The sequence below is a fragment of the Astatotilapia calliptera genome, chromosome 8 (assembly GCF_900246225.1).
Source record: "Astatotilapia calliptera chromosome 8, fAstCal1.2, whole genome shotgun sequence".
NCBI classification, from domain to species: Eukaryota; Metazoa; Chordata; class Actinopteri; order Cichliformes; family Cichlidae; genus Astatotilapia; species Astatotilapia calliptera.
This window is the reverse complement of record NC_039309.1, coordinates 17,631,786-17,858,064: the sequence shown is the minus strand read 5'-3', so window position 1 is coordinate 17,858,064 and position 226,279 is coordinate 17,631,786. Positions and strand designations below refer to the sequence as shown.

Sequence of the window (226,279 nt, the reverse complement as noted above, 5' to 3'; positions counted from 1 at the left end):
CTAGTCTGAGTGTCAAAATTCGTGTGTGCCAGGCAGGATGTGGACACAAATGCACGACTTGAGACAGAACATCAGCTCAAAGGACAGCTTTAACGCTCAACTTTCAGAAAGACAAAAATACAAGGAGTGGCTGATCAGAAGCAAAAAATAAATAAAAAAAATAGAAATCTCAAGGAACCGTGAAATAAGGAAACACACAACCATCCAGGGAGGGCATGACAAAGGACAAACGGGAGACTGACACAATAAAAACACATCAGGTAATGGGAAACACAAGTGCATCTAATGAGGAAAAGAAGACAGGGAAGGTAAAACAAAATACCAAATGCACTGGACAAAGGTTGCCAAAATGAAACAGGAAATAACTAAAATCGGGTAACATCACCGACAGAGGCTTGACAACACACAGGGAACAGCGGGGCCCGTGGTAAACTGAAGTAACAGTAACTGAAACAAAAGCACGAAGCAGGAAAAACACAACGACTAAGAAACAACTTGATGATAACGAAACAGAGAGCATCCTTCTGAATTCACATGACTGCTTCAGTAAGGGTGAACTTTTTTTTCACCTGACTTCGTATTAGATCATGGACTCATAGCTGTGGTGGTTTTCATTCACATGTAAACCACTTCACTGTTGCAGCTGGAGATTATTTGAATAACTGAATTGAACTGGTCAAATTGCCCCCAATTTTCTATGTTATGGACTCGGGTGGTGCTGCCGATCTCAGCAGCTGGGCAAGAAGGTGAACGGCGGATGGCATAAGCTGGGTCGTGACTGGACTGAAATGTCGACTCAGGTAGAGGATGAGGATGATATGGGTATAGAGGACTGAACGGAGTTAGGAAAGGACGAGGACGAGGTAGTAAGTGGGGAGAGGATGAAAATTTGGTTGGAATGCCAAATTAGAAACGGGCGATAGCAGAAGTTCAGATGAAGGGAGTGCTGTAGTTTGGAAGAAGATAGTAAGAGAGGAATTCAAAATAATACTGAAGTTTAGGAAGGAGGATGAGAACATGCAGTTAAGTCCAAGTGCAGTATCGAGGGAACTGAAAAAGAAGATGTCCAAGGGGATGTCCAACAAGCAAGAATCCTAAGAGACAGGAACTTGTTAATAGCAGGTAAGAGGGAGGAGGGAAAAAATAATAATGCTATTAATCACTGCCATGACTTCATACTGGAATGTCTTTAGAGAGGAGCTGTCAAGTTGTTTGGCTCATTGTTCAAGGGCTGATGTGAGTACACTTTGCAAATGATAATTTGTCTTTCCCAGACACAACTCATATGACTAGGTGCTGGGGTGTTGATGAGAAACTCGCTGTCCAGTTTTCAAAGTTCTGCTTGATGTCTTTCTTTAAATTCTTCAGTAAATCATTGCTCGTGCTGACATAGTTTGTGCCTCGATTGCATCTTATCTGGAGAACTGTACCTCTGATGGCTATGAATGCACGTAAGGAGTTGATGAAGGAATCTGGAGAGCAATCGTCAAGCATCTCAAGATGCGCTGCTCTGGAGCACATGCAGGTGATTAGCAAGCCATAACGCTTTAAGGCAGTGTTGGAAAATAATGGTTGCCACACGAAATATTGCTATTTTGGGGGACAGTTTGGACATTTTCACCTAGGTGTGTACTCACTTTTGTTGCCAGCGGTCTAGATGTTGAGTATGTTGTATGTTGAGTTATTTTGAGGCGACAGCAAATTTACACTGTTATTAGAGCTGTACACTGACTACTTTACATGACATCAATGTGTCATATCTTAAATTTTTTCGATCGTGGCTCAAGAGTTGGGAGTTCATCTTGTAATCGGAAGGTTGCTGGTTTGAGCCCTGGCTTGGACAGTCTCGGTTGTTGTGTCCTACTTCACCTGTTGCCTACTGGTGGTGGTCAGAGGGTCCGGTGACGCCAGTGTCTGGCAGCCTCGCCTCTGTCAGTGCGCCCCAGGGCACCTGTTGCTACAATGTAGCTTGCCATCACCAGTGTGTGGATGTGTGTGTGTGTGAATGGGTGGATGACTGAATGTAGTGTAAAGCGCTTTGGGGTCCTTAGGGACCAAGTAAAGTACTATACAAATACAGGCCATTTACCATTTAACATATTTTCCCATGAAAAGATCACCCCACAATGGAAACAATTAAACCTTGTTGGCAGAAGGAGGTGAAGGAGTCAAAGAGTTTTGGATGGACAGCAACCCGGAAAACAATAGAAATCCAAATAGATCAAATTAATATTAGGCTGCTAAAGGAGATCAAGTTTAACTGTCAGTATTAGCAAAGCTGAAATGAAGAGTACGATAAAAGAGATAATGTGGGAAATAGGGCAAAAAGCTGTGGGAGGAGGAGAGGACAGGGAGATGGTTTTATTCCATTCAAAGGAAAACAAGAAACATGAGAAGCACAGGGAGGACCAGGAGAGAGGAGACAATAATATCTTGATTCAGATTTGGCCACACTGGATTAAACAGTACACTGTTCATTATAGGGCAACGTCAAACAGGGAAATGTAATCGCAGTGGAATAAATTAAACCAAAATCAAAATTATCAGGAAGAAAGAGCACAACTGATTCAAAATCTGGTGGGGATTAAGCTAGATATAAAGGATTTATTGCAAAGGAATTCTAGATATGAACGTTTTATGGCTTTGTTTCAGTTTCTAAAAGAAACTCATTTGTATGAATGGATATATATATCCTGTAGTATTTATTTATTTTATTTATTTTCCGATTATTTGATATGAGCGAATTCCGGCCCACACTCCAAGCCAGTTGGTGGCGGTAATGCACCACATCGTTGTTTGCCAACTGCCAAAAAACGACAAAGAAGAAGAAGAACCAGCTGCAGCAGCAGAAGAAGAAGAAAAAGAAAGAGAAGCGTTTTACCTACGTAAATCGAAGATGGCTAAACATCATCCAGATTTGATCTTCTGTCGAAAACAAGCTGGTGTTGGTAAGTTTGGACTCATTTTACGTTTCAGTATTCGGCACAGTGGATTTTGCTGCAGTCTGGAAGTCCCTTGTTGTTGTTTTGTAGGTCATAGCGTTAGCATCCATGCTAACATGGCGTGGATTTCATTGAAAATGTGTTAGCCTGGAAGTGTCTGCAGGTCTGTGGGCTCTGGTGGCTAGAAGGGTATCGTAACTAGAAGAAAGTGGGGTTTGTTTTTTGTGTGAATTCCTGTCACATTGACTGACTTTGTTTCGTTTCTATCCCGCAGCAATCGGGAGACTCTGCGAGAAATGTAAGTGTTTTATCTGTGAGGAATATCTGGAACAACTAACGGCATGTATTTTAAACTAGTGTTAAAGTCTGTTTATGTCATATTTTTGTTTAATTTATTTAACTTCAAGTTTAATCACCTAATTGTATTTTTATAACCACGTTCATAACAATCAGTATTTAATCTGTGTGGGTTTTTTTTTATTTATTACACCAGTAATATTTACTTTTTTAATGTATGTTAATTATTTTTTTTGATATAAAAGAAAAGACAAAACAGACACAAAAACAATCCCCCCCCCCCCCCCCCCAAAACAAAAAAACCAATAAAACAAAACAGACAACACAACAACAAGGGCAAAAACACACATATAATGCAAAAGATTACACTGCAACAACAAAAATACTACTTCAACACTGACAATAAACAGAAATAAAACGCTATGGTGGTAGACTGAATTATTTGCGATTGATCAAAGAGAGCTTTGTTTTAATACATGATCTAAAAATGGCTGCCACACAACAAAGAAATTACTAAGATTGTCCGCTAATGTGTTCCTAATCCTCTCCATGTGCAGTAGAGCAGTCAGTTCTATTAGCCACATTTTGAATTGAGGTACAATATCCGACTTCCAGAGAGTCAAGATAATTTTCTTAGCAATTACTATTCCGAACAAAACTGTAGTTTGTGCAGCAGAGCTGAGGTGTAAAAGGGAAGAGGAAGATCCAAACAATGCCGTTATTGAGTCCGGATCTAATGTGCAATTGTAGATATCAGAAAAACATTTAAAAATGTCCAACCAATAGTTATGCAGTTTGGGGCAAGTCCAAAATAAATGAGTGAGAGCCTTCTCCAAGTTTACAACGATCACATATCGGACTGATAGAAGGAAAAATCCTATGCAGTTTAGTTTTTGAGTAATGAAGTCTGAGAATTACTTTGAATTGAATTAACTGATGCCTTGCATTTATAGAGCAAGAATGAATCTTACTCAGACTCCTCTCCCACACCTCATCTCCAATTTGCAAACCAAGCTCCTCCTCCCATGCCATCTTCAAAAAGTCATATTTAAAATTTAAATACTCTGAAAAAGCTTTCACAAAACCAGAAACCAACTTTTTAGAATCCGGGGAGCTCAGAAGGAGTGTAAAAATTGACCCCTCTCCCGGAAGAGATGGAAAATTAAGAAACTATGTTCGTCAGAGTATTCTTATCTGTAAATAATGAAAAAAATGTGACGCAGGGCGAGAGAACTTGTTCTGCAACTGAGTAAATGATGCAAATTGCCTGTCAATATATAAGTCTTTGAGAGTAATAATACCTTTCTGTGTCCAGACCTCAAAAGAGGCGACTAAACATGAGGGTGGAAATGCATGATTACAATATATTGGTGTATGGATCGAAGTGTCTGGTAGAGCACAACCTTTTTTGATCTGACTAAAGATTTTAACGCAGTTCGAAACTATAAAATGATTGACCTTGGTTCGCTGATTAGAGGACGAAGAAAGAAGAGCAGGGAGGGAACTATTCTCAACCCCACCACTCTCTATGACCACCCAGGGGGTGTATCGGCAGACATGACCTTTTTGCTTTTGAAAATAAGTCAGAGTATAGATGTTAATCTCTAGTTTTAATCATTGATTTTATTGCTGTTGTTTTATTTGTAAACTCTACAGTCAACATAGTCACTATATCTGTAAATTCCTATTGTCTCAGCTATTTAGTCCAAAAAACCCCAAAATGCACAAACAAGTCTAAACTCAAATTCCTCCGGTGTAAGTTTAAACCTTTCTTCTTCCTCTCTTCTCTGTCCAGGTGATGGAAAGTGTGTCATCTGTGATTCCTACGTCAGACCCTGCACACTGGTGCGTATTTGCGATGAGTGTAACTACGGCTCCTATCAGGGGCGCTGCGTCATATGTGGGGGGCCTGGTGTGTCCGACGCCTACTACTGCAAAGAATGCACCATCCAGGAGAAAGATGTGAGTTTCCCGCTCCTCTCTTCACTTTGACACCGGATACTGAAGCAGCAAAATATCCAAGAGACTTGTTCTTTAAGATAAAAAATGTCTTTCTCTTCTCTCTCCAGCGAGATGGATGTCCTAAGATTGTAAACCTGGGCAGCTCCAAAACAGATCTGTTCTATGAACGAAAGAAGTACGGCTTCAAGAAGAGGTGAACGCGACCACGACGACCCAGTGCAACGTTTAGTCTTTCAGATTTTCTTTAAAACTCACAAAAAAACTTTTGTTTGATTTGTCAATAAAACTCAATTTTGTACTTTTTTTCTATGACTGCTTTGTTAGCGTTCAAGGTTTTTAAATAATCAGTGAACACGTCACAAAGATGGGCAATTAAAGAGCTGGAAAGACCTGAGCTGTTACCATTAATGGTATAAATACTCCCACTTTCTGTGGACCGCTGAACACAGGGGGCAAGAGCCAAAATGAAATAACATTTTCATTGTAAAAAAATATCGTTTTTCTTTTTTGTTTTTTTAAACGTAAATCTGTTTTTAGTAATCATTTAAAAAGGTACAGATGGGTGGCGAATAAAAGAAACCCCCTTTGACCCTTGACCCCTTTCAGTGAGGGGCTTCAGTCTCTCTTATATTGTGGTTTGGGTCCATGTACAGCTGAGGAGTATTAGTTACCTTACACGAAAGCAATGATTGCGATGATTTCCTGTTTCTTATACTCTGATTATGCGTGCATACATGAAACTCCACTAAACACATCTGGTTAAAAAAAAAAAAAACTTTATAGGAAACGCCACAAAATTTAAATGGTAAATAAATGGTAAATGGCCTGTATTTATATAGCGCTTTTCTAGTCCCTAAGGACCCCAAAGCGCTTTACATATCCAGTCATCCACCCATTCACACACACATTCACACACTGGTGATGGCAAGCTACAATGTAGCCACAGCCACCCTGGGGCGCACTGACAGAGGCGAGGCTGCCGGACACTGGCGCCACCGAGCCCTCTGACCACCACCAGTAGGCAACGGGTGAAGTGTCTTGCCCAAGGACACAACGACCGAGACTGTCCGAGCCGGGGCTCGAACCAGCAACCTTCCAATTACAAGGCGAACTCCCAACTCTTGAGCCACGATCGCCCCATAAAGAGTCGCTGAAACTAATACAAGATGTCAAGCCTGTTAAAAACCAAATAAGAACATATATCTATTTTTTAACAATGGTGATCAGCTCTTCGGTAGAATTAAATTTTATTCATACAGCGCCAAATCACAACAACAGTTGCCCTATAGTGTAAGGTAAACTCTGTACAATAGCCCCAGCCATCAGATGACCCCATATGAGCTAGCACTTAGCAACAGTGGGAAGAAAAAACTCCCTTTTAACAGAAAACCTCCAGTTTCAGCTGTGGGTGAGGGAAGGAAAAAAGACAAAGGAATCAATCTGACATATTGCAGTAATATGTGAGATACTGAACATGTTTACTGACATTTCCTGTAGTTTCTCTCAGCAGCACCACCTGGGTTGCTTTAGGACGGGGTGGGAAATCCAGGCCTCGAGGGCCGGTGTCCTGCAGGTTTTAGATGTGTCCTTGATCCAACACAGCTGATTTTAATGGCTAAACTACCTCCTCAGCATGTCCTCGAAGTTCTCCAGAGGCCTGGTAATGAACTAATCATTGGATTTAAATGTGTTAACCCAGGGTAATATCTAAAACCTGCAGGACACCAACCCTTGAGGCCTGGAGTTCCCGACCCCTGTTTTAGAACATCCACCTCCTCAAACTACTCTGAGATAAGCAGATTAGTTAGAGGCTCAGTGCGTCACAATTTCAACAATAGCTTTAAATCTGTCAAGAATCAGAATAGTCATTTTCATTCACTCAAATCCATTGATGACCAAAAAAGTCCAGTGAACTAATGTGCCCCCTGTTCCTGAGGTATGGCCTTAAATAACATCAAGAAAACTTGATTTTAATTATTTGATCTTAAGAAAATTGTGTGAACCCTTATAATTTATACAAAGTTGTGGTTTATGAGGTCCAGATGATTCTCGGGTTCAAGTAAACGTTTGTACCAAAGTTGAAAGTTGTCCTTCCAGGTTTTCCTCAGATCCTGCAGTCATGACAATAAGATGGCATAAAAAGAAACAAGAGACTCAAGGAGTTCGGTCTACAAGGCTTTAATCTTACATAATGTAAATACAAGACAAAAGCTTGCCACACTCAAAGATGTTTCTTTACAAAGATGTAACCAGAAAGGTTTAAAAGAAACCAAAAACAAAAAAAAACCCCACACAACAAAGTTAGCTAAATGACCTGTTCCTGAGAAGCTGCAACAACCATTGCAACAAAAAAAAAAGAAAAAAAAAAAAGCTTGGAGTGAAACAATTTTCTGTTAAAGAGGTCTGGAATATTTACACAAAAATCCTACTTGTAGTTGTACTTCACAAAAATGCACACGCCCACTCATTAAGAGGAAGCTGTTTTTTAAAAAATGGAAAAAAAAAAAATTGTAAAGAACACAATGTTCACTTTTATTTAGGTTACAAAGTGAGAACAGTTATAGATGTGGAAGCCCTGCAGCGAAAGAGAAATAAACCGCTTTCCCTTTTTTGTCAAAAGTGGACAGCAAAGTAACCGGCGGGTAAGTCACAGCTGTAGTTTGGATGCAAAGTTAACTGTACACTGGCAGACTGCTCGCTGCATTGAAATGGCTTTAGACGTAGAAAACACTCAAAGGGTTTAAAGAGGCGTCCCACAACAGTCTGTGTTACCGAGACTGAAGAGACACTGTGCGTTTCGACAGAAAACCTGTAATACGGAAGCAGGTGTAAATGGTAAATAAAGATTCTTCAAAAAACTCAAATAGCACTGTATGTATGGTCTATGATGCTAAATACATTTTAATGTATTACATTAGCCTGAGTTATTTACAGTGCATGCATCAGTAGACTCTACACAGACACTTCTGAAGTGTTGCTGACAGAAAATGGACGAGTCCACATCGACAACCCGCAGAGAGGCAACAACTCTGTGAGGGACACAGCACGAGGGCGACAAGCACAGAAACAGGGAGGACTAAGCGTTTATGTACAGCTCTGAGCCGCCGCTAGTAGAAAGCTCATACATGAAGAAAAGTGAACATGGCTGCTTTTTTTTTGTTTGTTTTTTCCTGCCAAGTCACAGAAATCCCCTGAAGAAGCTTTTAGGTTATTGGAAATGTCACAGTCAAAAAAAGAAGTCTTTGTGGGTAAAGAAAAGCCCAACTCTTTGCACAATCTCTTATATTATGATATAAAACTACTATGAAAACTGCTGGAAGCAACCTGCAAACCCCAATAGGGAAGCCATGTAGCCTAAACCATTACATGTGCCACCTAAAAAACAAAACCAAACCTACTGTATGTAGAAATCAAAGCCCGAACATCACAAACAATCTCATCTCAGCATCAGTCGTACAAAACATGATAAAAAAATGACACCTCAGAAGCGAGGTGCACCAAAGAAGCACTTGAATATCCTCACACACCCCTCTCACTTGCACAGATGCTAAATATAATAATAATGATTTTAAAAAATTTGATATCTTAACATGCTATAACATCTCGCTGGCAGCATCGGCCCTCACACATGCTCGTCTGTTCTTCATCCTCTTCTTCCATGTAACAACCAAAGGATTTATTTATTCATTAGGAAAAATAAATGAATAAATCAACTGTTGTCTATTCGTCATCTGGCACCGCTCTTAAAAGAGAAGAGAACAAGGATGAATGACAATGGAAGGAAGGGGGGAGAAGAGAGGCCAGTATTAAGCAATGTTTCCATCAGCAACTGGCAGCTCTGAAGGCTGGTGTGTGGGACTACCAAGAAGTTATTGTAAAGTAGAATATCCAACATGAAGGCTGAGTGAGGCTTTAGGCTCCTCTCCCTTTACCTTCTTAGGTACCACATGGAAGGAAAGCCTCTGCTGTTTTACTCATTCTCACGTTATTGTGACTCAAATGAAAGCAGGTTTGTTCACCAAATACACTCACAATTATTCAAATCAAGCCCCCTGACGGACTTTCATCACAGTGTAGGCTATACAGGGGTCTCATTCTCCCCTCTTCCTCCCCCTCTCTTACAGCTAAGGCCATCCCTCTCTTCAGCGGTACGGTAGGTTTGTATCCGGTCACATGGCAAAAGATCAGGTCTTAAAAATATCTATCTTTCTAAATATTGACACTGTTCGGTTTGCATGTCCTTTTGTGTATTTCGCATGTGTGTTTTCCTCGTCCCTTACAGTGGTCCGTATTTGTTTTCATATCGCCCCACAACGTTCTTGTAGCGGCCGCATTCCTTCCGCAGCTCGGCCACCTCCGTCCGCAGCGCCGTGTTCTCACGCTCCAGGAACGCAGCTCGGACAGTGATCTGGTTCTCCTTCAGCCTGCGGGCGTCGCGGGAACGTTTAGCCGCCACATTGTTCTTCTTCCTCCTCTGCCAGTATTTCTCATCCTGGGGGAGCAAAACAGAAAAGAAACAGCTTGCTTACTGTGTGTTCTTTATTCTAATCAACGCACTTCAGCCTGAATCTCACCCATGTTTGCCTAATCCTGCAAATATGGCTGACAGCCAAGCTCCTTTGTCCCTGTAAACAAAACCAGCGTTCTTCTCGAGGAGCAGGAAGCAGGGAAAAAAACTGATTTCAAGATTATAACATCGCTGAGTCATGGTGAGTCGCAGAACTCAACAGCAGATCCTTTTTCAAACCTCCAACACTGATGAAATTCCAAACCGCACAAAGATAAATAGAAAGTTTGTTTGTTTGTTTTTTTTAAAAACATTTCCTGTTTATTTCAGGCAGTGACTGTAAATGTTTTCTAGCGTTCCCGCCTTCAAAAATAAATGACATTTTTAAAAACAAGCTCACATGCCTCCCACTTTCATTTTTATCAGTTATTAACAGTAATCCCAAATTACCCCGATACATGCAAGTTTAGAGCGTGTATATTAGACACAGCATTGAATAAAGCGATGAGTGAATGATTAGAAAGTTGACATATAATTGCCAGTCTATTGGCATCAGCAATGTTTCTAGTGTGATTATACAACCCTACATGTTTGAGCTCCAACTGTCTTCCTGTTTTACCGATTTGCCACGAGGCACATAAACACAATGAAGCAGCCTGCTAGACTGAAAGCGCATTTTTTTGTGGTCTTCCTCATCCAGTTGCCAGCATACCTTCTGTTCGTCGGGTACAAACACCTTCTTGGCCTTCTTAATCATAGGCTGTGGCTTGAGATCACCTTCAGAGAACTTGTGTTTGCGCGGGTCAAACAGTTCGCCCCCGGGCACGCTCGACAGGACCAAATCTGTAGGATCTGGCTCGTAGTTGACCTCAACCTCAATTTCTTCAGGGATGATGGGCTCAGGAGTCACCCTGTCCTCGTCAGTGGTCACCTCTGAGCACACAGATAAGAAACAAAAACAGAAATATGAGACACCAACTGTAAAGTCTGCCATCTCCAGTATGCGGCTGCACCAGCTTCTATTTCTGCTGTCCCGCCAGAATAGTTACCACCCACAGCTTGTTTCAGGATTAGGTGACATTGTTAGATCACACCATATCCTGTTTCGCTAACATAGTGACACAACCAAATATGAAATATAAGCATGCATTATTACCTCTATTTAGGACAATTCCAGCAGGGATTTTATACTTCTTATACAATTATACTTATCTACAAACTCTGTATTTTTATCCTTAGATTTTGTCAGAGTAGCTTTGCATGAATCACAGTTCAAACTAAGCCTTATCTTCTGTAAGCAACTTCCTTCTGGCCCCCATAAACACTCTGCTCTCTCTGACATCATACAGGGCCAAGAGGAGCCTCACCTGTAACAACATCACAGGTGATGTCAGAATCACTCTTTGTGATGATCACCACTTCCTCCTGACTCTTGTCCAGCTCCTGAATGGGCAGCAGAGTCAATGGAGACACTAGCTTGGTGATCTTTGTCTGTGCAGAGGACGTAGCCTTTTGGTTCTCCGTCTTCATGGCGTCTCCTTCTGGCGTGCCCTTTAAGTTCTCCTCTGGTGACGTGGGAATGCCATTCTCCATGAGGAACTCCTCCAGGTCCATGTACTCCAGGTGGAAGCTCTCACCATCATAGGGGATGGTTTTCTCCCAGATAGCTGGGGTCAGAGCGGCCGAAGGACCCATGTCACTCCCTCCTCCACCCAGGTCATCGGTGTCTCCAAGACACAGCTTTTCCTTGTCGGTGTCTGAAACAGGAAAGATACACATGAATATACACAGAGACACACACATATGGAGTTTTCACAAATATTATATTATATATATTTTGCTTTGACATAGAAAACATGGCTTTATAATGTATTCAGTGCTGAGAAAGAAGATTTTTTTTTCTTCTCTCTGTTTCTACCCCAAACTATCCAGTGTGTTACAGTAAAATCTCCTCCCCCTCCCACTATCATCTGTCACTGTTCTGTAGAAAACTATTTTAAGTACCCTGACACCACTACATCCAGTATACAGTACAACAGCAGCAACAGTGAACGCCATTTAAGATGACTATGATTCAGTTATGCGGTTTTTAAACTGAAGGACTCATATCCACAGTAAACACACAGTGAGGGGGGAAAACAACCAGGCCGAGAATGTTATCACGCTTATTTAAGTTCTTATTCACTTAAAACCAGGTTTTATCATCAAAATATTACTTTGTTTTAACCGGAGAAAGAGTGCCTCCTGTCAACAACAGCAAAATAATTGCATTTAAACTCAGGGGCGTGTCTAGAAAAGTCTGGATGCTGAGCAGAATCGGACCCAGGAGAAAAGAGGAGGCCTTTCTAGGGTACATAGCGACTGCAGCTAGCGCTGCAAAATTAATATGCCCTCAGAGGTGTTAGCACACGCAGCGCCAACCGTATACAGGCTGCTACACTGTTATGATAAGAAGACTGTTTTAATTATTATTTTTATTATTCGCCAGCCTCTTTATTCGGGTGAACTCGTTTTAGAGCCGACATCCGCCTCTTCCTCTTCGTCAGCTCTGCGCTTACCGTCGTCTCCGTCCAGTATATTCGGCGGAGGCATTTCCATTATTTTCTTCAAAACCAGCGGGAATGAACTCGGGGCCCCAGCGGCAGTCTCCACCGTGACGAGAAGTGGCTCTCCAGACATTTTTATAATTCTTTTTTATTGTCTCTTTATTATTCAAAGTTCACCGCGGAGCAAGTGCAAAAAAAAAGATGCAAACACGGCGGGTTAGCTCGTTAGCTTGATAACGCCAGCTCCTCAGCCCGCTGAACCGCCGTCACAGACTGCTTCAAAATCCACTGAATCCACTCAAACGAATTTTATCCGCGATAGCATCCACTAGAGCTTCTCTAACCCACTTCCTCGGTAACCGTGACAGTCGAAAGGTTTGTTTTTTAGAACAAACCGCGCCTCCTTGTGAAAAAACCTCCTGTTGGCTTTGTGTTGATTGGCCGGCTGAGTCTGACCTCATGAATATTAATATTACAGCGCGAGGGGGCGTGTTCCTGAAAACTATCTGCGCTCTCATTGGTTGACCGAGTTATATACATGTTCACCTAAATAAGATATATAAAAAACTATTGCAACACGTATTTTAACCGAGTTTTTTTCCCACCCTTATTCGGTTATTTAGCTTTCTTTCCAGTTCTTTTAATGTTATACGATCACATAAACACAGACAGCGAGGGTTTATAGCACCTTTTCTAAATTTACGAACAGGCAATAACTATAACCATCTAACCCAAATAAGATATTAATCAGAAATACTTGAAGATTATATTAATTGATATACTCTGACAGAAAAACCAAAAAGAAGAAAAAACTGCACAAAAAGTGGGACAAAAAGCTCGGATCATGTCCTGACTAGCAAAGCCTGCCCAGCTCACATGCAAACACACGTGCAGGTGCCGCTCTTACATATCGCCCGGTTTTGTCCAATGACGCCGCGATGTGTCTCTGTGGCTCACACGCAGGCGTGAGCAAGAAGGGCGGCGCTGCAGTGCCAAAGTATTATTGGGCTGAGGAGCAGCACCTTGAGGTTTAGTTGGTGTGGGCTATGCTGCTGCAGCTAAGCAGAAGACCAAGGGGCAAAGATGTGCATGTCTGTGCTGTACCGCAGAAAGCTTAATCACGATCGTGGTCGCTGATAATTGTCCCACATCGCCTTTAAGCATACAGTAAACATTTTTTTTACTCCTGGTGAAAAAAGTGGTGGTAAAAAATAAATAAATAAACAATAATCTGAATGATGTGGAAATTGAAGCAAATCATATCCTGCGGAGAAAGAAAGAGGATTTTTAAAATCTACATCCTGTTTTCTTATGCAAAAAGGCATTTAAATAGACACATGTTATTGCCCTCCAAAGTGTGCACTAACATGAAGCATTCAGTAAGGCAACCTATGAAAGGCAGCTACATGCATGCTTTCCTCACACAAGGCACAGTTTTATTGTCTTTAGTGGGAGAGGGAGTTTTTCTCCGTGTTTGTGTCACAGCGATAAAAACAAATACAATCCCCCAAGGTCATCTGCTATAGGTGGTCACACTGAACTTTGTCCCACTTATTATATATGCCACTTAACCACAATGATAAACTATTAGCTGCATTAACAAGTAGAACTAAAATCTTGTCTGTGCAAAATTAGGGAAACAAATTAGGAAAGTATCTGTTTGTGGTCTGTACAGCTCCATGTGATTTTAGACTACGGTCCAAAATAATAAGTGTGTGTAGAGAGTTTGCATTGGAGGTGCTGGACAAGACCCTATAAGAAACTAGTTTATTTGACCTTCATGTCATGTCCTCACATGTAGACAACTCCTACAACTTCCTAGTCTAAAACATACCCCAGCTAAGAGTGGGAGAGAATAAAAGCATCTTTACAGTCCTCGCGTCAAAATCTTTGGCTTTGGAGCAACACACACCAAGACGAATGTGAGATCTGATCCATCCTGGTCATTTGCGTCTGTCTCATGGTACACACGGGTTCTATTTATGATCAGTATGTACGACAGGCAGTGCACGCCTGAACGTTATTATATATGTCATCATAAAATTTCTACGTCCATATAAGGATCTGTTTTATACTGACCCTTAGTGCAGTCCTTCATCATCCTCGCTCTGCCCCTCTGGTCATGTTAAATATTAGAATACACTATTGTAACAGTGTATATAGGACAGAAAGTTTGAAAAGAATAAAAGGCCCAGCTAAAAGTTTGAGGATTTCAAAAATATAGCAATAAACCAAGGCTCAATTAATTTACACACAGCATCAATAATGCCTGTGCATAAACCAAAACGCTCTCTTTCGGTCTTTCAACACTTGGCGGAAGAATTTTCGAGCATGAAAGACATCAAAATTTTACTGGTAAGTCACACGTGAGTTTACAAAGAAGAAAAAGAAAAAACGTGAGCTGACCGAGCATGCTGCCTGACATGAAAGCAGTAAATCACCATCAAAGGTATTTTAAAGAAGGAACACAGCCCCTCTAGCAAGGAACAGCTGGTGAGTGGCTCATTCCCTGACCTCGATGGTGGGGAGGATTTAGTCTCTGATCAAAACTAAAGGTGGAAAATATGGAGCTCCTGAATCTCTCTAATGAAAGGTGCTCTGACTTGAGCTGCATTAAACTACTTAATTGGACACAGAGCAGCAGAGTACTCTCGCCTGCTGTAAATTTACCACTTGCTCTCTCATGGTCTGCAAAGACCAGTTCAGGGAGCTTGAGGTGGGGCTGCAGACCATCTCAGTTGTCACAGGACAACAGGCAGACTCCTTGACAACCATTCACGCCACATTCATTACCTATGGACAAGTTAGAGTCAACTGTCAACTAACTATTGATTCATCATGCTGCATAAAGGGGCAGTTCACCCAAAAATTACATTTTAAAGCACTTGGAGCCTGAACCTAATCTAACTTCTCTCCTACAACAACAAGTCAAACATACTGTGCAGCAAAGCAACAACAACAACAACAAAAGGACTGCTTTTGCTTCACGAGTCATGTTAGTACTGTGATGGCCCCATTTAAAAACTCAGCCTGAGTGACTACTGTGCAGTCCTGTTAAATGGGGCAGATTTAGTCTCAATTTGAAGATATTATATCTCTGTGATCACTTACACGGAATGAAAACAGAGTCATTGCGTCGACCTCAAACGCCACCCACGCTGAGATTGTTGTGTTTGTGTTAAACACAAAACCAAAACGGTCAGCCTAAATTATATGAGGCATCATCTCCCAAGCAGGCTCACTTAAAGGGGCCACAGTGGTCTCACACACCTGCATGTTTCAGCAGTCACATACCAAACATGCTTTCCTGACTGAGACGTTGTCAAAGTGCAATTGTGCAGCAACAAAACCACCACAGGTCACAGAGGATCAGTGGGTGTTAGATACTGATCTGATTTGCAGGTCGATCTGAGTCTGCTTACTGGAGCTTTCAGCCAAAAGAGGCGGTGTTACTAATCCGTTACAACCACGAATGACAGCATTTTTATTAGCCTGCAACGCGATGATCATTAAAAACAGCAGGTGATCTTATTTTAGGGTGTTTAGCTTTATCAACATATCTCCTCTTTCACACTAAGCGGTCTTTACCACCGCAATGAAAGGATCAGTACCTGCTTTGTATGTGTTAGAGTATCGTTTTTTAAATTATAAGTGTCTATTTAGTAATTTAGTCCACGTTTTCTGTTAAATTCCTCCAACTTTTAGCTTCTAAATCCAGCCAAGGAGAAGCTCCTTGCTGTCTCATGCGGCTCAGCTGACGAGGATTACGCAACAAACACACAGTTTGCGCAAAAGTTCCCGAATTTCCTCAAAATCAGTTTGTCGCTTCAGATAAACGATCTACGTGGTAAATCTGTCTCTTAATTTTCGGAATTTTAACTTAACCAGAGCTACGTTTGGCTGTCACTTACCATTGTCGTCAAAGTTTGGAAGAGCGAACGGATGCTCAAGAAGAGCCCTGAAAATCTCTGGGATTTCAGTGGTCATGTTTTCTCCTGTGAAAGTGCACAATCCTGGAGGCCCGGGCAGTGCTTGAACGGGTGTGAGCGCTCCCGAAAAACGTCGGGAAATATTAGAACTTAGGCAGGTCTCACACTCTGAACTCGGCCGAAATTACTTAACGCGGCCCGCCCACTCCAGCTCCGCGCAGCCAATCGGCAGCGAGCATTCCCACGCAATCGACGGAAAGAACGCCCATTGGCCATACCTTATGCTAATCACAGCGCTGCCAGCCAATCCTGGGCCGCACCTGTGTTAGCGAAAGTTTAAAAACAAAAAACAAAAAACGTGACCCATAGCGACCCGTTACGTTATAAGTCGGGTACAACTGGTTTTAACCCCTACATGCTCCCCACGAGTGAAGAGACTTTAGTACGATTTGAGTTCGGTGTTTTTTTGTTTGTTTTTTTTAAACATGGCGTATATTATCATAGAGTAACTCGCTTAGGGTCACCGTGTGGGGGACTTAGGAGCAAGCATGAGGCTAAATTTAAGCTAGCCCGCATTTACGTTCCAGTTATATGTCTGGAATAGCAATTATGTAAAGTATAGGCCTTGTAATGCTCGTCTATACACACGTTTTACACCAACTAAGACAGAAACAGTCCAATGGGTGTCAAATAAAGCTCCAGGGGCACGCCTCAGACCCCAGTGTGGCCCGCTGCAGCTTTGGTAAATGTGAGTGGAGGGGTTAAGTATTGGATTTTTAACTGTATTCTGCGAAAGCTGTAGCTTCCCACGGTCCCATGGTTTATAATACACCAGAGAAAACGAGTAATAGATTTTTTTAAAAATGACAGAAAAGTCTTTTCCCGTTTTTTTCCAGCATCTACTCTAACTTTATTATTGTTACTTTTTCTATAATTTACACATCTATTACTTAGATCAAGTCTAAAGAGTGCTGTGGACATATCTTTCATTTACTAGAGCGGGATCTCTTTATTATGCAGAAAAAGAGAGATGCTGTTGAAACGTAATCTCAGGAATTAATTGTGTAGTTTTCTATCTTCTTTACTTTCACTGGTCCGACCCACTTAAGATCAAAATGAGCTGCATGCGGCTCAGTATAAAATGAGTTTGACACCCCTGTATTATACTAATTATGAACTTTTATGGAGTCTATTCATGCAGTTTATGTTTGCTGAGAGAAATGTCTAAATTAAAGGGCAGAGGAGAGTCTCCATTTAACTTTCACTGTGGCTCCAAAGTGCATCTAAGGCCTCAGACTGAAGAGCAGGCTCTGCAAAGGGTGTTTTGTAAGATCTCTGTAAGTCACGTGTAGGACTCGTTAAACTCTGAGCGTGGCAGTCAGACCGGTTTGTAATAAATCCTGTCACCATTAAGTTTCAGCGTTTCATATTTTGACTGCCACCAATCATACTCATGGATTAATGTCAGGGTGCTTAATTTTAAGGAATAGAATCCACTGGGTTTTGTTTTTTCTAAAAGTTTATTAAATGCTTTCAAGAGATTTGGTCCACATGTGTGATCATCAACTTCCAACCAGGGAGGAGAAAAGAGAAAAAGTCAAGAAGGGGAAAAAAATAACAACAAAATGTTGTTTTTAAAAAAGAAAAACATACAAAACAAACAAATAAACAGAGGCCTTGTTTTTTCCACTTCTTGCATCCCTGGTTTCCTCATTCGAAGTTGCCGAAAACAATAACCCAAAAAAGAAAAAAAAATTCGAACCTTTTGAAAACGGATTCGTTCAGTCTTTTGTAGCTGTGTAGGTGTGTGTTGGTGCTGCCAAACACATGACACAAACTTCATCGGAGGGTGGGGGAGCCGGAGTGGCAAAGAGGCAACGGGATGGTAGGTCACTTGAATATTTCTTTTTGGAGCAGCAACTGGGCAGCGTGTAACGTCATTTCACTGCGGCAAGATGCATTAAAGTGAAGTGACTGGATCAGGACACTTTATCAGAACACACAACTTTGAAGTCAGGTGACATTCAGAAGAAGCATGCCTGTGTGAGCAACAAAATTCATTATTTGACCCCCTTTATTTTAAGAGGGGGGGTAGAGAAAAGTAATTTCTTCCACATATACGCGAGCAAATCTGGCTGTTTTATCAGATGCTTTGGCACCAGAATCCGTCACACGCTCGATAAGGTTGTGTCATGATTCGTCGGCTTTTAAACGGCACGCACACAACAAGCAGCCCAGACATTTGCTTCTTTGTTTCCCCAACCTCTCTCACAAACACTAGGGAGAGGAGCCTCACCTCAAATGATTTGCTCTCTTATTTAAACAGCAAAAACCTAAATCCAGATCGACAAATTTTAGTCTATGTTGGCCAAATGGGATTTTTAAAAAAACTCAAATTATATTTTCTTTGGGTGAGCGCCACTCTCCTTTATAGCCTGTCCCATTTAACTCTCAAAAGCAAGATGAGAACACATTTCTGACCACAGCACACTTTTCAACAGCCACGGAAAAAAAGACAGCCCATCATCTCTTATTCAGATTACCTTATAAGGGTGTCTAAGTATTATAATAGGTATCAAGTATCATATACTGTATATAGTAAGGAGGGTTATACAATAGGGGTATGTTATCATCTTATAGGTGAAGTATATTGAATAAGGCGCTATACGGGAGTATATAAGCCTCTGTGTATGCAGTCGTTTCCAGATCTGTCCTTGCCCGGTGAATCAGCTCAACCAAAGAGGCAAAGCAAAGGCAGTGAGCAGTGAGTTCTGCTGGTAGGATCAAACTGAGACACTGCAAGAAGGAAAGACGTTACAGTATATATACTTTAATCATCAACTATCTAGTTTTACCCTTTGGTCCTACCAGAAGATCTCAGATATAGCGCTCATTTACAAGTCTACAGCTGTTGGCAGCTGATAAATGAAATCTACCAGAATCTGTGTTTTCTGCTCACTGCCTTCACCCCCAAACAGAGCTGTGCACTAGCAGCATACACAGATGCATATTATATTCATACATGGATACATATATAAAGAGAGAGTTATACATTGCAATTAACATACATATATCAATAGCATATAGAAGAGAAATCGAAATAGCAATCATTATAGTCATCATATTCATCATAATACTAGGAGCAGTAGTAATACGATCCCTCGAAGAAGCTAATAAGAGGGCTGTTCCAGACAAGGCCTGATCTGCTGCCACGCGACCTGCCAGACTGACGTGCGAGCTGCGTTTTTGGTCAGCTCGTTCAGTGGTCAGCAACATCAGAAAACTCATGTAAAGTAAGTATCCTGTGGTTTGATGCTCTTGTTTCTTTAGGTCTCTCCTTTGCTCCTCTTAACCACAGCGTTCTCCTGTACTAGCAGAGTGTACAACTGGAAAATTACAGCATCCTGCAAATCCAGTTTACGCTGTTCTGATTGCGGAAAAAAAACAAAACAACTTCAACTTGACTGACTTGTTTGACTTCTAGCCCTCTGCTCCAAGTGCAAATATTTGACCCTCTCGGTGATCCATCTCTCCACATTCAGCCACTTGTATCTAACCCTGTCTGGAACAACCCACACTGAAGGAAAACTTTTCAAAATAAAAAGAATCTTTAAAAAAAAAAAATTCACTATAGTCATCTAGTTCAGCGATACATGTCATATAGCAATACCTCAATAACAAGAAGTTCTATGTAATCAATACAGGTTTTCAGGTTATATATTTATTAAGCTTAACTGCTAAGTTATCAATTATTATTAGTAGTATAGCATTATTTGTAAATATGTATAATATGTATGTATCTGAATATAGACATACCTTCATCGTGTCTATCCACATTAAAGGCTAGAATAAGATGGCAACAGATATCCTGTGTGTGTGTGTGTGTGTGTGTGTGTGTGTCAGTCACATGTGGTGCTGTTTATAGGCACAATATGTGGTGTGAATTCTTTCCCCATCTCAAGCTAGCACGTTTCCCCCAGGCGGGCTATCGTTAGCTATCGGGAACAGATACATTTGGGCTCATATGAGGAACACCGGTCTCCATCTGAAGGATGTGGGAGTGCAACTGGTTTGTGATGAACTCAGCTGGACTGAAGGAATGCCCACTTGCCTTTGCATTCAAATCTTCTCAAACAATACAACTTTAAACTAGAAAAATATAGTTTCAATCATCCTTATTATATCTTTATGTTTAAGTTATTATTCATCTGGATGTCATTCTTTCATCTTGAACAACTACAAAGCTATTTTTTCCCCTCTTACAACTCAAATATTCTGCACAGGCAACATTTTCACTTTGCTTCAGTCCAAGTGAGATCATTACTTTTAAACAGCCACCCTCAGTCTGATCCATTACAGAAGGGCAACTCCAGATGGGATTGTGAAATGCTGCAGTCACTTTTCGGTAGCTCTCCAACACCAGCTTCACCCGTCTGTCAGCTGCATGCCAGTACAGTATTTTATGAAGAATATAGCCTCGAGGAAACTTAGCCATCAGCCTTGTGTACTTTAATCAAGGGGTTTGATCAACTATGTTGTGAAAGCATAATTTTACCTCCCTCTTTTGTCAGCCTGAGAGAAAATGACATTCAAGTTGACTCTCTGTGGGCAGCAGGTATAAGGTTACCAAGTAAGAATGTGTCTGTGCTCATCCCACTCAGGAAGTGTTGGTATGATAACACAACCAGCTACTAAGGGGCCTTTTTTTCTATAAAAGAGGGGCGAGAACTGCAATTAAACCGTTTTTGGGAAATAAACTTGCATACATTCCGGCACAGCAACATGTTACATGACTAATCTTCTCTTTATGAAGGCCCATGCAGGCATTACATTCATAGCTTCTACCAATATGGCAGACAATAGAACAAGGAACCGTGTAACTCTCCTTGGAAAACAAAAATGTTGCTCAGAAATCAATTGAATTTATTCTGATCCTCTCACTATATTCCCACAAAGGAAGAAGAGCAGGATTTGGTTGTTGCAGAGCTTAGCGAGGCATGTCCACCAGGAGCCTCTTTCTCCAATGCGTTACAGTTTCTTCACTTTTGATAGCCATTACAGCACTGAGAGCATTTGCCCGCTGGAATGGCGAGCATTTACTGGGTTTCTGAACTATCAGCGAGAAAAATGTTAGAGCTGCGACCAGCGCGCTCACCCAAGAACTGCTCCAGTGCAACAAGGATTTGGAAAAACAAAGAAACAACCAAAACAATGGATTCTGGTGGACAGAGCTGCTGTATGAAAACACTTGGGAACACTTACTTTAGTCAAAACAAAAAAAGCTGTCTCTGGAATTTCTGGGAACCTAAAGGAGTCATATTCTGACTGCAGCACGATGGGAAAACAAAAGGCTCATGTCCCGCACTGTATTTACAAAGCTTGAATTGGCTCCTGTGATTTGTGTGTAAAATGTTTGTGTGAGGGTGGGTTCAATTGTTTTTCATGTCAATTTGCTTTCTCGCTGCTGTCGAGATGTTAGAGAAGGTCAGACTGGTAAGATGACAGACTGTTCGGTTGTAGCTGGTGTGGCATGCCCATCTCTCTGATGCAGTTCGGCGGCGATTGGCTGCTTCTATTCAACACAGCTTTGCCTAAAGGTCGTCCCCGTCCGATAACTGCCGGCCTCCCTGAAATGACGCAAACCATCTGTTGTGTCACATGCCAACAAGCTGCACAGATGTGGCGCTTGATGCTGGCTCCAAACAGTCCCGACAGACTTTAACATTAAAAACCAACAGTAAGCACTAAGTTGTAGAAATGTGCCATGAGCATTAGCTGATGACTAATAATAATATAATAGCCCTTTTTCACTACAAGTACGACATAATGTGTGTGGCTTGTTATAGCAACAGGGCCAGCTGAATAGGTACTAAACAAAGTACATGGAAAAGTACACGGTACCAGGCACTGCCACCTAATGGAAAATCCTAAAATCTAAAACTATACCGTCAAAATGTGGAGACCAGAAGCCAAATGTTTTTGCCTTTCATATACAGTCTGTTGTTGCAATCTGCTCATCATCATATTTTGCTCAGTGGAGATTAAGAATAGGAAAATAAGCAAGGTTTGACCTCGGATATTGACGTCTTTTTAAACACTCACCATGGCTTCTGTGTAATCTGCTGTTATGGTGACCTGCTTGTCTTCTGGGGGCGGGGTCACAGCAGAGTTATCTGAGCGTCTGCTCTGATTGGTGAGCTGCAGCCACAGTTCATACATCTGCTGCATGTCTCTCACTAAAAGGATCGAGGGAAGACGGAAAATTATGATAATATCAGTAACCTTGAAGATGATAATCAGAAACAGTCAGTGCAAATGGAATACAAAAAAGAAAAGAATTAGAGGCTTTTATAGTGGCTGCAGTTGAGGACAAAGGGACGGTGGATATGAGAGCATGATAAGAAAATTAAAAACAGATCCAGCTAAACAAAGCCCGTTTTCACTAATGTAGTATTTTTCCCAAACTAAGTGGAAAATAGTGTCTGTTTTTTTTAGCATTATCTTTATAATAGTGACTACAGATAAACCTGTTTGTTTTGTTTTCATGAAAAGTGCATCTTGCATATAAATATCCATTAAATTTATTTAAAAAAGGAAAAGAATGAGAAGATCCAGCCATTTAGGGTCTGGACAGTCTGCCCCGGCTCGGTTTTGTTACAGTGGGATGAACTCAAAACAACAAACAAATAGAAGTTAATGGAGTTATACCTCCTTTAGATAAGTAACCTAATTCCATAATCCAAACAATTTTGGAAACCTGACTGCATTGTACTGCACATTTAGGGTCTTACATTCAGACGATCTAATAAAACAAAATTCAAGGACCTGCAGAAGTCTAGTTCTCAGAAGCAGCATGGGGGTGGAAATGTTATGGTTTGAGGTTTGTCAGCAGCCGCAGGGCTGCAGTTATTGAATAAACAACAAATTCTACATCACATCAAAGAGCTCTTGAAGTTAATGTGAGGTCTGAATGTTGGATCTCTCATTACTACACTAACTAACCCACCATGGCTCAATAAGGGACGCTGGTGGATAAGGGAATAAGCCCAAATTCAAATCCCATGCAAATGAAGTCATTTTGCATAATATAGTCTTAGTAGTATTGTCATTGTTATGTGCAGCTAAAGGCTGCAATACTTCTTTTTAGAGTGAAGGGTGCACTTTTCCCAACACAACAATAGTGTTTTTATTGGATAAAGAACCTAATCCTTAAAGGGATTAAATGTTTATTTGTCCCCGTCTCCATTTGACTTTTTCACATGACAAACTCCAACCTGAATCACTTAATCCACATATGAAAGTGTAAGGTGGAGCTCGCACACTGCTGCCTTTGTATATTTACAAGCTCTTAATGGCCTGATCTCAGTACAGTTGTCCTAGGCTGAACCAGAAGCTTACAGCTGTTGTTTTTCATGTACGTCCAGACGTCCCTCTCCTCAAGACTGTGGGCAAAAGAGCAGTTCCCAATATAGTGGCACTTCTTCTGCTTCATCACGTGCACGCACATCTGGGTGAAATATGTAAAGCAAAGATTCAAGTTTGTGAGTTACAAAAACGGCTGTGCCCCGAGGCAAAACCAGTCAGCTGGATTCTACATGTGAGAGGTGGAGGGGCAGAAAGAGGGTGGAGTAAACATGAACTGAAGAGGAAAGAAAAACAGAGGAACTCACGTCATATTGCTGTGGATAGGTGCGGGAGAAGGGAAGAGGCCGAACAACAACCCACTTCTTCTTCTCAAATGACTTTACCAGCAACACCCGGCGTTCTTTCGTCCAGCTGAAGAAACAGAGAGCAAACATGGGAGCTTTAAAGATACCGTGACATAAAGTCATCAAACTTGCTAGACCACCTGAGAAAACACAGTCAGCACGTGTGCATGTGTGAATGGGGCCTCACCTGTGCCGTGCCTTGGCAGTACAGTACTTGAGGTTCTTGTCCGGCTCGTTGACCTGACCTTCTCTCCAGCACTGACCACACACAAACTTCATTTTCAGGTTGAGGGGGCGACCTCTTCCTGCTCCTAACCCACCCACTGGGCTCACACCACTGCCACCTATGCAATCTCCTCCTACTCCTACTCCACCACCGCCACCCATTCCCCCAAGCCCTCCTACAGGAACACTGCTGCTTGGATGGGGTATATGGATGGGCTGAAACAAAACAAATTCATTCATTAAATATGAGAAAACAGAGGAATGAATTCCTGCATTACCCCTAGAAAGCTACAAAATGCACAAACTTAAAGACATTTATCCAATTTTGGGTCTAACCAGGAGTCTTAGACATTGTACACATTGGAAGAGAAAGTGAATGATATTCAACGTCGTTAAGTGACTTCGGACAAAATAACCATTGGTGACAAAAACTGGGCGAAACCCAAGAAAAACTTTTCTCAACTTCCAGGCAAGCAACTGAAGTGATTACCAATGAGAGGGAAGAATACCATTGCATAATGTAGTAGTAAATACATTACAGGGTCACCTAGGCAACCAGACCCTGGAGTATCTGCAATAGACCAGCTGTCAACTTCAAAGCAATGTGCAACGGAAAAATCACTTCTAGAGCGTATGAGCGACGAATTAAAGCACCAGTTCTAACCACCAAATACAACAGTTTCTTGTGCCCAGTTTTAGATAAATTAAATTAAATAAATATTAAATAAAATCACTACTGGTAGCATGAGGCGATATCTGGATCCTACAGAAATTGCACAGGTGGTCCAACTCCTTCAGGATAGCACATCATCATTGCCAGAAAGTTTGCCGTTTCTCCCAGCACAGTCTCGAGAGCATAGAGGAGTTTCCAAGAAGCAGGCAGTTACAGTGGGAGAGCTGGACAGGGCCATAGAAGCTCCTTGACCCATCACTAGGACCGGCATCTGCTCTTTTGTGCAAGAAGGAACAGGACGAAAACTGCCAGAGCTACAAAATGACCTACAGGAGGACTCTGGTGTAAATATCTTTCACCAAACAATCAGCACATGTCCCAAACATGAAAGGGTCTGGAGAAGCAGTGGAGAAGATTATCCTCCCTGTATCATCGTTTAGAATTAAAGGTCTGTTGGTGGGTTAGTGATGGTCTAAGGAGACATATCCATGAAGAAACACACAGAACTCAACAGAATTCAGGTATGAGGATGAATTCCTTGGATTCACTTTCAGACCCTACCCTGGTGCAGTTTCTTCGTCTGAACTAAATCCAAGCAGACACGTCTGGGATATTATGTTTCGGTCCATCTCACACTGCCAGCCTGAACTTTAGACTCTGCAGAGGAGCTCACAGATGCCCTCGCCCATCATCCATCTTCTCATTAGGAGCATGCCCCTACAGTGTCGGGCTGCATGTATCAAATGATGTGGCATTGTTTAATTCCTAACACATTACCCAGTGCATATCAGCGTAGATATCCAACAGGATTTTTTTCCCCCATTAAGATCTAACATGGTTTCAAAGTGTTCCTCTAATTTTTTTTACCATGTATTTAAAGACATTTAAAACTTTTTAAGGACTGTGATCACCCAAAATGTATCCAAATGTCTCAGGGGCTTTTACAGCCTCACCTTCTGCTGCTTCTGTGCATTCTGCTCCAGTCGTTGCCAGTGCCTCTTGGACTCTTGCACCATCTCTTCATGGGTGATACCTACAGGAAATGTTTGTCACAGCTCAGTGAAAGCATCTTTATTTGATGCTCAGTTAATAACTGCTGGTTAGTGCTGATTGTCATTGTGTTTACAACAGCTGCTTTTCCATAACATTCAAATATGTCAGACATTTGTCAAGAGTGGGCGCTATTATTAATGACTGTTTACTGGATTACATTTAATATCTTGAACAAATTAAAATTGCAGCTGAGTCTGGTTTCTACCTACCTGTGTCCTGCTGCAGAACCCAGCATTTGAGCTCTATGACAGAGTGCGCAAAGGAGCAACTGTCCTCACGCTGGCACCCATAGCGAACCTCATGCCGACAAATATCAAACTGGCAGAGAGGGTGAAGAGGACGCACCTTACTGTATCGCACATTGGCTGACCTTACCACATGCACCAGGCACCTGCAGGAGAAAGTAAGATTAAAGCACACGATGACACACTTGTCTCTTTTCTGTACAGTGACCAGCTTTTACCACTTAAAGAAAAAAATCAATCAGAATTTTATTAGAAAAAGCTAAACTGATTAGAAAACCAGTTACTTCAGCAAAGTGAAGACACGGTAAACCTGTTACACTCACTTGTTATCGTCAAACGGGTGTCGAGCTGTGAGATTTGAACAGACCGCCAAGTTTTCTTTGCTGCGTTTGCTGATGATGCGAGGTTTACTGTCAAAGCATTCCTGTTAAGAAAGAAAGTTAAGGCAGACGAGTGAAGATCCATTTCCACTTTTACAAACGCCAAAGAATCTAAAGAGGAAATGTATAGCAGACTGTGGTCTGACCTCACAGAGGAACATGAACATGCCCATGTGGAGCTGCAGAAGTCTGGTGACACTCAGTGCCCGCCTCTCTGTGCTGCCCAGAGGATCAAACAGCAGCTCTCGACTCAGAGCGCCTTTCCTCTCCTGAGTCCACACATCGATCTCCTCCTGGCAGTACGCAAACGTGCAGTTCTCCCCATACTGGCACTCCTGACGCTCCTGTACCTCTGTGGGACCAGGCAGAGAGAGAATACTCAACAGAATATAAATGTAATGGTGATCAAATGTGTATCTGATAGATTACATATTCCAGCGTTAACTCCCCACGGGAAACATACCCTTACAGAGTACAAAAGCCCCCAGGAAATTGTTCCGTGCAGGCCGGGGCCGAATCCTCTTCCAGGTGGGGTCGTCTGAATTTTTGAGACGACACAGCAGCACATCTCTTTTACAGCGATGTGCTGCCTCTGGCTGATACTTATAGTCCATCACTCGTGGACCTGAGTAGGAGGAAGAAATAGTTAGATACTGATTATTTCAAAAAGAGCAATAAGTGGTCTTCTGTTAACATCTTGTCAGCAACTAAGTTAAAAATTCCCCAAGAAATGTACGGCAATTCATACATTAGACACAGTGATGCTGCAACACCCTACTGTGAACATTCAGAAAATTCAGGACAAAGGACAGCATGTCAAAGGCTGGTAATACAAACCTATTCTGCTGTAACAGGCATGACAGGCCTGCCGAAACTCGTGTGTGGCAGCCAGAGGATTCCTGGAGAGCAGAGACAGGTTGGTCCCTGCTGGACCATTCTGAAAAAGAAGAGTAGAAAGAGATGTGATATAAAAGAAAGACAATGTAAATAAACAACTAAAAAATAAAATGGATTTCTTGTAACAGATATGTGTGTTTTGCTTACTGCATGTGCACTGTGGTTGCGCATTCCAGGAATGAAGCTGTGACACACTCGTCCCCCTGAAGAACACAGACAAGGACACTGATGTCAGACTTCACATTGTATTGTTGCTGACTCACACCGTCTGCTGATGATGCATATCTCAGGTTAAAGCCAGCTCCCTAGAAACTGTGCTCTGGCAGATAAGCAACTTAAAATTAGAGATGGCACGATACCACTTTTTTATGTCCGATACCGATATCATAAATTTGGATATCTGCCGATACCGATATGAATCCGATATAGTGTTTTTTAATCAACAAAACTGTTTTTTAAAATATCTTGCTGCATTTTGCAAGTTCATACTCAAGTTTAAAACAACAACTACACTAAAGCTATTCTGTTATACCTGTATACAAAAAATATATTTCATAGTTCAGCAATACTGATCAATCTAATAAACTTAGACCTACACCATCCTCCCTATTCTGGTATTTTAAAGAGTACTTAGCGTAAATATTAAGCAACCTAACTAATAGGGTTCCAACTCCCAGCAACAACAAAAATAAATAAATAAAAAATAGGAAACCACCCCTCACGCTCCACCTCATGATGCTTAATCGACGTAATCAACCTTAATTTGATGCAGTGTGAAAGAAAATGCACAGAAATCAATTATTTTTCAAGAAATATTAAATAGATTCAACATCTTTCTTCAACAAAATTGCAGACTGCACAGATGGTACCTTCCCAAAGTAAAAAGTATTATAGCTTACTAGGGTATATATTAGACTTAATAGTCACTATATACAGTAATTGACTTCTATTCATTTTACATCAAATTAAAACTTTGGGTGTCAGATAATTATTTATTAAAAGCTCGACATTTTAAATGAGAATAAGAAAGAAAAGTATGTCTTTGTGCCCCCTTTTCCCAGTTAATGCCCTATCGGCCCCCCTGACTAAGCTTTGCTAGATCCGCCCCTGCACAGTTACCAGCGTCAGCTACGTAGAAAAAGATCCTGGTGTAGAAAGTAATATTAAATAAATTCTAACAACAGCTTATCAAGCTTAAACGTGCTGCTGTTGTTCAGCCGCTGGTTTCCTCTTTATGGCGCAAAGTGGGCCAAAAACAAACAAGAGAGACGGACTCACGACAGAAAAGCCGATCAGCTGATCGTTAAGCAGTTTCATGATTGAAGTAGCAGCCGGAGAGCGAGAGGCAGTCGCTCGTTAAGATTAACGCAGGAATGCTTTACAAACATTCAGAGATGGACTTACACACTTGCTTTACTTCTCTCGGGGATAACTTTGTCGGAGATGAAATGCCAGGTTGCTAGCAAAGCTCCACATGCTATCCAGACCACTGACAGGTCCCGCATGCCACAGCCGCTCTATCACGTGATGCATACTGCTCCGACGTGCTAACGTTCTGAGGTGAGTTACGGCGTGTTGCAAGTTTTGTGAGGTGCTTTCGTGATATTTAATGGATCGGATTACATTTTTTATTTTTCTCCGATATCCGATCCAGTAATTTAGGTCAGTATCGGACCGATACGTAATATCGGATCGGTCCATCTCTACTTAAAATCATTGTACTGGGTCAAATTTAATTAATGTGCATCCTATTGGTATGGGGTAATATCGTCTATACTGTACTTAAATCACAGTTGGCATGCTTATCGACACACTTTCATTCCTGCAGCTGCACTAAGTCATTTTAAGTGCAAACCATCAGATCCTAAACTGCATAAGCATCCTTATGCACATAAGCATTCCATGTGCAATTTATTTTAAACCCTTAAATGCTTTTTCTTCACAAAAGTTTTTTACTTAGATCAACATGTGTTGTCAAGCAGCAAACCATTCATGAAAACTTTCCCTTTCCGCTCACCAGGGAGAGTGTACTCTGACAATGAGTCGAGTCCCCCAGCGGCGACTCCTGCCTTCCCTTCTCCTTCCATAGACGTCGTGGAAAAGCCTCCCAGTGCGTCCTGCGCCTGGGTGGAGCCCTGGTCCCGCAGCGACGAGTAAGCTTCCAGAGGAGGAATGTCGCTGATTGAAGAGCTAAAAAAGGCTTGGGAAAGCTGGGATGAAGGGGCTGGAAGGCTGGGTGAGTAAGGAGGCCGGAGACCAACTGCTGTGTTGGGCAGGTTTGTGGGAATAGCACCCACTGGAGTCTGGAGGAGACACAGGAATATGCTGAGTTTAGATCATTCCTGGTGAAATAAAAGGGTTAGAAATACTGTCCAGTTTAGTGACAGTGCCAAGTCATATCGTTTTTTCCTGCACTCACCTCACTGACTTTCTTGGGGATGGATTCTAACAAGCTGTCTAGCTCATCCTTAATAACACTACTGCTGCATTCATCCATGTGCTCTGACACCGGGACCGAGTACTGCATGGGAGGCACCTGGCTGCTGGGGCTCTCTGAGAGGTCAGTGCACGAGGTTACCACAGTGGTCGTTGGGTCATCGCTGACTGGAATAGGAGTAGCCAAAGGAGCGGGGATGCACTGTGCGCTGGAGATGTCTGCTGGGGAGGAGAAATAAGAACATAACTGTCAGAAACAAGTGGGGCTGGGGATGAGCAGGTAAGTTCAACATGTGGCAGCCTGACATACCTGGTGCAATGTCACCCAGAGATTCAATTCCATTGGAGGACATCTAAAGAAAAGAGGAACCCATCAGGCTCTCACTCAGCCACTTCATTATATTACAAACTTTACACAGTGACAGCAGCACGTACCTCTCCAGTGGGTGTGGAAGTCTCTCCATGACTGTCACCTTCAGTGGCCGTAGACTCCGTTTGTGGGCTGACGTAGGCCTTACGACCCTTTAGTCCCAGTTTGTTGGCTAGATCCTGAGCCAGATCACTCACCTGTCTGTCCTGGAAGATTAATTATTAAAACAAAAAAAAAGATGCTCAGAATAGGTAAAAGCCATGAAGTTATCATATCAGTAGCACAATATTCACACAGTATTCCATTCCGCTTCAAAATTAAATGATAAGTCTTTGTTTTAAGTGGTGGCATACATTTGGTGCTGTGAGGAGACATTTGGTTCCACATGTGTAAGCCTCTCTGAGTTGTCCCATCTCCCTCAGACAGAGCGCTTTGCGGTACAGAGCCCTGCGACTTCCTTCTGACACACACAGTGCGCTGTCACAGTCCTGAACGCCGCGATCGTACTCCCTCTGAGTCAGAAAAACACAGGAAAAGTTATAACCTATACCTCCACCAAAGGTGATTTAATAAGGTACAATTACATGTAATGATAATTCTACACCAATCTTGAAACTTGTATCTACAGGTTTACTTGAGACTTCACTCTCTACAGATTTCGAGTCTTCCACATGAACACATCTTTAAGTACTTTGGGAGGTAACACATCCATCCCACTCCCATTCTTTCTCACCATCTGGTAGTAGGCAGCAGCCCTGTTGACGTAGAGGCTCTCGAGCAGCTCATGGGGGATGACGAGAGCCTCAGCCTGGGCGTAGCGAGCAACACTGATCCCCTCTCCATACTGCTGGGTCGCTTGATGCCAGTCTCCATCCCGAAAACAAGAATTCCCTTCATCCAGCAAGTTACACACCAACTGAGTGAGAAATGCCTGAAAGGGATGTGTAAGAAGTGGGTAAAATGATTGAATGAGCATTGAAATGAGGAGACATAAACAAAACAAAAAAGACAGGCAATATTAGACAGAAAGAAAAGTAAACGAATGTGGAATAAGAAGAGGAATGCGTAACAGACTGAGGACAAAATTAAAAAATGTCTGAACTCAAGTTTACACCTTGGCCTGGGTAAAATTAGAACAAAATGTGGGTACTGTCATGTGGCAGTCTGCGTGTAAATATTACATAAACAAAATGGTGATAATGAAGCTCCAAAAAAAAGCATAAACCAGATCAACACATACCTCATAACTCTCCGGCTCCGGGAAAGGCAATGAAGACCTATGGATAGGAAAGGAGAGGTGTCAAACATCTACACGTGCAAAATTTATATACTTTAGTATGAAATCACTGGTGGTCTCCAGATATTTCTCTCTTACTGGATAAAGCTCATGGCCTTCTGAATCTCCTCTCTTCGTTTCTGCCGTTCAGGATCCATATCCTAAATGTGAAGACAAGATTGACTTGCACCTATTTTTGTTTTGTTTTTTTCTGAACAACAATGTTTACAGCTTTGACAGCGGCAGCCTAAGCATCGCTCTTTGCTACACATCTGTGTCCCGTCCTACGCCAAGGCCTGGCACTACAACATGCTAGACAAACAGCGGGGTCAGCTCACGGTGAAGCCTGCCATAATTGATGTTAGTGGGGTGAACATTTAGCGTAACCGGGGAATGAGACTCTACGCAAGAAATAACATTAATCGACGTAAAAACTGCGGACATTCTTTAAAGGGGGGCATTTAAACGCCCCGTAGATGTTTTCAACGACAACCAAAACAATGTTGGGACTATGATGAGGATAGCTAACGTTAGCGTGTCATGTGAACGTGTTTCTCAGCTCGTACTGAATGTTGCACCATCAGATAAGAATATATATAAGACATGCAGCTTTAGTCGGGTCAGCTACTAATGCAGTTAACGCTGAAAACCACTACATGAGTGTTTCTACCGATATTTGGGATTAGCCAGTGGACGAAACTAGCTAATTCGGCTACATGCTAATCACTGTAACTTAGCCGTAGTAAAGAGGAGAAAAGCAAAGGGAGCTTTGAAAACTGTTTAATTCCTATAGAAGTCACTCGCATCGTACAGTCTCGTTTACCTAGTTAAGGTGACACACATAAAGGGGCATTGGACGAAAGCAGAGTTACCTAGCTACCGGGTAAGTAAGCTGACTTCATTTACTAGTGGAGCTAAAGCTAACAGCTAAACCCTGTCCAGACAGAGCACGGCAACTCACCGAGTTCAGTTGCTGCGCTTTTCAAAATCACAGATACCTTCATGCAGCGTTGGCGATAACGATGAGAAAAACCAGCCAATTATCAATACATAACCTTGCGCATATTTTTACGTTTAGTGTTCCTGTCATTGGTGTGTGGACGGAGCGACTTTTCCAGCTATTGCTACGGCTGCTGGTAGATACAACTCAACTACTGGCTACCGCTGCTAGCTGTTATGGCCAGTGCAGTATGGCAACAAGTATCCAGACACAAGAGACCTATGACCGCAGGAGGGCAGCAAAAACTGTGTCAAACTGTGTGTGTTGGTAAATTACTACCGTTCCCCTACGATGTTATGTGCAGAAGTCTTGAGCCACCCCTTATATCTTTGCATTTCCTTCCAGGAACTAGATCTTCTTGTAACGAGTAATCAGTGATCCTTCATTCACTGCTTTATCACTCATTTCCAGTTCAGTACTTGCAGCTGACCATTTTCAGAGGAACACTATATTTGTTTGTTAACCCATTTAACACTGACCTGTGAATCATTCAAGCGTACTAAAGGCAACAAACTCAAGAGAAGAGTTAGATTTGTCAACACATAACAGACAATGTAGCAAAGAACCTATTTTAAATTGTACCTTTAGTTACTTTGTTGCTAGCTGAATACGACATATAACTTGTTCTCATTTCTTTAGAGAATTTCTTCTTATTTACTCTTTAAAGAGATAAGAGTAGGTCAGGACTTTTGCATACTACCGTATATAGTTCATGTACCCGGACTTCTTCATCATTAATATTTTAATTTATTAATTACGTGAAGAAGAAAAAAACTTTAGTCTTTATGCACAATTCATTAATAATCAGAATCAGAATCAGAATCAGAATACTTTATTGATCCCTGGGGGAAATTATTTTTTGTTACAGTGCTCCATTTTAAACCAACATTAAGACAAGACAGACAATACACTAACTAAGAATAGTACAATATATACATATATATACATACATACATACATAAGTCACTCATAAATAAATAGTTGGAAAAGAAACATGTGTAGCTGTAGCAGCAAACAGTGTGTTAAGTGGATGCGTTGTACAGGGAGATGGCCACAGGCAGGAATGATTTCCTGTGTCGTTCAGTGGTGCTTTTCGGTAATCTCAGTCTCTCACTGAACGTGCTCCTGTGACTGACCAGCATGTCATGGAGTGGGTGGGAGGTGTTATCCAACATTGTCTTTATCTTGGACAGCATCCGCCTCTCCGACACCACCTTGAGGGAGTCCAGCTCCATCCCCACAACATTGCTGGCCTTACGGATCAGTTTATTAAGTCTGTTGGCATCTGCGACCCTCAGCCTGCTCCCCCAGCATGCAACAGCATAGAGGATCGCACTGGCCACCACAGACTCATAGAAAATCCTCAGCATTTTCTGGCAGATGTTGAAGGACCTCAGTCGCCTCAAAAAATAGAGACGACTCTGGCCCTTCCTGTAAAGTGCTGTGGTGTTTTTAGCCCAGTCCAGTTTATTGTCAATGTGTACTCCAAGGTATTTATAGTCCTCCACAATGTCAACACTGACCCCCTGAATTGAAACAGGGGTCAAGTGTTTCCTGGTCTTCCTGAAGTCCACGATCAGTTCCTTGGTCTTTGCCACGTTGAGCTGCAGATGATTCTGCTCACACCACGTGACAAAGGAGTCGACCACAGCCCGGTACTCTGTCTCATCATCCCTGCTGATGCATCCAACCACCGCAGAGTCATCAGAAAACTTCTGAAGATGGCAGGTCTCTGTGCAGTGGCTGAAGTCTGTGGTGTAGAGGGTGAAGAGGAAGGGGGAGAGGACAGCCCCCTGTGGTGCCCCTGTGTTGCTGATCACCTTGTCAGACACACACTGTGGGAGACGTACATATTGTGGTCTTCCTGTCAGGTAATCAACAATCCAGGACACCAGAGAAGCATCCACCTGCATCGCTGCTAACTTATCACCCAGGAGGGTCGGCCTGATGGTGTTGAAAGCACTGGAAAAGTCAAAAAACATGACCCTCACAGTGCTCGCCGGCTGGTCCAGATGGGTGTAGACACGATTGAGCAGGTAGATGATGGCGTCCTCTGTTCCGAGACGAGGCTGATAAGCGAACTGAAGGGGATCCAGGTGTGGTCTTACTATGGGTCGCAGCTGGTCCAGGATGAGCCTTTCCAGGGTCTTCATGATGTGGGAGGTCAATGCCACGGGCCTGTAATCCTGGGGGCCACTGGGACGTGGCGTCTTTGGTACAGGGACGAGGCATGATGTCTTCCACATCACCGGGACCCTCTGCAGACTCAGACTCAGCATAAACAGTTTATGAAAGACTCCACACAGCTGGGGGGCACAGGTCTTGAGGACAAGGGGACTCACTCCGTCTGGTCCAGCAGACTTGCCTGAGTGAAGTCTCCTCATTTGCATCTCAACCTGGTATTGAGTGAAGGTGATGGGTGGGGGAGGGGTGTCAGGAATCTCACAGGAGGCAACAGCGCCATGTGAAGAGAGAGGCTGGCACAGTGGTGTGGCTCTGGATTCCAGGCTGACTACAGGTGAGGTTGTGGGGGTGGGAGCAGACACTGTGGTGTCGAATCTATTGAAAAACAGAAAAACAAAAAAATAATAATAAGTTGTGCATCTTACAAATTAAGTAAAATGCTACAAATCAAGAAACACAGAAGGAATACACGGGTTTTCCTCTGATATGGGTGACCTGATTGGGTTGGACCAAATATAAAGAACTATATGCGTCAAATTAATAAACACATATCGTCATACATAAAATACATATATATATATTTTTTTTTAATTTCAATACATTTTGGTCTCATGGACTATTTTGTCCAGCATGAGGTCATGCTCGTGATGTCATCACAGCTCATTAAAGGGTTCACCTAGACATTTGGAGTCATTATTTTTGTTCTTAGCTGTCTCTGTCTGTGCGGGCCTTTACATTTTGGCATGAAGGGGACAGAGGTCTGCCTACGTGGGTCACCTTCTTTATCCTGTGAGGAGCTCCCGGGCCTACCGAAAGCTTCTCCACATTGACTCACAAAGCAACCCTATTAGTTATAACGTGAATGAGTCAGGACACCAGCCAATTCCAAAGCCTGTCCTGTGAGTTTTTGAACTTCTTTGTAGAAACAAAGAACATTTTCAGCTATTGTTTACTCTTTCAAATATTGAATTACATTTAATCTTTAACAAGCGTGTTTCCACCACTTGGAAAATAAAAATTGCCTCACCAACTCAATTTTTGTGCCAATATTGGAATTTTGATATAATAACCTGAACGTTTGACTCGTGGAAGGCTTTTTTTCATTGGTAAAAACAATCTTCATTTACTGGTTTAAGCATAGAGAAGAAAAGACAACGCTCAAACTCAAACCGAGGCCTCAAACGGCAGAGACAAGAGGAAAACAGCAGATGGCGATAATACTCAGACGCTGACAAAATCCACGAAGAAAAAAAAATCCAGGCAGCGTGACGTCACGGCATTTAGCAACCGGCGCGCGGAAGAAGCGGCGTGTTGTCGCTTTATTTACCATTTGGTAAGCTTCTCTAGTTTGAAAAGTCGTCTGCGTTTTGAAGACAGTCGTGTGTCTCATAGACAAGATGATTTTCCTCAAACAGACAGAAAAAACACTCAGTTTAGTGTAGTTTAGTTTAGTTTAGTCAGCGTTTATCTTGTTGCGCACTACTACTAGTTAGCACAGAACAGCTAAATAGCTAACTTGGTTGTTGACAGTACTTTTTTGACGTTTCTGTAACGCTGAATGTTCTTAACTCTTACTGAACAGCATTTGGCTTTTTTGTGTCTGCGCTTGCATTTATTCTTATTTATGTTGCTGGATAAGCTTATAAAATGTGTCGCTTTCCCCTTCTCCGTAATTTGTGGATGTTTCTAGAGTCACTATGGCTTCAGATGACATTGCTCAGCTGGCTGATGCTCTCTCTAAGACCCATGTTGGTGATGGAGAGTTGAGCTACAAAGGCCTTGGACTGAAGCTTGACAATGCAGAATCAGGTGAGAATATGTAGCTCTATTTTTTATTTATTTTTGCTGTTATTCCCTTGTGTGTGCTGTAGACATGAAGGTGATCCTTGTTGACTGCTTAAATCTGACAAATTGATCCCTGTGCTTTCAGCGGAGCAGCTGGCCCGAGACATCAAGCAGTACCAGGGTTTGAGAGCTCTACGCCTAGAAGGAAACACTCTGGGAGTTGAAGCTGCCCAAGCCATTGCAAAGGCTCTGGAGAACAAAGACATGCTTCAGGTGCTTTCATAGTTCACCATTTCCCATCATAGTAAAGGATCATTTATCATTAGGATTTGATTGTCAGTAAAAAACCTTTTCAGATTATTTGTCTTAGTAATCTAATATTTCAAGTGCGTTTCAAACTACAACCAGTTTTGTTTAGTTGAAATATTTCATCAAAATTCTTCCATCTTGAATATACAATACTGTTACATTCCAACAGCATTTATACTTTACACTCTCCTGCAGTGTGATACATTCTGTTAACTGTTCCCATTTTTGGTGTCTTTCAGAGATGCTACTGGAGTGACATGTTCACTGGAAGACTACGCTCTGAAATCCCACCAGCCCTGGTGAGAAGCCACTGAGTTACACCCCCAATAAAAGGAAGAATCCATCCTCTTTCATACTCTTGAACTGTTAAATATTCCTTTCATGCATGAATTATGAAAACCTCAATCAGGGTTTTTTAGTATTTTTATTCATCTTTAGGCATGAAAAAAAGGTTTTTGAACTTAATTTTTTTAAACATGTACTTTTCAAAGAGTTTTTTTTTTTTTTTGCATGTCACTGCAATGTGTCACTGGTGGAAGGGTATGAAGTGACACATCAGTGTCCAACGTAGTGGTGGTTTATGTGCAATCAGCACTGACACAAATACAAGAAAACAGCCTTTGAATAGCTGTCCACTGTAGTGACCACTATGCGTGAAAGGGATATCACATCAGTTTTCTGTGTATGAATGTTGATGTTCTTTTACGCTTCCTGAAATTTTCTTGTGTTCATACATGCACAATCTAATGTGCTTTATACTGTTCTGTATTTTTGTCTATTCTTGTGCTTCAGAGGTCCATGGGGAGTGCAATATTGAGTGCAGGGGCCAGGCTGACTGAGCTGGACCTGAGTGATAATGCTTTTGGGCCAGATGGTGTCAAAGGAATCGAGCAGCTGCTTAAGAGCCCCTCCTGCCACACCATGAGGGAGCTAAAGCTCAACAATTGTGGTATGGGGATTGGTGGAGGAAAGGTGAGCTCTCAAACAGCTTTGTCAAATAATATATAGACAAAGACACACATTTATTTATGTTAGTTGCCCATCAATCACACCCTGATTGTCTTGTTTTAAATTTGCTATGGTTGTGTACAGAGGCACAGGCTCAAATTATGTACGTAAATGTTGGCTTTTTAATGTAGTTAACAGATTTTTAAAAATGTAACACTTTATTGTGTATTTGCATTATAGTTCTAACAGCATCCATGTTTGTATGTTTAATATAGATCTTGGCTGAAGCCCTGATTGAGTGCCACAGACAGTCATCGTCTCTTGGAGCTCCACTTAGACTAAGAGTGTTTATAGCAGGGAGGAACCGCCTGGAAAATGAAGGAGCTAGCGCCTTGGCTAAGGCCTTTCAGGTACAAAATACTCCCACCTTGTTCAGTTTTACATTACCGTAAATGTGACGTGTAGTAAATGTAATGATATTATGGACTTTTGATTTGGGAGGAACAAAGACCATTTCTGTTTTATGATGCAGTTTCTTCCTCGCTTTCACAACAGCTGATGGGCAGCCTTGAAGAGATTCACATGCCCCAGAATGGAATAAACTACTCAGGTGTGATGGCGTTAGCTTCAGCCATTCGACATAACCCAGAGCTTCGAGTCCTCAACCTCAATGACAACACTTTCACCAAGAAGGGCTCGCTGCCCATGGCACAGGTGAGATCCTTTTTTTTTTTTTTTTTTCAGCAACTTTCTGTAAGCAGAGAGGACCTTTATCCGGTGTTTGACTGTGTCCCCGAATTCACTTGGCCTTATAGGCTCTGAGGCATCTCAGGAACATCCAAGTGATCAATTTTGGTGACTGTCTGGTCCGTTCTGAGGGAGCTGTCGCCCTCGCTGCAGTCCTGAGAGAAGGACTGCCAATCCTCAAGGTCAGTGTACGATCGCAGCTCAGGACTTGGTTTCCCTTTGTGTCTCTTCCATCTCACAGTGCTCTCTCATGCAACTTTTTTTCCAGGAGCTTAATCTGTCATTTGGTGAGATCACTGAAGCAGCAGCACTAGTGGTGGCTCAGGCTGTTGCAGACAAAGCTGATATGGAGAAATTGGATCTGAACGGTATGCACATTGACCATGAAATGGGTCTTTATGTGTTTGGAGAAAGAAGGTCCAGGTTGATTGAACAATGCTGCAGAAATGTAAAATAAAAAGACATTTTTAGTTTGAAACTGGTTTTGTTTGTGGCTGATAGGTAACTGTCTTGGAGAGGAGGGCTGTGAGGCTTTGAGAGAGGCTATGGAGAACATGAACAAAGGAGACGTGCTCGAGTCACTCAGGTAACGCAGGCTTTAAAAATCCATAATCATTTTTAGTGTTTAACTGCACAAACATGCAAACAATAGATTTAAAACTTTCACTGCTACAGTGATGATGAGGGAGATGAGGGTGATGAAGATGACAGTGGAAACGATGATGATGACGACAATGATGATGATGATGTCAGTGATGACTGCAATGAAGAAAATGAAGAGGGCAGTGAAAACGGCATAACAACAAATGGAAATAGTCCTGTTTCGCCTAACAGTCCTGTAAGTTGAAGCTTTATTAGACGAACAGTTGCTTTCATGTGATTGTTGATCAGTTAGTTACTTCACATAAACTGGGAAATGAAAAGAGTTCTCAGTGATGTCTCGATGTTCGTCCACAGGCGGAGATCACGTCGTTCCTCAGCTGCCCCTCTGCAGAACAGCTTCTCCAGCTGGGACAGTTGAGGACACACCTTCAGCAAGAGGTTACATGTTTTTAAGTAGTCAGTAGTAAGTGTTTGTAGCATGTTGGTGTTGGCGTGTTTTACTTTGCTGGAATGGGTTTAACCTGTTGCTGTCTTCTCACCAGGTCGATGCATCTGAGCCACAGAAAGCTGCTGATGTCATTCTGAAAATCGGTTCCCTATATAGTGAAGATCCGGAGACCAAGGCCGCTGTTCTGGATACTATCGGTGAATAAAGTCACACTTACATTAGACTGATTCTGCTCCTCATTAGTCCCACATTTGCAGGATTCAAAGTTCAAAATAATCCTTATTTGTCTTATATTGGACCTTGGTGCCACCTCTCAGTTCATCAAAAACAAGCTCCTCTTAATTTAAGCCAACTTTCTTCTGATTGGCTGCCCCTCACAAACAAAAGGATTAAACAGCAGGTGGAGCTTTTCTGCTCACAGCTACAGCTGTGTGTCTGAGATGACCATGATTGATTGAGATGACTGCATAAAGAGCCAAAAGTAGGAAAACTGAAGTCTGAGCTTTTAACATACAAGGATCATCAGCACAGACACTGCTGTCATTGTTTGAAACTTTTAATATGAGCAGGCATCATTGGAACAGTTTATATATGACTAATTAATGAGAACAACCAAATTAGGTCCTCTGTCACTTTATAGTCAAACATTGAAATGCAACACAGCACACCCTTTTCAAAGCTTTGGCATGCAGAGATTACTCAAATATAATTGCACTGAGTGGGCTGCTTATTAGTGAGGACGTCAAGGTGCAGTTTCTCTCTTGTGCTGTCCTCTTTTTCATGTGGATAGCTTCTATTCTCTGAGATTCTGACATGCAGTGTGTCACTGCGCTCCACAGATGCAATGTTGAAGAAGCTCCTCTCTGGCTCCACCCTCCAGTCATACTGCTTCCTCTCCACACTGCTGGTCATGATGGGACTACTCAAGGTAAAGCTTCGCTGCAGTGCTTCCTATTATGTAACACTTCACGAGAAACTATAAACACAATATCAGTCATTTATATGCACAGAATAGGTTCAGCAGGGCTCCAAATCTGCTGGCAGAGATTAGACATCCAAATATTTAAGGAACTTCAGCGATCCATAATTCTGTTATATCTCAGAATTTATCTTAAGAGAGCCATAATACTTGATATTTACTAGTACTGTGTGATTGATCCAATACCGAGTAAATACAAGGTAAGTATTGATGATGCTGATACTTTTAACTTGTAAAGGCAGCTTGTGTGGGGAGAGCAGTGTCTCATGAGTTCTGAGATCAATAATCATCAATTTGCAAATTCTGAACACATTTAATGACCACTAAATTACTGAGTTTTACTTTTCAAAATAATTAGTTAATACAACAAAACACACCTTTCAGCTGTTTATGTATTTTAAAACTGGGATTTTTGGAGACCTGGACTTTAAATGTGTCTGTCTCTAAAGCAGTTTTTGGTCGTCTTGTGTTGTTTAAATGTTATATAGGTTATAAATCAAACAGATGTGACAGTCAACACAAAAAGGTTCAGACATTTTTCATTGTGCATGTTTGAGGAATATTTTTTTATATTTTATTATTACTCGAAAAAAGTAATAATAACATGAAGAGGGTTTTATACTGAACCTGGTGGTTAAAAACAAAGTATTGATCCTGTCATGCTAGTATTGATCCAATACCAGCATTGGTATTGCTACTATCTGTATATGGGTCAGTAGGGCTGCTCGATTATGGCAAAAACGATAATCACGATTATTTTCACTGAAATTGAGATCTCGATTATTTGACGATATTTATTTAACAATAACAATGTATTGAATAATGACTTTAAAGATTGTCAAAAAATAATATAAAATAGTGTGCAAATACTGATAACAGTGCAAATGTTTGCAATATAAAAAATAAATGAAAAATGTAAACATCTATGTATAGTGAACTTTGCAGTGTTGCTCTGTGGTGCAGCTACGGCACTGTAGCAAAGTTTACACACTATGTCTACTTGATCCACGTCTGACTCCGCGAACCCATAATGTTTCCACACCACTGAAGGTTTTTTTTTACCTCTCTTTTCAACCAACGGCAGTCACTCTCCTCTCCAAATAACTTCTGCTTAGTAGTGATGTTCCATTCGTGAACGAATCGTTCAATACTCGAGAATCACTTTACTGACTCGTGAATCATGATTCACAAGCCCAACTGACTCACTGACTCATCCCTGTTTCTGTTAGCAAACTAATTCGCTTAGTAGAAATATATCTAGCTTATAATTAAAATTGGGGGGGGGGGGGGAAACAGCCAGTTTCCTAACAAAAGCATTTCTGCTCTGAACCCCCTCCTGTGCTGAATCATAGAGCGAGCAAACAAATCACCCCCTCCCTCCTGGCTCACAGCTTCTTCTTGTTCTTTAAGGCGCATTACCGCCCCCTGGCTCACAGCTCAGTGGACATTTAGATGAGAAAATATATATTTAACACATTTAAGGAAAATACTAATAAAATAAAAATAAACAAAATAAATGTTTATTAAGCAATTTTGATTGGAAATTGCTTCATTTTAGAAATGTTTTTGCTGTTTTTTGCTCTATAAAATAGTTGGGGTTTTTTTAGTTTGTTTTTTTAGAATCATTCATCTTAGCAGTGGGCTTTACATGAAAAGAGAAACAAATTAAGTTTGAGTGAAAATGTAAATTTTTTGCACTCTCTGATCAACTGACTCAGTGAATCAAATGACTCAAAAAATCCGATTCACTTTGGTGAGTGACTCATTAAAACTCGATTCAGTAAAAAGAATCAAATTTAACATCACTACTGCTTAGCTTTCCGAGCTTCCCTCGGGTCCTCTTAATCAGCGGTCCCGGGCCGCGAGAGTTGAGGCTCAGGTGTGAAATGTATAGTTTTCAGGGTTTTTATCAGTTTTCAGCATTATTTTGTCATCATTTTTATCGTTTACTCAGTTTTCCTGGGTCTTTTCACGTGTGTTATGAATAAATCTTCTTTTTTTCAGTACCGGTACTAGTTTTATTTTGTTGTATTTATCCGCGACACCTTAAAGGCCGGTCCACGAAAATATTGTCGGGCATAAACCGGTCCGTGGCGCAAAAAAGGTTGGGGACCGCTGCTCTTAATTGTTGTGACACGTGTTTGAAATGCAGAGAGGTGCGCTCAATTTGCCACACGGAGCAGCGCGAGAGTAAAGCACGAGGGAGGGGCTAATAATCGGCTCAGTCATTTTTCATGATCGTTGAAAGCCCAGATCGTAATCGTGATTAAAATTCGATTAATTGAGCAGCCCTATGGGTCAGTCCATCCACCGTTCATTCCCAAAAGATTTGTATTTATTATTTTAACATATTCACATAATTCCTATTAAAAAGCTGATCTTTGCCCTGGAAAATTTTCAGGCAAATCTGTAATGGCCAGGTTGTAAGTTGTTTTTAAATGTGGTGAGCCCTTTCTTTATTGTTTTTACTTCCAGGGAGAGGGGAAGACAAAAAAGGCTTTGCTGGTCCCGGGTCAGCTGCTATGTTTGGAACATGCTGTCCAGCAGGAATACTTCCCTAAGCACGATGCCTCACTGCTTCACATCTTCCTGTCCAGGTAGAACAGTCTTTCATCACCTCGACTTAGTTGAACTTCGTATATCTATTTAAATGTGTGTTAGCCTGTTGCACAAGTGAGACCGCAGCCTCACACGTTCACTTTTTTGTTTGACTCTTTAGGAACGGTGGGGTTCTCAAGTCATGTGGCAGTGCCAGAGAGAGGCTGAGCTCTGCTTTGGAGAGGAGGTGCCAGGATTAACACTGAGCTAACCAACACAGGGGCACACTCTGCACTCACATTCAGTTTTTCACCTTTGAAAAACAAGCAGGGATGGGGTGTTTTTTTTGGGTTTTTTTTGGGGGGGGGGGGGGTTTCTAGTCAAAGGCCAAGTCCAACCACTGATTTCTGCTCCTGACATTCATATTTTATGAAGGCTTCACAGAGACTGTCCAAGAATGTCTTAATTTTTATTTTTCTACTTGTGCTTGTGACTTATATTTTTATAGAAAATAGATACAAATGCTTTAAAAAAAAGTTCACATCAATCAGACTTGAGCTTAATGTGTTTAAAATGATTAATGACTGTAACCTGAAGTGAAGCGAACATCCTACATTTAGTAATTAATCGAGTTAAAATTTACAAATTAAAAAAAAAAAGACACAAAAAGGAATTTATTTCAGAAACATGCTTTTATATCTGTGGAAATCTCTGGGTTAACATATCATCAGTGTTTCTGAAATCAATTGAGAAATTTGTAGATGAGATCCCACCAGTGTGGCAGGCGCTGATACAACTACTGATTTTTGTGGAAACCTGGTTCAGGAGTACTAAGACAGAAATTGTGATGCCAACATTATTATGATCCATAAGTAAAATAAATAAAAAGGTGTTGTCTTTTTTAATGTATTTGAATAAATTCTTTAAAGGGAAATAAGAGCAACGTTAGGGAGAGTTTGTTTACTCACAGCTGTGATTGTGCTGCTCATAGGGACCAACCCATACTGCAGGATCATCATGATCAGGGACCAGAATCACTTTTATTTGCAGTTTCTTATATGACTTTATGTTGCACAACGTCCTGTGTATTACCTCATATAGCTCTGTGTGTTGGTGGTATGAGAATGGAACGTAGCATTTAGATCACCTGTTTGATTGTGCATCTATTCCTTGAGGATTACTTTGGTTTACCTGATTAGTAATTTGTACCAAATGTTCTGTCTTAAATATAGTTCATCTAACAAACCTGACACCCTCTGTGTTTGTCTGAGTGTTTTCACAGTCGTGTCTGCAACAGCCGCCTTTGAACTCATTCTAAGAAAAGTTAATGTTTTGGGTTTTTTTTGAGTGGTGATGTTTATTAGTATCAGTCCTCAGAAAGCATCCATGTTGAACAAAACAGGTGAGATGAATAATGGAGCATCACATCAAAACACAATGAGTTAAACTTAAGGAATATAATCTGTCCAGTTAGGAAGCAGAAACTGTGATGAGTGTAGTTCACCTGCTTTGGTGTAAATAAAAGTGACAACAGGTGCATGAGAGGCAACAGAATAAACCCCCCTCTCACAGATCATTGATCTTATCCCTCCTGACTGATTCTTGCCACTACTGCATGAGACTGTCCCTGCATCGCACTGAGGCTTCACAGAAAGTCCAACTCCAGGATGACATATCCATAGGTGCTATCACAAGAAGGTACAGACTAAAGTGTGGAGGAGATGTGAGGAGCCGTGGATAGGGCTGTAGAGTAGCATCAACCTAGCAGCAGGACCGGTGGCTGCTCAAGTGTATGAGGAGTGACAAAATGGTGGCTGCAGATGACAAAATGGTGGCTGCAGTGCTGGATGCCTTATTACTCCTCTGACCTTGTTGTTTGTAAATGTGAAGTCTATATTAACTCAAAGATTCTGTTTTTCTAGGCAATTACAGAGCAGATGTGGTGGCGAAACCTGAATCAGAATGACTTTATCCCCAACGGGCAGTTAACATACAACAGAGCAGCATGACGTTGAAGAGAAGGACATAAACAGGCAATAAGAGATAATAAATACACAGAATATACAGTATATACACAAATTACACAGTTTTGAAATTAAAGTGACTGAAAGGTGAATAAATAACTGAGTAAAGAGTCGGCAGTATAAAAAGAGTCAGTCCTGCAGGAAATGCAGTGGAGGCGTGGCCCAGAGGGGAGCCTTTGAAATGTGGAGTGAAGAATGTGAGCGGAGTCGTTGATGATTTTGGCTGCCTATCTAAGGCAGTCTTTGGCTGCCTGTCTTTGGCTGAAAACCTGTGCAAGAGATCTGACGGGCAGTCCAGTGACTTTAGAGCACACTGATGCAGTGACTGGAGTGTTTCCACAGCTGGGGGGGACAGCGTGACTGTCAATTGAGTGTTGAAATAGAGTCCAGAACACACGTCCTACAGTGGGGCAAAAAAGTATTTAGTCAGCCACCGATTGTGCAAGTTCCCCCACCTAAAATGATGACAGAGGTCAGTAATTTGCACCAGAGGTACACTTCAACTGTGAGAGACAGAATGTGAAAAAAAAAATCCATGAATCCACATGGTAGGATTTGTAAAGAATTTATTCAACAACAAACAACGACGACAAACGCCATCTCCTAATTTACTATATCAACGACTAAATTTATTGTCTGATCACTGGTTGGTCAAACCAGAATCTTTTTTTTTTTTCCCACAAAAATTAAACTGTTGTCCTGCAACCTAGAGAGTCAATTGTCAGCATTGGATAAATTCAGTATTTGATAACAAGTGTCTGTTAAATTCACACTATTTTAACACTAATGAGAGATAACAAGCTGATCTTCATTGCATGAGTGTTTGTGTTATTAGGCAGGTTTAATGCATGTCTGTGGAGCTGCATCTCCAGCAGGGCATGTTCTTAAAGTTGCCTTTCCTACACACTTCTCTGCTATTATTTGATCATTTCTTAACTAATGTGCTATGAGTCCACTGGTCTTTGCATCACACGAGGTGACTTGGACAAGATGATAAACAGACTCACATGCTTAAGATGTTGTCTAATCTTCATGAGCTCTCTTGTGTTTGTGTTAGTAGGGTTAATGCATGTTCTGCTTGTGTGTGTGATTTTGTATAAGTTTCTTTTTTGCAGTGTTTCAGACTCCTTAATTTTCCAACTTAAGCAGTCAGTTTTCTTTTCCCCTGATTTGCTAACCCAAATTTTGATTTCCCACATTAAATAACAGCACTCCTCTGTGTTCTACTTACTCTCACTCTGTTGTCCTCTCTCACTTCAACAGTAAAATGGGTAAAACCGCAAAGAATTCTGGGAACTCGTGGCAAGAGGTACTAGCGCACGCAGGCTTTCAATTGAAATCAGTTACACAGCGATAAAAAGAAACACAAAAAATGGCAAGAAGCTGTTGTATTATTAACTGCAATAGCCGGTCACATGACAGCCACGGAAAGCCGACAGGTAAAGAGATCGGTTGTTATCGGATTACGTCGTTGAAGAGAAATTGTTCAGCCATGTTTCCGAAGTAACAAAGAGGCGACTGGATTGCAGCCATTCAAAGACCAAATATAACGTCCCAGAACACTCCTGCTCACAGGTTAGTCTGCTCCAAGCATTCCCACAAAGGTCAGAGTTTTGTAGTAGTTAATGCGTCATTTTTCTTAACATAATTGGTGATATAGGTTACAAGTAAGTCTGGCGCTGAACAGAAACTGTCACGCTATGCTCCTTTATTTATTGTGCATAAATAGTGAATTGTCCTGACACAATATTGTGTTTCGCTTCTGTTATTATGGTACATTGACAAAAACATACTTTTATTCACAGGATAAAACAGTTGTTTTGTATCACTAATTGCCCAGTACGATTACAGCATATAATATTATTGTCACTGCTACATTTCTGTACCAGAAATTATTTCCACTACTAATTAATTACCGTTGAGCTCAAAGGTCCTATTAATAAACGGTTAACGAATGTGTGTGTTTATGAAGATGATTTGTGAGACTGGTAAACTTATGATACGTACGATGGTCTTTACTTTCTACACGGTGCATTTCAAGGTCCTGTACCCATCCGTCGGTAAACTGTACCTGGGCTTGTTGCAGTGACCTGAAGTTACTAAACTTCATGAGTGTATGCACTCACTCCAAGAACCGTATAATTATAAATATGAGCGTGGTGAAAGTTGGACAGCACGCTAAAGGATTTTGTCCCTCTGTGTGCTCGTAAGGGTCTGACCCTTTCACTGGTTTGATTTTTTTCCTCGTATCTTTTCTTTGATTTTTCATCAAGTCTGTCTTTGTACGGACCGGCATTGTTCTCCTTCGTTTTGTACATACCTTTTTGGGGGGCAAAGAAAAAGCAAGAATTTATTGGAACCGAAGAATGAACGTTTTGCGGTGCTGCAAATGCTTGCATTTGATGCAGGTACTTGGATTGTTTTGCCACGAGTTCCCGGCATGCAATGCGCAAAAGTCACGTGGTCTGTCAATCTCTATAGCAGGCAGTTCTCCTTGAGCTTTGTCCTGTGTTCCACTGTCTCTTCTTGCCATTTTCTCCAAAGGTGGCAAATGTCAAACTCCAACAGTCTCCTCAGTTCTCCTCAAACGTTCTTTTCACATGCACAGTGAATTTGCAGCTTGTTGGAAACACAGTGCCATTCATCCGATCAGGCAGGATGATGCTTGATGTTTTTGGTGACCTTGTTAGTCCTCTTGATGACAGGGGCCAGCAGGATGGTGTGGTGGTCTGCTGAGCCGAGAGAGGAGAGGGGTAGGGCTTTAAATGCATCTGGTACAGAGCCATAGCATTTATCCAGAGTCTTCCCCTGACGTGTGCTGCATGAAACATACTGTTGGTATCCTTTAAGCAACTTGTCAGGGGAACAGAGGTTGAAATCACCCAGGATGAATTTGGCAGAGTCTGGTGATAATTGCTCCAGGTTGAACAGAGTTTTGGTGATGTACTCTGTGGCTTTAGTTGCATCAGCTCTGGGGTGGACGTAAACCAAGTTGATGAAAAGCTGTGGGAATTCTCTGGGGAGGTAGTAGGGACGCAGGGAAACAGCCTAGGAGCTCGATGTCTGTAGTGCACAGCTTCTCCCTTACCGGGACTGTAGAGCAACTGCTGCTGTTTACATACAGACACACGCTGCTGCCATGTTGCTTCCCAGTGCGTTCACGGTCTCTGTCCATATGAAGAGGTGGTGAAAAGCCATTCATGTGCAGCGTGCTGTCGTCGTCGCTGTTGTTTAACCACGATTCCGTGAATGCCAGAACAGAGGCAGTTCTGTACTCATGCAGGTGGTTGACACAGGCTTGCAGCTCGTCCAGCGTCCAGACCGCACATTAGCCAGGATAATGGACGGGAGCGCTCGTTGTTTGTGTGTCTCCCTCTTGAGTCTGGCTCTCACCCCACTCTTCTTTAATCTCCTCCTGGTTACCTTGTTATTGTGAGTTTTTCGATTTCCGTGTCCACGGAGTATTTCCTCGGGAAAGTAGTCTGTGGAAGCGGAAAAGCCGGAGGCCTGGGCTGCAGCTGCGGCCACAGCTGGATGAGGGAGTCCCTGTTGTAGGTGAGCGTTGGGGTCATGTCGAGTGTCGAAAACAAGTCTGGGAGGGGAAAGAAAAAACAATTTAGGAAAAGGAACCGGAAGTTAAACAGACTTAACATGAAAACTACACTAATTTGATTTCCTTACAAAGGTTTACAGGCCCAGAGCAAAGCTCCTCCAGTGGAGAAGCACTGATATTGACTAAGAAGTCATGTACCTAACCTTTCTCTTTTCCTCATTCTCCTAATTATGGTGAATTGACACATGGGAAGGACCATACCTCTTAAGGAGGGATTCCAGGTTTACTCTAAAACTATTTGGCGATTTTTCAATATTTTTTTTATGATTTGTGTGATTAACAATTCATGTACAGGTATCAAAACTCTACAGGTGGTACATAATAGATAAGCTTTTGATAAGCCACAAGTAAAGTTCACTGAACAGAATGTAAAATGCTGCTTGATATGGTACACATGGCTTCTGGCCAGTTTTTTCCCCTCTACATAGTCATGTCTTGTGGGCCTGTTGGCAGAGAATGTAATTTGTGCATAATTTGATAAAAAACGTTAACAAACATGTTTCTCTTTCTATTAATTTTTATTTATTTATACTTGTATGTTTTGTCAGTGCCCTTAGGACTATTGGGATGCTGATTCAAAGGTCAGTAAGTCTAAGGCAGATTAAAGCTCCACGTAGGCATTCATTAAGTGATTCCACAACTAACTGTTACTGTAATACTGTACACTTTAATAAAGTGGATGAAACGGGTATACACGAACACAGCACTGCAGGATACTCGATCAGTGGAACCAATTGTGTGCAAAAAGTCAAAAGCCTGCCAGTTAGATTTGTGTTCTCATGAGTAAATATATTAATTTATCTTATGTTGTGAAAGACGTTTTGTGATTGTCATTTTATTTTGGAAAGGATTTTATTTTGGTGATTATGATTACTTCACTTCCTGTTCCTTATGTTCCGAAGCGCGAACTGCTGAAGTAATGTATGCTTTTCCCTCCTGTGTTGCTAACAATCAAAGAAACGGAAAAGTAACCAACCAACCAAGTGTGTGCATTATTAAGAGAACATGGCCGAAGAAGAAGAAAACTCTTCGAGCTCAACACTGCCAAGTATCCTGGAATCATACACGTTACCATCAACAATTTCATTGTGAATGTTACACACTTAAAAAAAAAAAAAAAGTTTACGAGCACGAATGATTGCTTTTGGTACCCAGTCATACTTAAGCTTTCCTATGTCTGCACTTCTGTGTGCTATGTGCTTTGAATATTGTGTGTAGTTTTCGTTTTTATAGAGTTGTCAGCCAGGCATCTAACTATGAAACAAATTACAGCACAGGTGTCCTGCAGGCTTTAGATGTGTCCTTGATCCAACACAGGTGATTTAAATGGCTAAATTACCTCCTCAACATGTCTTGAAGTTCTCCAGAGGCCTGGTAATGAACTGATCACTTGATTCAGGTGTGTTGACCCAGGGTGATATCTAAAACCTGCAGGACACCGGCCCTCGAGGCCTGGAGTTTGACACCCCTGAATTACAGTCTAAAAAATCCCGGGCTTCTCACACAACAACCCAGGTTGACTGCGGACGGGCAGGCACGTCGACGCCCTCTCCTTGAAGTAGTGTTTCTTTATGAGTGTTGCGTAAAGCAGTTTCACCCCGGTTCTTTTTTATTCCTCGGGCATCCAGAGACGGCAATGGACTCAGTCATTTTCACAAAAAACCTTTATTCATCTTCAGTTGGGCATGTATCTTCTAGAAGGGGGATGTGCAAGGCCGGTGTTCCTCTGCAGATTGTAGCCGCCAAACTGGTGGAACTAAATCTTCACCACCACGTCTATACAAGCAGAAAGGGGAGTGAGTGGGTCAGCGCTCAGAGCACAGAAATTTAGCTGGCTTCAAACACACCATTTATTTTCAGGATAAAACACAGTCAGAACCCCAAATACAAGCTAAAATCCCCATATACAATAAAAATAGTGTTTACAACCCGCTAAAAACCCTGCCGGCAGGAATGATTAAATGCTAAAAATACAAAGCTAAATGAATGTTTTTCCCGATACTAAAAACTCCCCCCCAGGGTCCTAATTCTCCCAGTCCAGCAACACACGGGCAAATTCTCCTGAGCTGAAAGAGACAGGAGAGGAACTCCTCTTCCGGGATGGGGACTCTCGCGCCAGCAGAAGACCAGGGAGGAGGCTCCTATCTCCACCTGACTGTGCGCAATCATGCAGTCCAGCCACTCTCCACCTCCGCGCACGCCCTCCCTCGTAGCTCCGCCCTGAAACAACAGACACGGGCCAGCAACGTTGTCAGCGCAGCCGCTGTTACCCTTCCCCGGCAAAGCTACTCCTAGCGCCCAACAGTGGGAGAGCGATACTCACAGATGCAGGCAGAGGCGTACCCCTGCCCTACTGTGGATTTCACGCGTCACCTCCCACGGTCGCTATTCTGTCCGTCGGGACTGGATCGTCGGGTTATGCTGGCCGATCGCCGAATGTCTCACAATTTTCCACTGTGTGACAAGATCTTCACTTCTTTGTTTGTTACAACCAGTTTTATAGAAGCAACCCCATTGTAAAACCCCCATGGTGTGTTGCAAACTCTGTGTTTGTGTATGTATGTGCAAACACGTGAGTGCCTGTGTGTGCATGTACCCGTGTGTTTATGTGAGTGCACGTGAGTGACTGGGTACATGTGTGAGTGCACGTGAGTGAGTGCGTGTGGGTTTGTGAGTGTAACAGTTAAAGCACTGTGTGTGTCTGTGACTTCCTGTCGGTCATAAGATCTCACCCAAACTACACCAAATTCTTTTAGAAAACATACAAAACAGAGTTAACAAATTACAAGCACTGAGACACCCACTCTGCATCCACTGGGCCATTGGCCTCTTGTTGTCTTATATTTACAGATAAGCATGTAGAGTCTCCTGCAAACCTACTTCTAAGTTATAACGATGAGCGTTTATTAAAGGTACAAGCACACATCACATTGTAATAATTGTTATCTTGTACTCACATGAGTCAAGCCAAGAATATGGACACAAATCTCTGGGGCGGAAAAAACTCCTCGGACTTCATGAACTGAAGTGGCAAACCGTCCAGGCTTTATGTATATGAGCTACAAGCATTCTCTGATGGGCAAAGTTCAGTGGCAAACCATTATACCTACTTAGCTTTGTGCTGGAATTACCCTGTGACAACAGAAATGTGCAGGAATGGCAGGAATGTTGAGAGTCCTCAGTTCCTCTATGCTGCGAACATTCGCAGTCATTTCCGTTCTCGAAGAGAAGCAGTGTCAGACTCTTGCCCAGTTTTTGGCTGGAAAGTTTTGGGCTGAACCATTTGTTGTTTGAGGAAGGGGGGGGGGGGGTAACACTATGTAATATATTCGGTTTTAGAATTTATATTCAGTGTTAACTGTAGCTATAGGTTCAAAGTCTTAATACCATCTAATATAAATAAACAATACTCTCATATGTACAACCAAGGTGGCACAAGGGGTAGCAAGCGATCATTTTAGGGTGCCACCCCTGCCAAGAATATGGGATAAACGTCACTGAAACCTACAGGACTCCAACAGTCCCCCAGCTGGTGTTTCTTGAGTTTTACATCTCATCCAAGAAGCTTCTTCAGTTCTTTCTTGAAGACGTTTTACATCTCATCCAAGAAGCTTCTTCAGTGGAAGAAGTGCCATATTTCGTGAGTAAGTTTGTAAAAAGGATTCTATCATTTAATGTTGGGATATAAAAGTAATACACATATTTAAACGACTAATGTGTCCGGGGAAATGCACGGTTAATAACCGATGCCCAAGTGTTCAGTGCTTTATTTTGGTTTTGCATCAAAAAGGAAATTATATTTTTAATAACGAGCAGACGCAGTTTTTGTTACATCACTCGAGTGATGCAACAAAAACTAGTAAGTATAGGGTATAAAGCGTACAATATAGTCTATAGCACACAGGCAACTGACCAGTTGAAGCAAATGTGTGCGCAACAGCGTGACAAAATGTTACCAGTCCTTTTATTAACTACACAAGTAGTTAATAAAAGGACCCTTACTGGTTAAAGGTGTCATGGGTCTTTTTACCCCATTGTAACACATCAACCTGTTAACTCACTCCTCCAGCCTCATTTTCCTTTCTCCCCAACAGCTCTCATGCAGTCTGCCATCGAATCCTCCATTCATCCTTGAATACTTGATCAGCTTTAAATGTCACTGTTAATTTTATCAATTTATTTATCATTACCTTAACACTAATCCACTGTTTAGTTTTCTTACTTTTAGTTCATGGTTTCTACTTGATCTCTCAACTAATCTACTTTGTCTCTGCGTGCGTGCGTTCTCTCTCTCTCTCAACGAATCTACGGGCATCGAAGAAAAAAGTGGAAGAATGGTCGTAGGTGGGGATTCAAGTTTTCAGTTGATAAAACTAAGACAGTTTTTTTTTTGTTTTTTTATTAAAACAAGGAAGAGGGTTAATGAGGACATTAAGCTGAAGCTATATGGCACAGGATTAGAAAGAGTGAGAAAATTTATAAGTTTCTGGGGTTGTGGTTTGATGAGAGGTTAACTTGGGGTGCACACGTTCAGGAATTGGTGGATAAGTGTAAAAAAAAGTTTTGAACATTTTGAGGTGTTTGGTTGGGCTCCAAGAAGAAATTGTACATTATGTTACAGATTTTAATATTAATTAATCAGTGTCAATTGTTGATTTGTCCTGTTGTCAAGAGGGAGTGTTCGCCCAGGGCGCCAAACAGGCTAGGACCGCCACAGACTGGCATAACGTCGGGGCAGCATGAGTACGAGCAATTTTTTTTTTTTCGGTGCCCGTGATGCCGCCCCCCCAAGACGATGCCGCCCCGCGCAACCCCCCGTGTGAAAAACCGCTACAGATTATAATTACGATATTTATTTTAAAACCTAACTGTTTTAAATAAAAATACATTAAGAAACAGATATTAGATTGATATTTCAAAATCCAGATTTTACAGCAGCAAAATTATTGTATCTCCACAGTTTAAACATTTAATAAACTTTCTACTTGCACAGTGTGGATAGTCAAATTGAATCATCATAAATCCATTTTATATTTATTAATTAATTTTTTTATTCCTATTACGTTATTATTATAGAACTAGGAATAACAAAGGAAGTAGTCTGGCTCAGCACCATGATGCAAACTTGTGGCTATAGTATATACAGTATTCTGGAGAAGGTATAAAATGTCACTGTATGTGCATGTGTGTGTGACTTGGGTATAATCTTTTTGGAAATTATTACTCATGATATAACACTGTACAGAACATACCTCAGGAGAAGAGGAGGAAACCGTTACAAAATGAGCTCTGTGAGGCTGCTAAAGGCAGTAGATCCCTCACCAGCTGGATTAAAAACGGCACAGGTAACAATAACACATACTAGTTTTTGCATTGCAAAAGTATTCAAGTATAAAAACAATAATAAACATACCTGCAATGTTTTGGTTTTATAACATTTTTCTGTCATTACTTCGTTATGGATTAGGTGTGGATAATTAAGCAATAGATTAATGCTATACCAAATTTTGCCTCGTTCTCAGATGGACAGCAAGTGGAGTGTGAAAGCTCAGATGTGGAGATGGAAGAAGGAAGAGAGGCAAAGAGTGAGTCACCAGCCGTGGACACCAGACGGTTAAAAACACTCCATTCAATGTCCCCATTTTCAGAGTGCAACAAATCAGCCACCTGTGTTGAAATTTAAAAATGCCCTTGGTGTTGATTCAAAAATTATTTTTAAAATCACCCTCACCCATATAACTAAATGACAGTTGTTTGCCCCCACAGTGTCTAAATTAGTGTTAAGATTTTTTTTTTTAACTCCCTTTGAGAATGACATTCCTTATGATTCCACTGAGAGAATGTAGACACTTGAACTATGAGCCTAAATGTTACACTAGGGGTTCTTCAAACAGAAGATCTGGAAACTGTTTAAACAAAAAACCCAAATAAAACCACACCAATAAATTTGTAATTTTTTTTTTTTTTTTTTTTTTTTAAACATAAGGATCAAAGGGGGGAAAAAAAAAATCCTCTTTTGAAGCTGGCCCCACACCAACATAAGCCCAGTGACAACATGGAAACTTATCTCGCTGCAACAGCGGCCTCCTCCTCGCCTTGAAAATGTTACCAGCGCAGGACCCAGGAGACTCTGGACCGGCAGCACACAGGCTAGAGAGCCCTACGTAGCTCTCGTAAATTAGAGTCTTGCTCAGGCCGGAGCTCATTTATTTCTGAGCTGCGCAGAGTCCCTCTGGTAGTTCCACAGCAGTGCAAGAACACCATCTACTGACATAATGAGGTATAACCTCAATCAAACCAAAAAAAAGCGGGGGGGGGGGGGGGGGGGGGGGGGTGATTTTCATACAAAATTAAACATGTAGCGTCTTCCAACCTACTACATAAACAAACAGATACTAACCAGAAACATTGTTTGTGAAGCTGCAACCAGTGAACAACAGTACTCACAAATGCAGGCAGAGGTTCACAGACAACGTGTGTCTGTGTTGATGACACACGTTGATTCCCACCGGTCGCCTTTTCTGTGGCCGGAATTGGACACCAAGTCGCACCGATCAGCCCGTCTTCACGCAAGCCGTTTCATCTAGCGTCTACATGCTCCTTCCTCCCAGAATCTGGGCCTCTCCCTCATTGAGGTGCTGACCCAGCTTTTCTAACAGATCCTTTCAGCAGCTGATAGGCCACATCAGGGCACACCCAACACCTCAACAGGTGCCTGCTATTGACTAATTTGTCCACTGTCCAGTCACTCCATAGTGGATTAAAACAATGTCATACATAAACACTAAAAACATGCATCACAAATATCAAAGTAAAATCATGCAAATAAAATCAGAACCACACATACAAATAAACATTAAAATCAGCATAAAACAGACTATAAAACAAATACAAATTTCCACTGTGTGACAGTAACCAAGCACAGTGTCCAACCTAAAGAATTACTAAACTCTAATCAGCAGTAATTTGTTGGTGTGTTTGCACTTTAAACAATTAATGTTACTGTTTGAAGTATGTAGCAAAACTAAAAGACTGAATGAGTGTTTTCCATGCAGAAGCACCTTCGCCTTACTCGTAGGATTCTGCTGATCAACCTGCTGGTCCTCTGCGTCCCTGCAGTCCAAGCAGCAAAATGCCCACAGGAGTGTTTCTGCGACCAAATCCAACTCAATGTGACCTGTGCCAACAAGAACCTGACCCAGGTTCCTCCTAATGTTGATGAGGTATCTATAAACATATACACTTACTCATCAGTTTGTTAGATACACCTTGCTAGCAACTGGATACGACCAAGAGGATACAACCGCATCCTCTTCTATCTTCAGAACTGCCTTAATTTGTCATGCATAGATTCAACAAGGTCCTAAAACATTCCTCCCAGATTTTGGTCCGTATTAGCATGATAACATCACACAGCTGCCTGCTGCACATCTAAGATGCAAATCTCCTGTTCCACCACATTCAAAAGATGCTTTATTGGACTGAGATCTGGTGACTGTGGAGAAAATATGAGTACAGTAATTTCAGTGTCATATTCATGGAACATGTTTGAGATGATTTGAGCTCTGTGGTACGCTATCCTGCTGGAAGCAGCCATCAGAAGTTGAATGCACTGTGGTCATAAAGGGATGGAAATGATTAGCAACAACAGTCGGGTAAGCTGTGGAGTTTAAACAATCCTCAAAAATGGGGCTGTTTAAACAATTCTGTTGAACAGGTGTTTATTTCGAGGCAAATACAAATTTTAATACCCCTGTTAAAGAATGATAAGGCTTCGGCTAAACTTCTCAAGCTGTAGTACCTATTAAATACTTATTATTACCCTCTAATATGTAATCTCCTTATAGAGAACAGTCAAACTGGACCTTCAAGGTAATGACATACAGGAACTCCCCACTGGGGCTTTCAGGCACACCCCCTACCTGACTCACCTGTCGCTGCAGCGCTGTAACATCCACAAGGTGAAGGAGGGGGCGTTCCGTGGCCTCGGTCGCCTGGTCTTCCTCAACCTTTCCAACAACAACATTGACATCCTCTACCAGGTATTCTTAGACTTAAACCACATATATCCCATTGTCATTTTAAGTGGTTTTTAAAAAAATAAAAATTAACTTCAAGAAGTCTACCCAACAATTTTTAGTGCAGTCCTTGGTTTTTTTATGATTCTAGGAGTCATTTGACGGTTTGTCCTCACTAAAGCAGCTTATTATTGACCGTAATCGTGTGGAAGAGATCCAGCCTGGAGCGTTCTCTCAGCTGGGCTCCCTCAACCTGCTCTCCCTCTCACACAATCAGCTGGTTTACATCCCTAATGTGGCATTCCAGGTACCCACACTGAACTGTGTGTACAAAATACTTTTACAGAGATGCACCTGTTGCTGGAGCCTTAAATAAAATGCCAGCTTCCTTTGCTTTCAGGGCCTGCAGAATATCAAGAAGCTTCGTCTTAGTAACAACTGTCTAATCTACCTGGATACTGAAGCCTTTGTCGAACTGGTTAACCTAAGACGTCTGAACCTGTCCAGGAATCCAATCCTCTGCAACCGTTGCCTGTGTCCACTAAGGTACGATGGGCTGTTGTTGGTCATGTACTGACAGCTTCAGGAAACCTCAGGAAAGTGATCAGCACGATTTTCTCCCCCCCCCCCCCCCCCCATTCTGCAGAGAGTGGGCTTTGTGTAACAAAGTGAAGCTGGTGGGGACTTGTGGAGGGCCATCCCATCTTTCAGGTGAGAGACTGAACGCTGTCCACCCTCCTAAGCTGAGATGCCAGAGTGAGGAAGAGGAAGCAGCAGGGATCATACCACGACCCACTGAAGAACTGAACAAGGTCAAGTGTCCTGCCAACTGTGTCTGTGAGGTGAGTGCCACTAGTTTTTTGTATATTTATATTTCATTTAATGCCTTCAGTCAGTTCCTTCATCATAATTATGCAAATTCTCATAACCACTGATCAATGGCCATGAGTACCATTCACAGAGAGTTGGGTAATGGCTGCAATCACAGCATTGTAAGATGCCAAAAGATGTAACCTTAGGCGGCCTAAGGTTACATCTGTGCGGCAGTGCCAGAGAGAGGCTGAGCTCTGCTTTGGAGAGGAGGTGCCAGGATTAACACTGACTCAGCTGACACAGGGGCACACTCTGCACTCACATTCAATTTTTCAACTTTGAAAAACTAGCAGGGATGTTTTTTTTTGTTGTTTTGTTTTTTTTGGGGGGGGGGTGTTTCTAGTCAAAGGCCAAGTCCAACCACTGATTTCTGCTCCTGACTTTCATTTTCTATGAAGGCTTCACAGAGACTGTCCAAGAATGTCTCAATTTTTATTTTCTACTTGTGCTTGTGACTTATATTTTATAGAAAATAGATACAGATGCTTTAAAAAAAGAAAAAAAAACTTCACATCAATCAGACTTGAGTTTAATGTGTTTAAAATGATTAATGACTGTAACCTGAGGTGAAGCGAACATCCTACATTTAGTAATTAACTGAGTTAAAATTTACAAATTTAAAAAAAGAAGAAGACACAAAACAGGAATTTATTTCAGAAACATGCTTTTATATCTGTGGAAATCTCGGTTTACATGTCATCAGTGTTTCTGAAATAAATTGGGAAATTTGTAGAATAGATCCAACCAGTGTGGCAGGCGCTTATTATTGACCACAATCATGTGAAAGAGATCCAGCCTGGAGCGTTCTCTCAGCTGGGCTCCCTCAACCTGCTCTCCCTCTCACACAATCAGCTGGTTTACATCCCTAATATGGCATTCCAGGTACTCACACTAAACCGTGTGTACAAAATACTTTTACAGATATGCACCTGTTGCTGGAGCCTTAAATAAAATGCCAGCTTCCTTTGCTTTCAGGGCCTGCAGAATATCAAGAAGCTTCGTCTTAGTAACAACTGTCTAATCTACCTGGACACTGAAGCCTTTGTTGAACTGGTTAAACTAAGACGTCTGAACCTGTCCAGGAATCCAATCCTCTGCAACCGTTGCCTGTGTCCACTAAGGTACGATGGGCTGTTGTTGGTCATGTACTGACAGCTTCAGGAAACCTCAGGAAAGCGATCAGCATGATTTTCTCCCCCCCCCCCCCTATTCTGCAGAGAGTGGGCTTTCTATAACAAAGTGAAGCTGGTGGGGACTTGTGGAGGGCCATCCCATCTTTCAGGTGAGAGACTGAACGCTGTCCACCCTCCTAAGCTGAGATGCCAGAGTGAGGAAGAGGAAGCAGCAGGGATCATACCACGACCCACTGAAGAACCGAACAAGGTCAAGTGTCCTGCACACTGTGTCTGTGAGGTGAGTGTCACTAGTTTTTTGTATATTTATATTTTGTTTAATGCCTACCATATTTTCCAAACTGACTTTAACCTCTTTACCTGCGTTTGCCAATATAGTTACATATATATATAGGATATAGTTGAACACATTGAGGAATACGCTGGATTCTTGATTAGGTTAGAAAATCAATGCCAAGTTTAAGTCTGTAAAAACTACGGCTGATTTGCCGTTTTTCCATGACTTGTCTTTTTAATCTACCAGTTAACAGCCCTCAAGTTCATTGATTGAAAAAGGTTTTAAATTGAGCCAGGTTTGATGTTTTCCTCTACTTTGGATATTAATGTAAGCTACGATGGTTTCAAATTTAACACACATCAGAATGAATCAGTTGTCCTAACTAACTCTTAAGAGGTTCGTATTTGATCAGAAGTAAAGAAACAACACTTTTAAAATCCAAGTTAGTGGTCTGACTTTAGCTCCTCTAATGTGTGACTGCCCCCTACTGCCACTATGCATGTAAGACAGCTGCAAGTCAATAATGTAGTTAAATAGGACTGAAGTTTGGACGCTGAGAGATTCTAATATGTGGAAAAAATGTTTTGCATGTGTGAATGTTTATTACAGGAACAAAACCATTTTCCAAAGATGCATCTTTATCTGTTAAGATTAGCTTTAAGGTCATCATATTATACCATAACTAACACTAGTAACTAATTTGGATCTTTTCTCTTTATCTAGATGGATGGAGAAAGTTAATCTGAAGGTGCGAGCCACCTGTGCCAAATGAAGGGTATTTCCTTCTATATAGTGTCGTTTATTTTATTTTTAAGTAATCTTTTGACTTGTATTGTATGCAGCATTTTACTTTTCAAACCATTTATTTGGTGTAAATGAGTTTGTAAATAATGTTATTCCTGTTTCTTTGTTTAGATTGTATCGTTAACCTATTTCTTAATGGTAGAGACTAATGAGGTGCATGTGTGTGTAAAATTCTGTACAAAACAAGTAAGATTTTGACAACCGAGGTTGTTTTAAAATGGTACCAGATGGTGCCAGAAAATAAAGTACATTTGTAAGAAATTTGACCAGTCTGCTGATGCTGTCTACATATCACCTTCCTTACCACTCGCTTTACACTACCTCACAGCCAGCAAAGGCCCCCAAAGCAACCAAACCCAAACCGATTGACCTCAACGGTCATCAGCAGGTCAAGATGCTCAAGGCCAAATCCAAAATTTGTGGGAGTCCAAACACAAAGCAGGGTGCAGCAAAGAAAGCTGCTAAAAAGCACAAATGTGTTTAAAATGATTAATGACTGTAACTTGAAGTGAAGTGAACATCCTACATTTAGTAAGTAATTGAGTTAAAATTTACTAAAAAAAAAAAGACAAAAAACTGAATTTATTTCAGAAACATGCTTTTAATCTCGGTTTAATTATCATCAGTGTTTCTGAAATAAATTGGGAAATTTGTAGAAGAGATCCCACCGGTGTGGCAGACGCTGATACAACTACTGATTTTTTGTGAAAACCTGGTTCAGGAGTGCTGAGACAGAAGTTGTGATGCAAACATTATTATAATCTATAAGTAAAATAAATAAAAAGGTGTTGTCTTTTTTTAAATGTATTTGAATAAATTCTTTAAAGGGAAATAAGAGCAACTTTAGGGAGAGTTTGTTTACTCACAGCTGTGATTGTGCTGCTCATAGGGACCAACCCATACTGCAGGATCATCATGATCAGGGACCAGAATCACTTTTATTTGCAGTTTCTTATATGACTTTATGTTGCACAACGTCCTGTGTATTACCTCATATAGCTCTGTGTGTTGGTGGTATGAGAATGGAACGTAGCATTTATATCACCTGTTTGATTGTGCATCTATTCCTTGAGGATAACTTTGGTTTACCTGATTAGTAATTTGTACCATATGTTCTGTCTTAAATATAGTTCATCTAACAAACCTGACACCCTCTGTGTTTGTCTGAGTGTTTTCACAGTCATGTCTGCAACAGCCGCCTTTGAACTCGTTCTAAGAAAATGTAATGGGGTTTTTTTTGTTTTTTTTTTTGAGTGGTGATGTTTATTAGTATCAGTCCTCAGAAAAACACAATGAGTTAAACTTAAGGAATACAATCTGTCCAGTTAGGAAGCAGAAACTGTGATGAGTGTAGTTCACCTGCTTTGGTGTAAATAAAAGTGACAACAGGTGCATGAGAGGCAACAGAATAAACCCCCCTCTCACAGATCATTGATCTTATCCCTCCTGACTGATTCTTGCCACTACTGCATGAGACTGGAACCTGCATCGCACTGAGGCTTCACAGAAAGTCCAACTCCAGGATGACATATCCATAGGTGCTATCACAAGAAGGCACAGACTAAAGTGTGGAGGAGATGTGAGGAGCCGTGGATAGGGCTGTAGAATAGCATCAACCTAGCAGCAGGACCGGTGGCTGCTCAAGTGTATGAGGAGTAACAACCCCATAATATCATCTAGCATGACCAGTTTGGCAGTGTGGTAGAGATGGTCTGGGTAGGCATATCCTTGAAGAGAACACAGACCTCGACTTGGTATCCTGACTGCTGTAGGTACCAGAATGAAATCCTCTGACCGCAGCTGCCCCTCTGTGGGTCTTCCTTGGTCTCTTGTGTTCTGGGGGCCTCTGGATGTCTGGAGTTTTGATCTCCTCCATACCTGCTTGATACCATAAAGGACAGGGCTGTGGCTCCCCACACTCCCTAGCAGATCATTACATGGAGAAGCCTTTGGAATGCAAGCATGCTGATCCACACAGGTATGCACACAGGTGTACACATGGGTATTCACAGACGCGGACTACAGCTTTCTTGGCTGCTGCCTCAAAGCACACTGTGCGCTGTCTATCTTACGTGCTGCACAATATCGTTTATTATTTAGTAACTATTGATATCTACTGCTAGCTAGTTTATTGTGATGGTGCTTTTTTTTTTTTCTATTATTATGTTGCTCTTTGTTGTTTGCTGTCTCCTCTGTTGTTTTCTCTCCATACAGGTGACCCAGGAGTTTTGTTTTTTTTTTTGTTATTTTTTTGTTTGTTTGTTTTTCTCTCTTCCCCCCCCCTTCTCACCGTCTCTTCTCCCCTTTGGTTTTCTTTCTTTCTCTCCCCCTCTTTCTTTCATTCTTTCCCCCTGTCCTATCCCACAGTTATGTCTGTCCCGTTTGCAACTGAAAATAAAATAAATTCATAATTATAATAAAGGTCAATCAAATGGACCAATATGGCAAGGCCATGATGATCCACTTGGTAAAATAAATCCGCTTGGCATCTTTCTTGGCCTCAAGACAACAATTCTGATGGCTATAGATCCAAACGGGACAAAAAAAAAAAAAAAAAAAAGAAATCCTCCGACCAAATGTGGGTGGAGAATAATTCCCAGCCTCATGTGACCAGTGTTTTTATGCTGTTCCTGAACAACAAAGTCAGCAATGCCATTCACCGATCCTCAAAGACCTCTGGGACATTATGGATCACTGCACCTGACACCAAATTACACAAACTGGTTCATTGATCATCTGATCTAGGTCTGGTTCATCTGAGATCTCACAGATCCATTGTAACCAAAGCAGGAGAAAGGGATTCATAATCATTTATGGCTTCTGATTTTAACTGTGTTACACTGTGATCAGAGTTCTTACATATTTTAATTTTTTTAATGTCACTTTCATTTTTAGTGGTGCATATGAAAGTTAGACTTTAGGCTCTGAGGTGACTGATTCTCCTCACTTTGGGCTGAACTAGTCCTTTAATAAACTCTGAGGCGCAGTGAGCAGACTGCAGCAGTGGGGTTGGAGGTGGAGGTAGCCAAGGAGCAGACGTGAAAGAAGGGGATAGACGGAGTTTGTTTTGGATGGGGCGACAAGCAGGGGAAGAGCGGCGGAGTTCGTGACTGAGGGACCAGTAGCGCTCTGCAGCTGGACGGAACCGCCACGGTGAGTTTGTGCGTAAAGGGGTTTCTTATCATTGAATGTCCGGATTTAAAAGTATTACACACATTCAAACGATTGTAATGGTGTCCGGGCAACACTTAAACAGGCCGGAACGGTTGATACCCGATGCTCAGGTATTTAGTCCTGCATTTTGTTTTGCGTCAAAAAGGAAAGCATCGTCTTTTAATAACGAACTTTAATATTTTTTTGTAATAAGCACTTAACTTGAACAAATGTAACCTGATATCTACACAAATCATATTCAGATTTTTTGTAATGATCGTAGTTTAGGCTAAATCAGTGTCTCGGGGCTGTACAGTGCCTGCTATGTCGCACTGCCCGGTGGACAGGCGTGTATTTTCAGGGGAAACGCATTTTGGCACAGCCGCGGCAGAGAAAGACACTGCGCCTTTGTGCACGGCCGGTGCGGCTGCTCCTCCGTGGTTTGGACCTGTTGATCCCGGGGGAACGAAGACAAACAGCCTGAACTGAGGAAATTCCTTCCTCTCTAGTTTCTGGGCCTCTTTCTGTTCAGGTGGGCACTCGAAAATAATATGGCGTGAATAACTATGAAACTAGCAGTTTAATTCTTTTTAAACGTGTGGTACAGCTTCGTTTCCCTGCTGCTTGAGATGACACCAAGTATTTTCAACCTTTTATACCAATCTTATCATTGACTTCAAGTGCACATAGCAAATAAGTTCATGTATTTGCCGTTTGTGTTGTGCGGTCAATGGTTTCTTTGAGGTCACAGTTTTAACAGAAAAAATTAGCCATAGCATACTGCACGTGTCCACATTTCCAGAGTCCAAACTGTAGAGTGTGGAGCTCTGAAGCTTTTCATGTCCGTTCCTGTGGATCAGCACTGTTGATCCAACATGGGAATGTGGTTTTAAGGCATTCCAGTGAAGACTACGGCAGACCAATCTGACCAAATGGCATTAATCCCCAAAAGTGCAGAAGGATTTTTTTAAACTACCTTCAGCTTTGGAAAGGGAAAAATAACTGAATGACACACAGCTTTTTCTTACGGTGTCCGAATTCAGTGATAATAACATTTTTTAAAACTTCCTCTGAGAACGACATTCCTTATGATTCTAACCAAGGACAGTTTCCAACCTTTTTGCAGGTTAAAAGACTTATTCTTGGTTTAATGAGAATCTATTACAATGACATCTCTTGCATCAATAACACGTTGATGCAAATCTGTCAATAAAAATGTGTTTAAAGTAGCAAGTGTAAAAAACAAAACAAAACACCTCTAAAAGAAGTTGCCCCTGTAACTGATATATTACTACATTAATACATTTTTTTATCCAAATGCATATAAATTAATGTTGAAGCTGCCAACATGAACAGAAAACTGGAAAGCTGTATGCATGAATAAATTTTCTATTACGGTACATCGCCGCTAAAAATAAAAAAAACGAATCAGCGGTAATTTGTTGGCGTACGTGCACCTTAAACATTTAGCATTGCAGTTTGACATGTTATGTGGCCAAACTAAAAGAGTGAATCAGGGTTTTCCCTACAGATGGACCTTCCCGTTACCTTTTGGATTCTGCTGATCAGCTCGCTGGTCCTCTGCGTCCCTGCAGTCCAAGCAGCAAAATGCCCACAGGAGTGTTTCTGCGACCAAATCCAACTCAATGTGACCTGTGCCAACAAGAACCTGACCCAGGTTCCTCCTGCTGTTGATGAGGTATCTATAAACATATACACTTATTGGTCAGTTTGTTAGGTACACCTTGCTAGCACCAGGTCGTATCCGCTCAGATTCAACAAGGTCCTAAAACATTCCTCACAGATTTTGGTTCATATTAGGATGATAGCATCACACAGCTGCTGCACATTTGTCTGCTGCACATCTAAGAAGTCTAGATGGAAATGATTAGCAACAATACTCAGGTAAGCTGTGGTGTTTAAACAATCCACAAAAATGGGGCTGTTTAAACAATTCTCTGTTGAACAGGTGTTTATTTCCAGGGAAATACAAATTTTAATACCCCTGTTAAAGAATGATAAGGCTTCGGCTAAACTTCCAAAGCTGTGGTACCTTTTAAATACTTATTATTATCCTCTAATATATAATCTGTTTTCCTCATAGATAACAGTGAAACTGGACCTTCGAGGTAATGACATACAGGAACTCCCCACTGGGGCTTTCAGGCACACCCCCTACCTGACTCACCTGTCGCTGCAGCGCTGTAACATCCACAAGGTGAAGGAGGGGGCGTTCCGTGGCCTCGGTCGCCTGGTCTTCCTCAACCTTTCCAACAACAACATTGACATCCTCTACCAGGTATTCTTAGACTTAAACCACATATATCCCATGATCATTTTCAGTGGTTTTTAAAAACTAAAATTAACTTCAAGAAGTCTACCCAACAATTCTCAGTGCAGTCCTTGGTTTTTTTATGATTCTAGGAGTCATTTGACGGTCTGTCCTCACTAAAGCAGCTTATTATTGACCGTAATCGTGTGAAAGAGATCCAGCCTGGAGCGTTCTCTCAGCTGGGCTCCCTCAACCTGCTCTCCCTCTCACACAATCAGCTGGTTTACATCCCTAATATGGCATTCCAGGTACCCACACTAAACCGTGTGTACAAAATACTTCAAAATGGAAAATTTCAAAGATTTTACAGATATGCACCTGTTGCTGGAGCCTTAAATAAAATGCCAGCTTCCTTTGCTTTCAGGGCCTGCAGAATATCAAGTGGCTTCGTCTTAGTTACAACTTTCTAAACTACCTGGATACTGAAGCCTTTGCCGGACTGTTCACACTAACTCGTCTCAGCCTGGATCACAACGAGTTACAGTTTTTCCCCACTGAGACCATGACCAGGTGAAGTGAGAGGCACCATCGCTCAGCATTGGAGCTAAACAGGAATCTCACACTGGATGTAAATCTAGAGAAAAACTAAAATCCAATGTGACAATTATGACATCATAATTAACAGCAAAGCACAGGCCCGCTGGTTGCTTTACACGTACACAGCAAATCCAGCATGTCCAAATTAACACTGTCGGATTTGATTTCAACACTGTTAAAGTGTCTATATGGGTCCACACCAGAGAGTGTTAATTTAACTCTTTTTGGAGAGTTGGTACGTTAACTCTGATTTAGTGTTAAACACCAAATCTGTCTGGAGTTGATAATTTAACACTTGGTGTTAAGAGTTTATATATTAACTCTCAAAGAGTATTTTAGTTTAACTACGTAAGAGTTATCTTCTAATTCATTCTAAAAAGCGGGAATTTTACTGTTCTGAACTTCTAGAAATTTCTTTTGGAAATAAACATTTACTAAAAAGATGCAATGGTTTTTGAAAAACATTTATTCTGAACTGTGCACCACAATTTCAAAACATTTTCTGAAAGATGTAACAGTGTACATGTTCTCACTTTCATTAGAATGTTGTTTATCAAAAGGTCTGACATGGTAAATGCAAATAACAGCATTCTCAACACTTATTTCTTCAATACAATATGCATGTCCTCCATTCATCACTTTGTGGAACTTCAACGCACTTCTGCTCTCCCCCATATTCCATCTTCACAAGCATATCCTGTGTGGAGATTGAATAAAAATTAGTTGACACTAATTAACGGCACAAATAATCCAGTAAACAATTGCAGCACAGTAAAAAAAAAAAAGGAATCCTCTTTGAGCCATTACTTGTGTAAAGTATTTTCCCAAAAGACAAGGACACAGGCAACAGGTAATACTGAACTAAATGTAAAACCTCAACTTTTTTCATTTTTACCTAAACCGTGTGCACAAAACTCTGGAGGGATCTAAATGCTACCGTAGAATCGAGTCAGGACGTCAGCTACTGCTGTTTGCTCGTTTGTTTGTTTGTTTTTTTTTTTATGGGCGATCGTTTTCAGGCTTCAAGTAGCACCATTATACCAACATTTCACATTCTAGACATTGTTTTAGGTGTATTTGACCAAAAGTTTGACTGAAAATTCACATGCAAGCTTTTTTTCAAGGCTGTGGTATTTGCCCGCAAACAATACCTTTCAGCTAGCTAAAACAGAATATTATGCTATCAGCGAGCAACATGGCTAATGCCTTTCACACAGCTTTGTCTCAACTCCAAAGAGCCACAGAAGTAAAAGCTAATAACAATTGAAACAATCTTTGAAAAAATGACTTACCAAGCATGGCAAACAACTCAAATATGTAGAGCAAAATGTTCTGAAACGGCTTCACTTCAGCTTCGATTGGAGCCGTGCTGGGGGCGGAGTCTGTGAATTTACTCTATTGGTGTCATAGCCCCTGTAGGAGTTCAGAGTTAAGAGGTCAAGAGTTAATGTTTCCATTGTAACACCTCCAGATTTGAAATAGAAACACTCATTTTTAACACTCGATTTTAACTACTATCATTTTACACCTCAGAGTTACATTAAAAGAATGTGACTCTGCTTAGAGTAAAATTAACTCTACTTTTGCAAGGAGACTATTAACACCAAAAAATTTAACACTTTTGAATTTGCTGTGTACTAGAGAAAAAGCTTAAGAAAGCTTCTTCTGGCATTCTCGACTTCTGAAGCTGAAAAAATGTCACATCTCTTTCTTTTTTAATCATTGATTACGAATAATTAAAAGAGTCCAATTTGTATCACTTAAAAAAATAGAGAATAGAATTGGCAAGGTCTCCAAAGACTCCACCCCACACTTTGAAAACCACTGTCAAAGACTGTACATTAAAGATGGACATAGCCACTGTGAATCACAGTGGGCTTCAACATTTGATATTTTAGGCATTGCAACGTAGGTTTGTTTCTACTGGATGTGATGATCAATAGGTTGAACTGACTGAAAAATGTAGGACACCGCATGAGTTGTCAGTCACAAGGTGGCCACACCCTAAAGCAATGGATCCCATTCTTTATCCAATGTTCCCCGATAGTCTTGTCAGAGTCAAAAAAGCGCTTTCCTTCACTCTTCAACAGATTCTGTGTTCGTGAGTTCTAATGAACTCCCATTCCTTGATTTGTGTTAGCTAACTGTTTCAGTTGTACATAACAATTAACTTACTTCTTTTAAAATGGTAAGCTAATAGTTATGCACCGCCTTGAGCGGACATTCTTGGACCCGCCTCCAAATTGTAACTTTTAGGGCCTTTTTGGGAAACGTTCCCTGAAGGTTACTGTTTGTTAGGTTTAAGCTTTGGATCAATAAAGTAGTCAATTCCTTTGCTTTAGATAACAAGTTCAACTGATTACCTGTTATGTTTTTGCTGTTCTGTTAATGACATCATGTTTACAGAACGTTAAGCTGCTTATCCATACCAGTAGCCATTAATTTATCAGTTACTTTTACTAAGTTATTTTAATTTGTTTGTTTTGTTTTGTTTCTTTAACTGTTTGACCATTATGTATAAATTAATATTATCTTCTGCAGTGCAGACCGTTGACTCATTAGGAAAGCGTTTTTAGGGAGAGATATGTAGAGTCTCCCCCTGCTGGCCATTACAAAGGATGCAGATTTAAGGTTGTTAGGCCTCAAAGGTGAAGCCTAGTGGGTTCACTCTTCAGTATAACAGCGTCTATCCATCATTTATGTGCTATCTATTAACATTTATAAGTTAAGCTGGTTGATATTGCAATTTAAGGTTTTTTTTAATTAGGCTCTCCTATTTCTAGATAGAGAAGAAAATAGAAAATCCCTAGGTTTTAAATAAAGTGATGAGTTGTGTGATATTAATCAGTAGAAAGAACAAAAGGGATTCCATGTTTTGTCAAATCCCTCTCTCACAGACAGTATAGTCCCTTGTCTGACCAAACTTCAACACAATGGACAGAAAGTCATTTGTTAAACTCAGACACCTGATGTCTGTGTTGACAAAGAGTAATAAGAGTAATAATCATTGTTCTTATTCCTGCCTTGTTCTTTTCTGCATCCAGGCTGCCTGAGGTGACTCGTCTCGATCTCAGCTACAACCCCATGACGTACCTGGGGGAGGAGGCTGTGTCCATGCCCAAGCTGACCCACCTCTTCCTGGACCACATGTCCCTGCAGGACCTGGTGAACACAGCTGTTTCAAAATCCCCCAACCTCATCCACCTGGACATCAGCAATAACCAGCTGCGTGTCATCCAGCCCTTCGCCGAAGGCTCGCCAAAGCTGTCCCGTCTAAACCTGGCCGGAAATCCAATCCTCTGCAACTGTTACCTGCGTCCACTCAGGTACGGCGGGTTTTTGTTGCTCTTGTCCTGACAGCTTCAGGAAACCTCAGGGAAGTGATCAGCACTTTGTTCTTCTTTTCTTTTTTCCCCCCTATTCTGCAGAGAGTGGGCTATCTATAACAAAGTGAAGCTGATGGGAACTTGTGGAGGGCCATCCCATCTTTCAGGTGACAGCCTGGATGCTGTCCACCCTTCTGAGCTGAGATGCCAGAGTCAGGAAGACATCATAAAAGAGGAAGAAGCAGCCAGGATCATGCCACGACCCACTGAAGAACCGAACAAGGTCAAGTGTCCTGCCAACTGTGTCTGTGAGGTGAGTGTCACTACTTTTTTGTATATTTATATTTCATTTAATGCCTACCATATTTTCCAAGCTGACTTTAACCTCTTTACCTGCATTTGCCAATGATAGTAGGATGTAGTTGAACACATTGAGAAATATGCTGGATTCTTGCTTAGGTTAGAAAATCAATGCCACCTTTAAGTCTGTAAAACTAGCGTTTGATTTGCCTTTTTCCCCCATGTTTGTGTTTTTAGTCTACCAGTTAACAGCCCTCAAGTTCATTGATTGAAAAAGGGCTTTTTGAAGGAGGTCTCCTCTCTCCATGAACTCACTCTGCAGGTGGGGGAGATATACAGTGGCTTGCAAAAGTATTCGGCCTCCTCGAACTTTTCCACATTTTGTCACATTACAGCCACAAACATGAATCAGTTTTATTGGAATTCCACGTGAAAGACCAACACAAAGTGGTGCACACGTGAGAAGTGGAACGAAAATCATACATGATTCCAAACATTTTTTACAAATAAATAACTGAAAAGTGGGGTGTGCGTAATTATTCAGCCCCCTGAGTCAATACTTTGTAGAACCACCTTTTGCTGCAATTACAGCTGCCAGTCTTTTAGGGAATGTCTCTACCAGCTTTGCACATCTAGAGACTGAAATTCTTGCCCATTCTTCTTTGCAAAACAGCTCCAGCTCAGTCAGATTAGATGGACAGTGTTTGTGAACAGCAGTTTTCAGATCTTTTTATGTTTAGGGTCGTTGTCCTGCTGGAAGGTGAACCTCCGCCCCAGTCTCAAGTCTTTTGCAGAATCCAAGAGGTTTTCTTCCAAGATTGCCCTGTATTTGGCTCCATCCATCTTCCCATCAACTCTGACCAGCTTCCCTGTCCCTGCTGAAGAGAAGCACCCCCAGAGCATGATGCTGCCACCACCATATCTGACAGTGGGGATGGTGTGTTCAGAGTGATGTGCAGTGTTAGTTTTCTGCCACACATAGCGTTTTGCATTTTGGCCAAAAAGTTCCATTTTGGTCTCATCTGACCAGAGCACCTTCTTCCACATGTTTGCTGTGTCCCCCACATGGCTTGTGGCAAACTGCAAACAGGACTTCTTCTGGTTTTCTGTTAACAATGGCTTTCTTCTTGCCACTCTTCCATAAAGACCAACTTTGTGCAGTGCACCACTAATAGTTGTCCTATGGACAGATTCCCCCACCTGAGCTGTAGATCTCTGCAGCTCGTCCAGAGTCACCATGGGCCTCTTGGCTGCATTTCTGATCAGCGCTCTCCTTGTTCGGCCTGTGAGTTTAGGTGGACGGCCTTGTCTTTGTAGGTTTACAGTTGTGCCATACTCCTTCCATTTCTGAATGATGGCTTGAACAGTGCTCCGTGGGATGTTCAAGGCTTGGGAAATCTTTTTGTAGCCGAAGCCTGCTTTAAATTTCTCAATAACTTTATCCCTGACCTGTCTGGTGTGTTCTTTGTCCTTCACGGGTGCTCACACACACAAACTACACCCTTTTTGGCTCCTACCTCAAATCACACTGTGCACGGTCGATCTTATGTGCTGCACAATAATATTCAATATTTAGTATTTACTGTTATTTACTGTTAGTTTATCGCGATGATGTTGTTCATTATATTGCTCTCTTTTTTTTTTGCTTGTTTTCTCTTTTTTCTTTCTCAACAGGTGATCCAGGTGATTGAAATATGTATTTTTTTGTCTGTTTGTTTTGTTGGTTTTTGTTTTTTGCCCTTTATCACCGTTCCTCTTCCCCTACCTCTCTTTCTTTCTCCCTTTTCTTTCCCCCAATCATGTTTGCTTCGTGTGTAGCAAGTGAAAATAAAATAAAATTTTACTTTGGCTATTAATTTAAGCTAAGATGGTTCTTTGCTGGCTGAAGCTTCAAATTTAACACACATCAGAATGAATCGGTCCTTCTAACTCTTAAGAGTTTCGTATTTGATCAGGAGTAAAGAAACAACACTTTTAAAATCCAAGTTACTGTTCTGATTGTAGTTAATCTTTTTATATTAATTTAAGAAGCTGGACAGTTTCATACAAACACACTTTCATAGCGTCAGGAGAGGGACGTGCAAGGTTGAAGTGCTGGTGAGCTCTAAATTTCCTTTACCTACCTGTCTACAGGCAGAGACACACCACTCTTCATGTGAGAACCGTGGTCACACTAAAGTGCCTCGCGGTTTCTCTGCCAGCACACGTCTCCTGGACCTGCGTGGCAACAACTTCCACTACATTCCCAGCAACAGCTTCCCCGGTGTCACCCAGGTTGTGTCCTTGCACCTGCAGCGCTGCAAAATTGTGGATGTAGAGGGAGGGGCTTTCAATGGGATGAAGGGACTGATATACCTGTACCTGTCTGAGAATGAGCTTACCTCCCTGAGCCCAGATGCCTTCAAAGGTCTTTCACTGGCAACGCTACATTTAGAGTAGATGGTCAGACAAGATCCAAACTCACTTGCTTTTTTTCTTTAAGGTCTCCCTAAGCTGACTTACCTCCATTTGGAAAAGAACCGCTTTACCAGTTTCCCCAAAGGTGTCTTCAAACTGGTGCCCAGTCTGCTTGCACTTCATCTGGAGAACAACTCCATCACTAAGCTGGAGCCAGGTATCATGACGGGGGCTGAGGGTTTGAGAGCTCTCTATCTCACCGGGAATGCCATTGTGCATGTGTCGCCCAGGGCTCTTTACCAGGCAAATGACTTGGACATGCTTCACCTGGGAGGGAATAAGCTCAAGGAGGTGCCCACTGAGGCACTGAGCAAGGCTGGGAATCTCCGAGACCTCAGGCTGTCCAGAAATTCAATTCGTTGGATCGGATCGAATGCTTTCAAACCTCTGGGGAGGTCACTTAAAGAGCTGTACCTCAATAACATGGGACTGGAGAAGGTGAGCGGGCTTTGTGCACTCTACAAACGTTTTCATATGTAATGTAGATTTTTTTCAAACCGATGTGATTGCTTTTGCTGCAGATGTCGCAGAGCGCCCTGGCAGGACTGGGTCCTGGGTTGAGGAGTCTTTTCTTGGAGGGCAACCAGCTGGAGGAGGTCCCTGACTTCCACCCACTCACCGCTTTGGAGGTCATCAATCTCGCTGACAATCCTCTAATGTGTGACTGCCCCCTACTGCCACTGCGCATGTAAGACAGCTGCAAGTCAATAATGTAGTTAAATAGGACTGGGGTTTGGACGGTGAGAGATTCTAGTATGCGAAAATGTGTGAATGTTGGTCATTATGGGAACAAAACCATTTCCAAAGACGCATCTTTGTCTGTTAAGATTAGCTTTAAGGTTCACATATTATACCGTTTGGCTCAATAACATTAAATAACTAACAATAGTAACTAATTTGGATCTTTTCTTTTTATCTAGGTGGATTGAGAAAGTTAACCTGAAGGTGCGAGCCACCTGTGCCAATCCACCTGAATTGCGGGGTCGGAGGGTCAAGGATGTCCACGGGTTCAAAGCCTGTCCTGGTGGAGAGAGTCTTCCCTCTGCCCCTGCTGTCACCTCAAAGCCAGCAAAGGCCCCCAAGGCAACCAAACCCAAACCGATGCACCTCAGCGGCCATCGGCAGGTCAAGATGCTCAAGGTCAAATCCAAAATTCGAGGGAGTCCAAACACAAAACAGGGTGCAGCAAAGAAAGCTGCTGAAAGCACAAAGAGACGCAGCATGCCCTGAAACTCCCGCCTTTCGGCGTTGCATCCATTCTGGCGTTCTGTGCTGACGTTTTAAAGTCAGGGCTTCAATGCAAACATCAGCACAGCGCAGAACCAAAGTTTTGAGGTTAAACACTGAACTGAACGGTCCCAGCTGCACTAATCATTCTTGCTGTCTTAGCACAATGTTGAACAACAGTATAAATTCTTTGTACGGTTGGATTAGTAAGCTATATCATGTTGGGCTTTAACTTTTATCACCTTAAAAGTGCTACAGTCAGGTATTTGCACAGTACTAGTAGTTTTGCCACAGTACATTTTCAATCAAGCAATTAAGATTTAAACTTTGATTTAAGGAGTTTATGTTAAAATTGTAAAAATTAACTGGACAAACTAACATCATTTTTAATATAAGGATTGTTTTTAGTACTTGGATGAATATATGTAGCATTTGGCTGATTCTGAACAGAGTATGGGCCTGTATACTCCACATATCATTCTCCTACTTCTGTCAGTGGTCACGTCATCAATAAACACAAGCGACCGCTGCCTGGTTTCCACTGGCAGCCACGTTCATGCCCATACCATCACACTGCCTCCACCATGTTTGACACAGGATGTATTCTTCAGATCATGAGCTATTTCTCTAATTCTCCATACTCTTCCCTTCCTATCATTCTGGTACAAGTTAATCTGTCATATTATGCATATGCACTCTTCTCCAGCAGTCTAATCCAGGGGTGTCAAACTCCAGGCCTTGAAAGCCGGTGTCCTGCAGGTTTTAGATGTATCCTTGATCCAAGACAGCTGATTCAAATGGCTAAATTACCTCCTCAATGTGTCTTGAAGTTCTCCAGAGGCCTGGTCATGAACTAATTATTTGATTCAGGTGTGTTGACCCAGGGTGAGATCTAAAACCTGCAGGACATCGGCCCTCGAGTTCCCCACCCCTGGTCTAATCTGTTCTTGCTTTTGACAAATTATTTGGACAGCATTTTGTATTTTTATTCGTGAGGATATCTGTTGATGGTAGAAGGATTCTTGGCCAGGTTAGATGTTATGAAGTAGTTTTTCCTAACCAGTGAAAGAATTCTCCAATTCTCCTTCAGGTATCTTTCGGTGTTGCTGAGGTGGCCAGTAAAGACATTGTTTTTAGGAATGTACCCGATTGTTGTTTTGGCCTTTTATATTTAATAGTACATGTATGATGGAAAATAAGAAAAAAAAAAAGAATAAAGCATTGCTTTACCGAGCCTGCAGTTGAGGGTAGTTAACCTTCACTGTAGGCTCACAACATACTCAAAGTTGAAAATCAAATCACATTTAGATAATATATTTTTAAAAATACTGCAATTGACTGTATATTTACAAAAGGATCTATCTGGATATAAAACATTAAAAAAAAACTTCATTACAACCCAGGAAAACTTTCAGAGTCAAAATCTTTTTGATAAAGTCTTTTTATTTATTTGTTTAATTCTTTTTTCATTGGAGTGATTCAGCTATATTGGTTCTTTTATTCTCTATGATTCATCCATGGTACTGTCGTCTTCTTGGCTCAACTCCTCTTTGTCCATTCTTTCATTTTCACTCTGATCAGTGTTGCTATCACCGGTACACCGGTCTTCAAGTGATGCATCGTCTTCGGCCACGTCTTTAGTTTTACTTTGCTCCGTCTTCTCCTGTTCTACATTATCCAAGCTGCTTTGCCCTCCCTCTTCTTGTTTGATTATGCACACAGAGTCTTGCTGAAAGTTGTCCGGTGGCCTAATGGGGGTCTCCGTTTCCATTTCCTCCACTTTCACCTTCACTGCAACGACTATTAAGACAAGTAAGTCAGCAAATTTACCAAAATGGGCAACTAGCATGCAAATGAGGAAAAAGTGACTCATTTGAGAATTGTCTCTTACTCTCCTGCTCCTCTGGCTCAGTCTTGGGCTGGATGAGTGGCACTTTTGGAGGAGTGCTTTGAGGACTTTCGGTGTGTTGATCAGCACCGTCTTGAGCTTGGTCCTGTGAAAGCCTCTTTTTTGTGTGCTTCTTTTCTACAAAAAGCAAAGAAAAGGAGATCATTCTCATGTGTCAAGTAAGACATTACCGATACAAGACTACATATACTTTTCTGAATAAAACCTACTCTTTCTCCCGAAAGAAAAGCGCCGGCATTTCTTGTTCCGCACCAGCTGCTTTTCAATTAAGTCAGCTAGAAAACAGAATGAAACACCAGTCACTTTGTTTCACACTCAGAAACATCTATGCATCACTCATCAACCAGTCACTTCTGTCTGTGACAGTTTAAGGCTGGAGCTTAGTGAGTGTAGTGAACTGTTGCTGTATTTATAATCAAAATTGAAGTCTAAATGCGGTTAAAGAGCGCCTTTTACGCTAATTTCCAGATTTTCAGACTATTGTTGTGGTACACCACTAGAGGAGTTAGCGTTATTCATAGCCCAAAATAGCTTTGGCGCAGATGTGTCGAGGATATGTGCTTTCTGTGTGACATCACACAGATCCAAGATGAGAAAAAAACTGAAATGCAGCATTTAGAGGCGTCTCAAGCCAAGCTTTTAGCTCATGGGGATTACCTCATCATACTCTGACCTTATCTATTGAAACCTTGGCCATTAATCCCCTTTAATCAGAACGCCTCGGTACTCCTGCATTAACCCACATCACTTCAGTGCTCTACATGTTGATTCAAAACACAGTGTTACAGTCCGCTGTATTTACCGACTCCAGGAGGTGACTGGAGCTGGTAGCCCATGAGCTCACACCAGCCAACTGGGTAGATGTCTGGAGACTGGTGGTCAACCCACTGGTCAAACTCATCCTCCCAGCCGTCAAAGTGGATGAGGAGAAGGCGGCCGACACAGCGCTTCACGGTGGCGACGCACAGGAGCCGTGGCTCCATCAGGTCCACGGCCTCCAGCTTCATGTTGGGGGAGAAGCCGTGACCTGGGTAGTCCTGAAAGAAGTGTCATATTTATTAGTGTTTTTACATCAATAGATACATTTGAAAAGAAGCCATCCTGTCCTATTAATTCAACTTATAAAACATGTGATGGCAAGGTCATCCTACAACATCTTACAGCATTGAACAGTCTCACGGGCGCAGCTTTTGCTTTGGTCTCCTCCAGGTACTTTTCCCAGGTGAAGGTCTGAGCATCGTAACCTGCCAGGAAATGCATAAAGCGACAGGAAATATATGGTGAAGCATTTCAGCACCAGCAGACAAGTTAACCTGCAAACTAAGAAACAGAAAAAACATACCTGGGGGTACAGTGAGAGGGATATTGTTCTTTTTACAGAAGTTAATTGGAAGAATGGCGTGAGAGGAAGCATGGTAACAAAACCAGTCTGAGCCATTGTTTGATATGGTGCCATCAATGCCCACCATCAGGTACCCATCAAACAGCACCTGGGAAAAAAAGAGGAGTAGAGTCAGAGAGAGGAAAACCAGCAGTAGAGATACGATCTCTACAATCCAGCTGTTAGGTGGAGGAACACACCAACAAGAACCTGCAGCGGGTGGAGAACTGGCTTTTGTAATGCTATGCTGAGCACAACAAGGCTTCAGCAAGAAGTACCAGCTGCAGACCAAGATGAAATCAATTCAAACAGTCCTCTATCAAGGCGCTTTCTATTTTATGGTAAAGACCCTAAAATAATACAGAGAAAACCCCAACTATCAGGAAAGAAGACACGCTGTGGAAGAAAGCAAGATTAATAATTAAATGCAAAGCGCTGTATAAACACAGTGCACGTATGAAGGAGTTAATCCACATGATGAGAGACCCACTAAAGAAGCAGCTGATTATACTGCTGAGTTTACAGAAGATACCCCTGCCATTAGCTCATTTATGAGCTGTTACAGTTACAAGGGCATCTAAATCTCTGGGAAACACCAAACCTAGGTGACAGATGATGAATCACAAACACACATAAACAAAGTCAACAACAGCTACCTCACCTTGTGTACTGTGGCCACACAGATACTTCCCAAGTTGAGCGGGTCAATGGCCTCCAGCTTCATTCCTTCTTCAAAGAAAGTTCCCTCCATGTAGGTGAACCTCAGCTGAGGACAATACATTACATTCATGTGAAACAGTGAAGAGGTAAAGCTTAAACTTGAACTGAAATGAGCATAAGCTTAGTAACGACGATGATTACTTCAGCTATTTTTGAGTTCTGACTCAAACAATCCGCAGCTTTTGGACTTTGGGGGTAAAACATGGAGAAATAAAAAATAAATACATTTAATGAATCCTATGATTTTCTAAACTACACCACAATCAAGTGCAGATTTACTGCTAACCTTATAGTACACTCGACTATGACTTACGTCAGTGTTCATATACTTCCTTACCTTTTTAAAGAGCATGAACGTACTGTCAGAATTGCCCCTCAGACCACTGGAAGACTCCAGATTGTTTGCTATAAAAATAAGGTTTCATATTTTAATCTACAACAAATCTAAGAGGAAAAAGCAAAGTAATCTTCTATCACCAGCACAGTACATGTTACATTTCAGAAAACAGAAATCTTTAAAATCATGTATTTAGTTCAACATCTGTGCAGTTTCATGTCATAAAAACTTTCACTGTGATTACAAATAAAATGATCCACACTGCTAGTGTTACGCTGAGGTCCAGTATCCTTTTCTAAAGTCCGAGTGTGTCTCCAAATATTTCTTTCCCCTTAAAGTTGATTAATCCTGTTTTTACTGCTGACTGCTTGGTTTCCTACATCAAAGTTAATTTCCTTTTGCAAGTTTTTGTTCTGTACCACACATCTTCAGCTCCAGTGGAGAACCCGTTTTCATACTTACCAGGCGCTTTGATGTCATGACCCACTTTTTTGGACCAGCCTATCGGATGCAGGAGGGGACTCCATATGTGACACCAGAAGTCTGAGATGATGTTCTCAGGGGTGTCACTTTGGTCCGCGTACACCAGGCGTACACGGCCACCGATGTTGGAGTCCACGATGGCCACGCGTGTCCGGCTCACGTATTTGGAGTCCACCACCTCCACGCGCATGCCCGTCCTGAAAGAGTTCTTCATGCTTTCTGCAAGCTGGAACAAAGAAAAGCGGGAGGGCGGCAGAGTGACAGAAAGTTGCTGATTATGTGCTTAATTCAGTGACTTCTATTTCATTTAACCCATTACACTCTTTATGACATACAGGGCAATTCATAACATCAGGCAGTACCTTCAGGTAGAAATCAACAGGCAGAGTTTGGGCCCCCACCAACCTCTTCATCAGATACTCCTTCCAGTCTGGGATGTCCTGCTTCAGATCTACAGACACGCAAATCATCAAACAAGAAAAGTCTCTTTGTGGTTTATTCCCCTCTTATTTTTCATATTACATGTTACATAAACATTTTAGTCATAGTGTGTGGTCTCAGGGCTTCATTACACAAAGTTTCAGTGATGAAACTTGGAGAGGCATTCTCCTTTTCTGCTCCATCTCACAGGACTTATAGCTCTCTCAATTAATTTCACTTGCAGACTTTAAAAGAGTACAAATGACCTTGTGAAGTCATCACTGGGAACTTTTTCCTATGACTGTGTACACATTAAAGAATCTTTATTTTTGTTATTTTATTGCTATTTTACTGTTTTTTATTGTTGTAATTTTAATATGTTTGTTAGAAACAGGTCCTTTTTGTAAATGTGACATTGGGACTACCTGTATAAATAAAAAATATAAAAGTATGACATACAAACAACACATTTAACCTGAAACCGTATAAAAGATAAGATCAATTTCTAGTTGTTAACAACAGAAAATGACACATTTGTCACTTTTTATTACTTTAGATTTTTAGGATGTTTTCTGCTGCTCTTTTACCTCTACTAAGTTTTATATCATCCTCCATTTACATTTCTCTGTCTTTTAACGTCTGTTAAGCTACAGGCAACATGTCTTTCTTCCATTTTATCTGTACTTTATATTTTATTTATCTTTTGATCTGCTAGTAGAAAAGTGCATTACAAAGACTTCTCTTCTTCTTACTGAGAAAATTGCCTTTGTATTTAATTTCCTGCCCATTTGCTGCATCAGTTATTTGTTGTCTTGATTTTGCGATATCACCTTAACTGCAAATCGAACCAGTGAAAATACTCAGACAGAAGCTCTTGTCTGTTAGAGTCATTCATATATTCTCTAATCACAGAGCTGATGATCAGCATTCATTTGTCTGGTCAACGACCACTAGTTCACATTATCACTTCAGATAACTCGCTCACCTGCTCTTATTCTTTTGAGGATTTAAAGAATAAACAAAAACACCTTCACCAAGGTCAACCAATACTGGATGAAGCAGTTGATTTAGGACCAAACAGAGCATAGGCGCCATTTTTAAAAGCAAACTGAATGTGAATCCTAACCTTGTGGGGGTACTAGCAGCTTGCTGGTCATTGCGCACCATCCGATCGGGTTGAGCTCTCCTGAAACGAGGCTGCACCAGAAATCATGGCTGCTGTCATGCTCAAAGCCCTCGTATCTCAACAGGGCTTTGTATCCTGCAGACAAGAAAGGACGAGAGTTACCTGCCAATGTTGCTACTTTACCAAAATATATTTCACTGTGTGGAAGTTAACATCCTGAACTGTTCCAGGCAAAAAATTCTAACTGCTAACCTGGATGAGTTCATGAGACAGATGAGTGAACAACCAAACAGAATCGAGCTCACGCCAAGATCAAACTAATTGGCAGTAATAACTGACCCAACTTAGCCCGTTAATGCAACTTTTACAAATAGCATATCACATTTGGATGCATCTGACGCACCAGTGTCAGATGTTTTCTGCAGACACCGGCTGTTTCATCAGAGGAGAACAGCTATGTTAGACAAATACAGATACAAACACCATTTGTTGAGGCACTTTTCACTCTGGTACAAACCATATTGATACCAATTTATTCCCGGTCTTTGGTACAAATCTGTAGACAAAACTAAACTTCAATGGTCACTGAGACTTAAAATCTGCATGAATAGATTCACTAGTCTGATCTGTTTGGCAGCTTTACCCCAACATGCCTCAACAAAGCCTGGTTCATCACGTGTTCTCTTAGCTTGCACAAAATTTCATAACATTAAGGGTTCATTTACGATCAATTCTCATTGGAGCAGAGCTCCGAACAAATGCTACAGTGATTTAAATTATAGATTCAGTCATCTGAGCAAAAAGGTAAGCTGCTATCACAGCGTTAAACCTGAAATGTGCGCTATATGAGTGCAACAACATAAGCGGTTCACACATTTACTGCTGTAAAGAAGATGATGATCTCTCGGGTCAGTGCAACATTTGGTATTACAAAAATCTACCAAAAGATTTCTTTTTAAGATTTTTATTCTGGTTATGAATATGCTGCACTTTATATTCAGCACCATGAGAAGTACAGCAAACCAAGTTTTAAGCTTTGCAAGAGGCATTAAGATTTGGGTCTAGCCAAGAGACAAATAAAATTCACTAATGAAAAATAAGAAACTAAATGTAACATTAATATATAAAAATGATTTGTGGTTCATTGGGCTGTTAACTGTTGGCAGAAAGATGCACACACCTGCAATCTGGATAACTGTAGCAATCCAGTAGACTTTACTGGGGAGGATGGCATTCGTGTTCAGCACCTCCACTTTCATCCCCATGGTGATGTCATCCCACTGGGCACAAAGGGGAGCCTGTAGGGGGTGAAGCCAGAAAATTCCTTATGGATCATCTGTGTGAAGCTTTTATGTACTACCATCTTATTTTCCAGCATTTTCAAGAGAAACTCAATTTTCTATTGTTTTCTTCTGCTGATGACGGCATGAAAACAGCAATATAATCCTAATAAGCCATTTGAGTTTCCCTTTATTTGATTATTAAGTCAGTTCCCTTAACTGTTAACATCGATGGTAGAACGAGGTTTCCACAAAGGTTAAGAACAATATGTCGCTATGACGATAATATGTATACATTTCTTAGCTGTAAGTCTTTGTAAGAACTGCAGAACAGACTCACGTGTCTGAAGCAGGAGACAGATGCAGCCAGAGACGTTTCTCTCTCCAAGTATGCGGTCCAGTCGAAAGAAGCAACAGCAGCTACGCAATGGAAGGAGACAGAAAATAATTCTCTTTAAGCCACCTTTTTCTGACTGGCTGCCCCTCGTAAACAGAAGGTGGTCGCCAATATTGCATCTTGTGTCGGTTCATTGGCACCAAATTGGAAATCACATGAAATGTGCCGATTGCAGCAGGTTAAACAGGTTGTGTTAAAAAAATAAAATAAAAAATTATTTCATGCAAACAAGCGTGCTCGGTGACTTTACCATCAACTCCAGTGGCTGCTGGAGGAGCTTTGTTCACTTTATTCAGCACAGTAGCTTTTTTCGTTGGGGGCTTTCCCTAAAGAAGCAAAGAGGGGGAAAAGAAATATTTCTCAGAGCCTCTTATATCCATAAAGTTGGCATAAACCGTGAGAGAGCATGGTATAAGTCACAATCAGATAATAAAAAAACAAAAAAACCCACTCTGCCTACACTATGCCTCTAATGGCACGCAGAGGTGCTGTCTGTCAGCAAAACTATGCAAAGATTAATTTCATGAGGTTTGGACAAGGATGGATCATGAATTCCAATGAATATTGAGATCACCCTTTGTAACTCAAAACTTCGTACAGGCCTTTACAGAGGATCTGCTCTCCAGGTACCCTTCTCTTCGTCAGTATGAAAGTGAAGACAAGGCTATGCAGCAGCTTTTGGTAGGTCAAACCACATTGAATGGGACATAATGGTCATTTTCAGTTCTGTATTTTTTATTCTTTGGCATCACTAGAGTGGTAATTAAAGAATTCCTTATTTATCTTATTCTAGGGCCTTTGCACATTCATTGTCTAAAAAAAACAAAACAACCTCTCTTCTTAACAACAACTGCTTTAAAGCCACTTTTCTCTGATTGGTTGCCCTTTACAAACAGAAGGTTTGAACGATATGTGGGTGTGGCATCTTCTTCTGCAGAGCCAAGAGAAGAAAAACAACGTCCGGAAACGAGGGCCTTAAGCCTGGGCTGAGAGCCCTGGCATGTGGGGTTTCAGTACAAATGTCCTGCCTCACCTGTCTCTGCAGCCATATATTCGTAGGGTGGTCTTCCTCTGAATAGTGGGCATGTGTGAACTGCGCGGGGACGGCGGTGGGCTTGAGAAGCCGGCCCCGGCGGCTCGGTAGGTTCTGCACGTCGTAGTAGTCGTCCGGCTGAAAATGCTTCTGGCACACGAAGAGTTTGCCGAGGACGTAACGGGGGGTCCTTGGGTCCATGTTCAGGGTAAAGAGCCATTGTCTCAGCTTCTCCTGGTCGCTAAGTGGAAACCGATGAAAGACGATGTTTGGCCTTTTTATGGTTAAGCAGGTCTCGACGCAACACTTGTGAACCATTTCAGTTTTTAGGAAACAGAGAGGTCTGTACCGAGTTAGGAAAGACGGACACAGGCTCACACGTCCCCGCAGAGGTATTTAAGTCCAGCGCGGTCTTCTTCTTCTTCTACTTGTTATTTTTCTGCAGCGCTCACAGGTAAACAGCCTTTTTTGCAAATACTGCCACCTTGTGTTCAATATTACTAACTATGGTGAAATAAATTTGCTGAAAAATGCCTTAAAATTACATTTAATACTTTGCAGGCATCTACTCAGGTCTGTAAAGATGTACAAGATATTTCTGAATGGTTTTTATTTCGCTTTGAGTTTTTGTTTTTCACTTTAGTTTCAGTTAGCTTCCAGAGTGCTACCGCGGTCAGCACTGGGTCTTTTGGGTCACTGTCATGCTGGCAAACCCATCTTCAGTGTTCTGTCTGAGAGAAGGAGGTTCACATCCAAGACCTTACGGTACATGCCCCCATCCATTGCTGACTCAATGCAGTGAAGTCGCCCTGTATTCCTTGCAGAAAACCAGGCCCAAAGCACAACAAATCCACTTCAGTGCTTGACTGCGGGGATGGTGTGACCATTCATTTCTTTGGAAATTCAGCAGGGGATCAGATAATCTATCTAGATAACTATAGCGCCAAAATCCCAAATAAAAAAATAAACATTTCATACTTTCAGCTTTTAAAATGAGTGAATTTTTTGCAATTGATTTCAGTAATTTTCAATAATTCATAGATTTGTGACATTGAAAGTAGCGTGCTGAAGCCGTTCATGGATTCACTACAGGATTTCAGATAATCCCACACCTGTCTGAGCTGCTGAGCAACACACTCACGAATGGAAAAACTAGTACATCTCTTTGCCCAATCCGGTGACACTGACTGTGTCAAACTCCCAAAATGGATTATTGAATAAGGCTTGGCAGCTAATTCAAACTGCCCTTCTGGTGGTCCCCAGTGTTCAAAAATACATAAATAAATACATTAGAAAAAGTCAAACTCTTTCTGACCTGCAGACGTGCTAGAATGGATGACTTCTTAGAGTTTGATGAATAAGAACGAGAGCAGGATGTACTGCAGAAGCGCTTAGTCTTTGAATAGAAGTTGTTGATATTCCCGGTTGTTCCACACATCTCACAAACCACTGTGAAAAAAAAGCAATCAAAAAAGTTTTTGTTTAATGTAAAACATTATGAACATTGTTAATAGTGCAGGTGCACCTCACCTGGTCGCTCGTTTAGCACCTTTAACCCTCCTCCTGTCAGATGTCGTTCTTTACCTCTTTCATTAGCATCCTCATGCTCTTTGGGTGCCATTTCATTGTATCCAGCCTATGAAGGAAAAAAAACAAACATCCCACCTGTAAACAGTAGGTGTAAGCCCCCCCAACAGTCCAAAATAATTGCTACTCACACTAATGGTTTGCTCTCTTGGTTCAGCTGAAATGGTCCTGTGTTGGATAGAAGGCAGGCAGCTACCGCAGCCCGCGCCATTGCAGGAAGGACAGTGCGGACGGACAAACACTGTAGGAGCAGCTCCCGGCCTCAGCTTCAGAGGCCCCGCTGCCAGTCTGGGTTCAAAGTACTCCTTGCCAAAATGCTCATTGCAAAGGTAAGAATTGGGTGTGGCAACCCACTGCATGCGGGTGCGCTGGACCTGCTTCTCCCATTTCCGAAACTCTTCAGGGTCCTTGGGGAATTTAAACAGGGTTACGCCATCTTCGGTAGTTTTTCCACATCCATAAGCCACGCAGTGGTAAGGCATCATCGGAGCTTACACCATGAGCGCCTTTCATGGATCCTTTCTTCTTCTCAGTTGTGCTGTTTTGTTCTCTGAGCTGTGCAAAGAAAAGAAATAATTGTATCTTCCAACCGGCAGTTGGCTTTCTAATTTTCACACACAACCATCTCTAGGGTTTACGAGAATGGTCCAAACAAGACGAAATATCCAGTGAGCAGCAGTTCTCTAGGTAAAAATTCTTCTCTGACCCCAGGGGTCAAAGAAAAATTCCCAGAGTGCTATAACCTGGAAATTTTGCAACCAAGGTATGCTGATCATCGCTAAGATGGCACAACCTACCTAAATATTGCTGCTGACCATTTCCACCCCACTGAACAAAGTTTACACATCCTTTGGTCACTGCTTCCAGCAGGATTACAAACCATGTCACAAAACTCAAATCACCTTAAACTGGTTTCTTGAACATGACAATGGGTTCACTGTACTCAAATGGCCTCCGTAATCACAAACCTGCAGTAACTGTGGCGCCATCATGTCAACATGGACCAAAATCTCTGATAAATGTTTCCAGCATTATGAAGAATAAAGGCACTTCTGAAGGCAAAAGAGGGTCCAACCCACTACTAGCAAGGTGTACCTAACAAAGTGGCCGGAGAGTGTGTATTGGCTCTATTTGCCTCATTATAATATTCTCTACATTGAAAAACCTACATTAAAATGACAGGAAGCTTCGCACTTTATTTTATCTGTAATGTCGACATAATGTTTAACAAACACAAGACAGTGAAACATGACAAACAGAAGTTTGTCTTGAAAAGGCGGCCCTTTCGTCATCGTTATTATTATTTCTAATATCGCCGTTAAAGCACAGTTACAGCTGACTGCTTCATAAATTGAGTCAAAACGTAAACAATGTAACTACTGTACACCAAAGCTAAGTGATAACAATGCTAAAAGTACTTGTGTGCAGTTATGAAGCTGCACTTTGCTCGTCATGACTTCAAACGTGTACTTACAGGAGGTTAGTGACTGCTGGCACTCAGTAAAATGTCTCTTAGGTGTACAAACTGATTTTGGTATCAAATGTTAATGTATCTTCATAGCTGCCCAGTACTGTAATGTGGTCGCTCACATTTAGCGTCATCTACTTACGCGTGTGCAAGGAATTCTGGGAGTTGATGTTTTTACGACAATTGGAAAAAAGTCGCTCTCCTAGTCACAAATAAGTCATTTTACAGGCATTCAGGTGTTTGCTGGAAAAAAATAGCCTTCTGTCGGTCTATGAAAAAGAAGTTTGCGGACACCTTGCTATTCAATTATTATTAATCTTAGGCCTTTGCGCAGTGTAGAAAAATAAATAAACATAACCAATAATGAGGCAAAATATACAAACAAATATTAAGTAAAATATGTTTTGTAATTTAGATTACTTAAAGCAACCGCTGCTGGGGTCAGCACTGACAACAAATGGCAGTATCTCTATGAGGCAGTCATTTTTGTTGTCTCTTAACATGCGAGATTTGTTATGCTCCCCTGCAACTCCTAATGGCTTTGCAGTGGCAGTGTAGACTTTGGGCGTTGCCCGGGCTTAATTGCTAGTTATGAAAAAAGTTACTGACAAGGTGTGGATAAAGGCAGACTTCACGAAGGATGCTGTAATGCTCTCCTGCTTGCAAGTTTCAGCTTTGAATGTGTAATGATTAAAAAATATCCCTGTGTTTCTGAAAAACAAACAAACAAAAAACTCTGGTGTCAGTCTTGATTTTGTGTTGAGTTAGTATTGCTGGGACATAACAGCTTAAAAGTTGATTGGTGAAATTCCTTGACTTCGAGTTGTGTTGCTCCTAAGTAGTGCTGATAGACAGCAAAAAGTATTTTTTGTCTACTGTACTTAGCCATATTTTTGCAAGAACTGCTTAACTAACTAAAGAGAAATGCTGGTCAGCACCTTAGAATGGAAGATCCATCTGTGTTTCTCAGAGCTGAAACATCTCATCATCAGCTTTTTGGAGAAGCACCCTCAGAATCATTCCCCGCGGTGACTGCTCCAAAAGCAACCACTGCTAAACTAAATCAATAAGAAAAATAAAACTCAGAGGAATGGATGTTAGACCATTTGAATGTGATTTGGCAGTAGCTGCTGTGTCTTCATGAGAAGAAGAGTAGATGAAGTGATGGTATTCACATGTGTGGTTCCCAAAAAGAAGTACGGAGGAAGAAGCGGGATCGTGCGGTGCACCTTTACTGGTGACACCTTTTAATTAAGGGAAACTAGTGTGAAGCAAACTGAGACAATGCCAAGAATGTGTAGTTTCTATTAAAGTCAGTTTGAATATATATTAAAATATATTATATAATAATATTTGTATTTATATATATTAAAATACAAATATTACTATTAAAGAGTGACACACATTTACTTCAATCATAATAAACACACAAACAAAATCAAATATATAATGTTTTGTTTCCTAATCTTGAAACTGTCTTCATCAAATGTATTCAGTTAGGGATGTCTTGACAGCAGTTACAGGTACAGCTGCTCTGACACTGATGCTAGATTTAAGTTTTGTGAGGCTTGGAAATATTTAAAATTTCAAATTAAAATTATTTAAATTAATTTGCTTGTATTTACTTATAATTTTGACAGCTGAGAAGTTTTGTTAAACCACATTAAAGCAAAGTCGTGTTAAAAAATAAAGTTTGCTTAGGATTGTATGCAGTCCTGTGAAAAACTAAGTATACCGATACTGCTAATACAGAAATTAACAGGATAAGTAGCAGTTAGGTTTTGCTAATCAACTTCTCAGAAGTGGATGTTGCAGCAAAAAAACAGAGAAACAGCAAAAAATCCCAAGAGCCTCAACAGGCCTCTATAGCATGCTAAATTATAAAGTTTGTTACAGTACAATTAGAAAAACCCTTATTTGGAAGGATTGCCTGCTCTCTAAAAACACATGGCAGCAAGGGTTAGGTTTGCAAAGTTGCATCTGACCAAACCACACAACTCCTGGGACAATGTCTTTGGAACAGACAAGACCAAAATAGAGATATTTGGTCATAATGCACAGAACCATGTTTGACCAAAACTAATCTCAGCATATCAGCACAAACACCTCACACCAGCTGTCAAACATGGGGTGATGATTTAGGCTTATTTTGCAGCCACCAGGACCTGGGCACCTCACAATCACTGAGTCAACCATGAACTCCTCAGTGTACCAAAGTATTCTAGAGTCAAACGTGAGGCCATCTGTGCGACGGCCAGCTTGGCTTGGCTCAAATCGGGTCATGTAACATCACAACGATCCCAAGCACTCCAGCAAATCTACAACAAGAATCAAAGTATTGGAGTGACCGAGTCAAAGGCCAGACTTCAGCCTGACTGTTGCAGAGCAAGTGAGAGAAGAGTGAGCCAAAAATGATTCTGTAACGATGTGAGAAACTGACAAAGTCATACAGAAAGCGAGCATTTCATGTTATTGCTGCTAAAGGTGGCTTTACAAACTGCTGAATCATGAGATGCACTTAATTTTTCACAGAGTGCTGGGAAAATGTTCTATTTCACAAAGGACTGTTTGAGAAAAGAATAAAATTAAATATTTGGAGCAAAGATTTAGAAACGGACATTGCAGCAGAGGACTGAAAATTGTGTTGCAACTCAAACAGTGAATTCACACCTCAGATTAACACACTGTAACTGGTAAATGCAAACATCTATGTAAGTCTTGCAGAGTCTAACCACAATAAAATGACTAAATGCACAAAGACCAAATGTTACACTCTGGATTAGACAAATGATGCCACACCTTCTAGTAGAAAGAACAAACACAAGGAGGTATGAGCAATATCTGAAAAGGTTGAGGGAGCTTTCTTGAGCTTTGTGATCGGTATGTAAGGAAATCAAATTTGTTGTCTAATTATTGTTAAAGAAATCATTAAAAAGTGCAACATTCTGTAATTTTCTTAACAGCTACTATATTTTCTATAGTTGGTATCATCTGCTGAGCGGCATGTCACTGGGGAATTCTTCTTAAAGGACACAATGCAAGTCGTGCAGTGTGTTGACAGTTTTATTTTGGAACAGGATGGTTTGGAAGCTACATCTAAAAAAAGACCAGTGAATTTGGTGACCCTGTGACCTGATCGGGCTAATGAACAATTTGTTTATACTTGATACCAACTGAATGTAATTGGAGGAAAATTTTGGACTTTATTGACTTTTCCACAGAATATTAAACAAGATCTAATCACGTTTTGGTGCACTAATGTAAGTGTACTCAAATTGCTGCTCAGACTTGGTACTTTACCGTACTGTAGTGCCTGTTGTTTTGCTTCATTTTTGATGTGCAATATTATAATCTTTTAATCCCAAACAAAATTTAGGTAATTAAATGTGTAAGATAGCTAACATTAACAGATGGTGATGCCACTAGTTTTGCAGTTATATGAAAAATGATAGAATGACCACACTTGGAGAATATTCATCAGATTTTTGTTGTTGTCGTTTTGCTTTGGGGGCTTTTTAGCAAACAGGCAAACCACAGATCTCAAACGAAACTATTTTTTAATAGCTGAACATACTGACTACATTCTATAACTTGCTTTTTCTTACTTTTTACCTATCATATATGTATACTGCATATTTTGAAAGAACTTTTCTTTTCTTTGCATGGCCACATAGCAAAGAAACAAAGATGACTGATTCTGATCGAACAAACTTAAAATGGCACATTCTGGAATTGCAGAAGAACATTTCAGCTATCAGAACATCTGGCTTACTGTTACCCACACTCTGAGAAATCGCAGGTGTAGTAAAAGTGCATTTCTTTCTTAGTGTGTGCAATTACCAAACACTAGTCATTACTGGACCCTAAAGGTAAGGTAAAACTACTTCCTGAATATGGAATAAATGCACTAATTTTTACCCTTTTTCATATTATTCTTTTTCATAATTACGTGAACCTTTTTGAGGTACAAAAAGATGGTAAGTGGCTTGGTCCTTATATAGCACTCTAAGTGCTTTATACATACCTCATTCACTGCAGCACTTTTTTTGCACCTAAGTGCTTTCTAGCAAACATTCACACACATTCATGCTGTGATGAACGAATCACAGAGCACCTTTGGGTTCAGTATCTTGCCCGAGAGTACCTAAGTATGCAGGCTGGAGACTGGAGCAGCCAGGGATCGACTCACCAACCTTCCAATTAGTAGATGACCAGCTGAGCAATATATAAAGCATAAACCATATAAAGTCTCCAGGTTTACAAAGTACATCTTTACACCATTTCTTCAAGGCATAACATTATGAAACTATCTATGCTTAGTACGATTGAAAAAGAAATTGGGAAAAGTTGTAATTTTACTCTTAGATTTTAAGGACTGGCCTATCTTAAGCTGTTTGGAAAGCCTTCAATGCATTATGATAAGTTTCATTGGACAGTCTATTGCATCAGCATGATGGTGCAGTGGTTAGAGGAGTTGCCTCACAGGAAGAAGGTTTTGGTTTCAAAGCCAAACCTTCCTGGAGTTTTCTGCTCCCTGAGGCTGCTGTTTTTTTGTTTTGTTTTCATCAAAGAGATTTAAAGATCCATCCTATGTTAACTACTGTTTCTAAACATATTATAAACAAAAAAAAAAATCTCATCAACTGATATTAAAGACTGGTTCATGTGTATTGTTCATCCTTAGCTCATTGACAAACCATTCTAAGCAGGCCTGGATAGGCAGGGGACCTTGTTAACACTTATCTGTTAGTCTTTAATCTTGTTATTTGATGTTCTGTTTGGTTGCCATAGTTGGTTGTTGTTACTTTTAATTTTTGTAATTATTTCTGCCTGCATTTGAGTCTTCAATTTAGATTATAATTGAATACCACAACCAACAAAATGAAGCCTTTGGACAGCAGCAAGTGGCTCTTTCCTTCTTAAAGGTGACTATTGATCTTAAGCCATAGCTCACTCCTGAGTATGGGCTGGTCTTTAGGGAAACTCCTCTGGACATGTAAACCATAAAAACAAAAAGTGTCACCAGTAAAGTTGTACCACACCTTCCTAGTTCCTCCTTAACTTTGGTCCTTCCTGCTAGCTGGTTGTAGGCTTGCTGCGCAACCAGGTGATCACCCACTTGCTACAATGGCTGCCACATGTTTTCCAGAGCCCACTTCCTCTAGCTCTTCAAAAGGGAAGCATGGTCCTTGCTAATTCCCTTTCTCCTTATCACTTATCAACCTAGTCGCCACCACTCTGTGCAACCAGAGTCATCCTGCCTGGCCAGCTTGAATACACACACTACATTGCCAAAAGAATTTGCTTGTCTGCCTTCACATGCATATGAACTTGAGTGACATCCCATTCCTAATCCGTGGCATTTAATGTGATATTGGCACAACCTTTGCAGCTATAATAACTTCAACTCTTCTGGGAAGACATTCTACAAGAGTGTGTTTATGGGAATTTGTGAACATTCTTGCAGAAAGCACATACATTTGTGAAGTCAGACACTGATGTTCGACAAAAGGCCTGGCTCGCAGTCTATGCTCTAATTCATCCCAGCGTTGTTCTATTGAGTTGTAGTCAGGATTCCACACCAGACTAGCTCATCCATGTCTTTATTGGCCTTTCTTGGTGCACTGGTGTGCAGTGATGTTGGGACAGGAAGGAGCCATCCCAAATATGCTCCCACATGGTTGTCCAAAATAACTTGGTGTGTTGAAGCATTAACAATAATTTTCAGGGGGACTAAGGGGCTGAGGCCGGTTTCTGAAAAACAACCCCACACCATAATCCCCCTCCACCAAGCTTTGGATGTGGCACTGTACAGTCCCACAAGTACCTTTCTCCTGACATTCACCAAACCCAGACTCGTCCATCTGATTGCCAGACAGAGAAGCTTGATTTGTCGCTCCATTTAACACGTCTCCACTGCTCTAAAGTTCTATGGCAGCATGCTTTACACCATCAGATTAAACGCTTTGCATTGTGCTTTGTGATGTAAGGTTTGGATGCAGCTGCTTGGAAATGGAGACCCATTCCATGAAGCTCTCTAAGGGCTGTTCTTGTGCTAATCTGAAGGCCACATGAAATTTGGAGGTGTGTAGTGACTGACTCTGCAAAAAGTTGGGGACCTCTGTGCTCTTGGCTTTTCAGCATCCACCTGTGATCACTCTGTGATTTTACGAACCCTGCTACTTTGCCACTGACTTGCTGTCATTCCCAATCACTTACTCTTTGTTATAATACCACTAACAGTCAACTGTGGAATAGTGAGTAGTGAGGAAATTTTATGAATGGACTTGTTGCAAAGGTTTCATCCTATCATGGTACCACACTGGAATTCACTGAGCTTTTCTGAGAGCAACCCATTCTTTCACAAGTATTTATAGAAGCAGTCTGTGTGCCTAGGTGTTAGATATTTTATTTTATTTTATTTTATTTTATTTATTTATTCATTTTTTACACGTGGAATTGACTGGAACACCTTATTTCAATGATTTCCATGGGTGAGTGAATACTTTTGGTAATACAGTATAGCTTCATTTGACTCTTTGTTGTGACATATGTATATGTTCCTGTATGTTTCCCTGTGTGCTCATATACTGTCATTATGTTTAGTTTCCCTTCACAAATGGACTTTGGATTCTTTGGACTTTTATAACAGCCTTGCAATTGAATGTTTGCTTTGTATATTTCTGTCTGCAATTGGAATATGCATTTGAGTCCTCAATCTGTGTCGCGGTGTACAAGGTGGACTCACGTGCTGGACTCCGGGGATTGATGCACACAAGAGAATTTATTAATAAACAATGTCCAATGAGTGTATATACAAAAGGTGCGGGGCAGTGCTACCTACAAAGGTGCGGGGCGGTGCTATCTACAAAGGTGCGGGGCAGTGCTATCTACAAAAGGTGAGAGGGGCAGGGCTCCAGGGGAAATCCAGGTGAACACTCTCGTCTCTCTCCAAACAATCCAAACACGAATCCACTCGAACACTCAGGGAACACCAGGGAAAAGAGTCCAGAGGGTCTGCACACAAAGAAACGCTCATTAGATTCCAAACACACAACTACATGGAAAAACACTTGCTAGACGCTCGACTTTCACTGACGCGATTCTCACAACGATCCAGCAAAGAACAGCCGTTGCTTCCTGGCTTAAATGCCATCCACACTGATGAGGCACAGGTGTTTCCTCCTCCGAGGGCGTGGGCCAAGGGCGTGAACCCATAATGAGTTCCGCCCTGGCGAGAGAGAGAGAGAGAGAGATGATCAGCGACCAGCTGAACCTCCAGGCCGTGACAATCTGAAAGATTAGGACAAAGGATTTTGTTAGGTGCTGGACGGAAAACTTTGAGGATCTCTTCAATCCCACTGACACACCTACTGTAGAGGAAGCAGAGTCTGTGGATGAGGGGGATGACTCGGCCATCTTTGTGGTAGTTAACCACACAACAGAGAGTTTTTTAACTCGGGTGGGTGAAATTCACCCTGAGTCCCTACGGGCTCCGGAGGGAAAATCATGCAGAAGTTATAGAAATTTCCCTTGGATTGGCAAATTGGGGTCGTGGTCCCTTTTTCCAAGAAATGGAGCCAGAAGCTCATCCTCCATGGGAAGGCCTATTCTTTCGCATGGAGGAAGGTTCTCCACAGACTACCCTGCAGAGGAGAGTCTGCCCATTAGTCAAATGTTAGATTTAGGAGACAATGTGGTTTTTGTCCTGTTCATGTAAGTATGGACCAACTCTTTATTCCCTAAAGGATATTACCGGATGCATAACATTTTGCCCAACCAGTCTACATCTCTGTTGTGGACTTACAGAAAAAATTCCATTGTGTCCCTTGGAAGCTCCTATGAAGGGTGCTTCAGGAGTGTGGTATATTAGTCCCATTGCTCCAGTCCCTGCACAATAGCTGTGAAAGTTTGCTTTGCTTTGCACTTTGTCTGCCTTTTGTCCCCAATTCTGTTCATAACTTTTATGGTCAGAATTTCTAGATGTAGACAATAGGCAGAGGGTGTTGCTTTTGCTGGTCTCGGGATCTGGTCTCTGGTTTTTTCAGATGATATGGTTTTGCTGTCTTCATTAAATAATGATCTCCAGCTTACACTGAAGGGCAGTTTGCAGCAGAGTGTGAAGTGGCTGGGATAAGACTCATCACCTCCAAGTATTAGGCTATGTTTCTCAGCCAGAAAACGGGGGAAAGCCCACTTTGGATTGGGAATGAGTTGCTGACCCAACTAGTGTTGTTCATGAGTGAGTGAAGAAAGGGGCAGAACACTGACAGATGGATTGGTGCAGCATCTGCAGCGTTGCAGATGTTGCATGTGTCTGTTGTAGTAAAGAGAGAGCTGAGTGTGAAAGTGAAGCTGTTTATTTACTGGCAAATCTATATTTCTATCTTTTGGGTAATGACCAAAAGAATAAGATTGCAGATAGAAATAAACTTTCTCTGAATGGTGTTTGTGCTCTTTCTTAGAAATAGGGTAGATGAGTCATTCAAGAGGGACTCAGCGTATAAACACTATACTCCTCCTAATCAAAAGGAGCAAGTTGATGTGGTTTGTGCATCAAACTAAGATACTGTCTGGATACCTCCCAGGTGAGGTGCCCAACAGGGAGGAGTCCTCAGAGGAGGCCCACAAGGAGAACTCAGGACACGGTGGAGACATTACATCTACTGACCGGCTTGGGAATCCTAACCTGGGGATGCTAGCTTGGTAGTGCTTCAGTGTCCCCACATAATTGTACTTTAGCCTTAGTTAGGGCCCGAGCACCGAGAGTGCGAAGGCCCTATTGTATCTGCTCCGTTTCTTATTACTATTATTCAGGCAAAACAAGGGCCTTTTTGAGGGCCTAAACATGCTCAAAAACTCATGAAATTTTGCACACATGCCAGGTCTGGTGAAAAATTTTGTATTTTAATGGTTTTACATATGAGCACTGGGAAATGGCTCTACAGCGCCACCTATGCCTTGTTAAATGCAGCCCTACGACCACATAGTTTGAGCTACATGTATGAAATCTGGCACACATGTGTATCATGCCGAGTCGAACAAAAAAGTCTGGGGGCCCATTGATGCAAACCCAACAGGAAGTCCGCCATTTAGAAGTGAAGGTGACATTTTGGCTCTAATTTTACCGTTTCCATGCCTCGAACTTTTTCGAACTCCTCCTTGGGATTTGGTCGTATAAGCTTCATCTTTGGACAGTGTCAACTACACCCTTGTGCCATGTTAAATTGCGGAGCTTTTGAGTTTTCCCAATACGGTGAGGCCGTGGCGCCATGGCGAATTTCGATGACTCGCCATGAAAATCTTATTGCCTCTCATTTTGTCATACATTTCCTGACCTTGACCAAAGTGAACACATATGATAAGGCTCCACCCCTGAACATATTTCTACTGCCATATTTGACATCAAGGACAGCGCCACCTAGTGGGAACAGGAAATGTCATGTTTTACACTTTGGGGTACAGTATTGTGATGGGTGACATTTAGAGCCTCAAATTTCTCCAGGAAAGCCTTAAGGAGTTGGTCTTGGGTTACAGTGAAAACTGTGACTTTTAGCAAAAGGGTGTGACCCCAGCAGCATGGCGAACTTTGATGTCTCGCCATGAAGAAACAAATTAGTGTAACTCAATGAAATCCAGTCTGAACAGTACCAGACTTTACAGGCATGATGTCAGACCCACCCTGAACAAATTGATGTGCCCATTGTCAGGAATACGCAGAGCGCCACCTAGTGGGAACAGGAAATGTCATGTCTTACACTTTGTTTTACTGATTTTCACAGGTTCATCGTGGCCACCTCAAAAGCGGTGAATATCACCATCAGTCCCTCGTGATGCTTCAGTGCGGAAATTGTGACTTTAAACTGAACGGCGCACCCTGGTGGCAACGCTGTTCACCATGAACAATGAAGTGGCTTTTGAGGGGCTTGGAAAGTTTAAAAAGCCTTGAAATTTGGTGCACACCTCCAATGGGACGAAGGCTTTGTTGTTATGTGATCACCTTCCTTGAATAGCGCAAAATGGCTCCACAGCGCCCCCTACAAACTTTCAAATCATCAGCCCCTGCTCTGTGTTTTGTGTATGAGTCTGAAATCTGGGAAGCTTATAGGAGAGATCAAGTTGTACAAAAAAGTCTCTTAGAGCAATATCCCAAATCCAACAGGAAGTCAGCCATTTTAAAATGAATGTGTAATTTCGGCGACATTTTCCCCTCTTTTCAGGCACCGTTCTTTGACGAACTCCTCCAAGGGATTTCATCAGATTGATGCGATTTCCTCTGTGTGGAATCTAAAGACCTTTGTGATGTTAAATTGCGAAGCTTTTTACGTTCAGGGAAACGGGGTGGTCATGGCGGCACCTGGTTTCAATCACTTGCCAAAAAGCAGTAATCTGCTGTCACTCGAAAACAAAATTTGTCCAATCTCTCCCAAACTTCACAGGCTTGATGAGACTCGAGCTCGGAAATGTTTGTTATGCCATTTGTCAGTAATGGTTAGAGCGCCACCTAGTGGGACGACTATAATCATGGTTGAATAAGGTGAAATGTTAGCTGGTGATTAAATGCATGAATTCCATCAATGTGACATCAGATCGGACGTGCTGGTTTTAAGTGTTGGGCGTGGCTCGACATGCCGGGGTGCGAGGGCCCTCATAACGCTGCTTGCAGCTTTAATTTTAATTACTTTGCCTCGTTATCCCTATTTTCCCTATTAGCCAACTACAGAGGGGGGTATAGATATCCCTGGCTAGGTTTCTTGCCCACTGAATCCCTGGATAAGTGAATGTGGAAAAGTACATTTTATTACAGAATACTGCTACTGCCCAGCCAAGCTTGACCTCAAATTTGGCAGCACGTGGCACGAGGGCTAAAATGAATTTGACACGACTGCGTTAGAGGCTTCCTCACAAGAGACAAGTTGTTGTACCCTAAAGTTACATTATGATATTTTACAGTGGCTTGCAAAAGTTTTCGGCCCCCTTGAACTTTCCCACATTTTGTCACATTACAGCCACAAACACGAATCAGTTTTATTGGAATTCCATGTGAAAGACCAACACAAAGTGGTGTACACGTGAGAAGTGGAACGAAAATCATACATGATTCCAAACATTTTTTACAAATAAATAACTGCAAAGTGGGGTGTGCGTAATTATTCAGCCCCCTTTGGTCTGAGTGCAGTCAGTTGCCCATAGACATTGCCTGATGAGTGCTAATGACTAAATAGAGTGCACCTGTGTGTAATCTAATGTCAGTACAAATACAGCTGCTCTGTGACGGCCTCAGAGGTTGTTTAAGAGAATATTGGGAGCAACAACACCATGAAGTCCAAAGAACACACCAGACAGGTCAGGGATAAAGTTATTGAGAAATTTAAAGCAGGCTTAGGCTACAAAAAGATTTCGCAAGCCTTGAACATCCCACGGAGCACTGTTCAAGCCATCATTCAGAAATGGAAGGAGTATGGCACAACTGTAAACCTACAAAGACAAGGCCGTCCACCTAAACTCACAGGCCGAACAAGGAGAGTGCTGATCAGAAATGCAGCCAAGAGGCCCATGGTGACTCTGGACGAGCTGCAGAGATCTACAGCTCAGGTGGGGGAATCTGTCCATAGGACAACTATTAGTCATGCATTGCACAAAGTAGGCCTTTATGGAAGAGTGGCAAGAAGAAAGCCATTGTTAACAGAAAACCAGAAGAAGTCCTGTCTTGATGCATTCTCAATCATCCAGGAAAGGAAATCTCCAAAAGTCGATTCTGTTCATCTGGACGTAGCGTTTTGTGGGAGAAACATTTCGTCACTCATCCAAGTGACTTCTTCAGTCTCAGCTGACTGCAGGTTTCCCCAAATCTTATAAACAGTACATTTGCATAATGACTGAAACCAGCTCACTGAAGGAACAATGGGCTAGGAGGTCAGTTCCTTCATCATAATTATGCAAATTCTCATGACCATTGATCAACAACCACTGACCAAAACCCACTGATCAAAGACCACTGATCAATGGTCATGAGTCCCATTCACAGAGAGTTGGGGAATGGCTGCAATCACACCATTGTAAGATGGCGAAATATGTTCTTGATCTTCTTGATGTGCTGTTCTTCTGCCTCACTGGCCGCTGTGTCAGTGGGGATGGTGTTCGCTCTGTGTTGTAGCGTCCTGATGACACCCAGTTTGTGCTCCAGTGGATGATGAGAGTCAAACCTTAGATACTGATCCGTATGTGTAGGTTTACGGTACACGTCAGCTTTTAGATGTCCCCCATTACTGATGGAAATCTCACAGTCTAAGAAGGCTAACCTGCCACTTTTCATATCCTCCCTGGTGAATTTGATGTGTCGGTCCACTGAGTTAATTTGATCCGTGAAATGTGGTACGTCCTGAGATTTGATTTTCACCCAGGTGTCGTAAACAAATCTGAACCAATGGCTTGGTGGTCTTCCAGGGTAGGATAGCAAAGCCCTCTTTTCCACTTCTTCCATGTACAAATTTGCCACGACGGGTGAAACTGGGAAGCCCGTGGCACACCCATGTTTCTGCCTGTAGAACTGACCCTTGTATGTGAAGTAGGTGGAATGAAGACACAGTTCCAACAGCAAACACACTTGGTCGATGCTGAGAGTGGTCCTGTTGCTGAGGTTGGTGTCATCCTGTAATCTCTTACGGACTACCTCCAACGCTTCCGTGACTGGGATGCAAGTGAAGAGAGATGTTTGGGGAAACCTGCAGTCAGCTGAGACTGAAGAAGTCACTTGGATGAGTGACGAAACGTTTCTCCCACAAAACGCTACGTCCAGATGAACAGAATCAACTTTTGGAGACATAAGAAGTCCCGTTTGCAGTTTGCCACAAGCCATGTGGGGGACACAGCAAACATGTGGAAGAAGGTGCTCTGGTCAGATGAGACCAAAATGAAACTTTTTGGCCAAAATGCAAAACGCTATGTGTGGCGGAAAACTAACACTGCACATCACTCTGAACACACCATCCGCCCTGTCAAATATGGGGGTGGCAGCATCATGCTCTGGGGGTGCTTCTCTTCAGCAGGGACAGGGAAGCTGGTCAGAGTTGATGGGAAGATGGATGGAGCCAAATACAGGGCAATCTTGGAAGAAAACCTCTTGGATTCTGCAAAAGACTTGAGACTGGGGCGGAGGTTCACCTTCCAGCAGGACAACGGCCCTAAACATAAAGCCAGGGCAACAATGGAGTGGTTTAAAACAAAACATATCCATGTGTTAGAATGGCCCAGTCAAAGTCCAGATCTAAATCCAATCAAGAATCTGTGGCAAGATCTGAAAACTGCTGTTCACAAACGCTGTCCATCTAATCTGACTGAGCTGGAGCTGTTTTGCAAAGAATGGGCAAGGATTTCAGTCTCTAGATGTGCAAAGCTGGTAGAGACATACCCTAAAAGACTGGCAGCTGTAATTGCAGCAAAAGGTGGTTCTACAAAGTATTGACTCATGGGGCTGAATAATTATGCACACCCCACTTTTCAGTTATTTATTTGTAAAAAATGTTTGGAATCATGTATGATTTTTGTTCCACTTCTCACGTGTTCACCACTTTGTATTGGTCTTTCACGTGGAATTCCAATAAAATTGATTCATGTTTGTGGCTGTAATGTGACAAAATGTGGAAAAGTTCAAGGGGGCCAAATACTTTTCCAAGCCACTGTATTCTGTGGAAGTGCACAGCATTTGTATAAAGTATTGCTTGAGAGGTGATTGATTGTTGTAATGAAAAACTTAAAAAGAATCAGTATATGCTGAGATACTTGTTAGAGAATGCATCACCAAAAGGCCCAGATTAAATAAGTTTAAAAAGGGCATTTTTTTAGTGTGTTCACTCTTTACTCCAGATCAAGCTGTAAAACATTTACCAGCAGCTAACAGTAAGTTATTCTAGCACAGATCATGTAATTTATAAAAGCAAACTGATTCTGTGTTTCAGAGACACATGTGAAAATTCACATTGGTGGATATAATGGAGCAGTAACTAAATAAAGTGACCTTTGATTAAACTCAGACAGTGCATGTGTGTACCATTACTGTACAGATTTAATGGAACATGCTCATAAACATATTGCAAATGTTAGACAGTTACATTTTGTGCAGTTTTACATCTTTGAATACTTTTACACAGAGAGCGGTTTGAGGGGAAACACCAGGGGGACTGGAAATTAACACGTTAAAACAATCACTGTTCAAACAGGTTCTTTCTTTTCAGTGACATATTTATAAATGTTACTGAAAAGAAAGAACCTGTAGATTGGTTTTGGACAGTTTACTTGGCCTGAAGTGGAGAGTCTGGTGACAAGCTTTTAATGCTTTTCTCAGTGAAACTGGCTTTGGAGCAACCCTGCAGAGTTGCACCATCATCATGGGAAGATTACAAATTTTTGTGGTGTCTCACTGAAAGTTTAGCTATAAATAAAACATTATGTATTTAAATTAGAAAATAATCAGGCTCAGCCAAACCTTTCCACAGAATACAGAGTTTTCAAGCTTCATGAATCAACTTCGGTCTGCTAAATTCCAAGTTATTGCACTATTTTGTTCTTTAAAGCTTCCACTTACAAAATGTTTTAAAACATAAGTTCCCCTTCTTTAACACAGTTCAAAATGAATCTTTGCAACTATAAACCTCAGAAACAGAAGATCACGTTCATCTTGCTGCATAGATGAATCATAACCAACTTTGAGGGTTTTTGGGTCTTTATATGCATAGATAATACGCATTATATTTTGTCAACCATTGCACTTGAATATTTTCAGTTTTATTTTTTTAATTTGCATCCCCGCATCCTCACCCGCTGCCACCAGCAGCACCACCGTCACTTCGCAGGCAAACGAGGCTTTTCTGCCCGACATTATCTTCATCCAGACTCCGCTGGAAAGGAAGCTGAAATGACGGATGCGATCATGGGAGAGGTAGCAGGGGCTAGTTTATTTACATCGGAAGAGGCTCTGTAAGTTTAGAGGGAAGCCGATGCGTGTGTCTCCCTCTACTTTCACGGACCCCCTCCTCCTCCGCTGGCAGAAATTTATAAAGAACAAAAAATCTGACGAGGGAGGGAGGGGGTTGATATACGCCGAGGCTGAAATCGAGAGGCGAACCCAGGGAAAGAGGAGTAATTCGTACCCGTGACTTTCCCCCTCTTAGTCCCCCAAAAGGAGGGGGAAAAGTCGCAATATTGGAAACGGAAAGGAATGAGGTTCTAAAGGTGTGAAAACGACTGCAATTGTGGATACTTTATATATTTTTATTTCGAAAAAATATGGCCGAGAACGTTCTGGACTCTGGCCCGCCTTCAGCCAAGAGGCCTAAACTCTCCTCTCCGGCACTTTCCGCGTCCGCCAGCGATGGAAACGGTAAGTACTGGCTCAGGTTATAATTTGGTTTGGTGTTATTCGTTGAGTTTTTTGTTTTTGAACGGCTTGTGGTTACTTAAAAGAGGAGGGAAACGCGGGATTACGCTTCTGTTTTTGTCGTAGCTTGCTAATGTTAGCGTGCTAGTAGTGAGTGTGTGTACGTGAAGAAACGCTCCCCGTCTAGCTCGCATGCTAACAGCCATTTTAGCCGGAGGTAGCTACTAGCCATTCAGCTAGCGCTAGGCTAGCCCACTTGAACGCGGATCTTGTCTTGACGGTCCCGTGTCTAATGACTACTTTAGCCGGGTTGTTTGTAACCCCATTGCCAGTCAAACTTACGATGAAGTTTCTTGGTGTCATAGAGTTGTCTTAAATTGACAGCCATGTATACGTACTGCTATTCTGTACTCGAGTTTTTAGGCTGCTAGGGTTTAAAACAACCTTGTTTTGCCCCATCATAACTCGGACCCTTTCTTAACTGCCGTAAGCCATCGTTAATGATGTTAGCGAAGACAGAGGTTGCAGACGGTGGTGCTGCTAGCCTGGTGAGAGCTAAATTTAGGCCCACGGGTCCGACTGATTGTTAAGCTCAAACTGCCATTGTTGGTACGTTTTTTTTTCTGCGTGTGTGTGGATGGCGTGTGGCAGCAGCTGGAATAGTGGCCCGAGAACGAAACGGTGGAGCATGGACACAGCGCCATGCCTAACCACCGAGCTGCTAACCAGAAAGCCCAGTTAGTGACCGAATACTACTACACGCACGAAATATTCACCCAGATTTCATCACTTAGACATTCACTCAGTCGTTACACCAAAGCCAGCTGCGTCTCTGCCCGCCTGCTCGGCAATAAGAGAGACCATTACGGTTAAATTAGTCAGGCACTGCACACATTTCCGTCACCTTACAAAGTATATATCGATGACAGACGCATTACTGCCAAAAGATAAACACGATTTGAGGATGTAATTAACTGCACTCAAAATTATTCTTCGTGTCACTGCCATGAAGTGTGGTTGTTGCCGAAAGATGCTTCCCGTTGATGTCTCCAGTTGTCTTTAAATCGTAGCATTAATTGAACTGCAGGTTATTTTCATGGATGGTCAGTCTATTTGAAAAAGCATTTGGTCTACAAAACAACAAGAAATGGTAAAGGTGCTACCTAAATGCCTTAGTTAGGTCAGATAGCTCCCAAAACCCAAACTTTAACAATTACAGCAATGCAATACTTAAAACAAACAAACAACAAAACTGTTACTCAAATGTCATAGCACTGAACCATTGAACCCGTTGCATTTGTATTTTAAATAAGGCTTAAGTAATTATTTGTCTAATATTTCTGCTTCCTGAGGGGAAAAAGTTAAGTGTGGACAGAATAAAAGCATGTTTCAAATGTTTGTGAGCTGCAGTGAATTTATGTTTAACTTAGTTATGTTTAATTGCTGACTGCCACATTTCTTTGTAATGTGTCAGATAACTAACTGATTGTAATGTGTATGTTACACATTACCTGGTAATGCTACACATTACCATTACTTGGTAATGTGTAGCATAAAAATTGTGTTTGACTGAACGGAATATAGCCTTCTAAAGCTTGGATTGCTGTTCTCACTAGAAATAATTTATCCCCGGTCCCTGTGTATCTTACCAATTTTTGTGGCCTTACTTCGATGAAATAGTCCATTCGTCAACCTGTCTGTGCAACACTTTGAATGTCTTTACTGATCAGAGACTCTTTCTGCAAACCTGGGTAGTAAGGTTAGTTTTAAATCACACATCACACTATTGGTTTACTGTTCTTGCTTGGATACAAAGCCTGCCACTAAAAACTTAACTGTCTCTGCAGATCGTAGATCGTACAGTAGATACTACAAATTTTTTTCTCTCTCTTGACTAGAAGTGGTGGTTATTATTGTCCGTCACTTTGCTTCATTCAGCATTGTTGGTTAGCTGCTATACTTTGTCTGTCATGCCATTTTCTCTTTTACAAAATGTGGTAGACTCACAAGATGCATAGTTCGTCAAATGAATATCGTCCTACTTGTGCCACAGCTGATCACACTTTTGGTCATTTCATATGGAGGGAAAAAATGCTTAGACAACACTGTTTTTATTTTATTCATCATATAAGTTTGTCAGGTTGCCCACCTCTAAATCATTTACTGGTTCGGTGCTCAGTGTTGTTGCATTGGATAGTATGTTTTTAATTTCTGATGTGAGAAAATTGGTCATGCATGATCAGCTTTCATAAATTTTTGATGTCAAGCAAGTGATCACATTTTCACTTGGTCATGCTTAAATATGATGGATTATACCAGCTTAACATTGCTGTGGTCCCTGTTGTCGTCCTCCTCGCTCATTCTCTGCTTTTTTTGCCTTCTTGAACTTGCCTTTCTTCATTTCAGATTTCGGATCTCTTTTTGAATTGGAGCACGACCTCCCAGATGAGCTCATCAGCTCCAATGAACAAGGTCTGGTCAATGGTGGGGACCCTAACCAGCTGCACACCACTCTAGGAGGAGGACCGGCATTGTTGGGTCCTGGAGGCGGTGGTGGAGGGGCAGGAGGATTGGGTCTTGGGCTTGGTCATGGTCCTGGGGGAGTTGGTGGAGGGCAGGATGCAGTGGCCAAGCATAAACAGCTGTCAGAGCTTTTGCGTGCGGGGGCAACACCCTCAACTCAGCCGGGGCACCAAGGAGCCATGGGTAGCCCAGGAGGCCCCGCTGCCATGGGGCAGCACTTAGCGAACATGAAGGCGTCCCCTGGTCAGGGGCCTCAGCAGATGATGGGCCAAGGACAACACCTTTCCCCTCAGCAGCAGGCCAACATGATGCAGCAGCAGAGTGCTGCAGGTGGAATGATCAGGACCATGATGGGAGCACAGCAGAAAGGCAGTAATGGACAGCAGCAGCCAGGCATGATTGGGAACCAGGTGATTAATGGCTCTCCAAGGATGGGTTTCGGCAATCAGGGGATGGTCGGTGGCAGCAACCTTTTGGCTGAGACCCTACAGCAGCCGGGAGCTGGGGGCCAGGCTGGGATAAGAGGCCAGCAGCCTGGAGCAATGAACAAGGTAGGCAGTGCTTCAGATATATATATATATATATATATATATATATATATATATATATATATATATATATATATATATATATATATATATATATATATATATATATATATATATATATATATATATTAGGGGTGCAACGATATTCGTATCGATATTGAACCGTTCAATACAGTGCTTTCGGTTCGGTACGCATATGTATCGAACAATACAACATTTGTAATTTATTTGATCAACTTTCCTTCTGACGATGCTGTCTGTGTTGAGCGCTCAGTGAATCTGCGTTCGACTACTCCGCCTAGGCTGCACTGTCGAGCGCAGATCCACTGAGCGCTCAACACAGACAGCATCGTCAGAAGGAAGAGCGCAGGGCAAGCTAGCAAGACAGAAGTTAAGCTCTCCTTGCAACATGGACCTCCCCCACCCTCATTCAGATCTGGCGTTTGGAATTATTTTGGTTTTCATGTGACGTATGACCCTGAAGGTAAGCGAGTCATGGACTAAAGTAAAACAGTATGCTGGATGTGCCATGCAATGCTCAATTACATTGGTGTGAACTAGTGTGTTAGCGCAGTTAGCTCGTTAACGTGTTGGCCGTCTAGCCCCATGCACGGAGCGATCGGCGGTAGCTCGTTAACGGAGATTTGCCGTGTTGTGGCGTTAAGGTCATTTCAACGAGATAGTGGGAACACAACGAATATGACTGCACATTTACGCCGACATCATCCTAGTGCAAAGACAAAAACAACAAGCTACTAACTTTAGCCGAGTCATTTAGACAGCTTTTAGCACATGATTCTCCTTATGCTGCTGAGAATATAGCCCAGAAGAAGCGGATAGTATAGCTTTTATTTTGGAAAGAGCCATTTCTCTGTAATAAACTCTCTTTTCCAAAGATGAGTGATTCCTCAATCAGATACAGGGCTCGCAATATCGCTAGCCCGACGTCCCGGAGCTAGCGATTTTTTCAGTCGGGCTACCAAAATCTATCTCTTCCCTGCCCGTCGGGCTATTGTAGGAAAAATATATGTCAATGCTTTTGCATTCTTTCAGAAATGTAGCTGGGTAATTATGTCATTGGCATCGGTGAGCCACTGTCAATATGTGACATATTGAAGTCGCGTTTGAATTTGCGCTTGTTTTTTGCTTTCACTTTGCAATCGTGCGAACTGTGTATAGAGAGCGACAGTACTGATCTGTGAGTGATGATAATTTGTGCACCAATTCCTCTGACATCGTCTTATTAATCTTTAGCTTACTATGCAAACATGACAAGTGAAATCTCCCGCAGCAAGCTTAAACATGTGAGAGGTTGGTCGCGCAGAGAATCGCTGAGCTTATGTGAGTGCGTGTGTAAAAGCATTTCAGTTCTGCTGAGCCAAATAAGACAGGTCAGGGTGAAGAAGTGACAGCCAAAGAAAAGCTTACCACAAAACGGAGAAGTTATGACAAATCAGACTATAAGGCAAAAAGAAAGTGCAGCTTTATGGTTTCATGGACAAAAGAATTTCTGTGGCTGCAATATGATGAGCTAAATAACCAGGGCTGCACATAAGTGGTCCGCAGGTGCGCATTCGCTGTCAAAATAAAAAACACGCACAAGGGTTAGGGTTAAATTTAAAAACTGTACTTTTGAGTTAAAATATATATTTATAATTTTAATAAATGACAAATAAAAAATGCATGAACATTTTTTTTTTATCGAAAAAATATCGAACCGTGACACCAAAGTATCAAACCGAACCGAACCGTGAATTTTGTGTATCGTTGCACCCCTAGTATGTATGTATATGTGTATATATATGTATATGTGTATACATATGTGTGTGTGTGTGTGTGTGTGTGTGTGTGTGTGTGTGTGTATATATATATATATATATGTATATGTGTGTATATATATGTATATGTGTGTATATATATAAATTTTTTTTAAAGGAAAAAAAATCTACATTTGCAAGAAGCTTGCAAATGCAAAATAGTGGAAATTAACCCTTGCACACACTTAGTCTTATTTGCCTTAATAGTAATTTGTTCATCTGTGAGGTAATTTTCTAAATAAGACTCAATTTTCTTCAGCCTTACAATTTCAAAACTTAAGAATTTAAGCAGGCATAGATGTATAATTATGAAAGGTGTTCTCACGTTTTTTCATTGTTAACAAAGTTCTATTTAGAGACACTTAGACTTAAGACATAATGTTTGGGGGCACAAGAAATTCTCAAATCCTGTTTTTATTTCTTAGAATTTCTTATTCTTTGCTGCGGACTTCAGTTTGTTCTCAGATGGTTAAAGGTTCATGGTTGTATTTGTTTATTTTAACAAACGTAAGTAGTGCACTTGGGTTTTTTTTTTTTTTTTGAGTCCATCTGTGTGATTGACAGTCCCACAGGAGTGATGGTAAAATGTTGCAGCTGCAGGTACTGGTGATTAGGGCTGCCACAAACGATTATTTTGATAGTCGACTAGTCACCGATTATTTTTGCGATTAGTCGACTAATCAGATCATCATCCATTGGACGTAAAACTACAGCTTATTGCACCAGCAGCATCTGCTCTTATATAACTATCATTAGCTTACAGCTTTAAGTGTTTAAGGTCTGTGCTAACTAAAAATAAAGACAAGATGATAGTTTATTAAATTTTAATGAAATCTGCAGATTGTTTCGGTGAAGTTTAATCAACTCCTTGCTATCTAAAATATAACGGGACACTGGAGTAAATTTTCCAGCATATCACACTTCTGATAATCAGCTGTCTGCTTGACGTTTATTCAGCTGCGTAAGAACTATAACTTTAATCTCAGCCAAACCGATTTACTCAGGAACAAATAAAATACTAAAAAAAAGCCAAACAATAACATTTTAAGTTATCTAAGTGACTTATATATATTTAACCTGAGTAGTGAAAGACGGCAGTGGGTTTGAAAACGATCTGCCGGGAGTCCGGCGTTCTCACGGCTCTAGTGAGCCTAGCCCCCGGCTCGCTATCGAGCTAGTGGGTAACAGATGTCTCCGAAAACGTCGGAGCGCTTTTGTAAATATGTGGTGTCTTGATAAACTGAGCAGATATTTGAGGTTTACACAGCTACATTCTCGCCTGAAAATATGTTAAACGTTTATTTTGTGACCCAGAAAGAATAATAAGAGTAACATTAAAACTAACTAGCTGCCGCCATTGTTGGAAACTGGGCTGGGCCGCGCTATGAATTCTGGGACACAGCTGCTTCTTCTTCTTCTTCTTCGGGGTTTAACGGCAGCTGGCATCCTTGTACATGCAGTGCTGCCATCTTCTGTTTCAGTCCGTTATTACACTCTTAAATCCTACTAATTCCTGCGTCTTTTGGGATCTTACAAAGCTTCAAACGACGCGTCGACTATTAAATTAGTCGTCGACGATTTTGATAGTCGACGTAATCGTGACTAGTCGACTAATCGTGGCAGCCCTACTGGTGATGAAGATGATTCACTGTGGTAGAGCTACTGATGGTTGATGTTTACCCAATCAAATGCAATGAGTGGGATTCCTGGTTAGGAATAGGTTAAAGGAAAAACTCAGATGAGCTTGTGTTGGCCTCCTCAGTGTGGAGGGAGAAAAGAGAATCGCATCAGAATTGCTGTTGCATTCTCTCCTACTGTGAATTGCTGTTTTCGTTTGTTTCAGGTTATATTCTAATGATATGGTTAAAACATGTTCTATCTCCACTACTGTGAGATTTCATTGACTTAGTTGCTCCTTTTTAACTTTCGGTCTTATAAAGTTCGTGGTTTGTGGAAATATCCACAAATCCAGCTTATTTAACAACTGAGACTTGGGTTCTTGAGACTTGATTACACTACAAGATTATTTGGTAAAATAAGAGCACAACGTGCTGGCATGTATAGAGCTCAGATGCTCAACTCATCCTCATATCAGTGACATGCAGTTTAACAAAAAGAAGGCATAGAATAATTTTAAGTCTTGTTTTATCCTTGTCTTCATTATTGACACAAACATTTCTCTTTTTCAAAAAATTAAAATAACTTGTATTTTCATTTGCTAGATGGGGATGATGGGGAATCCAGGGGGGCCCTTTGGAGGCCCATATGGAAGTCAAGGGAATCAAGGTCTGGGAGGCGCAGGGCTGGGCCCTCAGCTCCAGAACAAAGGTTCCATGGCTAATAGCATGGCCCAGTTCAATGTGGACAAGAAGAACCCGCCCATGCAAGGAATGGGCGCCATGGTAAGGAAGAGATGATCAAGAGAATGTTTCCAATAAATAAGTTGTATTCTGATCCGTGTTATGAATTAGTAGATTACTATAAACTCTAGGACAGTACCAGATACTGATGCTGGTTGATAGCCAGTAATGATGAAAATGTTTTGTGTGAGCGTTTAGCAAAAATTGATGTGAAAGAGTCAGACAATACAGATATCTGTCAAATCTATCATTTAATCTCCCAACACAATCAGAAACTAAATTACCTCTTCCTGCTGCATTACCTCTTCATGTCCTGTCATTTGACTTGAGCACTCAGTACTCTAGTATTGCTGTAAACACCATCCTTTTATTTTCTTCCTCCACCTCCTCTTCCATTTTTACTCCCTCTAATCTTCTGCCTTCTCTTTATTCTGTTTCTTTTCTCTTATTTCCTCCGTCTCACCTTGTCTTGTTGTCGCCCACTTTCTTTCCAGGGCACACAGCAGTCACAGACAGGTGTGGGTGGTCCCACAGGTGCACCTGTGGGAGGAGCCCCCGGGATGGTGCCGGGCGCTCAAGCAGTTGGTACCCAGGTTTCTGCAGCATCCGCTGCAGCCGGAGCACCGCCCACAGCCGACCCTGAAAAACGCAAGCTAATCCAGCAGCAACTGGTACTCCTGCTACATGCACACAAGTGCCAGCGGCGGGAGCAGGCCAATGGTGAAGTCTGGCAGTGCAACCTGCCCCACTGCCGGACTATGAAGAATGTCCTCAACCATATGACTCACTGCCAGGCTGGGAAGTCCTGTCAGGGTAAGTAGAAAGGATGCTGCATCCTCCTGGAAACGCTGGATAAAATAATCCCTCCTGTAGCTGTCAAGCTGGCAACGTTCCTCGTAATGAAAGTGTATCTCACCTATTAAAATGGTTTAGTGCTTAAGCACATGAAGCTTAATTTTATTATGCTACCTGATTTTTGAGAGTAGTACTTAAGAAAGAAAAAAAACAGCCCCCCCCCCCCCCCCCCTCCTTCTCTAATACACCTCCATTTCCCAACTCCTGATTCCATATCTGTTTTGCCTCATTGACCAACAGTTGCTCACTGTGCATCATCGAGGCAGATCATCTCCCACTGGAAGAATTGCACGCGACATGATTGTCCTGTCTGCCTGCCGCTGAAGAATGCCGGGGACAAGAGGAACACGCAGTGTGAGTGTCTGTATCCGACCAAACAAAAGAATATACCTTCCTTCATACCATTGGATAAATTTTTTAGATACTGTGCTGTTATCATTATCAATATATTTACACATTTATATTGTGTAAATGTATTAATAATGACCAAGTTTGATGTTCAGAATCAGAATACTTTATTAATCCCGAAGGAAATTAGGGGTTAACGTTGTAATGCTGATAATGTAAGTATGATTTTGTACTGGGTTTGAAATGACAGCGTTGTTTTGAATATACTAGTCAGTATTATATTATAGCACAAAAATATAATAATTTTTGCTGAATTTTCTATAAGTATTCAGTAAATGATTTTTATTTATTTATTTTTTTAATTCTTAGCTTATTTTATTCATTCATAACTTTTGTTTTTTGTGTTCTTACAGCTCTACTTGCAGGGGCTGCTACAGGACTAGGCAGCTCACTTGGTACAATCCCTGGTAGCCAACCAAGTGCTCCCAATCTCAATCAGCCAAGCCAGATTGATCCCAGCTCTATAGAAAGGGCCTATGCTGCTCTGGGCCTCACCTACCAAGGGAACCAAATCCAGGCTCAGACTTCCCAGCCTAACATGCCCAACCAAGGCCTTCAAGGGCAGGCTGGTGTGAGGCCTCTGAACCCAATGGGTGAGTTTAGTTTATTTTCAGTAAAAAGACATTGTCTGAATTGTCTGCTCTTTTACAGCTTAATGCTAAGCATTTCTTTTTTTCAATGCCAGCAAGCGGTTAGGACCTTCAGCTTTCAGAATGAGTGAATTGTATACTTAAAGTGGCTTTTCAAAAGCTGTTTATCGCTGGTGGGAGCTATGAAGATAGCTATATAAAATTGTTTGTCAGATCTCCAGGAAAAATAATCATCTCAAGAATATGTTCCATGCTATGTAGCTTATCTTAACCCCTGGATATGTTGAAAAACATGTCCAGGCAAAAGCTTGTCCATTGTGTCCTACTGTTAGGATGACACTGAGAATAAACATATATAATTTCCTTTCTTTTCTATGCGGTGTAGGTGTGAATCCTATGGGAGTGAATGGAGGTGTGGGTGCTTCCCCTCAGAGCCAGCAAGCTAGTCTGCTGCAAGATACAATGATGCATCTTAATATGAACAACCAGGGGTAAGAGCAAACACAAAGGCTTTATTGTATTTATTTATTTTTTAAAGATTTGGTCAGTTCTACAAGGGTTTTAGGACATACATTTATTTTAAGAAGCCATTTAAAGGATTCACTCTGTCTCTTCTAGTCTGAATGATGCTGGTGGGGTCGGTTCCATGCCCACAGCAGCCCCTCCCTCCGCCACAGGCATGAGGAAAAGCTGGCATGAGGACATCACACAGGATCTACGAAATCATTTGGTACACAAGCTGTAAGTATTAAAGAGAAAAGCTGCATTATTTATTTAGTTTTGGACTGCACATAGGATCACAATTAGCATTGCTGTGCGAATACATTTAAAAAAGGGGGGGGGGGCTTGTGTTTTCTTTTTCTTTTCTTTTTTTTTTTTAAGTTCCATTCATCTGCCTGGATATAAAAAAAATTAGGTGTCATGTATTTCTGTAGTCATAGATAGAAAACATACTGGTGGATTATCATATTAAATATGGTGAATGTTTCAGAAATAGATGGAGGGTTATCTGCTTGGTTTCATCAAGGTTTTTTTCTTCCTTTGTTTTTTCTGGGATCTGAATGATGCCATCGAGACTGGATATCCATGTCATGTTCATCTCAGACACATACCTCTGTCCGCGCTGTAGTTAAAAACTACATAATTTCCACCATTTTTTCCTTCATCCTGTTTTCTGTCCTCCTCTTTACTTGTCCCTCCACAGTGTCCAGGCCATCTTTCCGACTCCAGATCCCGCTGCCCTCAAGGACCGTCGAATGGAGAACCTGGTGGCTTATGCCCGAAAAGTTGAGGGTGACATGTATGAATCAGCTAACAGCAGAGTAAGTTGCTCCTTACACTTGAGAAATCAGTGGTGTCGGTGTTTCAGTATCTATGTCAGTCATTGTGCTGTCATTACTTGTTCATTAAATTTATAGCAGCAGGTGAACCCCTGTCTTTTTTTCCTGTTGTTAACTTGTCTTTTTCCAAGATGAAAGAGAGCCACAGATTTGGTATTACTTGAGTTTCAAAATACTTCTATAATTTTCAAAATAATTTATATTTTTGTGTCCTTTCTGTGTTCAAATTCTTGTTTTCTAATGTCCTTAATCTCTTGTTTTCTTTTGACAGGCTGAGTATTACCATTTGCTGGCAGAGAAGATCTACAAGATCCAGAAGGAATTGGAAGAGAAGAGGAGGACCCGACTGCAGAAGCAAGGTGTGAACATTGGACCTGCTGGCATGGGACAGCCCCCTACTGGGCTGCCTCCAAGTGAGTGAACCTGTTGGGGGCAGGGGAAGAAGTGAAACGTTTTAGTGTTTGTTCAAAGTGTTCTGCTCATGCTTGGTGAACACACGGCAGTTTAACTTCCTTCTTCTCCTCCCCTATCTTTACAGACGGTCCCCTAACTGACCCGGTAATGGTGCGACCAGCAGGACCAAATCAGATGAACAGAACGCAAGGCCCAGGTAAAACATCTGTAGTTGCAGGCTCATCATTTTATGGTGGAATTGAAGCTTACACTGATTTTTTTATTTTTATTTATTCATTTATTTATTTTCTATTTATTTTTTTTATTTATGTTTTACCAAATGTTAACTTGGAGCCGAATGGGCTGAGTGTAATGCCATGATTAATCTCCACTGTGGACATAGACAGCTGGAGTAGCTGCGCGTCTCTAATATCTGCTGTCGTGCTCACTCTGATGACGAAGGCTTTAGAGTTGAGTGTCTTTGCCCTCATGTTGACACAGCCCCCCCCCCCCCCCCCCCCCCAGTGTTGATTACTTTGAAAAATAAAATCCATGTAAAATATGTTTATGTTGTATATCATAAATTCTGTGTTTTGTCAGGTATGAATCAGTTTAACCAAATGGGAATACAGTCTATGGGCCAGAGGTCAACACCTCCTCTACCCTTGGGACCATCTGGCAACCAGGTGAGTACACACAGTGTTTCAGATATGTAGAAGAACACAGTTTAAAGAGTGGGGGAAATAAAATGAGTAGCTGTTAAATTAATTTGATTTTTTTATAACAAAATTCTAAGAAAATATAAAGTTTGGTTTTTTTGAAGACCAGTGCTTTTTTTTTTTTTTTTTTTTTTTTTTTTTTTTTTTTTAAACTTCAGATGGGAATGGTTGGACCCAGGGTGGGGCAGCCCAATGTTAACCAGCTGCCAGCCCCGTATATGTCCCAGGGACAGTTTCCTGGCTCAGGACCTGGAGTTGGAGCTCAGTCTGGGATGACACCACCTGGGGGACCAGGAGGTATGGTGCAGGTAAGAGGGCTCGCACTTCTTTTTGATGTTGCTTAGAAACCCTGATTGTACCTGTAGCAATTCATATTTAGGTCTTTAATAAGGACCTAAATAGTCCTTCCTTTCTTTTCTTTTCTCTTTCATTTTTCCCCCTCCAACTCAAATATAAACTCTGTTGTTAATGTGTTGGGTGTGAGGAGGAGAATTGTAAAGAGTACTGTGCAGGTCATCGTGTTCTGTAAGTACACACTACACTAACCATTAGTTATACATGTAAATCTAGGGATGCACCAACCCTTTGGATCAGATATATTTCCAGTTGTAACTTGGTTCATTTCTATGTTGTTCTGTGTTATTCTGTCATATACCAGTAGAAGTACATATAGCTTCCTCTAAGCTATAACAGGAAAAGGCCTGTACATTTTACTCAACCACATACTGTGGTCAAGTGAGTTGACATGATTGAAAAGCTCCAACCATCCTTTCCCTGCGTGTCTGTTTATTTCTCTCTCGGTTGTTGGGAAGCTTTTGCTGCACTTACAGTAATAAAAGTGTTGTCGCCAATTTAATTAATATTGACTTCAATTGTCTCTTGCTAGCTCCACTCTACATGAGAGGTGTGTATATCTGTGTGCACTCGCTGTGAGTCAAGGGGAGGTGAAACTAGTGCGAGTGTAAATAACAACAGTATAAAGTAACCTAATGATGTTCACGCTGAGGTGAAAGTGTAATTTTTAAGCCCACCGGAGCAGGCACTATTTTTAAGTGACGTCATTTTTCATAGGAAACGTAGTTTTTTAACTCTACAGGGCCTTTCAAAAGTTTACTGGTGTTTCTGTAGTTTCTGGAATGCATAGAAATTAAATTGCACTGTTGGAAATAGTTAATTTGATGCACGTTGTGTTTTTTTTGTTTTTTTTTTGTTTTTGTTTTTTGTTTTTTTTGGTCGTTGTGCACAACAGTATTTTTGTTTTTCCTGCAGTTTACGAAAACTAGTGCATCTTAAAAGTGAAACTATGAAGACACTCAAATTTCCTATGGTTGAAAACTATTTTATGCAACTTTCTTGCATTTAGTTTTGAGGGATATACCTCTGAAACTTCTGTAACTAGAACTCGGGTCAGTTTGGCACGCCTCAACATAGTTTTTAGGGTTTTCCATTAGGTCATAGTACCAGGTACTTTTTAGTAGTTACTCGACTGTGGGTTCCAAGGCAAACCAAAAATGTCACGCCAACAGACTGCATACTACCGATTGACTAGTCAGTGACACTCGATGAGTCGTGAGAGCGTCTCCTTTATTAAAATGAAAACTGCCAATTTTGAAAACTATGGCAGTTTTCAAAATTGGCAGGGAAATGGCCGCACAGAAACAACACTGTTGTCCCCGAGTCTGACAAAAAGTAAAGTCATGTTTTAGTACGACTTTGGTAAGCTATGAAGGTGCACCGCTTGATGGATTGCCGGAGCATTATGGCTGCCGTAGTCAGGAGCCTTTTGGAGTAATCTGGGTCCAAAACTCCGTCTGCTTCAGGTCCCACTGCGGCATCACTGAGAGTTAAAAACTGTCTAAATTCTTTCATCTTTAATAAAATGATAGGCGTTGCTGCTTTACCAGGTGTAACAATTAAGTTTAACATCCAGGCATCCATGAAAACAGAATTTAGTAAATTCAACTGAGTTAGAAGTTAGCAGGAAGTTAGCTCGCTAGTTTCCACCTAAACATGATATAGCATGTTCTGACTGAGAGATTTCTGAAAAAATTAAAACGTACTGCTCTGCTATCACTTCCAACATAAATGAAGACAGAAAATTAAACAGCAGTGACGTTTGTAGGGTTACTGAAGTTGGACTAGCTGGTATATAATGATGTGCTACGTGATCGCTAGCAAAACAGCTACGTTAGCATAATATTAGCACAGTGAAGCTGAAGGATGAACGCTAACACTTTTCCACTTGATAAAAGTTAACGTGAGGGTTTCTGGGGGTTAGGGACAAATGCAATCACATGGCAGGATGCTATAAACGGGCCAAACTTCAGTCAGGAGAACAACTGAGATAATCCATCCACAATACAAGGTTAGTCATTAATATACTGCAATAACACGGGAATAGAGCAGTTGCGAGAGAATTCAGCATTAATGAATCAATGGTACGGAAGTGGAGGAAGCTCAGTTTTTGGCTTTCCCCATATTCCAAAAGTGCTTCGTCTCTTTGCTATGACTGTCGCCCGGCATAATTTGCAGATGATGTTGTTTGCAGCTGCTGCAATGCTTTCAACCCAAAACAGGCGCAGATTGATGACACCATCAACATGCGCTATCGCGGTAGAATGGTATAGTCAAAATCTCTACCGTTGGCCAAATTTATATAGTTTCTACCGTATACAGTTTATATCGCCCACCTCTGATTTAAATTTGTCTGAAGGAGAAGACACTAGATATGTATTTTCATACATAGGCTTTCTCCAGTTGTAAGACATAACCTTCACCAACAAAGGAAAGAAAATGCCACTGACATCTTCACAAAATGTTATCTTCTTTCTTAACATCTTAAGCTTCATCTCCTGAACTGAAGTCAGGTCTCTGACACAGGAAAACATGCATAAACATGCTTATTTATTCCAGATATCGTCACAGTAATTAATGTCAGCAGATTAGACACATGACCCTCCCATCTCAGAACAGCTGATAAGGAGCCAGCTAAACAACGTCGACAGCTGGTTATACGCTAACATTGTGACAGCTAATGTGGACTGTCAAGTAACTGAGTCCAAGAATGTTAGTGAAACTGTCTTTTGAGTGGATCTAAAGCCAGCTAACAGATGCTAAAACAGCAGCGCTTATCAGCAGTTCAACTTACCCTCAATAATTCATCTCCGCATCAATGAGACATGGAGTGTAAAGTCATGGTGAGCGGGCGTTTTTATTGTTTTTGATCTCTTGGCTAATTTAAACATGTTTTACCTGAAGGAGCCACTGTAGCTAGTGCACTTGAATTCGGCGGGGGGGGGGTGTTAACTCTAATCTGCAATCCAGTCTACTGACATCTAACAGTGAAATTTATGCACACTGTAACTTTAAACTAACATAAGCACTGATACTCTGTACTGGCAGATATCTAAACCGGATTGGTGCATCCCCATTTAAAATGTAGCAAACTAAAATTTAAACCTGAAGAAGAGAAAACACACTCCAATAATTCCTGGATCATCAGATAGAACTGCAATATTCTGGGTTAATATAAAACTTTATGCGGTAAAACGTAAACGTAGGAGATGAGTAACCTCTTCATTCTTGCCATCCTCGGGCAGTATTGTTACAATTTCCTTATAGCGTGATGTTAAGAAACATGGATAGAATATAAAGCATCCTGATGTGATCTGATCACATACATTCTTAGGTTACCCAAAGAACAACATTTTCTGTCTCTTAACCAACTCTACCTCTGTCTTCAGACGCAGATGGGCACTCCTCCCCCCCTCTCAGTTGCGAGTCCTCTAGCACAGCCGGGTTCAGCTGGCACTCCCAGTGGTGTCCCTCCAGTAGGGCCAATGGGGCCTCAAAGCGTGGGTGGTGGAGGTCCCAACTCAGCTGTTGGAGCCCCTGCCTCATCAATGACTCCATCTAACACAAACCAACAACCCAACTCCAACCCTCATTTGGGGCCCATGCGTGGCAGCTCACCCTCTCCTGCTCACAGCCGATCACCTACTCCCCACCAGACGCCCCCCAGGCTTGCTGGGTCGCAGACGCCACAACCACACACCCCTAATGCATCACATTTGGTGCCACCCCCAGCTCCTCAGCAGAACCAGCTTGGTCAGGGTCCTGGCTCCAACAAGCCCCTCCAGCAGCAACACATGGGGCCTGCTGGTTCAACCACTCCATCTCATCCTGGAATGGCCTCAAGTTCAACACCGCATGGCAGTCAGCTGCCACGTACTCCGGTCAGTGTCCCTTATTATTAAAAACTGGCATTTATTTTTAATTCATGAGTTAGAAACTTTAAAAAATATTTTTTTTAAATCAGGTCTTTTAAGTTTGAAAAGTTTTAGACAACAATAAAATACTTTAAAGAGAAAATACTTTATAAATAATAGCACAAATATCTGAATCAGATCATCATCATGATATCAGTGATTTGCTGTGGGCATGCTTTGCCTCAAAGGTAAATTTACACAGTTCATCAAAGTTCTTTACAGATTTGATGCTCCAAGCAACTGCCAGAAGGATTAAGCTATGTCGCATTGCCCTTTCTGTTAATGTAACACCAAACTATGAGCAGTTTGTTCAGTTTTACTTGCATGTTCCCCTGTCGTGCACCACTTGCATATTTACTACTTGTATGCATCTAATTTGTGCATCTCTCTTCAGTTATCCCAGAAGGGTTCGTTCCCAGCCGACAGTCAGGCCCCGACCCCAGCTTCTGTCAGCAGTCTAGACACCTCGTCCCAGCAACCGGCGTCAAACACTTCAGCCACCAATGTGGACATAAAGATGGAGGTCAAACATCAGGATGAGGAGGACGAGAGCGATGCTGGGAGCTGCTCCAAAGGAGGGAAACTCGGCAACCTCAAAATGGAGGAAAAGCCTGTGAAATCCGAATTTAAAAAAGAAGAGTGTTCTGGAGAAGGCGGTAAAGGAGTTCCTATGGAAACGTCGACTACAACACAGGGGTCAGGAGTAAAGATGGAAGACAGAAAACCGGAGGTGAAGAAAGAGGTGAAGAAAGAGGTGAAAGATGAAGAGGAGAGCTCGGAAGCAGTCGTGTCGCAGGCCCCAGTGAAAAAGAAGAGTAAGTCAAAAATACATTTTTACCAGCTGTTTTACACCTGCTGAAAATGAATCATGTTTTATTAATCCTTTCATCTCACTCTGCCCTCTAATCTCCATCATTCTTACAGTCTTCAAACCGGAGGAGCTTCGTCAGGCCCTGATGCCCACGCTTGAATCGCTCTACAGACAAGATCCAGAGTCTCTGCCATTCAGAATGCCTGTTGATCCTCAACTGCTCTGCATACCTGTATGTACCCCTGCTGAGGTTTAGATTATTTATACTTGCTCAGTTTCACATTTGCAAAAAAGTCTAACTTTTTATCTGCATTTTAACTCGTACAAATTTTAGTAGAGGGCTTAACTGCTCTGTTTTGACGTTGTGATGTTCCAGGATTACTTTGACATTGTGAAGAACCCAATGGACTTATCAACCATCAAGCGAAAGCTAGACACAGGTTAGTATGTGCTGCTGTATTTATGGAAACTTAGTAGACCACAACGAAAAAGCATAGATTTGGGGGTGTTAGAAGTTGATGTGTTAAGAAGGGAGGACTAAAAGTGTAAAAGTTTTTTGATTTCTAGATTGGAAAGTCATCATGGTTTGCGTGTGTTGGTTTTAGGTCAGTACCAGGAGCCCTGGCAGTACGTGGAAGACATCTGGCTGATGTTCAACAATGCCTGGCTGTACAATCGCAAAACCTCACGAGTCTACAAGTACTGCTCCAAGCTGGCTGAGGTTTTCGAACAGGAGATCGACCCTGTGATGCAGAGTCTTGGCTACTGTTGTGGGAGGAAGGTGAGACAAAGTGTGGAATAACTGGCTGAATGGACGAGGTGGAATAGGAGTGGGTACAGGTCACTCTTAAATTGGCAACAGCACTGCATAGGTTAGAGCTGTTCAACAGAGTTCGGTAATGGTTTGAGAGTCATTTGTATGTTCGGCAAGTATTGTGCATGTAAGTGGAAACACAAGCAATCTGCCAGAAAATCTAGTGAAAGTGCATTACATAGACAGACAAATGTCCCAAATGTTTTGTATAGCAGCCCAGAGCTCACACGATTATTAAAAAAATAAATAAAACAACTATTGGTTATTAAACTAACCCTTATCTTAATAAGCTAATTTAGTTTAGCTAAGTGTGTGTTCCTAAATGGCTCTTTCTCATCTGAGCTGCTGTGCAGAAATTTGCAGTATGTATGCGGATTTTAAAAAAAAAAAAAGAAAGAAAGAAGCAAAGCATTATTAATGCACTGGATTGGTATCGCGTTCCCAAGTTGTAGGACGTCACTTACACTGCTCAAGTTAAGGTGCTAAGTTGGTAACAACACCAAAGGTGAAGAAGCCCAATCCTGACACGGTGTGAAGACCTGAGTGCACGTTTGCATTGGTTCAAATTATCCCGGCCAATTAACTCATCAAAGTATTTACAAATGAACTTGAACCAGAGTCTAAGTAAACCAGGGCTTAGTGTATCTGGCTAAATATTAAGGAGTGATGCCGATAAAGTCTTACACTTTTATACTTTATAGAGGTTTTGTTTCAACACGTGAACCAATCCATGGAGCCTAAAACTATTACGGTTTTATAAAACGCAGGTTGAAGATGTGTGTTTGAATTCCTTGACCATGTTTCAGACCTGAAAACAGAAGCAAGTGAAGTGGGTTCATAGCTAAAATTGGCCTTGAGCATGCCACTGCGATATCACATTTCAGCTCTCATTAGACTCTGCTATTTTTGGTTTTGCAGACAAATAACAAAACTGATTGCCCCTCTATTATTAAAAGCTGGCTGAAGGTATAGTACAGTGTGACAAATCGAAGTAGAACTTGACTTAATCAGTAAAGTTTTTTTTCTCAGATAAAATAAAAACCTAAACAGAACTTGGGAAATGTTGTCTCCTGTGAGTTTTTTTCAGGTTCAGGTTTTGTTTCTGGTTCCTCAAGTCAAGTACAAACATTTTTCTTGAAATTGTGTATATATCTTTGCCACTGTCACAGTGTGATTAAACTGAAGGTCAGTTTTAAGAAGTGCTTAGACTTGATAATAGTACTGTTGTGTGGTGTGGGGTTGTTAACTCGGGCAGCTGTCCCAGCAAGAGTGCGGGGGTGCGGTGCAATTTAACGTTGCACTTGACTGAAGTAGCACTATCCAGCAGCTTCAATGCTAATCGTATGACATAGATGGAATAGCTGCCTAGGTCGAACTCCCCACATACAGGTCCAGGGACATAAAAGTAAGACTCGGGGAGTTTATTTCATTACTTTTATAAGTATCGTAGGCTATACCAGTGAGAGGGCACTGATGAGTTTGCCTCATTCACATGATGCTGAGTGGCTAAAGATTCAGTTGTTGATGGTCAAGAGGTTAACGAGTTGTTTATCATTTTTCTTTGCTTCTCTCCATCAGCTGGAGTTCTCTCCTCAGACGTTGTGCTGCTATGGAAAGCAGCTGTGCACTATCCCCCGAGACGCTGCATACTTCAGCTACCAGAACAGGTATGGGGGGAGAAGGGAAGAGCAATAAAGAAATGAAGGGTAATAGGAAGAATGGATAGTAAAAAAGGAAGAGATTATAGAAGAGAGCCATTAAGAAGAGTTTTAGCAGTGGGCCAGTATTCAGAGAATATGAGGTAAATGCCAAATAATTATCTGATTAATTTTGTTTCCCTAAACACTTCCCTTCACTTCATGTTCTCCTTTTTTTTTTTTTTTTTTTTTTTTTGGTATTAAATATTTCCATGTGGTGCCTAATGCACTGGCATTTTAACAGTCAGTCCTCTGATCACATTCTTTTAGAAGTGTGTGTGTGTGTGTGTGAGAGAGATTTTTTAAAGAAAGCTTAGAATATTTAAACACCAGTGCAAAGCAGACAAGGCTATTGACCGGACCTCATACCACAGGCTGTACCCAGGGGAGTCTACACCAAGTCTGTATGGTTTACCGAAAATACATAAACAGGGTGCTCCTTTAAGACCGATTGTCTGCATGATCGACTCTGTCACCTACTATAACATCTCCAAGTTTCTGGCTTCGATCCTCAAGCTGGTGGGCAGCTCTGAACACCACATCCAGAACACCCTGGATTTTGTTGAGAAGATGAGAGATGTCATTATGGAGGCAGATGAAACCATGGTCTCGTACGACGTTACATCTCTCTTCACTTGCATCCCAGTCACGGAAGCGTTGGAGGTAGTTCGTAAGAGATTACAGGATGACACCAACCTCAGCAACAGGACCACTCTCAGCATCGACCAAGTGTGTTTGCTGTTGGAACTGTGTCTTCATTCCACCTACTTCACATACAAGGGTCAGATCTACAGGCAGAAACATGGGTGTGCCATGGGCTCCCCAGTTTCACCCATCGTGGCCAATTTGTACATGGAAGAAGTGGAAAAGAGGGCTTTGCTATCCTACCCTGGAACACCACCAAGCCATTGGTTCAGATTTGTTTATGACACCTGGGTGAAAATCAAATCTCAGGACGTACCACATTTCACGGATCACATTAACTCGGTGGACGGACACCTCACATTCACCAGGGAGGATATGAAAAGTGGCAGGTTAGCCTTCTTAGACTGTGAGATTTCCATCAGTAATGGGGGACATCTAAAAGCTGACGTGTAACGTAAACCTACACATACGGATCAGTATCTAAGGTTTGACTCTCATCATCCACTGGAGCACAAACTGGGTGTCATCAGGACGCTACAACACCGAGCGAACACCATCCCCACTGACACAGCGGCCAGAGAGGCAAAAGAACAGCACATCAAGAAGGCCCTGAGTAAATGTGGTTTCCCAGCTGGACTTTTTCAAAGCTGGAAAGGCGCCTAAAAAAAGCTCCAGCTGATCCATGAGAGAAGGACAACCGCTGCCCAAGCAAAAACCTGTAGTGATCCCATATGTGTCAGGAGTATCGGAGCAGTTGAGACACATTTTTTCTAAACACCGGGTCTCTGTGGCTTTTAGGTCCCCCGACACAAACAGAGTAACATAGTGTACGCTGTTAAGTGCCAGGAGGATTGCCAGGATTTATACATCGGGGAAACCAAACAACCTTTGGCGAAGCAGATGGCACAACACAGAAGAGCTACCTCGTCAGGCCAGGACTCTGCAGTCTATTTACAGCTACAGGGCAGTGGTCACTCTTTCAAGGATGGGGATGTACACATCCTGGACAGGGAGGAACGCTGGTTTGAGCGCGGAGTCAAGGAGGCCATTTACGTGAAAAGGGAAAGACCATCTCTGAATCGAGGAGCGGGCCTAAGGGTACATCTTTCACCATCTTACAATGCTGTGATTGCAGCCATTCCCCAACTCTCTGTGAATGGTACTCATGGCCATTGATCAGTGGTCTTTGATCAATGGGTTTTGGTCAGTGGTTGTTGATCAATGGTCATGAGAATTTGCATAATTAAGATTAAGGAACTGACCTCCCAGCCCATTGTTCCTTCAGTGGGCTGGTTTCAGTCATTATGCAAATGTACTGTTTATAAGATTGGGGAAACCTGCAGTCAGCTGAGACTGAAGAAGTCACTTGGATGAGTGACGAAACGTTTCTCCCACAAAACGCTACGTCCAGATTAACAGAATCGGCTTTTGGAGATTTAAACACCAGTACTAGATTTTATCTGTGTGGTAGCGAGGCAGGAAACCCATGAACAACTGCAAATGAACACTCCCTCGCTTCCTAAAATGGTTAATAAATAAATAGCATTTATATTTTGTGACAACGATCAAAGAGGCTCAATCATCTGCCTTCCTTAGTAAGTTCTCTACCCAGTGGACGGACTCCTGATTTGTCACCTTTGACTCCAGGTGCCGAATTTTATTTTTTATTTTTTTCTACAGCATAGCGAGACATAACTCTCCACCCTGCTGCAGGTTCTGGTTAGGGTGGCTCTCCACAACCAATCAAAACTGGCATCACAGGCTGTAGTCAGAGACTGTCAAGTAAAGTCTGTTCCACCAAAGGACAAGGGACTTGAGACAGGTGAAGGATATTGAGGACTAGCCTACTTGTAGGGAAATGAGATGGTGAGGAATGAAACTAGTTGGCAGTGACAGACTTTTCAAAATAACTGTGGTGGATTGGTTACTAGTAAATCAATAATGTTAAAAGTAATGGGTGACTCGCCAAAGCAAAATGGAACTGTGGGGAAACTATGCTAACGCAAATTGAAGTAGGAAGAAACTGGACAATAAAGGCCACACTTTCAAAATCTTCCCTTGATCATTTTTAAAAATTATTTCTATCATCATCATCATCATCATTATTAAGTCCAGTCATGCAAACTTTAGTGGAATGTGAAAGGACCGACTTTAAAATGAACTTCCTGAATGAACAGCTGAGCAGTTGTCTGTGCTTGTTCATTATCTGTTGAGTGTTTGTATTACGTCCTGTGCCACAGCTTCCTGCTCCCATTTAGCTCCTGTTGATTCTGCTCCTGCTCTGTTAGCTGTGGTGGTTGTTGTTGTTGCTGTTGTTGCTCATCCTCTCATGTCCAAATTGCTAATCTGTGCTTTGCCTCGGCTCTCTGCTGTGTGTTGTCCTGGATGTTTGTCTCGTCTTGTTCCCATACGACGTGTCTGTCTCCCCTCCTCAAATGATTGTGATATCAACATTGGCTTGCATTTGCCTTGCCCCACCATGTACCACCAACCCCCCCTCCACCTCATTCCCTCACCCCTTACAATCATGACTGGCTGTTGCGGTGACGACTTCCCTGCTGTCCTGCGTTCCTCCTTCCTGCACTTCCTGCTTGCTTGGCTTGTGGCACCCTGCCTTGCCCATGTCCTATACCATTTGGTGACTGCCCTCCCATGCGCTGTCTGTGGTTGACTGTGCTGTGGGGAATGGTGTAGTTCACCAAAATTTGGGCTTCTTGCTAACAGGTACCACTACTGCGAAAAGTGTTTCAACGAGATCCAGGGAGAGACCGTTTCCCTGGGTGACGACCCCACCCAGCCACAGACGTGAGTATTAGTTAATAAAATGTGATTTTTGAACTTAAATGTCACCTTTCAGCATGCTAGATGCTTTTTAATGCTTTCCAGTTAATCTCTTGTGTGAGTCTACACTGTTCATTTCTATTATAGGAAAAAAAGAAACTGCAATAGGTGTGCTTAAATCATATTTCATGGTGTAAACTTTACCAGCAAAGCCATGGGATGTAGACTCCACACCTAATATTTGATTTAGCAGATTTTAATACGTCAACGAGAAAAGAAAATGAACATTTCTGCATTCCACTCAATTTCTAATCAAAATTAATTTCCTCAGCATGCCCCTGAAAGAGATTTTATTAAGTGTTTTGCAATAATTTATTTTCAATTTCCACCTGCTGCAGTTTTACAGTATCCCTCTTTGTTGGTTTTAGATCAATAAGCAAGGATCAGTTTGAGAAGAAGAAGAACGACACACTGGACCCTGAGCTGTAAGTCTGCCTTTTGTCGTGGGCAAATTTAATTTTTGTGGTGGGGTGAAGAGATTTGGTCTAAGCTGTGTCCTCCCCTCTGTCCCTTTCGTCAGGTTTGTTGAATGTATGGATTGTGGTCGGAAGATGCATCAGATATGCGTCTTGCACAATGACACAATCTGGCCAGAAGGGTAAATAGCCTTTTTGTTTCCATTTGTTTGATTTCTGTGAAAGTCCAGCTGGTGTTTGGTAAAAACTGATTTTGGTTTTTATCCATCTTGTTTCTGTTTCATAGTTTTGTATGTGATGGCTGCTTAAAGAAGTCGAATAAGGCGAGGAAGGAAAACAAGTATTCTGCCAAAAGTAAGTGGACATTTGTGAGCTCACTTTTGTAATTGTGCAGCTTTTAGTGTTTCACACAGATCAGTTTGTCGTTGGTGCAATGTGGGTGTATATGCATAAAATTATACCTGAATTAACTTTGGCTATATGTTGCTCATATAACCATTTGACCAAACTCTGACATAAAATAATAATTACAGCTAAAGTTTGTGTTGGCTTTCCTCCAGCTTGATGTCTTTCCCTGCAGTTGTTCAGAGTGTGTTAGACGTACACTTACCAACAGAAGTTTTTATATTTGTCATTTCGTGCTGGCTGTTTTATACAGTTGTTGACTAACTTAACTGTCCCACAGGGTTGCCCCAAACGAAGTTGGGGGTTTTTCTGGAGCAAAGGGTGAACGACTTCTTAAAGCGACAGGCCCACCCAGAGTCTGGAGAGGTCTTCATTCGTGTTGTTCATGTATCTGATAAAGTCGTGGAGGTCAAACCAGGCATGAAGTCCAGGTACAACACTCTTCATCCAGAGCTGGAGCTAGGTTTTACCTACATCCGCTCTTGTGTGTCAACTAGATCAAGGCGTTTTGGGAATTCAAGTTGAAATCTTGCGTCTGGTAAAACCTGCAACATTTCATTAATTGAGATAAGGAAAGGTGTCAGTGTTTATTTGTGAATTAATTTTTCGATTTACTGAATTGTAAAGAACGGAGTAATGGATAGTTAAAGCTATAAATGCTTTTAAAACAAAAGATTTTGCCTTTAATTTAAAATTTCCTGATTAAAATAGTGTTGAAATGGAAGCTAACAGTGATTAAGCTAATAATTATGATGAAATAAATGCAATCTAGCTATCAGCTTGTTGCAGACGTCTGTGAGTATAGGCTTTCATTTGATTTGTACAGATTCACATTATTCACAGCTCCTGTATTAACTCGTGTTTTTGTCTCCAGATTTGTGGACAGTGGCGAGATGTCAGAGTCATTCCCATACAGGACTAAAGCCCTTTTTGCATTCGAGGACATTGATGGAGCAGACGTCTGTTTCTTTGGTATGCATGTTCAGGAGTATGGATCTGACTGCCCTCAGCCCAACCAGAGGTAAAGATATCACCATATTGTTAAACTTTTACCAAGTACTTTGTGTTTTTCTATGTTGGAATCATTTAAAATGCAGTTTTGACACAATGTTTTTTTTAAAGTTACATTTTTTTCTTCTTTCATCCACTCAGGCGAGTGTACATCTCCTACCTGGATAGCGTACACTTCTTTCGGCCGCGCTGTCTAAGAACAGCAGTTTACCATGAAATACTCATTGGCTACTTGGAGTATGTGAAGAAATTGGGGTGAGTGCTGCTACAAGAAAAAAAACATTTTTTGTTCCGGGCTACACAAATTCTTATAAAAAGTTGTTATTTTGATATAGTTTAATTTGTCCAGTAGGTGTTTGATTTGTGTTCTCTTGTTTGAACTCGTAGCTACACCACCGGCCACATCTGGGCCTGCCCACCTAGCGAAGGCGACGACTACATCTTCCACTGTCACCCTGCAGATCAGAAGATCCCGAAGCCCAAACGCCTTCAGGAGTGGTACAAGAAAATGCTGGATAAAGCTGTGGCAGAACGGATAGTGCATGACTACAAGGTAAAGAGGCATTCTTTGACCTCTGGAGGGTTTAGAACAGGAGTAAAGATAAACTTTATTGTATAATACATGCGTAATAACAATACTGTCTGTTTACCCCAAAAGGATATATTCAAGCAGGCGACAGAGGATCGTTTGACCAGTGCCAAGGAATTGCCTTACTTTGAGGGGGACTTTTGGCCTAATGTGCTGGAGGAGAGCATCAAGGAGCTGGAGCAGGAGGAGGAGGAGAGGAAAAGGGAGGAGAACAGCACTTCCAATGAGAGTGTTGATGTAAGAATTAACGACTCAATGTAGTTCTTGAATCTAAATGCACTGATTGAAAGAGGGGTGAATAAGGGTTAGCATTGCAAACGTCAGTTTCTCATCAGTGTGATTGTTTTGTTTTAAACCACTTTTTTTTTTTTTTTTTGGTGCAGGACACAAAAGGAGACAGCAAAAATGCAAAGAAGAAGAACAACAAAAAGACTAGTAAGAACAAGAGCAGCCTGAGCCGAGCCAATAAGAAGAAGCCTGGGATGCCTAATGTGTCCAATGACCTATCACAGAAACTCTATGCCACTATGGAAAAACACAAAGAGGTATGTGGGGTGGGGGATTTTGAGGTTTTGCCATTTTTGGGGGATGAGCTGCTGGCAAAAACGTGAAACTGTTTTAAAGACTACGTTTCATCTGATCTCCTCTCTTTTCCTCTCCTAGGTGTTCTTTGTGATTCGGCTGATTGCAGGCCCAATGGCAAATGCCTTGCCCCCTATTGCTGACCCAGATCCCCTGATGGCATGTGACCTCATGGATGGTCGTGATGCTTTCCTGACACTGGCCCGAGACAAGCACCTTGAATTCAGTTCGCTGAGGAGGTCCATGTGGAGCTCAACGTGCATGTTGGTGGAGTTGCACAACCAAAGCCAGGACCGCTTCGTTTACACGTGCAATGAGTGCAAACACCACGTGGAGACTCGCTTCCACTGTACTGTTTGTGAGGTGAGTTGGAAAGAGAAGTGAGGTGTGTTTGGTTTGTCTGATTTGTCCCAGGGCAAAATAGGTGGCGTTTGGGTTTATTATTATTACTATTATTATTATTTTTATTATTGTAATTGTTCAAAAACCTCCAAGTTACACTTCTAACTGTCTCTATTGTCATCTGTTTTAGGATTACGACCTCTGCATCACATGCTACAACACTAAGGGACATGAGCACAAGATGGAGAAGTTAGGCCTCGGCTTGGATGATGAGAGCAGCAATCAGTCTGCCGCTGCCACTCAGAGTCCCGGAGATTCCCGTCGCCTCAGCATCCAGCGCTGTATCCAGTCGCTCGTCCACGCATGCCAGTGCCGAAATGCCAATTGCTCTCTGCCGTCCTGCCAGAAGATGAAACGTGTCGTTCAGCACACAAAAGGATGCAAGAGAAAAACCAACGGTGGCTGCCCCATCTGCAAGCAGCTTATCGCATTGTGTTGTTATCATGCTAAGCACTGTCAGGAAAACAAGTGCCCAGTCCCCTTCTGTCTAAATATCAAGCACAAGCTTCGCCAGCAGCAGCTGCAGCACAGGCTTCAGCAAGCTCAGATGCTGAGAAGGAGAATGGCCAGCATGCAGAGAGTGGGCCAGCCCGCTGCAGGAGGAGCACCTGGGGGAAATGGACAACCCTCTCCTGGAGCCAACAATGGAGCTACTGGTCCTGGTACCCCTACATCGGGAACGCAGCCCCCTACCCCACAGACACCTACCCAGGGTAACATGTCTGCACCTTCTCAGCAGCAGGGGGTTGGGATGGGTGGTATGGGAACTCCAGGTGAGCAACAGCAAGGTGGTGGCATCCCCCCTCAACACCATCTCCACCAGTTTCCGTCAGCAGGTGGAGGGGGGATGATGAATTCTCCTCAGCAGCAGATGGTACCTCAGCTTCAGCAGCAGCCACCAAATCTCCAGCAGCTCCAGCAGCAGCAGCATCCTGGTAGTTTGCCTCCATACAACCCCAGACCAGCTGGAGTCCCTGCTCTTCATCAGCCCCTTGGGAAACCTGGAATGGGTCCAGCAACCCCTCCTCAGCAACAACCACCACCCAATCAAGGCCAGGGGTCCATGGGTGTCCAAGGCCAGCAACAAGGGCCACCCCTGGCTGCTGTAGAGACGGCACTAAAAATCCAGCGCCTGGCAGAGACCCAGAGACAGATGGCTCACGCCCAAGCACACATGCGTGGCTTGGGACAGGGGGGCATGATACCTCCACATCCTCACCATCAGAACAACCAGGCCCAGATGAGAATGCCCCACATTGGGGCCCAGGGCATGCCGCTCCAGGCTCAGGGAGTTGATGGAAGGACTATGTTAGATCCACAGCAACCAGGAACGCTAGCAGGGATGCAACAGGGTGGTCCTCCGTCACAATTGCCGCCTCAAGTTCAGCAGCAGGTCCAGCCAGGTGGACAGCTTCAGCCAACAAACCAGCAGTGGGGTGCTGGGGGACCAACCATGAACCAACAACAACGGCCAAACATGATGGGTCATATGACACCACAGCAGCAGCCAGCAGTTCCCCAACCACAGCAACAAATGCTGAATCAGCAGCAGCCTCAACCAGGAAACCGAGGGCTGATGCAGGCAATTGGAGGAGCAGGGGGTGTACCTGCTTCATTAGTAGCTGGATCGGGGAACTTGCCACAGGCAGCACTACAAGATCTCCTGCGAGCGCTACGCTCCCCAAGCTCAGTCTTGCAACAGCAGCAAGTCCTCAACATCCTTCGTTCCAACCCAACGCTCATGGCTGCTTTTATTCGGCAGAGAGCAGCCAGGTATCAAGGTGCTCAGGGTGGCCCTGGAGGAGCAGGCGGGCCTCCGCAAGGAGGTCCTGGAGGTGTGCGTTTCCAAGGAGCTGCTGGAGGTCTGCCTGGTGTAGGAGCGCCTGGAGCCAACCAGCTTGCCAATATGGATGGACAACAGCAGGTTAATGTGAACCAGGCAGGCCAGCCAGGGATGAACATCCCTCAGGGTGGAGCAGGGGGAGGAAATATGCCCACCATGGCTCAGCTTCAGCAGTTACAGCAGCGCCCGATGTTGCCAGGAAACTTACAGCAACAACAGCAAATGGCCACTTTGCAGCAGCAGCAGCAGCAGCAGCAACAACAGCAGCAGCCACAGGGAGCAATGCAACCAGGTCAGCAAGGGAACATCGCCAATATGACACCACAGTTCAGAGAGATGTTTTTGAGAAGACTGCAGCAACAGCAACAGCAACAAATGGGGAACCACGGCCAGTTCCAGCAGCCTCAAGGACTCCAGCAGCAACAAGGCCAGCAAAGCTTCATGCAGCCTGGCCAGGGACAGCCAGGGATACCCCCATCTTCTCAACCCCAACCTGGGGGTGGTGTAGGGGTTCCCCAGCAGCAAGGACCACCACCAGGTGGGCCAGGACAGTTAGGCCAGCAAGGCTACCAGATGTCACAAGTAGCTGCAGTGCTCCAGCACAGGCTGATGCAGCAGCAGCAGCAGCAGCAAAATCAAATGGGTGGTCTTCAAGGACAAGATGTAGGCCCCAGTGGAGGCCCTGGAGGACCTCCACTCCAGCCTGGACAAGGTGGATCAGGGCCAGGGCAACAACCGCAGAGTGGTGCAGGTGGTGGCCCCCAAATGCCACAGACGTCCCAAGCCATGCTTGCCCAAAATATCCAGCAGAGGCTCCTGCAGCAGCAGCAACAGCAGCACCTTGGAGGGGGTTCTCCAGCCCACCATAGCAGTCCTATGAGTCCCCAGCAGCAGATGGCCCAGTCCCCCCATCACCACCTACAGGGACAAGGAGGACTCGGTCCAGCTGGATCGCTCAGCAGTCAGGTCCGGTCCCCTCAGCCCTCACCAAGGCCACAGTCGCAGCCTCCACGCTCCAGCCCGTCCCCACGCATGCAGCCTTCCTCCCAGCCTCAGCCCTCACCTCACCGCATCTCCCCTCAGACCCAGAGTGGGTCGCCCCACCCAGGGCATCTCAGTCAACATTACTCCAACATGGCACCACCCCAACCTCCACAACCCCAGCAACAGCAGCCAGGTAGTTCTGTAGATCCTAGTCAGTACAATTCGGACCAGAACTCTATTATGTCTCAGCTGAGTGGGATGACGGGGATGCACGGTGGACAAGGGGGGCAATCAGACATGTTGGGTGGGAGCAACAACAGCGGCGGCGGCAGCAACAACAACAACCAGGAGCTGGGAACGAACATTAACCACAACCTGATGTAGCCTTGACTCTGTACTGTCTCTCTCCGTCGTGATGCTCTGATCTGTTGCCCCAAATGACAAACTGCCATGAAAGGAGAGCGGGGCAGCTTTGGGGTTTTAGAAGTTTTTATTTTTTATTTAAATATTTTTCTGATGTATAAATATGAACTGAAAGCTTCCTTCCTATGGGAGATGCAACATCAATCTTAGAAGTCAATAATTGAATAAATTAAAACAATGGTAAGTTATTGCTGTTAATAAATATCTATATATTTTTGCCAATTGTGTACAAAAAAGGTGGAAGGTCAGTGTTTCAGGTTGAAGATATTACTTCTTTAAGTATATGACAATATTTTTGGGGACTGAGAATTTTTGCCTTTTTATGAATATTTTTAAGATTTCAAATGTTGCTAAAAATGAGAGTTGACATGATGTACTTTTTTTTTCTTATTCTTTTATTTTTTCTCCTCAAATACCCATCATGATTGTATCTATTTTGCAGAGTACGTTTATTTTATTTCTATATTATTATAATTATTATTATTTCGTGCCCTCGGCGATTCGTTAATCAGGCATCAACATATCTTCCGTTACCCGCCCTTCTTCTGGACACACAAACGTAGATTTTTTTTCCAGTGACTGCAGCGATTCAGAAGTATATTTATTGGGTTTGTGGGTGGTTAGGAAGGTGTGTTCAATGCAGTTTGATTTATTTTTTACATTTTTTTGACAGCTATCCCAGGTTTGTCTTCGTCAGGGTTTCTATAATTTGAATTAAACCGTAAGATCTTTTGTTTTTGTTTTTTTTCCCTTATGGGGCCGCCTCTTCGCACTTCTCCTGTGAATGTGCACACTTTCTTCATCCTAACTTCTCCTGCTCCACAACCTGCGTACTATATACCTGTATTATAGCTGTTGAAGCTCGCTGATGATTTAAAAAAAGAAAAAGAAAAAAAAAAGGTTGTGTGTACATATATTACAGCTGCATTTATGAACAGTAACCTGGAGAAGAGGTCGCTAAAATCCCGCCTTTATCCCGAACCCCAACGGTTTTCCTTACATCCTTATCCTCCCCCCGTCCCACACCCTCACGACTGCCTCTCAGCCACAAGGTTTAATTCACTGTTAGTACTGTACAAATTAAGAAATGGTGGACTTGGATACTTTTTGTTTGTTTGTTTTTTCTTTTGTAATGAAAGTGAAAGATGTAAAATAAGTGTACATACTTTAAAATCTTATGAGCAGAGACATTTTCTGCTGTTGTTTCCTCTTGTTTGATTGAATATTTGCTTGTATGTGTTTGGAAAAAAAAGTGCTCCTGAGCTACTGTACAGTATTGTTTTGTTTTGTTTTCTATAATGTACAGTATGGGGTGTAGTCGGTCACAAGCACCAATGCGCCTTTTTCTGTGTAAGGTTTTAGGGAGGCTATAGCAACCGAGTCACACACCTAAACAATCTCAGCAGTTAAGACAGGAAACCTGTACGACGATGAGCCGAAGCTGGGGTCGGTTAGAGGTGTGACTTAAGAGTTCAAATTTGGTCATTTAGCTTTTTATGGAGAGGACTGAAGACACAATATTCACATGCTCACTATTTTTCTTAAAGGTCGGGCTTGCTGGGTATGGGGAAGGGAACGCATCAGAAACCAGGTGGCAATATATCTTGAGACTTATTTTATAAGAAAAAAAAAAACAAGGAAAAACTGTCTTTTATAAATAGATATATTATTTAATTTTATTTTTTGGAAATAAAACTTGAAGCTACAGGAATTAATAGATAAAACATGCTTTGTTTTTGTATTAAAGATGTTATGGTGATGCAAAAAGAACCTGCAGACAGTCTTTCAGTTCGCCTGGGGAGGCCTTGGAGTATATTATACCATCCTTTTTTTTTTTTTTTTTTTTTTTTTTTTTTTGGTTGTTTTGAAGAAATGTTTCATGTACATGAATATAGTTGTAAACATACTGAATCACTGTACAAACTGATGGCAACTGAACAAATAGTTTTGTTTTTATCATTTCTTTTTCCTAAAGAGACTGGAAGTAAGACTATTTAAATATTTGTTTAGTATTCAAATGGAATCTTTGACCACTCTCTTCTTTTCTTTTTTGTTCTTGTTAACAGTTTTGGTGCTTGCTGAGAGAAAGCAAAAATAACTGTTGCTCCATTTTCATTAGTTTCTTTTAAGTTATTTCGGTGGTCTGATTGTTTTTGTTTTTGCCAATAAATTAATTGTACAATAAAGTATGTTTGTACCATTGGGGAAAATTTATTTTTTTTCTCTGTCAGTTATTAATGACAATATGATGCATCTGCGCATCAGTCAGAAGCCTGTGCCATTTGAAGATGGACAGTAAATAAGTCTAAAAAAATTCCACATTTAAGCGATGAAGAGGTTTAAAGGGTTTTTGCCAGAGGACACTGAAAATTGTTTTGTCATCCTGTGGGGACGAGTTTGTTCAGCTCTAGCATTTTAGAAAGAAGTTGTGTCAGCATGTTTTCTGTTAAAAGATCAGATATTATGAGATATTTTTCAAACTCTCAAACACGTGTATATAGTCCTTAAAATTTACTATATCTTGTACGAAGTGCCAAACTGGAGTTCTTGAATTGTCATTTGAAGCTGCCTTCAGAAAAACGATTCTGTCCGAGTTTTAAGCCTGAGATTTGTTTTTTCCAAGTTCCTTCCTTACAGACCACAACTGTGTAGGTAAGAATAATGTATTTACTTATGGTTTAAAGTTAAGCATCTTAGGGGAATGACTGTTTTTAATGGCTTTTTTATCACAGTGTTGTGCAAAGTGATGCAAATGCATCAGCTGTTCCAAGTTCTCCAGTAAGGAGTTTTGTTTTTACTAGCCTAAATTAGCATCACAGTAAGTTCAAATAAAATGCAGTAAATTAAAGATGCAATTTGCTGATTAAGCTGTCTAAACTGTGCTAAGATTAGCTGATAAATCTCCAGCTCTACCCTCTCAGTCAAATATGGACATGCATACCTAAAAAAAAAAACAACAACCCAAAAACAAATATGGAGATGGGGGAAAAAAATGCTAAACCTGCGCTTTCATCATTCTCCACAAACCAACAATGGACTGATGGCTGCATCCATCATTTATATACAGTCAATGGTCTAAATATGTGAAAACTATCAAGTCAAAGAAACAAAGTTTAAACTTGAAATCTGCTTTTAAAAAACCTCTGCGTTAATATTTTTTCGAACGTCCCCCCACGTTATTCCTAAACATGGCATTAGAGATATTACAGACCATGTCTGCAGTAGAAAAGTATGACCATTTAAGTCAATGTAATATGACTGTAAATTAAGTACAACGATTTAGGTTTTTCTAAGAAAAGAATAGGACATAAATATATATTTAATGGTACACTGAGTAAAATTTCACCACTAGATAGCAGTAGATTGCAGTCATGTGAATTCTGTTCTGCCAATTCAAGTAGGTAATCCCAGCTGCACCTGCAGTGAGTCTACGCTGTCAGTCTGCTGTGTATATTTACTCTGGAACAGGCTGTAAAACTTTGTGAAATGAGTCCAATACAATATATGTCTTTCTTTAGTCTTTTCACTTGTTAGCTGAAGGGGAGCCATTCTCAGATGATAAAATATAAAACTTCATATCTTGAGTCTGAAGTTGCAGACACATTAAAATTTGCCTCTTTTTTGCCTTTTACATGCAAGCCATGGAGGCTCTCTGACAGCTTTACCTCACATTCAGTTCTTCAGTTCACTTAAAGTGACACCACATGTCGACCCACTGTAGATCTGTTATAACCTTTAGACACAAAACTGCACCTGGAAAAAGTCACTCGTGTCACTGTAAATAATCAAGAGGCTGACTTCAAATGATATTAAACATGAGCAACATTTATTTTAGTAGTACCATAGAAATAGTTTATACACGATGACACTTCATAAACCGGAGCATGTAATCTGTAGGGTTACATCACAATAAAGTGCAAGGTTCTTCGCTCAGTGGTGGACGAAAGCAGCGCGAGCAACCACGTCAGGCAACGTCAAATCCAAGGTGCTTTTTACGTCATGTCAGCAACACTGAAGTATGGCATGAGCTCAGTGGTTATCACAAACTGTATAAAAAACTATCCTTGTTGGTCATCGAAGTGACAAATACACCCTCAAAGAATAAATATACATTCAGGTCAATGTAGAAAAATAACCACCAAAAAATACACGTTTCCTCTCCGGCTTCCTCCTCGCGTCGCCTTGTTTTTCAAGTCTTAGTAACATCATTGAAGGATGGTGAAATCCAGACATACAGAAACAAAACAAAACAAAAACAGCCAAACAAAAAACTGGGACGGGAAAGGTGTGTTAATGTGTGTGTGTAAAAGGGAAGTATTAGCCCTAAAAGCTCCACAGACAAAAGAAAAAAAAGGCAACATCAGGCACTTCCATTCCCTGCAGCTCGTTGTCACACAGAGACAGTTTGAAGATCATGAGAGGCTGACCCATCAATCCTCAGTGTGATATAAACAACATGTGGACCAATGCGATGCCTCTGTGGGAGATTCCATAGATGTGACACATCACATCGGCTCCTGCGTCCCCAGTGGAAGCCTGTGGAGTCAGACTGACCTGCTGGGTCCAGAGTTAGGCTTTACTTCTTAGTTTGTTTTGAATTTGTAATACTGATCATTCAGTGTCGCTCCCTGATAACTCAAACCTTCCACTTTTGATTAACACATCGCAATCATTTGTCAAGGTTTCCATTTATTTGAGCCGCTGGCTGCTCAGCTGTCATGGAATTGATCATTTTGAACGTTGATATCTTTAATCGTTTTTAATATCATCTAAATGATTTGGATTTCTGTGATTTTCATCTCTCGGTGTTCTGAAACCTTTTTAGCAGAACTGAAACGAGGTGGTGTTTTAAAGTTTAGTTTAAAGTCATGTATGAACTGCAAAAACTCAACTTTTTCAGTCAACGTTAGAAGAAATGTTCATGGAAATGCAGACGAAAGAAGGAATCTCTAAGCAAAACCCGGTGATGAAACTAATGTAAAATAATAAGCCAAACCTACTCGGGTGACCAGAAGCCCGTCCTTATGTGGGACCGTGCAGCACTTTGATTCCTTGTCCAATCTATGCAATGATGCAAACAGAACTACTGGAATAACAGAGACATAAAAAAGAAAAATACAGGAGTATATAAAGCCCATCACATCATAGCATAAGAACAAACTAGAGCTTTCTTTTTCAGTAGTGTATTTACTTACTGGGAGAGTTGGAACATGAACAATTTATTGTATTTTTATTTTGTGGTTGGATATGAACGTTTCAGACTACCTCTCAGCATCGCTGACGTGTCCCTCACATTCAGTTTCTTGGGATCTGGTCACCCTAGCTATAGGTTAGCCTGGTCCAAAATGACCTTTTACTCATAATTACTGTGAATATATCATGTTACAGATACTTATGTTATGAGATAACCAATTATAGGTTGCTAGAGATCAGTTGGCGGCCCCTCAGACACCACCGGTCCCTCTGGAAAAATGTGCATTCTTCTACGCACATTACTTTGGGTTCCTATTGGTCTTTAGGCTGGTGTGACTGGGGATTTATACAGTTTGGAAAAGTGTTTTATAAAGCCTGCTACAGCTTCCAACATAAGAGACTCTACATGTAGTTACACAGTTTCAAATTTTAACGTATAGACTCTCGTCCAGTTTTACATGTTAATGTCCACGTTAGTCCCTCTTTGTTTTCAGAGACCATTTGTTTAAAACTGAAAGGTTTTCCTGCATTATTAAATGACATTATCACTGGCTAAGAGCCTTAGCCGGCTGTTAGATGATGGGTTACTAATATTATCTGTTTTATTAGCCGAAAAGCACATTTTCTGAAAGTTGTGCTGGAACGCTACACGGTTGACAAAACTAAATGCATTAGCTCGGCTTTTTAGCCTTTTGGTAATTGACTTAATGAGGCATTTCCAGTTTTAAAAGAATCACATTAATGGATAAGGACAGTGCAAATGATATGATTAAAAGGGACTGAATATTGGTGCGAAACATCAGCTGGTAGCAGCTTTAAAACTTTGCCTTTGAAATTCTACCCATCAGTCTTTGCAAAGAGAGCCTCCCGGTGGACACACAAACCTCTATGATGCTAATACAGTGCAATTCCTTAATACATTCTCTCATTTAGTTTCTCCTTTTGGTACAAATTTGTCACTTGTATGGTGGGCTATATGTGCGGAGATGAAGAGCTAGTTGAACAGAGAAGACTACACCGTCTTTATATCGCTATAGTAACTGTACTGGAGGAGAAAGGCATGCAGGCGGATCAAATCTTCTCTCGGAGGATTTTGAAACGCATACAAGACTAAAGCCACGTGTTGTACAGCAGTAACAGTCTATGAGTTTACAGGTTACAGGTACAGCACTGTGTGTTAGTATGGGTCTGATACCTAAGCCCACCTCACTGAGTATGTACAAAATGTTTGAGTCCAGTCAGGCTGGCTTAGTGTGGCTCCGTTTACATGCACAGAGAACTCCTCCCTTCTCTTCCTCACATGTTTACTAATGTAGCCTGTGTGCTTCAATGACCAGGAGAGCTGTGCCAGTGGGAGCAGAGGCTCCTGGTAGGGATACCCAGGTTGAACAGGTCAAAGGGTAGAGGCCAGACAAATTTGAACCACCTCTAAAGCTAACATGTCTAAAGCAAAAAACAAAAACAAAAGCCCATAACTATTACACAAACATAAATGGCAAACTCAGATCACGCTGGTGGGGAGTTGTCAGTGGATTTTGCTCGTCATGGGGCAAATGGGCTTAGAGGAAAAAGACGATCTAATGTAAGGTCAAACATTTAGCCAAGAAATTTGCTCAGGCGCTAATGAAAAGTGCAATATCAAAGGAATTGGCTGTTTGACTTTCCAGTTTTGTGCTACTTTAAACTGTGAAACTACTACATATACTTCATCGCTGGAGTTCAAAAATAAAGACTCTGCATGAAAGGTAAGATCCTCTCGATTCACAGTGTTCAGTCATAACTTGGGATCCACGTAAAGTACGGAGCTCTGTGTTTCCATCACTAAAACCATGGAATTGCCTGCGGGAGCGCTACTTTACTTGTTTTCCATCATTGTCTGAATGCCTCCGGGATCAACATTTATGCAATTTCAAACAGTTACAGGGATTTTAAATCCACATGGGTCAATAATTTGGACATTTGGGACATCAAGGAGAAGAAATACTTCATTCTCAAAGCAACTAAGTTTTTGGTTTCACGGTGCCTGTCAGTACTGTCAGGTAGCCATAACCAATGACCCACCACTGACAGCTTGGATGGATTGGTGCGATCTGGCCGCTCTGCCAAACCTGGTAAACTAACTATGAAGCAGGTCACTTTTCAAATGGTTTGTCGTGGCAGAAATGTGTTTTGCATCTTTACTATACCTTAGGGTAACAAAGAAAACCCCTATCCACTACTGTGCGACTGTAGTTGTGTTTCTTTGAAAGACATCTCTAGAGGAGAACTTTACTTTGGACATCTATGCATTAAGCAATGCCAACAATACAAGTAAACTCTGAGCCATTTTACCTCCACACATTTCCAGCTGTTTGATTCCAGATGTCTGGACATTCTTCACATTTGATCTGTCAGTGTTTCTGACTGTACCTTGGTCATGATTAGCTGAAATACTTAATGTGGCCCAGTCTTTGCTCCAGTGGCAAAGGAAAGAACAGATACCAAAATGATTTTGCCAGTATTCAATGCCTTCACAGATATTCAGTACTGTCTTTTCATCACGTTTGTGTTGGACCTGTGTTTGGATAACCTGATCTCTCTCTCTGGAGATGTAGCTTTCCATGTTTTTCTGTTGTCTTGGTTGTCATAAAAAATGAAAATTCACTTAGAAAAATGGAGCAGAGCAAGATTTTTGCAGTTGTCCACATGACGTACCGCGTGGACTTCTTCTGTGGCTGATCCACTTATTTAATGCATGAGAATGCTACGCAAGTTGTATGGTGGCCATTTTTTAAGTTTTGGTCAGAAGGTCCTTACTGTGGCCATCACTTTATAAGCCTCTCATTCTACTGGAACCACAAAATAACTTCCTTTCAGGATTTACTCAAGTTTTAAATCCTGTTCTTAATATAAACATTGATGTAATGCTCTTCTTATTCAAGGCAACTCAGTCTGATTGTAGGAAAAGTGTCAAGAACAATGAAAATAACACTTTACCTGGAGATCAGCTTATATTCAGGTGACTCTGTGCATGTAAATGTACCACTCAGAAAGTTGGGAGAGGCTGGCAATGAGACAAGCAGAGAGAGAGTGAAAACACCTACTGTGGCACCTTTTACCTACTGTGTCGGTGCCTTCAGCTCCCTCTCACCATGCCTCCACTGCTAACCGGCCAACCCCATTTCCAGAATTCAGACTTTCAGGCCCCAGTCTCTGAAGAAGCCTTTGGCCACTCTTGACTCTCGGAAAGTCACTGTGTGGGATTTCAGGGTGATGTCTGTGACAGTTATTTCTCCCGGACATATGACGGGTCTCCAGATATTTTCTGATGTAGTGCCCTCGTCTGGTCCCGTGGAGCTCCAGCCGTCTGTCCTCTCATGTCCTGGTTGAGGCAGGGACACAGAGGGAGAAAGGCAGAAGGTGAAAAGTGTACATTTACACTAAGACAACTACTGCATCAAGGCTGCCACTCGAGTTCTGAGTTAGCTTGCCTTGACTGATCTGTTTTGATGCATGTTATAACATGCATCAAAACAGAGTGCACGTGGCTGCTTATGTTTCCCAGAAAACAGAAGAGCACACTACGGTTGGGATTACTGCACGATCATGCAGAACAGTGAATATCAACAAGACCGCTCCCTGTTACTGAACTAGGAGAGGAGGCAATCCCCGTTAAATTCAATTCAAATAGCACCAAATCACAACAAGAGTCACCTCAAGGTGCTTTATATTGTCAGGTACAGACCTTACAATAATACAGAACACCCCATCAATCACACAATCTCCTTTGACCAAGCACTTGGCGAAAGTGGGAAAGAAAAACTCCCTTTTCACAGAAAGGGGAAAAGGTGAGGGTAGAAAGAAGACAGTTTTTGGAGAGACAACAAAAGACACAAGAGAGATTAATATTAACTAATGATCACTAATTACTATAATAACTAATGACTCATAGTGAGTAAATGACAAATCAATCATCCCAAACCATCTCTCTTTATCGGGGCAAAACAATATTTATCAAATATAAACAATTTATCCATCCAGTTTCTTCCACTTATTCAAGCTTGGATCAGGGTTGCAGCAGGATAAACAGGGTATTCCAGATGTCTTTTCCCCTATTGTTTTCCACTTCTCTGTGGGGGTTTAAAGATACATACTCTCTCCAGCGAGTGCTGGGTCTACCCTGTGTATGTGTTATTGCAGCTGGGTGGGGAGGAGCCCAGGAGATAGCCTGAGTAGATGTGTGAAAATTTGTAACACAAACAATTGTGCATTCACAGACTTACACTGTGGCCTGGACACCCTTCTGGATAACACTAGCATTAAGAGAACAGCATGATAGTCTGCTGACAGCTGGGAGATGCTCTGTCACTACAATACATTTACAGAACAGAGAGATGGAGGATGAAGAACAAAGACTAGAGTTACACTAGAAGTGCTGAAAGGTGGTGTAGCCCATCTTCCAGCCTATGATGGGTGGGAGAGGTGACCTTGATATGGATCAGCAGAAGAAAATGGACGGATGGTATCTCATATTGAAAAACAACTGCACATGGATGGGACTTATCGTTGATCAGAAGGACAGCAAGGTAGAAACAACAGGAACTGCTACAACAGACATGTATAGTAGGTGATTCTCAGCCACCCAGAGGTGTAAACGTGAGTGTGTGGTTGCTCTTCTCTCTGTGTTAGTCACTTGATTGATGGGCTTAAGCCCCTCTCCCCCTGACTCGGGTCTTTGCACTCCAAACAGCAGAACAAGCTACTTAAAACCTTAGAAAAGGACTAGTCAGTGAGGGTTGACTGGGACAAAAACAACCCGGTGTCAATGCTTGTATCAAGTTAATGTAGTCAGTTAATTAAAAAAAGCAATAACAAAGATAGACAAGTCATTCTTTTTATCTATTAAATACAGTTGCTTGTTTATTAACTGGCCCCTGACCTCATGAGAGCATCCCAGAGGCAAACGCAGCTGATTAGAGTCCACTGGCTGACCAAGTGACACACATACCATTTAAAATGCCATCGCTCTCCTTTGCTGTGTTCTTCTGAGTCTCCTCTTGCTCCTCCTCCCTGTCCTCATCATCTTCCATGCTGTTCTCTCCCTCTTCCTCGTCCTCCTCCTCCTCGTCTTCCTCTCCATGCTCTTCCCAGTTCTCTTGTCTTGGACTTGGAGGGTTTGAGTTAAAGCATCTGAACTCCTTTGTCCTCAGTCTGTGTTGTGATTCCTGTCTGTATGGCTGATGGTCATCCTCGGGGAGCAGAGAGCGTGTCAGAGACAGACGCAGGCGCGGTGCAGGCTTTTCGGGAATCTTGTGAGCGCTGCGGAGATCCATGGTGTAGACAGTATTCTGAATCAAGATCAAACAGAAAAAGAAAAAAAGAGTAACGTCATTGTCAGGCCCCAATGAGAGAAACACAGTTTGAATTTTATATATATATAATTTTTAATCAAATTCCAAACTTTACCTGCAGAAGGATTCTTTTGGATTTGGCTCCTTTCCTTCTGGGACCCAGAGCTCGTTCTCTCTGTTCTCTGGAAAAACCAAGCAGACCTTTGTCAGGCAGGAAAAGCATCCAAGCCAAATTGTGCGTTCTGACTCGGGGTCAGAAAGTCTGAAAAGAGCTGTACTGTAATGTTGGGAAGCTTTGAGGTACTACATTAGACAACAACCACTCAAACTACGCCATGTGTGCCATCATACATAGGGACACTGTGCATTAACAACAACACAACTGTTGCTCACCACCGAACAACTTTGGCCCCTCCCTAATTAATTCAAGCTGAAAGGTTGCGATTGTGACATTTTGGAATCACTGCAGACGTACAAATGTAAATGGTCAGAGAGGGGCTTTCAAGGAGGCTTCTAAAAATAGTCTTCCAGTGTTGCCCAAGGAGACTACCTACATGCTTTACTTCAATATTCGTCCAAAAATTATATAAAAAAAAATTATATATATGTGTGTGTGTGTGGGTGTTGTTTAGCAATTCTCCTTTCAGAAATCACCAACATATATATGATTATAGAACCAAGTACCAATTTAGAGGTTATACAAACAAATAAGAAGAAATCTTATGTCTTATTTCAAATGTCATAGTTAAATGCAAATTTCTGTCTATGTTTCTATATGTGCTTTTTGATGATTTATAATGATTTGTAAATCCAAATAACTGAATTCTACATGTGTATAAAATCAAGCTCCTCGGCATGCAGACTGCTTTTACAAACATTGAAAGAATGGGTCGCTCTCAGTGAATTCCAGGATCGTACTGTGATAGGATGAAACCTGTGCAACGAGTCCAGTCGTGGAATTTTCTTGCTATTAAATGTTCCACAGTCAACTGTTAGTGTTATTATAACAAAGTGGAAGCGACTGGAGGAAACGATGACAACTCAGCCAAGAAAAATCAGCAGTGCGGTAGCAGTGCGGTCAGCAGATGCTGAGGCACATACTGCGCAGAGATCACCTACTTTCTGCAGAGTCAGTCGCTACAGACCTCTAAACTTCATGTGGCCTTTAGATTAGCTCAAGAACAGTGTGTAGAGAGCTTCATGGAATGGTTTTCCAGGGTCAAGCAGATACATCCAAGCCTTACATCACCAAGCCCAATGCAAAGCGTTGAATAAGGATGTGTAAAGCACGCTGCCACTGGACTCTAGAGCAGCCCAGACCCTTTGCATCTCTAAATCCCTCTTCTCTGTCTAGTAAACCAATGGACAAGTCTGGGTTTGGTGACTGCCTGGAGATCAGTACTTTGTGCATTGCGCCAAGTGACAACGTCCAGGCCTTCTCTTCCAGCATCATTGTCTGATCTCACAAATGCCCTTCTGGAAGAATTATCAAACATTCCTATAAACACGCTCATAAAACTTGTGGAAAGCCATCCCAGAAGATCTGAAGCTGTTGAAGCTACAGAGGGTGGGCAAACATCATATTAAACCCTATAGATTAAGAATGGGATGTGAGTCAAGTTTATATGTGCGTGAAGGCAGATGAACAAATACTTTTGGCAATATAGGAAAACTGCTGGATTATCAGATTCAGAGTGTATGCAACTGCCAACTTGACCCCATTCAAGTGCAGACAGATATCAGACTGATAACACACTGCCTCCAAGGGGAAACCCTAAAAATATAATATAATTTGTATCTATATACGTATATATATGCACAATTTATAAACAAAAATTAGACTCTGCATGTCAGTTTGTGTTAAATAAAGGAGCAAAGTACAAAGTTGAAAAAATAAATGACAAATGGTGGCTGAAGGCAGCCTTACTTCTCTTCGTAGGCCTGAACCAAGCGCCGGTCCAGAATGTGTTCCTCAGGTTCCCAAGTGCTGTACCTGTAGGAGGATGCAAAACATATATAAAAGCTTTCTTCGTTTTTCAATGACCTCCATAAATAATTTATTATTATAATCATTTAGGTAATTAAAATCAGTCTGTCGATTCATTTAAAAACAAGGCCAAAGTGCTGACACAGTGTATTTATTGTATTTCTAAATCAGAAAAGCAAACTTTAGAACTCCAGTTAAAATAAATTCTTGCCCTGGTGTAACTTTTCAAAACTGCATTTCTATATTTTTTAGTATGTTGATATTTACAACATTAAAACCACTGACAGCTTAAGTGAAAAACACTGATCGTCTGCATACAATAAAAAGTTCTTCTGGGAACCCTTAGATTTTAACATTCATGTGGATGTCACCTGACACACACCACCCACGTAAATATTGCTCCATGGTAACTACACTCCCTGATGATAGCGGCTTACCCCGGGAGAATAATGTGCCCGTGCACACTGCAAAAATTGCTCAGGAATGACTCGAGGAACACGACAAAGATCCCAAAGCGTTGACCCGACCTCCATGCTCCCGAGATCTCAATACAATCGAACAAGAGGACCTACCCTACAACCCAAACAGGGCCCAAAGAAGGACACTCCCAGAGATCCTGTGTCCATGCCCCAATGGGTGGCAGCACCAAGGGGACCTACAGAGTATCAGGCAGGTGGTTTTAATGCTGTCGTGGGTCAGAGTATACACAACCCCATTCCCACAAAGTCAATACACAAAAAAAATCCCATTTAAAACCTGTATTTAAGTTGAAATAAAACAAGGACGACATATTGAATGTTTAATTGATTGAGATTTATTATTATAAAAACGAATTCTCATTTTAAATTCATGCATGGTGTCAGTAACATATTTCAATAAAAGCTGGATCATAAGGATGAGCACCACTGTGTTCTTTTAACAACACTAACTGTTTAGGGACTGAGAAAAGCAGCTGCTGTAGTCAAGAAAGGAAAGTATTTACCCACTGTTGCTTGATATATAACTCCTTCCTCTTGCTTTTTAATGTCTCTATGGCTCTTTAATAATGATGGCTCTTTATTAGAAACTGATTCTGCTGTAATACATGTCAAAACAGTTTGTTACTCTCTTCTACAATAAAACAGCCCGTACCTGAAGAAGTAGTGGTCTGGATGGTAGTATACATAGATTGCTCCAAAATCTATAGTATGGTTCAGCATTAATGGTGCCTTAGCAGAAGTGCAGATTAAATGTGCCACTGTACATCTTGTTGTGCTCATAACAAACCGAACAGTGCCTCTACCCCTTAGCCTGGAGGACACAGCATCCATAATTTCAAGAAAGAATTTTAAATTCTGCCTTATCAGACCGTAAAAAAATTTTCCCTTTGCCTCAGTCCATCCAAAGTGAGTTTACGTCAGAGAAAGTGACAGTGTAAAGATTTTCACAATAAAACTGTGTCAATCTTTAATCCAGAGCTATCTAAGAGCCTGATAACTATGGTCATTCAATACAGGTTCTCCCCTGCATAGCTTCTCTCTGAATACCATCCATCCATTCTTTTCTGCTTATCCTTGTCAGGGTCGTAGGGGGTGGAGCCTATCCCAGGTACCATAGAGCAAGAGGGAGGGTACACCCTGGACAGGTCGCCAGTCCGTCACAGGGTTAACACATAGAGAGAGAGAGACAATCATTCCCACCTATGGGCACTTTAGAATCATTAATTAACCTAACCCCACTAACTGCGTTCTTAGGAAGGCAGAGTACCCAGGGAGAACATGCAAACTCCACACAGGAAGGCCCGAGCCAGATGGTAGCCTGGTGGAATGGAACTCAGGACCTTCTTGCTGTGAGGCTACAGTGCTAATCACCACGCCACACCATATGTGATGAAATCCTCTAATTCTCTGAAATTTTGCTCTGACAAACATTCTTACAGTGTCAAACTGCCAAAGCACAGACCTCGCCTATAGGATGTCCTATTATCCAATCATACTGCTACTGTACATTAACTGATTTGTCATGAGATCATCCTGTTTTTTTTGTCCCTGTTTCAACTTTTCTGAAAGATGCAGCTTGCATCCAATTGAAAATGGGCGTGTTTTTCAACAAATTACTACATTTCTAATTTCACAACATCTGATGCATTGTTTATATACTTTTAAAAAGATAAATATGATTGATTGCAATGTTGAACAGTGTGTTTATGTGGAGAGTAAATCTTGGCCCAACTGGCATTTCTTCATATTTTGCTAGGAATATGAGAAACAGGTGATGGAAATTATTGTAACATGTGCAACAATGCACAGAAATTCAGTCTGTAGTCAAAATCTAAGTTTGCACACTTTTAACAAGCCATAAGGTCCATATATAATATGACCAACTTTATTCTTCATATAGTTTGAAGTGTTTTGGGCAAGCTTTCTTGTAATGTTTTAAACTTTAGGAATAGCTCTCCGGGGTTCTTGAAGGATACTCCAAAGCTCTTTTTTGGATGCTAGTTGTGTTTTACCTTCAGAAAGCCAAAGGACTACTGTTCAAAACCACTTTCAAAAAGTTACAGGCAAAACTGGGTCCTGTTAAGTACAATATTTTTTAAAAAATGAGGGGTGGCTCAAGACTTTTGCAGACCACTCTGTGAGTCACATTCAGTTCCATTTCATGTTATCCATCCTATTCTTCTAATCTACATACTCACTTTGGAGGCCATCCTTTCCACTTCAGCAGATACTCCACATTCCCCTGTGGAGACAAAGTTTCAGAGCAGCTTCAAATAGAGAGTAGTGTTTGTCCCCCCCGTTTTGAACTGTTTAAGTAATTGAAGAAACAAATTACAAGCCAAAAAAAAACCCCCCGCAAAAAAACCAGACAAAAACAAAACAAAACAAAAAACAAACGAAAACAAAACTTTCTGCTCCTCTCTTCTCTTTTTTCCTCCACTCAGTGGATCTTGTGACCTACTGTGAGTGCTTTCACCTCCAGGTTGGGAACCACTGCCAAGCACAATGAAATCAGCCCATCAACAATTACCTCATCTCTCAGACGCACAATGTCTCATTTTGATGCAACTTAAGGGAGTGCATCGCTATTCTGTGCAGCATTTTCACATTTAAACTGATTTAACTGCCTGGATGTGATATCGCAGGGCCAGGCAGTTAGATTTGATGGTATCAGGTTGTTCAGGTCACTTCCATCAAATATGAATTCTGCAAACATTAATCTCCTGCTAAAACCAGGCAAAGACCCTGTATATCCCTCAAGCTATCGTCCAATATCCCTTATAAATGTAGACCTTAAAATAATCTGCAAAGCTCTCTCAAAGAGACTGGAGAAAATAACCCCCCTCTTAATTCATCCTGACCAAACTGGTTTCATAAAAGGTAGGCACTCATCAACAAATACACGTAGATTACTTAATTTGATAGACTACTCATACAGTAAAAACCTAGAAACTACAATATTCTCTTTAGACGCAGAAAAAGCATTTGACAGAGTTAACTGGAAATTTCTATTTGCAACTTTACACAAATTTGGTTTTGGATCCTCTTTCATAAACTGGTTAAAAATATTATATAATTCCCCAACAGCTTGTGTTAGAACAAATGACCAGACATCCTCCAGCTTCTGTCTCTTGAGGGGCACCAGGCAGGGATGCCCACTCTCCCCTTCACTATTTGCAATTTTTATTGAACCACTAGCAGCAGCAATTAGACAGAATTCAGTAATTAAGGGCATAAAATGCAAGAACATGGAACATAAAATCAGCCTTTATGTGGATGATGTGTTACTCTTTCTCCAAAATTCACAAACCAATATCTCTGGGGTGATTGAATTGATAAACTCTTTTGCAAGAATATCAGATTACTCAATTAACTGGTCAAAATCTACAGTCCTACCGATTAATTGCTCCTTCCATAATTCCTCTTCTACACCACTGCAAGCGGGAAATATAAAATATTTAGGTATTAATGTTTCTCCCAAGCTTGCAGATCTAACTAAATTAAACCATATCCCACTTTTAAAGAAGGTAGAAGATGATCTGGCTAGATGGAAATGTCTACCCATATCACTCATGGGAAGGGTTGCCGCTATAAAAATGATGGTCTTACCAAAAATAAATTATTTATTCTCAATGATCCCAACTAAACCGCCACAAGATTGGTTCAGATCTCTAGATTCATGTATGTCCAAATTCCTTTGGAAAAATAAACCCCCACGTATAAGCTTAAAAACACTACAAAAGACCAAGGATAAAGGAGGACTAGAACTGCCTAACTTTCAGCACTACTTCTTAGCCAACAGGCTTCAGTTTATCTCAGGATGGCTAAAACATACCCTCTTAGATGAACCTTGGCTAGATGTAGAACAAGCACTCTGCAATAATCTAGAGATCTCAGACCTACCATTTATCAGCTCAAACATCCAACGACATGAATGCTTTAAAAGCATCAACATCAGCTCTTCTCTGACAGCATGGTGGGAGTTTCTAAAATTGACGGCGTCTTCATTAATCCCATGCAAACGTACACCTATCTGGAACAACCCTGACATATTACAAAACAATAATATGATAAACTTTTCAGATTGGAGTGATAAAGGAATCAAATATTTAGAACATATACTAGAAGGAACAGAATTTATTTCATTTGACAGACTAGTTACACAATATGGGATCAACAAGAAAAGATTTTTAGAATATCAACAAATTAAATCCATAGTAAAAAAGAAATTTAAACCGGGTCAAGTTGAACTACAAACACCACCAAGTGTGGTTCAATTTCTTACTCTTAAACCCCCCAAATTACTATCCAAAATATACAGAATGCTTTCTAAAACAGATGAATCAATATCACTTCCTATTGCAAAATGGGAAGCGGATTTATCAGTTAATTTAGACCTAAACTTCTGGTCTCAGATTTGCTTAAAAACCTTTCATCTAATTAGAAATCCCAGTCTTCAATTAATTCAATACAAAATATTACATAGAGTGCACTATACAGGTCATCGGATGTTCAAGATGGGCTTTACGTCTACCAACAACTGCTCACACTGCCAAACCAATTCACCGGACAATTATATCCACGCTCTTTGGTTCTGTCCACCAGTTCAGAAGTTTTGGCGCGAGATATGTGAAGACTTATCGAAGTGTCTGAAATGTAACATTCCAACTTCCCCCTTAGTGTGTTTGTTGGGCAGCTTAGATAATGTCACTTCAGAAAAGAATATCGCCCATATGGTTTTCACTGCCCTATGCATAGCCAAGAAAACAGTCCTCATGAACTGGAAAAATAAAAATAATCTTAACTCTAACCAATATAGAAATTATCTATTAGATTACATTAGTCTTGATACAGCCTCTGCCACCACATCAGATCAATTGCTCTGGGCTCCTTTGATCAGCTCCATCACCTAGTGGGGGTGGGGGGGTCATAGTTTGGTCCCGCTTTCACTGTTGTGATTGGTGTGGGGGTAGGGACAGGCTTAGGGCGTCGGGGGGTTCCCCGGAGGCATCTTCCTTGGGGGGCTCAACCCGGGGTAGCGGTCATGTCCGGTTAGGGGCTCTGTTGGCTCTCAGGTGACTGTTTCCTCGCGGCTGCGTGCAGCGGGGCTAGGGGAGGGTCTGTGCTGACGGACGTGGGTTACTGACCTGGTAGCCTGGCTGCCCCTGGGTGGGTCCGGGATGGGCGTGAGGTTCTGGGGGCGCTCCGTCTCTGGGCTGGGACCCGGACCGGGCCTCGGGGGCTTGGGTCCTGGTTGGTGTGTTGCCGGGGTTGTGGGCGGGTGGGTGCATGGGGGCCCAGCCCTGGAGCAGGGTGCCGCCGGTGCGTCGAGCCACCTGAGGGGCTCTTCAACTGGTGGGGGAGATTGTCACATTTCGCAGGAGCTTTCCTCTCCTCAGGAGCTCCCTCTGCAGGAGGGGGAGATACAGGAGAGGTGGAGGAAGATCTCAGCCTGGGTGTTTATTGTCTTATGTAGTCTGGAAGATGAGTGGATGGTGGGGTGGGTGCAGTTTTCTCTGTGGTGGGATTGGGTGGACTGTCCCGGGCTCTGTGGGGCCGGGCGGCGCTGCTGCACTGGGCCCCGGTCTGGATGGGCCTGGGCCCCCTTTCCCTGGCGGGTCGCGGAGTATGGGGGTGCCTACTGGGGTCAGCGGGGGAGCTGGCCCCAGGGAGGGGTCACTTGCCCCTCCCTTCCTTCCCTCCCCATCTCCAGCTGCCTCCCTCTTCCCGCTCCACCACAACCACCCACACATGCAGGGCCTTGGAGTAGGGGTATGTCACCAGGGTGCAGAGGAGGCTACCCCCCCCCCTCTCTGTCCCCTTCTGGCTGCCTCTGCCTCAATTTTATCCCACAACTTAGACATTCACATTACTCACACTCTCATTACACATACATATAGGATCTTGGGGGTGGGCACGATGCACGGAGTCCAAAGTACCATCAGGGTGTACACCCCACCCCTGGCATCGTTGCCCACCTCTCAATTTTAAATACACGTAGACATTGAGGGCTAGCAGGAGGGACCATGCGCTTACCTGCTGCTCTCTGGCAGGTAGCTCCATGCCCTCCTGGGTTTTAAATGCACCTTAGAACACACATGCATCAACACTACAATGAGCGGGTGGAGGGAGGTTTGGAGTCTTCTCTCACCCCCATTCTCTGCGACCTGCTGGAGCAGGGGGGCTAGGACTAGGAGGAGGAGTTGGCCGTCTGACTGCGGTCTGGAGTGTGGAGCCTTCCTGCTGCTACGGAGTCGGGGCGGTCTGCCTCCCCCCACCGCAGGGAAAAGGGAAACACCACCTGGGTCTGGGTGCAGTTCCCCCCTCCAGGGGCGGGGGCACCTAGACCCGGTTTGTAGAGTACGCTTGGGGAGTGTGATCGTGTGTACAACGTCTCTTTATGTCTGTCTCCACGTTGGTTGAGTGTGGAGTGAGTGCATATGAGAGCATGAGGGTGGGAATGGATGTTTGTATCTGTGTATGCCTGTATGTCTGTGTCTATATGTCAGGTTGGGTGTCAGGCGCCACCTCTCTGGGGACATCTCAGGCCCTCCAAGGTTTGGAGGCCTATCTCCCCCTACCACCACTTCCCCTGCCAGTGGCGGACCCCCTCAGACATCGGTGCGTTGGTGGTTCTTTGTGTCCGGGGATGGGCGTCCAGGTACACACCGGCTCACTCCTTGGCGGCCGCTTATCGGGGCCTGGAGCCTGGGGCTCGCTCGGGCCACTTCGGAGGTGGGGTGCCCCCGGCCTCTCGGCCTGGGGCTCGGTCACTCAGGCGCAGCTGGCTGCCGGCGGAGCTCACGGGCGCGTCACTGCAACTCCCCCTGGCTTCTGCTCCGCGGCTGCTGAGTGAGCCCTCATCTGGGACTCTCCTCAGCTCTTTCTGGGACAGTGGCGCGGCTGCCCCTCTGTTGGTCTTCCTTGGTCTCTTGTGTTCTGGGGGCCTCTGGATGTCTGGAGTTTTGATCTCCTCCACACCTGCTTCATGCCCTGGAGGACGGGGCTGTGGCCCCCCCACACCCTCTAGCAGATTATTACATGAAGGAACCTTTTAAAAAACAAAAAACAAGCGCGTCCATGCTCACAGGTGTACACACGGGTGATCACACCCACAAACTACACCCTTTTTGGCTCCTACCTCAAAGCACACTGTGTTCTGTTGATCTTATGTGCTGCACAATAATGTTTAACATTTAGTATTTACTGTCATATTCCCATATATCATTGTGATGTTGTTTATTCTATTACTCTTGTTCTCTTCTGCTTGCTTTCTTTTTTCTTTCTCAGCAGGTGATCCAGGTGATTGATATATGCATTTTTTTTTCTCTGCCCGTTCTGTTGGTTTTTGTTTTTTGCCCTTCTCCCCCGTCCCTCTTCTCAGCTTTTTCTCTTTCCCTCTTTCTTTCTCCCCTTCTTTCCCCCAGTCAAGTCTGTCCCGTATTCAGTAAGTGAAAATAAAATAAACAATAAAAGGTGAATCAAATGGACCATTACGGCAAGGCTGGGATGGTCAGTTTGGTAAAGTAAATCCGTTGGGCATCTTTCTTTGTCTTTAGACAACAATTCTGATGGCAAAAGAGCCAAACGGGACAGGCCAAAAAAAAAAAAAAAAAAAGGTTGTTCAGGTCAAAATGTCAAACACATAAAGGTTGTAACTGTCAGGGCTCTGTGTGCAGGCGGATGGAGAGGAGGATCCAAATGCGAGACTCGGACACTGAATACAACTCAAAACCTCAGCTTTATTGCTGGCATGAAGACAAAACATGAAGTGACTGCTGAATACTGAGAACAGAAACCCACAGGCATAATCTGATGGTACGACGCGACACTGAGCACAGGAAAACACAGGGCTAATATACACAGGGTGGTAATCAGGGAATGGGCAACAAGAGGGAGACACAGCTGGGAGAAATTGGACTATACGAGGCAGGGGAGCAGTAGAACTGAACACACTCACATGAGACACAGACCTTCACAATAAAACAGGAAACCACTAAAGAAGGACGCAGACAGAATATAACACATGCAACAACAAATCCTTAAACACCGATAAACAGAAACATGTAACTCTAATAATAATAATAATAATAATCATCGAAACAAAACAATCATTCAAAAATAAACCAAAAGAACTCAAAATGCTGGGTCGAACCTGACCCAGAACCGTGACAGTAACCCCCCTCCAAGGGCTGTCTCCCGACAGCCCAAAAAAACCCCCCCAAAAAAAATAATGAGCACAAGAGTCCAATAACCGGAGTCCATGAAAAGTTCAGGGGGTCAACCCGGAGGTCGACAGCACAAGGGCCAAAACAGTTCAGGGGACCGACCGTGCCCGACCGACCCTCCAGCTGACGAGGCACGAGGCTGGACGGGCGCCTTGGGCTCTCCAGCTGGAGCAGATGCAGGGCCAGAGCCATTTGGGACCCCTGGCTGAGGGTGAAGATGAGTGGCTGACTGAATGGGTGAAAGCACTGGGGCCTGAACTGATGACAAAGTTAATGATTCCTCTACCAGCTGAGCTACTGACTGGGCTGTAACAAAGTTTGTAGTAAGTCTGGTTTTGGTAATGACTGAGCTATGGGTAGCAGGGCTGAATGTGGTGGAGGTGGAGACTGAGCTAGGGACTGCAATAGAGGTTGTAGTGACGGTGGTTGTGAAGGTGACTGAGCTAATCCTCCTGAGCCTTCTGAACATGAGAACAACTGCTGGACGGGCTCACCTGAGCCTCCAGCCGACACAGGAACAGGTGCTGGCAACAGCTGAACACCGGCCCCTCCCACCCGAGGTACTGAAATGGGTGGAGGGGAACGCTGGGCCCGAGCTACCCTGGGAGCAGGAACAGGAGGAGAGAGAAGCTCAGGAACGACCTCAAAATGCACAATATTGCCAACTGGGTCTGGGCATATAGTCTTTGCAGAGTGGGCAACCTCAGACACATCCAGCAGGGATACAGAACAGTCCCTAGGAGGAGCCACAGTCTTAATAGATTGTAGAAAGGGGCAACTAGAGTCCTTAAATGTCCTTGGGGAGCAGACAGCCTCTTCCTTCAGAGAGCCCAAGTTACAGCCTGCAATCTCCGTCCCTACCAACTGCCTGTGCCCTTGATGAAAAGTACATGGCTGAAAAGCTGACTTAGAAACATTAACCACCTCCCTTTCCGCTGACTTGAAAACAGAACTTGCAGCCTCCAGAAATTTCACAGCAGTCCGAAAATTTCTCCCCCCAGATTCAAGTAAAGTAGTCTTAGTCATTTTAACACTGGGTTCAGATTGTGCCGAATGAAAACCGGTTCTTAAATCCTCAGAGCAGGAGTTCACAGAGTTAACAAACACAGACTCAACTACCTCTAAGTTAGCAGATTTAGATTCACTTGCATGGCAGGTAGCCTTCAGGGTCTTAGGGGTGGATTTATTGTTCGTTACATTCATGAGTTCAGGAGGAGCATGAGAAAAACAGTCTGTTGCTCACCACTGCTGATTGTCCAGAGGCAGCGGAGCGACGGCTGCGTGAGCGTCGCTCACTCTGGGAGGAGGGAGGTAAGCCAGACTGCGAATCCTCCTGCAGACCGGACCGAAAGTCTTTCGGTGGGCCGGGCTGGGACGAAGAAGCGGGAAGTTTGTGTAGCTCCGAACGTGGAAGTCCCAAAAAACAAAGCAAAGGACTGCAGTGGAGTAAGCCCAGTGTCTTCCACCACATAATCCTTCTTTCGCCACTGCTTGCCCCTCCTGCAGGGCCTGAATTCTAAGAGCAGCGGCGGAGTGACACCAGAAAACTGAGGAGCTGCTGCCTTTGAGAGAGAGCACTTGCCCCCTCGCATCCCTGACAGAACAACTGATGGAACGGCGGTAGCCATCGCGGTTTGGAAGCTGCGGGGCCCACCCAGAGCCAAACGAGACCCATCGAAGGGTGACTCGTGCTCCCAGGTAAACCTAGCCTCCTGCCTCTCCCTCTCCTTGAGGAAGGTAGAAACTGCGGGTCGCCGATACCGCACGGAGTCCACTGGATCCATTACTGGTCGCGTCGTTCTGCCAGAGCTCTGTGTGCAGGCGGATGGAGAGGAGGATCCAAATGCGAGACTCGGACACTGAATACAACTCAAAACCTCAGCTTTATTGCTGGCATGAAGACAAAACATGAAGTGACCACTGAATACTGAGAACAGAAACACACAGGCATAATCTGATGGTACGACGCGACACTGAGCACAGGAAAACACAGGGCTAATATACACAGGGTGGTAATCAGGGAATGGGCAACAAGAGGGAGACACAGCTGGGAGAAATTGGACTATACGAGACAGGGGAGCAGTAGAACTGAACACACTCACATGAGACACAGACCTTCACAATAAAACAGGAAACAAGAAACCACTAAATAAAGACGCAGACAGAGAGGCAGACAGAATATAACACATGCAACTCAAACAATACATGAAACAACAAATCCTTAAACACGGATAAACAAAAAACATGGAACTCTAATAATAATAATCATCATAGCATCAGAGAAACAAAACAATCATTCAAAAATAAACCAAAACATAAGAACTCAAAATGCTGGGTCGAACCTGACCCAGAACCGTGACAGTAACTTTTCCATCAGTGTCTTGGATTTCATTGAAATGTGCCGTTTGCTACAACCAGAGGTGGTTTCTTTTTTTGTGGTACATAGTAAGTTTGTCTCTTTTAAGCTTTTATGTGTGAAACTATATAAACAACATTAGAAATCCTAAATGTAACATATTATACAAGTATATCACATGAAAACACAGTAGCATGACTACAAATCTGAAATGGAACAAATCAAACTTTAAATTAGTTTATTTAATGATTATCTGTTATTTCTTATCTATTTCAGGCCTCGTTAAATGTGCAGGAAGATGTTGCCATGATGTCATCAGAAGATATCTATAATTAACACAATTCAAAATGTATTGTATGTTTTCCACATACTAGCGAATCTACTCAGATTAGTCATCCTCTGTGACATCATCCAATAATAACTTCCAGGCTCTCAACGGTATTCTCAGTCGGTGAAATCACCGCTTTTCCCCGACTTCATTTTAATCACTAGTTACACATACACAAAAAAAGACTGTATGATTAAAAGCACCTCATATGTTTGACTGTAATAAATACATTTATTACCTATCATTTCTAAACCTTGTAATAAGATCACATAAATATTAGAGCCAATATAGAATTTAAAGACTGATACTGATATTTGATGTTTAAAAAATCTGATATATTGGCCAACATATCAACATACGACTACTATACTAATACTACTACAATATACTACACAAGAAATGACTTTAATGTTAGTCGTTATTTATGAATACAGTTTAAAAATAATCTTGTTTTATTGTCACAACAAGTTGTGGATTATGCATGTGCTGCCCGCCTGATGCACTCAGATCCACTGGTTGCTGGTTGTTGTTATGATGTTGCAGAGAACTCTGTTGGACAAACTATGCAACATTAACAGTTATAACATGGATGAAGGTTCTCTCATCTCTTCTTCACTTTTTACATTTTCATTCCTTGACTGCTATAAATGCTGATTCTGACATATCAGCAAATCGCTAATTTCACTTGGGAAACAAGTATGTAAGTGGATCTTTAGCACTGTATTTATATTCTGTATATTAGTTGTTGACACTGGTGGAAACCACTAGTTTCACCCCCCCCCCCTCCCCTCCCCTCCCCTCCTGTGCCCTGCGAGTAAACAAATGCGTCGCGCCTACACATGTCAATACAACACGGTAACTTAGACCCAAACACAATTAGCGAGCAAATGGGCCCAAAGGCAGAGTATTTTGGGGTTGATAGCGCGTCCTCCTTCAAGCCTTATAAGCCAAACACCTGACACTTTAAGCTGTAGTACAGGAACAACAGTCTCCGTGTCAAATTAAAGGGACATCCTCCGCTCACCTGCTCCCTCAATACACTCCGCAATTAGATAACCAGCTTAGAAACGCTGCTCTCCTCGTTTAATCTCCAAAGCTTTCATTAGCATCTTTAAAGTAGCATTCTGGTTCACCAAAAGAAAAAAAAAGCGTGTCTCCTTAAAGTGCTGAGAGCTAGAGAAGCTGATAATTTGGCCGCATTTTGTTTTTTACACGCTTACCTTTCTAACTCTTTTCTTGACGATTGATTCCACTGCAAACACTTGCTCTCCGATCGCTGACAGCTCCATCTCTTCGCACGCCGCCGTCCGCTGGCTTTTAACTGTCAAAGTAACGTCCCTCTCCCCGACAAACTAAGCTAACGTTAACTGCGTATGACAGCCCTCCCTCGGATACGTCTTCTTCCACGCGTGTCTCCTTCGGCTGCCTCGTTTTTCTGAAAGTTTAAAGGCCCATTTATCCAGAGCGACTTCCTTTTGCTGGCTCTTTCCATGCGTCCAGTGACTTTACAAAATCTGCGACACATCTGCACACCGCTTCGCGCGCGCCCGCTCTGGCCCAAAGCGCGTTTCCGGCGCGCGCCACCAGCTTCCCCATCATCCTTATTATGCAGCGTGTATACGGATACCAAAGACGGTGATAGTACTTTCCTCCTCTGCTTCACTTAAAGCAGCAGCACCGTAGTATCAACAGTCATTCTTTTATTATAATATTTATGATATAATATCGTTATTACATGTATGGAAGCTGCTCATTTTTAAGTATGCACTTAAAGTAAGCCAGCTTTCAAAGGGTTAGTACCTGAGGTGTAGAGGAATAAACGAACATTAGCTTGGATTTCTTGAGTCTGTACTTTTATTGTGACATATCTGATCACAGAATTATGACGTTGATCTTGGTGAGAGGGTCCTTTTAGTGTTTGGTGGAACAACTCAGGTGTCTAACGTGTAAATAGGGGGCCCAACCAAACTTTGCTTTTATGCAGGTCTGGGCTTGCAAAGCAAATGTTTAATGTTTAACTGTAAACCTTCATGTTGGAGAGGAGGTAGGGATACAGCTGTCAGATGGAGTTATCATTTTTTTAAACAACATTATTAGTGCATCTCAGAAAATTAGAATATTGTAAAAATGTTTGTTATGTCCCCACATTTAGTTCAAAAAGGCAAGCTTTCATTTATTATATATGCATTACATGTAAGGTGAAATATATTGTCTTTTCTCTGTTATAATTTATATTATTGCATTTTTTGACTTACAAAAATCTTTTCAGTTTGATGAGTCCGCCAGTATCAATACTGTGTCTAGTTCAGCACATGCAACCACTGTTCAGTAGCTCAGCGATCTTCCCCAATCATGAGGAAGACTGCTGACTTGACAGTTGTCCAGAGCCACAGAAGGTCATTGCTGCATAGATTGTCTGTCGGAAAAAGTGGACAAACAAAAAGGATGACCAGTCTTCAGATGATTGTGTGTTAGAAGAGCTTTGCAATCAGTGGACTGTAGCTGGTGTTAGTGCATTAGGAGGCACCACAAGCAGACATCTTTAGGAATAGCGGGGAAGAGTCACACACTAATTTTTTGCACTTCATTTTGAAATTAAGGCGGTAGAGCACACGAGTCACATACAACTCACTTTGATCTTAGGTGCGATGGTGCAGTGACATTACAGGATAAATGTGTAAAATTACAGAAAGAGTTTGGGTAGTTTATTGCCCAGGCTGTCCTGTTTGTTTGTTTTTTAATCATTAATTCACAGAAATGTTTCTTCTGTGAATTATTTTACTGTGGACTCACAGAAAAATAAATAAATAAATGAAAAATTAAAAAAAACTTACATGATTTAATTTAATAATTTGGTGTAGTATTAATGGTATTTATTTTGGGCGGTGGTGAGGTCTTTACCAATAGGAAAAGCTTTCAAACTAAAAGTTCAAAAACTATCCTCCACTTAATGTTTTCCAAAGTCTTTGCTGGGCTGATCCTGCTCCCTGGGCCTTATCGTTGTTTGGAGGAAGAGTGGGAGAGGCACAGAATCCAGTGGGAAGTTTCCACGGTCTGTGATGATGCTGATGTTGTTGGTGGCTGGCCCACTGTGTGTTATGAAGTCCAAAGTCAACACAATCGTCTTCATGGTTCCATCTGCTGACATGCTTTATGGAAACACAGATCTCCTTTTCCAGTAGGACTTAGCATCTACCTCCAGTGCCAGAACTGCTACCGAATGTTGAACACCTTATTGTGTTTCATTGGCCAACCAGCTCCTGACCTGAACCCTGTAGAGAATTCATCTACAGGGTCAAAGCCACCTGGGCTTCAATAACACCTCAGCAGAGCCACGATGCACTAATGCAGCAGTTCTTGGTAAAGGAGTCCAAACAAAAAACTGAGTAGAAGTGAACAAACTTTTCAAGAGAAAAACAGTCGGAAAAACTGGATTTCTGATTTTCATGAGCTTACATGAAGATCATCAAGTTGGGGGGGAAAAAAGATTTGAAATATTTCACTTGAAGTATGACGAATATATAAGGTATGAAGGCTTACATTCTCTGACGCACCACAATTTCCCTGTGAAATGAACAAATGTTCTAAAGGGCAACATGTCATTGTAAAAGTGAGACATACTTTCCACACACTCACTGAGGCTCAGAATAGCAACATTATAATCTACATGTAACCCAACAATGACCCTTTGAAAGCAAATAGACACCCATTTAATACACCCACACACCAGCTTATACATAAAGTGCCAATATAAGCATTTTATTTCTATTGAAAAGAAAATTACAGTGACAATCAGGGTCCTTTAATAGGAAGGGCTAAATGGATTGTCATGGCAAAAAAAAAGAAGAAAAAGGCAAATGCTGAGTGCAAATGTGCCACACTAGTCACGACGTGATTGGGCTGAAAACTCTCCACAAATTACTGACGATTGCTCGGCTTGGATATAACGAGGTGGTGATGGCCAACAGCCTGCGCTGGAGTCACTCTAAAATAAGACATGCACCATTAAAATAAAGTAATCTTTTTTCCTATAAAAGTCATTTCAAACGTTTGAATAGAACATAAAGTCCTTGGCGGCAAAACTGAAAATATCATTACAGATTAGTTTCTTTGCTTACTAGATTTCTCGTCGGTGCTTTGGAATTAACCTCCTGAAGTGGCGCCAAACTGCACAGCCCCCCCGTCAATATTTCAGAGCAACGTATATCTATATGTTTCTTTCAATGTAAACAAGTTAAGGCCAATATTGTCGTCAACAGACAATACATTTATAGTAGCAAACAGTTTTAACAGTTGATAAATACGAAAAGCTACAACAGCAGAATCTCTCATTAGGCTCATTTCACTACACTTTCCCACAGCACGCGTAAAGGCTGGAAATTTGGGACACTTTCCGACTTACACTTTCTTTACCTGACACCTCCTAAAGATCTTCAAGCTTTTTTTTAAGTTTCATTTCCCCTAAGCCACCAACAAAATCTTCCACAGATTGAAACTTCACGCAACAGAAGCAGCTGCGTAAGACTTGGTGGGACAATCGTTGACATTCTCTCAGAGCTGTATTTTGGCAGGATATTTATGAGAGGATACAGAGAAGGAGAATCTCTGCATAGGCTGAGCTCCAGTGCTACTGAGGACTGCTGTGGTGGGGACACTCGCAAGCCAAAGTAAGAGGTAGGGTGGGGGCTACAGTGGGTTGATAACTGTTGTGTCATCTGCGTGAAAGATCACTTTGAAGACGTATAACAAATGTTGGTGGCTCTGAGTAGAAGTCGGTGATGGAGGGAAACAAAATTATTTCCTCATATGCATGATCTCTCGTTAGCTGGCGTACAGAGCCCAACTGGTATCTGACTTAACTGATATTTTTAGACGACACTCACCTATTACAGATATCTCAGTATCAGTATATAAATGCCATCTGATATGTGCAGTAACCTTTGTTTTTTTAAATATTACTGTTTCTTTAAGGAAAATAATGGAGAAAGGGATGTGTCGGGCAATTACGGCGACATTACAGAGTTTTACACACTCCCATTCTTTTGCCTTTAATACAATGCCATATTGCACCTCAGCAGATCTGAATTAACAACAAAAGCAATTCCTCCTCTAATTTGACACATGTATTTATATGCTGTATATGTATATGTAGAATACATATACATAAAAAAGCAACCCATCAGGAACAAATCGGCCTCTACAAAATATGGTGAAGTTTTTTCATTTTGTAATATGGAACAGGCTTTGCTGGTACACTTTTATCTATCCTTTAGACTTACATTTGAAATGTCACACTAAATTGATTATTATATGTAAAAGAATCCTGCTAAAGGTAAACACCACCTTTTCGGATATGCAAACTTAACTCTGTTGCAGTGATACTCTAACTTTGGGAGCTTATATAAATGTGATTTGGTTTTTTTTTTTAGGGAAAATGGACAAACTGAAGGTTGATGACTCTTGTGCTGACCAGTGTTTAAGCTAAATTAAAGCTGGACCCATTATGATTAATGATTGATTTAAAAGGAAAAAACAGTCATGGGGCATTGGCTTCTTAATCAAGGCATGCTATAAGAAGTTTGAGACTTCAGAAAAACTGGATAGGTGATGATGGTATGTCTTGCTTGACTGAAAATTAGGCAAACATCCACTAGAGGGTCTACTTGGCCAGGGTGCTGTTGCATTGCTTTGTTGCCATATAAAAGTGTTGTGTTGGCAGAGCCTCCACAGCAAAGGCTCTGTCTGTGCCAGAAATGTTTGGGAGGTGTTGAAGTATACAAAGTTGGCAATGTGATCACTCACCGATTCTTACCAGTGACGTGAAAAAGACAGAGATGGAGTCACGCTGAGGCAACGAAGGGCACGCTTTGGTGAAAGTGATACGGACAAAGAGAAAGAGAGCTTTACAACACGAAGGGAAGGACACAAACACAAAGACACATCAGTGAACGTCATGACAGAAGCGGGGAGGATCACTGAAGGAGACAGGCACATGAACATAGCAGTTTTCATAAAGCCTGAACTCGAATGACTTTGGAAACTAGAAAAGTAAAAAGGGAAAAAAACAAAATCAAAAGATCAAAACTGACATTGAAAATATGCATCAATATAAAAAAAATCCACAAGAATAGCAGAAACAGGATAACACTTCAGAAGTCTTAGCTGTGTCGTGAGAAAGAGCTGTGATTCTTTGATTCTCCCTGTATGTAAAGTGTTTGCTTCCTTCATTGCATTGTATCTCGCCAGATAATTGTCCAGCAATGGCTGTGTAAACAAAACCTCCAAAAAAGGTGTGTGTGTGTGTAGTAGATATATATCTGCAAGTGTGCATCAAAGGGGTTTGGCTGAGCACAACAATGCTAGTTCCTCTTCCGTTTATTCTGCGATTGGACTGCTGGCCCACTTAGAGCTGTGGTAGGCTGGTTAAACCCTTAGCCATCAGATCGCCATGTCTGGTGCGCCTCCACTTCCTCTGAGACGACTAGCAGGAGTTCACAGTTCTTCCCTCGTAGCTGCTGGTGGAGAAACTTCCTGAGAATGTGATAAAAATCAAACAAAGAATTACATTTTTTAAAATTAAAGTGAAAGTGATTAAAGTGAAACAACAACAACAAAATTAACAAGGTGTACGCTGATGTAAAGCTTCAATGAATTATTTTTTAGCCCAGCAGAACAAGTTGTAAACCACAATACAAGTTGTAATTCAAGTTGTTCAGGTTCAGTGAATAGCTTGAAATGAACTGCCAGAGGTTAAAAAAAAGTAAAGGTTACCCAAAACTAAAGAAATAATGCAATTTTTCTTAAATGAATTATACTAAAAGGCCTTTTTCATGGAACATAAAATGGGTTAACAATTTAAACTGTTCTGCAGCAACGGAGGTTTATCAAGCCTTGAAACCTGGTGTTCCAACCCTCTGTCTACATAAACACTGGAACACACTGGATCCATACCCTCTTGAGCATCGGTTGAACAGTATTGCGCTGCATAAAATAGTGTGTTGCTACAAAAATGGTGAGAAAAAGGCAATTAATAATGGAAGATGTCTGGCGCACCCAAAGCCACACCTGAATCAGACGACAAGTTTCTGAGAGTTAACAGCTTGCGTGATAGGCGGCTCAGAGGACAACAGCTTCAAGCACAGCTTAATAGTGGTCGTAGTAAGCAAGTCTCAGTCTGAACTGTGATGAGGAGACTTCGAGCGGACAAGTTGCAGCAAGAAAAATATAGTTAAGACGTCAGAATAAGACAAAGAGGTTTGCCTGGCCATGAAACATTGCCAATGGACTATGGGCAGAAATCTGTGCCATCAGAAACTGAATTTGAATAAGCTAAATTTGAATTTGAATTGCTCAGATTGAATCAGAATTGTAACTTGAATAAATGCTTTTGAAAACCGAATTTGAATTAGTCTAATTTGAAATTGAATTTATGGTTTGAAAATGATCATCACTAAATTGAAATTGAATTTTATATTGATTTGCTTTGAAACTGCATTTTATCCTTTAAAAATTCAGCTCTCGAATAATTTCAGTTTCACTTCTCACCATTCAGTTTCAGTTCTACAATTCAATTTCAGTTCCAAAATTCAGTTTTTTGGAACTTACATCCAGTTCCGGTTCAAGCGCAGATTAATAGAACTACGTTTTACTAGCGGACCGAAAGTGTTACCGACGGGAATCTACAGCGTCTTGAGCTGAATTAAGACTTCAGAAGTCATTCGTCATGTCGAATGACCAGCGGATGAACTCTCAGGTTGGTAATAAATGTATTACATGTATAAGAACAAGCCTCATGTTAACAAATGATAGCCGTACGGTAACTTTTATGCTTATTGTAGCTGTTAGCTAAAAACGCTAATTTAGCGTAGTTTGCCCTGAATTCAGCTTTGACAACAAATATGATCGACTGTTTCTAGTAGAATTCCAAAGTTGTCATCTTGGACCCTCTCAGAGTACCCCCTCTGTATGCTTGCAGAGACCCCTACAGTAGGGAAACATGCAAAACGGTGTCCAAACCTTTGTATTTTAGCTTTATTTATGTCTTACACAGCATCCCAACTCTTTAGCTAACTTAATAACTTTAGCTAAAGTGAATAGTTAGTCTAATTCATTAGTGCAGCATTACTGGATCACCTCTGTTTGAAGTGATATAATATGATATACAACTATCACTGTGTTTAACTACCATAATAATTCTACTTAATTAATTTTTTTTTTTTAAACATACTGCTCCATTAATATGTTTGACAGGCTGAAGTTGTCGGGTCACCTCCTAAATCGACCATCTTTTACAGGTGTTTTGTGCCAGAAATGGAGTGTCCACTGAAGACTGAAGATACTGAATCTCTACGCCTTGCAATCCATCCCTCTTGTGCCTTCATCTAGACAAGAGACAAACTTAACCACTCTCATATGCTCTGTACCTACATCACCTTCCCTGACAGTCGTAGCTTGGCTCATCTGAGGGTGAAATTATAAGAATGTGTTATTTTGCAAAGTGCTCTCTAGGGTTCCTAAATAAAATATGGCATTGAGGTCTTTTGAATTAATCCCTTCTTCTGAAATATAAGAACCTCTCCTGGTTTTAATGGCACTTTGGATTTCCTTACTTTCTGTTCCACTCCCAACCCCAAATAGATGCTGACAAGCTGCCACAGTAACATGGAAGAGGGAAAGAAGTTGGAAAGGACTACTACAAATAAACCTAATGCCTAACAATGTAAAATAAGAACAATAATAAAGATAAGATGAAGTAACAAGTTTTTAGTTTTTTGTTTATTCCAAATGATCATCCAGATGTCTGTGACATGTGATGACAAACACCATAATGGAAGGCCTTAGTCATCACATGCTTAAACTCATATTTTTGCATATGCTGAACAGGCAGTCAGACATGCTGTAACTGTGGGGTAGAAAACAGCATAAACACCATACGGCAGGGGTCTCAAACTCCAGTCCTCGAGGGCATGGAAAAGTTGCATGACACTGGCCCTCGAGGACTGGAGTTTGAGACCCCTGTCATATGGAATATGACAGGGGTGGTTGAACTGCATGAAGACTCTGAAGTTTCTCTTCTCTTCTGGCAGGACAGGAATGTGGCCTTGTCCTGTGAGCCACTGTAAGGATGTACTTAGAGTAGAACTGGACTGTCACCAGCCTCAGGCTCGTCACCCTTTTCAAAGACAAAGAAGTCATTTAGATAAAATATTAGATATTGTTTACCTGTAAATGCACAAAGTAAATTTAGAAATGTAATTATTGTTAAGAGTGAACAAGCACTGATAGTGTAATCTACAGCTGTGGCCAAACGTTTAGAGAATGAGAAGTGTTGTTTGCTTATTTACAAAGTTTGCTGTTTCAGTGATAGTTGTATATCATATTATATCACTTCAAACAGAGGTGATCCAGTAATGCTGCACTAATGAATTAGGCTACCTATTCACTTTAGCTAAAGTTATTAAGTTAGCTAAAGAGTTGGGATGCTGTGTAAGACATAAATAAAGCTAAAATACAAAGGTTTGGACACCGTTTTGCATGTTTCCCTACTGTAGGGGTCTCTGCAAGCATACAGAGGGGGTACTCTGAGAGGGTCCAAGATGACAACTTTGGAATTCTACTAGAAACAGTCGATCATATTTGTTGTCAAAGCTGAATTCAGGGCAAACTACGCTAAATTAGCGTTTTTAGCTAGCAGCTACAATAAGCATAAAAGTTACCGTACGGCTATCATTTGTTAACATGACGCTTGTTCTTATACATGTAGTACATTTATTACCAACCTGAGAGTTTATCCGCTGGTCACTCGACATGACGAATGACTTCTGAAGTCTTAATTCAGCTCAAGACGCTGTAGATTCCCGTCAGTAACACTTTAGGTCGGCTAGTAAAACGTAGTTCTATTAATCTGCGCTTGAACCGGAACCGGATGTAAGTTCCAAAAAACTGAATTTTGGAACTGAAATTGAATTGTAGAACTGAAACTGAATGGTGAGAAGTGAAATTGAAAGTATTCGAGAGCTGAATTTTTAAAGGATAAAATGCAGTTTCAAAGCAAATCAATTCATTTTCAAAATATAAAATTCAATTTCAATTTAGTGATGATCATTTTCAAACCATAAATTCAATTTCAAATTAGACTAATTCAAATTCGGTTTTCAAAAGCATTTATTCAAGTTACAATTCAGATTCAATCTGAGCAATTCAAATTCAAATTTAACTTATTCAAATTCAGTTTCTGATGGCACAGATTTCTGCCCATAATGGACCACTGAAGACTGGAAGATGGTATTATGGACTGGATCAAAATTTGAAATCATCACACAAGATATTTGTACGGCATCAAGTAGGCGAAAGGACAACTGTCAAACATGGAAGAGGAAGTGTGATGGTCTGGAGCTGTTTTGCTGGACCCAGTGTCGGTGACTTGCACAAAGGGTGTTACCACAGCGCCATGCAGTACCCTCTGGTCAGGGGTTCATCCTACAGCAAGATGATGACCCAAAACATAAGTCCAAGCTATACCAGAGCTACCTCAGGAAAAAAGAGCAAGACGGTAAGCTTGAAAACATGGAGTGGCCAGCACAGTCTCCAGACTTAAAGCCCATCAAGCTGGTTTGGGATGAACTGGACAGAAGAGTGAAAGCAAAGCAACCTACTGCCACACATTTATGGGAACTTCTGCAACAGATATTGTAAGAACTTTTTGAAGAATATTTAATTTCTATTGTAGAAAGAATGCCACGGGTGTGTTCAGCTGTTATATCTGCCAATGGTGGCTACTTTGATGAGTCAAAAGTTTAGAATACATTTTGGTCTATAAATTGATTCCATGATTTTTTTTTTTTACTCCAATTGCTTATTTCTACTATGCTTTCATCTTAGAGTGCAATGAGACATTAAACTGCATAATTTTCAATTCTAAAACGTTTGACTGGTAGTGTATGTCTGATTAAACCGTGTCTTTTCCATGCATGCTCAACTTGCACATAGAGGCTCAGGCAAATAGTCTTTTGCACATTTACAACCACATGCTAACATGTTCTTTTTTAACTTTATATTTTCAGTGTACACTGAGGGCCATGGGAGCATTGCGATTTCAAATTCCTGTGTATAACTCTACATATGGTCTTCAACAATAAAGCTGACCTTGATTTGACTTTGTTAGTATGTGTATAGAATGGGCAATGTCACCAAGTTTGTCAGAGTAAACCACGGTGTGCCCACCACGAGACTGCTCGTAACAACAAACCTAATCAAACACTTGAATTACCCTTGACCAGCTGAACATGGACATTTTAAAGAAGCTAACAAAGGAAAAGTGATTAAAGTGAAAGCTATCCAGAGCTTAGAGTCAGCCTCGGTATGATCAGTGAAAAACCCCAAAAAACATTAAAGCAGCCAACAAGGAAAACTTGTTTGGTTAAATGTATAATATATATAAATATTTGTTATTGATATATACATATCAATAACATATCAAATATATCAGGTAAAAGTGGGTGTACAACAACCCATTTTAAGTTGTTTATTAGTTAGTTATTTGTACCTCTTCTTAGTAGCAGGGCTCTTTATTTTTATTGCTTAGGGGAGAGAAGATTCTGCAACGCGTGCACCAGGTATAGCAGAATGGTTCGGTTTGTCCCCAGTATACCTTTTTTGCTTTCTTCTGACCACTACTCATGCTAGGGCCTTCATCTGGGCTGGAATTTTCTCCAGGACGCAGGTCATATTGACTATGTTTTCTTTTAAAATATTTATCTATTGCTATTACACGCTGCATTATCTCACATGACTATTATGTCATTTCTTCTTTATTTTCTTCTGTTTTACTGGCAGTTGGCAGCCCATTTAATTAGAGCAGGAAGTTGTACTGCCCTCTAGTGGAAGAGAATGTACCTGTTCTGCCCGATCGCTTTGAGCAGCGGTCCCCAACCCCCGGGCCTCGGACCGGTACCGGTCCGTGAGTCGTTTGGTACCGGGCCACGAGAGTTGAGGCTCAGGTGTGAAATGTATGGTTTTCAGGGTTTTCAGCGTTATTTTGTTATCGTTTTTATCGTTAACTCGATTTTCCTGGGTCTTTTCACGTGCGTTATGAATAAATCTTCTTTTTTTCGGTATCGGTACTAGTTTTATTTTGTTGTATTTATCCGCGACACCCTAAAGGCCGGTCCGTGAAAATATTGTCGGGCAGAAACCGGTCCGTGGCGCAAAAAAGGTTGGGGACCGCTGGCTTAGAGTACTAATCAGGTGGAACCAGATTATCTTCCACAGCACACCTGATCATTTCTCGCGGCACACAGTGGTTGGGAAACACTGGTCTACAAGACACAGCCCTCTGCCCTGACCTCTGTCTACACTTTCTGATGAGTTTATAATCTCACTCATTCATTTCAGGACATATGTAATAAAACATTAAGACTATATGGTAAAGTTAGGTCATTCTAAGTAAGTAGCATGAGGTTTTATCACTATAATAGATGGCTAGAACATTTTTGTGGATCAACATGGCTGTCTTGGGCCTTTACAGATCCTCGAGTCATCTAGAATCGTTATGAGGTACATTTCGTCATGAGATGATGAGCTTGATGGTCCGTGCGGCTGTCCGCGTGCCTCTATCGTCTACAGATTTTACATTACAATGCAATAACTATGCATGCACCCCAGGCAGCAGACTTCAAAGAACTACAACAGGAATAACTACTCATCTGTGATGCATTAGTTGTCCATGTACATGCAGAGCATCATCAAGGCTTCACACTTACTTCTAACATGGAGCTAACTGTACATTTCTCAGCTAGATCCTCTCCACTGGCACATCTATTAGTTTTTAAAACTTCATGACAACAAAATTATAAAACAACACAGCTGCTGCTGCTACACATGCACACACTCCCCATCCCTCTCACCTGAGCTCATCCGGATTGCCAATTGGTTGAGGGCTACGTAGCTTGGAGTCCAAGTTGTAGTAGACTCCTCCCACCTCTCTGACGCCTATCCAGTGCTGGCGCTTAAGCGGCAACCGGAGGGGCCCCCAGCGCAGATTGGACGGTACGTTCAGGATGAAGCCCTCCACGTTGGACAGTTCAATATTGCCAACATCCCTAAAAAAATATATATTTTTAATAATAACAATAACAACAACAACAATATTAGTAACACTAATAATACATATATATTACATGACTATTTGAAAATATTTGTATTTACTTTTTTTAAAGATTTTTTTTTTTGGCCTTTATTGGATGGAGACAGTGTAGATTGAAAGGAAAGTGGGGATTGAGAGAGGGGAAGACAAAGGGCTGCGGGTCGGACTCGAACCCGGGCCTACTGCTCTCCAGCCATACAGCATTTTTGTTACCTGTCATTATTTGGGCTTGCATTTACTTGAGCAATATATATATATATTTATTTTTACATTGAAACTTTCAGCTATGTTCAGATAAAATGCACTTACAAGTGTAGTCACAACACAAAGGTCCATTCTAAGTCAGGAAGTCCAGAAAAAAAAACCCTGTGATAAACCATCCGCAGTAACAATCACAAGCAAAGCTATTCAGCTATGTACAGGACATCGCAAGAGACTGCGTAGAATACCAGAGAGAAGCATTCTTGCAGCCAGAAGTTTAAACAAACCAGGAAGGCGTATCCATTTTCAAATGAAACAAACAGGTTATATGGCACACATGCTTACGGCACTTCAAAGCACTCTTGATTTTTTATCAGTTCCCATTGATGACTGTAACGAACACTGTGTAACTCAACTGCGCTGACCTTTGTGCAGTTTGTGTAGCGACATGTGTTGCAAACTTTGCATCTGTCAAAATTCAAAACTGTCATTAACTGGCAAACGAAGACTGAAGTGGAGACTGTGAAGTTTTAGTGCTTGAATGCCTGCCACACCTACGCTCCAGTATCAGAGCACACTTCTAAACACAGTTGACTGTACACTGATGATAATACTACACGAGGACAACGATCAACCAATCAGATTTAATAAAAACTCAGAGTTTGTGGGTTTTCTGCTCCAGAAAGAGAGCTAACTTAAACTCGGGGTCTATTATTGGAGTAACAGACTCTGAGACCGCTGGCAGGTTTTCTTCAACAAACTCTGAGCACATACTGAAATGTATTAATTTAAGAAGTTTACAAATATTATAATCCCACTGATATGTTAGCTTAGTATTTGTTCTATTTAACCTGAGTGCTTATAGAATTGATCTTTTCATCTGTGATTCTGTGGACAATAAGTCATCTCTGAGGCTGTCTGGTGAGGGACATTCACATTTCTGGATTAAAACGAAGGCTCTGCGTTTTCTTTACCCAATGCTGGTACCTTTTTTTTTCATTACACATGCTGAACTGCTAGAAAAAACCTCAAGAGGTTTTTTTTAACCTGCTCTGTGGATCAGGGCACCAGATTTCCTTGTCTTATCAATCACTTGTCCTCTCATAAGTGACCTTATTATTTTGCTCCCTTCCAAAAATAAATGATATTTATAAATACTCCAGTTGTGGGTTGGAGCTTTTAAGCACACTTTTTTCACTGTGGTCCAAATACTTAAAAATATCTTGGCTGCAAGTGTTTACCGCATCAAAAATCCCCTGTGAGTAGAGTTATAAAAACAGCCTCAGGTCACAGGAACTTCATAAACATAACCAAAGAATAAAAAGAAGTCATGTCTTCTCTTGTCGAGAAATCCAAAATGAGAGAGCGCTTAAGTGCTAGTCCATTCATCGCGTTGTTTTCTCGCCTCAGTCTCCGGTTAACGTGCCAGCAACCGAATGTTTACAACATGTAAGCATGTAAAGCCTTAGTTACATGCAAAAAAGAGGTGAATCTCCACTGTGTTATGCCAAACAACAACAGCGCGCATCTGCAGAGCTCAAAAAGAGAAAAACAGGAATGGGTTTTATCGATATAGCAAGTCTGTGTTTGGTGCTGCTGTCAACAGTCATGTAAGACTGATAATGAAGGAAGAAGGAATGCTGATAAAACCGACTCAAACTTTATCAACCACAGGAAGCACTGACTAATCACAGGGATCACTCAGGACCCTGCTGATGAGGTGGCTGAGGTGCAGATGAAAACAAGGGGTGCCTCCTTTTTAGTATTGACAATATATGTGCACTTTAGCGAGATAAGAGAGGAACAAGTGTAAACAAGTACAGATAAGCAACAATAGACTGATTGCTTTTCTTTGGTTTGGGTTTCCTCAGCCTAACATTGACTATTTTGGGAAACAATCAGGGGTAGAAGTCATGAGGCAAATTGCAGTTACAACGTAAGCAAATGGAAATAAATCTATTAAATCAATACTTCTACTAGATTAAATATGATTTATCCATGCTAAGGCTTCTTTTGTTGCTACTCCTACATACCTTCTTTTATCCCACCAAACTGCCTCAAACCCTCGGGTCTGCAGGGCTGCCATAATGACATTGACGTCATAGTTCCCGTTTCCCAGCATGCTCTTTTTGTGAGGCGTCACCATAGTGCTGGGAGAGAGCCTGCAACAAGTCGACAAAAGGGATCGTCCACAGATCACTTAGTCAGATTGTATTTACGAAACATTTTATGCACACCTTAACACTTTTAATCCACATACTGTCTCACCTCTGGTAGATCTCCTGCAGGGTGTCTCGGCTGAAGGCTGTCCCATCCTGGAAGACGTTATTGAGTGCGTGCAGGGCACACAGCTCCCGCCGTTGCTTTTCGTGATAAATGGCCGGAGGCACCAAAGAAGCTTGGGGAGGAGCTGGCGAGGTGAGTGAAGAAGAGGACGATGAGAGATCTTGCTGCTGAGTTTCCCTGGGATCCCTGGACCTCTTCTCCTCTGCTCCCACCACCGCCTCCCCTCCTCCTCCCCCTCCACTTCCTCCACCACCTTTCTGTTTGCTGACCTTCCAGGGCATGCACCCCAGCTCCTGCAGGCTGCCTCGCCCCTTCCCCTTCCACTCACCGGCTGGATACGGAGCACTTCCCATCCCTGGATGTTCACCACCGCCAGCGCTGTCGCCGCCCCCACCTCCACCGGTACCTCCTTCAGCTCCACAACTACTAATGTCAGGACACTACATGAACATCATGACAACCATTTGCGTGATAACCTCTCAGCCACTTGGAAGAGAGGAGCTTGTATCTGGAGGGAGGGTAAATGAGACCTGTGGCTCTCAAACACCGCAAAACCTTCTTTCTGTCTCTTTCCCACTAAAGGACAGATGTGCAGAAAGATCGCTATGAGTGACCAAGTATAACCAGCAAAGATACTCTAGATACTCCAAAATGACAGACTAGTCCTCCAACAGCACAGCGGTGTCATCAATCATAGTGCCGTCACTCTTTGCGTTTTCCACTTCCTCCATCCTCTATGTGCTGACAGCTCTTTCCATCTAAAGCCTATAGCTTAGCAGGTCTTTCCATCCTCCAAGACTTGCTGACGGCAAAGCTACAGTTCCACAGGAACAGAGGAGTCACACACTGTGGAGAAAAATACAGTCAATAAGCAACTGAAATGCAAAAAATAAACACACTGTATTAAAAAGGAAAGGAAGGTCACGTGTTTTTCCTCATAATTTAGCTATTACACATAATAACACAAGTCCCCAAATCACACCTCGGATATGGTTGGTTAAAGAATAGCTGCCAAATCGGCCTAAACAACACGGTGAAGCACCACTGAATACGCTGTTACATTATTTAGAGCTTCAGTTGGTCAGCAGAGCTCAAATGAAGGGAAGGTAAACATTTCGAGCAGCTTTGAACTGGATAGAGGAAGCAAGCTGTTCACTGAGCTAGCAACATTTGACAAGAGCTACACGTTAATGTGAAGCTTACACAGCGTTATAGAGACATAGCAAATATATTCCCCTAATAGCAGGAAAAGAAGGTTTTAATCCGTGTTAGCAGATATCTGGCGTTGTTCTTACTGCTGCTCTACGTGACTCCGTGTCTCCAGCAAACACAACCACAACGCCTCCTTTTATGATTTATAACTTCATTTTCTCTCGCCGACCACTTCCCCGCCCGTTACCTGCCGCTGGTGTCACAGCTGGGCTGCCGTAAACCGGTCTAAAACCCGAGTCTCCTCTGTCCTTTTCCCCCTAAAGGGTGCTCAGACCTTTGTCTTTGCCACTTTTTTCCTGTTGTGGCTCTCTCCTGTCTCTTTCTCCGTCCGTGCAGTCGCGGACATGCGCAGTAGCGCCTCCCTGGCTCCATATTGCTGTCACCGCCTGCGTCAGTAGACTGGAGCAGATCCTCCCCCGAGACTGCCAAAGCCTACCTTTCCCACTTTGTTCTCACCTGTAGTGCGCTTTTCATCACAATACTGCTGCACAAAGGGTTTAAATACGTATGAAAATATGTTTTACCATAGGAAACATCACCTGCTGTCTTCTTAAAGCAGTTCCAACTCTTAAACTTTACTTCATGAATGGGTCATACAAATGAGGACTGCTTTAGCCTCCTTTAGCTTATTGTTTAGCTTTGTCATTTTTGATTTAGTCTCACAACATAAAATTTGCCAGTCTGTAAATACTTAAGCTGCTTAAAAGTTAGATATTTTCCACTTGGTGGGAACTTAAAAGAAAAAAAAAGTATTTCAGTTAAACAAACTAATGCCATATGCCTATGTCATTGTTCACTGGTTGAGCAAATTAATAGGACGGCTAAGTTTGAAATTTGTTTTTGGTACAAAATCTTCCCAAGAGGTTGATTCTGTTCATCTGGATGTAGCGTTTTCAGTGGGAGAAACGTCTCAGCTGACTGCAGTTTCCCCCAACCTTATAAACAGTACCTTTTCACAATGACTGCAACTAGCACCACTGAATGAACAATGGGCTGTGAGGTCAGTTCCTTGATCACTGGCTGGGGAAAACTTGCAGTCAGCTGAGACTGAAGAAGTAAAATGAATGAGCGACGAAACGTTTCTCCCACTGAAAACGCTGTCCAGATGAACAGAATCATCTTTTTGGGAATTCCTTACCGGGATGATCAAGCATGCATCAAGATGTTACAAAAACTTGATAAAAAGTATATGCAATATGTGCAACAAATTAACAGGAAACAATTGATGTGAAACACAACACTGCCTCTGAAGCAGTCTTAACATGATGGCCTTCTTGTGTTGTCCTTCATTAAAGAAAAGTGAGAGAACTGTCTCACCCCTTTATTTATTTTACTGACATTTAGAGGGACACAGGAGTTTTCTCTCTTAATTTAGCATTTTGATTTGAAGCTACTCTTTCGCAGTCACCACCAAGCACCAGGCGTCAAACCAACATTTATGATGTTAAACACATACCAGTTCAACTGTACCTCAAAAACCCCACCAAAGGACGCCCTCTCTAAAGTAAAAGCAGCGCAGACAGTGTGTTGCATTGTCACAAGAATTTGCATAGTCAGTTGGTGAAGCAGAGGACACCTTAATATATATATTTTCATGCTTCCTCCTGATTTGCATATAAACTGCTGGAATTGCAGCTCACACTACACCCATTAGAAAGCTGATCAGTTCATTTGTATATTTGCTTATCACCGAGAATAGCCAATAAACACAGTTTTCACTTTATACGTGTTGTTTTGTTACTCTTTATAGAATTTTATCAGAATTTTTACAGAATTTTATCATCTGTTCCTCTGATAATGTTTGATTAAAGCGGAGGGCAATCCGTTAAGTTTGTGCTGCAGGAAGAGTGAAATGATGTGTGAAGGAGAAACCCTGAGTTAACAAACAAAGTTTTTTTGTGATAAAATGTTTATTGTGTTTAGAGAAATGTAAAAAAAGAGTAAGGGAAAAAAGAAAGAAGGGGGAGAGGAACAGACAGAGAGGCACTGAGTACAATAAAGACTTCAAATTTTACGCAACATCTTCTTTAGCTTTGTGGGTTCAGGCTGCAGTTCAAGATAAGCAACATCCATGAAAATGAGCAACCACTGCTGCCAAGTGAGCAACTGAAGCTTCCTCCGTGTGGAAACCAACTTTGTAGCAGCTATTAAACCAGCTAAAAACACACTTTTCTGAGCCTCATGCACTTTTAATTGACACAAATCCCTTAAAATTGAAAAAAATGGGGAAATGGAACTGAAATATGTTATAAAGTAGAAAGATTTTCTTAAAACATTTCCAAAACGTGGACACTCCAGGACTTTCCCATGCCATGTCATAAAAGGAGGGTTGGCAAAGTCAGCCTTAAGTTTCATACTATAAAATCTTTGTGAAGTCATATATGTCCTATGTACAAAATAAAGAAATGTATTTGTTGATTATTAGGGTTCCTGGAGGACTGTTTAACGATGTCCCAAACACCGTCCCAGTAAAACTAGTGCTGAGGTCTTAAATATCTGTGCACCATAATGAATCCACTGGCAATGGAAGGTTTGTTCCTTTTCAATTTCATTTGGAAACTCTATGACTGTACCATTGACTTTAACAAATGAAGTCTGGCGACACAGATCAGGTGTCTATGTTGTGAATTAGTAACGGTAATATACTGAGTTCTTCACCTGTAAATACAGACCTCATTGTCTGCTGGGTGAATGACTTGGCATTTACTGTAAAAGTCAGTTTCGAATGTCTGTTTTCGAATTTGCATGTGTACTGTGGAATAACATTTGTGCTTCTCCTCTTGCTTTTTAGCTTTGCTGATTTTGTATTCAGAGAGGATATGAAAATGAGAAATGCTACAAGAGCAAAGAGCAAACAAATTTCCAAGAAGTGTGTACGTGTTATACAGTTTTAAAAGAAATACATACAAATAAATGTAGACTTACAATAGGTAAAGGTTAAGAACTTGAACCTGAGGCACAGGTAAAAATGAAAGACTGAGAAATGTTCGAGAGAAGGAGGGAGGCAGAGTAAGCGACAGCCTCCTCTGCTCTTCAGTTGCCCAAACACTTCTTATTCTTGTGAATCCAGCTCCACAAACCTTAACTGTCATCTTTCTCTTTCTTCTTCAACTCCTTTTCTTTATATTCTTTCTTTTTATTACTATGCATTTTCTCCTTGTGCTCCACCTCCATCTGTTCTATCGCCATTATTTTGAAAACCCTGGAGCATTTTTTTTGGGATGTTCTTTCTTAAGCAGCATTCCTGCAGCTCTTGATTCTTCTGCTCCAGGTTTTCCTTCTCCTTTTCAATTATTTCTTGTCATGCTCACGTTCTTTCTACCGTACGTTCCCGTCTTCATATTTTTGCTGCAGTTCCTTATACTTTTCTCTCACTTCTTTATTCAGATGCGGTTCTTCTATCTGCCAGACGTTTTTGGACTAACACATTCACGGTCTTCATCCTTTGCTGTAACAAATCCCCTTCTGTGTTTTATATGTATACTTTGGATCACTATCTGCTTGGCCGAATGGCAGCATTTGGCAGAAAGTATTTTGGAAGACATCCAGGTAAATATTTCCATGTACTGCATAGGTGATGAAGCGGACGACACATTGACAGACAGCAACAACATGCTGCAATCTAAAGCCCAAGGACAGGACAATCACATTTAAAATTGACACTGGTGCTGATATGACTGTCATTCCTGACCATGTATTCAATGTGATGTTCACAGATGTAAAACCAGCTCTTTAGAAAGAAAAGATGCCCATACTTGTACAAGGTTTTATACCACTGGGCATGCTAGGGTTCACAAACCTAACACTACAGAAAGGAGAGAAACCAATATTTGTGATCAGTAACTTGCACTCTCCTGCTCAGGGCTAGCGGGCTCAGCTAGTTGCTAGTGGCTAACAGCCCCAAGTCATGAAAATGTATCAGGATGGATGACCAGAGAGCAGATCATTAAAGCTTGGTAAAGCTGCACTGTGCAGATGCCTCCTTTGTTGTGCATGATAACCTCTAGTTAAAAAGAGCATAATTGGTCATTCCTGCAGCTTTAAGAAACAGTGTCCTCAGCAGGCTACATGAGGGGTAGCTAAATGCATGCAGAACATGTGTGAGCCAAAATGAGCCATTGCTCCCAACAAATCTACTGGAGAGACCCAGGTGAGGGCAGACCTGTTTACAATCAAAGGGAAAATGTACTTGCAGGTAGTGGACTGTTGAAATGATATGCTGAAATGGCCAACCTCCACCACATAAAGTTTCCTGATATCACTGTCCATCTGAAATCCATGTTCGGATGTGACGGGGTGCCTGAGATCTTAAGGACTGGCAATGGCCCACAGTTCTCAGCGGATGATATGCCAAACTTTGCTGATACATACAGTTTCAAACATGTGATCAGCAGTGCACAGTACCCACAAACCAACTGGGAGGCTAAACAGGCTGTTCAAAAAGACCAGATCAGTACTTCTGCATATCTTGTCGTCCCACTTACAAATGTGTTTTAGCCCAGCTCAACGTTTGATTTGGTGCCAGCTTGGTTCCACTGTGCTGACCCAGCAGTGCTTCCCGACAGCGCAGCGGTCACTGTAAAGGACAAAGAGAGAATGAATTCACATCAGAGATTCTTCAACAGGCATCACTGTGCACAGGAGTTCAGTTATCCCCCCACGTGGGAACAGGCGTGGTTGAACTGCACTCTAGTTCCTTCCCTACAAAAACCAACACCTGGAACTTTTCCAAATAGCCCCACAGTCATAACCAAGTCAGGCAGAGCAGTTTTGAAACCACAGGACTGGACTGAACTTGTAGACAACTGCGCAAACAAGAGTTTATCCTTAGTTTGAAAGATAGAACTCAGTGGGAAAGCTACTGCATTATGATGAAACTTGGGCTGTTGTTGGGCTGTTGGGCTAAAAAGTTTGTTATCTTCAAAAGAAACAAAAGAACAAAGCAGCGTTCAAGTTAAGCATCTGTTCAACAGTAACCAAATCCAAAGTCAAATATTTTATGTTCTCCTTAAAAAGGGAGCTGGTGAGATGTTGGTTATGTAAGGAGGCCCAGAGGATTTTGGGTAACGTTGTTTTTGTTGTAGTAGGGGGCTCCAGTTCTAGTAGCCTCACATTGCAGGAATGAAGGGAGCCTTATACAGTGAAAACCTATAAAATATAAACTCAAGACTCTGAATCAACTTCATATATTATGTCTGCTTCATTTGTCATGAAATAACAGAACAGTCCTCACCTTTCCATGAAACTGAAATAATTGTCGTCCAATTACCTATGAACCTCTGAATGTCAATACACACTGAAGGTAAAGTGGAAGAACTTAAAATCCATCTGGGGCCCCTGACTGAAGGGTGTCTCCTGGCCGGGTGGGTACCTGAAGAACAACCTGACTGATCCTGCCAGCAGCATGTGCTTGTCTTTGTTTAAGTACATGTGGTGATTACAGTAAAACTGTGAATGGTGCATAAAATCATTTATGGTTCCTTTGATTTCTCAGCCATTATTTGAATTACAATGGCAATCCGAGGGCTAATAAGTATAAAGTTTAAAGGAAAGCTAGATAGAAATCCAGACTTAGAAATCTAAGTGCACCAAACAGAAAATCCGGGGCTATGTATAAAAATTGACCTATTATTTTTTATTTGGTTTGCAGAACAATCTTTACCATAAAATAAAACACTGAATACTCTACAAATATAAATCCAAATAATCTGAATCAATAACTACATTACACACATCCATAAATACTTTTTTTATTTACTTTTACCTAAATGCATCTGTTTGTCTTTCAAACTAAGAATTAGCATGTCAGTTTGGCTTTCTTTATTAAAAATCACATAAAACATACTTTATTGGATTAATTATATTACAAAGAAAAAAGACTGTAGTATTGCAAACATCAGACCGAAGTGAAAATCACATAGAAAAACGCGCTTCTTTATTTTGGAGACATACCTAATAATACCTATATAATACCTGTAGCTCCGTGTGTCCTGAAGTACACGCAGTTGAACACTAGAGGGAGACAGAGACTGCGCATGTGTGACAGAAACAGTTCTCAGAAGTGCAAACACATTCTGCACTTCAAGTTAAACAGCATACCTATTTTTGTGGCGAAGGCAGTGTTTTACAGGGATATGCGGGCAAAGCTCCGCTCTTATTTCTCCTGTTACCGAAGCGGGCTGAACCCGTGGGAACGGCGTAGCGAAGGAAGTGGGTCTCTGCGTCCCACGCAGAGGAGGGTTTTCCGGTTAAAGTTTCCTTTGTGATTCGGGGGTGGCGCTGTGATGCCAAAGGCGTTTATCATCACAGACACAACACACAAGTGGCGAACATTATGAGTAAGCATAAAAATACGAATTCATGGTTTGGACTTAGAGCAGCAGCTTAATTTCTATTCAGCGAGAGTAACAGCCTGGCAGATAACTGATCGTAGGCGTTGGCACTTAGGGGTGATGTTGTAATGGCATGCTAACGGTTGCTAGCTAACTTGGGGTGTCTGTGTCTGCAGTCAGCAGGGGAGTCGAAGAGTTTTCAGCTAAAGCCGGTGTCAGCGTTAAATACTTTATTGTTGTAGTTGATAGCGTTTCACGTCCAGTATGTCGCGTGTGTCCGCTTTTCTATAGCAGCCCGACTTTGGCTCGCGTATTGAATGTTTAGGTTCACTCCCACCCAGACAGGCTAACAATAGCTTAGCATGCCTGTGTGTTTTGGACAGTGACAGCTGCAGGCTGCGGCCCCATGACATCTGTGGAAAGGCCTCCTGAAACGTGGATTTCTTTAGCCCATCTTATCAGTTGTCATGAGTCTTGTACTATTGTAGATCTTTTTTCTTTTCTTTTTTCCCTGCACATGCCCTGGTTACTGTGATACAGCTGCTCAGCATCATAGTACGTACAAGTAGTGGATCAGAAGAGCAAAGGGGTATAACAGACTATTTGTACTGAAGCTTTGTTCTTATTTTGCTTTACAGGACCGTTCAAAGCTCTGTCCTCCTGAAATGGGAAAACCCCCCTTCCAGATTTTGTAACACAGGTAAGCAACAAGCCTTGTTCACATCTGGCCTAGTTTATGATAAGCCAGGTTGCAACCACATCCTTTTACCTGTTTGCTGGGGAACTGAAAAGCTCTTGTAATTCTTGGTAGCTGGTTTCCTGTGACTGATGGTGAAACAGCCTTGGCTGTCAGGACGTGTGTGCCTCGCAGTGTGTACCAGTGTAATGATGATGCATATCTGAAAGGCTAGTGTGGGCGTGTAGGGAGGAATGCTTCCAGTGTGTTTCAGCATTTGAATGTACTATTCAGCAGAATAGCACATTATGCATGTTTGAACAGCAGCTGTTTGTTGGGGAAAGTAGGGATGAGGCAACTGTGAAGATCTGTCGTATTCATTTGTGATTTGGAGGTTAATTTAATGTGTGACACTTGATATTTAGGTCACTGGCTGTTATTGTATTAAGCTAGCTTTTGTGTGAGGCATCGACAAAAGCTGCAGACATAACACCTCGCAGTTTTTCTCACCTGTTGTCGAGGAGATAGGCATCTCAGAGTGGTGTACTGAGACAAAGATCACACATCAGATTGAAGAAGCAAGTGCATGCATTATCTTGCTTGTCTCATCATGTTGGCTTACGCTGTTATTGAGCTCATTTAGATACAGCTCTAAATAATTTCTTTATACAATTACAATACAAGATTTAGTCTCAATTATTGAGTTAATGTTATTTTAGCAACATTGTCAAGGTTTTCTGAGTCTTTCTAAACCAGTTTTTGGATTTGTTTTCTCTGGGTGAGCAGTCAGGCTGTCTAGATAGACTAGTTTTGGCTGTTGTCATCTGTAAAATGATTACAAATCTCTTGCGTGATCAGGTCAAAAAATCATTGTTAAATATCAGGTGATTTTGACAGCTGGACAGAATGGTGAAAAAATGCTTATGCAGTTTGATTTCTGTCTGTAACATGTATACGCACTGATACAGGGTTATTTGGACCAGCTATATAATTTGTTTAAATAATTGTCATCTTATTAAATCATATTAAATTATAATATTTTGCTAATTTTTAGCTGTATTTTATTAGGTCCATCATTGACTAGTAATGAGAGAATCTGGTTTATAATTTGTAAAAGCGGGTTGTGTTAGCCTCGTGATAGACTGGCGACCTGTTTCTCACCCTTTCACAGCTGGGTTAGACCCTAAAATTGGATGGATGGATGCTCTGCATAAGGTGCAGATACTTACTGAGTAAAAGCCTTGTGCCAGATAAATGACTGAACAATATGTTTAGTTGTTTCTTTAGAGGATCTCTTGTCCATTTGTTGAACCCCCAACTCTACCATCTTGGACAGTAGCTGCCAATGTGAACCCGCTCGTATTCTCAGATGGATAAAAATTTTATTAAAATCAGTTTGTGAGGAAACTCAGCCCCACAGATGAGAGAAGACAGATTTTCAATCCAGTTTTAACAACTCAAAATTATTAGTATTTTCCATAAAAAGTAAAACTATTCACATACATTCTGATAGGTTCACATTTTTTTTTATCTCTCTGTTTTAATTGACTTAAAAATAGCATTTGATAGAACACAAATGTTATCTAAATGTTTTATGTCTGTCGCGATCAAACGTGCAGTGATCCAGTGAGATCAAGAGAAACTTTAGTGTCGTGCGGTTAGTGTGTCGCTATTCAGACGTGTGAGCTTGTGTTTGATTGTGAGAGAACGAGAGGAGCAGCATCTCAGACAACACTGCCTCATTGTTTGCAGCCCCGCTGTGCAGTAATGACAGAATCCCCATCCGAACCCCACAGCTAGAAAACACATATTTGCAGAGAGCAAGAGGGAAATCAGCACACAGCACAGCAGCAGGTCCTGCCTTTGTAAACAACCATTAGCGAGTAGCTGTCAAAAGTTACCGGGCCTGCTCAGTCCAGAGGAGTGCTTGAGAAAGGAACCAGTTACACCAGGCTTGTGCCAGCAAATCAGGAAAATCTCTTCCATTACATGGGTTTGAATGGTTTGACTATTCACAGGAAGGTTAGCCTTCAGGCTTCGCTTCTTCACACGCTTAACCAGTTTGTTATAAATGTACCTGCCAGTCAGAAAGCAACAGCGATTTTAAGAATTTTTTTTGCCCCCAACCATTACGCCAATGAAGTGTTAATCGCATCAAGAGCACATTTTACACAATTGCACCTGTTGCATCACTTTCACACTGTAAACACAGCAATAGTCACCTAAACTTGATGGAGAACCAGAAATGGAGTAAAGTTATTCAAAAGTCAGTGAGATGTACGACTTTTGGCTCATTACCGAGCAGTTTAATGCTCTGTGTGTTTGTGCTTTGCATAAAATTTCCATGGAAACATTAGAAGATATCCATGCTAATAATATGATAATGAATTGCATTTATATAGTGACACTTGCCACTAAAGCCAAGTAGCCTGAGCTAAACTGAACGCTTATGTTGCTAAAAACAGGTTTAGCTTGTTTAAACCCGCACATTAGTTTAGGTTACATTAGCATTATTCCCATTGCTCATTACAGGTTTACAAGGAGTGGGCAGCCTCAGATAGGGAAGTGTCTTCTGAACTCTTTGTCTCGAGGCTCCATTTAGTCCAAATTGACTATATGGAAGCATTTAAGTTTTTTATACACTTCCTCAACTCAACGTTCAACGTTACTTTAACTCTTCCCAAGGAGGGACTTTGCCTCTCTGCAAGTGCAAGGCAACACACAGCTAGACAGGCACTTTTTTTTCTTTAATAGCTTCCTTTATGAGATACCTCGAGCTCTGATGGCGACTCGTTACCCAGGCTAAATGTATGGAAATCGTGCTGAGGTTGTTAAGAAGTAAAAAACAAAACAAAACATAAGCTGCCTTTTTAGAACAGCGGCCACAGCAACAGTTGTAAAAGCTGAAACATGCAAATTCTTCCGTGATGGCTGATTTAATCCCTGGTCTACAGTCCAGCATTCTTTCTCTTTCCCAAGTTATTTGTGTATGAAAGAGACAGGCAGTCAGACTGAACGGTTTCTGGGACTAGGACTCAGGTTCCTGGAACTATGTTTTCCAGACTTGTCAAAGCCTGTGAACATGTCTGGAGTATTGTTTTGTTTTTATAGCGTGGCATAGTTGAGGGTTCCTCTAACTACATAAAGGACAAGCTGAACACTGGAATTTCTTAAATCCAATTCTTAGTAATTCATTAATAGATTTGTTTTTAATGGGGAAATGAATTGCAATTGGAAGAATGGAGGTCACTGCGGCTTCAGCAATTAGACCAAGGGAATATTATTCATGTTGCAACAGCGCTTCATAGTCAGTATAGCTCAGAAAAGTACAAACTGACTCAGTTATGAGCCACACTTTAATTTGTTTATTCATTTCCTGTGTAGAGCTACATGCTACAAAAAAATGGAAAAAATAGATGTGTGTGTATATATAATCCTGTTTGGTCAATTCCTAAATAAAAACTGCATACATATGCACTAGTTGCAGTAATCACTGTCCCTTTATATGGAGCTTTCTACTCTGTGTCCTCTGATTATTTCACGAGACATTACACTTTCTCTTTCCCTTTTGAAAAAACGATTCCAGGTCTTTCTGTCACCTTGGCATCGATGGACTCACAGAAAGGGGAGGAGCCAAATCCTGGCAGTATGGAAGTTGCCAGTGTGCCAGGCTCGGCCTCGAGCCCCCAGAGCGACGCCGTGACCAGCGAGCTTCAGGAGCTCTCCCTTCAGCCTGCTCCCAATCTGCTGCCTATACAGGAGCGCAAGAATGGTGAGACAGTGACGCGCATGACCTTTGTGTTTTTCAGCCACCACCGCTTCAGTTTGATGCTAGGTTTTGGATAAAGAAACCACAGCAGACATCTTTCACGTGGCACAAATACATCCAAAGCTACGACTGTTATTTTAATTAGACGTTTTTACACATAAGAGCTTGCTCTCCAAAACGATAAAGAAGTTAAAAAGGTTCTAAAATCCAGCTTTTATGAATTGATACCATTTTACCATTCACTGTGCCAGGATGTTTGATTAAATCACACACTAAGTATTTTATCACAGCTGCATGTAAACAGAGTTAAATGCGATTCAGATCTGTAAGATTGTGGTTTAAACACGTCAGTTTCTCTTCATAAACTTACCTCTGCCTGCTCTTTCTGTGCTACAGCCCTGCAGTTTCTGAAACGCCAATTAGTGACATAGTCGATGGAAGCGTTGCTTTGATAGAGTGCAAGATTAAATTTTAGTGAACAGACCCACCTGACCCCCCCAGTCATATTGCAGCCACCGCGTCTAACAACTTTTCTGGCGTAAAAACGTGGTATAAACACTTCCTTTGAGCATGTCACACCAGGTTTGCTTCAGTAATTGTGTCCTTCTGTAAAAATTCACGCTTATGTGCAGGGCTGCTTTTCAACATGTATGTTTTCTGCTCATTTTTGATGAAGTAGTATTCTGCCCTACTGCCTGACTCTTGGCTCTCACCACGAGTTTTTGTAAAGCAGTTTTAAAAACACTTTGTCCCTCTGTTGTCTTGTAGCGTCACACTGTTTGTTTGGGCTTTTCTGCCATTAGATTTTTGCCATTATATACATTACTATTATGTCAAAATGAATAAGTGTTGCATTTACAGTTATCCCTGTTGGCTTTTCAGAAATGTCCTTTTTCTAGGATGATGTGTAGGAAACGCTTGACAGCAGCACTCTTGCTTCTGCCCCAAGTTAAGATTTTGTCGAACACTTCTCATGCCTGATAGAAGTGAACATAAAATCCTCCAAGCAAAGAAAAGGTGTGCTTGGGGAATATGTTACGTAAGTTGAGGACACGTGGAAGGTGTGGAAAGCACTTGTCTGGGAGGCAGAAGTTAAATGTCAGATGCGCCTGTACCTCTTGGTCATTAGTCAGTAGAGAGATTAGCTCACCATCGAGGGCGTCTAAAGGCAAGCGAGAGACCGAGATTTAAGTTCTGACGTGGTACTACGTGTATGTAAAAGACTGTGTGCACTGAAGTCTCCAGAAGGAAGGGAGTGAAGAAGCTTCTGTGCCTAATTGGCTTGCTCCTCAGCTTTGACCTCCCGCTACAGTAGATTAGAGTGTGCTGCATGTTTGCTCTGTGGAGTTAACACTCTGTAGACCCTTTTTATGTCTGGAATTAGGATAGAGCTTGGAGTATTTTGTTCTTCTGAGTTACTTGAGCATCTTCCTTTAGTCACAGTGGAAAGGTTACGTTTGCTGGATTAATGTCTTTGATTTGTTTAAGGTCATAATGCTAAATTACAAGTGAAGCAGCGCTTAGTGGCATAGTGTCAAGAAAATGCTTGGTAGCTAAGAGAGCAAAACTTGAGCTGTTTCCAAAAAGGTATAAGTAACATTTTCTAGTGAATTTCTTTAAAAACGTATCCGTTTGTTACAGTTTCAAAAGAAACCAGAAAATACTTAGCAAAAGTCAAAGTTTGTTAAAACATTTTTGTAGCTAAGAGTCATCGACTTCTTCTAGTTTTCATCCATTCTTTCTGCAAAGGGCTTCTGCTCTCTCTTGACCCATCTTGCATGCAGTGCTATTTATGTCCATAGTCCTCAGTGGACTATGAGGGAAATGGCAAAACCTTTAGCTTGCACCTCTTGAAATAGTCCATTGTGGATTTTACTTTGTAAGCGAAGACATGCAGCTGGTCATCTGGTAGGGAGTATGCCTAGACTAGCTGGTGTTTTTTAACCATAAAGTGGGCTTGTGCTCTTGTGGAGGGCAGAATGGAAGCTATGGGGAGAGTTGAAGCCAACTCATCTGAGATCTTGTGGAAGCAAAGGCGGCTGTAGTCAAACACTAATAATCCTTCTGCGTGTTTATCTATGGAAACCTTGTTATGCCTTTTAGAAAGATTTTGCTGACCAAAGACTCATTTTCTGTCATCTTGGCTTGAGCTGAACTAAGCTGTGAGTAAGGTTGAACTTATAGGGATGGCTGTGAGCGCAGGGCTATAAAAGGAAGGAGGAAGTATCTAATTTATAATACAAAACAAAATGAAAGCTATCGGCTGATAGCCCAGCCCTACCTTTGATCATAGAGCCCCACAAAAAATCTATTTCAGCTTCATCAGTCCACAACATTTGTTTCCAGAATGTATTAGAAGGTCAGTCAAACACACTCACACATGCATCTTGCCATATCAGAATTTTCAGCCATATTGGCCATTGTTCCCAGCTGGGCGTTGGTCACCCATTTACTTGGAGGGAAAGTTAGTTGACTTGGTGTTGATTTGTGTGGAGATGAAGGTTAGGCAAGGTTGGATCAGTCAATGATTTATAAATCAACAGTGGGAGAGAACAATGCACAATAACACATACAATAAAAATCTGAGTTACAAAGTACAATGGAAAACAGAGTTAAGGCAGTAGACGGCTAACTTTTAGAGTGCACTGAAAGCAATAAGATAAGAAACTTCGTGTTTCTTGAACATTATTTCAAATATGTTTATGTCGGTACGGAAGTATTTAAGAGTGACTCTGTGGCTGCTTGTCCCAACACCCTGTTTACTTCACCATCTCACAGCCTCAGGCCATCACTCCCTTATTTAAACAACCCCTGCTCTTCTTGGCCTTCTCCTTACACTTCAGTGTGGTAGCCAGGAGCAAGCATGTTGCTGCAGACACCCCTGCAGCTTATCTAGATGCCTTTACAGCACTGCGTGTGATTGCATGCACATTTCTGCACACGCACATGTGTTGCAGTGGAAGCGCAGAACCTGCATTGGGAAGGTTAGCAAAGCTTTATCTCTGATACCAGGTTGTACAGTATGCTAACTGTACTGGATGAAGGCTGGGACATTTGTTGTTAAACACGGCGTAGAGATAGGTGGCATGTTTTTCAGGATGGTCAGGTCTGTATACATTAATGCTTATGCAAGAGAGAAGAATAGGGAGCCAGCTCTGTTTTTAAGGTGGAAGGCTGATATAAACCAAGACTAGTCTTGAAAGCGTTTTACATTTCCTGCCTTCCCAGTTGCAAACTTGTCTCTGAGGTTTTCTGTGCCAAAAAACCTGGTTATGCTATGATAATGGAATTGAGATCATTTGAAACTTTGAGCTGGAAAAACTTGCTTGAGTGTGGGCTGCGAGAGCAACACGAGAAGGAGGATGGGGATGTCGTAAAGAGCGGGGGGAAGAAGGGAGGTCATGTCTGAAATGGCTGTATTGCATAATTTCCCAGAGAGGGAACAGAAGGATAGTGAAGGAAAGTGGAAAGGAAGAGAAGAGGGGGTGTGTCACTTGGACTTGAGGAGGTGAGGTTTGGAATCGGCTTGTTTTTATTCTTGTTTTAGAGTGCAGAGGAGTGACCAAAAGTTTCCCTTTTCTTTTTAAGAAGAGCTTAAAACTCGTTCACGGAACAGTGTATGGGTGGATCTTGTTCTTATCCAGGGAGCAATAAGACACAGACGCACAGACCTACACACGCCCTTTCTGTTGGGGCGTGCATGCACTTGTAGACAAGACAGTTCAGAGAAAAGGACTGTGAGGTGGAGTACCTGTGGAGTACCAGCTCCCTGTGACAGCATTACTGTGGCTTTTCTGCTGTCGGACTTCTCCTCAGACTCCTGTGTTTTCTCAAATGAACAACGCTGGCTGTCTTTGGAATATGAATCCATAATCTTGCCAGGAAGGTGAAGTCTCCCTTCAGCATGGTGCAGAGGGATATGACTATCCAGTCAGGTAAAGCCCATTTGAGTCTCTAGTCCTCGTGCATTTTGTTTTAAACTTAAGGAAACAATTGAAAGTTTGGTCTACCTTAAGATGGACCTTAAGGTGAAATACATGTGAAATCTTTAATCATGCAAAGTGCCACCTTAGATTTTAGCTGCAACGCTGCAACCTTTTGGATATATATAATCATGTGTATGCAGTACATGTGTGTAAATTAGATCCGCAGGGCACAGAAGCTAGGCGGGGCTGTGAGTCCAGGTTTGTAGAGTGTGCCCTAAGTGGAAGTTAGGGGGTGAGGGAGCTGTGCAGGTTGGAAGAGGGAAGAGGAAGGCTCAGCAGCTGTGAACTATCCAGCCAGGGCAGCAGTTCTGCCCGAGGAGTGACTGCAGGCAGTGGGCCAGGATCCGGGCGAACTTGGAGAGTCAGAGGTTAGCTGAGAGAGGAGGGATAGAGGCATATGCCGGGCTCACTGATGGAGACTGAGGCTGGGGGGAAATTAGGTTAGAGGCGTCACTGATTTTGCTCTGGATTTAAGCAGAAATGACCTGCTCAGTCAGAACAGATTGTTCCAGATCACAATGTAAACTACGTCTACTGCCACTCAGAGTAGAAAGAGGTTTTTAAATGATAAATGGAATGAGACAGTGTCAGCGCTGTCTGCAGCTGACAGCTGATTGAAGAAGCAATATACCTGCAACTACTAGATGCTGCAATGTTTGCTATGAATTTAAAACCTGCAGAATTTTCTGTTACAGGCACAGAGGCGAGTTCAAACTGTCTGATCCAGAAAAAGCCTCCATGTTTTTAAATAACCTCTTGTACTTTCTGGTCACTTAAACCATTTTGACCTTCAGGACTTGACTGCAAATGACCCCTTTACAAACTAGAGGTAGTTGCAGACTAAGAGAGGTTGTCTGCTAAAACATGGTCACGAAAAGGGTGAAATGTAAGAGTGGAGCTGATAGCCTCCTGCTGAAATTCCTTGAAGTGAGATTTTGGATTTGCATCCCCGTGTCATTCAGACTTGTAAACAAAGACAGATAAATATCACATGCTTCTTCATCTTCGACACATGATGGGCTATAGATTACATTGGGATGTAGGGTCTTATTTGCATGAGGCTGAAATGATCAGTGTGAAAAATTAAAAATGTGAATATAATGTGATCCCAGACACTCATGCTTTTGGGTAGTAGTTAGGATATTTATCATTGCTGAGGCAAGCCTAGCCCAGCAGTGATTCAGGGGAGGCTGCTGGTACTGTTATGTAACCTACTGGGATGCTGCCAGCAGCAGAGACCCCAGATCATTCTGTCAAGCTGAGAGTAGGAGTGAAAAGGAGAGGGAAGAATAGGATGGAGGGACTGATAGATGGCGAGAAAGCGAAGGAATAAACGTGGAAAGAAAGAAGAAGAAATGCAGAAAGAACTGAATATTCCAAAAGGTAGAAAAAATATAAAAATTAAAGAGAGGAGGGACGGAAGGAAAAGTTGTTTTACTCTTATCCCTGCAAACAGCTGCAACCGACACAATCCAGCTGCATGTCTTCTTTCTTTTATAACAGTAATTCTTTCATGGCTTTAGGTATTCTCCGTAATTCCCAAAAAATCATTAACACACATGAAATTATACAACATAATTGCAACAACACGCTTTTGGTCATATTTTCCCTGGACATGCTTCATATCTTTATGCATGTGGTGATAGATAGATCTATGCACATTGGAGTTTATGAAACTGCAGCACAAATCTGTGCTTCCTAGCAACACGGCAAAACAGATTGAGTCCAAACAACGGGACACCAAATGTCGTAGCTTTTGGTGAATGTAAACAGCATCCAGTCTAATAAACACACAGGCAGGAGAATATTTATGCAACACAGGCAAGTCCTGCAAGAAGCTTAGATCTTAAGTGTGTCCAGCACACCACGCACACACCCACAGGCTACCCGTGACTCACCCACACACACACACACACACACACACACACACACACACACACACACACACACACACACACACACTTTTCACAACTGGTGTCACTGTCAGAATCTGGACATGCTCTTCTGGGAATTGGTAGGCTTCCATTTTTTCATTAAAAAAATGTTTTTTGACTGTGTGTCCTGAGAGCATGGTATTTGAACAAGCACAGACACACACATACATCTTTGATTTACAATCCTGCAAATTCCTGTTAGATAATGAGAAGTGTGAGAGCATATCCAAAAAAACCTCACTCAGATCTGTTGCCTAAAGCTAAATAAAAGCACTTCGCAGGTCTGCTCGTAGCAACAAGAACACAATGCCTGCACACCCACAGGTACAAGCCCACTCATGTAGCTCAGTGATCTTTAAAGACACACAAGCACACATCTTACAACGTGCAATTCAGTTTCAAAGCTGACAGATGGACACACATTTACCCCAGCTAATATCAGTTTTTTATCACTTGAATGCAACATGCTGTGTACAACATGAAACCTTTTGATATTCTGCTTCACAAACACGGTTATGCTGCGGTGTGTATTTTGAGCACAGCTACAGCACACATTTGCACATTTATAATTGGTGCTGTGAGTAGCAAGACAGAAAATGAAGGCAATAGAGTGCTTTATTAATGAGAATGTGTGCTGCCTTCACATTACTGCAGTAGTTGTGCATTGTATGGCAGGGGTAATTGTAATCATGTATGGGAATAATAGTATTGGAATAATACTATATTACTAACATGGTACCAAACATACTAAACCCAATGTTATCCACTTAAAACTGGAAGTGTAAAATATGGAAACAAGGTAATCCCAGTGCAATGGGAAATAAACTGACTGGCTATCTTATTTATGCAATAATAACTCTGCCATAGACTGGCAACCTGGCCAGGCTGTACCTCGCCTCTTGCCCTGTGGCAGGTGGAACAGGCTCCAGCCTGTCATCGTATACTGGGTAAGCGGTTTAAGACGATGAATGAGTGGATGGACCGTGACAGTCAATCTTGCTGTTTTTCAACGCAGCAGCAAATTCCTAATTTATTTTATCTTTACATCTTTCCTTTTCTTTACGAACTACCACAAAATGGCCTTTTTTTTTTTTTTTTTTTTTTTTTTTTTTTTAAAAGGTATTGAATACATTCAGTAAACTGGATGTGAATTAATTAGAAAATAACAATGGAAAACTACTGATTTCAATTTTTATAAGAAAAATCTGGCCTGACAGTTCAGTTCTTGGCCTGTTCAAATTTTCTTTCTAGGAGTTTTAATAAAAGAAAAAGGTTATTTTTCTGCAAATTTATTTTAATTTAAAATCTGAAAAGAATTGCATGCGTCACACTTTAACATGTTTTACATGTCTTTGTCTCTGTAATTACACCTCCTAATATGCTAGATGGCAATGTGGTTACTGTGCTGTGTTTTGGTTCTTCTTGTATGCAAACAGAGTTGAATGAACCCAGCAGTTCATGCAGAATTAGGAGTAATACATTATATCTTTGCTAAAATGACTGCAATGCAAAGAAGAGACAAGATTTTTGAACAATTTGAGTTTACTCACGACAGACTGAGAAAACTGCTCATGCTACACTGTTAAATTATTGCCTGTTGTGCTAGCATCAGCATTATAAGGCAGTCTGGCAGAATTATAGCCAAACCAATGTGAAAAAGTGTATTATTACCAAACAGAATGTGTTGGGTTTTTTGGGGTTTTTTTTTTTTTTTTTGGGAAGGCAAAAGTCAAGTTGGAGTGGAATTGGCGAGCACGTAGCTTAGGTCACATTTTCCTCTAATCTATTACATCTAGTACTTCCTGAACAAAGACAGTCTGTTAACCAGCTGCAAGCAGGAGAAATAATTATGATTTTTAAACAGTAATTTCTGTCCTACTTGCTACACTTGGATGGAATTGCACATGTACAGATAAATATCTGAACAGTTGCATTGTGTTTTTCAGCCTTTTTATGGTCACCTTCATTTGCATCCACATCTCCTTAGACCTTATATCTAGAGTTGTAATGATAGCAATCCACTCAACATCTTTTATCAATTGTCCTTTTTGAGCCTCTGAAAGTCTGCGCTTCAATCATGCCTTGCTTGATTTAAAATTCACTGTAGTGGTGTACAGAGGTATAAGACAAAAACTGTGTCATGTTTCAAAAACTCCTGCAGCTAACTGAAGGTTTAAGCTCCTGCTGTCACAGGTGCAAGCTGTGGGAACAAGTAGGCCCACAAACAGAAGGCATGTGCTCTATGATCATCACCAACCCGGTGTGCTCTGGTGTTTCTGAATAATAGAAGACCTATTAGCCTGTGACTCACCTGCCAACACCAAATGTGGCGCACTTAGTGTTCGCTGATGAATGTAACAGAGGTCACCGTGAACTGGCAGGACTCCTGTTTCATCAGGATGACTCAGACACGAGTCACAAGAATCAAAAATCAGGGCTGTAGGCTAGGATGTGCCTAGCATACATTATTAAAGCTATATGTGAAACACAAAAAGAAGAACCACCAACGTTTGTCATAACAAATGACAAATCTTAAGTATTTTCTCCCTGACATGTCACCTCTTTGGCTAAATAAACTGTAAAATTGTTTTAAGTTCCAGTAAGTGTGAGAACAGAGTTGTCTTTCTGCACAAACAAGAATATCTGTTGGCAACGCTCGATAACATCAAACCTTTCACCAATCTGCAGAGATTGGGAAACTCTCGTAGAGGTTATGTCACATCTCAAGCATTCCTACACTCGACTAAAAACAAAGCTGTGTGTGGCTGGATTGAATTTCTTGAGTTTGTTCTAGACTTTACAAAGTCATTTGAGGATTCTGCATTTTGACACATTTCTCTCTTGCAGGTTTATATGGTTTTGTGTTATGTCTTTTGCTTTTGCAATGAACGCAAACCACATTTAAAGTTTTGTGTGTCTGTTTAGTCACTGTGTAAAAAATCTGCCTTGTAATAGAACATGATAGATCTTTTTAATCAGCATTGCGACACATCTGCAAATATGTCATGTGACTAATGATAAGTTTCCTTGAAAGCAAAGGTAGAAGAATGTGTAGCACTAGCAGCTAGCTGTCTATGAAGCTCTGTCGTTTCGTACGCTTGGATCTGCACCTGCATGTCACTTAAACTCTTGTAATAACTAGAAACCTGTGTCCCCAAAGGTCTGTGTCTAATAAAAACTCTGCTGAAGCAAATTAAGAGCCAGGCTTTTATTAGATGTTATATACAGTAACAGAAAAAGGAGAGGAGAGGATGAAGCAGAAAGAGCCCCATAAAACTCTAAAGAGCACCTGAAGGAAAGAGACTTGTAAGAATACAATCAGTAAGTATTAAAAAGACTTTCTCAAGCCAGAAAAAAATTCTCTATCAGATGCTTGTGAGCTGTAATGTGCACCCAGTCCAACAGTTTTTTAAATTTGTGTCCACTCTGTCTTTGTTTGCTGACAGCCTGCCCAGGAGTTTGTTGTTGTACATCTGAAGGAAGAAAAAAAGTTGTTTCCTCTGCAACTAGGGCAGGAGGTTAGGGGGTTTGTTACAATAAATATTATTTTCAGATGTTGGAGTTATGTAACAGTGTTACGAAGCTGTCATCCCAGCACTGGGAGCACCCTTTCTGCTGCTCTTGCGCTCTGTTTTTCCCTCTGTTTCTCTGAAAGTCTCATTTTGCTGAACGCGACCTGAACCCCCACCCCCCGTTCTCCTCCTTTCCCAGTCGTTTCTGTTTTACAATAAAGGTTCACAGAACCAGATGCTAACAGCTGCCAGCTGGCTTGTGGGTCTTTCGGTGCTCGCGCACTTATAGATGCTTCTGTTTCCTTCAACAGTATACAATTAGAGCTCGTTTAGACTACTTTTCATTGACATGATGTGACAGAGTGAGGGGTGCTGCTGCAAGCTGGTCAACAAAAGAACCTTTGACTGTGTTTAAAAGGAGTGGGCTTAATTAGTTCCACTGCTTTTAAAAGCAGAATTTATTTTCTCTTTCAGCCTTCTGATGAATAATCATGTGGGGAAATCAAATCAAATAAAGTAGTAGTATTTAAAATAGGCAGGACTTCAAACCTCTGAGCTCCTTAAGTATATGTGAAAAGTCAAAGCTACAAACCAAACCAGCCTGTAAAGATGCAGCTCAGTAGTACAGACTAGTTATGACTTGCTCCAGCTGTGACATTTAAGGATTATCGGTGGTATTTCAGGTAGATCATATTGGGGTTATATCTGATTAGGATCAGGGAAAGGTTTGTGCTTATTTTTTATTATTCTATTTGAACTTGTGCTAATTGAACCAATTAGTATTCTGTGCATTTGGATATCTGACTGTAGCACTTTGCAGTAGAAATAGCCAAATAAGTACGTTGCAAAGTATAACCTGTCTTTGAAGTTTTGTTACCTCTGACAGCTGACAAAAGCACAAAACTTGATTCCTCTTTGGAGTGAAGCTGAAGCTCAGCAGTAGGTCAGTCAGGGATTATGCATCTGATAAACCCGGGACTTGTACTGTTCCCTCATCCCCAAACATGTAAAGAGCTGCCTTTTCCTGTGAGTTTGCTACTTTAATTACAACTATAAAGTAAAGTAAATGATTAAGTTCAGCCTTGTTGGTGCATTTTGGGGTTTGTTAAAAATTCCACGTCTTTTCTTAACGATTACGCACATGGCTACAATGGCTAAAAGTCTCCTCGGTTCAGGATGACGCTGAGTAATCCCCTGCCTGATGTCAGTGTGTCCCAGGAAACAGTGCTGGTAAATTCCACAGAAGAGCGAGTGGGTGGGGGGAGACCAGGAAGTAAAAAGGGAAAAAAATTGCCTGTTTTCCTTGCTGGAATGTTAATGGCTGGTCTGACCTACGGTGGCCTGTCACTTGGCCTGGTTAGTTTCTTGGCAGCTCGGGTTTTGTTGAGTTCATCTGTTTAGTGCATTCTTTGTCCATCTGTAAACTTGCCTTTGACTAGAAAGGCATCAATTCAAACATTCGGACATCGTGAAAAGATACAAGTGAGGAGTTTTGTCTGGCTCAGTGCTGATAATGTTACGCAAGTTTAAATTTACTTGTGGTGCGTCTAGTTTTTATATAACGTTGTAAATCCTTTTGCACTGGACAAATAATCCCAAGCTATTTGATGTGTGTTTGGTGTAAAATGTTGCCTAAATAAAACACTCTGAAGTTAAAAGCGAGCTTAAACAGTGGTGGTCAGGTAGTGAATAAACATGCCAAAACATTCTAGTTAATCCAGTTGACGGCAAATTTGTAAGGTGAGGTCTTTGCCACTTTGTGGAAGAGGCGCTAGTTCCCAAGGATGTATTTATTCAGTCAGAATTCATTAACTCTTATTCGATAATTAACATACTTGGAATCTCGTTGCCTAAAATGATTGCTTTGAAGATGCGGACCAGATCTGCAATCGCCCAGTCAGTTACTGTCTTCAAAGTGAGTTTGAGGCATCAAGGCAGTGATAAGATGGCAATAAAATAGAGTCAGTCTGCTATCAGTCTGCTATCAGTTTGTGATTAATCAACAAGGAGACACAAACCCCTTCTGGATTGTGTCATGAAGGGAATTTGGAATAAAAAGGCTGCTGCAGTGCTAGCTGCTGTGATCAGACTGAAATCAGCTATTTCTATTTAATTAAGAAAGACTTAAAAATACCACAGAGAGGCGGTGTACCGAACGAAAAACACCATGGTGGACAAAGAATAGCGGAAACGGACACGTGTCTTTAAACAAAGGAAGTCCCAGAAATATGAATTACCACTTATAGTTTGAACTTTCAAATAAAAACTTAAATCAGGCTTTGAGATCAGAATTGAAGTAATAGGCTTCAACATTAAACACTCAAGAGTTCAACATTATATTCTTCTTTTAACCTTTAGACCAGATTATCCACTCCTACTAGATAATGTGTTTTCAGGTTTCCCCTCCATTAATTTGTGGACGTCTCTGACTAACTGTGAGACCTTCAAATCATTCTGTCTTCTTCACAAAATGCGTCTCTTTTTCTATTATAAAGTCACAGAAATGTTTTTAGTGAAGGATAAAGGAAAATACCCAAGGCCAAATAACTTCAGTGGAAAGTACTGACGCCCAACAACACCCATCAGGTCAAAGGTTGTAGAGTCCAATACTTTACTCGAGCAGCGGTACAGTTTGGACACAGTTTAAGCTTTCACCTCTCGTTGGAATCAGACCCTTTGGAGTTTGCAGTGCTTTGGTGTTTTTTTGTGTGGTTATAGAGATCCTAGTATCAACTAATTCAAAGTAATTCTAAAGAAGATCATAACTCATCTATTAGTGTGGGTTACTGGTTACTACATAATCCTATTTAGTGGGGTAAATCCTGGGAAACTGTGAAATGTGCCTTCCACACACTGTGGTCAAGCTGATTTAAAACCATAAAATATTTGCCTGCATTACTGGCTCGCTCAGTACTGTTATTACAGGGGAATCGCTGCCCCTGAGGTTTTTAGTTATGTGAAATATACAGCTGGCTGTACTGTAGAGGCAGAAAGCTGGTTACAAATAGTTGAAATGTTAATGTAACGAAGGATTTATGATTTTGAGCTGTGGAGGTGTAAATAAGCCAATATGTGTTTAGCATGCTGTGTCGGTTTGTGATGTGTGCAGTGCTGAGATTCAGCCTACACAGCCATGTCCTAATCCCAGCGTGTGCTGTCTTTTCTGTGTTTCCTGCCCAGACTGTGAATCATAACAGCAGGTGGACTTTAATCTCACACTCATAACACACAGTAATTGTAGTCACCAGACAGGGTTTGTTTAAGGTGTTGTCTGTGTTTTCAGGTGCACTGCTGCCCTGTGTGATATCAGTGTAGTATGCTGTTCATTTCGAATTTGGTGTTTAAACCGGCTGCAGTTGAAGCCTCTCTGTGCTGAATGTATGGTAAAGTCTTCTTTTGTATCATAAAAAACTGATTTAGTTCAAGGAAAAGGGGCTTAAAGTTTTCTTGTATGTGTTTGGAGCTAGAGATGTGCATGCCTGTCTCAGAGTAACCTTACCCTGCGAGTGCACAGGTGATACCAAGCTGTATTTAGCCCCCTTATGGCCAGCTGGCCCTGCTATTTAAAACAGATTGAGGGGGAAGGGAGACTGTGGCCGTGGCGGCGTTTACCGTCAGCAGACAGTTTTGGTCAGTAGTGCTGAACTTCAGAAGAATCTGAACATTTTAAGACCAGGTTAGGACGCATTGGATAAGTCGCTGGTTGCACCAGACCAATTAGACTGTTGTTGCTTTTCTAAAATGTTTTTTCCAGTAAGAGTGCAGATTTGTGTTCGCTGTCTTCCCTGAAGGGCAAACCGTTTGGAAAATCTTTCAGAATTTCGTTTGTGATTGGGTATCAAATCAGCCACTCCAAAAGTCAGCCTGTGACTCATCCTGGTATCAGATTTACTCAAGCATCTTTGGCAAAGGTCGTTTATGGTGCATGGAATCATTTCTACCTGTCTAATAAAAACTGTCCATAGCTTGTCTGAGTCATTGTTTTGTTTAGCCAGAGGAAGTTTTTATGAGCCGATCTTCTGTGTTGTTGCTTTGATTTTGATCAGCTTGCTGTGTTTGGGTTGAACAGGGAGCAGGTTTTCATGTTGGAGCCCCCCTGAGCTTGTAACTGTGAATGAATGGCAACAGCTGAGCAGGAAAACTTTATCAGCAGCCCTCACTGTGTGTGTGTGTGTGTGTGTGTGCGCGTGTGTGTGTGTGTGTGTGTGTGTCTCCCTGCATGTGTGTGAGATTCAGGAGGAGCTGCAATCAGAGCAGTCTCACTGGGGAATCTCTCTGCTGAGCTCACTGCTGTCCTCCCTTCCTCAGCCGCTGGCCTCTTTTCAGTTTCCTCCCTTTAGCTCTTGTTCTTTCTATCCACGACTCGTCCTGTGGATTTCTTTACCCCGGCTCTCTGGGAAACTGCAGAACAGCGCTGTCGTGACTCGCCGGCTGTCACTGCAAGGAAAGTAGAGCACAGGAGGCAGGAGAGAGAGAGCAAAGCTGAGACAGCCCAATCGATTTCTTTGATACAGAGAAGAAGCACCGGGGATAGAAGGGCAACGGCGGTAGCTGTGCTTTTCTTTGTCATTTTGGTTTAAAAGGAGATATTTGTTTACTTGGAACGGAGTCTTCTGAAGCATTTGAATCACATCTTTCCCTTGAGAAGAGAGGACAGCTTTTGACACGTCAAGGGTGCCCTTCTTCAGGAATACGGTCAAAATCTGGGACTTGGGAGGAAATCTACTTTAAACCGTGGTGTTCAATGTTTACCTAATAATCAATCCCTATTCTGAATGATAATGCTGGACACCAACCATTGCCTGTCCTTTGAACCCTCCTCCCTGGACTCTCCTCCAATGGGAGATGACATGGAGAAGGAAGGACTGAAGATGGATCATGACAGACTTGTGTATCACAGCTTGAAAGAAGGTGGGCAATCTAGTCGGATCTGGAGATCTGTGTTGTGTTTTTGTTCCTGAGTTCACTGTACATTTTCAAAACAGGGCTTTATGGCCTAATACAAATAGCTAATGGGGTGTTGCTAAAGATAAGTGATAGAGTTTACTGGCTTGTGTAAGGTGGAAGGAAGTTGAAGTGGTTTTAGGTTCTTTCTGATAAACCCTTTCAATAGAGCAGACTTGACCACTGTGAATTCAGGAAGTGCTGACAGCCGGGCCTGTGACGTCGGGATAGCTTTGCTCAGTTCTTCAAGGTTAAAGCTTCCAAATAATATTTCAACTTAAAAGGTCAAGTTAATGTTTAAAATTAGTCAGTGTTCACCCCAAAAAATCATGCATATGTTTAAAGAAAGAACTGTGTTGACGTGCGTTCATTCACAAACAGCTTTCCCTAGTGTAGTTTGAATTTGGGAATATTGTAACTGTGGTGCAAATTTACAAACGTCACATAAATGCTCCACACCAGGCATTCATAAAGGTACAGACTTCAAAGGAAGACAGCTATAAAGACACTCTGAGTGTGCGCGCACGCTTATGTCTGTTCAAAAAGTGTGTCTATAACAGGCAGATTGTGGGTTGTAGTTTTCTCTAGAGCCACGCCTCCAAACTCAATGAGCGAGCAACACATTTGTCACAGGAAACCAAAAGCATGAATAAATAACATAAATAATAAATAAATATAACACGTCCAGGTGCCTTTGTGAGTTTCAGCTTGGGTTTTAGACCAACAGTGCAATGAAATGGCTTTTGTTATTTTTTTATAAGTCCTAGAGTCTAGGTTTTAGGGTTTACGTTTAAAAAAATAGATTAAACAAAAGTTTTATAGGATAAGAGGTAGAGTGAGGGTTCAGCACTTATTTGTGATGGTAAAACGTGGAATTTATTAACCTGAGAATGTGTTAATGTGAATGTGAGAGCCAAAAAACATGGCTTTGTGTGGATGTGTGCCCTCCGTACTGCACACGGATTAGGGCAAGTAACTCGAAGGGAAACTCCAGTAACAGATTTTAGCCCAAATATGAGAACTCCACATCCCAATATTGGAAGTTTGAAGTGGATCGTAGAAATGGAGATGCATGCACCTTACTTCACCTACAGTGCAAGTTTCAGCTTTTATCTTTTTACAGTAGTGTCTTATTTCTAAAGTATTTCGGGATGTATTAAATATGACTGTGTGACACTTGTTGCCACTGTGCATGTTTGGGATTTAGATGTGGTGTGCAAAAGGCTCAAAAAAACATGGCGTTCCAAAAAAATGAAGTCATCCAACAGTGACATACTATCAAAAATTAGCCTAATTTGGTATGGTCCGTGCAACAGTAAAAAGGCTTCACTTTGTTTATAACCAGCGTTATGAGCATGGACCAGAGTCTCAGATGACTGGCTGCAGATGAAACAAAACATTCCTGTGAGGTTAGAATGACTGAAGATGGATGGAGTCTAAAGAAAAGCAAAGGGATTAAAAAAAAGCCATCAGTTAAAGATTATTAATCCCGGTGTGCTTTTTGCTTACTCTGAAGTATGAGTGACACAAACTGCAAAAGCTGCAAAAGCCTTTATCCGTCTGTTCTCACTTGAACTTTAAGGATGATTAGTATTCACCGCAACTCTCCGTGTTGTCATCCTGCTTCTCGGCACAGCGCAGCAGAGGAAAGGCAGCGGGAGTGAGTCCAAAGTGTGAATGGCCTTAACCTTGCATTGTTTCTGCCCTTTTAGCTCTCTAGCTTCTTTCCACTCTCACTGATGTGCGAAACATTCGCTGCAGTCATGCGCTGCGTTCGCCTCTCTGTTCAACACATGCAATTGAACGGTGCTACCGTGCGAAAGATGAGAACATCTTTCCCGATTAAAAAACATTTCCAAAGCCAGTGCCAAGCGTAACGTCTGTTCAAAGCGTCTGCAGGGCTCGTCTTTAGGTGGGTATGTGGCACACGCTCTGTGGGCCTGAAGCCTTTTGCCTTCATGTGTGTCACTCGGGTTGGTGCGCGCAGGCTTAGTCGTGCCAAGCCAGGGGTCTTTGGGGACAGTGACGAACTCAGACATGTTTAATCAGATCTACTGACACATGAGCACAGCAGGCTTAGCCCAGTTGGCCACCAGCATCCCAATTCATCCTCGTTCTTCCCTCCAATGTGACTTTTTACCTGTACAGCCTTCTTTTAGACAATTATGATGACTTGAAACCGATCTGATCTTGACATTTAGGAAATAAAAGCTCTATAAGTTCAGGTAAAGATTTCATTATTGGTGATTTGTTATAAAGTTAAGCTTGTGAAAGGTTTAAAGAAAGCCATGACTTTAGTTGCCGGGGAGAAAAAGTGTTTTGTTTTGGGGGGTTTTATGTACACCCACACAGAGATCTTAGAAATAACAAATCAATGTGCAAATCATAGTGTTAGTTCTCTGACGTTTGCAACGACGAGTTTAATCAAAAGATCGAGTAAGCGAATTGTCTTCAAATAAGCCACCTGCTGTCATTTCCTCTGCTTAATCTAAAATCTTCAAACGCTTGCATCTCTGCCGTCTTCCTCTTTCTCCCTTGTCTGCCTTTGCTCTAACTTTTTATGAGTGTAGTAGCAAGCTTTGGCTGTGGCCTAGTATCCCAATAAAACTGTCCTGCCTTTTCATCCATTTTCTTAAATTAACCAGAATGGCCTTCAAACCTGATTTAAGTCCCAGAGCATGTCCTGGTCGCAAAACACAAAGACACATCCCTCCTCTTTTTTCCCAAGCAGTAATCTGCTTACAGTTAACAAAACATCGCTATCCTTGTTGGTTATGTTTTTGTCCACTATCTTATCTTATTATAAGTTCTTGCTGCAGTGCATGTAACCATAGCCACTGTCGTAGTGCAAAAGTTTTCATTTGTCTTTCTGGCACCCATTTAAAGTTTGTTTTGTGGTTAATCCAGAACAAACAGTTCACAGCCTCCAAGTGGTTTTTGTCTGTCTGTTATACTCCTGTCTTTGTTGCTGTGCTGCAAGCAAGCAGTATTTATTTGTGTAGGACTTTAGGAATACTAGAGTCACAAAGTGCTGTACAAAACACATGACAGTTTAGTTCAGCAGACAAAAACTAGGATTAAAAGCACTGCAGCATTGAAAGAAAGGGCACGAAAAAGTTAAAGTAAGGAAAAGTGGAATTAAAGTAGATACAAAATGAGAAGAAAAGTTAAGAAAGAAGACAAAATAACAGGCAGTGGTGCAAATGTGATTATTTTATGCACGTGAATCTACAATTTCAACACTGCTACATTTTTCACGCCATGATTGTCTGCCAGAGACTTCTGCAATGTTGGGGTTGGAAGTTTATTGATAGCTGACACTTTATTATTATAGCCAACCATTGGAGCCAGTGTTGCAACTGTACTGAGCTCATCAGCTTGGTGTTTAGGGGGGACAGGAAAGTGAGGGCAGGAGAAAACTGGATTATCCTGGGGGAGGGATAGAAGATGTGGAGGGGGTTATGGATAGAGGGAAAGTGTAAGAGTCTCTTTCTAAGAATAAACCTTCCTTCCCTGGAAGCCCCGTGTGGCATGGCATCTAATGGCGCATGGCACGGTCAGTCTGTATCAGTGTGTGTCTGTGTGTGCACGTTCCTTTATTGAAAGTGTTTTCCTGTGCGTTTGCTACTGAGACAAAATGAGTGCTGCCAGCTGCTGTACAGGCAAGACCATATAGATCGACTCGCCTAAGTGTGTTTAGGCGTGCGTGTTTATAATGCTAAATGTCAAATGGCAAGTTATTGCTTCTAGAGAGGAGTCGGTAGTGTTAGACTGATACTTTCAGACTTGGAGCATACACACTTGTAAAAACAACAGAGGGGAGCCGGGATCGCCAGCAAGAATTTGGAGCCAAAGAATGACATTTAGTTGCACAGGCTCTGACATTAATTCATGGCTCTTGCGGCGTTCCCGTCTAGGCGAGGATTCCTTGTCATAACACAGAGGCAGCACCGCAGCAGCAACAGCTATATCGTGAGCTAGACTGAGTACCAGTGATGTCACTTTGTTGGCGAGGTAGAACCGGTGCTGCTTGACTGAAGTAGCAAACACAACCCTAGCTAGAAATGCTTGGCAATCTTCAGTGGTTTGCACCACACTGTATACGCACACACACACACAAATAGATACGTAGCCCTTCAGTAAGGATCGCTGGGACAACTTGAGCAGGAGCGTCAGCTGAATGTTTACATCAGTAGTGAAGTTACTTGGTATAACAACATACTGCTTCCTCTTCTGATACTGTTAATATCTTGGAAATAAAAGATAAACAATGAAATGGAAAGACATCATGCACTGTCACTTACTTACTTGCTTACAAGCTAAAAAAAAAATCATTACACACAAGTGTCTGCAGCCATTCTGGGTGTCTTTTTTCATGGGTGGTGTGTTTGTGTGATGTGATGGTTGACTAAATAGTTCAGGTCACTTCCCTAAATTGCTGTCGTGTTGCAACGAAGCCAACATGACAGTGATGAAATGCTGTGTACTTGTGATCTTGCAGGTGTCTATATGTAATTGTTAGTTTGTTATATTTGTGTCTTTGCTTTGTTTAAACGATAGCCCGCTCATTTCTAATTTATTATCCGGTTACAATGATGACGCCAGACTTTCTGGGCTCGTTAAAACTTTAAAAAAGTATCAGGATGAGGACTGTGCCACACAGCACTCAACAACTGACATTTTATTTGTTTAGAAATGTCAGACATAGTCCAACTCTTTCTGTCCAGCTTTGTGTTCCTTACAGTTCTCCCCCACCCCGCCTCTCCATTATGTAACAAGAGCTTCCTGTTTTGAAATGACGATGCAATCGGCCCATTTAAAAATGAAAAAGGAAAAAAAAGTAATTTAGATTCAAATCGGTGCTTTTATTTTTTCATTTCTTTTAATTTTTTCGTTAATTTCTTATAGCAGCATTATGCCTTAGTGTTCTGTCTCTCTCACTCTTTGATGGATGTTTGCTGCTTTTTCACACATCTGTGCTCAGAAACAGGAAGTCTGTATACACACACACCTTGTACCCGCCTCCTTTGTAACTTCAAAAAAAAAAAAAAAAGATGCATGCGAGGCAGGGAGACTGGAGAATGAACCGGTTGCCACAGAGTAAAGGTCCTCGTCGTGTCAGTCATATATGTTCCTTTATGTGCTTATTTATCTAAATATTGTGGATCTGTTGCTGATTGTAAGGCTTTACGGGCACAGAGCTTCACCGCTGCAGTTTCTTAATCTCGCCAGCCGTCACTGACTGTCTTCTCTTCTTTCTCCTCTTACCTCCTGTGTCTCCATGCAGTCCTCCAGCTCAAACTTCAGCAGAGACGCACACGAGAGGAGCTGGTCAGCCAAGGGATCATGCCACGTAAGTCTGCTGAGTGTGTTTTACTTGCTTTTTTGCTTTTTTTTTTAAGCTCATGAACCAAAGTATATATCGTCAATGTACGGTAGTCTGACTTTAAGTGTGCTTTTAGACTCTCAACTGATCATGTTTTACCCAAAGACAGCACTTCTTTATTGTCTGGAACAGACAGTATCATCTCGTTTTTAGAAACTCGAGCAGAAAACAGGAGCTTTGGCTGTGAGCTGAGGTCAAACTGCTAACCCTTTCCTGTTTCAGGATTACACACCAAATCTTAAACTGTCACACACTAACAAGGTCGCTACCTGATGCTAGACGCTAAACGATACTCACGTATTTTTTGGAATGTCGTTTAATTCACATCCCGCTGACACATTTTGGTTCTCAACAACAGAACCTGGATATGTTGGTAAATAGCGTCTGTCAGTCTGTGCCGTATATGCTGTCATATGATGGGTTGTATAGTGAAGGTCTGGAATGTCGTTTCTTGTTTTTTGCTGAAAATGTCGTCTCTTATCGGCATTATCAGTATGAGTATGTGTGTTCTGCAAGTGTCATATTTAGCTGTATCTTTGCACCACTTTGTGTTATCAAATAGGGCAGCTTCCTCTTTATGTCTATCCACTTCCTGTTTCAGGGTTCCTCACATCACAAGAGTCAGAAATATAGTTTTAAAAGTTTCCCTCCGTTTCTGTGTAGAACCGAAAGCACTCTGCTTTTTCGTTTTTCCAAGAAGACTTTTGGTTTGAATTAAAAGTGTGCAAGCGAGTGTTCGCCCTCATACTGTAGACGTGGTAGCCAACATTCATTCTAACTGAGTAGATTTTCAAATGGAGACTAAATACCTGTTAGATTGCCCAATAGGCCTGTTCAGACATACAAACTTTGACAGATTATGCTAGCTGTGTGTTAAGAAGAGTATCAGGGAAACAAGTAACTGTGAATGGATGGTAACATGTGGCACACCTGTTGTCATATTTTGTTTTTGACAAAAGCAGATGAGATTGAAAAGATACACCATGCAAGCTGCTTTCAGCCTGCAGTGCTGCACATTCAGTTTACATAACAGTTTAAGGGTTAGATACATAAGAGTACCATAAAGTGATGACTGAGGGTTTGTTTTGGTGGGCAGCATGGAGCCTTCCAGTGAACCATTTAAGTAGTCTAGTAAATCGCTCTGTGTCCTCTTTTCTGCAACAGGCCCTGTGCCAGATTGTTGCAGATTTAGGATCAACATGTTTGGATTGACTATTTCGCTTTCCAGCTTCTCCTCTGTGGAGATTCCTAGGGGGAAAAAAAAGTATAGCTGTGGGTTTAAATGAGATTTTAGATTGCTCCTAAGTCGATGACTTTGTTGACTACAGAAATCCTCTTTTAAATTGTTTCTCCGAGATGCAGAAAGATGGGGCAAAGGTTGTTCAGGCATCAGGTCCGCTGTTGTGTTATAGTTCAGTAAAGATCATATGAACCGTTCTCTTCACTTCTCGCTTCATCTTCGATCGATTTTCACGGTAACTGTATCTTGTTGACAGGAACAAACTTTGCCAAGTAGTTCCACATTGCTCCACACTCTGAACACTTTCCAGCAAAGAAAAAATAGTCTTTATATTTCTTAATGACTCTGTAATTACTGTTATTTGCTGGATTTTTGAAACATAAAAAAAACAAAATCTGAAAATTTCACTTACAATGTCACCACATGGTTTGTTTTAGTCAACATAGAACCTTCAAAGGTGACATAAATGATCAGGGGTTTTCTGTCACTTCTCTAATTCTTACATTTAAATGTCCTTTGTGCTGTGTTTTCTGGTACTAAAAAAAGACTTTTATGTCTGAGTGCTGAGGCAGGGTCAGTTCCTCCTGTGGTATCAAATCCTCACACTGGTTTTGCAACTGAAGGTGGTGTGAATGAATAACTTTCCACTTTCAAACACTTTCGTGAGGTTCCTGAACACAGACATTGACTGTCCAGCTGTGAGCAAAAGTCAGTTAATCATCATTTAAGAATGCCAACAAATATATACTTTTGTAGCATTAACATATTTTGTTGCTCCGCTGTATGAAAAACTGGGCTATGTGTGAAGAAACCACCAATGTTTTTATAATGAAACTGTAGCTAATGGGGTCAGGGAGGTTGTGGTGTTTCACAGGGGAAAGTTCTGAACAGTGTTATGTGCCCAGCTATAAGAATAGGCTTGAAAATGCTGTTTTTGAGCCGAATGTTTTCACTTCCTCCTGGCATGTTCAAATAACTGTTTAGTGTTTTCTTCCCCATGAAGTTTCAGTTTAAAAGTGCTTCAGGAGCAACATCGTGAAAGAAGAACTGTTGATCCAGTAGCTCGTTTTGGGAGTTTAATTTGCACCTAGTTCTATTGGTGTGTGCGTGTTTTGGTGTTTCGAATTCTTTTAATGTTTGAGTATATCCAGTTATAGGTTACATATGCAATGATCATTTACACATCATAAAAAACTACCGGTAGCTGCTTTGGGTCTTTTCTCTTTCCGTTTAAGCTGCTGATTGGCTGCCTCTTGCAAATAGAAGGTTTAAACTGCAGGGGTTACATGAGAAACTGGGACTGGTGGGGACGGCCGCACCAATAAGCACCAATGACAGAAGGGCTCACAGGCCAACAGACTCATTGTCCATTCTTTTATGCATTTGGTGAACATTTATTTTCCAATGAATGCCAGTAAGAGTCTGATATGATTAAAATAAAACCAGCCCAGCCTTCTCTTGCCAATACGCAAGGAAATATTGTTTTCATTGAACATCATATTGAAGCAATTAATCTGTGTTTAAGTAGTTTATGGGCCCGGTTTGTCCTTGTGGTGTTATTATTGTGATCCAGACCACTCGTTGGTCATATTACAACTGGTATTCTTTGAACGCCAGGGGTTGTGACACAAGGAATGCTTCTGACCCCCACCCATCATCTGTGGTGCACACACAGTTGACGCCCTGCTGTAGCCAGAATGTCCAATCTCAAACACCCTTGGCAGGGATTTCACCAACTCTTGACCAATCAGACGATCGCTGTCTTACATCATTATAACTGCCGCTGTCCTCTGAATATCCTTCCCCAAAAACGAAGCGGGCATCTCCCCTGTCCGTTTAGCTTTTCTAAAACCTCGACTTTATATTTGTGGTTAAAAAGAGTTTGATGTCTAGCGCTTTGTTTTTTGGATAGAAATGATCTTCTAGGCTCAAAAAAATCTGTGATGGGAGATGGACTGTAAAACTTTTTGTTTCCTTGCACTGGACCTTTCTGCAAACTGAATAATTATAAAAGTGTAAGATAAAATGCAAAATATATGACGCTCTGGACTCATTTTTCATGTTGACCACCTCTTTCACCTCAAAGGTAATACAGATTTTTTTTCTTTTTACACAATTTTAGCCAGCTGAAATTGCTTTTATGCATTTCCCTCTTACAAAAATACTGCATAGACGTTCACTCCCCCACCCCATACACTGGTCATGGCTGAGCAATGAAGTGATGAATCTAGACTTTCGCTGGGTGTGCTGCACTCTATTCATCAGTCTCTCTTCTGCTGCTCGCTCCTTTTTAAAGAGCCATTCCAGACTCTGTTCATCAAGAATTGATGTCCCTCAGCTACAGACCATCTGCCAGACTTATTGCAGATAGTTTGACCTCTGAAATGCAGTTTCTTTAGACTTACCTTTCGTCATGGAAAAACTTAGAACGCACCACAATCTGCAGCACGTTTCTGTGTAAAATACCAATAAAAGTATAATGAAGCTGGGCTATATGTAACCTGTAATCTTTATAAGTGTTTGTATTCCCTTTTTAACACTGTGTAATTCTAAATAACAGATCAAGACAAAGCTGAAAGTGTCTAACGTCAGTTCAAAGTATGAGAAAGAACATTTGGAAACTTTGGAATACGTGGAAAACTCTTGCTGAATAATGAACAGTGTGTTCTCATTTAGGTTAATGAAACTGCTGAGTGAATGTTTGGTACAGTTTGCGCTCATGGTTTTAGTCATATTGTTCCATTAAATCAAGCTCATCTAAACTACTTCACTACCACTGACCACATCGCGACACTTCCTGCAGCTGCCTTGGTGTTTGAGTTGCAATGAGAATAAACGTAACACAACTGATGTGAAAAGCGTAGTAAAAGGCCGAGGAAACGCTGGCAGTAACGGTTTTCTCGGTGATAACCGAGGTGGATGTGCACCACACTCAGCAGCAGAGGCTGATCTGCCTACTGAGTTGTCATCAGAGTGTGTGGTTTAGAATAGCACTCCTGACCTTCTCTGCCAGAAGCCACTTCTGCTTTGAGTCTGTCTTTGACTGTAGCCGTACAGGTTCTCACATTTTTGCTTGCTGAAAGGAGCATCACGACTTCCTTCACAGTCGGTCTGAACTGCATTAATCTTGGCTTTTTGTTTCTCCTCCTGTTCCCCCTCCCTCTCCATGCAGCACTGAAGAGCCCAGCAGCCTTTCACGAACAGCGGAGGAGTCTGGAGCGAGCAAGGGTGAGAGCCATAAGAACAATGAGTCTCCTGCAGTCTCAGTGGATTTTCTTCAGAGAGGCAAAAAACAAACAAAAAAAAAAACCCACAAGAACCTAACAAATTGAAAGCTTGGACGCCACAGATACAGATTGGTTGTAGTTGGGTTATCGTACAGATAATCTCTGGTTAGTTGACGTTTGTGCAAAATTGTTGTGAGTTGCAGAGCCAGGAAATGATGAAAACAAGTGACATGGAAACAAAAGCATATATTAAACTGACAGAATAATATTTTATGGTGTTGTAGCAATTTGGAGTTCATGTGATTTTTGGCATCTTGTTTTCTTCCCAGACTGAGGACTACCTAAAGAGGAAGATCCGGAGTCGTCCTGAGCGCTCCGAGCTGGTCAGGATGCACATTCTGGAGGGTGCGTGTTTTTTTTTTATTTGTTTTTTTTAATCAGCAAGTGCCAGTGTTGTCAAAAAGTCACATTTTAAGCTTTGTAAAATACCTAGACAAAAACAGAACCAAATCTTTATGAAGAGGTTAATGTATAGTTCCTCCTTCATATTTCTGCTTGAAGCAATTCCGTGTTCTTTGAGGGTATTGCTTCTGCATCTTAAAACTCGGTAGCTCGATTCAGGCGCTGTGAAAACTCTTTTATAAAATGTGTTTCGGCATGTTGTCTTCATGAGGCAAGGTGCTTATCACATTTTCACATTCATTTTAATATATGTTTTTGCGGTTTAAAGTGTTATGTTTGTTATGATTTTTTTGAAGCAGCTGGTTTGACTGTTGGTTTAGTTTCTTTTAAATTAGGTTGAAGTCAAACCGAGGAAGTGCTAAAATAGGCTAAAACCTGCTGTAACGTATTGAACAGATTCACAGAGGATTATATGTGTGTGAATCACTTGATAAATAAATGCACATGTATCCATAACGGCCTGCTGTGCCCTCTGCAGAGACGTCGGCAGAGCCGTCTCTGCAGGCTAAGCAGCTGCAGCTGAAGAGAGCACGACTGGCCGACGACCTCAATGACAAAATCTCTCACAGACCGGGTCCCATTGAGCTGGTCCACAAGAACATCCTGTCTGTTAACTGCCATCTGCAGCACTCACTCCCAGGTAATAACACACACCTCATCAGCGTTCACCTGTACTCGTCTCACTCCAGGGACCCGCTCGGGAAAAGAAAATGTCTTCATTGATGGCCTTGCTCTTTCTTTCAAATGTAATCACAAGTTTAAGTCGTTGGGAAGGTTTGATTGCACCTGCGATCAACTTCGTCAACGTTATCGTCGTTTCACCTGTGTTTCATCTGCTGCACTTCCCGTGTGTCAGAACGTGCACCCGCAGTTAAACTGAGAGCAGGAAAAGGAAAAGCTGGGGTGACCTTAAATGACAGTAAAGCACAGTAACGACTCACACTGAGTCGTGTGAAAACGAGTGAAAATAAACGAGCATTGTATAAAAGTCTCTCTCTGAGGAATAATCACTGGCGCAGGATTGGTGCTCGTTATCAGTAGATGCTTAAAGTCCCGAAATACACAAGTTTTACAAATAAATGACTGAAAAAATAAATCTTATCTCACGATAACGATCGTACTGTATGCATTTATTTATGTCTGCATGCAGGCTAGCATCTCCTTAACGAGTAGGCCCACACAACATCGTCACACGTACAGCGATCATTAAGATCTGTATTTTATTTTTTTAAACTGTTCATTCTTTATATGTCTTTATTATTTCATCATCTTGCTGGTAATACAATGTTACAATCTCTGTAAAAATTTGAACCTCTGATGAAACTTTGTCGGACTCGCCTGGAAAAATGAAATGAAGAATTTGAAAAGGTGCCGCAGGCTATTGTTTAAAAGAAAAATTGGGCAATCTTGTATATTTATGACACTTGGTTCAGAGATTTACACACATACACATACACACACACACACAGACTTTTGCACAACGTTGCACAACACTCACAAGCGTACCTGCAGGAATTAGCAAGACTTGTAAATACAGGACAGTGGACAGGTTATGGTGAATTCAGGCTGAGCCTCAGGCATGTGATGAATACAAGTTCAAACACGTCCCCTTCCACTGTTCGCGGTGCTATTGTACCTGTGTTTTGGTGTGCAGTTGCGCCACCTCTACAATTTGATTTCCGTTCAGACTGAACACCTGAGCAGTTACACCATTCACGTATTTACAGTAAGGTGAGTGTGTAAACAAAACAAGCAGCTCTGAAACAGAAGTGACTCAGAAGCTTTGTTTGGACACGGCACTGTTTTGAAACATGAGACACGGCACGCGGTGTTGTAACTTCTCTAAAATTGCTTAGTGCCGATTGCTAAAGAGCGGTGACTAACTTTAGAGAAACTTTATTTGAGTGTTAAAATTGCAGGGGAAGCTGGGAATTAAGCTGTCCTTTCCTGTGTTTCCCAGCGGCTCTGGAAATTCCAGACAACGCCAACCCCTTTCGCACCGCTGAACCGCTACACCAGAAGACGCCACCATTAAATAGCGGTTTCATTAAATGTGTGAACGTTTGTGCACTGTCACAGATTCTCCAAAGGGAAACGGAGGAGAGAGCTCATCTTTGGACGAAGACAGCAGTGATGCTCTGTCACCTGACCAGCTAACCAATCAGGACTCTCCCCTGAGCGCTGTCCCTCAGGTCTCCCCCTCAGACGTGCTCACCCAGAACGGAGACCTCTCCCCCACACAGGTATTACTGAGGTGGAACAGAAAGAACTGGACAGAGCAGTTAGTGAAACAAAAGCAAGTGTTTTTCAGCAGGATCATGCAATTAACCACAGTGATATCATCTCACCAGTTTCTCACACAGCCTCCTGCTCCACCTCCACCACCACCTCCGCCGCCCCCTCCCTTGTTGAATGGGTCCGCTTCGTCCCCTCTACCTAAAACGGTGACCTCTGGATCCTCCCGCCATTCTGCTGGACAGGTCAAGGTGCGCCGATCGCTCAAACTTCCTGTTGATTTTCGTGATTTAAAAATAATTCTGACCGTAATCTCTATTTATGGGAACGCTGTAGCTCACCAAAACCCCCTCCTCATCTCTTCATTTCCTTCCCCCCCCTATTTCTCATGGTTCTCTGACTGCAGTCTCAGGCCAAGACGAGTTCAGACCGCCCTCCACAGAGACCTAAGAAAGCAAAGGACAGCAAACCAAAGGTCAGAGGTCTTTGTTTTGCTTTCATTTTAACTCGCACACCGGCACATGATTTATGGCCAATTTTAAATTGCGACCAGTCACTGGTAAAGGCTGTTTTTTGATGACATCTTGTCTGCAGTAAAGATTTTAAGACTTCAAATTGTGTTTGTCTGGCTTGCTGCTCCCACAGCTGAGCGACAAATATTAAAAGTTACTCCTTAGATTTGAAAGAGCCAATAAAAGTCTTCTTTGTGGTTTTTGCGTCGTCTCTATTAAATCATAGAGCAGGGGCTTCTCTCTAACCTCAGTGCTTTTTTCTGACATTTTAAAATCATACTGAGGAGAATTGCTTGTAAAAGAGGAAGAGATACCATTTTATGAAGCCACAGTGGCCTCAGCACATCAGAAATATATACTTGCTTTTCTTAACTGGAAGTGCGTTAGCTTTTACTTCAGTTAAGTTTTTATTAGTATGCATCGTTTGACCTACATGTACAGAATGCCCATGCATCTCACACGTGTCTGTCTCTTAAACATTCCCTCCTGCCGCGTGAAGGTGAAGAAGCTGAAGTACCATCAGTACATCCCCCCCGACCAGAAGGCTGACAAGGAGCGTCCGCCTCAGATGGATTCATCGTATGCGAAGCTGCTCCAGCAGCAGCAGCTCTTCCTGCAGCTGCAGATTCTCAGTCAGCAGCAGCAGCACTACAACTACCACACCATCCTGCCCGCCCCTCCCAAGTGAGTGTCGAACCACTTTTGCGTATGTGTGCGTATGGTTTGGAAGCGAGGATGAGTAATTGCTGTGGGTTTTTGCCGAGAGTCAACAAGTTCAACACCCTTATTTTTTTTTCCTGCATTAAGCTAGTAGTTGCAGTGTAGCTTTACAGTTTGTATTTTTTTCCTTTTTACTTTGAGTATACTTTACAGTTAATATAAAACTTTCATGTTTCATTTTAAAATTCTAGAAAACTTATTTAGAAATTCACAAGTTTCATCTTTAGAGCTGATCTCTCATCATAATTTCCCCCGTGGTCTGCCAGAGAAAAAAACATGCTCGATAATCTTTATTACCGTACAACTTTGTTGTTTGTCTTCCTTCAGGCCACAAACGGAGCAGCCTCCCACAACCAACTCTGGCCCTTCCCCCTCCCGTACCGTTCACACAACAACCACCACAGCTTCCTCGAGTCAAACGGGGACGGCCCGTCACAGCCAAACCGCAGTGGGAGGAGCCAAACCAGCTACTCTGCCAGCCAACCTGGATGAGTTCAAAGTAATTAACTCAGGACCCAAAAACAAACTTATGAGATCATTACTGCACACAGTGCTGTGGCTCATTTTGTTGGGTAATTCAAATCAAAGATCTAAGTTTGTGCTCAGCAAAACGGCCCCAAACGAAAACATCATTGATCCTGCCCATTCTAAAATAGAGCTCTGATTTTGGTCCTTTCTCAAAGGGAAATCTGTGAAAGTCTGCAGCAGTCTAAGCTGTAAGGATTAGATCTTTGCAGACACCCCTCATATGGTGGTGGACTCTACAGACGTGTAGATGTTCTTATACTTTCTTCATGTATTGTTTGTGCTTTGTCATAACTGCAAAGCCAAATTAAGAAAGATAGTTAAACTCACTCGGCCAGAGAATAAAAGACGTGATCATTAGACAGTTATTGTGGCGCACTGAGCCACAAGCCAACAAAGTTATCTTTTAAGGCTCCTTCTTTACCCCTTGAAACCTTACTAGGAGTAAGTAACCCTTTAAACTCTTCTCTTCCCTGAGTGCTTTCTATCATATTTCAAGCCTGCTTGTAGAACAAAATCACCTGGTTTGCATTCAAAGTTAGTGAGTGTCATCTCTGTCTGTGCGGGAAAAAGCTGGAAACTATTCAGATGGTAATCAAATCACGTCTTTGTTGATATTTACTGAGGTGTCAAAACTCATTATTAAGGGTACAAGGGAGATGTCTTTTTGGGTGAAAGAGTTGAGCTCTTTATCTTTGCTTTTACTCCTGATTTGCATGCAGTTCTGTGTGTGTGAATGGTTTACACACACTCATTAGTGTTTTGGCTTTAAAATAATGTGTCATCTTATTTGGGTGTCATTTTAAAGAGTCACTTGTCTGAATTTGTCCGAGGCGACCTTTTACATGGCTTTTTTTATCAGTACATCACCACCTACGCACCCTTTAAAGGTCCAGCTGTATAAAGTTCCTTTGAGCTGAGCGTTTTAAATTTGAGTCTATTCTCACTTTGAGTCAGTGTTTGTTTTATGAATACCACTTTTGTTTCCATCTTCCAGGTTGCTGAGCTGAAACAAGAACTGAAATTGCGGGGTTTGACCGTCTCAGGCACCAAGAATGATCTAATTGAGAGGCTCCGTAACTACCAAGAACAAAATGGGGGAACCGCAACTGTTTCAAAGAATGGCATTTTGCAGTCCGGCTTGCAGGGCACGACCTCAGCTGCTAGCACCACCACATCTTCTCCCACCACAACTTCCACCTCTGACCACCAGTCAGTAGAGGGTGGGTTTAAGTTGTCTCTGTCCTCACTGGCTCAGGCGGTTCCAGGGCGGGTGATGCGGTTTGGCAGCACCAGCTCGAGCCCTCCGGTGTCGCCGACTCCGTCAGAGAGGTCGTTAGCTGGAATGAGTCCAGATGAGACCAGCTGCAATGGAGACATGTTTGGAGAAATGGTGAAATTTATGTTTCATTTGTTATTGTTAGAAGCACTTTGTCATTTTTGTGTCTACCCAGACATTTTCCTAACATCCTCTCCTTTTTTTAATGTGTGTGTCCTTCAGGTGAGCTCTCCGCTGACCCAGCTCACCTTGCACCCCTCTCCTCAGCACCCAGCAAATGTCTCTCCACTCGCAGTCAAAGATGAGATCCAGAGCTCTTGCAGTCTGTCCAGGTCCTCACCTGCATCTGTCCAAACCCCCGAGCCCGGAGCAGCCATGGACACGTCATCTATGGATAAAGACCAGATGCTCCAGGAGAAGGACAAACAGATCGAGGAGCTCACCAGGATGCTGAGGCAAAAGCAGAGGCTGGTGGAGACTCTCAGGTCCCAGCTGGAGCAAGGCAAGATGGCAGGTGGGATAGTGGTCAAGAGGGAAGGAAGCGATAAGAGCAAAACATCCCCAGAGGTTAAGCTCCAAACGCTAATAAAAGCCTCAGCCATTCAGCCCCCTACGCTCCCTAATGGCATCGTGTTGAAGGTCAAAAAGGAGGTAGAGCCAGAGGAAGGAATGGAGGGAGTAACAGAGGAGGCTCTGTCAAAGAAGCAGGTCCTGACGATGCAGTATTCCCAGGAGACTCTGCTCAGGCTGCAGCAGATTCAGCAGCTGCAGCTCCAACAGTCTGATCAACAAAAACGGCAACCACAACCGAAACAGCAACAAAGTCAGGCGCAGCCGACGAAGGCCGCAGAACCCAAACCGAATCCTCAAAAACAGCATCACCAAAAGAAAGAGGCTCAACTCCTGATCCACCAGCAGCAGCAGCTGCAGCAGCTCATCTTCCAGCAGACCCAACAGAAACAGCTCCAGGCTCAGCAGAAGATAACGCAGCAGAAACTGGCCCAGCAGAAGCAAGTACAGCAAAACCAGCTCAAGCAAACCCAAGGGCAGCAGCAGGCTCAGCAGAAGAACCAGGTTCAGCTAAAGCAGGTTCAGCTGCAGATCCAAAACCAGACGGTGACAAGTCAGAAACCCGCACTGAGCCAAACTCATCAGAGGAAGCAGCTGAAAGCTCAGCACAGGCAGCAGCAGAAACAGCAGACATCAGCAGCCTCAACACAACAGGTAATACTGTGAACTTCAAAGACTGAAAGCACACACGCTGCAGTCTTTACGATGAGTATATAGCATATAATAAAATGCTAACGCAACTTTTCTGTTTCCAGGTGACTCCAGTCATCATCAAGCAACAGAATGGCACACCAGTGCACACTCAGGCCATCTCATTAGACCTCCTTAAGGCCAACGGCACACCTACACTGGTGACAGACACCAACGGGAACCACTACCTAATCGCTCTCACCAGTCACACCACAGATGGACAGAATGGAGTGTCCTCATTGGCCAAAACCAACGGACGCATCACACTGCAGGTACAGGGAACATGGTATTCTGATGATAATGGTAATAATGCTAAGTGTTTCCCTCTAAATTAGACTATTTGTACATTATACAAAAATAATGAATATATACTGTGTAGCAAATAATTCGTTGCACCTTCAGTCAGTATTTTGAACAGCAGCAAGTAAACTTAGCCCTACAATTACTCTGCAGCCTTTGTGCGTTTGTTGTAGTGGCATGTGTAACCGTTCTCCACCTGCTGTGGGTTTTCTTAAGATTTCTTGTCTTAGCTCGTAGAGCTTCCTGAGCAGAACAAGAGCTACTGTCACCAGCTGTAGCCTACAACAGCAGTGTCTTTTTGACGATGTTAGTTCAGTTCTGTCAAAACTCTGAGTGAGTCGCTCATCACACATTGCTTTGAAGCTGACAGCTGGTCACTAGGGTATATTTACTAATTTAGGAAGTTTATCTTATGTCGCCGGTGGGGGTTTTCTTGTTTTGTTTTCTTTTGTCCCCACCCATCGTCACCTGAAGTTGCCAAATGTCATTGACTTACTGTAGTATTTCAACCTTTACTGTCCATGGATGAAAAAATTATAAAATAAAAAATACACTTCAGTAGGATAGGGTTAGTCTTGCATGTACTGTTTATATATGGGAAGCGCGTAATACTAAATGGTTTGACAGAATATGAATGTTTGCGTACTTGTAACGTTTCAGAGATTGAATTCAACTCCAAGTAAACTGCCCAGCACCGACAGCCAATCAAAATGTCAGGCAGAGGCCGAGCCTGTGAGCCAACCAAGCAAAAAGGTACAGCAAAAACTCTTTCTTAGTAAAACATGTAAGCATGGTGTAGATTGTAACTTTCCCAACATTTTTACTTAACTTTTTTCTTCATTTCATTTGTATTGTTGTAAGGTCTTAACCTTAGAGTATATAAAGCGCCCTCAGCCAACTGTTACTGTGGGTTGGCGCTATGTAAATACACGTTGAATTGATCTCTGTTTACTAATTTAGTCCTGAAGACAACAATAGCAACAGATTCCTACCACAAGGTGTCGCCACTGAGACACTGTAAAATCATCCAAGTTAGATTGTGGACTAACAAAGGTTAAAAAACAGCATCTTATCCCAGAATAAGACTTGCATGATTAACATATGCAAGTGTGCCTTCCGTTCTAAACGTGCCACTCTTTGCCCGTAGGGACAAAAAGCGGGGCTGCACTTAGACGCCAAAGGTGATCCACAACCCAGCCAGCCCGTCACCGCTCCACCCAACCTGCAGCCTTTCTTTGACGACATTTCAGACAATGAAAGCCAAAACAACTTAATGTCATCTCTCAAGGTAACGCCAGCAGCAGCACCTCCTCCTTCTCCTCCTCCTCTCCCTCCTCTGCTTCCAGGCAGAGTTACCTTCAGCATGTCATCTCTAATGGTGGTCCTGCTCTCTCCACATGTTCATTAAATTTGTCTTCTTGTTTCTTCTCTCTTCTCATTTCATCACTTCATGGCACCATGCTGACAGAGACAGGAGGCGTGTCCGCCTTACGACCGGCACACGCTGTTCACCCCTCCCTCTCCTAAACCCAACACCTCCCTTTCTTCTCAGCGCTTCAGAGTATGTCCTCCAGCATGTCTTGTCTTTCCATCTGCCTTGCAGTATTGATCTTTCTCCCTGTCTTGACTCCTTTTTTCCATCTTCTCACTTTTTTGGTCTCTAATGTTTTTGCAGAGGAGTGGCAGTGGTGTTGGGTTGGGTTTGTTAGGACGTAGTGGTAGACTAGATCAGTGTCATCCTATCAGACCCAATTATCTAAAAGAAATCGCCCCTGCAACATTCCAGTGAAGAACACCTGCTGCTGTTTTTTGTGTTAAATAACTACATGATACCTCACTGTTGGCTACATGATGGCTAATGAATACTGTGTTTCTGTTCGACAGCCAGAGAATGGCCTGAACAGCCAGCAGATGGACGACCTATTTGACATCCTGCTCAAAAGTGGAGGTAATGATGAGATCTCAGTTTAATGTGAGAGAGACATCACAGGTCGGTACGTCTTGATGACCTTTATTTCTCTGTCCTCCCCCAGAAATCCCCGGCTTCAAGGCCAACCCGGACCCTTCCCTCCCCCCTCTCCACTCTGACCCACCTTCTCCATCCACTGCCCCATCCCCCCTCCACCTGTCTCCTCCCACCCCCACAGAGGCCTTCATCTCCCCGGAGTCTACGGTGGGAGGGCCCTGCTCAGGCAGCGGGCGTCTGGAGGACTTCTTGGAGAGCACGACGGGCACCCCACTGCTGGGCATAGAGTCCGACGGCGGCCTGGCGCTGATCGACGACCTCCACAGCCAGATGCTGAGCACGCCCAGCATCCTGGACCACCCCCCCTCCCCCATGGACACGTCCGACCTGGGCTTCTCCCCGCATTCTGCGGGGCTGGACTTTGGCGACCCCAACCTGGATAGCATGGACTGGTTGGACATGGTAGGGAGCGCAAGTGGAGGTAGCGAGGGCAATAGAGGAGAGCGAGGAGGTGGAGACGGAGGGACGAGTTTAGCTCCGTTGGCGCCACACACTCCGCAAAGCGTGTTCTCAGCCGACTTTCTGGACAATACGGACCTGCAGCTGCACTGGTAGCCACGTCTGTAGCACCTCACGCAGACGCACACAGATGAACACATGGTCGCTCACACTGTGTACAGGCTCCGTCTTTATTTCATGCACATACTCTATGCTGTCTCTACCACTGCGGGGGGTGTCTGGCACATGCACGCGCACACACACACTCTCACACATTTACTCAGTTTGTCTTGTCTTTCACTGGCTGTTGCTGTATGCAAGGTGAGGTGGTGTTAAATTCATTGAAATTACTTGGTGGACCTGAAGTGGACTTGTAAAGATTTTAACTCTACAGGGAACCAAAACGGATAAAATCCCATTTCCCGTGTCCTGACCTGCATTAAAGCCAGGTTTAAGTAAACCAGCCGAAAGTTGCAGGTCGCTTTCAACCCATTTCAACCCTCAGTAAACAGCTGGACAGATCAGAGGCGAGAAGGGACTGTCTGTGATGTTTTCCTGGGCTCCTAGAGATAGCAGTGTGTGTCAGTGCCTCCTAAACTTTGCACTTATGCTGAATCTGATTGGTTTAAAGGGTGGGTGTTTAGGTCAACAGCTGAGTGAAAGCCACCTAATGTTACAATGGTCAGCTGAGCCACTGATTGTTTTAGTTTTTTTAAAAAAAAGAAAAAAGGCAGCTGCTTGTGGCCTCACCATGCCAACCTAAACCCCACCCACACTAGTCAAAGATACAACCTTCATTGGTTGAGAGTTGCTGTTGAAATGAACCTTATCAGTGGCAACAGTTTGAATTGAAGCCTCATTGGAGGTTGCGTATAATTGGTAACATTATGGTAGACCACTATGTATTGCTGTATATCGGGTGTATATTACAATTTGTCCATATGACTATTTTTCTTTGCTGGTTGCTTTAGAGTCAAGCTAGCCGGCTGGGGGACAGAGGGGGAGGGCGGGGCTTCCAAGAGAACTTGGACCTTGTCATTTTTTTAAAGAAAAAAAAGATTAAAAAAATAAACATACCATTTAAAAAAAAACTCTAAAGATGTGTTTCTTTTTCCTTTTGATTTTTCACATTAACAGATACATCTCAGCTTTGTGATTTAAGTAAGCCTGGTAATGAAATTAAAGCCACAAGAGGGCGATGTTGCTCAAAGAATAAAGAAAGCAGCTTCCATCTGGAACAGGAGGGTATTTTCCAGAAGTTTGCTTACCCTTGTATTTTTTATTTTTCGTAGTGCTAAACAAGACCTGAGCACATTTACCAGTTCTTTGTTTGGTGCTGAAAGCCACGTTCAACTGGATTTTTTTTTTTGTGTGCTAGTTGTCACAAATTTCAAGCTGCATTTCCCCCACAGCTGCTTCTGAATGAAAACACACCCCTGCCTAAACGGATCAACAACTAGGCTTCTCTCAACCACCTGAAAAGTTTACTTTTGATCATCTCGGGCAATTTATTTTGAAGGAACACTATAGATCATTTCTGTGGGACAGTCGGCAGGTTTTTGAATCTTTAAATATGTTTCAGAGTACATGAGAAAAGCCCAGCATCAGCTGTTTAATAAAGGCTTCAACTGTGGCATGTATGGATCTGCAAAAAGTAATGGTGTAAAATTATTGGCATTAATAAAAAGCCACTAGATTACAGTGTAATTTTGACAAATACGTTTTGTCACTTATACAAATACCCTGGGTCAGACTGTAACAGGTGTTTTAAACTGTACTATATATAAAAAATACATAAAATATTGTATTATGATAGAAAATATATAATACTGCTAAGGCGCTCTATATAATGTGCCTCATTCACCCATTCATGCAAGCACTTTTTTCCATGTGTATGCACTTTCTGTCAAAAAATATACCGATGGATGCATCAGAGAGCAACTAGGAGTTAGTATCTTGATCAAGGATATTTGGGAGTCTGGAGCATCCATAAGTTGAACCTTCATCACTTCTTCTTTCTTTTCTCTTTAACTTCTGCCTCTAACGTCCAGTTTGACTCACTCACTATGAGGGGATCCTTGTCAATGACGCTGATGAGCTCTTGGGAGCTCTCGTCCTCTCTCACACACACAGGAACTGCAACACATGCAGATAAACAATGCACAAGATCCAAGCATGAGCCAGCTCAGTGTGCTCTTACAAATTCCTTTCACACTCACACATACACAGGTTGCCGCAGCTCCCCAGAGCAGCATCAGTACCATCTCTCTCTCACCCATATACAGACAGAGCAGATAAAAGTCCCGAGGCCATGCCTCTAATTAGCTACAGTGAGCTCTAAAGGGCTACAGCACCACAAGGACTAAAGATCTCCTCTGTATCCCACATCCCTCTGACAGGAGCCTGCCACCCCGCAGCCAGCCGTCACACAGGATTTTTAGTCACACATTCTCAGAAAGCCTTTTACCACCAAATTATCATAGCTGGTTCTGACATGCCCAAAACTAAACTTTCACTTTTTAAATAGTTTCAGCACAGGCTTTATTAGGTACACCTGTTCAACTGCTCCTTAGCATAAATATCTAGTTAGCCGATCACGTGACGGAAACTACAGTATACATGTAGACATGATCAAGAATACGATGACCCGCTGAAGTTTAAGTGAGCTTAAATGTAGCATGGTTGCTAGTGTCACATGTGCTGATATACTGCCCCACATAAAAACATCTCTATGGTTTACAGACATTTGTCTGAAAAAGAGAAAATGTCCAGTGAGTGCTCTGGGACAAAACGCCTTGTTGATGCCAGAGATCAGACAAGAACGGCCAGACTTCTTCAAGCTGATAAGAACACTTGTTACAACCAAGATATGCAGAAGAGCATCTCTGAAAGCGCAGCACATCAACCATCAAAGGACGTGAGCAGCAGATGACCCCACTAGGTGCCACCTAGTGGCAGCTATAAAAAGAAAACTAAGAACATAACGGTGAGTTCACAGCACTCAAACAACCTCTACAGTCACCACATGTCAGTCCATTAGAGCAGCATTTTCATGTGTTGGAACAGGAAATTTTACACGATGAACGCGAAAGCTGACAAATCTGCAGCAACTGTGCGATGCTATCATGCAAATATAGACAGAAATCTCTGGAATGTTTCTAGAACCTTGTTTAATCTGTGCCATGAAGAATTAAGGCAGTTCTGATGGTAAAAGGGGGGCTAACCTGATGCTTGCATAGGGTATATACTTGCATAGACAGTATATTTGGAGTCTATAACTGACCCCCCCCGTTATACAGTTGATGAAATTATGTACTGGGAAAACAGCACTTTGCAAAATCACAGTATCACAGAATGGATGTCTGTGTTTCTGTGTGGTGGTGTCACCAGAACAAGGATTTTATTTTCCAGGCGCTTCATGATGATGATGACTTAACATGAAGATTGCCTCTGAAGCGTCCCAGTGCTGCTTTATTACATCACGCTGAGCCACAAAATTACAGAAAACCAAATCACAACACACGTAATGTTGAACCGATCGTGTGTTTCAAACACTTTTTTTTCTTCATTTTTTCATTGTTCCTTTGTCTTCACTTGTTTTCGTGTGAAGCTGGATGATGTGAGAGGAGCAGTCAGGTTTGGGTGGATCCTGCTGCGACTGCAGAGCCTTTGATAGCAGAAGATGTGAGGGCTGACATTTGGGTGGGCAGGGGGAGACGGAGAGGGGATCAGTGAGGAAAATGGGAGGCAGAAAGGTGCTGAGAGAATAGACACACTGTTTTGCTCTACACCTGCTCGTCTGAAGGAAAACGGAGCGTGGAGGCACAAACGACAAGAGAGTGACGCGGTCACAGAGAATGGTTTGCAAACGTTTCAAACTAAAGTCTTCTTTTTGCTGCTTGATATTATTGCTAGCTACACCACAGTATAAAAAAGCCAAAATATAAATAAATGAATAAAATATCTATTTGATCTCTGGCTTTCTTCCACAACTTGTATCCTATCCTCACCCCCCCAACCAGTCGGAGCTGATGGATGCCCCTCTGTGAGCCTGGTTCTGCTGGAGGTTTCTTCCTGTGAAAAGGGAGTTCTTCCTCCCCACTGCCAAGTGCTCACTCAAAGGTCGTGTGATTGTTGGGGTTTTCTCTTTATTATGTAGGGTCTCTACCTTACAATTTAAAGCGCCTTAAGGTGACTGCTGTTGTGATTTGGCGCTATATAAATAAAACTGAATTAAATTGAATGGATGACAACCTTTTTCAGTGAAGGTCTTGCTTATTTCAGCAAGACAATCCCAAACCTCATCCTTCGTCTGTCATACATGTAGTGCTGAGTCCAAATCTGCCCCTCCCTAAAAAAATAAGAAAGAAAAAGGAGGTTATTGTGTATTACCTGAAAAAAAAAAAAAAGATGCTGGAAGATATAACATCTACAGGACAAACTGGCAGTGTTGAGGGAGGCAAAAACTTCTCTAATTCTCAGAGAAAATGTAATCTGACATGATGAATTTAGCAGGATCTGACTGCGCTTTGGGAGGGACAGCTGGGCTCACGGTCCACTGGACATCATATAATCGAGGTCGGTGTCTTTTAACATAACCTTGGGACAGCTAAACTGTGTGAGGCAGAGTTATGTAATGCACTCACGATGGCCTGGTTTCGATGTTTTTGTCGAACTCCACAGATGTTGGTTTTTACCTCAAAGCATGAATATGAAGGCACGGCCCTCCGCTTTCTCCATCATCGGACCGTCATTAGTATGGACCACAATTGACACAATTGACTTTTCTTTCTTTTTTTAAAAAAAAGAAAAGCTTGATATTATAGTCCCGAGAAGCACAGTCACTCCACATCAGAACAACACATGCATATATCACAGGTGTCAAATCCATCTAATATTATATTTCTGTTTTTTAATCACAAACCTCAGATCACTGTTTGTTTCAGTGATCTGATGCAGGATCAGTGAATAATGCTCAATGGACATGATGAAAGGGCAATATGAAAGCAAGCTTATTACAATGGAAGCATCAATTAATTGACTGGTTGAGCCCAAACAGCCCTAAGCTCTCAGTTTAATTGGAGGGAAGCGCTCGTTCAGATGCTTGGTGAGAGCGAGATTGCAGAGAAGTAATCAGATTGTACTCGGAGTCACTGGCATTCATTAATACAGTGATGTCAGAGGGATGTTGGGTACAGTAGATAACACAGTGTGAGAAAGTAGACAAGATCACCGATCCGTCAGGCAAGGATTCTGTGATGTTTTTGCATCAGAAATCTCACCACAGCAGGTTTTCAGTTTTCTGTTGTGCAAACTGAAGCCTCAGTTTTCTGTTCTTTCCTGACAGCGGTGACTCCTGATGTGCTCTTCTGCTGCTGTTGCCCATCTACTTTAAGGTGCTTGATTCAAAGTCACGCTAATCACTTTCTTCAGCACGTTATCATGACCATGTTAACATGTTTTTAGAGCTCTGTTGTCCTGACAGAGAGTTATAAAGTGGCCACTGCAGTAATTTATGCTTGGTGATATGGCTTTTTCTGGGAGCTACTCAGCTTTCCAAAGGCATACACCACTGGTCAAAAGTTTGAAAACAACCCAGTTTTTTATCAGAAGTTATGCTTTTAATGTCTCATTGCACTCTGAAATGAAAGCATAGTACAAATACTTAGTAATGGCTTTCTTGCTGCAACTCATCCTGTCAAACCTGTAGCTTGAAGTCTTCTCTTCAGAGTTGAAACTGGGACTTGTTTACTACAAACACTATTAAGCTGTTGTCATGTGAACAGCCTCTCTTCCATTGCCTTTTTCTCACCAATTTTGTAGCAACACACAGTACAGCACTGTTTAGCTGATGCTCACGAGGATATGGTACCACAATGTGTTCCAACCCTGCTTTTATGCAGACAGAGGGGGTTCAAGAAAAGTTTGGAACACCTGTAGGAATTAGTAGCACCAGGTTTCAAGGCTTGATCAACCTCCATTGCTGCAGAACAGCTTTAAATTATAATTCTGAAATGTACATTATTTTTCAGTTTGGAGTAACCTTAACTTTTTTTAACCTCTGGCAGTTCACCATCACTTCAAGCTAATGGCAATAGGTCAAAAATGTGAAAACCGCACAAAATGGAGAAGTTGTTGCACAGACAACAGCAACCATGTACTGACTGTGGGAGCTTAAAGGGCGCAACCCTATGCCCCTCCCATTCAGTCACTAATTCACCATCACATCAACAAAGACCAGCAGCTGGATCATCACACAAACTCAACTTTTGAGTTTGTACTTCTGTGCAATAAACTGCAAAATGTATTAAAATGACAAAGATCTGAATCCTACTATCTGTTGCTTTGGACAGACCTGGAGCACATGGAGTCTCTTTTTTGGATCAAAGTAGTGACGATTGATTAAACAAATACTGTAAAACCAACTAACTAATTACCAGCTACGAATGTGTGTAAAATCTAATTCTAAATCCAGCTTTTCAAAAGAAACTGTTCTGTGTATTGGTGGCCTGGGAGTGATACATGCAGCGCAATGACATTCAACCTGAACATCCCAGAGAGGCTCCGGGTGATTAACTGAGAAAAGTGTGTGTGTGTGGGGAAACAGAGCGAAGTGTGAGATGTAAATGAGAAGGATGTGCAGATATAGATCTAAATAAAAACAAGGAGCTGCAGTGAGGAGAAAAAGAGAGCAGAGCCAGAAAAAATAATAAGGGAAGAGCCAGTGGTGACCCCAGAGAGGAGAGAGGAGCTACAGTGCTGTTGTTCAGTGTGATTAACTCCAGAGAAAGCAGCCTGCTGGAGGACTTACTGAAATAGCGAGTCCTTATTAGAGTCAACTACGGCAGCTGCCACTCACCTGCTGCAGTTTAGCATTGCAGATCCACATGACATGACAGTAGCTCACAGCGCCTATGGGAAGCCTGGTGCACTGATTGAACACAGGTAAATGGAAAGGTGACCATGTTTATGTTTAGAATATTGATCTGTCTAAATTCATCTTCTTTTACATCATTGCTGAGAAAAAAACAACAACACTTTTCTGACAAGCCTGTTTTGCCATTTAAGCTGCACTGCACATGGTGAACCACCAAACATGCAGAAAGATGGCCTTTTTTTTTTTTTAGCAGAGTCTACGGCTACGTTCACACTGAAGGTCTTAATGCTCAATTCCGATTTTTTGATCAAATCCGATTTTTTTGTCTGCTCGCTCACACTACAGATAAAATGCGACAGCAAACGCGCTCTAGTGTGAACGCTCAAAGCGGCCCGCATGAGCAAAAGAAGCAAACAGTATTGTTTGACTGATGGCCCTTAATATAAAGACTTCGGACTTTACGTTTCCCAATTTTTGCTTTATTTTGTTATTTACACAATTATGTAGATAACCTAATAATTATCCTTATTGCTGTTTTAGAGAGGAGCGGTCAAACAGCAGTCGCTTTCAAAAACATCGGATATGTATCGGATTCAGTACCACATACGAAAGTGACCCAGATCGGATTTGAAAATATCGGATTTGTGCCGTTCACACTGTCACACCATGATCGGATATGGGTCGCATAGGGTCAAAAAAAATGGGATTTGATGCGCTTTCGCCTGCAGTGTGAACGTAGCCTAATTGCAGCAGGTAGTGTGTGAAGTGTGAATACAAAAAGTGTTCCCTGTTTTACTTTGATGGTCCCTCAGCTTGCGTGTGTTGTGTTCAGTTTTGCTTCCCTTGGTTCATTTGTTGGATTTTGTTCAGCTGTGTTCCTCAGATGTGTCTCCACTATTTAAGTCCTCAGCTTCCCTCTGTTCTTTTTCATGTTGTTGTCAATTCTTCTGTCAATGTTGTGTTTTCTTTTGCCCTGTGTGTTTAGTGTTTCCTGGTTCCATCTGTGACATTATACCATCTAATACAGTAAAAAGACATTTAATTTTTTTCCCCACGCATTTAGTGGTGGACAGTTCCATCAGTGTTACAAATTTGGTGACCGATAAGTTAAATTTGGGCAACACACGTGGAACGTAAGATGAAACAAACAGAGAGAATAACACAACATTCACAGGCGATGATGATTCTTTTGAAATATATAAATGTTAATACGTGTGATGATGGTCTTGCAAAGTTTTTAGTTTGGCACACCCATTAAAGAGAACATAGAGGTGATTGCTTATACCTTAATGGCAGAGAAAATACATAGTATTAGTTCCAAACCATGAACTATTTTGTGACCAGTAATTCATTTGCGAAGTTTAAAAAGGATATTATGGGGGGTTTTTTCTATCGATCCTGCAAACACAGTGTGTAAATTATTTATTTACTACAATATTACATCCACAGTCTGGTGATAATCACATTTGTCTGACAAACAAAACGTCTTCGGTAAGCTCAACCTTAAGGATCACAAGCCAGTGGGAATAAAGTAGCATTTACTCACTACAGCGTGACATCACTGTGTCTGTGTATCATATTTATCAAATTTTAATAATATACACATCTGAATAATTATTTCTGATCAGCTTTTTATCTGCCATTTCCCACTTTACATTTCTTCATAGCTGCAAACTGATTAACTTGCATTAATTTCATGCTCATTCATGATGCAGTTACTCTGAAAAGTCAAATTAGAGTGCAGGATTAGTTTAGATCTGCTGTGTTCAAAAACTGTGTAAAAATAATGTTGTTATCAATGTATTAGTAATCCTTCTGCAAGAGGAAGCCACGTTATTTCACGTATTCTGATATTTTCTTTCACCGTATGTCTCTAAAAGTCCAAGTCTAAAAGTCAAAAAGCCTTCAATGTGCCAGTAACCTCAGTTATAATGATGTCACGTTCTCCTGGAGCATACATATGCATTAATACTTGCTATAAGAAAAAGGGATTTCAGGGCTTTTTAAGTTATTCTTGTGTTTAGGAGGTAGCACACCAAAATAACCACTGTGGTGTGTATATGCATGAATCTGACTGGATGCTTCCACTAAGCTAAAAAGTGGCCTCGTATAGTCTTTGACTAAAAAAATGTGTGTTTACCAACTATTGCTGAGTGGTGTTACGTGGACAGTTTTTAACAGTGTATCTGCAATGATTTAAAACTACTGATCACTCTCGTGGCACATTAAGTGTTCTCAGATTCAGACAAAATAAACTTGACGACTGTCACATGAAACAGTTTAAGGCAGAGGCAGCAAATCTCTGCTGAAGTGTGTGGCGTTTTTAAGGCTCCTGCCTCTTTTTCATCACAATGTACTCTGTCACACATATATAGGCTTTGCACTCATCCACTAAGCCATCCCTCATTCTTCTGCTGCATTTTCTCTCATACACAGATTACAGATTTTCTCACATCCCTGCCCCGAGTCTCAGTCGGTCATGCGTTTCTGTTCCATTTACGTGAGAACATGATTAGATAGTCAGTTTAAGATTGTCATTGGGTTAAGTGATTTAGATGAGTGATGGAGATTAACCCCTGATATTCCCCACACTAAAGAATTTGTACACGCTAGGCAGCAGTTTCATGTCAATTTTTTAAATATGTATTTATTAAACTCTCGAGATTAAAACTCTCTACTGCAACTTAGCTTCCACTTCAAATCAGTTCAGATGACAGAAACTGTGTCTTTTCGACAGACTGACACATGATGCCTGAAGCAAAAAAACTGTTCTAAGCTTGGCTGATGTAATGGGAAGTGCTGACACCTTGACCTTTTCCAGCTACAGCCCAGAAAAGTCCTTAGCTGAGTAGAAATCAATGACTTGACACAATTAATGGACTTTATGTCTCATGCGTTGAGTTGTTTATTGAATTGTAAAATTAAACTCCAGAAAATGTTTGAAAGAGAGTGGGCTCTCTTTTACTTCTAAGATTTTAGACATGATGAAAATTATTTGGCCCATCAATCTATGAAGGGTTAGGTCTTCATTATACTCTGCTGTGATAAAGGTGGTTTTACAAAGTCCTTAGTATTTCACACTGCCTCTGTATTTCGGATTAAGTTTGGGGAAAAAAGATAACACAATAAATAATTTTAGAATCTGGTAATGACGAGGTGATTTTATTTTAAAATTACATTTGACACATAAAACCTTAGATTTCAAAGATGTGCACTTTTTTCACATGTTGTTATATTGTGTCTAGTTTAGAAAACAACAGAAAATCAGCATATAGATCATTTTTAAATTATTACAGTCTATGATAAATGTAGTTAATAAATGTTGCACTGTAACAAATATTACTGCAAAAATTCAGTGGAACATTAATAGGTGCTACATATACTCATCCATGGTTTGAGAGTTGCCTCCTGAGCTGTTAACAGTTACTGAACTATAAATACAGCATTCTGTTATATAATGGGGTTTTACAGTAAAATGCAAGGGATTGTGTTGTCCTACATTTTATACTGTTTTTATATTATTATCTTTACAAGACAACACAGCTACAAGCTAGTTTAAAAAAAAGTTTCCTACAATAGAAATGACCCTGATAATAAACATTGCACGAAAAGTAAGGAAATTTGTATTTGGTTGATTATTTCTTTGTTCTTTGTAACAATGCTTCTTGGCAATAAATATCACACGGTTGGTAAGTTGGTTTATTTCCCCTTAAATGGTGCTACATTTGTAAGGAAAATGAATGTGGCAACCATGAAAAACTTTCCAAATCTTCCTTCCAAACCTTGTTTGGCTCAAGAGTTGGGAGTTCGCCTTGTAATCGGAAGGTTGCCGGTTCGAGCCCTGGCTTGGACAGTCTCGGTCGTTGTGTCCTTGGGCAAGACACTTCACCCGTTGCCTACTGGTGGTGGTCAGAGGGCCCGGTGGCGCCAGTGTCCGGCAGCCTCGTCTCTGTCAGTGCGCCCCAGGGTGGCTGTGGCTACATTGTAGCTTGCCATCACCAGTGTGTGAATGTGTGTGTGAATGGGTGGATG

At 41.8% G+C, this 226,279-nt stretch overlaps 11 protein-coding genes and 1 long non-coding RNA gene across 29 annotated transcripts; 6 read left to right on the top strand and 6 right to left on the bottom strand.

The window, feature by feature from the left end:
- Positions 1-2,773: 2,773 nt before the first annotated feature.
- Positions 2,774-5,495, top strand: phf5a (PHD finger protein 5A). Its single transcript, XM_026177210.1, has 4 exons — positions 2,774-2,948; positions 3,217-3,240; positions 5,035-5,201; positions 5,309-5,495. The coding sequence occupies exons 1-4, from the start codon at positions 2,780-2,782 to the stop codon at positions 5,396-5,398; spliced, it is 450 nt and encodes a 149-aa protein (XP_026032995.1). The 5' UTR covers positions 2,774-2,779; the 3' UTR covers positions 5,399-5,495.
- A 1,868-nt stretch (positions 5,496-7,363) lies between these two features.
- Positions 7,364-16,386, bottom strand: tefa (TEF transcription factor, PAR bZIP family member a). 2 transcript variants are annotated; one of them, XM_026177208.1, is made up of 5 exons: positions 16,166-16,386; positions 11,076-11,465; positions 10,421-10,641; positions 9,482-9,693; positions 7,364-8,943 (listed from the first exon to the last, which is right to left on the bottom strand). In XM_026177208.1, exons 1-5 carry the CDS (start codon positions 16,239-16,241, stop codon positions 8,922-8,924), a joined length of 921 nt encoding a protein of 306 aa, XP_026032993.1. In that variant the 5' UTR covers positions 16,242-16,386; the 3' UTR covers positions 7,364-8,921. The 2 variants fall into 2 exon arrangements, with proteins under 2 accessions (XP_026032993.1, XP_026032992.1); XM_026177207.1 differs by lacking the exon at positions 16,166-16,386 and adding an exon at positions 12,267-12,965.
- Positions 16,387-17,825: 1,439 nt separating this feature from the next.
- zc3h7bb (zinc finger CCCH-type containing 7Bb) lies at positions 17,826-32,883 on the bottom strand. Of its 3 annotated transcripts, none has more exons than XM_026177200.1 (21): positions 32,409-32,883; positions 31,547-31,608; positions 31,412-31,448; positions 30,905-31,102; positions 30,525-30,683; positions 30,237-30,377; positions 30,112-30,154; positions 29,785-30,020; positions 29,383-29,668; positions 27,513-27,568; positions 27,306-27,405; positions 26,932-27,093; positions 26,615-26,820; positions 26,412-26,512; positions 26,053-26,234; positions 25,744-25,823; positions 24,080-24,333; positions 23,854-23,959; positions 23,582-23,690; positions 22,286-22,419; positions 17,826-21,810 (listed from the first exon to the last, which is right to left on the bottom strand). In XM_026177200.1, the coding sequence occupies exons 2-21, from the start codon at positions 31,603-31,605 to the stop codon at positions 21,775-21,777; spliced, it is 2,685 nt and encodes an 894-aa protein (XP_026032985.1). In that variant the 5' UTR covers positions 31,606-31,608; positions 32,409-32,883; the 3' UTR covers positions 17,826-21,774. The 3 variants fall into 3 exon arrangements, with proteins under 3 accessions (XP_026032985.1, XP_026032983.1, XP_026032984.1); XM_026177198.1 differs by having other exon boundaries at positions 29,785-30,023; positions 32,409-32,882; XM_026177199.1 differs by lacking the exon at positions 32,409-32,883 and adding an exon at positions 32,271-32,399 and having other exon boundaries at positions 29,785-30,023.
- Positions 31,609-44,238, top strand: rangap1b (Ran GTPase activating protein 1b). 2 transcript variants are annotated; one of them, XM_026177206.1, is made up of 16 exons: positions 31,609-32,330; positions 36,322-36,440; positions 36,562-36,689; positions 36,965-37,024; positions 37,518-37,697; positions 37,949-38,083; positions 38,229-38,387; positions 38,489-38,602; positions 38,689-38,788; positions 38,922-39,006; positions 39,096-39,258; positions 39,378-39,461; positions 39,566-39,668; positions 40,311-40,399; positions 42,926-43,047; positions 43,170-44,238. In XM_026177206.1, the coding sequence occupies exons 2-16, from the start codon at positions 36,329-36,331 to the stop codon at positions 43,246-43,248; spliced, it is 1,713 nt and encodes a 570-aa protein (XP_026032991.1). In that variant the 5' UTR covers positions 31,609-32,330; positions 36,322-36,328; the 3' UTR covers positions 43,249-44,238. The 2 variants fall into 2 exon arrangements, with proteins under 2 accessions (XP_026032991.1, XP_026032990.1); XM_026177205.1 differs by lacking the exon at positions 31,609-32,330 and adding an exon at positions 35,789-35,964.
- A 6,033-nt stretch (positions 44,239-50,271) lies between these two features.
- On the bottom strand, positions 50,272-51,175 carry LOC113027603 (uncharacterized). The gene is made up of 2 exons (XR_003273101.1): positions 50,949-51,175; positions 50,272-50,845 (listed from the first exon to the last, which is right to left on the bottom strand). It is a non-coding gene; the product is annotated as an uncharacterized LOC113027603 (long non-coding RNA).
- Positions 51,176-51,925: 750 nt separating this feature from the next.
- LOC113028401 (chondroadherin-like) lies at positions 51,926-58,668 on the top strand. Its single transcript, XM_026178645.1, has 9 exons — positions 51,926-52,269; positions 53,871-53,970; positions 54,148-54,210; positions 55,681-55,848; positions 56,473-56,667; positions 56,795-56,950; positions 57,044-57,189; positions 57,290-57,485; positions 58,492-58,668. Exons 2-9 carry the CDS (start codon positions 53,908-53,910, stop codon positions 58,666-58,668), a joined length of 1,164 nt encoding a protein of 387 aa, XP_026034430.1. The 5' UTR covers positions 51,926-52,269; positions 53,871-53,907.
- Positions 58,669-62,649: 3,981 nt separating this feature from the next.
- Positions 62,650-73,633, top strand: chadlb (chondroadherin-like b). Of its 3 annotated transcripts, XM_026177202.1 has the most exons (12): positions 62,651-62,883; positions 63,200-63,415; positions 64,415-64,582; positions 64,988-65,182; positions 65,308-65,463; positions 65,580-65,725; positions 68,797-69,078; positions 69,181-69,391; positions 71,512-71,785; positions 71,861-72,273; positions 72,357-72,523; positions 72,756-73,633. In XM_026177202.1, the coding sequence occupies exons 3-12, from the start codon at positions 64,415-64,417 to the stop codon at positions 73,063-73,065; spliced, it is 2,322 nt and encodes a 773-aa protein (XP_026032987.1). In that variant the 5' UTR covers positions 62,651-62,883; positions 63,200-63,415; the 3' UTR covers positions 73,066-73,633. The 3 variants fall into 3 exon arrangements, with proteins under 3 accessions (XP_026032988.1, XP_026032987.1, XP_026032986.1); XM_026177203.1 differs by lacking the exon at positions 63,200-63,415 and having other exon boundaries at positions 62,650-62,883; positions 65,338-65,463; XM_026177201.1 differs by lacking the exon at positions 63,200-63,415.
- An 852-nt stretch (positions 73,634-74,485) lies between these two features.
- l3mbtl2 (L3MBTL histone methyl-lysine binding protein 2) lies at positions 74,486-85,336 on the bottom strand. Of its 3 annotated transcripts, XM_026177195.1 has the most exons (18): positions 85,210-85,336; positions 83,867-84,290; positions 83,679-83,784; positions 83,464-83,597; positions 81,366-81,441; positions 81,059-81,138; positions 80,619-80,736; positions 79,439-79,573; positions 78,255-78,343; positions 77,872-78,118; positions 77,410-77,477; positions 77,014-77,118; positions 76,314-76,461; positions 76,133-76,215; positions 75,774-76,008; positions 75,181-75,246; positions 74,954-75,088; positions 74,486-74,862 (listed from the first exon to the last, which is right to left on the bottom strand). In XM_026177195.1, exons 2-18 carry the CDS (start codon positions 84,218-84,220, stop codon positions 74,567-74,569), a joined length of 2,475 nt encoding a protein of 824 aa, XP_026032980.1. In that variant the 5' UTR covers positions 84,221-84,290; positions 85,210-85,336; the 3' UTR covers positions 74,486-74,566. The 3 variants fall into 3 exon arrangements, with proteins under 3 accessions (XP_026032980.1, XP_026032981.1, XP_026032982.1); XM_026177196.1 differs by lacking the exon at positions 75,181-75,246; XM_026177197.1 differs by lacking the exons at positions 83,464-83,597; positions 83,679-83,784; positions 83,867-84,290; positions 85,210-85,336 and adding an exon at positions 82,149-82,600.
- Positions 85,337-100,034: 14,698 nt separating this feature from the next.
- ep300a (EP300 lysine acetyltransferase a) lies at positions 100,035-130,595 on the top strand. Of its 5 annotated transcripts, none has more exons than XM_026177192.1 (31): positions 100,035-100,582; positions 102,986-103,653; positions 107,690-107,869; positions 108,322-108,640; positions 108,923-109,042; positions 109,444-109,683; positions 110,066-110,171; positions 110,299-110,421; positions 110,885-111,002; positions 111,292-111,379; positions 111,559-111,630; positions 112,014-112,099; positions 112,291-112,440; positions 115,876-116,367; positions 116,795-117,215; positions 117,325-117,443; positions 117,588-117,651; positions 117,817-117,992; positions 119,604-119,692; positions 123,062-123,172; positions 123,577-123,633; positions 123,729-123,806; positions 123,911-123,978; positions 124,310-124,460; positions 124,904-125,050; positions 125,182-125,295; positions 125,428-125,593; positions 125,699-125,866; positions 126,013-126,174; positions 126,293-126,574; positions 126,744-130,595. In XM_026177192.1, the coding sequence occupies exons 1-31, from the start codon at positions 100,489-100,491 to the stop codon at positions 129,822-129,824; spliced, it is 8,310 nt and encodes a 2,769-aa protein (XP_026032977.1). In that variant the 5' UTR covers positions 100,035-100,488; the 3' UTR covers positions 129,825-130,595. The 5 variants fall into 5 exon arrangements, with proteins under 5 accessions (XP_026032977.1, XP_026032978.1, XP_026032975.1 ...); XM_026177193.1 differs by having other exon boundaries at positions 100,036-100,582; positions 108,923-109,036; positions 111,292-111,433; positions 123,092-123,172; XM_026177190.1 differs by having other exon boundaries at positions 100,036-100,582; positions 108,923-109,036; positions 111,292-111,433.
- Positions 130,596-133,667: 3,072 nt separating this feature from the next.
- cbx7b (chromobox homolog 7b) lies at positions 133,668-155,355 on the bottom strand. 2 transcript variants are annotated; one of them, XM_026177188.1, is made up of 7 exons: positions 154,985-155,355; positions 145,051-145,094; positions 142,314-142,379; positions 140,502-140,568; positions 140,044-140,383; positions 138,187-138,417; positions 133,668-138,099 (listed from the first exon to the last, which is right to left on the bottom strand). In XM_026177188.1, exons 1-6 carry the CDS (start codon positions 155,051-155,053, stop codon positions 138,227-138,229), a joined length of 777 nt encoding a protein of 258 aa, XP_026032973.1. In that variant the 5' UTR covers positions 155,054-155,355; the 3' UTR covers positions 133,668-138,099; positions 138,187-138,226. The 2 variants fall into 2 exon arrangements, with proteins under 2 accessions (XP_026032973.1, XP_026032972.1); XM_026177187.1 differs by having other exon boundaries at positions 133,668-138,417.
- Positions 155,356-157,495: 2,140 nt separating this feature from the next.
- Positions 157,496-170,950, bottom strand: josd1 (Josephin domain containing 1). Its single transcript, XM_026177186.1, has 5 exons — positions 170,795-170,950; positions 169,378-170,241; positions 169,143-169,271; positions 166,670-166,864; positions 157,496-160,295 (listed from the first exon to the last, which is right to left on the bottom strand). Exons 2-5 carry the CDS (start codon positions 169,746-169,748, stop codon positions 160,196-160,198), a joined length of 795 nt encoding a protein of 264 aa, XP_026032971.1. The 5' UTR covers positions 169,749-170,241; positions 170,795-170,950; the 3' UTR covers positions 157,496-160,195.
- Positions 170,951-176,635: 5,685 nt separating this feature from the next.
- On the top strand, positions 176,636-216,066 carry mrtfab (myocardin related transcription factor Ab). 5 transcript variants are annotated; one of them, XM_026177181.1, is made up of 21 exons: positions 176,636-176,945; positions 177,480-177,494; positions 177,578-177,639; positions 181,202-181,387; positions 201,048-201,113; positions 205,559-205,614; positions 205,943-206,018; positions 206,554-206,715; positions 208,155-208,318; positions 208,427-208,561; positions 208,717-208,785; positions 209,322-209,506; positions 209,870-210,041; positions 211,065-211,460; positions 211,569-212,570; positions 212,672-212,878; positions 213,567-213,659; positions 214,054-214,194; positions 214,375-214,467; positions 214,791-214,854; positions 214,940-216,066. In XM_026177181.1, exons 4-21 carry the CDS (start codon positions 181,225-181,227, stop codon positions 215,485-215,487), a joined length of 3,792 nt encoding a protein of 1,263 aa, XP_026032966.1. In that variant the 5' UTR covers positions 176,636-176,945; positions 177,480-177,494; positions 177,578-177,639; positions 181,202-181,224; the 3' UTR covers positions 215,488-216,066. The 5 variants fall into 5 exon arrangements, with proteins under 5 accessions (XP_026032966.1, XP_026032965.1, XP_026032968.1 ...); XM_026177180.1 differs by lacking the exon at positions 177,480-177,494; XM_026177183.1 differs by lacking the exons at positions 177,480-177,494; positions 214,375-214,467.
- Positions 216,067-226,279: the final 10,213 nt, after the last annotated feature.

Bases quoted from the DNA above. Each gene is read 5' to 3' on its own strand.
- phf5a (XM_026177210.1), top strand. From the start codon at position 2,780: ATGCACCACATCGTTGTTTGCCAACTGCCAAAAAACGACAAAGAAGAA. The intron at 2,949-3,216 runs GTAAGTTTGGAC...TCTATCCCGCAG, and splicing joins TCGAAAACAAGCTGGTGTTG to CAATCGGGAGACTCTGCGAG. The intron at 3,241-5,034 runs GTAAGTGTTTTA...TTCTCTGTCCAG, and splicing joins CGGGAGACTCTGCGAGAAAT to GTGATGGAAAGTGTGTCATC.
- tefa (XM_026177207.1), bottom strand. From the start codon at position 12,387: ATGTCTGGAGAGCCACTTCTCGTCACGGTGGAGACTGCCGCTGGGGCC. The intron at 10,642-11,075 runs GTGAGGCTCCTC...CTGTGTGCTCAG, and splicing joins CACCTGTGATGTTGTTACAG to AGGTGACCACTGACGAGGAC. The intron at 9,694-10,420 runs GTATGCTGGCAA...TTGCTCCCCCAG, and splicing joins TTGTACCCGACGAACAGAAG to GATGAGAAATACTGGCAGAG.
- zc3h7bb (XM_026177198.1), bottom strand. From the start codon at position 31,605: ATGGATCCTGAACGGCAGAAACGAAGAGAGGAGATTCAGAAGGCCATG. The intron at 26,821-26,931 runs GTATGTTTCCCG...CTGGTCCCACAG, and splicing joins GGCTTTTGTACTCTGTAAGG to AGGTACAGGAGCGTCAGGAG. The intron at 23,960-24,079 runs GTGAGGCCCCAT...CTGTTTCTTCAG, and splicing joins ACTGCCAAGGCACGGCACAG to CTGGACGAAAGAACGCCGGG.
- rangap1b (XM_026177206.1), top strand. From the start codon at position 36,329: ATGGCTTCAGATGACATTGCTCAGCTGGCTGATGCTCTCTCTAAGACC. The intron at 39,259-39,377 runs GTAAGTTGAAGC...GTTCGTCCACAG, and splicing joins CTGTTTCGCCTAACAGTCCT to GCGGAGATCACGTCGTTCCT. The intron at 43,048-43,169 runs GTAGAACAGTCT...TTGACTCTTTAG, and splicing joins CTTCACATCTTCCTGTCCAG to GAACGGTGGGGTTCTCAAGT.
- LOC113028401 (XM_026178645.1), top strand. From the start codon at position 53,908: ATGAGCTCTGTGAGGCTGCTAAAGGCAGTAGATCCCTCACCAGCTGGA. The intron at 57,190-57,289 runs GTACGATGGGCT...CCCATTCTGCAG, and splicing joins CGTTGCCTGTGTCCACTAAG to AGAGTGGGCTTTGTGTAACA. The intron at 57,486-58,491 runs GTGAGTGCCACT...CTTTGCTTTCAG, and splicing joins CTGCCAACTGTGTCTGTGAG to GGCCTGCAGAATATCAAGAA.
- chadlb (XM_026177201.1), top strand. From the start codon at position 64,415: ATGGACCTTCCCGTTACCTTTTGGATTCTGCTGATCAGCTCGCTGGTC. The intron at 64,583-64,987 runs GTATCTATAAAC...TTTTCCTCATAG, and splicing joins TTCCTCCTGCTGTTGATGAG to ATAACAGTGAAACTGGACCT. The intron at 71,786-71,860 runs GTCTTTCACTGG...TTTTTCTTTAAG, and splicing joins GAGCCCAGATGCCTTCAAAG to GTCTCCCTAAGCTGACTTAC.
- l3mbtl2 (XM_026177195.1), bottom strand. From the start codon at position 84,220: ATGATGCCTTACCACTGCGTGGCTTATGGATGTGGAAAAACTACCGAA. The intron at 76,462-77,013 runs GTGAGGTAGCTG...TTTTTTTCCCAG, and splicing joins GTGTGGCCACAGTACACAAG to GTGCTGTTTGATGGGTACCT. The intron at 75,089-75,180 runs GTAGGTTTTATT...TGCTTTTTGTAG, and splicing joins CTTTTCTTTCGGGAGAAAGA to AAAAGAAGCACACAAAAAAG.
- ep300a (XM_026177189.1), top strand. From the start codon at position 100,489: ATGGCCGAGAACGTTCTGGACTCTGGCCCGCCTTCAGCCAAGAGGCCT. The intron at 109,043-109,443 runs GTCTGTATCCGA...GTGTTCTTACAG, and splicing joins GAGGAACACGCAGTGTGAGT to CTCTACTTGCAGGGGCTGCT. The intron at 125,296-125,427 runs GTGAGTGCTGCT...TTGAACTCGTAG, and splicing joins GAGTATGTGAAGAAATTGGG to CTACACCACCGGCCACATCT.
- cbx7b (XM_026177187.1), bottom strand. From the start codon at position 155,053: ATGGAGCTGTCAGCGATCGGAGAGCAAGTGTTTGCAGTGGAATCAATC. The intron at 140,569-142,313 runs GTAAGGCTGCCT...TGGTTTTTCCAG, and splicing joins GTTCAGGCCTACGAAGAGAA to AGAACAGAGAGAACGAGCTC. The intron at 140,384-140,501 runs GTAAAGTTTGGA...ATCTTGATTCAG, and splicing joins CCAAAAGAATCCTTCTGCAG to AATACTGTCTACACCATGGA.
- josd1 (XM_026177186.1), bottom strand. From the start codon at position 169,748: ATGGGAAGTGCTCCGTATCCAGCCGGTGAGTGGAAGGGGAAGGGGCGA. The intron at 169,272-169,377 runs GTGAGACAGTAT...GACTTGTTGCAG, and splicing joins CTGCAGGAGATCTACCAGAG to GCTCTCTCCCAGCACTATGG. The intron at 166,865-169,142 runs GTATGTAGGAGT...ATATTTTTTTAG, and splicing joins GTTTGGTGGGATAAAAGAAG to GGATGTTGGCAATATTGAAC.
- mrtfab (XM_026177180.1), top strand. From the start codon at position 181,225: ATGGACTCACAGAAAGGGGAGGAGCCAAATCCTGGCAGTATGGAAGTT. The intron at 208,319-208,426 runs GTATTACTGAGG...TCATCTCACCAG, and splicing joins GAGACCTCTCCCCCACACAG to TTTCTCACACAGCCTCCTGC. The intron at 214,468-214,790 runs GTATGTCCTCCA...TCTGTTCGACAG, and splicing joins TTTCTTCTCAGCGCTTCAGA to CCAGAGAATGGCCTGAACAG.